The sequence below is a fragment of the Podarcis cretensis genome (genome assembly GCF_951804945.1).
Source record: "Podarcis cretensis genome assembly, chromosome: 2".
Lineage (NCBI taxonomy): Eukaryota > Metazoa > Chordata > Lepidosauria > Squamata > Lacertidae > Podarcis > Podarcis cretensis.
Genome location: NC_137171.1, coordinates 85,931,952 through 86,169,981, shown reverse-complemented (window position 1 = coordinate 86,169,981; position 238,030 = coordinate 85,931,952). Strand labels below are relative to the sequence as shown.

Sequence of the window (238,030 nt, the reverse complement as noted above, 5' to 3'; positions counted from 1 at the left end):
CTGGGAAAACAAATCCTTTGGATTAATTTCATGGTATGTACCAGCTATATGAATTAACACTACAGCATGTAGTCACCGTTATTTGGCTAGCATAGCAGCCCTTCCTCAGGACCATGTATATATTATATACTCAATGTGGAGATATCAGTTCATACAATTGGCATTTCTCCACAACACCCAGGAACCTAATTTTATTTTGACGAGGGCACTTATTTAAAAATAAAGATGAATATGTTTGTGTGGATATGCTGACAATATGTTATTGTGAGCATGGATGACATTCTCCAACTGAAGACTGCAATAATTAAGCTTGCATGAACATAGCCTTGTTTAACCCTCAGAACTGACTTGCTGCAGTTGGAGAGAGAGATTAATCTGTTTGCAGCTGCAAACACAAAAAGCCTTCACTGTAACACAGTGGGGACTTTAAGAACTTACCTAACATACTGGAGCATTCATACAGAACTTCTCTAAGCTAAGAGACAAATTGAAAGGGCCATACAGTGGTACCTTGGGTTACAGACTCCGCTAACCCAGAAATAGTACCTTGCGTTAAGAACTTTGCTTCAGGATGAGAACAGAAATCGCGCGGCGGCAGGCGGCCCCATTAGCTAAAGTGGTACCTCAGGTTAAGAACAGTTTCAGGTTAAGAATGGACCTCCAGAACAAATTAAGTTCTTAACCCGAAGTACCACTGTATACTGAGGGGAGCTGACAGTACAAATTCTCATAAAAGCAACTTAATCTGTCCATGGGCATTTAACAAAAACTGGATAGATCCATTAGATATTTCCAAAATGTATCTAGACACCCTGAGTGTAAAGCAGATTAGTTTTAACAATGTGTCAAATACCACACACAGAAAATGCTTTTGCCAAAGGTTTTAGGAGTTCTCTATATTCTACGTCTCTGCATGACAGGTATCAGCTTGAGTCATTGATCCCTGGCAGAGTTGCAATATTGACTTTCCTGCTATATGTGTGCCTTAACGACTTTTCAAGTATTCACTTTTCAAAACCATGTAATTTGAGTTTAAAAGAAGACAAAAAAACTTTTCTGGCTTCTTGTTATTAGAACCAGTAAAAGAACAGAAAAATCAAGACCTCTCATTGACCCCCTATCTCATGGAATATGTTTACATTTTAGTCAAACTATCATATCTTTGCCTGTAGGTTCAAAAAGCCTCACTGTACTAAAATATGTATACAGTTTAGGATGCAGTAGAAATTGCTGGTAAAAGGCAGTGAATATTATTAGCACCAAAAACGTTTTCCATTTTCTTCATTGATCTACATGCAATAACCACCCTCACTAATTCCCCCAAAACAAGGTTGATGGTTTTTAAAACTTGCAAATATTGGGAGTCAAAAACTCTTGGAGATGGCTGCAAATCATCCACAGTTCTACTAGTAGATCCTGATCCCTGTTTTAAATGAGTTTGTGTGTTTCAGGAAAGCCTGGCTTACTCCATACTGCAGCAACAAGGAAAAATAATGGATAGAACTGTGACAGTACTCCTTGACCCCAGGTGCTGGCACACTCAAAAGGGAGGCAAATATCTACTGTTAGATTTTTAGTGGATTGGTCCAGATTTCGTCCGGGGAAAATTCCACTCAATTCTTGCTGATAGAATTCCTTTCCCCTGCAATCCCATACGCCCCCTGAAAATCTGCTCTGGAGGATTGTGGGAGAGCCTCTGTGACAGCGTGGGGGATGGTACAGAGGGCTGCAGAGGGGAATCCACTGTCTCTTCCCTTCCTTCCTTAGTGGGAGCCTTTGCAGGATTGCTGCCTATCCTGCAAAAGCAAGACTTCCTTTTCTTCACAAATCTGAAAGTCTGGATGCTTCTGTCAGTATAGTTGAATACCTGAGGTCTAGCATTGGCCACATCCAAGTCATGAAGAGTTACATCCTGGATAATCTCTTTCTTCTTGTGCACATCACCTTTCGGCAAAGGAACATACTCTTCAGCCTCAAGGTCAAACTCTGTTGCATAGGTGTCACACCTGCCTTGCCTCTGTGAAGAGGAATTTGGAAATCACATACACTATATTTATAATTAATGTTATTGCCAATATTGAGAATGACATACAGCTGATAAACAAAGGTCTTGTTTTACAGTGACAACACCAACAGGCTTCGTCTGACAGTTTTGAAAATGCCATGCTTGTCCTTGGAAAAGGAACGACTGATCAACCTATGAAATCGTACTGAAAGCACCTGGTATTTTCTCCATTCTTCTGAAAGAGCGAAACTCTTGCTAAAGGACAAATCCAGCAGATTAGCTGGAGATTGGAGAAACTGTCCTAGACTTCTTGGGACAGAGATGATTTATTGTATGATACAAAATATTATGCTCATCCATTAAACACCAAGTATCTCCCTAAACTACATTTTAAATCAGATACGAAGAACATGCTAACTAATGCAGTATTCCCTTCTAGATGCATATATCTTATGGCAAGAACACCAGGAAGATAAAAGATTAAAGGATCTATGCATTTCTTTTTAGTACGAATAGTTATTTCAGGTCTTCTCTCTTCACTTATGTATCATGTATGAACACGAACACACACAAGCATGAAGTTAAATATTAAAATGAACGAGAAAACATTTAATAATCATAGTAATAATTTATTACTTATACCCTACCCATCTGACTGGGTTGTGCCAGCCACTCTGGGCAACTGTAACCAGAGCTCTCAAACCAGATGACCTTACTTGTGAATCAAATGATTCCCCTTTAGAGGTGGCATTTAGTTCATGAATGACCCCTCCAAAACAAAAAACACCTCTCTCCTTTCCTGAGCAAAACCACAGCTATCCTAGAAGGAATTGATAAGGTTTTTGGGACACAGACTTTGGACAAAAAGCTGGAAAATCCTGAACCAATACTATGTCAGAGGTTCAACTGTTGTCTTTGCTTTACCTTGACAGCGCCACTGTTTGCTTCAATGTAAATCACATCACCAGCTTCTACTCTTTCCTTCTGCAGACTTTCAAAGATGCTGGGGTCCAACTACAGAGACAATAAATAGAGACCAACTATATTAAGATGCAACTACAAAGAAAGAGGTGTGAAAGAAAGAAAGTGTGTTAGCTTTTATTTCTTCATATTTATTTTTCTGAGCAGCTTTTAAGAGCAGAGTTCTGGTTAGCAGAACTTGTCTTAATCTGCAGCCCACCCCATTCAGCAGAGTTTCTGACAGTACAGGGGGCTGTGAGGAGGACAGGTATGAAAGCCAGCTTGAACCAGCCCTGGTAAACATACTTAATTCTGGACTCAAAGCAATGTGTGAGACAGAATTCCAGTTATTGCTTTTCAATGACAAATATTTGTAATTTGGTACTGTTGCATTAGGGACACGGGTGGCACTGTGGGTTAAACCACAGAGCTTAGGACTTGCCGATCAGAAGGTTGGCGGTTCGAATCCCTGTGACGGGATGAGCTCCAGTTCCTCGGTCCCTGCTCCTGCCAACCTAGCAGTTTGAAAGCATGTCAAAGTGCAAGTAGATAAATAAGTGCCGCTCCGGTGAGAAGGTAAACGGCGTTTCCATGCGCTGCTCTGGTTCGCCAGAAGCGGCTTAGTCATGCTGGCCACGTGACCCAGAAGCTGTACGCCGGCTCCCTCGGCCAATAAAGCGAGATGAGCACCGCAACCCCAGAGTTGGCCACGACTGGATCTAATGGTCAGGGGTCCCTTTACCTTTACTGTCGCATTTATTAAAATAGTTACGTTTTACAGTAATTCCAGTTTCACTGAAACTCAGCATACATTCCTATCTGTACTGGTAACATATCAATCAACTGAATTAGTTCTAACAGTGCAATCCTATTCAGAAGTAAGACCCATTGAGCTTTGTAGGACTTACTTCCAGGGAAGTGTGCACAGAAGTGTTGAGGATCCTGCATTCTGCCCGATGTTACTAGATTCCAAACTCTCAACAGCCCCAGTCAGTCTGGCCAGTGATTAGGAAAGACAGGAGTTGTAGTTCAACAACATCTGGAGGGCCACAGGCTTGTCACTCCTGGTGTATAGTATTGTACCCTAAGTGCTTTACAAATGGTTCTTGACCCAGACAGCTTAGAAGGCAAATAACGCTTAGCTTCAGCAGAACTGCATCACCTATCTCCAAATCATTCTTGGAAGCAGGAGTGGGCAATATCTATCAATTTATGTGGTCAAGTGGCAAATGACCTAGAGAACCTATCAGATCATGTGGTGAAACAGAAATAGCAAAATAAATTCTATTGCTTAAAAAGTACCTTTAGTCAACTGTTCTCCTGCCCCTTTTACTGACATGAGGAAGTGCTAAGAAGCTGAGAAATGTGTGAGAGATAAGACCCCACCTACCTTGAGCTGTTTAGTTCCTTTTGCAGTTTTGAGTCCGATAATCACATGACTAATGGTTTTGCCATATCCTCCCATGGGGTTCTCAGTCTCACATGGAGTTAATTCTGTGACTTCACCTTCATAAACTTCCTTTGTTTCTTTAATCCTCAAGCCTGTAAAATATTGATTATATAAGCTATAAAAATAATTGCCATTTATAATGGACTGCTCTTGATATTTGCCACCTGAAGTCATCTTTGCCATCTCCAATACCATCAGGAAATATTTATGTAAAACCCAATAAATTTAGTAGCACTGAAACAAAAGATGAAGAAGGGCCATTTGTTACTTTACCACTTAAACAAAAACTATGTCATGGAAGAGAAAAAACCCATTACAGATTCTAGAGTTATAACCAGTAATACATATTTATCAAATAGGACATTAAAAAGACTGACAGTTTGGTTGAAAAGAATTGCTCAGTAGTTCTTATAATTGCCACCTAAAATCTGACTCTGAAAAGGCGTAAACATTAAACATTATTATTTACTAGTGGAAAATTCTCTGTTTTGTAAGCTCACTAGTAACAATGAATGAATGCCAACTGCAAATAAAATTAAGCAAGTTTGTAGTTTCAAAGTCCTCAGCTTTGTTTACTAAAATACATAGGATAACCTTGCTAAATTAGATCAATCTACAGAGAATAAATTTTCTGATGCAAATAAATTTTTGGAAATTACCCAAATTCATATAGCAACATTTTCTGTAAACTCACATGACTATGTTGCACATGTGAAGACTTCCCTCAGGCTTTCAGATTCTGGGGAAGCTTTCCCCATCTACAACTGTCAAGACCCCCTCCAGCCGTTCATTCTATATGCATGGATGTTGGTGGAGGAGTACACAGCTTTGAGGACTGGGCTATTTGTCACAACCCCACTCCCTTGCTTTGGTGTTGCTCAACAGAGGAGTAACAAATGACCAAATAAGGCTATACTCATCACCCTTTGGTACTCATTTCAGAGTCTACTGGAATGTCAAATTAACACACACTACAAATCTCTGCTATTGCAACCCTAGAAATATCCTTTTGAGAATTCTTAATTTGAGAAAGAAAATCTGGATGATTGGACAAGAATTAGAGCATGTTTCCATTAAGCAGAGTAGGCAGTTACCAGTTCTGAAATATGTCTGGATTGTTATAGGTATTAATGGAGAGAAAACCATTTCTCAGAGGAATGTTTTAATAACTTGGGTTAGATAAAATTCAACAGATGGGAGGAGAAGAATTTCTATCTTTCACTAACACCAAATACTTATTTAGAAGCATCTTCATGCTGACATCCAGGGAATGTGGAGCACCAACAATGTGGCTGGCTGTTAAATTATTGCTATCTCTAAGAATGACAACATGGATGACACAGGTTTCAACTGCTGGTTCAAGTTTCCAAATCTGACAGGGAACTTCATCACATCAAGGAAATATTGCAGACTGCGCTCTCTCCATCTCTCGGCTCTCTCCCCCTCGACCCTGCCAATTTAACAGTAACTTAAAGAGCACAGATGATTGAGAGTCTCTTTCTTACAGAAATCAATGGGCCACTTTTTTCAGTTGCAAGAACTGATGGAAATGTTTCTTCACCTTAATGCCATTCAATACTAAGATGGAGTCTGTGGTAAATCATGATACAGAGCCCCGGGGAATTAATGGATGTTGGACGCAGTAATAAAAACAATTAGGGTATCTTTAAGCAATCCAAAGGTCTGTAAAGGGATAGTTCTATCAGCTGTCAACAGTAAGTAAAATAGGAAGATTTTAGATGCTTAATGTTTTGCTTGCAAATCCAACTCTTCCTCTTGACAAACTGAAACAATTCAATTGATAAATCCACAAATACTAAAGAGAAAATTAACCTAATTGAAAAGCTACTCATCTTGTTAGCTACAAATACCTTCTTCTATTTTGTCCAGCATTATGCAATGAGAATGCAGAAAGGCAGAGTATCACTCTTGCACTGTTTGTGACTGAAGCAAGAGTCAACTAAAATGCCATAATGAAGAAAGTATTTATAGAGCTTATGCAAATATGCTACCAAGAGATTCAGTAATTCTGCAGTAATATTAAAACCTGAAGCAAGATATGATTTATTAATCAAAACAAATGATAACATATATGTTATACATTCAACTGAACAAAAAAAATATAACCTTGCACTGATAACTTATTTTCTTGTTTCAAGTTACGTACCAATTGCTCTTCTGAAATTTTCCATCAAGACCTCTGTCTTCTTTATTTCAGTAGAGTACACTTCACTTCCAACCATAGGGCAAAAGGGAACCTTACTACCCAACTCCTGAGCAATAGCCAAAGCCAAAGCAGTCTATGAAAATAAAAAGTCAAAAGACTGAGCAATTATATATTATACAGAAGTCTCAAAATTTCAGAGAATTTAAATAAATTAGACAGCCTATCAGGTTTTAAACTTAAATTTCAGTAGGCCTACACTAAGTAGGATTAACTTTGGATACAACTTAATGTCCTTGTAAGTGGAATATTGCTTAAAGGATCTTCCCACTGGAGGAAGCAGAGGGGAGACCATTTTTGACATTTCCTCATTTTCTGCCCCATGCAAAGCAACTCCAGGGGGCTGAGGGAATGTTCCAGAATAGTGGAGTATTGGAGGATGCAGGGAGGCCATTTTAACAGGACCATATTTATCAAAATAGGCTAAGGAGGCTCTTGCCTAAAGATCATGATTTTCACAATGTAGTGCTAGAACAGTCTACTATTTTTTCCAGAGAGATTTACCAGTTAAATAAATCCTTCTCTAGTCTGGGGGTTAGATTTCTATAATATGGTGCTGCTTTTGGGGCTAGATTTCTGGGGCTAGATTTCTATAATATGGTGCTGGTTTTAATGATGATGGAAAGGGGGGTGGAATTAATCTGCTGAGATCTGCAGCAATTTTCAAATGTTCCATGGGAGTGGAACAAGTTTAAGAACTACTGGTTTAAAGCTTTTTAGTAATTTGTTAGTTCTAGCATGGCTCCTAAAGGCTTCTTAGAAATGTGTCCAGAATTGCTGCCTAATTAAGTATCAGTAAGTATCAAATAACTAACTACTGTTAAAAGGTTGCATATTCACATAATCTTTCACCTAGGACAAGCATACTAGTTTATTTAAATATCTCCATTAGGTGCCATCTTTAGACACCAGGAAAAATGTTTCTCTTGAACCAAGCATTTGGCGGATTAACATTCTATGGCCTTTTAAATATGTGTGTGTGTGGGGGGGGGGTTGTTTATCAGTTTATTTTGCTTTTGTTTTTTAATGTATTCTGTGTTTTCATTTTTATGGTATGAATTGCCCTGTGTTCTTCGGTTGAAGGGCGACACACAAATTTAATAACAATAATACTCCTACAATACAAGGATCAAATGTTCTGCAGTAGTTCATTTCTCCTCCCATTCCACTGACCAAATGAGTTTAGAAGGTCTGATGCGTATGCGTGTACTGTACTCTTTGCTGTACTCTTGTTGACACCTACTGAAAACATTTGTTAGGCAAGCCCTTAAAGGCATATAAAAGTTACATGTGCTTTATTTCTTTCTAGCTTCTGTTTATTTTAATGCTCTTTTGAATATCTTAACTTTTGTGATGTTGTTATTATATTATTATTAATAATAAATATTATAAATAATATTGTTTATTATTGTATTTCTGTAAACCAATTGAAGATTTTTAAAATTTATTTTTTTACAATCAGCACATAAATTCCGTAAAATGACGTATGCATAAGAACAAATGTACAAGCTACTGGGAAGTAAAAGGTAAGGGAAAGAACCCCTGGACGGTTAAGGCAATGGACGGTTAAGGCAACTATGGGGTGCGGCGCTCATCTTGCTTCAGGCCAAGGGAGCCAGCATTTGACACAAGCATTTGACATAAGACATACCTTTCCAGTTCCAGGAGGTCCTGCCAATAGCACAGCTCTGCCAGCCATCTTCTTGCTTCTGATCAATTCTACAATAACACCACAAGCCTAAAACATAAAAATACTAGTGTTATAGATACTGGAGGGTTTGGGGTTTGTTTGTCTTTTGCTTTTTAAAGTCCTTGTTGAGATTAGGAACAGCAGGCATTTGCAATAGCATAGGACACCTATCATTTCACAAATACAACAGCTATATATAATCTTCTGGCTTGTTTGAGTAAATCTACTCAATATCTTGCACAATCACCAGTTTAAAATGATGAAAGTGAGGGATTTGGCCAAGATCTCCCACCAAGCTTGTATTGGCAGAAGAAAAATGAGAACTTCAGAGTGCTCTTCTTTTTATAAAGTTTCTTATTAACAGCTCACCTGATGTTGAAATGGCTGGTTTGCAGACTGGTGGAACGTTAAATGTACTAACACAAATTTTAAAATGTAGGCATGTCCACTCAGAAGGACCACTGTGTTCAGTGGGGTTCACTGTTTCAGATTATATCTTTATATATATGTCTCTAAATTCAGTACAAACCAAAGAAATATGAACTCTGAAAAGGCTTTGTCTTTAATACAGTTCTAAGCTAAGCACCAAATTTTAGGAAGCTGATGAAAGGTGTGCAGCAAGGCTGCAGATGCAGCTATGGCTTTGATGCTCCATAAAGCCCAGCCAGTCAGATTTGTCCCTAATAATGACAACATGGAGAAGCATGTATACCACCTTGAGTTCCTTGAAGGTGGAATAGAAGTGTAAGAATAAACAAACACAAATAAGCTACATCTCAAATGATACACCATGAACTTCAGATGCTATGTCTATCTGACAAGCAACTGCTCAGTTTGATCTTCTCACTTAATAAAGACCCAAAATTAATATCCTTGAATTGAAACAGATTTAGGTTAAGCATACAGCAGAGATTCCAAGCTCTGTATGAAGATCCCCTTCCTAGAATAGCCAGTTATTTTATAGTTTATGAAAAAGTTACACAAGGCAGGGATATAGGATGCTTAGCATTTCGTTGAACCTAATCTGATTTTTTTTGCAGGGGTGTGTGAAACGTGACCCTGCATATGTTGTTGGCCTCCAATTCGGATCAGGCAGAGGGCCTTCTTGGCAGTGGCACCCACCCTGTGGAACACCCTCCCACCAGATGTCAAAGAGAAAAACAACTACCAGACTTTTAGAAGACATCTGAAGGCAGCCCTGTTTAGGGAAGCTTTTAATGTTTAATAGGTTATTGTATTTTAGTGTTCTGTTGGAAGCCGCCCAGAGTGGCTGGGGAAACCCAGCCAGATGGGCAGAGTATAAATAATATATTATTATTATTAGCACCAGCCACAGCATGATGTGCACAGTAGCCCATGAACATTCAGGGGTCTCTCCGTGGCTTAAATAAACTCTCCTAAAGCGATTTTTGGGGGGTGGGGGCCGCTCCTAACTTTCAATCTGCTTGACCACGCTCTTCTCAAACCCCAACTTATTTCATGGCTTGAAACGGAACAAGAAGCGAAGCTGCATCCCCACTCCTCATGGCTCTCTTTCGGCTGCCGTCTTGCCCCCTCAGGGGTTGCACAGCTGCACCAGCGCCTCCTTAGGGAGACGCCGGGCCCAGGTGGCTCCTGCCCGTCGCCTCCGAGTCGAAGAGCCCGAGGATAGGACAGGCCACGACGCGGCCGGACGGGACACCGCCGTGGCCGTGGCGCCCCGCCAGCGCCGCCCTCACCTCCCGCGCGTTCTCCTGCCCGACCAGCCCGGCCGCCGCCGGCTTGGCTGCCCCGCTGTCGTCCAGCCCCAGGCCCTTGACATGGCTGTGCGCGGCGATGCGCTGCGTCTTCGACGTGCTCTTCACTTCCTCGATCTTCATCCCGCCGCTGGCGACCAGAAGCAAAGGAGGCCCCGGGAAACTCAGCCCGCCGCCTTCTCCTCCTCCTTCTTACCGGCCGCACACGCAGTTAACATGCGGCACCCGCGCGTTACCAAGGCTCCCGGCGCTCTGCCGTCTTGTCCTTGCCCCCTTTCAAATAACTGGATAACGGGAACGTGCTCTCGCTTGCCATTGGGCAAATCTCCTGTTAATCAGAGGTCGTGGTTTCTCCCCCCCCCCCTTTAGGCCCAGGCAATTCAGTTTAGTGCACCTTCGAAGACGCTCCGGTTTCACCCGGTAGTTGTAGAAATAGAGTACCGGCAGAGAAGGGTTGCAGCTGGGAAAGAGAATTTTTGTATGGCTCGTTGTTATTTTCTGGCATTTTAGCAATGCAGTACTACTGCTGATCAGTATGTGATCTTCGGGTGCAGGGCGGTATATCAATCTAATAAATGATAATAACATAATAAAAAGGATATCATTAGTATTTACAGGGCAGAGTCCTTTTCCTTTGGAGTTAAAGCTACAGGAGTGAAGAAACAACGAGGATTGTATCGTGCGCCCTTTCTTCATGGACAACACTGTGAGAGAGGTTGGGCTGACAGATGGTGGCATCCTAAGCCATCCATCATAGCTGAGCAATTAACCTGAGTTTTCCACACTTAAGCCTCAATTTTGTAATCACTCCACCACACTGCCTCTCAATCTGATACCAGATCTCTAATCGTTAAAAATATCATCCACACACAAAGGAGTGTTCTTTTGATATTCAGGACTTGTTCACAATGTCTTTCCATTTGACTACTGGAATTCTTTATGTGTGAGGCCTTCAAGCAAATTTGACTCAAAAAGCTGGTCTTAAAAGACAGAAAATGAAGGAACTATTTTCTTTCACAGGTCACTTATTAATATTTCTTTCCAGAATATCCCTTTTATTATTTATATGTTCATTATTACTTTATTGCATGTATGATCGAGACAGTCAGATTTTTTAAAAAACAAACCTGTTCAAGGGTTTTAAATGCAGCTCAAGAAAAAGAAAAGTGATCACTCAATCAAACTAAAGCCTGGCAGAAAGACTAACAATCCCCACTTTGTAGGATTCCACTGCCTTCAGTATCTTACCACCTTTTCTGAGGCATATATAGATTTCTTAGGACTGTTTCAGAGTTTATGTTGGGACTCTGAGCACACAGCAGTAGAACCTGAATCAATAGCTCTACTTGTGAGTGCATTTGCCCAAGGTAGTACTGTATCTGAACTAGCTCTTCCTACAGTCCTCTTTGTATGTAGTCATGGAAAAAAGAAAATGGCATCATAAATCCAAATGTAGCAGAAAATGATATGAAACTGGTGCAACAAATAATTTTTTCTTATGACACTATTAGGGGAATCCCATTTTGGAAAACTTATGAGACATGTTGGAATGCATTGAGTTGTAATAAATTAGATAATTTTAATTGCACTTGTAGTTGCTAGTCTAGTTTATGGTCCTCTTTGGACATGTAAAGGAATACAGTGGTACCTCAGGTTACAGACACTTCAGGTTACAGACTCTGCTAACCCAGAAATAGTACCTCAGGATAAGAACTTTGCTTCAGGATGAGAACAGAAATCGTGCGGCAACGGTGTGGCGGCAGCAGGAGGCCCCATTAGCTAAAGTGGTGTCTCAGGTTAAGAACAGTTTCAGGTTAAGAACGCACTTCCAGAACAAATTAGGTTCTTAACCCGAGGTACCACTGTACCTGTGAAGAAGAATGGTTGAAAAAATTGTGAGACATTGCTATAAGTCTTCAAATGCATTTGAATGAGTTAATGAAATATGTTGCTTCAGAAGATCAAAAGGACATAACTTGGACAAGTGCTTACAATGGTCAAAGACTAAATACATTTAAAAAAATAAATGGACCATGCTGTGCAATACTATATTTCCAAATAATCTTACAAACTTGTTTAATTAACTTATTAGCCAACTTATCTAACATGGATCCATGTAAAGGGCTGTATGGATCACAGTCTCACAGCATGAACCTATGCATGTGTACTGCTTTTCAGTTCTCTGGAAATTACTCTCATGTAGGTGTAGGATTGCAGTTTCATATTGCTTGCACTTTCCTAAACAAAACTGGTTTATCCAGTGTGTCAATGATAAGTCCATTTTATAGCAATGATTTCTTCATGTTACTGCTATCACATACCCTCCAACATTTCTCTGATGAAAATAGGGACGTCCTTTTCCATAATAATTATAATAATAATTTTACTATTTATAGCAAATTACCCCAGCCACTCTGGGCAGCTTCCAACATATATAAGAACATAATAAAACATTAAAGATTAAAATATCTTCCCTATACAAGGCTGCCTTGAGATTGCTCGGTGGTTGGATAGCTCCATACCTTCCAACATTTCTCCAGTGAAAATAGGGACATCTTACCATACCCTTCAATATTTCTCTGATGAAAATAGGGACATCCCAAGGAAGAGAGGGACATTCCGGAATCAAATCAGAAACTGGGACGGCTTCTATAAATATGGGACTGTCCCTGGAAAATAGGGACACTTGGAGGTTCTGCTCTCAATATTATTTCAGACCACACAAGTTATTGTTCATATGCAAAGTGAAGCTTTGAACAGCTTATTCAAGGACCAAAAAGAACTAAAATATAATTAAAATTAAAATAACCAACACTCCCTGCCTCGAGACATCCATTGTGCGCTATTTTTGGTGCCTGCTTAAAACTTTTTTACTTAGGCAATGTGCATTTATTTCATAAAATAAAATGTGTGTATTTATTTCATAAAATATTTATTTTATGAAAATGTATTTATTTCCAGATGTGTATTTATTTCATAAAATTTATTTAATAAAATTAGAAATTAGATGCTTTATGTCTTTTTAGCTATTGCCAAATGTACATCTTTGAATGTTTCAGATACCTGTTTTTAAATTTATCAATAATATTAATGTTTTATTTTATATTTTTGTAAACTGCTCAGAGGCTTTTACAATTATTATAACTTTTTTTGTTAAATAAAACTAACACTGATGTAGTTATAATACACCATCATAAAAAATACTGAAGCCTAATACTCTCCTTGCTCTTGACTGAGTATACCATTTATACTGAAGAGAAACCACGGAGGGAAGTAGGATTACTTTAGAAGGCAAACATAAAACCATTTCTCTGCATTGTCAACACGTTATTAAGAGAGGGCTTTTTTGTTTCTTTACTTAAAGCATTTAGGTATAACTCAATATTCCACTAACCAGAAAAATAATACGACTATGAAAATTTGACCTATTAGTCTTCAGGTTTAATCAACTAACTTTGCCAACTTCTCGTATGCGTACCAACCCATGGGGTGGAGGGGAAGGAAAAGTTGTCTGAACAGCCAGTCTGCTTTTTAGCACAGACGTCATGTGATACCCAAGGAGGGAGCTGGAGACTTCAGAGTAGTTTTTTTAAAATAGACTAAACGTTTGAGATTACAGGACGTAGCCTAGTTTCACACAAGCTTCCAAATTTCAGTGGGACATGCTGAACGCTGAAATTGTCAAATAGTATATTATTTTTGGAGAGAGGAAAATGTGCAAGTCTGTGAATGACCTTTACATTTTTAACCCATCCCAAAGGTCTGACTTCCTGCCCTTGCTCCCATGAGGTTTTGTAAACTCTAGCAATTAATAGCAACATTTTGTGAAGGAGCAGTTTAATGTATAGAAAAGGAAATTGGAGCAATGGGTGTTACATCTAATTAACAAAAGAGGGGGGAAATGTTTTTGTGCCCTCTTCTGTTTCTTTATTTATGAAGTGCAAAGGGTTGTATTTTTGTAACCTTACCAATAGCAAGTTGGGGGTTATTCCCCACCCCACATGCAGGGGTATCTTTCCTGGAGGTCCAAGAAAATGAACTGGAATGTTCCCAGCCTTCTTAAAATAGGAATGTTGTATGTGTAATACATATATCTTTACTTCCAATTCAGCAACAACAATAACAGTACAAAAAAGGTACATTATCAATTTAATTTATTCACGTTTACTAACTGCCTTAAGTTCCAGTTTAATTTTTTGAATTCAGAATGCACTTTTCATGTTCATGGGCCCTCATACTATTGATACAATTGTGCATTTGTTTCATTTTAGCAATGTTCACCAGTTTCAGACAAACAAAGTTTTCCAAACCTTACAGAAAATAAATCATAAGCCCCTGGGCCAAACCACAGGGGCCTGCCTTTTCCCAAACACAGGGTAATATAGGTCCCAGGATATGGTCTGAAGGTACATGAACCAACTACTGTATTTTTCTGGAGCTAAACAGCGCCTAAGTTAGCAACTGCCTAGGATGCACATGTACACCACCTTGGCTTCCATGGTAGAAGACTGCATATAAATGAAAGAAAATGTAAAAATAAATGTATAAAGTCCCCTTAGTTGGTAATTATTTGGCTTACATGCCAGCAAATGAAAGGTTGTGAATTCATACAAATCCACTGAAGTAAAGAACTGAGGTAACAAACCTCTTATTTTCCTTTAGGTTGGCTTCTTTACCACTACTGAGCTGTTAATTTAGATATTGGCATTTTATGGATTGTTTTTCCTAGCAGTCCTTTTATGATTACTGAATTTCTTACAAATGCATGTAGCTATCCATATCTATCATCTATCTATCTGTCTGTCTGTCTATCTATTTATCTATCTATCTCTATCTATCATCTATCTATCTGTCTGCAAATGTAAACAGGGGCCTATGTTCATAGGAAGGAGTACTGTTTTTGTGTTGAAGCTCGATATTCACTCTGTGGGAATTAAATGTGGTATTAATGTTTCTAGGACAGCTAGCGGCCTAAAGATTGGATAGAGGAAGGGGAGCCACTCCAGGAAGCATGGCAAGCAGCAGCCACTCTTCAGCTTATTGCAACGTGGAAAACCCTTCTACGAAGCAGAAAAGATAGACTACAGCATGAGCCACCTTTTTCGAACATAACAAAATAAGGTAAGCAGCAGGCAGCCCCTGCCCAACATGCATGCATATCCACAGTGTGGAAGAAACCCTGCCTTTTCCCTAACCTTTCTTAAGAACTTTTATAGAGGTTGGCACAGACCTCTATAAAAAGCCTTTATGGATTCCATGATCTCTCTCTTCTCATACCATCTGGACCCCACGCATCAGTCCCCACATAACAGCACTGTCATTATGCACGACAGCGGGGAACTCCTGACTATGCCTAATATACTCTTTTCATGCCAGCATTGCATTCTTCCTGGTTTGTGCTCTGGTAAGAGGACTGTATTCTCTGCCTTGTTCCATCACAGTAAACAGAACAGCCCCCTCTAACATTGCACATACAAAGTTGTTCAAGGTGAACAGCAGGTGTGAGAGCTGCTGCGGACTTCAGAACGGCTGGGTCTGTGAGGAGGAAGAAATACATACTTTGTTTTATCAACAGTTTTTTATTTTACTGAATTTTCCAAAACGAAGCAAAAGCGTATAGTCAAACGATACAAACTAAATCAAGATGTGTTCTATGCATACAATCAAGTGGGAGAAGGGGAAGGCAGGGGAATGTCTAGATCTATATGAGTCCACGCATCAGGGAAATTCTCATCTTTACTAAAGAACGTCACCTCATATGCCGCCAACTGAGGGGAATAAAGGAAACACACACACACACATTCTTAACTAGGGGAGGAATGCTCCCTCCCTCCATAGTTCTCTCCTACAACACAACACTAGGGCTGGATTTAGGTTTGATGAGGCCCTAAGCTATGGAAGTTAATGGGGCCCTTTATATGCCCAGCTGTCCTCTGTCAACAACAAATTGTTACTGTTTTTTGTGTTGAATATATGCTATATGGTAATTTATGGACCTAATAGGTATCTAAAGCCATTTGCACATAACAAAATAGGTATTTTATCATGCAGAATGTAGGCACCCTATATATAGAAATGAGCAAACCAGTGATATTTTAGTGAGCAGGCTAGCAGGCGGGGCCTATTACTTACATCATAGGAGCCTACACAACACAAAACACTGTTGCTGGTTTTATTTACAGCATGTTGATTTTATTTGTGTTTTATCTTATATTTTGGAAATATACATCCAGGTTTTTTTCTTCCTTTAATTTTTTGGGGGCCCTCCAAGAGAGTGGGGCCCTAAGCTATAGCTTGTTCAGTTTATACGTAAATCCGGCACACACACACGCACTTAAGCATTACCCGGCTGTTTGCGCCACTCTCCCTAACAGCGTGGGCAATCCCAGTGGGCAGCTTTGAGGCGCCCTTCTGGCCCCGCTAAATTTCCTTGTGCAGACCCCCAAAATTTGGCTTGTTCCTCTCCTGACATTTCCCCACAGACGCCTCTCTCCCTGCTTGGGGTCTCCCCCTCGCCCCCCACCCTGGAAATGAATTTCCCACTAGCATTTCCAGGCCAGGCGCAGAAAGCGGGGGGGGGGTAGGGGCTTAGCAACCCCCCCGGCCGGGGAAACACAAAAGCCGGTTCGTCTTGCCGCGCGCAAGAAGGTAAAACTATCTCCGCAATAACTTATTTGCTCCCTCTCCTCTGCGTCAAGCTCCGTCTCCAAGACAGGACGGGGGCGGGGCGGGGAGGAAGGAGGAGGCTTTGCTCTGGAGGACACCCTATTTCCCCCTCCCTTTCCTCCAATTTCCTTCCTCTCTAGGAATCCGCCTCTTTCGCTTCTTTTAACCCTCTGTGAGCCAAAAGCGGCGAACTCTCGCTGCCACTTACTTTCCCAGCAAGCGGGCGGGTGCATTCGCAGGGATACCGGAAGCGGAGGCAACGCGGGGCGGAAGAGGAGTGAGAAGCCTGCAGGGGGCGTGGGCTGGGGGCGGAGGGTTGAGTGAGTAGATTAGGCTTAGGCAAGGGAAAGCAAACCGCAGGAGCGTGGCCGGTAAGCGAATTTAGGGCTGTATTTATTTGTGTGTGTTTGTATGTGTGCCTTAACTTCGGATTTTCCCAGGGATCAGGGGAATCCGAATTGACTGTAAAAAAAAAAGAAGAAAAGCCAAAACAGAAAACCATGAGGTTGGATGCTGCATCAGGGAAACGTGATGAGGACACCCACAAAACTGAGGCTCAGGCAGCCTCCAGTGCACAGTCAATGCACACGAAAGCCCCGGGTGGATAAGCCCCATGGGAGTCCCTTTCTGCACCTCCAGGGTGGGAGGGGGGAGGAGACATGAATCATTGTAACGCGTGAAAGAAAAACCAGCCCCCTTTTTTACCTGAATGGTAAGGGTGAAGGGTGGCGGGAGAGAAAGTAGTAAGGGTCTCTCCCCGCCTCCCGAGCCCTGACAGTGCACCTGAGGACGGCACTTCCCAATCTGGTGCCCAGCATTCCCCCCCCCCATTCCAGCCATAATAATAATGATAATAATAATAATAATAATAATAATAATAATAATTTATTTATACCCCGCCCATCTGGCTGGGTTTCCCCAGCTAGCATTTTTGACTGAAGTTTCATTTTATAGATTTAAGTGATTTTTTAAATTGTATTTTTAAACCGCTTAGAGACTTGTAGTTAAGCGGTGTGCATGTTGTTTAATTTAAATAAATAAGAAACTTAGGAAGCCACCTTAGACTGACACTGTGTACACACTCTTGTTTCCTTCTGCTCTAATGCACCCACACCACTGGTGTTTGAAGACGTCTGTACATGTGACATCATCCACACAATTCTTATCCTGCAGTTTCTTGGAAAATAATTTCCAGCTTCCACCTGGTTTTAAAGTGTAAACCGCAATTGTTTTGCGGTTAGGCTGAGGTGTGTACATTGCAGACCACTGTTGCACAGGTGCGGATGACAGCGCATGCATAGATGACAACCTCATGAATAGGAGCTGAGGGGTTGCTTTACGAAAAAGACAATGGTGCATTGGGTGAAGACATCCCTGCCCCCTCTCTGCTGTGTACAACACCATGCAAATGTGAATTGAAGTGCAGCAGGGGGAAAGGAACTCGCTGCATTTTAGCCACTAATGTGTACACAGCCTAGATCAGACCATAAGTCCCTCTAGCTCAGTATTATCTATTCAGACTGCCAGTAACATTCTGACAGGTGACATTCCCAGCCCTACCTGGAGATGCCAGAGACTGAACCTGAGAATAAAAAGATTCTCCACCACTGAACTATGGTCCTTCCTCTAAGAGGAACTCCAAATGGTTTGTGCTGCAGTCCCCGTCATCCTTTGGCCATGCATTCTTGGGCTGTTGGGAAAGGCCAGTCTAGGTCGATGTTGTGTGCATAGTAATGTGGCATTTCATTTTAGAATATGGAGAGAATGTAAGGTAATTTGTACAGCTGGGTGTCATTGGGGAACTGCTTTGTATTCAGGATCCTTATAGCAGAGCGAAGCAGAACTTCCTACTCATTCCCACAGCTCACCCACCACTTTTAAAAATTATTGTTTGTTTTACAGTTTCCTGCGATTGGAACAGTCCCAACCTGGCCTGTGTTGTCACGGGGTGGTGTTGCAAGCAGGACTGCCTTGAAAGAGAAAAGAACTGCTTTCAAGACATCCATGGCCGGTGCAGCTGCTACTCCCCCTGTCCCAAAGCCCAGCACCTCTCATCGACTGAATATAAATGTTGGTGTCCTGGGCCACATCGACAGTGGCAAGACTGCTCTCGCGCGGGCCCTTAGCACTGTTGGTTCCACTGCTGCCTTTGACCGAGCCCCGCAGAGCCGAGCTCGGGGAATCACCCTGGACTTGGGCTTCTCCTGCCTCTGTACAGAGTTGCCTCCACACCTGGGAACCGAGCCTGGCGAGCTCCAACTGACCCTGGTGGATTGCCCAGGACATGCCTCCCTTATTCGCACCATTATTGGAGGTAAGAGGCAGACAGAGGCAGAACTGCCAGGGGTGGGTGGGTTGCCTGCCTGTGCTCTGCAAAGACTGTATACTGATTGTGGTAGGGGACTGGTTCAACCTCCTTGTCCCCCTCAGCTCAAAGCTCCCTGTCATTCCACCACTTACAGAGACAGAGTGAGCAAGCAAGCAAGCAGAGGCAATCGTTTGCATTTCTTCTTTCTGGTTGCTTGGCAGGACCTGCAATAGCAAACCTTCCTCGCCAAGTGGTTGGAGGAAGTTGCTGTGCCGTTGTTTTTGCAGGAGCCGTTTTGCCCTTGTGATGTTATGGTGGAGAGGGTTGAATGTGTGGCTTGCTTGCATGCCTGTGCAAGGAAGGAAGGTAAATTGGGTATGGGTGGGAGGACTAGGCTTTTCTCCCCAATGTGCTCCTGTTAGTGCAAAAAGTTGCCCTCCACCACACACTTGGTAGTCAAATTGGCATGTGAGGTTCTTACTACGTGTAAAAGTGAAGCACATTTCTCTCTTTTACAAAAATAGAGCATAGATGATGGCTGGCTGTGGATGGCTGATAAGAACAAAAAGCAATTGCAATTAAAATAATTTTAAACTTAATGTTTAATGTACTTGTATAGTTCCTTTCCTTGTACAAAATAGTGTTTTGTGACTGACAGCAAAGGAAATTGTGCCTGAAAGCTCTCCAGTTACTATTGTGAGTGTGTGTTTTTCCAATTCATTCTGTTTGGCAGGTTTTAAGATGCACAGTTTAGGGTAGCATGAAAAATGTCCTGAAAGTGAATTTGGCTGCATTTCCCACATTCGTTATTTGCAAGGTGCCCTGCTAAAGGCAGAGGGATAAATTGTTCTGGGATTGTGGCCTTGATCCAGCAATTTTCATTCATTCATTCATTCTGCATAAAGTGATTAGTAAAGGTAAGATATTGTTCTGCCTAGTAATTAATATTGTCTAGAGAAGCACTCCTCAGTGTTTCGCCTTTGAAGAATTGTATTTGTTGTTGTGTCTGGCCTTCTTCATGGTGGCACCCTGGTTTTGGACCTCCATGCTCCTTGATACTCATCTGGCTCCTCTGTTGTAGCACTTTCGTTGCCAGCTAAAAACACGGATGATTCAGTCAAGTGTTCAGCCCTTTTCTGAAATTTACTCAGCTGTGAGGGGTGATGTATGATGTGGTTTTATATTGATCTTTAGGGGTTTTTCTGCTACCCAATCTGCTATTCCGGCAAGAGGGCAGGGTGCAAATAAATGTGGCACCTCAGTAAAATGTGGCACTTCAGTAAAATGACTACTTTGATCACAGACACAGGTGGAGCAACCAGAGATTTTAAAAATTATATTTACATGCATATACAGGTTCTGGATGTTTGTTAGTTTGTTTGTTTCATTTATTAGTGGCTTGCCGTGAAAAATCCTGAAGCAATTTAACAATAAAAATATCAACAATAAAAGTTTATTTAAAATACAGACTTGGATAAAAATCTTCACTTAAAAGGCTTGTTGGAAAAGGAAAGTCTTCAATTGGTTCTGGAAAGATAATAGAGATGGCACCTGTTTAAAAATTATATTTCCATTTCAGTCCTGGTTCTGAATGACACGATCTGTTTTGCAATCTGTATACCAAAGCTGATCAGTGTTGTGAAACATTTTTGATAGGCACTTCATCAAATGAAGATTGCTGTTACTTCATTGGTGGAAAAAGGCCTGCTTAAATGCAGATGCCCGTAATCTGATGTGCCTTATAGAGAAATAGCTTGTTTGGTTTTCAGCGGGATGTCAAGATTGTTTATTTTGCATATAGAACTAAAGGTTCTTTGTTTTAAAAGGTTTTTGTGTATAGGTGTTCAATCACATTCTCACACAAGTTGGTTGAATTGTATGAATGCTTCTCAGGGTGGCAGTTTTTTGCTTGAAGTTTTAAACTAAAATTATATCCGATAAAATAACGTTATGTCAAGATAGTTTTGCTAAATGAATTTTGTATAGCAGGATCAATCCTATTATGCTGGGCAATATCTGACCTTGTAGGTACTTTGCAAGAGAACACACTAAAACTTAAGGATAAAACTTTTATGTTTTAATAAATGCAGAATATTTGAACAGTAACAAAACAGAAGAGGAATGGAAGATGGAAGTCATATTTCATTCTCTGTGCTTACATTTTTCTTAGAGACTTTGCCCTTGAAAACAAAGCATATCATGTTTTAAATCAAAATAATTTTTTACCTACATGCTAGGAATAGAGAATGCTACAGATCGTTCCACCCCTGACATTTCTAAAAGGTTGGGCGGTAAGATTAAGTTGGTAGTCAAGGTTGGATTTAAATGGTGGGTTTGGACTCCAGTTTCCTCTTCACTGCATGTCTATCAAAGTTTTTTGTTTGTTTTTAAGATACACTTTAAATGGCCAGTGCTAAAGTGTATTCCAAGACCAGGCATGACTGTCAAGGTAAGGTGTTCTAGCCAGTCCCGTTTTCATAATTGTTCTGCACATTCTTGCAAAATGTCTGCATCTCTCCAATTAGGTGCTGAGCAGTTTCTGCTAGAGTTCAGTGATAGGGGAAGCCTGCTGAGAGGTTATACAAGTTAATCTTTCAGAGGAAATCCAATCCCCATATTTTATTTTAAGGCCACTCTGCGTAGCAAAGTAGTTTAACAAGTAGCAGATTTTTTACTTGCTGATAGTTAATTTCATGCCCTACAAAGGGTCAGCGCACTAATACAGGAGAACATGATTACTTCACCTTACCCTTTCTTCCCTCCTGCCCCCCACACACAGAGCACTGCCTGCGGAACTGTTTGTTTTAGGTTAAACTGTTTTTAAGATGCCCGTTGTTTTTGCTGACTTTGTATTAGCCGAGAGAGCTTCTGCAAGAGGAGATCAAGAATATATATTGCCTTTTGTTCTTCATGGAAGTACGAAAGCCGGAATAGACTTTCAGTGTTTTAATTCGAAAGCTCCTGCTTGATCCAGATTGTCTAAACCTGTGGGAGGAACGGAGACGAACTTGTAGTTTTGTAATTCCTTACACTTGTCTGAACCTTTGACCTTTTTACTTTTGACCGGAGCTTCATTGTCACCATTTGTCCCTGCAGCTCGTTTCAAAGACGGCTGCCTACAAGTGTCTGTTTCCACTTTGCTGCTGTGTTCTTTTAAGGAAGGGTATTAATTCATACCTGATACATTGAAGGGCCAAGACTTTTGAACTCTTGCAAGGGCTGGTGGGGAGTGGCGGGGAGGAGGAGAAGCTGAATACAGCAAAAGTGGATTTTGCTGATGCAAATAACTACTGTTAAAGTCATGGAAGATCAAGAAAATTGTGGAGTTATTACTACTGCCTCAGTCCCCCCCCCTTATTTATATTATTTGTAAGATTACCATAGTAGGCTTCCTGGTTTTATCTAAATACCTGCGTTCAGCCTATCGAACTGTCCTCCCTAATCAAATCATTATTGGCCTACATATCCAATCATTTATAATTAGGGTGTTAGAAATGATGGAATCGTCCCCCTCACTCATACAGAGAAGGGCAACAGCTGATCTCGTTCTTCTTTTGTAGTTAGCATCATGATGAAAATGGCCCATCTTAGGCTCCTTTTTTGCATTTTCAGCATAGACTAAATTTCTACAGGCTACTGGAACTGTAAAATATGTCTCATGGAGAAGGACCATAGCTCAGTGATTGAGCATCTGCCTTGCAGCCTTGCATGCAAAAGGATCAGAGCTGGGAAGAGCTACTACCTGAAACCCTGGAGAACAACAGCCAATCAGAATAGACAGTACTATGCTAGATAGATCAATGGTCCAAATCAGTAGAAGGCAGCATATCTATTGTCATCTGTAGAAAATGTCTGTGTGAAGAAATGGGCTAGCGAAATACAGTGCTACCTTGGGTTACATACGCTTCAGGTTACATACGCTTCAGGTTTCAGACTCCGCTAACCCAGAAATAGTACCTCGGGTTAAGAACTTTACTTCAGGATGAGAACAGAAATCGTGCTTTGGTGGCGCAGCGGCAGCGGGAGGCCCCATTAGCTAAAGTGGTGCTTCAGGTTAAGAACAGTTTCAGGTTAAGAACAGACCTCTGGAACGAATTAAGTTCTTAACCCGAGGTACCACTGTATTACCTTTGAAAACAAAATGGAAAAAATCATTTTAAAAAGGTCTGAAATTCTGCTAATGTGCCATTTGACATTTTCAAGGCGTTTATTTGAAACAAGTTCAGTGTGCTTCTGATTGGAGGCAGATCTATGTAGAGAACTGTTGGAAAAAAGAGAAATAAACATGTGCATTCCTCTGTAGGACCAAACTAGTTGTTAGGCAGCAAACACAGGACTTAAAAATGGAGTCACTGTTTATTTCCTGAAAAACAGTGTAGAAGGAGTGTGATTTTTCAGGTGAGTGATAGCATGTGTCCTTAATTCCCTGTGCCTTCTGCTTTTGCCTTCCATGTACCCCTTTCCCAAATTGACTTGTTCTCAATTCACTCTTTGTCATCTAAAATTGAGGAGACTGCAGAGGGAATGTGACAGGCAAGGAAGTGGTCAAGCACCCTACTTTGCCAATTTTCTCTGTGGAAATCATAACCCACTCCAGCTCATGTTTTCTGCCAGTCGCTTAGTTCAGTCCTTTTTGAAATGAAACACCTCTTCAAGAGTGCAGTCCTAAATGCATTTACAGGGGAGTAAGCCCCAGTGAATGAACAGCAGTGAAACCTGTTTCTGAGTAATCACACATAGGCTTGCTCTGCTCTGTTGCAATCTTGTGCAGACACACTTTAGAGTAAGCAGGCTGTAAAATGCATTTCCCATTTATCAACACTGTGGTTGGGCCAGAGTTTCTGTTTTGCGTTTTGTCTGTTTTTAACTTGTAATACATATTCCTTGCTGCCTAAAACAAAAATGGATGAATATATAGAAATCTACTGTTGGCATTACTCATTTACCTTTAAAAAGCATACAAAATCCTTCTGCTCAATATGCTAGTGCACAAGAGGGCAGTGTTTGCTTGCAAAGTAGGATCTTTAGGATAGATGTGTAGGGTAACAGGTCACTGAATTAGAATTGGGAGAAAATAAAATGAAGGGCTGCATAGCTTGAAGTTCAAACTCTAATTCCGGTTCTCCTTTTCAATGACCCCCACCTCCCTTACTTGATTTAAAACAAAAAGTGGAGGACACTCTGTCTGATGAATTTCCTCTTTAAAGTATGCTGTTAACCTTGTCTGGAGTCCAAGCACCTCTCTTTTCATGGGAGAAAGAATCATGTCTTATGCTTCATTATGTAAATACTAGGTAGTGTGACTACTAAGTCACTTCTAAGTCTACTAAGTCACACTCAGAGAAGACTAATTGAAAGTCAACCTAAGGTAGTCATTACTAACTTAATTCCGTTGATTTGAATATGTCCGTTCTGAATATGACATAGTAGTTGGATACTACCCATCACTGTTGTGGTGCAAAAATATTTGTTAGTTAGGAAAATAAATCGGCTGCTCTTCTTTCACTTGCAGATAAGGGGTCCATATGTTTAATATATGTTTATTTGAGGGTTTAATATATGCAATATCTGATTTGTGAAATTAGTGCAAGTTGCAGCATTTAGTACAGTACTGTTGCATGCATTGATGTGTTAGGGAACATCCCCTTATAGTCATAGCAGAAATAAACAAAAGAGAGATAATTAAACACCATAACTCCCAATTGCCTTCTGACTCTCCGCATCCCCTCATATTGCGTTTTTGGTTCTAAGGCCTTCAAGTAAGCTAACAGCAGTAGAATTTAGCAGTGGCATGATGACTGTAGTGTAAAATATCCTTGGACTTCTTACATGTTAAAACCATGAGGGGGAAGGGGGGAAGGGAGAAAACTGGAAGATATATAAATTCACAAGTAGTAATGGCCCCACTCTATTCAGTTTAAGAAGGATATTGATGCACTGAGACCCATCCAAAGGAGAACAACAAAAAGAATGAGGGGTTAGGAGATCAAATCCTTTGAGGAAATATTGAAGGAATTCTGTATGTTTAGCCTGGAAAAGAGATGATTGGGAGGTGACATGATAGCCATCTTCAAATACATAGACAGCTTTGAGGATCTTCCTTACAATCAAGTGGTATATCAGTTTTATGAAATGAATAAAATAAATATGTGAAGGACTGTCATATGAATCAAATTTGTTTTCTCTTGCTGCTCCAGGGCGTAAGACTCAATATAGTGGTACCTCAGGTTAAGAACTTAATTCATTCCGGAGGTCCGTTCTTCACCTGAAACTGTTCTTAACCTGAGGTACCACTTTAGCTAATGGGGCTTTCCACTGCCGCCACGTCGCCACCGCCACACGATTTCTGTTCTCATCCTGAAGCAAAGTTCTTAACCCGAAGTACTATTTCTGGGTTGGCGGAGTCTGTAACCTGAAGCATCTGTAACCTGAAGCGTCTGTAACCCAAGGTACCACTGTAACAACAACAACAACAACAACAACAATAACAACAACAACAATAACAACAACCAGTTTCAAAATACAAGAAAGGGTTTTAAAATATTTATTTATTTTCACTACCTGCGTGAAATATCTCTGGTTGGAAAATAATAATAAGATAATAATAATAGAATATAAAATCTTAGCTACAACAAAAAAGAGCACACTGAACACCCCCCTGTTTAAAAACTGAGAGACCCATACTACATAAATCGTACCAATGGTCTGGTTAAGCAGAAATTTCTCCCCGGTGCTGAAAAGACCATACTGTGCTGTTGGACACATTTCTAGAGCATGGCCTCTGAAGCAGATCTTAATACAGTGGTACCTCGAGTTACAAACGCCTCAGGTTACAAACGCTTCAGGTTACAAACTCCGCTAACCTGGAAGAGCTACCTCGAGTTGAGAACTTTGCCTCAGGATGAGAACGGAAATTGTGTGCCAGTGGAGCAGCGGCAGCAAGAGGCCCCATTAGCGAAAGCACACCTCTAGTTAAGAACAGTTTCAGGTTAAGAATGGACCTCCGGAACAAATTAAGTTCGTAACTAGAGGTACCACTGTATTTGTGTAGGTAAATATGGAAAAGGCCAAACTATGGGAAGAACTTCCTGATGGTATGCGGTTGTTGTTTTTTTAAATAGGAGAATGGACTGCTTTGGAAGTTGTTGGACTCTCCTTCAGTAGACATTTCTAAGCAACAGCTGGATGCCCTCTGAGGGAAGCTGTGGCAGCAAATTTCCTGCATCAGCAGGGAGACAGATTATATGACTTTTGAGATCTTTTCCAACTCTATGATTCTGCATTTGTTGGTGAAGACATATTGTCTGCCTTACTACAGTGTCTTAAAAATGGCTATTCCAGAAGTCCCCCTCGTTAGATTCATTAAGTTAATTTGTGCCAAGTGCAAAGCATATCTGATTGCACTAAGATGTTTCTTATATACTCCAATAGCTTTTAAAGTACAAACTGAGTATGTGTTTAATATAGTATACCTCCAGAATTCTGTCTAATATAGTAGTAATTATATTATTGTTATTCTACCCCCCCCCCCATTACAGATAATTCCAACAGGATCTAGGGGCACACTTTTCCCTAAACAGAGTTTTCTAGGCAGAGATCCAGCTTTTGGGCCTGTTCTTATGTAGACGGCATTCCAACTCCTTTTTTTACATTTATTCCAGATTGCGTACCTTTTTGTTTCCAAGAGACCTCCATTTTGAGACAGCCATGAGCAAGCCAGGGAGAGGAGAATCAAACCTTCTCAGTGATAATTTTCAGTTGGCTTCTTGCATGTATAGTGTACCTTGGATTGCATCCTATAATGGAGAAAATTGAGTGAGATTCCTGCAATGAAAAACAAGAACTGCCCAGAGGATAGATATGATGGGAAAGATATTGTATATTCTGTGAGAAAATGTTTTCTGTGCTGTCTGTAAATTTCAGACTAAATAGCCATTCTGAAGTACCGCTTTTCTAAACAGTTTGCTTCCGTAAGCATTACAGGCAGAGTAAATACCAATAATTCCCGTTCCCCATGTTCTTATCTGCACTTCTACCAAAATGTTCTCGCGCAGCCTATCTAATCTTTTCAAGTGAACATCAAATGATTAGTGTCGGGTCCCAATTTGAATTATGATTTCTGTTTCAAGCCCAAGCTGATTAGTTCTGTGTTAGATTGTGATTATCAGCATTACCAGTATCTGGCATGGCTGCAGCCCACCATAAGCTTATTTGTGTGTTTGTGTGCAAGTGTAAGACAAACAGGCACATGCCTATGACTATTAGAAGAGTTTGGTTAGAAACTACTGTTCGTAGGTATTTTACTATTACTGTAATATGAATTTTTGCAGATGGTGACTGATGTGAACTACAGGCTTTCAATCTTAGTAGGATTAGCACATCTCTTCAGCTTGCTTTCCGAAACACCCCCCTCCCTCTGCATTGATAGTTTATTGGGTGCAAGCCTTTAATTTGGTCTTCTTCTTGGGGAAGCTGGAAAACGGAATCTCCTAAAGGATAATCTTATCTGTGATGCCCCAAAGAAGAAGTTTTTATTCCTGCATCTGCTTTCAGGTTATTCTTTTCTCTGGCTTTAATGAGACATCCTTTGATCTCCGGTCCCCTAATCTAGAGTAAGAAATAGGCAATGTTATTGAACCACCTTTTGCTGATGAAAGCACATGCAGGCTTTGGTGTCGCTCGGTGCTTTTTCATTCCAAGCTTTAATACATTCGCTTGGAAGTAAGCTTCGTGAAGAACTGTTCCGTGGTAGCGTGGTTAGCATCGTACTGCTTGTCAGGCAGAAATGAAAAGCAGATGCCATTGGTTTATTTTGCTTTGCTTACAGATGGCAACCAAATAGGCAGTGCTGTTTTTCTAGAAAAAGAGGTGCTGCAACTCACTACAAACACCTCCCTCCTTCTCTTAGAATGGCAATGGTGCCCACCTGAGAGTTGCCGGACTTTAGCAAATTCCGGCTGGGAAAAAAATCCCTGCTCATAGGCTTTGTAAAGCTTTCTATTCCAGGCTTGTAAACAGTTCCTTCTTTGGTTGCATGAATACAGAAAGAATCTTCTTTTGTAAGAAGGAAAGAAGAAGAAGACAGCCCAGCAGGTGACAGGGTTGGAAGCTTTTGTAAACTACAAAACAATCCCTCCACACCCTGCTTTCAGTAAACCTGTGACACGTTGATGACTTACATGAACCTGTGCAGATAGATGGATTTTTTTACTGTTGTGCACTTTATTGGAAGGTTGTTTTGGTATTTTCTACATGAACATATGTGAAGACTTAAGTTGTGTCTGCACATGAGCTTTGGGAAGCATGTGCATGAAAGAGCCTATTTTTTGTCGCTGTCGCTGTTTTTGTTCTTTAAGTGTACTTTCGCTAAACAAAGTCCACCCCTTATTTCCATGGTGGTGCATTGTATTTCACTGGACAAGAAAGTCTTCAGAAGTAAGGAAAGACTGCTTTGGAACAAAAGAAAGAAATCGTGCTGTGTCCGGGCACGTATGTTATGTACAAATGGGAGCACTACAGATTCCTTATATTAGACAGCTGTTTTCTAAAGACAAAGCACAGTCTCTAGCTGACCGATGTTGTCATTGGGTCTTCCCCACCCCCATCCTCAGAGCAATTTTATCTCCATTGAGAGACCCCCTAAACCCATTGGCAGGTCCATGGCCTGTGTTTAAATCTCATGCTTGGGCGAAATTCTAATGAGGGTAATTGTTTCCTCTTTTCAAGTCTGTGGTCCCCTCATTAAAGACCAATACGGAAATTATGCATTTCTGTTGTAAAGCGGGAGGTCACAATTACCTGAACCTGTGGTTGACTTTGGAGGATTCTGAGTGGTGTTCGGGCAGCGGTTATCCACTCTGACATTCTAGTATGTGAAATGATTTAAAGCGTGGCTTTTAAACAGGCAAATAACTACCGCTGGTATGCCTCAATCTGCTATGGCATTTGCTTACTGCTGTTGTAGCATCTTGACTACTATTGGAGAAGGGCCATGATGACTATGCATGGTTTGGTTTCAGTATAACCAAGTGTGGAATAGTGAACAAGGGTTTACACCACAGGGTTGGGCTTCTGGAGGAGTTTGTACCTACGTGTTGGTCTATGAATTATTACAGTAGGAGCAAAAGTGTGGAATAATACTGTGAATGAATGTTGAGCTTCTGTTGCATTTGGGTCCCTCATATACAACGACTTCCATAGTACTAGTGGTTTGATAGTATTAAATTTTGCAGAAGCACACGAGCTCCAAAAGTATACTTTTTATTCTTGTGGCACTGGATATAGAGAGGAAATGTATGGATGAAACAACATAGTATGCTTTTCCAGAACCCAAAATTGATTTACCGGTATATGGTAAGCCAGCAGTTTCAGTGCATTTTGTTTCATTATGTGATATTCCTCTCTGCATTTCCGCCAGATTTGCAGGGGGGTGGGGCTTACAAGAAGTTAAAGTTTCAATAAAGCAAATACATTAATGCAAGTATTAAACCATTACAATCTATAAAATAAACGCAACGTGGCATAACAGAAATGCAGAGAAGGTTTAGGAACTTGGGAACATAAGAAGGCCTTTGCAGGTCATTGATTGGATGCCATTGTCCAATAGTACTCTTTCCCCTGGGCCCAGGCCTTGGGTAACGGGGGCACCTGAAGAAGGAACATGGCCGAACATTTTAGTTCATGAGCAGGTAAATGTGAAGGCAACTGGTTCTTAGGGATCCCAGTCCCAAGCTCTGAAGGGCTTTAAAGGTTGAAATTAGTACTTTGAAATGAGCCTTGAATAAACTGGAGCCAGCAGAGTTAATGAAGCACAGATATAATGTGGTCATAGCGTCCAATTACAGCTATCTTTCTTTCCACCATTAATGTTTGCACACCTTAGTTGGTAGAGCATGAGGCTCTTAATCTCAGGGCCATAGGCTTGAGCCCCACTTAGGTCAAAAGATTCCTGTATTGCAGGGAGTTGGACAAGATGACCCTTCCATCTCTACAGTTCTATGATTCCATGATTTTACATACTTCAAATGCTTTCTCCTTATCAGTTCACATACTTGGATTTCTTACTTTTTTAAAACTTGAATTAGCATAGATTCACTGCTTACAAAACAAAAACAAAAGCTCTAATAATGGAAGATATCTCCGTAGTGATGAATACAGTATTATGTGGGGAAGAAAACAAACTGGAGCATGAAGATTGCTGTGGAAATTAACTGCTTGTGGCATAGAGTGTCCGTCTCCTCAGTTGCAGTCAGGTTATGAAAGAAACCCTTCTAGTTGGATACTACTTAAGAAGCAGTGATAACACTCTAAAGTCATGTGTCCTACTGAAGTATCATAGGAGGAGTAACCGACTTGGATTCCTGCATTCTTTTCCCCCTTGTGCTTCCTGAAAAGCCTCTCCAGAAGTTGGGGAATTATCCTGAGCTGCAGTGGGAAGGAGGAATCACCCAAGGTTGGGTGGAGGCAGCATGTGCAAGCAGAGCTTTCCTCATGCAAGGTGCTTCCCCCCCAATTTTGGATGCTTCCCCTCTCGCCCGCATTGCTCTGTGCTCTATCTCATTCTGTTCAGGAGGTCCTCTGACCTTCTGGAGAGGCATTTCATTGGTGGTGTGGAGCACAGAGGGTTTATTCTTTGCAAATATAAGACATTTTTAACATCTGGGGCTCATATGGGTCAAAATCTAACCATGCATGCCCATGGAAAAGAAGGCATTGTGCACTTAGCTCCACTTTCATCTCAGGGCCATGGGTTTGAGCCCCACCATGGGCTCCCCACCTTTAGCTCCACTTTGGACCATGGCTATAATAAAGTGCCTACAGCAATTCTCTGGGTTGATGCAGTACTTATGGGAAATGCAGATTGTGATCTTTTTTTAGTTGCAGTATCTGCCAAGAGCCACATATAGTCAGTCAAAGCGGAATACAATTAAAGCAGCAATAGAAAGGTTGTATGTACTATACAGCTTCTGGAAAACCTGGATACGGGGTTAAAAACCAGACAATTGAAAGCGGTGATGTGAATATCATAAAAACAATTTTTCAGAAATAATGTCTCTCTGGTTTCATGCAGACAAAGGTGGTTTCCTATACAACAACTGATATGAAGATGTTTGCATGTGCAGTCCTCTGGTGAGGATTGCACATAAAAGTAAAACTAAAAAAGTAAAACACACACACACACCAGAGTTTTAATTGCCTCTGGACTTTTATATCCTTGACCACCCATGCTGCGCTATTTTGTTATACTAATTAGCTCTGCCCTGTTAAGGCAATGGGAGATGTTAGAGCTCTTGGCTTTCACAGGAGAGGCATTCCAATTTTCACGAAAAGGTTTTGAATGATACTTTTATCTTGTCATGCATGCTGTGTCTGCCAATTTGATCTTATGAGAGGACTAGGTGCAATCCAGAAACTTCTCACTTGGCAGAATGTCCATGAAAGGCATTGGGCTTGTTCCATATTAAACAGTTTGTTGGTTGCGGCTTTAGATCTTTATTAATTGAATTCCAAACGATGAGTTTGAATTGAAATTTCCCTTCAGGAAGGGAAAGAGAGTACATTGGTAGCAGTAACACAATGAAATAATCCATATTTTGAGTCCCATTCTTGGTATTTTGGAACATACTTTCCATTTGAAATCATGTCACTCTGATGGCTCTAGATGTTTCTTGCTTCTATTTATATTACAAAATAAACAACCCACATTTAATTGTGTCAAAATTGCTGGTTAAATAGGTTCTTCCTCTTGAATTTGTTATTCCCTTCCATAATATTTCAGTTCCTTTTCTTCTAAGTATCTGGGTTGTACAAGATCACCAGATGCTGCTGCTGAATGATAGATTTGTAGAGTTGGAAAGGGACCACAAGGGTCATCTAGTCCAACCTCCTGCAACGCAGGAATCTTTTGCCCTTCTTTCACTTGTGTAGGGCACCTCCACATGTGCCCTATGATATAAATAATCAGCTGTGCTGCCATGGCTGAATCTGCATAGGATTGGTAGTTGATCACGGCTAAGATTTGTACACTTACATGTCCCAAACTGAATAACTTTCCATATAGACTGGAAGGTTCTGCAAGATTAAGTGAAATACGCTTCATAATGGACTCATTTAAATGGTCTCAATGTAATATACAAGCTATGCTGCTAAGTTAGAAGCCTTACAAGAATAATTACAAAGCTCTTAAGGCATTCTTAGTTTTAAAAAGGGTTATGAATTTTTCTTTGTAGGATGCCTTGTGGAAGGGAGTGAGGAGAGGGGGTGTTATTGGTTTGTGTTTTTTTTGGTTTTTTGTGTTCTTGTTTTTATCATGTGTTTTGTGTTTTAGACTGTATTTTTATGTTGTGAACTGCCCTGAGATCTACAGATTAAGAGTGGTATAAAAATTTAATTATTATTAATAATTATTATTATTATTTGCTGTACAGTGTGTCTGTAAGTTGCTCAGCCTTTCCTCATTCAATCCAGATCAGATAATGATTTAATTACAACTATGCTACTGTAGAGATTTGGCATTTTTATCCTATTTTTCTTGTATATGCAATTTTCAGTGCATTTTCTTAACTCTACAAATATGTTATAGGAGGCTTAGAGAAGCAAACAGGCTTTTTGATGAGGAGAACAAATGGCAGGCATCTATTCAACATGATTGCAAGAACACTGCAAGTGCAAGTTTGCGTAGGATTTCCTGAACGCTTTTGTAATGCTGTCATAGTAGTTAAGCAATAAGAAAATATAGCAATTAATTGTTCTTAGTTCTTGGTTCATAAGTTTATTGTTCTGGCCAAAGGCCATGACAAACTTGTAGCAATAATAATAATAAAAATTGTACAGAACATCCATCCATAATACAAGCCAACATCCATGATGTAAGAGAGAGAAGATGTCAGAGACACCAACAAGTTTAAATCTAGCTTGATTTCAGATTAAACATCCATATCACCAAAACAGCTTACAGCGATTTTATCTAACTCATTTTGTAACTGCTATTATAGCTACTGAAGTACTTGAACTTGATGCTGATATGGAACAAAAAAGGTGCAATACAATACAAGGACTGGTAAACAACTTTCTCTGATGTAATATTTGACTATAATAAAAGTTATCACAATTCCTAATCAATTTTGGGAACTGTAATCTTACCCTTCTTTGATGGAGCCCCAGGGGGGTCTATAGCTTCAGCAAGGTTGTTGCACCATGTGCCTTCAGCCCATGCCCTGGCCCTAAAGGCTTGAACTAGGGGTCTTCTTCAAGTATTTGGCCGAAGTGATATTTTTTCATATGATTTTTCTAAAGACATTTTAGCAGGTTGTTTCTTGCCTGCCCACCACACAAGGGTGTGGTATCCCTCTTTGGCATAATAGGGAGTGAAGCACACAGATAGAAAATAAGCTAAGTCTGTAATTGACAACCCACCTCAATTCTTGCAAAAAAGTGGAAGTTGTGTAGCGAAACCAGCCTTTTAGTATAAGGCATTTCAGGGGATCTTGAAGTATACATGTATGATATATTGTACAGTGGTACCTCGAGTTACAAATGCTTCGGATTACAACACTTCGGGTTACAAACTCCGCTAACCTGGAAGTAGTACCTCGGGTTGCGAACTTTGTCCCAGGATGAGAACGGAAATCGAGCAGTGGCGGCGTGGCAGCAGCGGGAGGCCCCATTTGCAAAAGCGCGCCTCAGGTTAAGAACAGTTTTGGGTTAAGAACGGACCTCCGGAACAAATTAAGTTTGTAACCCGAGGTACCACTGTATGTTGCTTAAGTGATATCCTGCCAAGTATAATAATAATAATAATAATAATAATAATAATAATAATAATAATAATAATATATTATTTGTACCCCGCCCATCTGGCTGGGTTTCCCCAGCCACTCTGGGCGGCTTCCATAGAAACCAAAAATACACTAAAATATCACAGATTAAAAACTTCCCTGAACAGGGCTGCCTTAAGATGTCTTCTGAATGTCAGGTAGTTATTTATCGCTTTGACATCTGATGGGAGGGCGTTCCACAGGGCAGGTGCCACTACCGAGAAGGCCCTCTGCCTGGTTCCCTGTAGCTTTGCTTCTCACAATGAGGGAACCGCCAGAAGGCCCTCGGCCCTGGACCTTAGCGTCCGGGCAGAACGATGGGGGTGGAGACGCTCCTTCAGGTATACTGTGCCCTATAGATTTGGGTGCATATCTGAATGTCCGTTGCCTGACACAGAATTTTGGAACCTTTGTTTGAACCAGCAGGGCAGTTTTGTTGTGACTCTCAGGAGGCAATGGCCTTAGTTCTCAGTAAGTTTCATTTTATTTTGATAGAGGGGAAGGAAATATATATATTCTTGTTACAGTTTTTGGATGTGAATGAGTAAAATCTGTTTGAATTGTTCCTCATAAAGAGCCTCATATATACCGGTACCCATTATAGAAGAGAACAAAGTGTTCAATGAATGGGAAATATGAGACACTGGTTAAGGGAGAATGTGATTAAAGGAGTAATGTTTGCAAAACTAATTTAAGTAAATTTTAGGGGTCAAGCAGAGCATAGCAGTGTATAAAAAGTAACTGATGTCAGTTCAGCTGAAATGCCACATAAGGCTTTGCCATAGAGCGGTTTGCAGTAACCAGCTTGATGAAATCTTGAAAGTTGGTAGTAGAGTAAAGCACATTGATGTCAAATGCCAGTTTGCCCTGCAGCAGGAAAAATAATTAACAGATTAATTTTCCAAAAATAAATGTATTCATGGGCACACTTTTTTCCTCCTCCATATGGAAATGAGACTGCATGCTTCTTGAGAGTCTCTCAGCTGTTACATCTTTTGCCCTCTGTGCTTTTATGTACCAAAAACTTGAGCTTAAGCAACTGCTTGTTTCTACATATCCAAGCTCATTTGGTGGTTTCAGCATTTCATTAAAAGCGATCAGTACTCTTTAATTAAACATAATTTTATCTTAGCAAAGCATTTGCTGTTAGGGGCTGTTGTTGGTTTATTGAATTTGGCCCACACTTAGCTATTTCAGCAGGTTTCCTTGTCTGAAAACAATTAATATTCAACGATGTTCGAGTGAGTTGAGGAAGCAGGAATGTTGCTCCATCAGTATTCCCCCCCCCCCCATTTACTTGTCCCTTTTGGAAGGTAGTCAGAGATTCCAGTGGAAGCTTCCAAAGAGCCAAGGTCTTTAACCAATTCTGTTAGCATATCAACCTGGCTGACTGAGATGTTTAAAGGTCTTTGGATGATCACAATCATATTAATATTTATTAAACCACAACTCTAGTTACCCTGTTGTGATCAGTGTTTGATCAAGGGTGCAATCCAGATGGAGTCAGGTGTCCCTGTCTCATTGAAACTGAAGAATACAGGCACTTGTGCCCTGTAGATTTCAGATATTTGTGTATTTTACTTTATGATTATATTTAATGATGTTTTAATGTTTTTATTGTACACCCCCATGAATTTTTAAAATGAGCTGGTGGTTTAGAATTTTTCATTTATTTATAAGAATAATGTAACTCCTGGACTGTACTTTGACCAGCTTTAAGAGTAGTAAAAAAACCCTATTTTTTAATGTAGATTTTGTAGATGCATTTTAAATAAAAGGACACACTCTACTTATGTAAAAACATGCTGATTCCCGGACCATCCGTGGGCCGGATTTAGAAGGCGATTGGGTTGGATCCGGCCCCCGTGCCTTAGTTTGCCTACCCATGCTCTTGGGCTTGCCAATCAGAAGGTCAGCAGTTCGAATCCCTGCGATGGGGTGAGCTCCCGTTTCTCTGTCCCAGCTCCTGCCAGCCTAGCAGTTAGAAAGCATGCCAGTGCAAGTAGATAAATAGGTACTGCTGTGGTGGGAAGGTAAACGGCGTTTCCATGCGCTCTGGCTCCCATCACGCCAGGAGTGGTTTAGTCATGCTCGCCACATGACCCAGAAAGCTGTCTGTGGACAAACGCCGGCTCCCTTGGTCTGGAAGCGAGATGAGCACCGCAACCCCAGAGTCGCCTTTGACTGGACTTAACCGTCCAGGGGTCCTTTACCTTTACCTTCCCTTCCCCTGCAACCTTCCGTACTCCTATTCATGAAGCTGCCATCTGCATGTGCACAATGACTGTTTTAGATGTATAGCTTAACGCAGAATGAATGTGACTTAGGTTTTCCTTTCAGATTGAAGCTGTTTTGAGGGGAAGAACACCAAACAGTGTAGTATTTCTTAAGAAACTACAGGATAAATCTGTATAGTGGGTAACGTGTGTACTGTACATGGATTCAAAAGGCATCAGTGGGAGCACCCTGGAGCCAGTGTAAAAGGTAACATGTACAAAGCCATAGTATTCTCACAATAGTAAACTTGCCAGCGTTCTTGGAGAAGCCATTATTATTAATTCTATTTTAGAGCCATTTTAGAAGATGGACACAATCCATTCGAAAATTCTCCTGCTTAAACCCTGTTATAAATAGGCACGTGCTGCTACCTTCCTTGCAAGGTACGGCAGGCTGCTTTTGTGCAGCTGACTTGCAGGTAGAACTGCCAGTACAATTTTATGCCAAATCTGAGCTGTGTGTAAGAGCATGTGCAAGAAAGAGCTCATCCGAAATGGCGCAAAAAGAAAATGTATTTTCCAACTAACCTTACAGCTGATATTACAAACAGTTTGGGACTTGTTGGAGCACAGGTAAACAAGCAGCAACATGGGCAGAGACAAAGACATTGGGAAAATTTATTATTTCTATCTCTGGAGTGTCAGGAGAGGGTCTGGCCAGCAGAGAAGGGACTCAGCCAGTCTTGTGGAAATTTGCTCTACTTGAGGCACCTGAAATTTGTTATAAACGCAGAGAGGATTTGGCAGTTAATACTTGCCAACAAACCAGTGAAGTGGTACAAGAGGCATGAATGGGAACAGTCTCCTTGTTGGTTCCGTCTGATGCGGTAACACCATCTTCTGTATTAAGAGAGAATGTTTGGGGTGTGTCTTGTTCACTTATCTTCAATGGTGTGGAAAGTTCCTGGGGGGAAAGTAGGATAAATATTTAACAAATAAAATTACTTAAAGGATCAGTAGGGTTACAGCTGGTTCTTTGGCTGCAAACTGTATTTCAGCAAATCACATCCTTTGTGGTAGAGATGTAGATTACATAGGATGAAGGGTCTTTGCATGATTCAGAGTAGTGAATAAGCTCTGTGATTTAGTAGATGCTTCAGCCAAGATGCTTCTGAAGTGTCAGTGAGTGCGAAGGCTGGTCAGTTAAGCTGTTGATTTCATGGCACGTGCCCTTTGCAAGTGTGGGTCTAAGCTAGTAAAATAAATAAATAAATAAATAAATCCATATCCCTTTTAGGGTTGTAGTAAAGCATTTCCATGCATCCTTAGTTTGCTTCCATCACAGCACAGAAATAGCTTCAGAATCATTTTCTAACTGAAAATTAAATTGATTTAAATTGTCTCTGTATGTATGTTCTCCAAACTCTGACAAAGGAAAATTGGTATGTTTATTTTATGCAAACTTGGGTTTTGTGCTAATGCTGGTGAGCAAGCACAATCAATGTAACCTTTTTTTATGAAGTTGTGCTAGGCTCCAGCTACCGGAACTCCTTAGCTGAATCCAGCCCATCGGCTACAAACCTCACACAAATGTGTCGTGAATATGATTCACATGAATTTTATTTACTTCTTTTGAATCTTTGTGTGCCGGATAACCAAAATCCTCTATTTTCCATTTCAAGGAGACAATTTGATTCAAATTTTTCATCCGGCTTACAGGTTCAATTGCTTTCTTTCTAATTTGGATATTTTCATTTGGTAAAACACAAGCTGCTAAGTAAATCAATGGTTGTGGATTTTGTTGTGCTTTGTTCAGAGCAAGTGTTGGTTGCTTAAAATAGCCGGGTGTCTTTTATGTTGCATATATTTAAGTACTAAAATTCTAAAGGATATAGTTTTGTACAGAAAAAGTGTTTTATAGCATGCTACTTTCTTGCTTATCTAGGATTCTTAATTTGGCTGTTTACTGTTTCCCATCAAATAACTTGAATGATGCTAGCATTCTTCAGAGCCAAGTCACATGAGCTAGGCAAAACAACGTATGTCCTGAATAGACTCTCTGTGTGCACGCACGCATGCGCATAAACACAAACAAGTTTTTTCAGTTCCCTAGAGATATTGCCACTCTCTGTTTCAGAATCCAAATTTAGATTTGGAGGAGGCAGCAAAAGCAGAAATTGATTATGAAATGCAAGTTGTTGTATAAAGTGGGATATGAGAGAGTTGTTAAGTGGAGGGAATGAGCTTGTGGCCCAAGAAATTCTCATCATTGCATTTGAGTTTGTGTGACATTTTAGGTTGGGCTGCCGTATAGAATAGAACAGAACAGAATAATGGAGCAAAATATTAAAAACCCACTTGTTATGCAGCAGATATGCAGTGGATGCTTAAAATCCACAAAATACTGGTAAACAATTATTTTAATACTTCTTTGTTCGGTATTATGATTTCTGATACAGGCATTACCGCCTGAAGTGTCTCATGCTTCCTGTGTTTCTCTGTTTTGCTTGAAACAGAACTTTCTCATCTCCTTTTCAGCCCAGGAAAAATGGGGGGAAAGGAGTTCTTATGGCTTTACCTTGCAGCCCCTTTGCTTCCAGCATTTGAAACCTGAAACGGTAAATTAGACTGGCAAAAACATTGGAAATATGAAAATATTCTCTCTTGTCACAGAAGGCAAACTACTTTGTTAACATGTGAAACTTTTCTAACATGAGCAGTGCCTTTCACATCTGTCTAGAAAAATGTTTGTACAAATATTAAATACTCAAAATTGAGATTGCTTTGCATATCTGCTGGAAATGGGCTTTAATAGCTTTTAATACATAGGAGCCTATTAGGTAGCACACATGTTCACCTTGACTATTGTGGCCTTTGTAACTTACTCATTAATTAAATAAATACAGCACAATATTTCCCCTCCATACAACTCTCCCTCTAAGAGAGAAAGTAGATTTGACTCATAAGGAAGAGTTTGAAAAATCCTGGTTACCTGTTCTTCTACAAATTTGATCCTAGCCTTTTAATATGTTTAGGAGGAACAAGCTTCCTAATCCTATTTTGGCCATGTCATCAGGAAGCCAGTCTTGACTGACAGGCCATTGGAACACTAGAAGGAGCATCACACTTGGGTGAAAATCTGGACACAAAAGTTGTTGAGCTATTTTTACAGAAAATCAGCAAAATCTACACTGCCAACATGGGTTGCCATACACCCGGATTTTCCCAGTAATTCCCAGCTGGACACTGCTAATGATGACCCAATCCCGGCTATGTCTGGAAAATTTCAGACGTACAGCAACCCTATATTAGGACTGTAGCAGATAGCAAACAAGGAACAGTTGTGAATTAGGGAATTTACGGTGAAATCAGTAGTCCTTTTCCTTATTGTGAAATAGTTTTGATGAGTTCCCAGGTGTTCATTGGTCTCCCAACCTGAGCTAATGGAGGTGGTCTTGGACTTTGTGTTCAAGACACTCAAGAAAATGTTTCCAGAGGATCTCAACATCCATACTGAGATCAACAGATCCAGCCTAAAGCATGGCAGTAATGCTGGCAAAGAACCATTTCCCCCCCCTAAGCTACCGTTGTACCCTCATACTGTCATCCAGTTAAGCTTCTCTAACTGGTTTCGGATCTTTCTGTTTCTAACCAGAGATGTGGTGGGTAGATAGACAAAAAGAAAGAGACTTTGGTTGCTACCTGGCTATGCTTTTGGGTTGGCTCTGGAGCAGGGTGGGGCCATCCCCCACATTACCTGTCCATACCTTGGAAGTCATTAGCCAAGGTCCTTTTGAGTCCCACAGCTTAAGGGTACAGCTGGGGCTATGCATAAAAAGGGCCTTTTCAGTAGTGGCCTCTGGAGATTTGTATGGGACCTGCTTTAATACCTTTCTGGCATCAGAGAGAAGTAATTTAAGTAGTTCTGTAAATATACTGCTTTGCATTTTTAATTTAATTCATGCTGCAGAGTTGTGCTCCTCTGTTGTTTTTAAAGTGGATTTCTTTACTTCGTTTTGGCCCTGTATCTTATTTGCTGTATATTTAATTGTAATTATGATTATTTTAACCTTGTTTTTATCTTGCATGTCACCCAGTGAACCTCTGTTTTAGGGTGACCTATAAATATTTATTATTCATTCCAGCTGTGAAACAGTGTTAAAGTGTAGAGAAAGACTAGGCTATTTGAAAGCTGTCAGATGCTTCCAGATTTTGTTTAAACTGACCTATTATTTTAATTTAACCATATTTAGGTCACGTCCCTCCCTTGCCTGAGAGATGTCTTGAAGATCAGTGGTACCATTGAATTAAAAGAAAAGAGTCCTAAATGAACTACTTCTTTTTACAAATGGATCACATTTGCATTGCTTCCTGCCAGCTCCTTTACTTTCTCCTGATATAATGAAAGTTATAGAACTTGCTGATCTGCTAAGAAAGTGAAAGAAGGTCTAAATTCACATTTTAATGCTTTCCAGCTCTTTTTCTTTCATGAGATTGTACCAGGCTTTTAGCAAAGAATTTGTCTTAAGCAGTATAGGGCCCATTCCCTTGTCCCTCCATTTTTTCACCTTGGAAGCTTAGTTCCCTTCAGTGAGTTCTACCTGCAGCTTTGAGATCCATTTTCCTTCCATCTCGAAGCAGAAGATGGGAAAGAATGAGATTCCCGAAAGGAATCGAAGTCCTGTGAGGGAGAAAATGTATGAGAGTAGCAGAAAATTATTGCAAGAAAGAGAATTAGGGCTGTTGAGAGATAAAAGATGTTTTAAATCAATTAACTGTGTGGCTTTTAAATGTTCTGTAATATATAAATTTTGATTTATTGAACCTCAATGAAGATACCTTTTTGAAGAGTCTGAAGGAAGGTGAAAATTCCCCTTCAGCCTGGGAGGAAATAAAAGCTTCCCCTCACTGTTGGAAGGAAATGCTCTCTCTTCATATCTCTTCTCTCATCAAATTTAGGGATATGGAATATTTCCAATTATAATAATACACCAGAGGCAAAAGTAGGTTCAGAAATGTACAGGTCCAAAGCCTCTCACTACTGTGAAAAAATGTTGGCTTTAAAAGGCACGTTGACATATTTTAAACTGAGCACTGCCTGTGGTTTTCTGTGGTAGGAAGAAAGCCACCATGGCTTCTCATCGCATTTGTCCTCTTCTTTCAAGGAATCCATGATCCAGCCAGGATGCAAGCAGCCTTGTGTAGAAGCAGGATGCATTCCTGTGCACAAGTCAGAGGGGGCTAAAGTCCCCCTTGTACCACAAGGGTTGTTCTGGAAGAACTTGCTATCTCTAGGAACAGTTTTCATGGTGGGTGTCAGGAAAAGCCCTGATCCCCAAGGCTAAGTGTGTTTGTGGAACACCACACCATGGCCTATTCGATCCTAGCCCTTATATCTTCCCTCTGTATCATGTGGGCTTCTCTCCTTCACCGCCATTTTCTTTCTTTCTTTGCAGAAATTCATTTTTTCTTTCCCCATTTTGTATCCAGCCTCAGTTACGTAACACTCACCAACTCTGCCCGTTATATCCTCTGCTGGTTAGACCCAAGTAATAGGCCTATTCTTCTCACAGCTTAGACCCACATAATTGAACAGTTTCCCTCCAGAAGTAGATAGGAGTGGGCAGGAGCTCTGGAGATTGGCTGGGGTTTGGAGAGCATTGCTTGCCTTTCTTTGCTTTATTTTACATTAACCGAACTGACGAAGAGGAGGAAAAGGAGGAAGGTAGAAGCACAACATCTCAGTGTTTTGGAGTCATGCAGTGCAGAGAGAAGGGTGATATCAGATTAATTAGAACTGAGAGGTAGCATGTTGGAAATGATTATGGTATGCATGGAAAACGATGCCAAATTAGAATTGGAATTTTACAACTGTGTAAGCATTGTTCTGAAGAATACGAATGCAGTAGAATTTCACCATAATGTTCAGTATGGATGTGGGTTTTTCTGATACCACGTTTCCGTAGAGCATAACTTATAGCAGAGATTGTACAGAAGGTAGTTTAGGCTCTATTAGTTGATTTCTGGATGATTTTGCAGTATGTTTGATTCTGACTCTCAATTGTTTAACAATAGCAGCAAAAAGAAGACCCCCCCCTCCAAAAAAAAATTTAAGCTGTTAGAATTCCTGATCTGTAGTAACTCTGATGTAAATTTGCATTTGTACATGCATGTCATGCAGCACATGACATGGAGTGCCGCAAAGAACTGACTCTTGAGCCACCTTTTTGCATCTGGCTTCACTCCCTTCTCCTCTCTTAAGCCACTATTTTGCATCTGATTCTGGTTGATGGACCTTTGTGTGCTAGTAAAAAAACAAAGAACATCTCACAAACCTCACATAGACAGCCTTGTATTTAAGCACTTGTATTTAACCACAGGCAACAAGGAACTGCATGCAGGCAAATGAGAGGACTATTGGAGGGAGAGATGGGTGCCCAGCAGGTTAACAAAGGAGGGAATAAACCAGTGGGTTGCCAAAGGAAAGAAGCCCTCATCCTGACACCAGCATAAAAATGCCCATCACTAGTCCCCAACAGGCCAGGAATTTTACATATCTGATTGTAGGAAAGCCTTTATTTCCTAGCACAAGAATTTCACAACATATAGGATGAAAAATAAGTAAGTGGGAGGGAGAAAAAAGTTCAGTGGTCCCATGTTGCCTTTTTAAATCTTTGCAGTGCCAAACTCTCCAGATTTGCAGTCCTTTTTGTGAATTGGTTCTTCTCCCCCTTGGCATTGAGAGCAAGCAATTTTTATAGCTGTGGTCTAAACCACAGAGCCTAGGGCTTGCCGATCAGAAGGTTGGCGCTTTGAATCCCCGCAACGGGGTGAGCTCCCGTTGCTCATTCCCTGCTCCTGCCAACCTAGCAGTTCGAAAGCACGTCAAAGTGCAAGTAGATAAATAGGTACCGCTCAGGCGGGAAGGTAAACAGCATTTCTGTGCGCTGCTCTGGTTCGCCAGAAGTGGCTTAGTCATGCTGGCCACAACTGTACGCCGGCTCCCTCGGCCAGTAAAGTGAGATGAGCGCCACAACCCCAGCGTTGTTTGTGACTGGACCTAACGGTCAGGGGTCCCTTTACCTTTACCTAACTCGCTGAGCAAGAGCTTCTCATAGAATCCAGAAGTTCCATTGGCTTGTGACTATAGCAGGCTTCTCTGCCAAGACCATGGTTTGAATTGTTTCAATATTGTTTTTTCCACATACATGGCAACACCTTCCATTTGCATAGGCCCAAAGTTTCCACATAGTAAAGTAGCAAAAGTTCAGATTGCCAGCTTGCACGTTCAGATCTGGTTCTCTTCATATGTATGAGAACTTTTATAAAAGTAGCAAGAAGTCCAGACTGCCTGCATCACAGGTCCAGCTTGATGGTCTTCAGCCTTCCTGTAATCACGACCCACCCCAAAAAAACTTAATTCACAATTCTGGAATGTGGTTTCCAGGCAGCTACTAAAGCTTTGTTGTTGTTGTTCTTGAGAAGTAACTAAAAGTTCAAAATTCAATATCTTCTAGCAAAAACTAAGCTTCAGACTAGGTTACAAACATATATTTAACAATAATAAAAGGGGAGTATAGAATTTTTAAGGTTTGATGCATGTTTTTAACAGCATTATTTATGAATATATAATAAAAACATTATACATAAATAAGCGGGATGCGGGTGGTGCTGTGGTCTAAATCACCAGGCCTCTTCGGTTTGCCGGTTTTAAGATTGGCAGTTTGAATCTGTGTGATAGGGTGAGCTCCCATTGCTTGTCCCAGCTTTTGCCAACCTAGTAGTTTGAAAGCATACCAGTGTGACTAGATAAATAGGTACCGCTGTGGCAGGAAGGTAAACGGCATTCCCATGCACTCGTCAGAGTTTCCTGTTGCACCAGAAGTGGTTTACTCATGTTGGCCACATGACCCAGAAAGCTGTCTGTGGAAAAATGCTGACTCCCTCAGCCTGAAAGCAGAGATGAGCACCATAGCTCATATTCAAATTTGACTGGACTTAACCATCCAGGGGTTCTTTATCTTTACATAAATAATCATTAATGTCTCTAACAAACATCAACTTCTTAGGTTGCCAAATACACAAGTTGGCCCTAGTGTGTCCTATTTTTTTAGGGTTGCCAGTTTATATAAACAGTGTTTCAAGATACAGTATGTGTTTTAACTGTGACAAGAAGACACTTTTACAGTGGTGCCTCGCAAGACGAAAAGAATCCGTTCCGCGAGTCTCTTCGTCTAGCGGTTTTTTCGTCTTGCGAAGCAAGCCCATTAGTGGCTTAGCGGATTAGCGCTATTAGCGGCTTTTAGCGGCTTAGTGGATAAGCGGCTTAGCGGCTTAGAAAAAGGGGGGGGGGAGGGGAAAAAAGTCGGAAAAACTCGCAAGACATTCTTGTCTTGCAAAGCAAGCCCATAGGGAAATTCGTCTTGCGAAGCACCTCCAAAACGGAAAACCCTTTCGTCTAGCGGGTTTTTCGTCTTGCGAGGCATTCGTCTTGCGGGGCACCACTGTATTTCAGAACAGTGCAGTTCCTTAATGGTTTTTTCTTGCAAATGTTGTTACTTGGGCCAGAGTAAATCTATACTTTGGCATTGTGCAATTCTTTTAAAAACTTTAAACAGTCATGGGGGTAGAAGGCTGATGAAAATTAGAAATGTAGTGTGGGGGGGAATTAATCCCCTTTCTTACACATTGAATTTAAATGACACCCCCTCCCATGACAGTGAACAATGGCAGCTTCCTTCCTGTACTAAATAGCAGTTTACAAGGGGATATCTTTTAATTGGGCCACCTGCCACATGTGCTGCGTCAGGAAGATTTTGGGCATCACATGACAAGACAGTGTCAAACAAAGATGTGCTTTCCTAAGCCCACATTCCCAGCATGTTTGTGCTCCTGTCTCAGCAATGCCTACGCTGCCTTGGCCATGTAAACAGAATGGAAGATAGAAGCTTCTCCAAGGATGTGCTTTATGGGCTGACCAACTCTGCGTTACAAAAAATGTCTGAAAACGTGACATGAAGGCTGGCAACATTGACCCCACCATGTGGGAATGCCTTGCTGATCACCACAGTGCCTGGAGACAGTCAGGTTGTATATCCACAGCAAGGACTAGAGGAGGAATGACTGCAGAGAGAAGAAACACCATTGTGTAACAGCACAACGGGACGCCATCATCTGCCCCAGCTGCAACAAAACATGTCTGTCCCATATCAGTCTCTCCAGACGCATCAGATGATGTTGCTTTCCAACAATTTGACTTCACCTCCAAAGGTGCATTCCTCCATTGTCTCCTGAGACAGACAGATGCCAATCAACTAACAGTAGGAAAGGATTAATCTAAAACTCTGCATTTCCTGTAACATATAGTTTGGCCCTTAGGGTTAGAGTGGGTGTAGTGCTTCCTCCCCATCCCTCTCCATCACTAATTTCTTCCCATTTCACCTTAGCCAGGGCTCACTGTTCTCACTATTTGCTTGGGTTGGAAGCAAAACTTGAGATGAGGGATCCTAAGGCTGGCTCTAGAGCACTTAACCATTATCTCTTAATATCTGCAAGGGTTCTTGGAGTACGCCCTCCCTGGGTAGAATCAATTTGATTAATTTTTCCTTGCTCCACTGGCGGAGATGACTGGCAGAATCCGAAACCAGGAGAAAGAGACAGTGGAAGAAGATTTGAAGAAATTTAAAGACTATTTAAGCAAACATTATAATATCAATGAAGGCTAGAATCGACATGAGTTTTAAAATTTTGTGGTTTTCAGGGGCGTTGATTAAGGGAAAAGAACAGAATTATCAAAAATAATGGGAAATAAGGGAATGGATTTGCTGATTAGATAAATGGAATTAGAATACAGAAGGGGGAGGTGTGAGGAGGTCGAGGAAATTAGGTTTAAGAAATAAGATTTGAAATTATACATGTTTTTAGTATTGTGTTTGTATATGTTTGTATTGTTGTCTGTGTTTATTTGTTTTAATTTGGAAACTTTAATAAATATCATTTTAAAAAAAAATAAAAAAAAAATTTTCCCTTGCTCCAACGTCTAATCTAATCAGGTCTTATCAAGTTAGAGCAATCATTATGGGCTCTTTTCATCATAGAACAGCTTTCCACCGTATAGCTGTGGGTGGTTCATTCTGCAAGTTAGTAGTGCCCCTTGGCTTCTTGGTAAGTTGCCAGGGGAGCCTATGGGCTGATTGCAGTGCCTCATTGGTAGAAACTGTTGACCATTTATCCTGCCTGCTGACAATCGCCTGCCTGCTAGACTAATTCTTGTAGCCTTGATTTGGAATGCATGTCTAATGTGTTCCACTCGGACCTTCAGTCTTGTTCCATAATGTTACGTTTAATGGACTGTTTCAAAACTTTCATGTACAATTTGGTTGTACAAGGTAAATTACCACCCTGGTCACATTTTCCTAAGAGTAAGAAACAACAGAGTATAGATCTAACCCTCCTCCTCTCCCTGACTTTTACTGGTTTGCCCTTGGGCTGTTTTGGAGACAGCATGGCTTTGGTCTTGGGGAGCAACATTTCCACTGTTTTAACTTTTTGAAGATTGCTGTTTTGATGTTGGTATTAATTCTGGAATGTCATTCCTAACTCTGAACCTTTGGGTTTGTTGCTAAGTGGAGGAGAGAGAGGACGGACGCTGTCATTATATAGATAAGGATAGCTCAAGCTGGCTCACCGTGCTTGTACACAGCAATAAACTGTGCCAGGCAGACATGGCAATAAGTCATGTTGTGCCGCCCTTTCTCCTATTCCAAAAGGTTGCCACAAAATGTTAGATTCCCAAAGTTCCACTGATGCATCTGTTGCTGGAATGCTTTTAAGGTTTTTGCACTGAAATCATGAACGTTCACCGCCTCATGCATAGCATCTGGTGGTGTTGGCTTCGCAGGCATTGCAGTACAGATCCATGCTGCTCTTTAAACTTAACATCCCGTATTGGCTCATAAAACCTCACAGAATAATTTTTGCAGGTGTAGTCATATGTTTGTACAAATTTTCAAATACTTGTTCAGTAGTGTTATTCCATGCATTTTTCTCTTTCTTATGATTTCTCTGCAAAGCATTCCTCTTTATCTTTTAATAGGATGCCTCAAATGCAAGGAATTGTTAAATTTAAAATGTGTTTAAAGGTAAAGGTAAAGGTACCCTTGCCCGTACGGGCCAGTCTTGACAGACTCTGGGGTTGTGCGCCCATCTCACTTAAGAGGCCAGGGGCCAGCGCTGTCCGGAGACACTTCCGGGTCACGTGGCCAGCGTGACATCGCTGCTCTGGCGAGCCAGAGCCGCACACGGAAACGCCGTTTACCTTCCCGCTGGTAAGCGGTCCCTATTTATCTACTTGCACCTGGAGGTGCTTTCGAACTGCTAGGTTGGCAGGCGCTGGGACCGAGCAGCGGGAGCGCACCCCGCCACAGGGATTCGAACCGCCGACCTTTCGATCGGCAAGCCCTAGGCGCTGAGGCTTTAACCCACAGCGCCACCTGCGTCCCACTTAAAATGTGTTTACTAATGCCTAATTGTGAAATAATAATGACAACAATAAAATCTGAACTGTGGCATCATGCTTGTTTTCTACTTTTGTAACCCCCCCCCAAAAAGGGTTATTTTTTGTTTCAGGGTTCTCAAACATTACTTAAACCCAGCTTCCTTCCTTTGGGTTCAGCCCCTTCCTCCCCTGAGTCCCCAAGTTTCTCCCTTTTAAAATTAATTATGAAAACATTTTGAGGTCTAGACTTTGCATTTTCTGCTTTCCAGGTTTAGTTCTGCATTTTTCTCTACTGCTAAGCAAACCAATTTTTTTTTTTTGGGGGGGGTCCTCAGCTGATCCAGCCCTAAAAAAAGTAAAAGCAAGACCACAGAGAAACCTTTGAGCAACACAATATGAATTTAACTTTGTTTTAAACTGATGAAAATGATTTCAAATAGGATCTCAGGAACCTGATTGTTCCTAATAAAATCTAAGTCGTAACGCTCTGTATTAAATAAATTATTATTAAAATACACTCATCAAAAATATAGTGGATTACATGCTATACTGCACAGACAGAAGTACATAAAAATGTGTACATGGCAATACATTTTATGTTTTAGGACACAAATGGATCTGAATGCTCCTTAATTTGTGTTAAGTTGTTGATGCTTTGAGTAGTTTTCCCCCTTCTCTGAGTTTTCTCCAGTTTCATGAAAGGATCAGAGTTGGGAGAGACAGAAGAGGTAGCTTGGTGATTCCTACCTGACTTGCATCATTAAACATTACAGGAGGGGAAATTAAGGCATAGAGTTGAAGTCTGTTTTTTCTTTTTCTTTTTGTAAATCTTACTTTTGATGGCAAGGCAGCCCTGTCGCCAGTGAGTCCTGCTTTCGTAGACTCTCCCCCCTTCTGTAAAACAATGAACACATTCAGGCACAACTCATGTTTTCAGTTATTAAAAAACAGAGCCGTCTGTCTCTGCCTGTGACTTTAATCTTTAAGCCTTTATTCCCTGTACCCCACCCCCTCTTTCTTCCCCCAACCTTTTGTTTGTGAAGTACAGAGCTACAGGATATGTGGGCCCAGAGTTGTTTTTTTTTAATGTATTGTACATTCTCTATGTGAGTACAGATGTTTATAACCCGGAGTGATGTTATTCCAGTGTTGGAGATGGTGGGAAGCTAACAAACACATTACTGGCGTCGCCTCTAAGCAGTGTTTTTGGCTTTTCATTCTTATTTAAAAGATTTGTGAGAACTTTATGGATTGATTAACAGTTTATTGAGACTGTTCACTTGAAGAAGCCATTTGTTTTAAAGGTGAGCAGGCTCTATGAGTAAGAACGTTAACTTTCTTCACTGTAAATAAAGGTAGCAGGTACATGTAGCTGCACATAGGCCACACACTTTTTAAGGGTTGCGCTTTCAAGGTTGAACATTTACAATGCAGCTAAATGGAAAATTATTATTTCTATATTGCAGTTTTTGAGCATCCACAGTGCAGATTTTGTATCCGAGAACATACATTTCCCTAGTTAATCTGTTAATTGCTGTGTGGAATGTGGTTGAGTTAATATCTCCTTGACATTGTTTGAGAGGAGCCACTCACATTTCCTAGTCAGCATCATCATTTTGCGAACCTTTTCTCCTCAGTTTTGTTGAATATCTATCTATCATCTATCTATCTATCTATCTAACTAGCTATCATCTATCATCTAGTAAGTACTGTATTTTTCGCTCTATAAGACGCACCAGACCACAAGACGCACCTAGTTTTTGGAGGAGGAAAACAAGAAAAAAAATATTCTGAATCTCAGAAGCCAGAACAGCAAGAGGGATCGCTGCGCAGTGAAAGCAGCAATCCCTCTTGCTGTTCTGGCTTCTGGGATAGCTGTGCAGCCTGCATTTGCTCCATAAGACGCACACACATTTCCCCTTGCTTTTTAGGAGGGAAAAAGTGAGTCTTATAGAGCCAAAAATACGGTAGGTAAGTAAGTAAGTAAGTAAGTAAGTAAGTAAGTAAGTTTTTATTCATACCTTGTCCTCCCCGGTCAAGACAGGGCTCAGGGCGGCTAACTTCAAATATCAAATACATTAAAACACAATCAAACAAGCTGTAATGGTTCTAGGGGGTTGCTCATGCGTAAGTTGGCGCCACACCTGGCTGAGTTACCTGGGTGAACCCTTTCTGTCTGGACAGCCACCCATCCGTGGCTGTCTCAATCGCTAGCAGAATCCGTCAGTGGGCGTTTCTTGAACTTCTTCCAGCAAAGAAGTTCTTTGACGCCCAGTCGCCTCCTACTCTCCCTGCACGGAAGTCTTCTGCGCAGGGAGGGTGTGGGCAGCGGAGGACCCGTGCTCTCCCCGCTGATCTCCGGCGAGGAGTCCTGGAGCCTTCTCTCCGATTCCCCCATCTGCCCCCCTCCTCCACTGGTGCTACGCTGATTTCCTTCCCCAGCGGATGGGCTGCCTCTCTCCCTACTGGGACCCTCTCCGGCATCCCTCTGGAGCCTTCCCTCCGCCTCTGACTCCGATGGCAGTTCCCTGACACAATTGATTAAAATACAGCTTAAAAATTAGAATCAGGATAAAATTAAATGACTTATCATCTATCATCTATCTATAATCTCCTTTAGAGGCTGTGCACTCCTCCTTTCCTACATTGCCACACATCAAACCATATTTTAATTGAAATAATGGGGAATAGAAGTATGGCCTGAGTAGCAATGGTTCTCTTTTCACACTTTATGCAGATCTCAAGTTGTGTCTTGGTAACCAGCTCATCTTTGATGCTGGTTAGTGGGTCCCGAGTTGTCTGATGTGGGTTGACTTACAACAGAGAAGGCCATATTCTTCTACAGCGTCTTACATCCATCTTTGGACCTAAGTCTTTTCAAGTTCTCTGCAGCGTTCTCTTTTGTTAGCTTGCTGCGTCTACATAAACCCTGCTGTTGCTTTTAGACCAGGGATGTCCAGCAGGTCGATCTCGATCTACTGGTAGATCCCCATGAGGTTTTGGTAGATTGTACTGCTAAAACTGACTCCTCCCATGCCCCCATGCCCTGCCCTCCATTGATGTATGATCTCTGGAAGGGAAAACGGAGCTTTCTCTGTGCTGCTGTTTTGACCCATAGCGATTTTTGTGAGTGACTTTACCCCTTTGTCCCTTGCCTTTAACGCCCCCCCAAAATAGAACTCCCCCCAAGCTTTTTGTAAATCCCCCCCAAAAGTTCAACAACTTTGAGCTGAACCCAAAAAAACGGGGGTAGATCACTGCCAGTTTTTAATTCTGAAAGTAGACCACAGTCTCTTGAGACTTGGCCACCCCTGTTTTAGACCATCCACTCATTACATAGGTTGTCATCGCCTCGGTCTTTTTAAAATTGTAGGTTCTCCATACTAGTTCTGCTTTATTCCTCCCAAGTCGTCTCTTGCCACATGCCCTTCACATGTCCATTTTAACTTTGCAGCTTTAATTGTGATAAAATACTATTTGTGGTCTTGTGAGGCATTTGCTTTTAAGTGTTAGCTGTTCAGGGCAGGCAATTTCCCCTTTCTGGTCCATCTAGGATATATTCACTAAATGGAATTCGCCCTATTTTCCTGTACACACTTATTAGAAAACTTCACATAAATGTGATGTAAATTAAGACAATACATTTAATAAAATTAGTTTTTTCTAACCTATTTGCATTTCAGAACTCTCTCTTTTTTTTAAGTTTCACTGAGTCACAGATGCCATTTATGGTCAGCTGTGTAAGGCCCAAGGTTAAATGCTAAGTTGCAGTTAATTTTCCAAAGCATTGCATGAGCACATATGGTCTTGATACCAAAACAAAATACCTCCCAACAAGAGGACTGAAGCTTGAACTAATCACACTTCTGCTGAATATTCAGAACCAACTCAACAGGCCATAGGATAATCCTAAATTGCTCTGGATATGGCACATTCTCTGTTTGAGAAAGCATGTGTTTGCTATGTTTTTAGTTTGTGTGCCATGCACAGGTGGCATTTAAAAAAGGGTTTTGGAGTACCTCAGTGATGATTCAGGTGGGAAAGTAGGCAGCTGGATATAAAGATAAATTGATTAGAATTCATCTTGAAACACACCCTGTGGCATAGAGTGCATGTGGATGTGATTAACATGTTAGCCCCATTCCCTCCATTTCCATTAACATAATGGAAACTGGCAGAAGTAAATGCCCAATAGATGCTTCCGACCCCTAGTCAGCCACCAGTAAATTGCCTTTTCTGCATCTTCTTCAGTTTAAACTGTTTGGGACAAATTTTGTTACTTTCCTCTTCATGAGGACCTGCATTGCTATTTTAGAAAACCTTTTACACCCTTAACACATTGATCCTCAGCAGATTCACTTGCAAGCAAATCCCACTGATTTTGGCGTGGCTTAGTTTGAGCACTGTATGTTTAGAAGTGCAGCTTGAATCTCATTTATATATTTCTAAACTCCTGAATTGATTCCAGTCTTTAAACCAGGCTTCCTCAACCTCGGCCCTCCAGATGTTTTAGGCCTACAACTCACATGATCCCTAGCTAGCAGGACCAGTGGTCAGCGATGATGGGAATTGTAGTCTCAAAACATCTGGAGGGCCGAGTTTGAGGAAGCCTGGTTTAAACCTTGGGATAAGGTGTGGTTTCTCTGTTGGATCCATAATGAAAGGACTATTCATACATGAAGATTTCAGGTGTTCACCTAAGATATTTTAAGTCTATACCTGTAAGTGTAGAATATGAGCATATCAGATGTGCATATTGTACTTCTCAGGATGACAGGATCGGATGCTTTGGTGGTCAGACATATGTTAGACTGTGTAATATGTGAAAATGGCCCAAAGATAGAAAAAAAAAATAGATATGGGTCAATTTATGTTTGTGAAACAGAGACAAATGTTTTGTTTTGAAGGCTCAAATTTGCTAGAAATGAATTGCCATTGTGTTTTTGCACTTGGTAGGTATAAATCAGTCAGCTACATGACTTTAGTCCTCTTCTTCCATGCCCTTGGGCTCATATGCTCCTCATTCACCTCTTTTCTCTAGGTACAGTCGCAAAAAGACATTATGGCCATAAATCCAGGCCTCATGCATGCGATACTAAACAATGGTTTAGCATTACGTACAACATACCCACTGTTTTGGTATTGCTTTCCGATAGCATTCCTATAACATTTTCTATACTTGAGTTTGGAGTAAGAGTATAAAATTGACATGATTCAGGTAGTCACTTCTAAAGCCTCGACAGCTTACCCAACAGAGCTAAAATTCTATAATTGCAGTTTCATTAAAGTTGTCCAGTCCTGTTTCAAAACCTTATTTGTTTTGCCATGTGATGTTTATTATTTCCCTTAAGTAACTGAAAATGAGGACCTTTATTGCTCCAGTGGGCGAGAGGGTGGTGACCAAACAGGACTCAAGAGGCTAAAATATATTTAGAAAGATTTATTTTAAATAGTCTAGTGAATTCATTTCCATTTGTGAAAGATTTGAGCATAATAATATCAAACAGTAATCAACAATTCATTATTGATGAATGAATATTTGGGGAGAAAAAAACAGTATATGCAGGTGAAGATTATATGAAAAAAGGATATGAATATGCAACTTAACTCCACTGGGCTAGTAATATTTGAGAAAGGAGAATATATGAGCTTGAACGTTGATGGCAGCAGAGATTAAAGAGCCATTGGGGCAGTGAGATCACATAACATCCCCACCCACAAGTGTATTTTAACACCTATTGCTTCGAGGTTATTTTGTTCAATCAACAACACTGGTCTGATTGAAAGCATTGCTTTAGGATAGGTTTTCAGTGAGTTTTCAGTTAGGAAATTTAGTTAACGTTCATGTACATTTGCTATTTAATTTTGCACTATCAATTTTGATTGGCTGCTCCATTTTTGTTAAGCCTTTTTCATTGAATTCTAGCAATGATTTCAGGTCTGCAGTCTTGGGATGGGTTATTTTGCTACAGCTGTTTTTACAGTTGTTTCGGCTTCCACTCTTGTTTTTAACCTTCTTCTGTTTACCTCCCTCCCACAAATTTCCATACTTAATCTGCTATGAGACGAATGGGGTGCAATTGAGGTACTTGGGGTTTTCATGGAGGTAAGTTCAAGTGAGTGTAAAAAGCCCACTACATCCAGATAGCATTGGCATGCCTTGATTAAAGTTCTAGTTATAACTCCAGTTTTGATGAAAACTAATTATTTTTTCCCTATGGAAAGAGGAAATGCTGTGATTTGTTCTGCATACTTCGACTCATGTTTCTTTTTTCTACCCATAAAAAGTCATGTGAAAAATCAAGCTTGCTGCATATGCTTATTCTAGTGGATTGAAATTTTTTTTAATAATGTAAATGATAACTGCTTTGGGAGAATCTACTGCATGTTTTGAAAAGTGGTTTGTTTGTCTGTCTGTCTGTCAATCTGTCTGTTCTCTGTAGGTTTGGCTGTCACTTGAGATACTGTCACCAGTATCCTGGGGTGGGGACAGCAATCATTGTTAACAATGGTCCACTGCTCACCATTTTGAATAAAGATGGCAGACCAAAATTAGGGATGTTTGGAGTTGTAGTCTAGCAATATCTGGATGGCCACAGATTCCCCACCTCTGCTCTGAAATCAGGGAAGCCCCTCCCCTTCTGTTACTGAACATACCACTATGTGTTACAATATTCCAAAGAGGGAGTTCTTTGTCACTCTTAATGTCCTGAATCCTTGGCCTACCTGGCAGCAATTCCCGCTAGCATATACAGTATGTTAAGTCCAAAGTTCAACAATCAGGAAACACGGTCCAGGGGTCAGTCCACATAAGCAAAATCCGAAGTCTAATGGACAGGAAACACAGTCCAGAGTCAATCCAAGTAAGCCATGTTCAAAGTCCAGCAGTCAGGAAATACAGCCCAGAATCAACCCTGAAGCACAGTCCCATAGCCGTCTTGGAGTATCCAAGCTGTATCCAAGCTGAAGTCTATCAGCATAGGCAGTTGAGTATATCCAGCACCTCAACTCTGCTTCCCAGAGTGTACTTCCTGCTTCGCCCTACACCTCAGAGTCTGCCGTCTCATAGAGACGGAGGCCTCTCCAGTTCCGATGAGGGGTACTCCTCTTCTGGTCCCTGCATTCTGACCCCCATCTTCTTGCTGTCCTCTGTCATCCCATGTGTACTTTCCGCGACCCCAACTTCTGCTCTTCCATCCGCAGCTTGCCCTGGTGGGTCCCAGTCATGGCTGCATCCCTCACTGGGATTCTCCTTGTTGTCCTGCCAGTTTGTGGCACTTAAGGACCAGTGCAAAGCCCTGTCATTTTGGTAGGTGGGATGCATGTGAAGGGAAAGCCTCCATCTTGAGTGATTCTGTCACCAAGTGCAGCACTTCTATTGTGCCCTTAGGAGTGAATGGGAGCCATTCACTTATATGTGGGAAATGAGAAGTTTGCACTGAGTGGCACTTTTGGCTTGGGGACAGCAACTGCAGCCCCCAGAAGGTAGCTCATGAAAGAATGTGATCATTGGCCTGAATAAGATTCCCCCATCCCTGATTTAGGGATTTACACGAGTGTTGGCCAGGAAAGCTATGGAAAGCTACTGTGCCTTGTTGTAACGTTAGGAGTCAATGTAACTTCTGGCTATCTAGAAACATGGCAATTTTCTGTTCAAGGGTTTCTCTAATCAAATATCTTGACTCCTGCGGCAATCGGTGTTGGGTTTTTGTAGGAAGCAACACAGAAATTAAGGAGTGACTGATTCCCTGATGTTCACCCCTGACATCCGGCCACCAGGGTTTAGTGACACCTTCCATATGGAACAGCATGCCTCAAAATACTTACGGGATGCTGGAACCACATTGGGAGTTCCTGTTTCTTTTCAAAATGTTGTCTGTCCAAAGGTCTGGTATCTGGTTTTGATACATGATTTGCATTCGTTTACAGAGGGTTTTTTCATGTATAGTTCATGCACTCTTGGCCCCCTCCCTTTAGTGTGGGATTTTGAAGGTTTGCATATCCTGGAAAAATCTTCCTTGTTCACCCCATCAGCTCCCCAAAGGTACCTACAAAAATCCTGTATGGCTTGTAGTATCTCCCAAGGTGTTATTATATATGAAACAGAATAATTTACGTACTTCTGAATGGGGATTTGGAGCAAAAAAAAAAAAGGAAATTAAGAGAGGGTGGCGGGGGAAGTTTTGTATGCACTGCATGAAACAGACAATATTTCCTGAAACAGGAGATATTAACCTCAAAGAATTTAAAATAAAATATTTATTTTATGATTTTTTTTTTTTAAAAACCTTTAGTATAGAAGGAGAAAAGAGTAGAATAGTCAGTCTTTTTATCCTAAGTGCAGATGAAATTGATTAAACCTTTTAAAACTCGCCTCAGTCCACCCGGTTTATTAATTGAAGAATTTCCTCTTTCCCCAGAATGGGAAGTGCATATTAAAACAGCTTTGCCCCCGAATAGCAGTGATACTTGAGAACAGCACATTTTCTCTTCTGTGCTAGAGGAAATCCTAACATGGTAAAAAGCCATAGATATTTTAAAATACATTCAAAATATTTTAAAATACATTCAAGGCAATACTATTTCATTTTCTTGTAAAGCATGAAATCAAATTATAGCCCATGGCCCACAATTATTTTATTTCTACATTTTAAATTCCATTTTCTGCCATTTGCAGTGCCTGTGAAGAGGGGTTGTGCTGTTTGTGCAAAGAGAACTTAAAGAGATTACCTAAACAAAAACAAAAAAAAGGACACGGCAGTAGCTTAAATAGGCAAGTAGTCAGAATGTTGTGCTTATGTTCAATCCTCCTGTGACATGTGAAACCTTTTAACTCATTCTCACTTGGACCCTCTTCCCCTTTCCTCTACTCACTCAATTTTTATTGTGTTTGGAGATCAAGGCATGTACAGTTTTTGATATTGATAGATACTGATGGAGCAGTCTGATCATGTGCCAAGCTCAAGGCACCTCTTTTAGTTTTCATTTTTAGGGGGCAAAAGTTCATATGCTTTGAAATGAGTAGCTGGAAATTCATCTTTGGTGTTCGCATGCACTTATAAAAACACCTGGACATACAACACATGCCTGGAGTATTGTAGTCTCACTGTTCGAGTTGTGTGCAGCAAGCCTATTAAAAATAAAGTAACAATTCTTTCGATTCCAAGAAATGGAAGGGGAGGTCTATAAGTGATCCAGTCTTGACATTTGTAGCTCACTTAATTGGATTATTGTAAACGAGTTCCTATTATATATTTGGGCTATAAAAACAAAAACATTTATATTTACTGCTTAGGTATCCTTTTACATAGGGTACCAGTTCTACTGGAAGACACATGTGATTGGTTCTGTCCATGTGGGGTATTATTATTATTATTATTATTATTTATTACCACCTGCCCTTTACTCTAAGTTCCCAGGGCAGGTCACAACTGTTTTAACTATTAAAACAGTTTAAAACAAATTACAATCACAAGAATAGAGTGGGTCTTAGAAATATACATCTTGGGCGTCAAAAGGACAGGGTAAAGAGATGCATCTTCAACATACAATGAGAGCTGTATAGTGAAGTTTCCAGGTGTACCTCTGGGAGGAGAGAATTGCACAACTTATGAGCTGCTACAGAGAATACCTTCTTCTGGGCCACCACCAACGCAAGACTCTCAGGTCAGTGGATCTACCAAGAGGGTATCTTAGAGCTCTGCAATGGGAGAACCCATAGAAAAGTGTCTTTCACAAGCCCTTTCCAGACATTATAGGGCAGTGTTAATCCGCAGAGGGTGGGGGGCATGGGGACGAACATTGCTTTAATGGCTTACCTGTGGCCCTCCAGATGTGATGGGATTCCACCTTCCATCACTCAGTCCCAGGCTGCCATGGACTGTGGCAGAATGTTTTAGTCCATATTGAAGGGGCTGCATGTTAGCTGTCTTGTTTTCTGCTGTTTTAGAGTCCCAGGATAGGCCAGTCTGATGCTGAGGCAGTCACTGATAGGATAGAGCTCACATTCCAAGGGCAAGGCAAGTCTGGTTCTCCGTTCAGTATGGTGAACCAAGTCAAGGATGATGCTGCTGGATCTCAATCAGAGTTCTAAGGAAAGGCAAAAGACAGTACGCTTTTGGCCAATGCTGGCTAGGACTGCTGAATTGCCAATGTTGGGAAGGTTTTCTGTAATATACATTTCACTTCTCTGATTATGTCTTGTGACCTCACTCTAGTGAGTTTTTGTTTTTAGACTGCAGATGCATTCCAGGGTGAGCATATGTTTGTATTTATGTGTTTATACATTTAGGGCTGCGATGGGCAACATTTTTTGGGTCAGGGGCTGGATTTGGTTTGTGGGACCTGCTGAGGGCTGGAGGCCAGCAGGACTGGGATCAGAGCAATGTTCAGAGCCACCTCATTAATGTAAGAAATAACAATAACTTACATCACAGTGAATCCTAAAGCTATAGTCATCTATTTGTGTGGGTGGGTGGTGTGCAGTCATGAAATAGCTGTTCATTGCCTTTTCTAGAAGGTGTAATAGGACTGACAGCACTCTCTTATATTGGAGAGGCAGCTAGAGGAGACTTGGCTGCAGCAGCCCATACACTACATGATAGTGTGCTGCTGCCTCCTATTTGGAAAGAAATCTACAAAGTATCCTTAATGTCTGTCTGTAGTGGTTTTAAGTTTGGGGGGAAAAGCCTGCTCTTTCCATCTTATTGATATATAGAATATATGGAGATGTGTGTTGTAGAGATCCCAGCCTCTGGTTGTTTGTTTTAAACTATAAAATACCCTCAATTCAAAAACTGCAGCTGAATCTACATTTTGAGATCTTTTGGTCTAGCTTTCCTGGGAAATCGCTCATAGGTTGGAAATTGCCCCCCTCCTCCCATAGATTCATAATGTTTTTGTTTCTAGAAGATTTTCCCAATTTGTAATTGGTTCTATCTGATCATGGCTGGTGTATCCACAGCAGATTGTAATCGTTTTCTTGTTCAGTGATGCTTTCATGTATGCAGATCAGTCTTCTGCATGTCTGCTTCATTCAGATTCATTTTGAGTCCCACTTGTCTGCCTTTGGTGGTTTCTGAAGAACTTTCTCATCTCTCAGATCACTTTTTATCTATATGGAACAATATCCTCTGAAAAACTGAAACAGTTCAGTTACTCTTTTTATTCCTTTTCCCCACAGTGTCTTTGGAAGATGTTCTCTCAGCAAATTGTGCAGGTTTATGGTGAGATAGCATCGGCTTGTTTTATTCCTGTCATTGTTTCTGATGTCCCTACCGCTGCGGCTGTGATAGTGTTTTCTTACCTGAATTAAAAGCCTTCTGTTCATGAGATTATATGCAGAACAGTGCGGTGTTATATAGGTTCATCTTCATATTTTCCTTTGTTGTTTAAGTCCTTAATACCTGCGGGAAATCTCAGATATCTTTGTAATCTTTTATTGTCATAAATATGGTTTGGCAGTGAGTTCTTTGCCCACTTATTTCATGTTAGTCAGGAGTTCATAAAATGTTACTTCGTAGGAACCCCCTCCTCTGCAAGCAAGCTCCCCCCTTACTGCACTCTCCCCAGAATGTCAGCCTTTAAGTGAACTCCATTGTCTTTCTTGACAGGCGTGTGGGAATTGCTACATACCCGTGAAATCTGGAATAGGAAAAAAATTGACCCAGTTCCCCATGCTTGGCTTATGCCATAATAAATTTGCTAGTCTTTACAGTGGCACAATACTTTTGGTTGTTGCTGGAGACTAAGAGGCTACCCCTTTGGAAAGTGATCCTTTAGCTTTTTTTTTTGTAAATCTAAGAAAAGTAGGGTCAGTAAATAATACCTATCAAAAAGTTTGTCTGATACTTCCAGAAATGTTTGCCTTCCCCCACATGCATTTAGGAAAGAAGTTCCATACTTGTGGGGCATCCCCTGCTTCTTCCAGTGTCACAACTTTCCATTCCTGGCGTGCAATAGGAAGGATATGCTTGGTCTGATTCAGAGATTGGAAGTTTCCCATGACATTTTCCACCCTCTTAGGCTTGTGGAGATGTTCATAATACTGTTGAGCTAGAATAACGTAAGCTTCTAATATTGCAAATTTCCTATACAAAAGCAAGCCCTGTGTAGGAATTTTGTAATGGCTGAAACCACCCTTGGTCTGTAGCGGTGTTGAGGGAGAAATCAGGATGTTATGCAGTGTTCATGCCTCAATGCTTCTTCCTTAATTCCTTTCAGCCATGCTGGTCAAGATCCAATTTACATTGATGCAGGAATTATAGCTAGCACTATTCATTGTTTACGAAACACCTCGGCATTTCAGATTGTTTAGCAGTCACTGTTTCAGGTAAAGTGGTTCTTCTTTTACATGTTGGAAACAAAAGCTGAGAGATAGTGACAGCTAAAACTATACAAACTAAGGATTCACTTAGGCCTGATGTTGGCAGTTTACAGATCCAATGTGGTTTGGTTTTTGTGAAATTCACATTACAACACATCAGTTTTATGGAATGATTTGATTAATTTTATCTGATAAATCAAAATGCCTCAGTTCTTAAGGGCTTCAATTTTGAGGAGATTTCGGTTGAAAACAATGGTATAGTTGTAAGCTTGCTATGGTATAATCAGCAACAGTTTTATCTGTCGAAAAAAACAACGTACAGTGATACCTCTGGATACGAACGGGATCCGTTCTGGAGCCCCGTTTGCATCATGAAGTGAATGCAACTTGCCTCTGCGCGTGCGCGGGTCACGATTCGCCGCTTATGTGCATGCGCGTGATGTCATTTTGACCGTCTGCACATGCGCAAGTGGCGAAACCCGAAAGTAACGCGTTCCGTTACTTCCGGGTCGCCGTGGAGCGCAACCCAAAAACGCTCAACCTGAAGCAACTTCAACCCAAGGTATGACTGTATACCCACTATATTCCAAAGCATATGCTGTTGTATTAGGCATTACTTGGACATTGCTACAATTAACAGGCAGCTGAATTCTAAGTTTAATGTAATTCATTAATGACATTAAAGTAACATAAAATATATGACAACATTACAAATAATGAATACTAGGTACTCTGAAAAAACATTTTAAAAGCACCCAAAATATGTAATTCATTTTTGCAACACTTGAGTATGCAGAATGGTGTATAATAATTTTCTTTAACCTCATAGCCCTGTGAACTAGGTAAATGTTGCTGTTCCCATTTTAGAGAAGGACACGTTTCTCCTGGAGTCAAAGGTTGAAATGAAACATCATAATCTTACTGTTTAAAATTAATGCACCCCCAGTTTATGTAGATTTCTAGCATTTAAATGAGGACAGCTTTTAATGATTAGCCAAAGAGTGGTTTCACATTTTAACATGCTGAAGTTACTTGTTTTCTCATGAGTTAGTAAATAATGCACTGTGACCCATACGTCTGCTTGAATCACTGCATTGTAGTGCCCCAAAGATAATCGGAAAACATGGTGTCAGCCTGTTAAATGCACACGTGAAGCCATCCAAATGTTTGATAAGATGAAAATAGTGCTTTATTGCTTTGATTTTGTTTCACCAGTAAAAGATGGTCAGATACATTATGCTGATTGTGTATCTTGCCCTTGTGCTCCTCAGCTTTGATTACTACAGTGTGCTGCATTTTAATGCACTTTTAAGCTGAATTTTTTGAGCTCATGGACATTCTAAATGAGTGTGTATGGATATGGATAGCTGATTATATCAGGTAAATAAAGTAAGCCAAGAAAAAGCAAGCAAGCTCTTAAATTGTGATGGTAAAGGAGAAACCGAAAGAAAAACAATTATGGTAAATCACGTGTCTTGGCCATAACCTTTTTTAGCACAACCTGTTTTAGCATAACTTTTAGAATGTTGTTGTTAAGGATACAGTGGTACCTCGGGTTAAGTACTTAATTCGTTCTGGAGGTCCGTTCTTAACCTGAAGCACCACTTTAGCTAATGGGGCCTTCCTGCTGCCGCCGCGCCGCCAGAGCACGATTTCTGTTCTCATCCTGAAGCAAAGTTCTTAACCTGAAGCACTATTTCTAGGTTAGCGGAGTGTGTAACCTGAAGCGTATGTAACCTGAAGCGTATGTAACCCGAGGTACCACTGTATTATTGTTAAGACAAGTGAAACTGTCTGAAACTGCTGTTAAAATGCTTTATAATTCAGTCCATATCATATAAAGCTGCACACCTTTTGAATAAGGCTATGACATTGTGCCAGTTCAGAGGTGCATATCTTAAGCCAAGATGTAAATACAGTAAGTGTTGTGACTTAAGCTCTGAGTGAACAGATGAAGGGGGGAGGGACCCGATAGGAGGCCATACATTTCCAAAATCTCCATAACTGAGCGCCATGGCCAGTGTTTGGTCTCTGGTGAAGAATACACATATTTTGACACAGCACTATTAAGTTTGGTGGCTGGAGGGATTGGAAGGAGGAGGTTTGAAGTAGCCTTAGACAAGGGATCATAAGAACCATCTTATTTAGTTTGCTCTTGTGCATTTCTAGTCTCATTAGGTGGGGAAAGCAAGAGTTGTGCTCTTTGGCCTTCCCCTTCAGTTACCATCCTGACAGCCCACCTGTGCTTGAACTGAACTTCTGCTGTGGTGAGTCTGTTCCACCCATGTTGGTTCTCCAGTTAGGGATCTAAATTGGGAGTCACCATAAATATAGCAAGTCCGTCGGAGCAGAAGTTCAGCCTGGACTTGTGGGGGCTGCAGGGACATGCTGTTGGGATTATGATGGAGAGACGGGGCCAGCAAGCAGGGCCCCCCACTCTGTGAACATCTGGAAATTACTGAATTGGGTAAACATCTGGTACACACCTCCATATTATTGATCCTATTGCCACCCCTTTAAGTTTAATCTAATAGGGAGTTTTTCATGGTGAGAAGAATTTGACAGTGGTGTTTTAGCTGTTGTGGAGCATTGCAGCGTTTATAGCACATTTTTAAGTCAGGACTATCAGATTGCTTTTTAAAAAAGTTTAAATTGTTCAGTTAAAATTATGTTGGGTCAGTGCGGTTCTGAAATGAGATGAGATATATTGTATTTTTATTTTTTTTTGATACTCTGTGGAGCAAAATTAAATTTTGATTTCTGTTTTCTTTGTTTAATTATTTTCTGCCCTAGTGTTATAATCATTTAAATATCTAGAAAATGTAGAATGTTCACTGTGGAATTTTATCTAAGCCACCTGTTTTCTTTGGTTATAACAAATATGGGTGGTATTTGCAGTCACACTTTTACTGTCTTGAACTTTAGACACTGATTCCATATTTTTTTATTTCAGGGGCTCAGATAATTGACCTGATGATGCTCGTGATAGACATAACAAAAGGGATGCAGACTCAGTCAGCAGAGTGCTTGGTGATTGGGCAAATTGCATGTCAGAAAATGATTGTGGTTTTGAACAAAATAGACCTTATTCCAGAAAGTAAACGACAAGCTGCTGTTGAGAAGATGTCGAAGAAAATGCAGAAGACCTTGGAAAATACTAGGTATGTAACCGAGCGAGCCAGGTATGTACATGAAAGAGTCAGAATAAGCCATGTTCTACAAAGAAAATCGCTAAATCAAAGCTATCCAGGGTAGTAGCCACAGCTCAGGGGATCATGTATGAACATGTTCTGTAGATGACTGTGTAGTTTTCACATGCTTTCCATGGAAATGATTGAGAGCTATCCCACAGATGAAAAATGCCCTTTAATGATTTGATCAAAACGAAATGTCCTGCTTTGAAGGCTTAGTTAACACTTTTTTTTTCATACTTTGGAAAAGAGCTTGCAAGTGTGTACATATCCAGCCATAAGGTGTAGTATTGTGATTGGTTTTGCATGGGTGTTAAATTGTCACTTATTTTATATGTCTAGTTACAGAGACAGGTTAGTTTGCTATATTCCTGGCCTGCTGCTCTATTAGTGCCTTTAGCATCTGCATCTAGAGATACAACTTCATTTTTCTGTGAAATATCTACAGAGCCACTGTCCAGCGGCAAGTTGTTTATGAAGGGAGCTGCTGTTGTTGAGGTCATGGTTACAAGTGGGTACATAGAGTGGATTTCCCCCTCACAAGGTCACAACATAGAAAGATTGCAAAGCAAAGCCTAGGAATCTTCATTCTTCACCTGCTATGTTCCTTCCCCTTCTTAAGTTCCGAGAGTTTCAGCAGAAATAAATAGGGTATGCATTTTGAATACTGAATGTTTGACAAGTACAAGAGGACAAAATAAGTCGGCCAAACTAGGTTGCATAAACCACCTTATGTCTTACTCTGATTGCAGGATAGTGTCTTTTTGTTCCACCAAACAATCTGAAACATCTTACTGTTTTATCAGTCTCTCTGCTTGTCTCTGCCCTGTTTCCTTTTCATCAGTACACCATAAAGGTCACTGAGTTAAATTTCTATTTGCAGATTTGATAGAGACAAAATCCCATCAGTTTAAATTGTCCTTCAAGGTAGTTGCTGGAGGGCAAACAAATGTAAATAAGCTGCGATTTTTGTGTGTGTCAACCTGTTTTATAGTTTGATTCCACTTTATTTTGTTATTCTTTGGTAAGTAAATACTTTCACATTTGCTCTGAGCTATCTTAAAATTTCAAAGCTCTAATTTCTGATTGACCTCAAATGCATGGTAAAGAATTTTATAGTTCTGGCTGTTTGTAAAATCAGTCAGGTAATATAATATCAGTGGCTTCAGTATTGGGTAAGAATGTAATTTCAGTAATAAGGTCCATGAGACTGCAAAAACTGAGCAGAATTATTATTTTACAACAACACCAACTGAAGGATTTCCCGAAATGTTATTTACTTGCTAGAAAGTTTGGTTTACAGTACATCTGTGATGCATCTGTTATGTTTGAACATACTGGCAACAGATGTTCAGCTGAGGGGAATATTCAGGTGAGTTGTACTTGTGAAACCGAATACTTATACTTGAGTTTATCCTTTCTCTATAATGTTGTCCCCGGAAAATGAAAAGGATTTTCTAGCTTTTACTTGAGTTGATATTACTGCTACTACTTGACACTGGGTTAAATATGCAACCTTGTTATAAATCAAGAGAAAATGACCACTGTAGAGGTCAACACCCTTCAACACCCAGATAGACTGAGGATTCTGACTGTAGGGTTGACAAAAACTGGAAATATATAGCAAGGATATAAATGTCATATTAAAAATCCTCTCACCCTCTTCTCTGTTAAACCTTTGTAGCCCTTTGAACCTCATAATTTCTCAGAAGCCATTTCACCAGGCCTTCTGGCATATCTTGGAAGTTAAAGTGCAAGTGTGTTCTACAGAAAAAGAGCTCATAAATTAGAATGCTTGATCTTCCTTCCTCCATTACTAAAACTCAGGGTCATGCAATCTCATATTTTTCAGGTGATCTCTGTCTTTGTGATTAGGAATATGATTGTTTCCATCACCAAACCAACATTTGGCCAGCAGGAATTTCTGAAACATTCCTGATTCTTAGTATGTAAGCCAGCAGCACCATGGCTTATTGGAGTGATGTAGTCATGCTCACACAGGTCAGGATGGAAGCTTAGGAGATTGTGCCTCCCTGCCTCTACCTACCAAGTTTAGTGCAACAATCCTGTGTTGCATAAGTGTTACCAGAACCTGTTAGTTTAAGAAGCTTGGAGTTTATACTAGCCGACTAGCTTCCACCGTGCTCCAATAAAGGTGGATGCAATAACAGTAGCTGTATCAAAAGCTTAACAGTTTGCTTAGAAAGCTCCATGTCTCATCCCCAATTCCCACAGCCATTATCTCTCCCACCTCCTTTAAGTGGCTTGTGAAGGAGTAAGGGCAAAACCTTTGTTGGGCTGGTTTTCAAGCTGGATTTTATTTTCCTAAAAAAAATTGTATTTGTGCATTATGTTAAAACACTTTAGCAAGCTGCCACATTTTTTCTCTAGGGTGTAACAAATTGTCTTATTTATAGATTATAATGTAAGGATTTTTTCCAGGACCGATTGGATGCTTTTGTTTGGGGAACATGCCTATTCCTCTGAAGTTTGTGGATCAGCCCCCTTGCACCAGACACCCAGTTTAATTTTTAGTAAATTTATCTTTACCTCTTAGCCACACTTCTAGTACTCCTTTTAGTGATTCTGCTCTCTGCTGGGACTAGCCCATTAAAGATGCTTAGATGTGAAGGCTGGATTAGATACTGCAGGAAGTTAGACTAGCTGCCCTTTTGCCCTGCAGTTTTGTGGTTCTTATAGTTGCCAGTTTTGGCTCTTTGAGTGAGCTGCATATATTTCTACACAAAGGGCTCCTTTCTCATTCCTTTTGAATGCATGTAGGCTCTAATGAATGTATGGGGGCTGCGGATGAATGCAGAGAGGCACTTAAGGACTTCCAATGAGTTGAACGGATTATTTGCTAAAATATTAGTGATACAATCCATGCTAACAGAGAGGCATAGCATCAAGCCAGATTCATATCATGCAGAGGACAGGAATAGGAATTGCATCCTCCTTGGCAACCCGTAGGCGACTTCATTACTGTGTACCATGAATTGTAAAGCTGGAAAGAAAGTGATGGCATTCACTCAAAGTCTCCATGCACTGAAGCAGGATCCTCTGAATCTATGTACATCTTAGACCAGGGGACGTCTAGCATTTTGACACTAGGGGTGAGAACATTTTTCACACAGGGAGCTTTTCAAGCCCCTGTAGCACTGCAACGTGGAAAGCTGCGCCTGCTGAAACCGCTTTTAGGTCAATGCAAATAGTAGAGTAGCCCTAATATTCAAAGTTTGGTCTTCCCTGATTTGATGGTGGGCCAGTTTGGCTATAATGCTGAATCATTGTTTAGTGTTGCACAGGAGTAGTTTTTCTGAACCAGTGTTTCTGCTGCTTACTGTAATGGCGCAAGGCAGAGAGAGGTGGCAAGGTCAGGACTGCTTTGCTGCATTGGTGGGTGTGCTGGATTGGCTGTCCCTATATATATATTTCATTTTACAACAAACAACAAACTCTTAAAAATCAAGTTATTACATATTTCAACTGCCTTCCCCCTCTTTCTGTGGTTCCTTATATTTATAATATTTTTCCTCTATTTCCAAATTAAACCGATTTATTATTTAACACATACAATCAATAGTTGTTTAATATCACTGCACATTTTTACATTAATCCTGCTAATGTCTTAATCTCTTTGCAATATTTTTGTAAACATTCAATAAACGATTTCCACTCTATATTAAAAACATTGCAGTCTTGATTTCTTATTCTTCCAGTCAGCTTCGTTATTTCTGCATAGTCCAATAGTTGCCATTCCTCTTTTGCCAGGACGTTTTCTTCCTTCCATCTTTGGGCAAATAACATTCGAGTGGCCATGGCCACACGAATAAATTGATTTTTATATTGTTTAGGTATCTCTGGTCCCATAATTCCTCAAAGAAAAGCCTTCGGTTTCTTCATAAAAGTTGTGTCCCTATACTATCCTGGTCTGCGGCAGTATGTCAGGAGGGCGGCTCTGCCTCACTCTCTCACCACACTGGCCTCTCAGGGTCTTATGGGCACAAGCTGCAGCATTCCTTGGACTTGCTCTTCCTGCTTTTTAGGCACCCGAGTTCTCCATTACCTCAAACTTTGAGGGACTTTGGTAACTTCAAAGTCCAGTTCAAAGCACAGTTTGATCCTGGCTTGTTTGAGCTAACTACAATTTAAACTGACAAGAGGTCCCTGATTTCAGATGTAACATGGAGCTCTGGTTAATTTAAAATAGAATGTGGAAGCTTTCAATCTGCTGTTCTTGTGAGTGAATGTGTGTGTTTGTGGTGGAGGGAGAGCTCATGAGCTTGCATCTTACTACAGCTTCTGCATATAATATTAAACTGTGTCCAGATTGGCCTATATCTGTAGATGTGGGCCTCAAATAAAAGCGGCACCCCTTCCTCCAGTTTTGTGATAAATTTGGCTGACTGGTTTATTTATTTCTGTAGCACGTCTAGCATTCCAAATGCTTCACAGTGCTTACTGTATTCTTAAAAATCCCACAAGTGTTAAATTCTCCGTTCCTTCTGTTACAGATTCAGGAGCCAAGAGATTGTGATAGGCCCAAGAGTTTATCCACTAGTGACCAGTAATTTGAACCCAGTCCTTCTAGATCCAAGACTGCATGTCTGCAAACTCTATCTGTCAAACCCACTTTTCTTAGTGCAGATCCTGTCTATCCGATATGTCACGTCTACTTGTGTGAACGTTGATACCTCGTAGGAAGTGGAGGACAGGGGAGACATCTGAAAATCTCAGGGGGAAATGGAAATTCTCACCTCAGTTGGCCACATTTGAGGCACAAGATTAAAGCAAGCCATGTAATACTGCACCCCTTCCCCACTTCTCCTCCTCTTCCTACTGGCCCTGATATATGTTTGGTGGCTCTTGTATAACTTAATATAGAATCATAGAATCATAGAGTTGGAAGAGACCACAAGGGCCGTCGAGTCCAACCCCCTGCCAAGCAGGAAACACCATCAGATATGTTTTTATAGAGTGGAGCTGTAGTCTTCTTCATTTTCCAGTGTTTTAGCAAAGGTATTACTGTGAGAAGCAGGTGTTCTGATGCCACTAAAACTGGTTACAGGGAAAAAAAGTTTGTTCCCAAGGTATGCTATATGTTAATACATTTGTAAGAGCAATATGTCATGTTTTCAGCCCTTGCCTCTGAAAAAAACACACACCAAGGCACCTAATTCAACATTAATTTATATGTATTAGGAGAGATTGCCCAAATGTATTTGGATAAAAATAATTGAATTTCCAAAAAGCTTTATGGTTAATCGCTCGAATTCTCAGTACACATTTTTATCGTCCTTTGTCCCTGGGAACCTTAGGCTTATGGCACATAAACAGAGAAAATACCTTGTATACAGGATTAGTGTTAGATAACTTCAGTGGAAGGGCAATACACTTGGGCTGTGATCCCAGTGGAGCCTGCACTGGAGCAGCTTTGAGAATCAAACTTCCCATGAACATTCTTGCTTTGTCAAAAAGTTCCCTTCCCCCAGGAACTTGCCCCTTTGAGATGAAAATCTGAGGCTTTGGAGCCTGAAAACAAAAAAGGCAAGGGACAGGCCTTTGACTCAGAAACTTGTTGCCAGTATTTGTTATGTGGCTGAAGTTGAATGCTTGCTAGAACTGAGCATTTACTGTATTTGTAACATTTTCCTGCCCCCACTTTTTATGGCAGAAAATGAGCTATTATTCTGTTTACTTAGGTTTTTGTCTTAAGAAGGAAAAATGCCTTCTTTTTAAAAGTGTCAATAGTATTTGTGAGGCAAAATCTGATCGCAGGTGCAGAAGATATGTGGCAAAGGATTCAGCATCCTGAGAATGTCAGCTTTTGATTTTTAAATTCCTTCAATTTGCTGATTTGAAGTTCTTCATTATATAGGCGAGTCTTATATAAATATTGCTGATTCTTGCTGAGAATCCCAAGCTGTCTGAAAGAGAAGCCATAGCAGAGTGCAGACCATGTATTTTGTGTTTAGGAAGCCCAGCTCCAGTTTCTAGATTCTCTGGTTCCATACTCAGCTAGCAGGAGATGTAAAAGTTGTCTGTCTGAGACCCTGAAGAGTCCCTGTGTTGATGATATCTTCTGAAAGTTGGCTACTCCTAATTTATTACTTGCCTAGAAAGTAAGAAAGAGAAGGCAGAACGCATACAAAGACACATGCTATAGCCTTGAAAAGTCCATCACTGAATATACCATGATTCCATTTGCAGGTGGAAGTGTACTGTTACGTGATTTGATTTCTGTTGAGTTGGCACCACTGAAAAATCAGGAAAGTGTTGTGGTTTTCCTGGTGAAAGCAGGTGGGCAGGACACATTTGCCTTGGAGTTTGTGGGGCTGCTCCCTGGAACAGAGCCAATGCAGTAGGATGAGGCTGGGTCAAATTAATTTTTCCCATAGTTTCTTTGGACCAGTCCTTGGACTTGACTGGGTCATTAGCCTATACGCAAAAAATGTAAAATGTCCTTATTTAGGTACGTGCTCGGGAGATTGAGGAGGAAGGTCTGGATTGGTTAGGTGCCACTCAAACTGTATTTGGTCTAGTTATGCTTTTTTAGTTTTTTAAACATTAATTGGTTTCAGGGAATATTCAGCATGTTTGTTTATATGAAATCATCGCTGGACAGGAGGGTGTTATTACTGGAATTTTATAGTGTAGTTTATTTTCTTCTCTGAGCCACTTAGGAATGGAGTGGTCTTGAAATCTATTTTTAAAAAGAGAAGAAAAAAGAAGGAGTGACTTGTCTCTGAGGTGGAATTCTCTTTTCTCAGGTTCCATGGGTGCCCTATAGTTGCCACTGCAGCAAAGCCTGGCGGACCAGAAGCTCCAGAAACAGTGACACCGATAGGGGTTTCTGAACTAATTGAGGTATGTGTCTTGGAAATGTTGTCAGTCTGGGCATGCTACAAATCCTTGTGTCTGAAGGATAGTGTGAAATGATTTAATTGGAGGGGTGTATCTGAAGCAGTCCCTCACCAATAGAATTAGGGAATATAATTCTCTCTTAAGAATACAAGCATGGCTTGGTGGGATGAGTGAGAGGGCCTTCTTCAGCTGCTGCACCCAGATTAAGAGTCACTTTGCCCTGTGAAGTGCCACTGGCCTCCTCCCTTCCTACTTCTCCTTCTCCTCCTTCTCCTCCTCTCCTTCCTCTTTGCTGGTTAGTAAAGATCTTTTTGTTCTGGCTGAATTTTTATGAGCTAGACAAGGTTTCAGTGACACCCCCCCCCACCCTTAGCTGCTGATTTTGTAATTGTTTGGCACTGTTTTTTATGAACCTATCATTTTATAACCTGTAAGATGCGCTGAAGTGCGTTTTTCACTAGAAGGGCAGGATATAAATGTCCTGATAAATGACAGAATGACGGAAACCCCAATGTTTTTAAAGTCCCATAGCCCTCTTCAAACAAAGTGGGATTGTGTTGGCTGGTTCTACCCCAACTTAGATCCGCTGTGGGAAAAGCCCTGGTGGCTATATTTTAACGCAAACACATGAAAAGGTGCTCTACATGCATGTAGGGGCTTCTGTGTGACTAAGGTCTGAACACTTAAGGGTTTATGTGACACAGCCTTGTGTGTACTGGACCCCTCCACTCTCCCTTGCATATGGGAGGTACTTTCAAGGGCTCAATATTGTGTGATTTTTTTAAAAATGTACTTATTAATATTTGGAAAAACTGTCATGTTTGAATCCAAAAACTGATATTTCATCAAGGAGGAGAGGGCTTCGTTTGTTTGTTTGTTTGTTTGTCTGTTAGCGAAGGCTGCAATCCTATTCATACCTTTGGTGAGAAGTCCCTTGTACTCAGCAGAACTTCCTTTTGAAGTTCTGGGTAGACACACATAGGATTGCACTGTTCAAAGTAAACGTTGTAGAACTAAACTATGAGTACTTAATAAATAAACTGAATTTTAAAGCTCTTTAAAAACCAAGTTAGAAGCTACCTTATTCTAAGTCACTGCTCTATTTCGGTGACTGGTTTCGGTCTTCTTCATGGTGGAAATGCCATGACTTAACTGGGTGGTCTCATGCATGTTAACTGTGTTTTGCCACAAAGTCATTCCCTGTCCTCCACTCTTCAACCTCATTATTTCATGATTGTCATATATGCTTGCTGATCTAGCTGTGTAAATTGTATATGTTTTCTTTGTGTATGTGTGAGAAATGGCTAGGGGTATATTCTCACAGTTTAAGGTGCCCAAATTCGTCACAGGGTTTCCTCCTCTTGAAAGGCAGAAATGTAGACACAGACTTGAGATGGTGCAGATAAATTTTGTTAGTTTATTCAGAGGGTTCCACTGCAGAAAAAGACAATGCAGAGTTTTCCATGTTTCTGACAGCAGTTTGTTTATTTATTTAAATATATTTTTTGTCCTGGTATGGCCTGCATGAGTCAGCTTTCAAATTACCACTATAATTGTATGCATTAGCTTGCAGGTATCTACCTATCAGCTTGAAGAATATCAATGACAAAATATCCTTAATTGATTAGCATGTTTTTGAGGGAAAAATGTGCACATTCCAGGTTGACCAAACTACCTTTAAAGTAAACCAGTTAGAAAGTTGAAATCATCCTCTATGTAGCAGCATCTAAGTTCAGTGGTTTTCCTGTGTCCTAGATTTTCGACCTGTAAATTTACCACCCAGGATAGTAACTTTAAAAAGAACAGCTGTTCAGCAGGCAGTAATATATTGTCAAGTTGATGCAACCATGAACTTAAAGATAACTTTGATTATAACAGAAAATGCGTGAGTTTACAATATCTTTTTTCAATAAATAATGGTTGATTATTTATTGTGACAAACTAAAATTGAAATTGGTGGTGCCTAAGACTGCCCCAAGGAATGATTTTATTTAAAATGTATAGGGCTTGGTTGTGCACTTGGAGGTTTCTCCACCCCTATTTTTTAAGGACTACAGTCATGATCTATGCATGGATTGTGGGACCCGATTGATTATGTATTGACTTTGTACAACCTGGATTTAAGTGCAATGGATTCATTGTGTAGTCTCCAGCAAGTCACTATTTCTTGGCCTCATCCATGAAATGGAAATTCTAATGTCCCACATTTCACAGAGTAGTTAGTAGCCAAATGAGGTAAAAGCACATTAGGTTACAGATGGGGAGTAGGATTCATTTAGAAACATATGTGAGGCAGGAGGGAAATTGTTAGCTTTGACCTAGATCTCCAATTACAATAATATTAGAATGCCCAGATGAAATTTAGTGTGAGCTCTCCTGCATACTATAGATGTGTGCACCTGGGTTTAAATCCCTTTGCAATCCCTTTCAACAGAGAGCCCTCCACCTTGCTTACTGGGCTCTGGACACCTTCATGAGATCTTGAATGGTACTGCGAGATCTTCTGAAGGCCTTGTGAGACCTTCCCAGAACCCAGTAAGCAAGCCTTGGAGCTCAAAAGCTCTTTCTGCACCGGGAAAGCCAGGCATGGAAAGAGCTTTTAAGATTCCCAAGTTTAATTTGCGTGATATCAGCTGGCCAGCCACCAAATGCATAAAGTTGTGATTGTGCAAGTTGTGATCCTGCTGCAGTCACAAATTGTCCAAGGCAAAGAGAGGAGCGGTTATAGGGATTTTGAACTTTTCATGTGTGCAGCTCTTGAGAACAGGTGGGGTATATGCATCCACGGTATGTAAGCAGTTGGTCTTCACTGTAGCACAGCAGTGTCTGCATTGCTTTTGGCAGGATCTTTGTCCCTGGCATTGTTTGCTAACCAAGCTGATTGTGCTGCGCCAAATCCTTAAGGCAGAAAACTGAACTAAGCGTGCATATTGTGGGTAGCGTACCCAGTTCATTTGACGGTGACCTGCTCCAACCTTGCTGCAGGACTCCTGGAATCAGAAAAAGTATATAATGGTTAAATCAGTCCTCCTCATGTTTCCTCCATTCACGTGCGATATGATGGCTCACCAACCTACAGTGCTTCTTTTTGTATTGTGTTTAGGTCCTGAAGTCAGAGGCTTACCTACCCACAAGAGACCCTTCGGGATCTTTCCTCATGGCCATAGATCACTGCTTCTCCATTAAGGGTCAAGGCACTGTGATGACGGGAACCATTCTTTCAGGCTGTGTCAGCAATGGAGACAATGTGGAGATTCCTGCTCTCAAGGTGAGTGTATCATTTCTATCTCTAACATCTCTATAAAAGGGAATGAGAAAAACATGCAGAAGGTAAGACTGTGCTTGCTTCTCCCTCGCTTCTCGTCTCTCCATATATTTCCTAATTTACCTAACCAACCTGTGTTGGTTTGCTTGTTGGGAACGTAACAAACCCTTTGGAAGCTCTTAACATGGTATGCAGCTCTTAACATGGTATTGTTAAATGGAATCACGAAGAATGTAATTTGCAAGGGAAATGGAAGCCGCAGGCTGGCTTCTTAAAAGGGGGAGGCCCCAGAAACAAGGATATGGGAAACAGTTCAGGCAGCCAAATGGGGCAAAATCTTTGCCTGATTGTAGCAGTAGACAGAAGTGAGAAAAGAACAAATTCAGGCCATGTTTGTAGTCAAGAACATTAAGTAAACATTTTAAAATCTGCTTTCAGCAAGATTATGTGCCTGAGGACTGTGGGTTCAGTTCTTTTTGGAGACATTATTTAGAAAGACACAGGGAATCACTGGGGAAAATATTTTGACAGGGGAATCAGACAACTTTAATATTCTGCCTGCTTCGAAAAAGGAGGAGACTATAAGAAAAGTGTATGGCACTGGGAAAGTGAAGAGTTAGCTGCTGCAATAAAATGTTATATGGCACCAGCCTGTGAACAAACGATGAACCAAAGCAGAGTAATTATTTTTCCATATATTTCCAACTGAAAATGTATATGAGCAGCTATTAGCATAGTAAAAAATGTAACATCATACCCTTTGAATGTTCAAATGTCATGGACCTGGAAGAAATGTATATCCTAAAACTGAACTTAAGTGTTTCCATTTATTCAGATGTAAATCTGCTTAGAATGTCACCCTTTGCAATTCAATCCTAAGCATGTTTCCTCAAAGGTGAGTCCCACTCTGTTGTAAGGGATTTACTCCCATTTTTGTGAGGATATGATTGCAGCCTTGGACCCATTGGAGATCAGCTTAGTATCCATTCCTTCCTTCATAGGTCCTGAATGTTACAGATGTCTCCGTTTTTGCTTTCCACCACGTCTATGATTATTCTCTCTCAATCTGAGTAATCTGACATTTTGAAAACTGTCTGAAAAAACCTAGTAGTCCCCTTTCTAACTTTGGAAGGTTTAGCACTGTCAGTGAATGTGAATCATGTACTGGCATTTTTATTGCTAGACAATATGAGAGCCATGGCTACAAAACAAGCAAAATGACTATCCTCTTTCCATTAGGGCATCCATTGGTGGAATGGAACATTAAATGTGAGACACAATAAATGAATGATAAATGGGGCTTTTCAGATAATGGGTTGGAAATCTTGTACCGTAAACCATTTGATTCTGAAATGCAGTTTTTCAGATAACCCTTTAAATATTTGTCATAAGGAAAGCATTGTTTCATTAGTCTGCATTTTTGCCTAAAACTAGTAAGATTATAGCTACACTCAATATGCCAGCAAGTTTGGAAAACTCAGCAGTGGCCAGAAGATTGGAGAAGATCAGTCTACATCCCAATCCCAAAGAAGGGCAGTGCCAAAGAATGCTCCAACTATCGCACAATTGCACTAATTTCTCACGCTAGCAAGGTTATGCTTAAAATTCTACAAGGAAGGCTCAAGCAGTATGTGGACCGAGAACTCCCAGAAGTGCAAGCTGGATTTAGAAGAGGCAGAGGAACCAGAGACCAAATTGCAAACATGCGCTGGATTATGGAGAAAGCTAGAGAGTTCCAGAAAGACATTTACTTCTGCTTCATTGACTATGCAAAAGCCTTTGACTGTGTCGACCATGGCAAACTATGGCAAGTTCTTAAAGAAATGGGAGTGCCTGATCACCTCATCTGTCTCCTGAGAAATCTCTATGTGGGACAAGAAGCTACAGTTAGAACTGGATATGGAACAACTGACTGGTTCAAAATTGGGAAAGGAGTACGACAAGGCTGCATTTTGTCTCCCTGCTTATTTAACTTATATGCAGAATTCATCATGCGAAAGGCTGGGCTGGATGAATCCCTAGCCGGAATTAAGATTGCCGGAAGAAATATCAACAACCTCAGATATGCAGATGACACAACCTTGATGGCAGAAAGTGAGGAGGAATTAAAGAACCTTTTATTGAGGGTGAAAGAGGAGAGTGCAAAATATGGTCTGAAGCTCAACATCAAAAAAACGAAGATCATGGCTACTGGTCCCATCACCTCCTGGCAAATAGAAGGGGAAGAAATGGAGGCAGTGAGAGATTTTACTTTCTTGGGCTCCATGATCACTGCAGATGGTGACAGCAGCCACGAAATTAAAAGACGCCTGCTTCTTGGGAGAAGGGCAATGACAGGCCTAGACAGCATCTTGAGAAGTAGAGACATCACCTTGCCAACAAAGGTCCGTATAGTTAAAGCTATGGTTTTCCCAGTAGTGATGTATGGAAGTGAGAGCTGGACCATAAAGAAGGCTGATCGCCGAAGAATTGATGCTTTTGAATTATGGTGCTGGAGGAGACTCTTGAGAGTCCCATGGACTGCAAGAAGATCAAACCTCTCCATTCTGAAGGAAATCAGCCCTGAGTGCTCACTGGAAGGACAGATTGTGAAGCTGAGGCTCCAATACTTTGGCCACCTCATGAGAAGAGAAGACTCCCTGGAGAAGACCCTGATGTTGGGAAAGATGGAGGCACAAGGAGAAGGGGCGACAGAGGACGAGATGGTTGGATAGTGTTTTCGAGGTTACCAGCATGAGTCTGACCAAGCTGCGGGGGGCAGTGGAGGACAGGAGTGCCTGGCGTTCTCTGGTCCATGGGGTCACGAAGAGTCGGACTCGACTAAACGACTAAACAACAACAAAGTAAGATTATTTGGAAAAGAAGGACAGCATGGCTTGCAATGTGAAGAAAGGATAAGATCAAACAGATGAGAGAGGTGTGTGTACAGTTGAAACTCGGAAAATTAGAATATCGTGGAAAAGTTCATTTATTTCAGTAATTCAACTTAAAAGGTGAAACTAATATATGAGGTAGACTCATGACCTACAAAGTGAGATATGTCAAGCCTTTATTTGTTATAATTGTGATGATTATGGGGTACAGTTGTTTCAATCAACATGCTATAATAGGAAAGGGAATTCAAATCCTAGAGTTAAATAAAGAGATAGAAAGGCACAAGAACACCGGGGGAAAATCAAGACATAATTTCTTCATTATTAGGTAAGGTTCACTTTTATTGGGTTTGACAGCACCATTAAAAATCGAGTTGTTGTTTTGAAAAAAGGTTACATTATTGTTAGTAGTACTGATAGTAGTATTTTGCTTGCTGGCTATGTCTGTTCCTTAATTCAGGAGAGGGGAATCTGTGACCCTCTAGCTGAACTACAACTCCCATCATCCTTGTCCATTAGCCATGTTGGCTGGGACTGATGGGAGTTGGGGTCCAGCAAAAGCTGGAGGTCCACAGGTTTCCCACCCCTGTTTTAGTTATGTAGAATATAATTTTAGTTAGATGTTCAGCATGCATCCAGCACCTTAGGTTTTTAGATAAGTGTGCGCCTCCACATAGACATGATTACATTGAGTTTCTCACGTATGCTGTGTGGAGTGCTAGGCTTGGATACCTGTGAGAGGTTATTCCATTCACAGGTCTACAAAGTAACAGAGGAGGCAGATTTTATAACACACTCTGGATCATGACACTCCTTGACCTTTCTTTGCCCTGACCCTTTGCTAACTGAGATTGACAGCTGGTGCCCACTGGGCATTGGGGACATTGCAAAACAGCTGCTTTCCAAATTCAAGGAACCCTCCCAGCAAATAAAGTGGCATCTCGTACCTATTCTGCTAATAGACTTCGACATCTGTGACCGCTTGAACTTGCACAAAGGAGGGACAGAGCAATTAAAAATAAACAGTGACATTCTCGAACGCCCATACTTTCTGATTGAGGTTGAGAACGCCAGCAGCACACAGATTCCTTTACACTGTTGCCTATGTAAATTGCCATCTGGGGTTGATTATTGGAACTGCAACGAGAGAAGTGTGTGTGTGTGTGTGTGTGTGTGTGTGTGTGTTGGCTAAAATGTTTGACGCAGCAAACCATTCTCCAATGAGGCAATTTAATACTATTTGCTCAACAGCACTTGAAATCCATCTTGAAGAGCATGAGCCTAGGATTTGTGCTTTGAAAATGTGGTGATAACACATTTCTGACTGGCCTTTGGGATTACCTTAATGATAATTAAGGTATTTAATTTGCCACATATCCAACTTAATAAACTGGAGGAGCATACATGATGTGACACAACTGCTGCCTTTTTAATAATAAAGTTTTGGAATGAGGGTATTGAATATTGTGTTCCCTCCCCCTTTCTTGAGTCGTGGCAAAAAGAAAGAATTTGCCCATTACTCCAGTCATTTAAAAAACTTGGGAGCAAACTCCTAAGTAGAAAACTGGGTTGTCATCATTGTCTTTATTTTATAGGCTAGGAAGCAATATTGTTAAGGCTGTAAAGGTAGATTTGTATGCCTTCAACCGGATTAGTTGAAAGCTATGTTTTTTCTCTTTCTCTCTCCTGCACAGCCCAGTAGGCAATCTGTTGGTGACCTTTCTAGCACTTTCTAGGACACATCATAGAATTGTAGAGTTAGAAGGGAAACTGAGGATCATCTACCGTATTTCAATCCCTTGTGATGCAGGAATCTCAGCTAAAACATCCATGGCCGATGGCTGTCTAGCCTCTGCTTAAAAACCTCCAAGGAAGGAGAGTTCACCTTCCCAGGGACTCTGCTCCACTCTTCAACAGCTCTTACTCTCAGAAGGTTCATCCTGACGTTTCTTTTGCCGTGGCCAATAGATGGGACTTTATTTTCACAACATTGTCTTGCTGTGCTGTTGCTGCTTCTCATAAGAAAGAAGTGGTTAAAGCAGGATAATGGATGCAAGAACTAAAGAATGGCAGCACTAGATAGTACAAAAGCAAAACTGACAGGTGAATCTTTGAACTCATTGAGTTTGTGGGAGGAGGTTATTGGTTTGTTTCTGTTTTTATGTGTTTGTGTTCTCATTTTATATTTTTATGTTGTAAACTTCTCTGTGATCTTTGGAATAATAATAATAATAATAATAATAATAATAATAATAAGGTGCCCCATGATATTCTTGTAAAGAAGCTGGTAAAATGCGGTCTTGACTATGCTACCACTCAGTGGATTTGTAACTGGCTGACTGACCGAACCCAAAGGGTGCTCATCAATGGTTCCTCTTCATCCTGGAGAAGAGTGACTAGTGGGGTGCCACAGGGTTCTGTCTTGGGCCCGGTCTTATTCAACATCTTTATCAACGACTTGGATGATGGACTCAAGGGCATCCTGATCAAATTTGCAGATGACACCAAACTGGGAGGGGTGGCTAACACCCCAGAGGACAGGAACACATTTCAAAACGACCTTGACAGATTAGAGAACTGGGCCAAAACAAACAAGATGAATTTTAACAGGGAGAAATGTAAAGTATTGCATTTGGGCAAAAAAAAATGAGAGGCACAAATACAAGATGGGTGACACCTGGCTTGAGAGCAGTACATGTGAAAAGGATCTAGGAGTCTTGGTTGACCACAAACTTGACATGAGCCAACAGTGTGACGCGGCAGCTAAAAAAGCCAATGCAATTCTGGGCTGCATCAATAGGAGTATAGCATCTGGATCAAGGGAAGTAATAGTGCCACTGTCCAGAGGAGGGCAACCAAAATGGTCAAAGGCCTGGAAGCGATGCCTTATGAGGAACGGCTCAGGGAGCTGGGCATGTTTTGCCTGGAGAAGAGGAGGTTAAGGGGTGATATGATAGCCATGTTCAAATATATATAAGGATGTCACATAGAGGAGGGAGAAAGGTTGTTTTCTGCTGCTCCAGAGAAGCGGACACGGAGCAATGGTTCCAAACTACAAGAAAGAAGATTCCACCTAAACATTAGGAAGAACTTCCTGACAGTAAGAGCTGTTCGACAGTGGAATTTGCTGCCAAGGAGTGTAGTGGAGTCTCCTTCTTTGGAGGTCTTTAAGCAGAGGCTTGACAACCATATGTCAGGAGTGCTCTGATGGTGTTTCCTGCTTGGCAGGGGGTTGGACTCGATGGCCCTTGTGGTCTCTTCCAACTCTATGATTCTATGATTCTATGATTCTATAAGCCTGTTAATGAGGCTGAAGGAGGGAAACCCGCTATAGTCAATTTTATGATAGTTTTATTTTGGTTCGCCTTAGTCTGTACCATTTTCATAGTGCGCTACACACACACACACACACACACACACACACACAAACTATGAGCAAATCCAGTCAGGCTTGCAGTTATGATGCATTGGAGGCTGTTCAAACTTAATGACAAACATATTCCAGTTCAGAGATGTGCCCATCCTGGCAACCTAATACAACATGTCTGTGCCAATGTGTTTACTTTCCTTCTGGCAAACAGTCAGTGTGTGACTCTGTCACACAGAATGGTTGGAATGCAATGTCCTAGGCACTTACTTGTTGGTGCAACAGATCTGAAGATACGGCTATAAGTAAAACTTTTTTTTTAAAAAAGGGGGGGATCTGGAGCTCCCTTTGTTGCAAGTGTTTAAAGAATAAGATCGCAGCATGCCAAGAACTTCTCTTGCACAGGCCCCGTTGAAATGAACATGTTTCCTGAGATCGCGGTTATGCTCTTGCGCCACTCCCATTTGTTTCAGTAAGGTTTGTTCTGTTCCTTGTGTATTGTGCTCTGTGAGTTTTTCAGATCTCTTGTTTGTGGAAAGTTCATTGGAAGGTTCTGATGCAAGTAGCTCTTTAAAGCTTCTTTTTATTTTACCCTCATTATTTTGGTATATTTTTCAGCCATTGTTTTGTTGAAATGCTGTGAAGTGGAAGCCAGCTCATCAGATCTATTGGGTGGAAGAAACTAATGGATGAACAGGAGAGCTTAACATCTAGGGAAGAGTAAATTTCACACCTAGTTAAAATTATGAATACACTTTTAAGTAATTGTCGGTTCATTTCCTTTAATTGCCTCTCAATTTCTGGGTTGAGGTGATCAGATTAGGCAGGGCACATTCTTTACATAAGCAAAGCATGCAGGACTTGGCAGGTGATTGGACATAATTTCTTTTCCAGATGAAGATGGTATTCCTTATCTTGGTTTGAGTGACATGCTAAGTCAAGGCTTGGCTTAGCGAAACTGTGTTGAGTGAGTGTGCTCCCAGAGACAAGCTCTCTTTGCTCTCCCCTGGTCCCTTTTTTTTGCTTCTAAACTACATTAAGCCGAGGTTTGCCTTAGCATATTGTCCTTACCAGGGCTTATGGTTAAGCTTTCTTCTCACTAACCATAAGCTGTATTCAACCTTGTGTACAACTCCTGAGCCAGACCTTAGGGGTGAAGCAAAGTGGTTGCAAGCCTGCCTTCAGGAGCTCACATGGTCTCTCCTGGTATAAGTTGTAGCTTTATGTCCCATCATTCAGAGACCAGAGAATTCACCTACGACTTTCCACAACCACGTGACTCACTTTTCCCTTAGCATCGATTAAAACCTTCTGTGTTAATGAAATCATTGATCACTGTTAAAATAATAATCAAGATACGAAATATATTGTATAACAATACCTGCGTCATCTTGACTTACAACGAAGTGCCCTGCATTTGTGCTGCGTGTGAGATATAAATGAGCATAAAACGAAATTGAGATTAGCGCTTTGAGCTTTGGGGAAAAGTTGTATCGTTTGTGACTGTTGTGTCCAGCCTCTGAACCTTGTAAGTCAGGTACAGCATTTCTTTTCCCATGGATAGTTATGTCTAAGGGGTGCCCTTGCCTAATTAATGTGATTTAGGAGCGGGGCTGGTTTGAAGGATGTGTTTCACTCAGGGCCAGGTTCAGGTATGGAACGGGAGAGCTACATAATACACATACAGATAGTTTGTTTCTTTTTCTTGGTCAGAGGAGAAGGAAAGAAAGAAAGCCAGAGGGAGCACTGCCAAGCAGAGCACCACTAATATGAACCATACGTTGCATCTCCTGTGCTTGTGTATTTAATGTGATCCTTTCAAGCAGGAGAGTGGCCTGGTCACTGCTGTTTTATTAACTCTTCATATGGTAAATTTGAAAACAACTGCGTGTCTTAATTCCAGAGTATTTGCCTGCTTTTAGCTGCAGTCTGCTTCATAAAACGAGTGTGGAGAATCCTTTTTAAAGCAGCTTGATGGCCAGGTTTCCATTAATAATAGTGGACCATTCTCAAGAACATGCATGTTTTCTTCTTGGTGTTCACACACAGTTTTTCCTAACAGATTTAGATGCCTCCCCTCCCACATATCCATTAGCAAATAGTTGGGTCCTGTTACAGCAAACTGCAAGGAAAGTGATCCTAATTGCAAAGAAGTTTGGATTGGAGGTGGCGCTTTTATTTGTTTCATGCACAAGTAGGAGCAGTGTGCAGTCAGAGAGGCTTCCAAAATTCTCTCCTGCCAAATTTATCTTTGATTTAACAGTTCCAATTTTATTATCCCTGTTTAGGAAGCGGCACTACTGTGCTTAGTCTCCACCATTCTTTGGGCATTGATATCTGGAATTTGAAAAGATTGCTGCCTATCCATTGCATGCCCTTCTGTCCTTTTCTCTTTGCTTTGCATTTGGTTAAGTACAAGTAACCGGGCATTTATTTATTTATTATTTTTAAAGTGTGTTCCCCTTCCCCCGAGCATGTGCTCCTGCACAATATTGCACCGGCATTCCTTTTAATTGATTGAAAGATCCCAATGCCTTAGTTTCTGTATTAGTTCAGATTCTAATGACCAACATTCACTGTTATTTTAAAGGTGCAAACACAGTTCATTTTTAAAATAGGAAGCATTTGGGTGAATCATTCCATTCTAAATGGCAATGTTCTACCTCTGCTGTCCGGAGATGATATGGCTCTGAATACCAGTTTGTGGGACTCACAGAAGAGCAGAGTGCTGTTGCTTGTAGACTTCCTATAAGCTTGCCACTGTGTGAACAGGGAGCTGGGCTAGATGGGTCGTGGTTTGATCATATGCTTTTTTGTTTTTTATATAAAAAAGATGATTCCAGCGCTGGAGTGAGGAGTGACTTAATTACAGTTAATCTTCCCTTATGTGGTCCCCCAGGCCTTGGCCAGTTAGTGGTGGTTGGACATGAGCCAGTACCTCTCTTCCTAACACTACCCTATTCCTAGATTTGCAGCATCATGCAGGGCATAACTCTCCCGGACAGGAGTTTCCAAGGCTCATCCCAAAACCTATATGTAGTGGAAGGACTTGGAGGCTTGTGAAGTATTAATGAAGGGGGCTTCTGAGCATGTGCATTAATTAGAGGAAAATGTGCAGAAGATGTTTGTCCTTGAGCCCCAGGACTTCTACTTAAAAACTAAACACTAGAGAAGGAGGGGGCACTGAGACAGAGTCTCAGAAAGCAAGTTCTTCACTGTGGGAAAAGTTCGATTTCATTCAGGAATTTTACATCTCTGATTAGAAGACTTACAATATCATGGAGAGTCACAGACACTCTTTTATCAATATGTATGCAAACTTTTGGTATCAGCAGAGATTTGCAATCATTTGAGAATTTCATATCTGTTGTTTTCAAAGGCCTACTCTCAAATCTGTATAATATTCTGACCTAGATGAGCAGAAATCCAAAGCTTTCCCAAATAATAACTTTAAATACAGAAACATCTGAACTGTTGACTGCGTACTAAAGAAATCATAGGCTGTAACTCCCTGTGAGAACAGGCCACAGTAGGCACAATGAGATTATAACATTATATAGGATTGTGCTGTTGGTTGATAATATTAGTTTTAGTCAATAACTGAGGATTGAAGCACAAACCCCCCTTTTACTGTTTTTTTAAATTGTCCATGCATGTGTTGTATCATCTTAAAGGCATTCCTTCCTATATGAGAGAAAATGGGCAATGCCTTTTTTAAGAGGGTCCTTGTGGCCTGCAGTTTTTTGCATTTTAGCAACATTGGTTAAAATAATTTCGTGCCCAGTTAAATGTGGTGCCCAATTAATTAGCAGACAGCTTTTAAAAACTGATGGAATTTGCACCCCGAATTACAGAAAAAGCACCAGCTATAAATAAAATCTGTAATTACTATTCCAGTGTGTGTGTGTGTGTGTGTGTGTGTGTGTGTCTGTGTGTGTGAACACAAGGATCCAAAGACTGAGTTAGGGGCGTGGGAATATCCAGTAGTATTTTTGAAGGGGGGGGATTAATACCAGGCCTCTGTTCTATAGCACAATGTATTATTGAAAGCTTTTTAATAGCAGTTTTTCAAGTGGCATGGAAGAACCATTGTTCAAAAAACTTCTTGCGTACAGACAAGTTATTACATGGTTGTGATAGATGCTGGTGCCGTAACTCTTCCAAAGTTGATGTTTATTCAATGCATTAAGATATGACTATATATGGTGGGTTAATGCAACAATGAATATGGTTTGAGGTTGTGTCTAATGCTGGTAGCACTGAGGATTGAAATTATGGAACCCAAGTTACTCATCTCCATTAATTTCACAGTGTCTACTCTTGAGTAGCACCAGCATTAGATACAACCCTTGGAAATTACTATTACTTCTCTAGTTGCATTATGGTTATAGCTGAAATGAATACTGGCAAATTTTCTAATTTTGATAGTGAGTTTGAGTAATTTTGAATTAAAAAGTTAACTTTTGATTTTGTGAAATGTTAACATGAAAATTAGAGTGTGAATGCTTTAACTAATTAGCATCTCTTGATTGTTTGATAGGCTTCAAATGTGAACTTGCATGAGCTGTCAACTATCAAATTATTTTTCTGTTTTAACAAACTAGAATAATAATTATTGATATACCTTTGCATTTCTGTTATCAGCTGTGGGTTATCCAATATTAAAACCAAATACTAGTGGGGCTCAAATACAGACATAAATTCTCAAGGTTATTTGAACATGCAGAGAATACGTGGAGATTTATTATCATAATTTGCAAAGTATTTTTTTTTTTTAGGGAAAAGCATTATATGATCATTTAAAGTTTTATGTGAATCACATATTTTGGAGCAATATCAAAAGGAAGGAAGAAAAGAAATTAAATTCCACGTTTTATCAGTAAAAAAGTGATAGGTTTGTAAACAATGTCTCCATTTTGTTCTAGTGCTTTAGTGTACAACACAAAGCCTGTCTTTCTAGTCTTTGGGTAATCTTTATTCAACATTTTGCAGAAAAACAAGTAAACCATGAACACTTGGTATAGATAGTGTCAATATTCAATAAATATGGATAAAAGATTCAAGAGGAAGAAGACCATTCTCTCTGATTGGTTTTTAACTCTGCAGTTTTTTTTGCCACATCTGGTTTGTTCCATGCTACCTGCTGGGTTACCAGGCTAAGGTTAATTAAGTTGTCCCTTTGAAGCCCTTCTGCTGTGCAGTAGTACACTCTTAGAAGAGGTGGGGCAGACTGTTTCAGTAAATGTTTGCCCCTTGAGAACTATAATCTGTTGGTTTGGTTTGATTTGAACTGAAGCTGAGACATGGAGTTATCTAGTGAAACTTTCAATCAAGACTCATTGATGTTCTGCTAATGGAACAATACTTGGATGATTTGAAATAGCATACTATGTATTGAGAGCATTGAGTTTTTAAGTTTGATGTTTTATCATGTTTTTAATCTGTTGGGAGCCTCCCAGAGTGGCTGGGGAGGCCCAGCCAGATGGGTGGGGTATAAGTAACAACTTCAACAACTACTTCTTCTTCTTCTTCTTCTTCTTCTTCTTCTTCTTCTTCTTCTTCTTCTTCTTCTTCGTGCATGCTCCATAAAAAGGCCGAGCCATAAATCTCCTTAGCCCACACTATTTTTCAGGGGGTGCTCAAGAGTATGCAGTACCAGCACCTCTTTTTTGTTGTTAAAAAGTGTGGCACTTACTATAACAACTTCATGGTGACTATTGGCACCTATTTTTCTAGAAAAAAAGCTCTGCCCTTAGCTCCTCTGTTTTGCAGCATTGATGGTGAGTGATGGCAGCCTAGCCCAGTGGACAGTGTGGGATCCATCAGTGACTCCCTAAACCCACTGCAGACAGACATAGCAATGGTTATTAGGTGTGATAGCTAAATGAAGACCTCATGCTCAGGAGCATGTGTGCGTGAGTACCATTATCTATGAGGGAGGGGCTGCACTGGGAGATGCCACTTTTGGAAACAGCGGAATAATTTTTGATCTAATTCAGTGTGACATTTTTATAATCCCACATAACAGAGAAGATAGCAAATGCAGGTTTGCAGTGAGGTGCTCATTTGGTTGTCTGTGGGGAGTAAGAATTGTGTGAAGGTCAGCATGTGATGTGAAAGCCAGTTCTCTATTCTAGCTGAATATCTGTCTCTTTGTGGATACAAGTCAGCTAAGGTCAGGGCATGGCTCACTTATAGGTCCTAGCCACCAGTTGAAAACCTGGAGTCTTTTTCCATCAGAGGCCTGCTTCTAATTTTATTTATTCCACAGAGATTTGTTTTGTAAGTGCTTTGGAAAAAATAATAATACCGTGATGGTCACATGATCATTTCATAAAGTCATTTTAAAGGTGTGAAACCATGAAGTTGCTTGAGTCTATACCTTCATTGCAGCTTCCTTCAGTTAAGGTTTGTTTATACAAGCAGCTATTATGAGATAACCAGCTATTAACTCATTTCAATCGGGTGTTTTGTTCAGTGATTAAGGGGTTATTTAGAGATAACCTAGTCAAACACTAAATAACTCTTTAATCAACTTAAAAACCAGCAGAAAGAGGAGAATATAAATATACAGTATAAGAGAGCAAAAATATGAGAAGTTATAACGTGAAGGCTTATGTAAGCTAACAAAAGAAGTTTACATTGAATTCCATAGCAAAAAAATGGAAGCTAGTTTAAGGAAGAATCAAGAGAGATATGAATAAAATGGAAAGCAAGAGAAATAAGATGAGACGAAGAATTCAAATTCAAATGCAACAGTTAGGTAGACCCCATAAAAGGAGATTGCAAGAATCAACTCTAGGTAGTGTAAGAGAATTGAGCAATATTTTTGTGGTATCAAAAGGAATGGCAGCTTGGGGAATGTTTAACAGTTGGTAATGACTAAGATTTAACTGTAATTTCAGGCAAAGAGAATTTCCAAATTATGAACTTGTGATGAACTTGTGAAGAGAGGACAAATAGGAAGGGTCAGAAAGAGAACTATGAGGGACAAATCAAAAGTTAAGTTTACATGATTTTAAAAAACCCAAAGGGTTCTGTAAAGAGACAGTTGTAAAACAGGTGGATGTATTAAGTAATGAAAAAGACAAGCCTGTGCTGGAGAGATACAGTTGTAGATTATAGGCATTAAAATAATTGACATTAAACTAACAAAGAGTGGGAGGCAAAGGAAGAAAACAAAAAAGGGCAAGAACAGAATCTATTGGAACGCCATTCCAAGAGACATCATTAACAGAAACAATAAAATAACATATTTTGTTTTATATGGCTCTGCCATCAGTAGATCTCCATTTTTATTTCCCAGCTCTGTTGACTCTGAAGCTTCCTAATTCAATTTAGGATTAGTCTTTTATTTCTTGCCTTGTGGTAGGTCTCATTGTAAAATGTGAACAACATTGATCCTCCTTGACAACTTGGTATGTGATTTAAGTATTTTAATATTGGTGAGATGCACCGATACTAAAGAAATAATAACTTTTATGGTTGTGTCGTAAAACATGTCTGCATTTTGTTTTGTTGCAATATTTTTTACTTTGGAAAAGGGCACTAAAGAGAAATTGGAAGAGAAATAGTTTTATGTTTCAACGTTGTTACTACTTCCGAACATTTTCCACAGTATTAAAATCTTACTCAGATTGCTGTATAAATAGGAGGAGAATTTCCCCACCCCACTCCAAAGTCAGTCTGTTTTAAAGTGAATTGCAGAAATATGAACCTAGAAGAGATAGTTTTATCACACCGACTCCTCACAATCAGCTACGTACCGGATTACTTTCTCTAAATCTCTGTTAAAATAGGAGTAGTGTGCTACAAGCACATGACTGAATAAAGTGCCTGCGGTTCAGATTGCACCAAATGATTCAAAACATAGTAGGCAAAATTTGGAAGAGAACTGCAAGCCCCACCTTCCCTTTCCACCACTCCAACATTTGGGAGCTTGTCCTTTTGTATCAGTGTCCTCACTTGTTCCTGGTGCCTCAAAGGATGTGGTGGTGGAGGGAGAACACTTTTGATGGAGGGGAACCCACCTCCTTTTGTAACAGTAGGTAACAACTAGAAATGCCCACCCTCAAAAAAAATTTCTTTAATTTTTCATGTGATTTCTGTGCTCTGAGTGTTTTTGAAGGCTGGGAATTTGAATCTCTAATAGGAAATTGTTTTAAAATTCCAACAGAAAACTTCTTTTGGGTGGCCAGTGAGTGGCTTTAGGGTGAACAGCCCTATGTTCTCTATCATCAGTTATCCTTTCTGATGCTCATGCAGGGAGCAGGTGACACCCCGACTTGGATGTTGAAAAATTGATGCTGCAGTACTGAAATAAAGTAAGCTACAAGAGATTATTTAAAAAGACATTTTTGGAGTTCTTGCACAAATTTGCCTTAGATTTTTTTTAAAAAAGTTTTGTAAGAAACAGAGCTTTCATTAGGAGTGAAATACTGGAATTGATTTAAATGGTGGCCTCGTGTGTCTGTATTGAAATAACGGGGGAAATAGACATTTGTAAGTTATGAAGTGCAGCCATGTAAATAGCTGGCCTGAGCATCATGTGACTCAGCCAGGGTGGTCAGATGAACTACGGGGAACTCACAGAAGCATCATGCTGTCAGAATAAAGGTATATAAAAAGGGGGGGGGATTCGTATGTTAAATAAAAACTTGGGCCAGATAGGAGCTCTTGTCCTGGCTATTGTGATTGAGCTGCCATGCAGAGACCCTGTGGTGCACAGCTGCATAAGAAAGTGAGATTTTTAAGCTAAGCATATCTTTGGGTGCAAACACTGTGTAGGTTTGTTGGCTAATCTCTAGTATTATCACTGTTCTTCAACATATCAGAAGAATTCACTTCACAGTAAGGTGATATGGAGGCTTCTCTGTGGAGGCACACCAATTGCTTGTGGAAGTATGTTTGTCACCCACATTGACACTTTCAGGCATCAACTGACGGTTCATTGGAACATGAATGGGATCTGGAATCCTATATTAGTAATTTTTGTCTGTGTTATGTATTACCTATTTTTTGGTATGAAGTTTTAAATGTCTCAATTTATTGTTTTGCAGTTGGTTGCATTTTGTTGTTGTTGTTGTTTAGTCGTTTAGTCGTGTCCAACTCTTCGCGACCCCATGGACCAGAGCATGTCAGGCACTCCTGTCTTCCACTGCCTCCTGCAGTTTGGTCAAACTCATGCTGGTAGCTTCGAGAACACTGTCCAACCATCTCATCCTCTGTCGTCCCCTTCTCCTTGTGCCCTCAATCTTTCCCAACACCAGGGTCTTTTCCAGGGAGTCTTCTCTTCTCATGAGGTAGCCAAAGTATTGGAGCCTCAGCTTCAGGATCTCTCCTTCCAGTGAGCACTCAGGGCTGATTTCCTTAAGAATGGATAGGTTTGATCTTCTTGCAGTCCATGGGACTCTCAAGAGTCTCCTCCAGCACCATAATTCAAAAGCATCAATTCTTCAGCGATCAGCCTTCTTTATGGTCCAGCTCTCACTTCCATACCACTATATATTTCCATTTTTAATGAACCATGGCTTATTATTAATGAACCACTGTGAATCACAATTTACTCCTCCCCACTTGTCATGAGATGTAACCCTAAGCCAAGTAACATGGTTTGTTTCTCCATGGTGTGAGTGGGGAGGGGGGAAATGAGTGCAATAACCTGTTGCACAGTAAATGGTGGTTATTGGTAGCTTATGATGTGGAAACCTGGCCTTTGTTAAAGCAACAAGTAGTATCACAAAATCCTATTGGTTTAACCTTCCCTTATTACTCTTAAAAATTGTTTTAATCTTGCTTCAATTAAAAAGCAAGCAATAGACTCAAGAACCAGGATCAAAGTACAGTTTTCTTACCTGAAAATTTTAGAGTAGTCTTTCTCTAAAAGTGCTTTTCAGAGGCTTCTAATTATTTTATTCTGATGGTTTAGGTTGTCCCCCCCTCCCCGGGAGGTGGATTTGATTGTTTAAATTTTGATAATCACTAAATGACTTGAAAAATTAGGATTTCAGAGGCTAATAATGTTTTCAACCCGTCAATTATTTTTAACATTAAAAGTCAGCAGATGGAGCCAAAGACTTGTAGAAAAATTACTGGCGCTGAATGTATATTAAATTGCAAAGTACTTTCCTTTCTGCTAAGTGCTTGTGCAACAGCTCCAGTGCAACAACTTCAAAAAATGGGGGGGGGGGGGAATCTCAGTAACTCTTTCAAACATCCTTAACTCACCTTACTGAACGTATACTGAATTCCATTGTGCCAATTAGTCATTCGAGTTCCTAGCAAATTGGCAAGGAATAAAGTTGCAGCTGAAGATGTTTTTTCCAACTGACTTAAAAAAATAACTTCACCAATGATTTATATTAGAAACAAATTCTATAGTTAGATTTCAAATGATTTATCGTTTTGCATAACATACCTCATAGGTATCAGCTGGGTGTCTGTGTGAGTTCACTGCCAGTTACCATTATGACGTCAGTTCATGATAGAGAGCAGAAAAGTCTTATTCACTCTTTTTATCATTATGAGATAGATACTCTGCAACACTGTAGTACTGCAGCTTCTTTAGGACATTTGAGGGCCCCCATTCCCATCACAGTCAAAAGGAAAAGCATAGCTATACCCTGAGGATCAGGAAACCAATTGGCTCTTCATTGGTGTAAAACTTTATAGAAATTTATTACTGTACTGACTTAGGGCTTGTCCACACTTCGCTTGTTCCGTGCCTAGGAAGCATGGGTCCAAGAGGTTTTCTGCTTGTCCCATGCTTTCTTGGCATGGATCCAAGTGGTTTTCTGTTTGCCCTGCTGCTTTCCCTGGGAAAACTTGTTCCTTACTGCTGAATAGGACCAAACGTAAATCTGTGGAAAAGCCATTTGCTCTGATTCAGTGGTAAAGAGAGGGTTTCCCCAGGGGAAGGGTCAAGCAGAAGTGAAGACGAGCCCTTAGTGGGTGTTAATAGTTAATCACAGATCAACTGAAATAAAATCCTTTGATTTCCGCACTCTGGCATTACACTTTACTATAACATGTGAAAGAACGACCAAAACATGTTGGTTGGTCACATCCCTTGCATCCATTCAGTGTTTACTAACTTCCTTTGGATTTGTAAATAATAGCAAGTAATGCAACACAGCAAACAAGGTTGATGGAGGACGCTTTTGCATGTTGGGTTTTTACCATTTTCAGGATGAAAAATGATCTCTGTTACTTTTGGCATTCCATCTGATTTTATACTGCGTGGACTGGACAGAGAATGTTTGAGTCACATTACACAGCTCTATTCTGCCTGAAGCAAGGAAATTTGAATTTTTTTTTATGGCTCTTTGCAGCTACATATTTTTTAAGCTGATTTTTTTTAGCCCATCCCCTCTTCATGGACTTGGAAGAATATAACAATAATTTTAAAATGTGTGCACGTGTGAAACCTGTATTTTCCAAGCTTGTTCCTGGCTACTTCCCCAAATTCAAGTTTGATTCACGTGTGAGAAGAGGCAATAGAATGTGCAAAGACCACCATTCTGTCCCATACATTTATTGTTTTGGCCTGATTTCCTCTTCACCTGCACAATTAGTAGTGTGGAAACCAATTCTGTACACTGCAATCCCATTTAAATAATGAGACCACATGAGTGGGTCAGATGGATGGATCTTTCCCATTCACACCCCCATAAAGAAGTTGCCATTTTTTTAAAAAAGAAGATGTTCATGTGATTGCTATCGCCTAGGTGGTTGCATTTTATACATTTCCACCCACTAAGGTGTGGGGTCGTAATACAGAGTCAGCTCTCATGCTGCAGGCTGTATAGGAAAGGTGGGGTGGGTGGGCTGACTTTTGTGCTCTGGCCTCTATTATGTGATGAACTTTATGTACCAAGTCCTGACCTTTAGAAGCAAAACATCTCCCTTTTTCTAGTAATCAGTGTGTGGGCTGCACGTGTACCAAATTTCAAACTTGTAAATGTTGTGGAAATACCTTGATCATTTTGTGCTGCACACCATGATCCCTCATTCATAATGATATATGTCTTATTTTCTAGTAATTGGTGTGCTTAGGACCCTGTGAAATCCATTTTCCACTCCTGAGTGTGTGGAAATGCATTAACTGTTTGCCAGGGTAATTTTTAGTCCCCAGTTTTGATGAAAAGCCTATGCTCATTTTTCTAATAATCAGGACATCTTGGACTACACATGTTGCGAAAGTTCACGTCTCTCTCTTTCTCCCATGTGGAATTGCAAGTATGTACATCATTAGAGATGATTTTGCAAATTGTTGAACCCTAATGTTCTGAGGCACATGACAACATGAAGCTCCCTTGTGTTGAATCAGATCATAGGCCCATATATCCCATTACTATTTTATCCTGATTTCAAGCAGCAATCTTTTCCAGGTTTGCTTAAGCCGTGTCCTCTATCAGGGATGGCTCTCCAGTTGTTGTTAGACTGCAAACCCCTTCACCCCTAACCATGAACCATGGTGAAGGTTTCCCAATATAGCTCAGTTCTTGGCAGTTGACAAATAGCAGAATAATCATCGTAGTGTGGTGTTTTTTCAAGGCGGATTTTATTGTTTGGCCTTAGACGTATTGTGTAGACCTCCATGTTACTATGTAAAACCAGAAAATAAACACGTTTCTAGAGAAGAAATTCAGAAAATGGTTTGGATCCTAAGGTGCACTTTTTCTCACATAAGGTGGGCCTTCTCAATTTCTGATTCTCCCTTCCTGCTGTGGCCCCTGCTTTGTTATCTGGAGGTTCCCTTGACCCTTAGAGTGGCTTTTTAGGTGGTACAAAGGGTATAATAAGGAGGATGGGCAGGTAATCTCACTTCTGCAAATGAAGTTCCACTTCCGCTGCTCTGAAGGCAAAAAATGTTTGCTCTTAAGAGTGAAGGCAATGGCTTGTTGCCTGTTTTGTTTGGCCTAAGAGATGCTAGTATTTAGCAAGTCTAATTACGCAGCATTATGCCACCCTCCCAGTTCACTGTCTGAAAAGGAAGATTGCAATCAGAATAATTCACCCTGTTGACTGATCCTCCTCTTAGGAAGAGCCCTGTTGGATCAGGTCAAAGGCCCATCTAGTCCAAAATATGGCCACCACAGCTAGTAGCCATAGATCACCATACCTTCTATGAATTTGTCAAATTGGTAGGATACCTCCATGACCACAGTTGCATAAAATGTGTATGAGTCTGGAGCATCTGTCCAGGACCACTACTGGAAGGCTTCATAGGCACTAGGTTGGGAGCCCATTACTTTAAGTAACAGTACCTGAATTTGCTTTTTTCATCCTCCCAATCAGAATAAAATTGGGAGGGTTTATGTAGTTTAGACTGAAAGCCAGAGGGCAAGGACAGATTTTTAAAATGGACATGTAAGCCACTCAGGGAGTATTTTTAACTGAAGAGGGAGGTAAAAATTTTAAATAATTTATAATTATTTATGAGTGACGAAAATCCTTTGCCCCCTAGAGTTGCTGTAGTAACCCATCTGGATGGTAAGTGTATAAGTAAATTGTTGCTGTTGTTGTTGTTTAGGCTCTGTTCTTTATCCATGCATCCAGTGTCAGCTCTTTTAGGTACTCTGGAGATGGCAGACCAGAAGTGGTTGCTACCCTTCCCAGCAAACAGTGGTGACCAACCTACTGAGAAGCTAGTGTAGCGAGTTGCTTTTGCCTTAGGCCTATCTCATTTCCTTATACATGTTCTGGGGCCTGTAAATCCTATCAGTGTCACTGTCCCCCACTGTCCATTGGGATCTCAGTATCCCTGATTATTATCCCTTGCTTGTTCGTTGCTCTTGCTGCCCAGAATGCTGCCACACTCTGTTGATTCCTCTTGCTTGTGCATCGAAAATACCCCCAGAAATTAGTAACTCTGGCACAGGTAGTTCTGGAAAGAGCATATCACATAAAGAGGTTGTCCCTCAGGTACTTTCTCTTTTGCATTCGAGAGGAGGGCATTGATTCTTCTGATCCAAAGTTGCTTCTAATTGGCTACAGTAAATTTCACGAGATAGGGATACCCAATAGAGATGCAGGGAAATAAATTTGCATAAGCATCCTCAAGCATGATCCACTATTGTTGCCTCAGGAGAATGGGCTTGTAGTTTAGGCCTGCCCCCACTCCCTGGACACCTAGGTAAAGATTTTCCCTGCTTTTGTTGCCAAGTGACCTCGTTAAGAATGCTGAAGTTAAAAACAACACCAGAGCTGCAAAAATGTAAATGGAAGAATTTGCGTTTTTTCCTGATGATAGCTTAAAGGTTTAGGCATGTAGGTGATATATTAAAAGATAATTCTTTAGAGCTAAGCATCTAGCATTTAAATGCTGCTGCAGTAACAGGGACAGAATGTAATAAGGAGGCTGAACTGTTTATTTTACTATTCAGGCTAATTTTAAACTTGGACAGCTTTTATTCTGCAAGTTTAATGAGTCTCCATGTTTATTATGTATAATACAGTCTTATGTACAAAGAAACCTCAATGCTGATTCAAGACAAAATATCATAGCAGGTCTACTTCGGTGAACTGAGAAAAAGCCTTATGCAAACAAACAGGATTTTGTGTTTGTGTGTGTTTTTTAAAAAACAAGCAGTTTTCTGTTGTTAGGTGAGCCTTTATTATCTCACAGGCTATATTACACTACTTTTAAGTGTGGGTGGCTAGGTGTGGAAATTCATACTTGAGTTGTCATAAAGTTTGGTCAACACCTCATGAACTTTTTATTTCAAGTTAATACCAGCTATTGTTGCCTCAGGAGAATGGGCTTGTAGTTTAGGCCTGCCCCCACTCCCTGGACACCTAGGTAAAGATTTTCCCTGCTTTTGTTGCCAAGTGACCTCGTTAAGAATGCTGAAGTTAAAAACAACACCAGAGCTGCAAAAATGTAAATGGAAGAATTTGCGTTTTTTCCTGATGATAGCTTAAAGGTTTAGGCATGTAGGTGATATATTAAAAGATAATTCTTTAGAGCTAAGCATCTAGCATTTAAATGCTGCTGCAGTAACAGGGACAGAATGTAATAAGGAGGCTGAACTGTTTATTTTACTATTCAGGCTAATTTTAAACTTGGACAGCTTTTATTCTGCAAGTTTAATGAGTCTCCATGTTTATTATGTATAATACAGTCTTATGTACAAAGAAACCTCAATGCTGATTCAAGACAAAATATCATAGCAGGTCTACTTCGGTGAACTGAGAAAAAGCCTTATGCAAACAAACAGGATTTTGTGTTTGTGTGTGTTTTTTAAAAAACAAGCAGTTTTCTGTTGTTAGGTGAGCCTTTATTATCTCACAGGCTATATTACACTACTTTTAAGTGTGGGTGGCTAGGTGTGGAAATTCATACTTGAGTTGTCATAAAGTTTGGTCAACACCTCATGAACTTTTTATTTCAAGTTAATACCAGCTACTGTGATCAATAAATGGACCTCAGCTTTTACATATGTTAGTTACACCATTAGTGTTGGGCCAGGCAATAACAAGGGGGTAGCCTGAGGTCTAAATGGTTAGTATATTATTTGGTGGAATTCCTTGGTTCAGATATAGGAGCAACAGAAGCTGCCCAAGAACATATGAACAGCCTGCTCTATCAGGCCAACGGCCCATCTAGTCCAGCATCCTGTTCTTGCAGTGACCAAGGAGCAGAACATGAGCTAAAAAGGTAAAGGTAAAGGTACCCCTGCCCATACGGGCCAGTCTTGACAGACTCTGGGGTTGTGCGCCCATCTCACTCAAGAGGCCAGGGGCCAGCGCTGTCCGGAGACACTTCCGGGTCACGTGGCCAGCGTGACATCGCTGCTCTGGCGAGCCAGAGCCGCACACGGAAACGCCGTTTACCTTCCCGCTGGTAAGCGGTCCCTATTTATCTACTTGCACCCGGAGGTGCTTTCGAACTGCTAGGTTGGCAGGCGCTGGGACCGAGCAGCGGGAGCGCACCCCGCCGCAGGGATTCGAACTGCCGACCTTTCGATCGGCAAGTCCTAGGCGCTGAGGCTTTAACCCACAGCGCCACCTGCGTCCCTTGAACATGAGCTAGGGTTGTCATATTTCAAAAAGTAAAAACCAGAGCATAACCATAAGGGTAAGTTAGAGAACCCCTGGAACCAGTCGAATTCAACTATGGGGTGTGGCACTCATCTCTACTTTCAGGCCGAGGGATCCGGCGTTTGCCCTCAGACAGCTTTTCCAGGTCATGTGATTAAACCGCTTCTGGCGCAACAAAACACTGTGACGGAAGCCAGAGCACACGGAAACACGTTTAGCTTCCCGCCACAGTGATACCTATGTATCTACTTGCACTGGTATACTTTCGAACTTCTACCTAATACAGAATCTTTGGCCCATCTAGCTCAGTATTGTCTACTACACTGACTGGAAGCGGCTCTCCAAGGTTTCCCATCCTTGGGAATTGGTCCAAGGCAGATGCTGTAGCACCCCTCTCTGAATACTAGTTACAATGGTACCTCGGGTTAAGTACTTAATTCATTCCGGAGGTCCGTACTTAACCTGAAACTGTTCTTAACCTGAAGCACCACTTTAGCTAATGGGGCCTCCTGCTGCTGGCGCACCGCCGCTGCACGGTTTCTGTTCTCATCCTGAAGCAAAGTTCTTAACCTGAAGCACTATTTCTGGGTTAGTGGAGTCTGTAACCTGAAGCGTATGTAACCCAAGGTACCACTGTATACTGTAGTTTCTTGGGTATAATTTGGTACCAGTCACACTTGCTGGGGTTATGTGAAAATAGGTTCCATCACATTTCAATTTAAAGTTGGACATGGATCCGTAATTGGGCTACAGTTTTATTTTATGACCAGGCCACCAAACAGTCCCTCTTTGCTCAGGTTTATACAGCGGTACCTCGGGTTACAGACGCTTCAGGTTACAGATGCTTCAGGTTACAGACTCCGCTAACCCAGAAATAGTACCTTGGGTTAAGAACTCTGCTTCAGGATGAGAACAGAAATTGTGCAGCGGCAGTGCGGCTAAAGTGGTACTTCAGGTTAAGAACAGTTAGCTAAAGTGGTACTTCAGGTTAAGAACAGTTTCAGGTTAAGAACAGACCTCCAGAACAAATTAAGTTCTTAACCTGAGGTACTACTGTATTTATAAATCCAGGGGAGAATATAACAGGAAAGGGAAGTGCTTGGTGTATGGAAGCCTCTGCCAGCCTATTCTAGAACCTTCTTGGTGTTCCATGGTAGCTTTCATTTTCTTGCTGCATTTTTAAAAATTCAAATTGATATACATTCAGTGGGTCTGCATTTTTTTATTGCATGAGACAAAGGGAGAAATACTATTAATTTGGTGAAAGGATATCTTCCCTTCTGTCACATTGTAATTAAAAGCAAAACACCCATCAGCAGGAGAGAATCTTTTGGTTAATAGGCGTTCATAATATTTCAGTGCAGAATTAGTGGTTCCCCCCGCCCCTAGGAGCTGCATTTCCTATCATTCTGTCTTGGGTTCAGAATGGAATATTTTTTTGAGAGAGAGATTTAATTAGTGGTATGATGAGAAACCCAAGCAAAGGTTTTGTTTTGAGGTGGAGGAGATGAAGTCTAGAGAGCTTGCCAATTCCCCCATCTTCATTACTATGAAAGAGGTAAACAGACTGCAATATGCTTCCTTATAGGTTAGTGTCTCTTTACTTTACATCCCCATTGCCAGTGTTAGGGAGTTCTGAGTAGTTCGTTTAATCTCTTTTGAAGAAAAGGTTAAATTTATATGCTAAGATCAGACCTTCCCTATAACTCATACAACTCATCCTGTTAAATGTTTTAATATATGGCACCACTGTTTCATTAAACAACATCCAGGAATAATTAGTTCAGCAACGATGCCTTGGAACAAAAGCCCTTGATTTAGTTTAACTTTATAAGTTAGGATTCTTTTGATCTGCAAGAACACATCTGGGCTCTTTAAGAAAGTAGAAAGAAAAATATTAAATCTTTATTAAGACTGCTGGTGAGGGTTTTCGAATGACAGTAACCCTTTTGTACCAAGATGTTATTTGAAGACAAAAAAGGGGGGTAAATTCTATATATTACACAAATCATGACATGCTGCTTCATTATTGTAAATACTTTTTTTTTGTTACCGAATTAATATTTTGGATTGAAGCTTTTACTTTCCTATTTTCTACCTTTTCTTGACAGACTTTTTTTTTGTCTTAGCGTATTCTTTTTCTTTTAGTATTTTCCCCCCAGGTGAGCATATTTGTATAACGTTAACCATGATGTATCTGTCCTTCCTGTTTCATGTATGTCATTTATTTAGGCTTGCATGGACATATTTATATCATTACTAAAGCAGCACAAATGCTACATCTTCCTCCCCTAATTGCTCAGATATTGGATTTAAAACAACAACTCTATCATTTCTTTCCAGAATTTCAAAATGGCAAATTCACAGCCATTTTGTGAATCTGGTGCCTAGGATCAAAGCCTACTTGTTTCTTTCAAAAGTTAACTGCTAGTATTTTATACAATGAAAGAGAATAGCATATAGTATTTTTGGTTTAGTTATTATAATTTGGCTAATTTTAAGATTACCTCATCTAACAACTGACTTGACCTTTTTTGGCCAAAGGTTTAGGAACCCCCTTAAGAATGGGTCCTGTGTTCCATTCACAGCATATCAAAAAACAGTTGATATGTCATTTCATATATTAATCACTGCTAGATTTAAAAGTTATCAACATCTGCATCTGCTTAATTTGTCATTATTTTTATAGCTAAAGCTCACAGTTTTCTATTTTATTAAATTTCAAGCAAAAATTGCCAACGGTAAATATAAAAAATTGACACCACTTACAAAACTAACAAAACTCCTTTAGAATTACGGTACTTGTCTTTAGTTCTTTCTTTCCAATGACTCTTTTTAATGGGGTATATTTCAGTTTTTAATACTGAAGTCACAAATGAGGAAAGGCAGAGTTTTGCTTACGAGAAAGAAATGAGTACAAGAAAACTGTATTTCCTGCTGTCCCCATACCTCTCCAGTAGAAGTGAAAACACCTAGCAATATTATTTTTCAGTAGTGATTTTATTTTAAATGCTGTTTTCTGTTCTCTGTATATCTTTGTAGGGAGGCAGTGTTTGCAGGCATTGTTGTTTTATTTTTAATTGATCCTTTAACTGCAAGGTTATGAACTAATTGTGACCTCTACACTCCACTCTTAATTGCTTCTGACCTACTCTGTTAAGTAAAAAGAAATAACCTAACAGAAGGGTAACCGGATCACTGCTGCCACACCAAGGAAACAGGCAAGCGTTGGGATGCTCTTTAATCTCTCTATCCACACAGCTCTCATTTTAATTTGCAAAATTGAACCCAGATCGAGAGCAGTAAAGCCTGAATACGGTAAATATTCATGCCTCAGTGATCTAGAGTAGCTCCATTACATTTCAGAGATTGGGAGAATTACCTTTTGGATTATGTATATTCATGGGCTGATTTTTATTTGAGATATAATATTACTCACATTGGGCTACATGTCACACATTCTACCAAAACCAGCCTCCTGACAAAGCTCCAAATGTTGCTTACACATAAAAAGTTTTACTTCTCTAGCCTATAGTTTCCCTTCTTTTATGCTTTTCAGCAACTAGTAATAAACAAAAATATCCTGTTTTGGGGGGTGGGGGGAAATTTACCCTCTGGAAGGTCTTCTCTATAAACCTTTCAGCCCTCTGTTTACTCTGATGTAGTATTTTGTGGACCACTTTGAAGTCTCTGGATGAAAGTGTTCCTATTGTTCTAAACCCAAGTCTAGAGTTAAAACAGAGGAATTCGGTTTATTTCATTGGAAGAATGAATTTTCCCACATGTAATTTTACAACCTGGTTTTTCCCTTGTGTATGGGTGAGGTCGTTAGGAAGAAACAGAAATATGTGGCTTGAAAGCACTTTTGATAACTTAAAGTTTACTTGATATTAAATGTTAATCTTATTTATAATGCATATACTATAGAAGAACAGATTGAGTTTCCCCTTTTCTGCATCTGCTTGGTGAAATGCTAACTTAGTATATACATTGACATGGATGGACATGGATCATTAGATATTTTAGTCAGCATGTTCTGTCAAAAGGAGTGGGATTTTCCACATATGTGCATATATTTGTGGCTCTAAGATGTTCTTATCAACATTTTAGCATTTTCCTTGTATATAGTAATAGGTACATATAAATAATATGCACTTGCTCTAAAATAGGAGGGAAAATAGCCAGCCTGTATGCTGCTGTGTGGTCCATCAGTTATCCCACTTCTGACACAGTTGCGGACAGCCAGGGCACGATCAAAGAAGTAGAACTCCCTCAGCTATTTGATGTGAGGGGATTATACTGACAGTCATGTAGTGATTCACTGAAGAATATCAGAACCTTTCAACCTTCATGTTTCCCAACTGACTGCAAAGGAAGATGTTTCTTGGTTCAAACTAAATCATGATTATTGCTAGAAATTGTTCAACTTTTTGTTTCGTTGAGGTGTTGCTTTTTCTGTTGTATTTTTATTGTCCTGTTATATAAATTTCTGAATCGACATTCCTGTACAAGTTTTCATCAAATTAAGTTGTGGGGGAAGCATTACCTCCAATGACTGTGTTCATTTTTCTCAAAAACAATTCAAATCTAGTTACTTGCAAATGTGGGAAATTTCATGTCGGGTACATACTTGGTCTAGGAATTAGAGATGCTATGTCCAAGCCTTTCAGGTATGATTAAATGAAAACTAGATCAATAAAGCACATGCCATAAGAAATATATATATATATTTATTTCAAATATATACTCATTGGGTCTGAACTTGCGGTGACTGACCAGGAATGAGGCCTTAGGGTCATAATGGTTAACTTCTTTGTTGTACCCATCTCTGATATTTCTTCTTGAAACCAGGATCTTGAGTTATTGGCTCCAGGATGCCAATGCAGCTTGTGTAGAGATCAAACTCTTCTCACAAAGCAGATGTTGCTTGTTCGATGGACAATAAACAAAGAAGGAAATTCAAAGGATTGACTACACTGGATACCTAGGTGAAAGGCATATTCTAGTTTAATATTTATGTCTTTCTTGTTAATCATATTTTCCCCTTCTTCTCTTGCATGGTTTCCCCAAACTGCTTCTCTGCCTCATGACAATTTGCACCATAATGGGTGCCATTTTCTTTGGAAAAATGAAGTTTCTCATTATTTCTCTACCTTAGGGCTTCTTGTTGAAAATTTAGCTCCGTGTCCTCATTCTCCAGTACATCATCTCCCGCTGAGGCCCTCAGAATGGATGTACACCCATCATTGCCGAACTATCAAGCAGCTATGCTTTTATGAGAGTGGGTTTTTGTGTGGTATCCATTAGAGATCTTGTGCCCTCCATTATGTGGAGAAATAGCTGGGGGGGAGGTCAGTGTCCCAAAGACCTGAGTCTGACCAGGCACAAGTTTTCACTTTGGTTGGATGGCTAATATGTGGCAGAAAATGCTTCCCACTTCAGGGCAGCCCAGAGTGCTGCTCAACATCATCTTCATACAGTATGAAAGAAGTGTGTTATACATATTTTTAAAATAATTTTTATTAATTTTTTTGCACATAAAATACAATAAAAGCTAAGCTAAAAGAAGTAAAAGTAAATGCAAAGCCCTCTATCACAATTGTATCATACACCTTAATCCACGCATGAAAAAAGGAACCCTCCCTGGTCCCACCTAGGAGCTTCCCTCTCTTTTCCCAACCTCTCACCCTGGGAGATTCTCTCTACCCTGCCTTTCATGCAGGGTCCTTTGTCTCCCATCTTGTCACCTTCCTGTGTGTATCTTCATTAATCCAAAATAAGGAACTGAAAGAAGCATGATACATCTATAACTCAAATAATTTGACATAATTCTCAGTTTAAACAAGTGGCCATCCATCTCCTCTTGTTGAATAAGTGTCACCATACGTATATGCTTTGAAGACAATGATATTTTGAGGAGGGTGAGATTCAGAGTCACTCCGTCGGTGACGTACTTTGAACATGGCCTTTGGTATGAACATGATATCCTCTGCCAATAAGCCTTTTGTGCTGTGCCAAGTCCTTCTCCTACTCATCTAGTGAAACAGGAAAGAGAGAGGGGGATATGTATGTGCTGAAACATCTGGAATGCCTAGTTGTTTGTATAAAACAGGCATGGTATCTTTTTTGGCTTTGGTACTTTGGTTGTGATTTTCCCAGAATCCTCCAGAGTAGTGGATAGGTTCAATCTTAAACTTAAGATGTAACATCCTACTAAGATGTATGGCACACTTGATGCATCTCTCAGAGCTAATGGTCTGTGCTGTCACCAGAGCCAAGAAGATAATGCCATGCCAGTAACTCTCTTGTCAAATTTACAATCTTTTATTCATGACCATGAAAGCGGGAATTTATTTTAAAACAGAAGGTCACTGAATTTTGTCTTTGGAGGCTGGTGCTCTGGAGACCTCCAGGGCAACACTCACTCTCTCTCACGCTCTCTCTCTCTATATAGAGAGAGAGTGCACGCTGGCATTAAACATACCTTTTATAGTGTATTAATGTTATATGTCAATGCAAGATTGAATTAGTGATCTGAACAATGCTCAGGGGTGCTGATAGAAGTCCTCACCCTTTCAGCAGCCCCTACTGCTGAAGAACAAAGCTGCAGTTCCATTTTTTTGGCAGTGAGCAAACAACCAAAAATTGGGCTGTATTTTCATTTCCCCCAAAATATGTCCACACCATTTTTCTGTCCTATGAGTATAATTTATATCTCACTTAAATATAGGGCCATCCTCTCATTTTAATAGAGGTGGTATGTGCATTATGTTAATGCACCAATTAAAGTTAGCTAACATGTTTTAAACTGTTTGATTACTAACTACCTTAACTATGTGTTCCAATCTGCTTTTTATTTTATTTTTTAAATTTTCCATTTCATAATTTACTAGTTTGCTGAATTTGCTGTGATTCTAGTTATTATCAGAAGGGCTAGGTTGCCTTTATCTTTTTTGTATCAGTAAGATGCAGTGACAGCACTGGAGGTAGAAGGATGCTTGGGCTCTTATCTAAAAAAGCTAAGAGCTATGGCATATGGAGTACCGATAACTTAATGAAAGTTGGATAAATAAAGGAAAAGAAGCTTCATTGTATCAGGAGAAAAAGCCATTAGTGGAGTTTTTGTATGCTGTTTTCTATTAGTTAAACTGCTTTGAAAATCTTAGTGGGCTTTTCCTTTGGTCTTCAAATAACAGGTTCTTTTCTTATATTGAACACATTTGTTTATCTTAAGGGCCTGAACAGTTTGGGTGCTTTTAATTTATCTCTCCTTTTGCATTTTTTTATCTGTGTATGAACACATGGACTTCCCCAGTCCTTCTCCTCCTCCACCAAAGCCATTTCACAAGCCTCTACATCATACTTAGAAATATTAATGTGATCATCCAGATAAAAATATTGAACATTCTTTCCTGATTTATTTTCAGGCATTACAAGTTGCTACCCCTCTAGTTAAATATGAAGCTGCTTTAAGCAGATTTTTCAACATTGGGAAGTGTTTGTTTGTTGATGAGCTTGAAGTTGCTAGATGAAGTTCCATTTCTTTCTGTGTGACTACCCAAAATGGATAAAATAGGTATGCCATTTTTGAGCTCTAGTGTGAAGGCGAGAGTCTATGTTGAACCAAATCTGTGACATCTGTGTGCTTTTAGAAAGATCTGAAAACTCCTTTTATAAGGGAGGGCTCAGGCAAGACTGCTGAAGCATGGAAAAGAGAATGCTCACATTCTTTTCCATACTTTCAGGGACTTGTGAATCACCACTACAGCAGTAGTCATATTGGGAGCATAAATTATCTCCTCACAGAGTGAGATGTGCATGTTATTTCTTTGCATAAAACACTGTAAGCCGTCTTTCTCCATTTCACGGGTTGGGGTGTGTGTGTGTGTGTGTGTGTGTGTACGTGTACACATGACTGACAGAATTTGTAATACAGATGTATGAAATATCAGTCTACACAGAACCATTCTACAAATAAAAATGAAGCAGAAGATTTTAGATTTCAGGTGAGCAGCAATAGCCTTCTTTAAAAACTAAGACAGCAGAGAGAGAACCTGTTAAGAACCTTTCTTTCTGATGTTCTGGTTTCCTACTTCCATGGAGTAATGTGGAGAAGCATTAAAAATGTGATGGTTCTACATGCAGTGGTACATTCCATTCTACTGCTATTTGTAGACCCACCAACAACACTTCTTGTGGAACAGCAAGATTTGGTTTTCTTGATAGACTTTTGCTTTTGAATTTGTACCTGGTTGTTTTCAGTTCATCAACTAAATCATGAAGTAGAACCGTTTATTTCATGCCCATTGATTTCAGCAGAACTACTCTGATTAATGTTGGAAATAATCCTACATGCCCCACTTTATCCGAAGTTTGTGGCTTGCACACATATACATAGAGGTGAGGCAACAACAAAACTTCAGATTTGGAACTTGCTATCTGACTTTTAAATGTATTGAGTTATTTGACAGAAGTATCTTTCCAGAGTGACACAGCTGATAACCTGCAAGCTTTCTGAGAAAGGAAGAAGTGCTGTGTTGAGTTGTATTTAAACAATACATTGGTTCCATAATCTGAAACTGTATATTGAACGCACAGAGTTCATCTAACAATATTAAGACGCTGAAGATCTTTCTGTTCAGATGAGTGAAAGAGACAGTGGCAGGCACACGTGGCTAATGAATAAACTGGGGAAAAAATATCTTCTTAAAGGATAAATATAAGAACAAAAAGAAATGCAGTGAAAAAAGAAACCATATTAAACTGAACTGGTTTGCCCTCATCAGGCTGAACCAACGTTGATCTTTTTGAAAAGCCTATTTTAGTCTTTATTTTTCCAGCCTTAGAAGTTTCTGAAGAAGAATAACTGATACAACTCTAAGCTTATTAGCATCACTCCAGACTCCATACTGTTTACATTTTTCTCATGTAACATGGATAAGAGAAAATGGACTATATCCATAAACAGTGGGCATAGCCCTGACATCACTAGTCCATACTTGTGCTTATTGTTTTCAAATTGCTGAAAATTAGAGCTTGCTTTTCATAAATCTCACAGTTGTAAAAAATATTTTAGTGGAAGGATTTATGGAAGAATACTGAAATATTAGGTCAGAAATATAAAGAACTGGAGTAAATGGGAATTATATTTATAGAATGGAGTAAAAAAATATTTTTCCTCATTTTCTATGTCTTAAGAGTGTCATGTGTGTTTCTTAAATGCATGTGTGTTTCTTTATGCATGGTGTTAATGCACTGATGGTTATATTTTATTAAGTGAAAATATTAAGCACAGTATCTGAGACATGCTCATGCTTCTCATCATAAAATATAAGAGCACCTTTTTACCAACAGAAAAGGAAGCGTAGTCCAGAGGTTGACTGCCTGCCCCCCCCACCTTTATTTGTGCCCACAGGCAGGAGCCTCAGATGCTGAGCTTCGGTGTTTTTGTTTTTTAAAGTAATTCGCTAGCCACCCTCTCAAAAAACTTATGAAGCAAATGTGCAGGTACCTTCTGAGAATTGGAAGGGCCTGCTCCCTTTCACTCCAGTAGGTTAGACAGCCAGCTCTCTGGCTTGCTTCACGGTTTTCTTTCATGCTTTTTCTAGCACTGGGAGGCATTTTTATTTTGGGGGAAAGCAGTGGCATTGTAGGGGATCTCTATCCCCCCTTTTCTAGTCCTGCCTTTTTTCTAGCTGTGGTGTGCATTCTGATGGGGGAGAAGCAGCAGCGATGGGGATGCTTCACCTGCTTGTTCCCTAGGCTCTCATTATTTCTTACATTTTGATTTTGAGGAGGGGTGGGGAGACAAAGGGGATACATTCCCCATTTGCCTTGATGCTTGTTTTATTGCTTTTTCTTTCCCTTTATTTTAAAAAATATTTATATTTTATCACAGTAACATCCTCCAGGCAGCTCAGTGTGGCACCCATGATTCTTTTCCTCCCCATTTATCCTCACAGCAATCCTATGAGGGAGACAGAGTGACTTGGCCAAAATTGGCCAGATAATTTCATGACTGAGTGGAAATTTAATCCTGTTCTCCCAGGTCAACCAGTCAGTTGATGCTCTGTTATATAGGAATACCAGTATTCTCAATTTTGTGTTAAGCCTCATGGCAGCCATTTTGTGTCAAACCAGGCCCTCTTGTGGCAGCCATTTTGTGATTGGTGGCAATGACATCCTCTCAAAATTCCAAATGTGCCCCTGGACCCCAAAAGGTTGCTAACTACTGCCTAGTCTAATTTGTAGAACTGCAGCAAATTCATATAAGAGAATAAAAGGAAAGTAGAAAGAGAAGGTCAGTTTTTTATTATTTTTGTATTATAAGATTGCTACTGTGTAGCTTAGTTGTACTTCTCAAAAACAAATCAGTGCCTTATTTATGCAGATACATACTGATCTGCTAATTTCTTTCAGCTACTATAAAAGTTACCAAATTCAAAAGAATGATTCTTAGTATTATTTTCTAGTACAAAAGATAGACAAAGCTTTTAAAAGTAATCCTTAGAGGAAGCATTCATTTAGATAATTTAGAGGGTAGATTTTTCTTGTAATTACTATGTATCTCTACTAAAGAGCAGTGTTTTAATGTCTAGAAATAACTCTACTGAAAAGTGTGTTTTTGTTTTTTCTAAAGACCCAGAAAGTGGGTATAAATGTTTTTAATTAATAAAATGCTTTATTAATAAATAAACCATATGAATATGACTATTTTTCTTATCCTTTGCTCCCATAAATAGGTGACAAAGAAGGTCAAGTCCATGCAGATGTTTCATACTCCAGTTAACTATGCCATGCAGGGTGACAGGGTAGGAATCTGTGTGACTCAGTTTGATCCAAAACTGTTGGAAAGAGGTCTGATCTGTACACCTGAATCTCTCCAGACTATTCATGCTGCTATCATCTCTTTAAAGAAAATCCCATATTTCCGAGGCACTCTTCAGACCAAGGCAAAGTTTCATATCACAGTTGGCCATGAAACTGTTATGGGAAGAGTTATGTTCTTCAGCCCAGCTCCTAATGACTTCACCAAAGAACCCCTGGAGAATGATTTTGATTTTGGAAAAGAATATCTTTATCAGGAGGAATATCTTTCCAAAGACTCAAAGTCCTCAGAAGAAAACAAGGAGAACAACTGCACTGAAGAAAGACAGCTCCCAAAACAACAGTGGGCCTTACTTGAGTTTGAGAAGCCAGTTACCTGCCCTAAACTGTGTCTTGTGATTGGCTCAAAGCTGGATACCGATATTCACGCGAACACTTGCAGGTTGGCGTTCCATGGAGTGCTCCTCCAAGGGATGGAAGACAAGAATTATGCAGAGACATGTCTCCCAAAGCTTAAAGTTTACAAGCTGAAACATAAGGAAGGACAAGTGGAACGGGTAAGCTTGTGTGATATAATTTGAGGATCACCAGAGATTACTGGGCTGTAGAAGAGTTAATATAGTAAAGGAAAGTTAGAGAGGAACGTAAGAGAAGGGGGATTTGACAGCCAATGACGTGGTAATAGGGAAAATACAACTGGAACTAAGATGACAGAGTCATGGCCTTTGTTGAAGCCTGTGGCAATTAAAAATAGGGCTGGAGGTTATCTGTTCATGAAATTTCTCCAGAAGCCTGCCCAGGATAGCAGAGAGAACGTTGCTCTCTCTGCTGCTAACACTTGACTTCCCTTTTGCCTTAATGTACGGTTTTCATACCAAGAGGAAACATGGAGACATGCTTATATAGGGCTGGTGATGCTAAATTGTTTTCACAAATTTTCATTTATTTCTGTTTAGTTCTGGGCTTACTATCTTGGATAGGTTTTTTCTTTTCTTTTTTAGAGAAAGCTGCAGCTTAATGTTTGGTCCCAGTTGTCGGGGTGGGAGGGTGGGGAGTGTGAACAAATGGGTGGTGAAATCATTCATTGCTTTTAAGAAAAGTCCAGACTCTGGTTTAATAGAAATACTGATTCAGATGGTCCCACCCTGCTGCCGATGGATGTCTGGAGATTAGAATAACTAAATTTACAGTGTCTATTCTTGGCACGGATTGAGGAAAAGGGCATTCTCATTGTCAAGGAAGGAAGAGGGTGTCTGCCCTCCCCCTCTCAATGCTCTAGGGAGGCACTAAATAATAATGCCATGAGGAATACTTTCACCCTAAAAGCATTGTAGGGAACAGGCTGGGAATGAAGGAAAGACTGCCGTCTTTAGCTTGCCAGTTTCATGGGAGTCTATTCCTGAAACACATTTTAGTGATTTTTTGTGGTGTTCCATCTCCCTTCCCCCCAAGAAAACACACTATGGTCAATTAATATAGCTGGGGTTGATCCTGTTCTCCTTCCTTGCTGCAGAATTTGATATGAACTCCTCCTGTTTTAATGGCCAGTTCACCTTGAATAAATTCAAATCAGGCAATTATATATTGTTCTAATTATAATTAGATTAATACATTGCTCTCATTGCTCCATCAAAGTCTGCTCTGCTTTTTTGAGAAATAGTAGCTATTATGCATTTGTGAGTTGTTTTCTTTGCTCAGGTCAGCCAAATATCATGGCTTCAGTAGCTCGTTATTAGGTAGCAGTAAAGAATTAGCACTTAAGTTTTTACTACAGTACTTACAGCTGTTCTATAGCTGCCACCCTTCAGCAAAATCCCCTACAAAATCCCCCACAGACCTATAGATCAGATGCCTTCAGTTAGTCAGTCTAGGGACTGCATGCATTGGGAGAAGTACACCTTTGTGAACACACTGTTTCCACAAAGCAGACAATTGCCGCTCTTTTTAATTTCAAATGAAAGAGACCCTGTGTCATGCTTACAAGCTACCAGTTTTCTACAATTACTGGTATAGCATAGTGGTTAAGACTGGCTCTTTTTACCTGCAGAATATGAAAGTGGATATGAAAGAGCCATGCAGTTGGCCCCACCTATGAGGTTCTTTCTTACAGACCCATGCAAATTGTGCTGTGGGTTTCACACAGGGGAAAGTATATGTGTGTGTGTGCTTGAAGAGACATTGTGGCCCATGTGTCAGTAAGCTCTTTGAAAGCTCCCAGTTCAAATATTACACCAGTCTCAAGCTCTCTAGGTTGTTTTAGACAAGTCACTGTTTTTCAGCCTCTGCACCCTCTCCACATCTACACTATGGGAATACAGTAGTACCTCGGGTTAGAAACTTAATTCGTTCTGGAGGTCAGTTCTTAACCTGAAACTGTTCTTAACCTGAGGTACCACTTTAGCTAATGGGGCCTCCCGCTGCCACCACACAATTTCTGTTCTCATCCTGAAGCAAAGTTCTTAACCAGAGGTACTGTTTCTGGACTAACAGAGTCTGTAACCTGAAGCTTTTGTAACCCAAGGTACCACTGTAATAATAACGACTAGTTTATTTAATACATTTATATTTTGCTTTCCTTACAGCATGGAACTCAACTTAGTTGAGCTACTATGATTACTGAGATATTGACCTGGTTTACATGACATGATAAGCTAAGCTATGACTTAGCAAGAATGCACAGTCTCCCAGAGAGGAGCTTGCAGCCACTTTGTTCCTCCCACCCAAGCTAAACCATGGTTTGGCTTTGTGTGCCATCTGAACAGAGACTTGTGGTTAAACTCCTCTGCTCACTGACCATAAGCTTGGCTTAGCTCTAACTACCACCTAAAGTGTGTGTGTGATTGTAGAAAACATGATGTCCTTAACTTTGTGCATACGTTGAGAAGTATGAATCTAATCATCTGAGGAAACGCCATCTGATTGGCCATATGGGGTAAAAAGTCTCCTGCACCAAGTTCAAAAGTGAAAGGTGATCCATAGATTCGTGCTGTGACTTCTTGGCACGTCTGTTGAGTAAATGTTTTGCATAAGCAAGATTAGATCCTGAAATGTTGTTGCTTTGCCTGTGGCAAGGGATACTTGTCAATGAGTAACTCTGCTACAGTAGGAAGAGAAGGCAGGTGGAGGGGAAGCCCTCTACCATGTTTGCAAAGCACAAGCTGCACCGCTTGTTGTTATTTTGGACTTGTTTAGTGAAAATAAACATATACCTCAAGGAGAACAGCTCCTTGCTGAAACCATACACAAAGCCCTTTGATATGTGAAGATTTACTGGAAGATTGTTGGCCAACAAGGCTTCATGAACAGGTATTTTAACAGGGTAGCTTGGTTACGACCAAGTTACTGTATTATTTTTTAACCACAAATACTTTGAAGCCTGCATCTGGATCATCATGATCCATCATCATAACTGCTCGCACATCTTTTGCATTGTGTGGATACAGAATAAGAAGCCGCAACCCTACTATAGTCTTGCTTACACTGTACCTACTTTCTGAAGCACATTGCTATCATACACCTCTCTATAATCAGAGGGTTTTCTGAAACTAAGTTCTACTCAGAGTAGAACTACTAAAATTAATTGGCCCAGTACTGGTACTGGATACCCATTGAGCTTCTCTGTTTCTAATTAAAAGACAAAGTGTTAGGATTTTAACAAGGGCAACACAAAAATTCCTTGTAGGGCCTGTGTTGGCCATTGTACTTGAGGTGCAGTATTGGTGCCTTAGTTCTTCCTTAGTTTTGCAATTTAAATTCTGTTATATACGTATGATGCTGTGTGATATCAGTGTTTGGCAGTAAACGGAACTGCCTAGCAGAACCTGCTTTTACCACGATTAATGTTTTAGCTGCTTTGAAGTCTGAACATGGGTTTGCTTGGTTGTGCTTGGCTGCTGATGGCATGCTAAATGTGATAATAACACAGCAATGAGGGCACTCAGTGGATAAAAATGCACAATGCTTTCACAGGTTAAAATCTGCAGTAAAATAGGAGCATAAGAGATGTATTTATTTTTTGGCTGCTGTTCTGTTTGCGATTGAGCAATTTTGTGAAGCTTAGGAATGTGGAGATAATGGTGTTCTCATTTGAAATACTATTCATGTTTAAAAGTGAAGAAGATGGGGGGAAAAAGATGAACTTTAGTGGCAGAAGGTTGAAGGATATGGTAATTTACAAAATATGGATCAACATGGTTTGGTTAATTGGTCACAACATTTTCCAGTGAAGGCAGTTCTAAGAAAAGAATAAATATTTTACTTTTAAAATAACAGTAAATATACTTGCTTTGGCTGATGAGGCAGAATTTGGCAGGGCTTGCTAATAGAAATTGTTAGATTAAACCATACAGTATAAACGTTTTGGCTTGCACAGGAGTTTGAACAGTCATTGATTTTTTTAAAAGTTGTGTTAGAGTCACTTACTGAGTATCTGTTTTTGTTAGTGATGTTGAGGCTGATAAGGGCATAATGAGAATGTAGGAGAGTTGGTGAGTTGGACATGATTGTATGAGTTTAAAAGCAAGTTTATATGCTTAGATTTGTAACATAATCTAGCTCTAGCCCTATTCAAGTGTTCTCAAAATCCAGAGATACAGTACATGGCGAAGAGAGCCATGGGGACAAGTGTTCAGGCTCTGCCCCACCACCTTCTGTGAGTTTGAGGGTGGTTATTTGAAGTGGGTCACTTGCTTCTACTTTTGGAAGCCCATGTGATGTTGGGCCCTGATTTCCAGAGTTCTCCATCACGTGGGGAACTTCCTTGAGTACAGGAGCCTCTTGCTGCAGATAATCGTTCTGCAGTTTAGAGAGGGTGATGGGCATAGAGCCAGTGTTCTCATCTCCTTGTGTCATTTGTTGTGCATTTCCCTGTGTATTTGTGAATGCCCAGAATGCCTGAAAATGGCTTCTGTTGTCTTGTCAGTTCTAGTTGGGCATCTGATTGCTGAATCTCAGTGTTTAATGCTTTAGACAAAAAAAAGGAAAAGCTCATCCTCATGGTTTTGTATCTTATTTTCTCTGTGTAATAGCAAATATATAAATCCTATCTGCTAAAGGTTTAGAACCTGGGCTTTGAAGGATTCCAGCCTTTCTGTCTCCCCACCCAACATTCCCATAATCTTTTGTTTACTTCTTTAATGCAGTTTTTCCCCCTTCAAAATATGTAATTTTAAAACTTTTTCCCCCCTCAGTGTTCTTGGCTTGACTGCCATTTTTATAACAACGTTGTTGAACTATAAAGCAACCTGTGTTGTTGTTACTGAACTGATTTAAATGATTTCTTTTTGGTGGCCACTTCTAGCTGATCTGGGCTGTAGTGCTACTAAAATACTGTAGGAGATACTGCCTAGTAAGATTTCATGGATTGGATAGGCTTATAGAATTAGCAGAATCAATATAAGCTTGTTTTGTTTTCTGTTTGTTTCTACTACAGATAATGGTTACGGTTCTGCATCTTATTGGTGTTATCACATAATCCTACAACTGGAAGGAACCAAAATGTAATCAAGTCCAACTCCTTGACTTGAGCAGAAAATGCTCAACTTGTTTAAGGCTCTCTGTGCAACTAGCCCCACACCTACAAATCTTCAGTGCTTCTGTTGTGAACTTGCTATGACACTAGTTGTTGTACTCCGTTCAGACTCATGCTAGTCCTGAATGTGAGCATTGTATATTCCTATATAGTGCCCAGGCTTGAGACTGTCTGCCCCAAACTCTCCTGCACAGCACTGTGGACATGAAGGTTCAGGGCTAGCTGCTAGCTCCAAATTTGAACATTTTAATGCAAAGGAGGCAGGGACTTTAATGATTTGTGTGTGAGAGAGAAATATGTAATGACACCTTCCTCAAATCCAATTTATTTCCCTACATTAAAAACCCTTGGTTGAAGTGGCAGACCATTTTCCTTTCCTTTACCCAAATGGTTACCCATCCTGCCTTGTGCCTGTACTTTCTCTTTGCTCTAATGCTGCTAGGACTGTACAGTGTGTATGTGCTGTCCTCAGTCTTACTGTTTTGAATCCCCTTCTAGGATTATTTATTCTATAATCCTGGAGATTCCTTGACTACCCAGAAACCCAACTAATAATGGGAGTCCAATCAATGAGAAGAAGGTGACCCTGCACAGCATGAGGATTGTCACATTTTCATGAAACCTTCAGAGATGGATAGTTAGAGCAATTAGTGCTATACCTAGAGAGGAAGGGGGAGAATTGGAAAGCTACTAATGAGTTCTTGTTGGGCAGAAATTAACCAAAGAACAAATACCATTTTGTATATTTGGAGGGTCTGTACTTGCAACATCAAGCAATGATGCAAGGAAGTTTTGTGAAAGGACAGACAGGCTTTGTACAGGCCTCCATTACATTCATGTGCTATATTCCAATTATGAAAGTCATCCCAACAAGTCTCAGTTGTAGCTATAAAGTCACATTTCTCTTCCTGTATTAGGTGTTCAAGCTCATCTTATTTCCCATACTCAGCACATTAGTGAATAGACATCAAAAACCTTGGGTTTCTGTTCAACTGCTATATTAATGTGGGGTTTGCAAGGCAACACCACAGCTTCCTCAGTTTCTCCTGTAGTACCAAGTCCCCATCTTTATGTGCTTATTTCTGGGCTATTTTCTCCACCCCCACAGTATTTAGTTTTTATGTTCTCTTGATCAAGTTCACCATGCTTCTGCCAAGCTCATTTCCCCCCATCCTTGTCAGGAGCAGCCCATCTCCTGCCAGTAGTCCATTAAGGAAGCTTAGACATGGTCTCAGAAACTGAGCCTCTCTCGTTGACACCATCTACATAAGACATTCTAGGGAAGTATTTTTCTCTCTGTATGTAGTTCTCTGCATTTACACAGGAAAAATTAGATACTAAGGTCCTTCAACTTCCTCCCTTTTGCTGCCTAATCAGATGGGATACTGTCCTAGTTGTGCCTGATGGTGTCATTTGTTCCCACATGGATGAACAAGAAGGGATAAAGATCAGTAGGCATGACAAACCACTTGTCCAGCCCATCCTAGATCCAGGCACTATAGGATCAGCATTCTCCAAAAGTTAACAGATCTGATCAGCACACAGTCACACCCTTATTTCTTAGTAGGGAGTCTACAACCTTTGTCCTTCTCTTCATGTAGGTGGCGATTGAGCTACCTCTGTTCCCGAAGCTTTGAGACTCTTCATTCCCACTTAGTGCAGCCTGCTTCAGACATTCTCCATCGGGATTGTTAGAGCCTCTCTCATTGAAAAGATTTTGAAAACAATACATTAGTTCCAGTGGTTCAGAATGTTCCTGCTTCTAACAGTCACTCTGGTTCATGCACTTCCCCTGTTTGCTACAGTTCTCATTTTCTTCCCTGAGACTCTTCCTGCTTTTGTCCTTGCCATAGTGCCCCCTGTATCCTTATCTCCTCTAATGAGGCAGTGAGCAAACGTGCTCCTCCAGTCCTTTTACTTTCTCTTCCAAAAGAGCATTTAGCTTACTGTTAGCACACAAGCCTTGATGTAGAAGCTTTCCTCCTACACTCTTCTAGGTACTGCTAGGATAAGGAGATTGGAAGCTTTTGCTTCCATTTTCTGTTAACCAAACTGTGGTTAATCTTAACTATTCATTATTGAAACAAGACAACTTCATACATAATAGTTTGAAGTTGGCTTGTTTCAGTAAAACATAGTTAAAACCAGGCATAGACAAACTAGGCCCTCCAGATGTTTTGGGCTTACAAATCCCATCATCCCTGACCACTGGTCCTGTTAGCTAGGGATGATGGGAGTTTTAGTCCCAAAACAACTAGAGGGCCGAGTTTGCCTATGCCTGGTTAAAACTAACCCAGTTTGTGTCCAATTTTAGAAATAATTCTTAATTGTGGTAAGTTGAAAATGGAAGCAAAAGCTTCCAATCTCATGGCCATTGTGGAGGGGGCTGATGATCCCAAGGCTCATTCGTGTAAATGCTGAACCATAATTAGTTTGATATCTGAATGAGGCCTATGTATGCTTCAGTAGTCAATGAACTGAAGTTAATAAGTGAAAAATAGTTGTTGGGTTGACAGCCCTGTTCCCCAACACCTTTATTAACCTTAACTGTCCTAGCTTTGTAAAGTAAATACTGCCAGATTGAATCCTCCTTAGCATATACCTGACCTGTGCTCTATGGAACAGTTCGTTATTTAGATTATTTCTAGAGGATCTTTTTATCCCCAACTTCTCTTTCCCCCCCTTCATTCCTTATTCTAGTTCTCTTTCCCCACCTATTGTTTTATGTCTCCCTATGTTCCTGGAAAACTGGTGCCTGTTAATTTCCAAATATGAGCAATAATGTATTTCAGAGACTGAATCTGACTGTAATTTGCATTATTCTAAAATTAGAATAGACTTTCTGGTGTCTCTGAAGAGGAGGAGGTTCTGTTTAAGTATTTTCTCCCCCACCCCCAACCCGTCGATAGAATTAAACCACGAGTTTGTGCTGGATGTCATCACGAAAAACGTAGCTACAGCATTGCAAACATAATACCGCAATGCAAATAATATTTAAATCAAAGGATTTTAAAACTGTGTACTCTGTATTAAAGTTTGTGTGTGTAAGGGAGAGGGAGAGGGACTGACTCTTCACCTATGTTAATACAGTACTATTTGTTTTTTTTCTTTCTGCAAACACAAAAGCCAAGGGGGAGGGAATATTTCATAAAAATCAATGCTATTGTGTCCTCTGGTCTAAGCCATAAAACAAGAGCAACAGAAACATTCCCTTTGAACTTGAAATCCCTTTCTAAGCTGCTGATCTAACCTAAGCAAGAGAGGGAGAATTTACTAGTCAGAAACATTTGTTCTTTTTTCCCTTTCCCTTTTCTTTTTTTTAACTCCTTAAGTGAGTTTGATGCTGCACCTCTGCCCATAAATTAAAAAAATATTATTGTAATGTAGGTCAGTGAACTGAAGCGCCACTGTACACCATGGAGGATTAAAGTCAGAAAGGCAACCCTCTTCCACTCCCACTAGGTCATATGACAATATAAACAAGAAATGCAAGGAGCCTTCAGCTTTTTCTTGACCTAATCCTTTGTTTATGCAGCACTTAAACTGACTTTTGGGGTCGTCTCTGTCTGGCATTAAAGCCCTTAAGCTTTTTGAAGTTTCCCTGAAGTTAATAAAATTAGTCTGCCTTCACGGCGAGGCCCCTGTCTGCTGCCTCAAAAGAAGAGTATGTATCCGTTGTTGTCTTTGCAGCTCCAGGTTTTTAAACTTCACATTTTATAACCAGAAAGAAACTGGAGGAGAGTCTGAGGAGAGACCCAAAGCCCAAAAGGCTGCTCAGCTAATGGGCAAAGTGATTGCCATAGTAGATGTTCTGAGAACTCAGAGGAGATTATGGCTCTATCCAGTGATTGGCGCTAAATTGCTGGTGCAGTAATAAAGAGTTGGGTTTCAGTGGAAGCAAATAATAGGCTTTTCTAAAACATTTTGTAAGAAGGAGAGGGCAGCATAAAAATAAAGACAGTTTCAACACAACAGTTGTTCACATTCGAAAAAAATGCTATTTTTTGAAAGTTCAAGTTCCTGTCCTGCTACATGCCAGTAAACAATTGGTGGCCATATAGTGAAGCTTTCCAAACTGTTGTAAATAAAAATATGGCCTTTTCCCTTATGGGTTATCCAAGAGCCCATATAGAGTCCTTACATAGGTTCCCTATTGGTAGGAGAAAATAACAGAGGTCAACCAGAGAATATTGAGAAGCAAAGCAGCTAGTAAGCTTGATCTTTATTGATCTGTTGCAACAGGGTGCTCCCCTCACACGCAGGAGAGGAAGAGGACCCACAAAAATGCTGTGCAAGGGCTTATAAAGACTTTTGAAATTCCCATCCTCTAGATCAAGACCACCCCCAGAAACATTATGCATACATCACAGAAGGGGTGTAACCTAAGACCACCCCTCAGATACATCCCACCTACATCACAGAAATTTAAATGTTTTTCTCTTGTCCTTGTTTATCTCCTGTCCGGCAGGTTACTTGATTGGATTTCCTTGGTAGCCTGGCCAGTCTTTTGTAGCGATAAATACTTATTCAAACACAGACATACCCGCAAGACAGGACCTGTGAAGGAAAAGACAATGGGGAGGCTTTCCAGTTTGACCTTGCAGAGAAAACATTTGCTCAGTTTAGGAATCAAAATGGTTCCAGGTTGGCCTTCCTGTGCCGATCTATGTACGTGCGGTTATGAACATTGCCATATAAGCCCATAAAATTCCTATCACATTATCCCCCCTTTGGGGCTAGAATTTTTCTTAAAAATTTTTGCCCCACAAATAATAACATCATATGTTGTAGATGGATGCCTTTGTGTAAACATACCATATAAAAATAACATATGTTGCATTTTGTTACTCAATTACTTGTGGCATTCTAGCTCTTGGAAGAAACATTTTCTCAATAGTGGCTATGCTTTACATTTAGCAGGAAGGTCCACTACTGGACCTTGCAGTTTGCTTTTTAGCTCCACTGTTTTGTGTTCTCAGGTGCCAAGCTAGCTCTTCTGTGGTCTCACACCGGCATATTGGTACAGCAACACATCCTGTTGAATCCCCTCAGGGCTTTCATTTAACCATGTCGCCTGGCACTCACCATAGCTGGCACAGGTTTGGACATATCATGAGAGAGATATCTTTGCCTTGGCCTTTCTATGGGATTTTATTATTTTATTGGCGTTGGTCTTACACTCTAGGAAAGTTGCTCACTTGCTCTTAAAGGACCAAAAAGCTAATTGCAGCCTGGATACACTTGCCCAATTCAAACTGAGTCCAATTTGAATTTATATATGCCCATGGTTCTCAACTTTCCAAACCAATCTGTTAAAACAACCATTCTTAAAAGGGCACTTGTCCAAATTAGTTAATTTAACTCTATAAGGGATCATTCCCGCTAAATCAAGGCATATACACTTTTCTTGTTATCTGGGCTTTCATGGATCTTGAAGCTTCTCCTTGGTAAAATCAAAATTCGGTAGAGAAGAGTAAGCACACAATTTGGTTGTCTAATTGAGATGAAAAAATGAGAGCAATTATGGGGAAAAACCTTAAGATTCACTTTCTGCAATCTGGGGGGAAAACTATATGAAAATGATATGCAGATGTTAGCAAAATAAAATAAAATAAATAATGTGTTGGAGATATAAACAAAGTGAAGGAACCTTATTCCATGTATGGTGGATGTGTCCTCAAATAAATAAAATTTGAGACATGATCTACGCCCATTTCCATTTGGCATTCTAATCAAAACATCCCAAATAATAATAAAGAGTGTTGCTTCAAAACTACCTGATAAAATATGGTTCCAAGAATAATACTTGGTTGTGGTTAGATTAATTTCACAGCTATACGGGAAATCCAAGATTAATAAATAAATACAGAACAATTGCTACTTAAAGACAGTACTGAATCTGCAAGAGATACAGAAGTCATAGAAGAGATTCAAAATAGTTTTCTGGAACAGAAAGAAAGTGACTGCAAAGAGAGAAAGAAATAGTAAAAAAGTAATTTCTTTCTGGGAACTTCGTGTATAGAAAAAACAAATCACTATTTGTGTCCTTTGAATAATTAAAAAAATTTTTTTTGTGACAAAATTAAAATAAATAAAAACAAAGAAATAATTTTCTGTATTTCCTGAAGCAAACATAATATTGCATTAAATTGATACAGGTCAATATTAATTTTAGATTAGGTGTGATTTGTAAGACAAAATTAAGAATGAGCAATGTTTCTCATCTTACTAGCTGAGTTTTGGTCCCTGCTTATGCATTTATTAGGGACACGGGTGGCGCTTTGGGTTAAACCACAGAGCCTAGGACTTGCCGATCAGAAGGTCGGTGGTTCGAATCCCTGCGACGGGTTGAGCTCCTGTTGCTCGGTCCCTGCTCCTGCCAACCTAGCAGTTTGAAAGCACGTCAAAGTGCAAGTAGATAAATAGGTACTGCTCCGGCGGGAAGGTAAACGGCGTTTCCATGCGCTGCTCTGGTTCGCCAGAAGCAGCTTAGTCATGCTGGCCACATGACCCGGAAGCTGTACGCCGGCTCCCTTGGCCAATAAAGCGAGATGAGCGCCACAACCCCAGAGTTGACCACGACTGGACCTAATGGTCAGGGGTCCCTTTACCTTCACCTATGCATTTATTTAGACCATACTCTGGTCAAGGTGGTTTCTAGTGCTCTAATTCTGGAAATGGGAAACTTCATTTTGCAGAAAGTGACTTACTTATGTTATAACTTAATTCCCCTACCCCAATCCCATTTTGCTGGCTGTTTTTAGCTGCCTGTTTTCATGTAGCCTCATGTTGTGTAATGATTTTATATACAATATATATTACTATTTTAAAATGTTGTTAGTTGCTTTTAGGACTGATGCTCAAAAGGTAAGATATAAATGGGGGGGAAATAAGTATAAATGGGGGGAAATTTTGACAATCCAGTTCTCCTTTGCATCTTCACCTCCTTCCTTTCCCTCTCCTTGAGTAACCCCCTCGTGCCTGGAGAGCAGTGCTCACTGGACAGCAATGCATGCCTAAGGCCAGATGGTTTGGACCCTAAATAAAATAAATAATAAGCTTTCAAAACCAGCCACTACTGAAAAAGCTTCTCAGGTTCAACTCCTATACTTTCCACAAACCATATTGCATTTGCTTTTTGACTATGGCAATATTCTGAATACACAATTTTTACCATCCAGATTAGTTGTGAGAAGAATTCCGTGCAGCTGAAAATCTTGTGTCTCCTGAATTTAAAATATTACTCTTGGTCCACCTAAAAAGGTCTGTCTGTATTGCTCTGTATTTCTTACTTTGTGGGATCTGTGCGACACAGAATTACAATATTGACTTGAAGAGAAATCATGGTAGCTTGCCATTCAATAAAGCAGCATTTTCTTATTTCCTTTCATGTCAATACTCTAGTTATGACACTGAGGCACAGTGACTTCAGGGGTTAGTATCATCCAAAGATATTCACACCTTGGGGATTAGGCTCACTTCGTTGCACCTTTGCTTTGCCAGTGCCCCAGGGAGCATCGTTTATCTTTCCCCGTGCAACAAGCTTGCTGCCTCTTGTACCTGATTGCTTAATTATGAATCCAAAGTTGGAATGGTGACTTCCACTGGTTTAATAATCTTTAAATTAAAATTAAATACAGCTACTTTAAGACTCTGAGTTTAACAAACTGACATGATTACATACTCCTTGCAAAGATGAATTTTTAAAAGTTATACTGTGGACCTTGGATTGCGAACTTAATCCGTTCCGGAAGTCCATTCTTAAACCAAAGCGTTCTTAAACCAAGGTGTGTGCTTTCCCATAGCAGCGGGGGACTCAGGTTCACAAACCAAAACACCTACTTCCAGATTTGCAGCGTTCTTAATCCAAGTTGTTCTTAAACTAAGCTGTTCTTAAACCAAAGTACCACTGTATTGTCATATTGGAAGCATGTTTCCTTATTGTTGTTGTTTAATCGTTTAGTCGTGTCCGACTCTTCATGACCCCATGGACCAGAGCACGCCAGGCGCTCCTGTCTTCCACTGCCTCCCGCAGTTTGGTCAAACTCATGCTGGCAGCTTCGAGAACACTATCCAACCATCTCGTCCTCTGTCGTCCCCTTCTCCTTGTGCCCTCCATCTTTCCCAACATCAGGGTCTTTTCCAGGGAGTCTTCTCTTCTCGTGAGGTGGCCAAAGTATTGGAGCCTCAGCTTCAGGATCTATCCTTCCAGTGAGCACTCAGGGCTGATTTCCTTAAGAATGGCATGTTTCCTTATATGAACAGGCAAAAGAATCTGCTGAAATGAAGGTGGTAAGGAGTTGAAAGGTGGTAGACATGTCAGTAGGAGTAATGCATTTGGGTGCATTTGGGTGCAACTGGTGCATTTAGAAGCAGATCTAACGTGGTACATAACATATTAGAAACCTGGAGCCAAGGAAATGACTGCTTAACACAAATATACACGAATCAGATGCACAAATATTGGGGGGGCACATGGCTTGACTGTAGTACTTGTGAGAAGGATTTAAAGAAGGACTACAAACTTAACATGAGCCAACAGTGTGATGCAGCCAGGGGTGTGTATGCAATTCTAGGCTGCACCAACAGAAGTATAGTGTCCAGATCAAAGCAATTAAAAGTACCACCCTATTCTGCCTTGGTTCAACCTCACCTTGCAGTTCTTTCTCCAGTTATGGGCACCAACAGTGCTTTTTTTCCTGGGGGAATGCAGGGGTACGCATACCCTAAACATTTTGGGAATCTTTGTACTTTTGTCAATTTACTGTATTTATTTTTCTTGATTTGAACTATAAAATGGTGATTTTTGAAGTCAAAATGAGAGTACCCCTAAACATTTTTTTTAGAAAAAAAAAAAGCACTGGGCACCACTGTTTAAGAAGGATTTTGACAAGCGGGAACATGTGCAGAGGAGGGCAGCCAAGATGATAAAGGACCTGGAAATCAAGCCTTATAAGTGACAGTTGGGGGAGTTGGATATGTTTAGCCTGGAGAAGAGAAGACCAAGAGGGTGATATAGAGCCATCTTCAAATATCTGAAGGGTTGTCACATGAAGGATGGAGCAAGCTTGTTTTCTGCTGCTCCAGAGGGGAGGACCTGAACAATGGATTCAAATAACAAGAAAGGAGATTCTGACAAAACACGCTGAAGAACTTTCTGATGGTAAGAGCTGTTTGGCAGTGGAACAGACTACACTGGAAGGTGGTGGACTCTCCTTCATTGAAGGTTTTTAAGCAGAGGTTGGATGGCCATCTGTCAGAGATTCTTTAGCTGTGATTCCTACATTGCAGGGGGTTGCCAATGCAGTACCTTTTAAAATATATTTTTTTTTAAACCAAGAACTTAGATTTTGTGTTTGTGTGTTTGTTTTTTTGTAGCTCTGTGATGATTACAGTGTGATTGGTCGTTCACTGTTTAAAAAAGAGACCAACATCCAAATATTTGTGGGGCTGAAGGTCAAGCTGTCTACAGGAGAGGAAGGTTTAATAGAAGGTGGCTTTGGACAGAGTGGAAAGTTTAAAATCCGCATTCCAGGTAAGTGTTTATCTTGCAGCATGCACACATTTAGTAAAAGTTTTTCTAATATCCTCAGAAATCTTGGGGAGTCCATTATTATATGCATTCAGAGAGCTTAATAGCACACAAGTGGGAGGTGTTGTGAAATTGGCTCATTGTGGGAGACTGTTATTAGGACTGAGCCAAAAGAAAGACACTTCATCTGAATACAGTCATGTGAAAAATGTCCCCTTTCTGTGAACAGGGGCAAAAAGTCTGTGCACCACAGCAGCCCATGCTCTTCCCACCAGATACCCATTCAAAGTGTTAGCAGTGAGATGCAAAAGCATTGTCCGTGCTCAAAACTGGTCTCAGATAGCCAAATCTGACTTAGCTGTGTGATGCTGTGGCATCAATAATACACTTACTATGTGACCCTGATTGACTGGGAACAATTTTTAAAAGCTGACATTTGATGGAGGTGTTTTATTTTATTTTACCCAAATGTTTATTCACACTTAAAATATTTCTGGTTTGCCTGTAGTTTAGCTTTGATTGTTATTGTTATTAATTGGAAACATATAACATTTTAGAAACATGAAAACAAGATAGTTACTAGTCCTAGTCTTGCCGTGAAAGGACCTTCTGGCATACATAGCAGCTTGTCATGGGTTATGACAAGTAGTACAAACAGAAATCAGAAGCCTCTTTTCTTCTTTACCACAGAAAGGTCACTTAAGGTACTTCACTACCACTTCCTAACCCAGGTGAAGAGCACTCAGGAAAGCCTTTTCAAGAGGATTTGCCAAGAGCAGAAGATATTACTTTTGTAGTACAAGGTTTTCCTAACCTTTCCAAATAACCCTTCTGTTTAAGACTAATTTCCAGTGCTAGCAATGTTACACTAAGGCACTTGGATTTCATATTGAGCTTGTAGATACCTCCCCCCCCCCCAGTCTACACTATTTATATAATGAGCAGAGTAAATATTTATTGTAGGTTCAAACAGAAAAAAGAGCATGAAAAAGTAAGCAAGTTCAAAATAAAAGGCAGCATGCAGTCACTCCTCAGGGTTTACCATGGAAGACTAAATTGCTGTTTGGATAGTCACAAAATGTGCACATTCCTCTCAATGCAGCAAAGTACCACGAGTTTTGAACAGAGTTCCCTTCTGGCTCTTTCAGTAACCTATTCTAGGCAACTCCCTGGCCTCAAAACATGATCCCTCGCCACCATATTAAAGTTCAGATATGCTCACCCTTCCCACTTTTTACATGCAGTACTCCACAAAGAAAAGTGTTAGTCAATAAGCTGGTCCTTCACTGCCATTTGGCAGTTAATAAACCTTGGTTACAGCTAGTAGTTAGTGAAGGGAGATCTTAGCCATGAGTCCAGGACCAAATGTTGGCCAAGTTCAATACAGTGGTGCCCCGCAAGACGAATGCCTCGCAAGACGAAAAACTCGCTAGACAAAAGGGTTTTCCGTTTTCCGAGGCGCTTCGCAAGACGAATTTCCCTATGGGCTTGCTTCGCAAGACGAAAACGTCTTGCGAGTCTTGCGAGTTTTTCCCCTCCCCCCCTTTTTCTAAGTCGCTAATAGCCGCTAAGCCGCTAATAGCGCTAAGCCGCTAAGCCGCTAATAGGGGTGCTTCGCAAGACGAAAAAACCGCAAGACGAAGAGACTCGCGGAACGAATTAATTTCGTCTTGCGAGGCACCACTGTATGTTATAGGAGCAAAAAGGACCAAGGAAGAGCAAAGTGGCTGTGCATTCATCTCTAGGAGCCTGCAGGTTTGCCTTAGCATGCCATGCAAAACAGACCAGTGAGATGCATACAACCCTTTGAGGAAAATCAGCACCTGTACCCGTTGAGGGACAAGTCTTTTAGATTCATATCATATAGATTTTTAAAGATTAATATGCAAAACTGAAAGGAATTTGAAAGAAGGATATTCGAGTTCAGCCTTTCCCTGAGAAGTTTAGAAAGGAGATGGTTATCAGCCTGATAAGCTCAAATCATCCTTTATTAGCTAGTTAAGTTTGGAGCAGGGGCCCAGTTTTTTTCTTGCCAGTTTCTACTGTTTTTCAAAGTATTTATTAGGAAAATTTGGAGAACTATACTGGGAAATGAGAACAAATGCAATATTAATATTCTAATAAAAATTACTGAAATACGCTTTTCAAATTGGTAATAGTTTTGAACTGATATGAAATTAAACAAAACAAAATGAGAGTCTCAACCAGAGTGGATTACATAACTGCAGTTTATATATATCATAAACTTTAACTACAATGCAATGTGATTTCTATTGATGAAACAATTTTAAAATTTGTTCTAAACTGTGCTTAATTTGATTTTCTTGGAGAGAGAAAAACAGGTTTCCCCCCATGACTAATGTTAATTTTAGCTTGTTTCTTGTTTGCAGACCACAGTGTTTTAATTATTCTGAATAATTACAGTATATAACTGTCAGGGGTCCTTTACCTTTACCTTTTTATGTCTTTAAGATACTGATTATGAAATGTGATGTACAACCTTATTTCGCATTCTTAATCCAAAGATCTAAAAAATGGGTGTGACAAATAAGTTTGCAAACCCATGCAAAATATTTGTGAATGCTTCTAATGTGGCTCTTCAATATTTATTTCTATTGGATTCAAAGGGGTGTGTTTCAGGCTGGTCTTTGAGCATATGACTTTGAGGATTCAGCAGATAATAACTTAGTTTCAGAGGCTCTGGAACCAAGCAGAAAGTACTTCTGCTTACATAAAGCAGGGCCCTGATTTTCACCGATACCCACCCACTGTATCCTGTGCCACATCTTGTGTTCTGGTGGGTGTCCCACTCTTGGGAACAACTTCAGCGTAGTTGTGTAGGGAATATTTGTCAAAAATTGAGGGGAAGAAAAAAAAAGTTGATTAGCGATGAAGCATCTTATTGACAGGACAAAGTTTGCAGTGCCCAGCTGTGGTACACATGGCAATCTGTTCCCCAGCCTAATATCTTTCATATATCAGAATGGTTTCCTCATTTTGGGGGGTGGGGAGCCGAGACTGAGAATTAATTCCAACCAACAGTACGTTGTTAGCTGACTTGAGGATAAAGCTGTTTGCTTACACAAATCGTCTACTTGCATGAGCAATGTACTGTAGGATCCATGAACTCATGCAAGGTCAATAACTTTCTTTCCATGAAAACAAAATCAGCAAGTTCCAAGTTTTTGTTTTCATAGAAAGGGAGCCACAAAATGTTGTGAGATCACAGTGTCAAGTTACACTACTCATGAGCAGTCCCCCCCCCCCCGGTCAGCTGACAGCATAGCAGCAGAACTGATTCAGAGTGACATGTCCCATGGCTGTGTTGACATTTGAGCCAAAGTCTGTTCCTGACACTCCATCCATAGCCATTCTGCTTTCTATATATTTCTGAAGGATACAGTTTTTCTTTTCTTTTTTTAACTCTACAAAAATGATAACTACAAGAGAACATTAATATTAATCCAAAAATATTTTGCTTGGAAAAAGAAGTCAACTTTTTCTGATGAGCTGCCCTCTTCTCCTTCCATGCAGTCAGGAGAGTAAAGTTTTTAAATACGCTATGAAACCATGGTGTATAAAGCTGGCTTGTTTAACTAACCATAGTTTTTTGTGTTTTAAACCACAATCTCTGGTTTGCATGCAGTGGCAAGCCAGGTTTCATAGAAAGTGAAACTAAACTCTGCCAAAGTCATCATCCTGGCCTTGTGAGAAGAGGAAAGGCGAGCATGTGAGTCCGAGGCTCACAGTGTGCATTTCTGTTGATGCATGTGGCACTAAACATAGGTTTAGACTTCTCTGCAAGTGGGCTGTTTGTGTTTGTCTGGGCAGGGGAAGAATCCCCATTACCGGCACTACACAGTTTCCATGTAGCTTGTGGGTTTTGACTGTAAACTCTCTGGGTTGTATCCAGTGTTGGTCCTACTAAAAGTAGAACCGCTGGCATTCATAGATATAAGTAATTTAGGTCTGTTTATTTCAGTAGCGCTACTCTGAGTTGAATTCAGACTGCACCCCCACCCAGCCAAAAGAATCCTAGGAACTGTAGTTCACCCCTCACAGATCTATAGTTCCCAGCACTCTTAACAAACTACAGTTCCCAGGATTGTTGAGGTGTGCACGCTTTATTTGTTATTTAAATGTATCATGTATAAACAGCCTTAGTTGGATACAGCCCTCTGTCTCAAAGCACCCTAACTTATACAAGAAACCTCAGCATAGTTTGGTGCACATGGGCTTGGATTATATGGCAGCTGTTGACCTGTTTAGTAGATTCTTGGCTATAGTTACTAATTTTCAAATAAAATAAAGATTTATGTTTTATTTGATGTCAGAAAGCCTGTAGCATATGGGAGCTGGCAAGTTCTCATCCCAAATGAATTCTTGCCACCATGTGGGGACCAAGCAGCACAAACTGTGATTACCTCCACATGCACCAAGCTTCTGGAGTCTGTAGAATATTATAGTATTTTAGGACTTCGTTCTGAACAAAGCTAAAGACACGATTCCTTCTCACAGGTGCTAAGATCTCATTTTGGTAACAATGTCCAGTGCTGCACAACAAATCAAATCAAGATTTACAGAATTGCTTGTTCCTTTTCTCATTCACTGAATATTTTCTGGTATGGATCATGATAGAATTTGGCAAGTTATAACAGAATATTGTAGCAAGGAGTCTCTCCACTCACCATCTAGTCTTTGCAACCCATAAATGCAGGCGTAGTGACTTAAACAAGGCTGTCTTACAGAACCAAAACTGCACACTCTGGAGAAAATAAAAGCATGACTAGAAAATTGCTAGATGTTTCTGTTTCTTTAAGAGCTACCAACATTTCATTGTGGAGAAGGGTAGTAGATATGACGTTGCTTAAGTCAAATATAGTTCACATTCCATTGTTCGGTCAGTGTTGCTTTTTTAATATGTCTGTATCCTGTTTGTGGTTTTTTAAAAGAGTTTTTTTTTTTAAGTTTAGCTGGTTGAATTCCCCTCTTCTGTTCCTCTCCCCATACATATTATTCTACCTCTTGTTCTCTTTCATAAAAGTTCCTTTCATAGAGGCTTACTCATATAACTTTTTAAAGAAACAATGTAATTAATTTTTTGAAGATTCTTTAAACAGCATGCATATGAAACTCTCCCACTCCTCATGAGAACAAATGAGAAGTTTAAATGGTTGAGGGATGACTTCAAGCTGAAAGACATAATAGTTTCTTTAAAGGAGGAGAAAAACAAAGAAAAAAGAAAAGCACCCAATTTTTGAGTCCAATTGAAATTGCTGTAGAAAAGAAAGGCTCAAGAAACGAAAGAAACTGTTGCAGTACATTTGGTGCAAGTGAATTGATTGCACAAAGAGAATACATATTCTATTTGGTAGCCAATTTTACTGTATTGGGGAATCAATTGTTAAATAAAGATAATAGTAGAGCTGCGTTTGCTTTGACTTTATGTACACGTTTACCTGGAAGTTAGTACCACTGAATTCAGTGGGGTTTACTTTGAGTATACATGTATAGGCTTATACTTTAAGACTCTTAGGGGACTGATGTGTTTTTGCAGGTGTGTACTACTTCATGTCATTGACACAGCAAAAGTGCATTAGTAGTGGATTTATTCTGGATGTCCACAAGTCATTCTGCTTTATTAGTTCCTCTCTGGTGCTTGCCCATGTTAGCACATTATTGCTTTCCAGAAGAGCACTCTTGCACTACAGCTCTACAAAAGTAGGACAACCCACCTGGAACATTTGTGGTATGAAAAAGTGCAGGATTTCAGCAGGAAGCTATGGAACATGAATCAATTAGAAACAAAGGAGTATGTCCATCCCCTAACTTTTGCAAGTGGGATTGCATGTAATTGCCTTGATACCATCAGAAGCACAAATGTGCAATGAAAAGGATATAAATGTGCAATGAAAAGGCTTTTTGGAGGGACCTTAACTTGCCTTTAGAAGGTAAAAGCAAGGTCCCACCCTCTAGATTAAAAATAATAGCTGTGTTGGTGGCAGCTTTTGATGGGAGCTTAAAATCAATAGGGAAACCATGCAGATTTGGGGGTTGCAAAGGAGAGTCTTTGGTACCCTGCTTCTTCCCTATGGCACCTCCTGTCTTTTGATCCTTCTCTCCTCTTAAGATCGAATCTCCTCATAGATGTTTCCAAAATGTGAAGGAACTCGGAAAAGCACAAGAAAATGTATTAAAAGGGCTAAAGGTAATTGATTTGCTATTGAAAGAAAAAAGAAAAACTTTCTGTATGTGAGAAAGTATGTCATGATAAATTGTACAGAATGATAATTAAGCATGATTATGTACACAAGAGATGTTGATGCATTGTATAGGATTCCCCAAGAAAGTATGACACAGCCCAATCCTATCCACATTTAACTGGAAGTAAGTTACTGACTTACAGTGGAATCTTAACAAAGTCTGCTGAGATGTAAGTTCTATTGAATTCAGTAGAGCTTACTTCCAGGTGAGTGGGGTTAGGAGTGCAGCCTTACTCCCAAGTACATGTGCATAACACTGCACCTTTAGAAGAAGAGTAAGTGTGAAGAAGAGCAACACATTGTTTCATAGCAGTTGCTTGTGCCTGGAGTGTGTGCATCTCCTGACAGCTTTTCCCCTTGCTGCTCTGGTAAGGTGTGTGCATAAAGGACTCGTGTAAGCAGAATCAATGACAAGTTTTGTTCCCACATCCCACATCTACCCAGCTGGGGTATGGGGTTAATACCCACATTATTGTTCCTTCTTACACTGCTCCTTCTTGTGAACAGAGTAGAATGGGTAGAAGCTCTCTACCAGTAAACACAAATTGTCACAAAGTGTTGACGACCAGGGTCAATTCCATTTCGTTTCTGTTACTATATCAATGACTATTAGCATTTGCTACAGAATAAATGCATTCTGGTTTGCTTTGATACATTTTGATAGTATTGTGTTGCATTTATATGAAGTTGATTTTTGGCAGTGTGTGTTTGGTTTGAATACAACAGGTAATTCCCAGACTTTCAGGCTGCTTCCCATTCTCCTGACTTGGACCTAATCAGGTTGCTGCTAGGAAAAAAATTGTACTTCCTGTTGCTGTATGGCACTTTCCCCAACAATTTTTATTTCCATGCTTTCTTAACTGAATAGCAAAAGATTGTGATACATATGTGTTGTTTAAAAGCAGCAGCATTTTCCAGTATTCCAAAAGAAGCCAATTATAGACAGCATATTCATAACCATAAAGGTAAAGGTAAAGGTACCCCTGCCCGTACGGGCCAGTCTTGACAGACTCTGGGGTTGTGCGCCCATCTCACTTAAGAGGCCAGGGGCCAGCGCTGTCCGGAGACACTTCTGGGTCACGTGGCCAGCGTGACATCGCTGCTCTGGCCAGAGCCAGAGCCAGAGCCAGAGCCGCACACGGAAACGCCGTTTACCTTCCCGCTGGTAAGCGGTCCCTATTTATCTACTTGCACCCGGAGGTGCTTTCGAACTGCTAGGTTGGCAGGCGCTGGGACCGAGCAGCGGGAGCGCACCCCGCCGCAGGGATTCGAACCGCCGACTTTTCGATCGGCAAGCCCTAGGCGCTGAGGCTTTAACCCACAGCGCCACCTGCGTCCCCCATTCATAACCATAGCCAAGTGGAAATATTAGCTGTTTCCATTATACAAATCTATGGTGTGACCATGCTTGAAATACTGTGTACAGTTCTGGTCGTCTCACCTCCAGAAAGGATATTGTAGCTGAAAAGGTTTCAGAAAAGGGCAAACAAAATGATCAAGGGGATGGAGCAGCTACTCTATGACAAAAGGTTTACAGTATCTGAGGCTTTTTAATTTAGAGAAAAAGTGACCAAGAGGTGATACGATAAAGGGGTATAAATTCATGCAGGGTGTGGTGAAAATGGATGGAGATAAGCTTTTCTCTCATAATACTAGAACTTGGGAACATCCAATGAAGCAGAAGGTTGGAAGTTTCAGAACAAACAAAATAGAGTACTGCTTCACATAGAGAGCATAGTTAAACCATGGAATTTCCTCCCACAAAAGTCATCAACTTGGATGTCTTTTAAAAAGGATTAGGCAAATTAATGGAAGATAAGGATATCAGTAGTTACCATTCATTACAGCTATGTTCTACCTCCATTTTCAGAGGCAGTATGCAAGTTACTGGGAATGGCAGGTGTGAAGAGTGCTCTGGCACTGCGCTCCTTTTAGGCTTTCCATAGGCATCTGGTTAGTCCCTGTAAGAACAAAGTGCTGGACTAGATGGACCTTTAGCTGCTCTTGTGACAAACTCGCTTGTAAACACGACTATTCTTCATGGTACATTTTCTATTATTTTCCATTATTTCATTCTGCTTCCATTATCGTTGTTGTTTCACTCTGTCTTGAAAATGTTGGAATGCTTTCTTCTTTTCTTTTTATAATCCAGAAAAAAACGTTGTGATTACTCTCAGCCGCAATAAAATGACATTGTTTCTTTGCAAATTATTGATCTGAAGTGCAAATTAACATTTCTTATTTGTATAGTCTTGAGGTAGAGTTATGTTTCAGGGGGGAACCTTAATCTTAATGCTTATAAAATCCTAAAATACAGTTTTCAGATTTCGGTACAAAGCAACAAGCATTGACAAATCCTAGAGATTTATCACTGGAAATTCAGCTAACTTAAACTCTGTTGACATTTTAGGAAGTATAGTGTGTATCTTTATATAGTGCTGAGTCAGCTTTTCTTTGCCCTTATTGTGAACTACAGCTAAAACTATATCCAGTTTTAAAAACAGCATTGAAACGGAATATGCACCCAACTTTCCCCAAGACTTCTTAGAAAGGATACCTGGTTTGCAAAAGACTTACATGTTGCATTCATTTAGTCAACAGTGGCCTGTCATCCTCTGACTTCTGAAAGACAGTATGTTAATAAACTGACTCTAGATGGAGTGAGATTTAAAGCAAGAGTGGTAAACTATGTATCCAGCAACCATCTCCTATGGTGTGAAATGCTAATTTATTATTATTTTTTTCTCACTGGGGATCCTGGGGCTTGTGGTCCAGCTGCATGATCCTAATGGGAAAAGATCCTCAGAGCACCATTTGCTGCAGTATATGCCCATTTGCCGCTGCCAGAGTCTCCTCTGCCTACTACAGTGGAACTGCTTTCCTGTGGAGCTTCAGTGGGAATGAGCCCTTCTTTCTTTCAGGTGTCTTCTGAAAATGGCACTATTCAGACATTATGCCTACTGATCTTTTTGATTATTTTTATGGATATTTATAGACTGATTTTATTGTATTTTATATGCTGTAAGCTGCCTTGTTATATTTCAATGGAAGAGTGGATTGTAAATTTTCAGATAAATAAATAAAAATGTGTTGCATCGTTCAGAGAAATCATCAGGAGTGCTAGAACAGCCTGATTAATTTTGGAGCGATGCAGCAAGTTTTTGTCCATCTCTAAAACTGACCATCTTAGGGTTTTGGTTTTTTAGTGTGTGTTTTTTAAAAAAACAACTTAAGTAAGAACACTTAATAGAATGTTTAATCTCAGTATGGATCAGGTTATAGAAAGAATGCATTTCAAACACATTCAGAAACACTTATTATCTGGAAAGGCAGTTATGGGGGGATGAAAGGAGGCTGTGTGCTGACATTTCGAGCCCATGTGTGTGCATTTACATGCATGCGCACTAGAGTCAATATGCATCCTGTCCCCCACTCAGAAAGTTAACATCTAAAAACCCAGGAGAAGGGGCTTGAGAAGAAGAAGAAGAAGAAGAAGAAGAAGAAGAAGAAGAAGAAGAAGAGGAGGAGGAGGAGGAGGAGGAGGAGGAGGAGGAGGAGGAGGAGGAGGAGTTTGGATTTGATATCCCGCTTTATCACTACCCTAAGGAGTCTCAAAGCGGCTAACATTCTCCTTTCCCTTCCTCCCCCACAACAAACACTCTGTGAGGTGAGTGGGGCTGAGAGACTTCAGAGAAGTATGACTGGCCCAAGGTCACCCAGCAGCTGCATGTGGAGGAGTAGGGACGTGAACCTGGTTTACCAGATTACAAGTCCACTGCTCTTAACCACTACACCACGTGTAGAACTCAAGTCCCCTCTGTACTAGTTAACAAATATAAAAAGGCACCCCAGTCTTGTCCCCCAAAAGCAAAGCTGAGACAAAATGGGAAGTCTTTTCCTAGGGGTTAGCAACAGAAAATACAATAATAATAATAATAATAATAATAATAATAATAATAATAATAATAATAATAATAATTTATTATTTATACCCCGCCCATCTGGCTGAGTTTCCCCAGCCACTCTGGGCGGCTCCCAATCAGTGTTAAAAACAGTACAGCATTACATATTAAAAACTTCCCTGAACAGGGCTGCCTTAAGATGTCTTCTGAATGTCAGGTAATTCTTTATCTCTTTGACATCTGATGGGAGGGCGTTCCACAGGGCGGGCGCCACTACCGAGAAGGCCCTCTGTCTGGTTCCCTGTAGCCTCACTTCTCGCAATGAGGGAACCGCCAGCAAGGGCTGACTGTCACTCAAGGCCCAACCTTTAATGATCCATTCCTTCCCTGCCATATTTATTTGGCACAAAACTTGGGTAGTTAGACTGATGTGGGGTTGAGGAGAGAGAAAACAAGGGGAGAAGAAGCATGTCTAAGTTGGACAGATATGGATGAAAGAGGCTTTACTAGGATTTTTAATTAATTGTGTTATTGTAGTGTTGCCAAATCAATGGTAATGGGCAAGTAGATTTTTATATCAATTGCTAATTGCATAGGGTGGCTTGGGAGGTCAGTGAGACTGTGGAAATTTAGTGGATACAAATAGAAACAAGATAGCTTGGTTTTCCAGAGATGAGTTGATATGTGCAAGAAATCCATTACAGAACATTTTTATCACTCAGTATGCTTCCTTTTTAGGGAGATCCTGCTGTTTGCATTCCTTTGATTACGTTGCATTAAAACAGGATTATCTTGGTGTTTTGGCCATATGGTATTTAGGTGGGTTTCTTTGCATCATGCCTCCCCACCTCTTAGAAAGAAAACAAGAGCCACTAGGCACAAGGCTTGCTAGGTTGCATTTTTTTCATATCTGATGTTGCTGAGCAAGAGATGAATGCAAAAGCCCAAGGGCAAACAACAACAACAAAGTTTTATTTAAAAACTGGAGATTCACTCTGCTTGTTCTTTCATAGTCTCTCTTTCCCTACCCTCTAAAATAAACAAGAAAAAGAAAAAGAAAATCCTTAAGGGTGTACTTCAAGCATAAATCTTCCTTCCCACTTTGTAAAAATTGGCTGCTGTGACATGGACAGAAGCTGATGGAGGCAGGTTGACAGGGAAGTAGCATTTTCCTTTATGCTCCTTTATATTGAGAGGATTAAACTCTGGCAATATAAAAGTATTGATGACCACAAGGAGGAGGTGGGTGATATTGATTACAGAAGCACTGACCAGAAGAAAACCTTGCCCACTTTCTAAGTGACCTGTAGATAATCTTTGAAACTGCATGTCACAATAGGGTAATCTGTTGTCTTGACTTCTACTTGGGTCAGAACTGAGATTTATACTGTTTGCTTTTCACCAACAGATGTAAAATTGAGTGCTTCTGTTTTGGCACACCCCAGTTGCCCGTGCTAATCTATGAAAGGCAGAAACTGTGAGCAGGATGTTTATCTGCAATCAGTATAACCCTGGCACAAACTGCTTTCCCTCATTGTTTCCTCTTTTCAACCTCTTGTTCTGGCTCTTCTGCTATCTGTCACTTGCTTCTTGCATGGAGCCTATGTCTGGCTTGCTTATGTATAGCATGTATAGCATGCTTGGCAGGGGGTTGGACTCGATGGCCCTTGTGGTCTCTTCCAACTCTATGATTCTATGATTCTCTCTGTCAATTGGTTCCTTGCCCTTCTCTCAATTTTCCCATCCTCTCTTGATTCATATTGACTCCTGGTTCTCATACACTCTTGAATCCGCAACCTGAACAGGCAGTGGATCTTGGACTCCAGATTTCTGACCCATCACAGTACTGATGAGATGTCATTTGAGTTGAGTCTTTTGAGTTGTCCTTGATCATTGGCTGCCATTCATCAAGTCTTGCCTTTACCTCTTCCAAGTCCCTGCTGCATGTTTGGCTGATGAAGTTTCACAGCAATATGCCTTTCTCGTGCATACTTCTAGGCTCGCCCCCCTCCCAAAAAAACCTTTTCTTAGTGGCCAGTCACATTTTACTAGTTAAATCCCCATGTGTCTGTAGAGAGGCAGCATAGACTGTCCACAGCTGCTATAAATAATTTTTCCCCTCAGCACCAAGCTAAACTGTTTTATCTTAAAGCAAAAAGCCTTCATGAAGAAGTGTATGATAATGGTGCATACTCCTTAATAAAGTAAAAATTTTGTTCAAAAGCTTTATCCATTTAGCAGGTTTCTGCAGGTAACAGCTCAGTGAATTTATTTCACCATGCAAAATGGTTGAGTTGCCTGCGTAAGACTAGCAAAAAAGAGTAGAAGCATTTAAGCCTCTAAAGCTCATCTGAATTCAGTGCTGAACAGAAATGCTTTCTTCTCTTGAAAAAATGTTCCTGGATAGGAAGTGGTGCCTAATAGTTATTGCTTGTCTTCTGTCTGCCTGTATATACCCTTTAACCTTACACGACACACTATCCTCGTTATTCCTAGATTCTTCCTATTCCTAGATTTGTGCAGCTTTTTTACAGCTGATGTTTCCATGATTGGTCAATTGCTGCTAGCAGAAAATTAGGCAGTTAATATTTGTGGAGGGGGAAACTTAATTTCATTTATGGAGTACTTAGTGCAGATAACACTACATGCTATAAAGCAGATTGTATAACATCAACCCTCTGGTGCAACCAGTGCTTCTTATTGATTACATTTATATACTACCCATCCTTATTCCAATAATAAGTATATTTAGGGAGAAATGAGGGCCATGGGATATTCCTTGTTCGGGCTTCATCATTGTTGGGCTTGATTTCTGAAAGTGAGATGGAATCCTTTCTGATTCAATATTTACATATGACTGTACACTTAGTGGGTTTGTGTCCATATTTGATAATTCTGTTGCGCTTACATTATCAGTGAAGTTTGGGTATGTGTTGCTGATTCTCTGCTGCTTTTCATTTGCTACAAAGGTAAGAGTGGCTTGGAATGGGGTAAGGTGAAAGCTCTATCTGTGAACAATCTAGGATAGAGTTCTGTAGTCCATCCCTACCAAAGGATTCTAATTGGCGCTGTCTGAGCCAGTCTTAATGCAATTTAGTTATCATCAAGCAGAAGGGTTTTATTTATGGAACAGGCCCCTCCAGAACTTCCTCCGACCTTTGAGAAACTGTGAATATGAGAGAGTTGTTTGAGCAGACATGCCGGCCTGGTGTATGCATTTCTTTAATAAGGCAGGGATTGATGTCTCTTGCAGTGCAGGGGTTAGGTAAACAACAGGCCCTTGGTTCAGTGCTTTCCATGTTCAACTGCTTGTTTATATGGATCTCAAAAGGTTAGGTTAGCCGTCTTGACATCTCAAGGGAGCCTTCTTAGCCATGGTGTAACTCTCAAGACATAGCATCCCTTCTTAGGGGAGGCATCATCCAAATGGAAATCTCTGGCTACGGATCATATTGATGGGATTGAATTTAGTGTTCAGAAGTGCTCATTTAAAAATGCGTTTTTAAACATCTGGACCTGAACTTTTTAACTGTTCCATCCTCTATGTAATTTACTTGTTAGCAATCTCTACTGTATTCAGTGGGGTTATACCTGGGGAGTGTACATAACCTTGCAACCTATAGTCTTTCCTTGTGATTTCCCCCTCCCGCAATGCAGTTTCTGTGCAGGATCCAGCCACTTTTCTGTAAGTGAAATGTGACAAGTTCTGGTGCAGTCATACACTTCAGATATATCAACAACAAATGTTACTTAATCATCACTCTCCCTTTGCCCCTGCCTGGTCTCAGTTATGATTTAATTTGCAAACAGTTTTAATTTTCATATTTGTATCACAACTGTTTGAATATATTTTCTCAGTCTTGTTGGGGATGAATTGTTGCGTTCGTTTTAGAAATATTACTGTATTAATTTCAGTCAGATAAATTAGCCTGTAATTGCCTTTCTCTCTCAGAAACATGTAGCATGTTGCTTGTGAAAACTGGTTTTAGTTCAACAACAAACCTTGTTTCGTGTGTTTGTGCTGGTTGATGAAAGCACTCTTTATTTTAAATGCCTGCTACACTTCACTAATTAACTTTATATGCATGTGAAAATCCCAAAATGTAATTACTAGAAAATGTTAAATCCCTATCAAAAGTTCCCCTGTGATTTAGAAAATGTGGGTGCCCTTTTTGGTTCCATATATAAGGGTTACACTAATGTGAGATAGACCACTGAAAATATTTGTGGTTGACATGAATACCTTCAACTGAACTAAGTGTCAACCTCAGCCATCAAGGGTAGATAGTGTCAAGTTGGGCAAAATGACCCCAAGCAACTACAATCCCTTCTGTGCGTTGATGTCTTCTTCTAGCCCCATGACTGGTTGAAGCAGTGCATACAGCATGGATGTTGTGGTTGACTGAATTGCTGTAGTAGTGTATGGCTAGCTTAAGTAGCTGCTTGCTCCATGCCCACCTCAAGCTATGCCCAGCCTAGTTTTGAAGGAGGCTGTTTTCTCATGTTGATTAGGGTGCATTGTGTGCTTTTGTCCCCCTTAAATAACTTGTTCAGTCTCACTTAAATGTTGCGCTTTGCATTTAATCAATATTAATATGATAACGGGGATGAAACAACTGAAGCGAGCTCAAGGAGATTATCTTTCCTTATCCGAGTGCATCCATTAGCTAGGAATTATAGGTTTCTATTAAATGAAACTGACAGATGGGCATTTGGAGGTGGCTGTGGGAGGGAGGACGAAAGAGTGAGAGGAACGGGAGAGTGCAGGGTGAAAGTTGAAGTTTAGAAAATCTCTATAAAAATGAAAACAAACCATCCATCTTGACAGTTGGCATTTTACCCTCCTGGTGCACTTTTGTGATGCTCTTCTGATTCTTATTGAGAACATTATGCTGAAATTTAATCCAGGGGAGCCCAGAGGTTATACTACTGTGCTTTCCTAGAAATAAGTGAGAGCGTCAGGGCAAGGATTTGCCATTGACTAGAAAAGTTAGTCTTGTTCCCTTGACAGAAGTAGTGCCCTGAATATTTGGGGGGGAAGCGGAGGGAGGGATGTATATGAAAGAAACAATCTCCATTGAAGCATTTCAGACTATTATTAAACAATAAATCAAATAAACCTCCCCATCTAGGAACTGCTGCAACAATGTTAATAGCTAGGGCTAGAAACCAAGACAATAATACTATAAATAATTGTAGATGGTGAAGATAGTGGAGAGAAAATAACATAATTAAATTAATTTTACAAGATGGGCAGTTCACTGAGATGGATGGTGTAACACAATATGTTAAAAATATCTGTTGTTTAATGCAAACATGACATTGTTGATGGGAAGCATCTGTCTTGTCAGCAAACCGCTACAAATTACCCTTGCTATAGTTTCTGCACTGGAAGGATCTTTCATTCCTTTCAAGGAATAAGGAATCGTGTTCATGCCATACTATGGAACTGAAGAGTAGACCAAATTCACACAACTGGTTGGACCTTTTTAATGGTAACTGTTGGAAAGGGAGGGGGAGGGAGTTTGTGCATGTATTGGGGGGCATGTTTGGAAGTTATGGATTAATTTAACAAATTGAACTTGACCCTTATTTGCTACTTGGGAAAAACTTTTGTGGCAAGTGATGGAAGCTTGGTTGGATGGATCACTTAAAAATGAAAGCTGACAGTGTGTTGGAAATATTCATTTATGACTTAAGGCAGTGAGGAATGGAGATTGGTACGAATGGAGTGTGGTAACCAAAGTATCATGGCTATTCCACTGTTACACTAAGTTGGTTGAAGGGGAAGAGCATGATAGGGAGGATAACACAAGCACTCTTAACTCATAGAGGCTCCCTTCTTGATTTAGAACCCTGAACGTATTTGTGAATGATGTTGGTTGCATTTTTATTGTTTTTGTGTAAACCACATAGAGATATTTATTACGTGGAATGGTTGAATACATGCATAAATACATACATAAAACTACAGTTCCTATCATAACAGACTGGCCATGCTATCTGGGGCCAATTAGACCTTTAGTTTAAAACATTTTAGGAAACAACATTGGCCACCGGTGATTTAATACAAGAAATGGCTTTTTAAAAAAGAGTGTGGTCACATATTCCCCACCACTGGTTCAGAGGGTTTTAAAAGTAAGCACCAGCACTTGGAATTGTGCTTGCAAATGGGCTGGGAGGACATGATACACCAGTAGTTATTATCATTATTAATTAATATAATAGTTTATCATTTCTGCTGTTTCTAAGAAGTCTTCCATGGCAGCTTCACATATAAGCATTGCCCATAATCTAATCTGAAGGTTGCCAGGCCATGGATAACTGAGGCCAGACTATCTCCATCCCGAAGGAGTCACAGCTGGTTTACCAGCCTAAGCTGGTGAAAGGCACTTTGTGTCACATAGATTAGCCTGGGCATCCCGTCTGTGAACTTGATCCTTTAGGGGAAGTGCAACCTCATCCAGAACAGATTGAACAGCAGCTCCTCAGGCAGACAAATCACCTGCCACCAACACCTTCAGCTTGTCAGGGTTGAGTTTCACTTTATTGGCTCCCATTCAGCCTCTCACTGAAACCTGGCACTGATCCAGCACTTCCATGACTTTTGCCCTTTGCATTAATTATTAGTTATTTTATTCTTCTGCTGCAGATTTTGCTTGTTTCTCTCCTTCAGAAGTTGTTTTTGTAGAACATTGCTAGTGACAAAAAAATAATGATATTGGTGACCAAAAGAGTCACACCTAATAACTTTGTGAAATAGGTTTATTTTCCTACAGAAGTATTCAAACAGCCAGGGAGCCATCCTAGCTCCTAGCCAGGAAAGCAAAGCTAAACTGAGTTGATGGAGCCACCAGTGCACTCAGTATCCTGCCCCTCACACCAGCTGGGGTGGAAGATGTATGTTGGGTGGGTGGCTATGTCCCTTTTTAAAAAAAGTTACAGGGCAAGTCCTGTTTACACAAGTGGAAGTCTACTGCACAAGCCAGATATTACCACTGGATGCCACCCAAAGTGCTTTTCCATCCAAGATGCATTTATCCCCGTTTACTACATCAACTTTTGATCGTGTTATCTGATTGTAGTTTCTTGTTAACCGTGTACCCTTCCATTAAATGCAGAATTTTTAACCTTATTTTTCATTTCAATAGTTTACTATTTTGGCACTGTCAACAGAGAAATTACTCAGCAACAGATGTAATCACTATGGATTCAAGTGCAACTAACAGTTCAGCTTTAGACTCGCAAAATTACAGGTGCAACACAAATTTTACTTCAATGTGTGCTTATACTAATATAATTCCAGTAATTACAAATTTGAGAGAGGACAATATGATTTAATCTGGTCATACATAAGTGGTTGGACTAACAGGCAAACTCACTTGTCCAAGCCACTAAATATACTCCAGGGGCACATATTTACATTCAGATTTGAGCAAAAGCCAGGAATTACACTAGGATTCTGTTTTTTGCGGTGATACCAAACAGTGATAATTATCAAACGACTGCAAGTTTTTGAGCATTGGAAGATGCAGGTGTATTGACAACGGAGATTTTATTATTATTTTTACAAACCACAGACATTCATGCCTGGTTGACCTTTGAACTAAAATTATTTTTATATGTACTTGAAATTTGACATTTCTTAAACATTAATGTGTTAGAAACATAATTATAAACCTATCAATCTAATGATTGTTTTTTGGGGGTGGGGATGCTGCTAATCAAGCTTCATTTTTGTGTTAGGGATATGGGAATGGTAGACAGGAATTCATGCTCTGGAAGCACAAACAGAAGCAAATCAATGAACAAGTATGGCTCTAGGGGAGAAAACGTTCTATACATCTTGTTCTAACATAATTGGCCTTCTGTAGCAGGCATGGAGGCCTCACAAAGAGGGCAGGAGCGCACAGGCTGCCTGTGATTTGACTTAAAAGTTTGTTATGACCCTAAGCTATGTTCATGTTTGACAGCACATAACAAAAGCATATTTGATGTAACGTTAAACTTTCAAATCCCCCGCCAAGAAAATGAACAAAATGTTCCTTTAAAATATTGTCAAATGCGAAAATCAAGCAGCATCAGCAGGGACATGATCCATGCTAACTTTAGACAGCTGTAGCAACATCACAGGGAAGCATTCTGCTTTTCTTATGCATTTTTAGTTTTATTTATACAATGAAACCAGGATGCATCATTGGGGGTAAAAGGGTCTGTAGAGTGTGGTGTACTGTACTGTTAGGGAAACCGCTGTTGTAGAAAATGTGTAGCTTGTCATCATGATAAAAGGTAAAGGTAAAGGGACCCCTGACCATTAGGTCCAGTTGTGACCGACTTTGGGGTTGCGGCGCTCATCTCGCTTTATTGGCTGAGGGAGCCGGCGTACAGCTTCCGGGTCACGTGGCCAGCATGACTAAGCCACTTCTGGTGAACCAGAGCAGTGCACGGAAACGCCGTTTACCTTCCCGCTGGAGCAGTACCTATTTATCTACTTGCACTTTGACGTGCTTTCGAACTGCTAGGTTGGCAGGAGCAGGGACCGAGCAACAGGAACTCACCCCGTCACGGGGATTCGAACTGCCGACCTTCTGATCAGCAAGTCCTAGGCTCTGTGGTTTAACCCACAACGCCACCCGCGTCCCTGTCATCATGATAGAGATGTATACAATCATGCATGGTGTGGAGAAACGGAAAAGGGTGCTTCTCCCCTTTTCATTACACTAGACTTGGGACCATCCAGTGAAGCTGAATGTTGGAATTTGCTCTCACAAGATGTAATGTTGGCTGCTGACTTGGATGACTTTAAAAGAGGGTTAGTCAAATTCATGGAGGATAGGGCTTCTGACATCTACCAGACATGATGGCTATGGTCTACCTCCAGTGTTAGAAACTGAGATTTGAAAGCTAGGAGCTAAATGGCACCTTAAACCTAGGTTATGGGCACAACAACGGAATGTCTAGGCATGCTTTTTTTATAATAAGAATACAAAGCTGAAAATGAACGAGCCAGCTCCACATGCCAAGAGCAGAACACCTGTGTGGTATGTTATTGCTACTCCCGTTTTTATGTCTATGCAGCTAATGCTAGGAGATAGGCATTTGCCCGAAGGCATCTAATGGACTCATGCAACTATACTTACATTGTCCCTTGCGTTTGGAAAAACAATATGAGCCGGGATTTCTGTTGAAGCATAGGTGCACTTTGCATTTCTGGATTCTTCCCTGGGCAGACTGTACACAGTCCACCGCAGTTGCTTTGGCATGTGGACCCCTTAAACATTTTTCAGTATTTGTACCTTGCTATTGGTCCATATCACAGCTGGAACTAATACTCATGATATGTTGGAGAAAAATACTGGCACTGCTAACAAGAAGAAATGTGTTGACTTGGCTGCTATCAGGGTAGGGCCATAAAAGTTGCCTTCTGAAATTAGGTCAGTTGGACAGCTGGATTTCTCAGAAGTGCTGCCAGCATAGCTGTTCTCTAAAGGCAGGACGGTGTAGCAGCCCTTCCATTTCCATCCACTGTCGATGGTGAAGCAACAGTCTTCTGTTTAAAAGCAGCTCCAACTTTGTGAACTCTTGCAGAAGAGGTAGAAGTAAAACATTTCCTTTAGAAATTTCTCGCACTGAGCTAAGATATCCGCAATCATTGTAATCAGTAACTTCCTTTTGTACGGCTGGGACTTTTGAAGAACGAGACTTGCATTTTTTGGCATCAGTCAAGTAGTCTGGTCTTCATAGACTTGCCTTCTGTAGTGTCTTTGTGTTGAATGCTCTCCCTGAGGCACCAGCTAGTGTGTTAATTCCCATTTCTTCAGCTGCTGATGTATGGGCTGTTTTGTTAAACAACTTTTCTCTCTGTACAATTTTGCTTCTCTAATGTCTGTTTATTTTATTTGGTTTGCGTGCTGTATCCAAAGTCATGTTCTCTTTAATTTGTTCTTGGGACACTAAAATATCACGTTACTATGTGCATGACTGAAATGTTTCAAACTTAACAAAAAATGATGTGCTTATTTAATTTGTTGATTTAAAAAAATAGAAACAGTAACATGCAATTTGTTAATTTATTTATTTCATTTATCTACAACATTTGTAGTCTGCCATATAACAAAAAGTTCTCAGGCTGGCTCGTAACATAAAATAATATTTAGTAAATGTTCAGTAATTGACTGTGTGTATATTGTTTTTATGTGTTGGAAGCTGACTTGTGAGGGCTTAGCTCTAAAAGATGGCTTGAAAAGATCTCAAATAAAACAAGCTAAGTTCATTAAAAATAAAATGGAAAAATCAGTAAAATGCACAAAGAAAGTGTAAAGCACAAAGAAAGCAGAATAAAATGGTAAAACTAAAACAGAATTAAAAGCTAAAACAGATTTTAAATCCAAGAGAAAATAAATAGCCATTTTACTTGAACTTAAAATATCACAATGTGGGGGAGAAGAGGTGCTCTCCTTAATAACTACCCACTGCACCTCACCTGGCAGGGGCACTTAGGAGTAATCCTTCAGTATTGTTTTACCATTATTTTCTATTGCTTGTGATAGTCTTTCATGCTTCTTTCACACAATAAGTCAATAGCTGTTGGGTTTGGTGGTATAATAAAGCTTCTAACACAAGTAATTCCTTATATATAAATTGCTATCAAAATTGCATGATTTGTCTGTACTATAATACTTAAAAGCCCTGGCTTGCCCAAATTTTGGGGCTTCTGACAGTGAATAATGTGTTAAACAAAGTTAAGGAATGCTGTGCTGTACATTTGGCTGAAACATTTTTAGATTTTGGATACTCTATTCTGGAGCTCTATCAGTTTTATGTTCTGTACAGTACCCTCATTTACACATACAAACCATGGAGTAGTGCAAATGAGGAAATTGCAACCACTTTGCTCCTCCCACAGTCATTTGATGCTGCACTGAGATAAGCCAAGTCATGGTCTGGCTTTGCACAGGAGTCAGCAAACTTTTTCAGCAGGGGGCTGGTCCACTGTCCCTCAGACCTTGTGCAGGGCTGGACTATATTTTGAAAAAAATAAATGATGCAAGAGCACCACGAGCCATGGTGGCTGCTTACCTGTGTCTTGTGAGCGGCAGGGCCTTGCAGTGGTGAGGGACAATGAGCGACGCATGAAAGGGCTCTGGAGAGGGGCTGCTTAAAATGGCGGCCGCTCAAGCACTGCTGCTGCTGGCACCAACAAAGCCCAGCCCCCTTCCTCCTCTAGGCAGGGTGGGGATAAGCCAAGAAGAGGGAGGGAAGAGGCGCCGCCACCGCCATGTGAGGGAGATGGAGGGAGAGGGAAAGAACTCACACTCTGGCGATCCACGCGACGATTCCCGGACTGTCTCCGGGCTGGATCCAGAAGGCAATTGGGCCTGATCCGGCCCACAGACCTTAGTTTGCCTACCCATGGCTTAGCATGTCATCCAAACCTGGGTTTGTGGTTTAGATCTCTCCAGACAAACTACAAGAACAAACATTGGTTGCAGTTTTTGGTTTGTCTGGAGAAAACTAAACCAAAAGCCCACGTACGGAAGCCAGAGTATGCTAAACCATTGTCTGGTGCAGTGAAGCTGCAAAATGATCAGGGAGGAGTAAAGCAAGCTCTCTTTAAGAGCTTGCAGGTTTGTTCAGTCGCAGTGAAGGTTTGGTTTAGTACATGAAGTCTGCAGCTTACACACATTTTACTTGTGCATATTCAGCTTTATGCACTTAGAATTTTTAAAAATAAAATAAAAGGGGGGCAGGTGTCTGGGGAAAAAGTTTTTGTCAATTGCAACTGCCATTGCACCCAATTTGTTTTGACGATGCACAATTTTGGCAATCCCGGGAGTGTAACCCCAGCATAAGTTGCAGTCTTACTGTATTACATGTGAACCACACCAGTACCTGGTCCACTGTTTAGTTCACCTGTTGATGCAGGAATACATAAAAGGCATGATGGTGGTATTATAATAATAGTTTGTATGGAACTCCTTATCAGTAGCATTTACATTTACTGGACCTTGCACAATCAGATGCTAATTCTGTTGTTGTCACATTAACATGGGGAATATTTATGTTACTCTAGTTTAATAGGCTGTGGAACTGTGATATATTTGCTAAAAAGATAAATGTTCTAACTATCATCTTCTTCAGCTGCTAGTTAAGTCTAGCTATTTAGGAAGAGAGAGAATATCTGCTTGATCATCTGAAGAAAAAAGAAATTCAGATTTTACTAACATCAGGAAGCAAAGGCCTGTTACAGATCAAGAGTACCACAGCCAGAGATAATTGTTTAAATAAACAAAAAATATTCCTTTGCCTGCCCTTTGTCTTCTCAGGTGACGTGCAAATGAATACAAATTCTAGCATGTTGCTGAATTTTAAAACACAGCCTTTCATTTATTAACTGGCTGAATGTGCATACTTGCCAGCCACATGCTGTACTGTGTGTCAGATGTATCTTAGACCCCATATGCATATTATTGCTCTTGTAAACATAAAGAATATCCTATATGCTTCCTTTGCATGCAGATTTTCTGTCTTGGGACTGTGTTTCCTCATCTTGTGTGGCATGTTGTATACTTCCAAGTGCACATCCACATCCTAAAGCCTTTCAGGTCAAAAAGTGAGGCTAAACTTTTGAACCCAGCTGCTTCCAAATTAAGTGCATGTGCCGGGACCACCGGAGCTGGGGTTACTGTATTTCAGGAAAGTGCCAGACACCAACACCCACACACTTGTAACTGTGCAGAAGATGACAACTACTTCTTCTAGAGCCTGAGGGATGACACTTTTGAAAATACACTGTCTTTTTTGCCCTTTTCTTGTCACTAGAAAGGACGAGTGGCAGTTCAGTGACTTCTCCCTTCGTTATGGAAATGGGACTGATACAGTAATCAGGATGCTACATATGGAGCTTTTTAAATTACTGCTCTTCACTCTTTTGTTAGCCTTCATTATTCCTGAAGATTTTTTAAGTCATAAAAATGACATTTTTAATATGCAGAATTAAAAAAATGCAATATGAAGAATACTCTTACCTTTTAAACCAGTTATCTTTGTTTCTGCTCTAGGTATTTTAATTGAAGATTAACTACTGTTAAAGAGTATACAAATTTAGGTAGTGTATATTTGAAATATTAAAATAGGCCTCAATAAAAGGTGAGAATAGGGTAGCCTGCCTATTCTAATTTAAAATTGCTGAGCACACTCACGTACAAAGAAGTCAGCAAGCTGATCTTCAGGTTCTATGGCTACACAGCTTTTCCCCCCCCACTGATGAAATTAACTAAAAGTAACTTTCCCACCAACAACTTCAATATGCTCACTAAATGTTGTAATGAAGTAGGCAACACTCCTATCCATAACGCTGAATCCTCTAACTTTTGCTTAATGTCATAAATGGTGAACCTCTTTTCATAGAAATGAAACTCTTTCATAGAAATGTAGAAAATTCATTGTATTGTAATGTGAACACTGAAAACCCATAAAGTAAATCCAGTCTGCAGAAACGCACTAGTAGACCACCCATTCATTTATGCCTTTTTTTACCTGTAAAAGAAGGTTTTTAGCCTTAGGCACCTTTCTCCCACCTGACTTGAAGACGGAGCAGAAATGGATAAACGTGTACATGCTGGACTGGCCACTTTCCCCTCAGTATCCCTTAGCCTGAAATGGCAATGTTGTGGGTCTTTCAGAGCACACTTGGCCAACTATTCTGCAGTCAGCATGTTGGCTCTGGTCAGGGTTGAAGGGACTTTGTTCCTTATTCCTGTGCTCTGTCCTAAATTGACTCTAAACCTAGACTTGATGTGAACTGCTGCAACGTGAACTACTTTGAGGATGGGAGTGTAACTCAGTGGCAACGGATGTACTTTTTATTCAAAAGGCCAAAGATCATCATCATCATCATCATTTTATTTGTATGCCACCTTTCCACATTGCTTAAGGCGGCTTACAACATGGCAAGATTTACATAATTACAGAAGTCATAAACAATAAATAAACCACATCAAAAAAATACACAACCAAATGGGAAACAATTTCCACATAAATCAAAATCTAAAACTAAGAATACAGCATTAATAACACAGGTTAAAATGACGTAGGTAAAAAATAAGAGCAATTTTAAAAAACCAACAAAAAAAACACCGGAGCCCTCTGTCCAGCAGCGGCGGTGGCAGCAGTCCTTTATGGAGCCTGTCAGGCCCCGCCCTAGACGTGGTGAGTGGCAGATCAATATGTGGCATCTCCATGAAGGGCTGGAAATGGCTCTTGTCTGATATTCTGCATTTGGCCAAAGGGAAAACCTCAATAATACTGTATTTCATCACAATTTTCCAACAAGAGTTGTCCTTGAAGAAGAAGGAATTCCAAAAAATATTTATAACCACACAAAAACATTTTGAGAGCACTTTGAAACCTTTCCCCTCTTTTGGTTTCATGCTTCATGTGTCTCCCCCCTATTGCACCCCACCCCCCACTACTAGTCAGTGTAGATGAATCAGTGGTCTGCCCTGGCACAAGAAGAAGAAGAAGAAGAAGAAGAAGAAGAAGAAGAAGAAGAAGAAGAAGAGGAGGAGGAGTTTGGATTTGATATCCCGCCTTTCACTCCCCTTCAGGAGTCTCAAAGCGGCTAACATTCTCCTTTCCCTTCCTCCCTAACAAAAAACACTCTTCAAAGAAGTGTGACTAGCCCAAGGTCACCCAGCAGCTGCATGTGGAGGAGCGGAGACTCGAACCCGGTTCCCCAGATTACAAGACTACCGCTCTTAACCACTACACCACACTGGCTCTCAACAACATGCCTTCCTACACAGTCTCATAAATTATTGTTAAATATTATTGCTATACAATATACTTTCAGTTCTGGGGGACTTGTGCATTGGCGGGGCTTAGTGAAGTGTACCTGTAATGTGCTTTCACACAGAACTAACCCAAGAATAAAAATTCAGGGCGATACTTGTACTGTATATTTGATAAATCAAAAGAATATGAAAGTATTTGTTTGGGGCTGAATAAAATTAAACGCTATTCCACACAGTTGGGGAGTGTGTATGAGCATTCCAACCACGTGGGTGTGTTCAGTGATACAGGTTTTCCCCACCCAGTCAAAACCCTGAGATGAGGAAGGATCCTAACTGGGTGGGAAAGGCCTTTGCAATTTGCCCTACCTATGTGGTTGCCCAATTCACACACAGTTGGGGAACATACCACTATAGTAACCTAATTGTAGTTTGGTCTCTTTTATCCAATCCTGCCATACTACTTGGATTCCAGCCGATACTTGTTCTGTTGAAATCCAAGTAGTTAGCTGCCCAATGCTAAGACTTAGTTTTCCAGTTATAATGCTTTGGGAACAAACATGCTGAGTCCTGTGCTAGTGCAGCATGGCAGCAAACATATAAATCTAGCGTTGCAGGCAGATATGTTACTGTAAAGGTTTAATATTGAAGACCAAACGGTCTTAAATCTAAGCACTCAGGCTAAAATGATCTGTAGAGTAAGAGTTTTAAGTCAGAATAGAATGAGTAAGCAGATTTACTCTTGGGTTTGACATGTCTGCTATTCCCAGTCAGAATGTACTTGAGTGATAAGCAGCTGCATCAAAAGGTCCAAATACTCTGTGCTTCAACACCTTGATGTAGAGACATCTATAGCTGAACTGTTGTCAGTTTCTATAACAGTGTCATGAACTATTGGAAGCAGCCTGTAGGTTTTTCCTACTGCAAATATATGTTGACTACCTTGGTACCTTAACTAACCACTACCTCTCTCTGTGCATACTTAAACATAGGAATGTTATAATTGAGTTGAATAAAGTGGCTGCTAAGGGCAAAATCTCTATCAGTTATCTGCTTTCCTATCTTTTTAAAAATACATTTTCTTTCACAAGAAGGTAGAGAAATGGGACCAGATTTGTGGGTAGCAAATTTCCCCTTTTTCCGATGGATTAGCAACAGCTCTCAGAATTACTTCATAGATTTCCGGAGCAGAGGAGGCTACAGCTGATCAGTTATTCTTTCAACTTGTATGTATGAACAGAGGAACAACAAACCTAGAGAGAAGAGGGAAGGGAGATAAAATTAAAGTGCAGATATAATTCTCCCTCTTCTAAGAAATGTTTTTGATTGATTTGGGAAGTAGAAAAAAAAATATGGGCTGTCAAGTGAATAACAGTTGCTATGTGAATGCAAAATAATTAGTTTGGTTTAAATGAAGATTCAAATCAGATGCCTTCATTTCACCACTGCCTTCTCCCCTGGCATTCAAAGAAGAGTTCTGAAATACATGAATTAGCCCCTTCCTCCTTCCTCCTGCCCCTCATCCCCTAGTTTGGGTTGTCTAAAGACAAAATTATGATCACCTAAAGACATTCTATATAACCATTGGTTTAGGCTTGACTTGTACTTAATGACAGGAACTAATAGATTAGAGCTAGCGGACATGATATGGAAAGCTCCTTACCTTTTACAAACAATATGTTCATCCAATCCATCCTCCCCCTTCTTCCGAGCTGCCTGGGATTGGGCTGCCAGGTTTCAGAGTTTGACCCAAAGTTTCAAGCTCCATCTTCCTTTTCACAGTCTGAAGGTGAAGGAGTTAGATCTTGAAGTAAAGAGTTGAAAGAAAATGGCCAAACTCTTTTCTCACTGGGGCCATTCCCTTATTCTAAAATTAAAATCTCTCACTTTTTACCATGTCGGTTCCGTCCCATCCCTGTCCTCCCCCCTGTCCCCCGTCTTGCTATATATCTCCTTATATTTCCTTGTAGAATTGGTGCACCATGGTGGCTAAGAGATTGAATGACAAATCAAATGTTTCAGGTACAAGTTTTGCCCCTGCCATGAACTCACTAGAAGACAGAGCACTGTCAGTTTCATCTCCCCATTAGCAACATGGGGGTGATAATGTTGACCTACCTTACAGGGCTATTGTAAAGACTGCAACATGAAAATACTTCAGATTTAAATTCCTGGAGACTTCTTTATTTGGATTTATCCTCTTCTCTCAGAGGTTTCTGCTCCATAAATAAGTTGCCCCTCCCCAAAGAGCCTTGAGTGGCATACATGGATATTCCCACCAGGCCCAGTTTTGCTTGCATTCAGTGGTAGAAAATGTATTATGTGTCTTCACAGCAATCGCCTTTGGTCCCACCAATGCAAAGTTGGGGGACCTGTCACTCCCCAGATGTTGTTGGATTACAGTTTATATTGTTTCTGGCTGGGGCTGCATGGAACTGGAGCCCAACAACATCTGGAGGACTACAGGTTCCCCAGCTGTAGATAAATTGTAGAGTTGGAAAGAACCATGAGGGTCATCTAGTCCAGCCCCCTGCAATGCAGGGACCTTTAATTCAACGTTGGGCTTGAACGCACAGCCCTGAGATTAAGTCTCATGCTCCACCGACCGAGCTATGCCTCTGTAGCTCCCACCACCAGATTCTAATCTCCCATCCATTCTTCCTGCCTGCCTGCTACTTTGCTGCTACTTCACATTATTATTTCCATTATTTCCATTGTTTGCAACAACTAAAATAACACACACACAACCTATTTATCTCCTTTAAGCTACTGGCATTTTACCTAACCCTTCTGGCCCTAACAGCTGCTGAGTCTGTCCTGAGGAGGGTCATCTGTGCTTCCAGGTTTGTGTTTTATTCACCTTTAACTTCTTTGGAAAAAAAGCTGTTATCACTGAGCTGAGACATCACAGGACCTAGCAGTTAGCAGCCACCAGCAGCTGGAAGGATGGGATGAGAGCATTACACGAACATCTAAGACTCTCCGTCTCCACCATCCCGTAACTGACAGCATCAGCTTCTCTATGTTCTGCCAGGCTCCAACAGCCTGGAGTATTTGGTGAAACTTCTTTCATCATGTAGAAAAGATCGAGCTGTACATCTCTCTGTGGTTTTATTTAAAGGTTCAGCAATTGGCTTTAATTAAAAATGCATAGAAGGAATAAACTACCCAAGCAGGCAATGGCAAGAGCAACTTGAAATGCAAGGAAGAAAATGAATGGAATTAGACAGTGGGCTACAAACACCCCCACCTCCACCAAATATATGCACATGCGGTATCTTGTAATGAATTTCCATCACAAGCCAATATTGGCTGAAAAACAGGGCATAAATATAATTAATCTATTGTTGTGGGGTAGTGAAAATATAAAGTTGCCTTGTTAGAAAATAATTAAAAAATCTTGTTTGATCAGCCGACAGCCTATCCAATCCAGCATTCCCTCCCTAGTATAGTTCAGCTAGATTGCTTTTAGGATATTCTCAAGCAGGGTTTGATAGGGATTCAACTCCAAACCATTGTTTGATGCTATGTTCAGTAGCAAACATGAGCCTCATGCCCATGTGCTTTCTTCTCCACCTTTGTTCTCTTCCTAGTTTATGAGAAACCATAGCTTGCTGTTTCATCCTAACTGGGCTTGCCGATCGGAAGGTTGGCAGTTCGAATCCCCATGACGAGGTGAGCTCCCATTGGTCTGTCCCAGCTCCTGTCAACCTAGCACTTGGAAAGCACGCCACTGCGAGTAGATAAATAGGTACTACTGTGGCGGTACCTACCTAACAGAATTTCCATGCGCTCTGATTTCCGTCATGGTGTCCCATTGTGCCAGAAGCAGTTTCATCATGCTGGCCATATGACCTGGAAAGCTATCTCTGGACAAACATTCGCTCCCCCAGCCTGAAAGTGAGATGAGTGCCGCAACCCCATAGTCGCCTTTGACTGGACTTAACCGTCCAGGGGTCCTTTACCTTTTACCTTTGGGCAAACCACAGTTTGCCTTCATACCTGAACATCAAGACCTTCTTTGATTCTGATTTGTGACTGAATTACGCTTTGCTCAAATCGCAGTTGGCAGAATTCTGATGCAACAGCAAATTAGCAAACAGCAAATTTAACTGGGAAAGCCTTGCTAGGAAAAGGATGGGACTCCTTTCCCCCTACTGGTGCATTGTGGTTTCTCCTTCACAACATCGCTCCAACATAGGGAGGAAAGAGGTTGGGAATGTTGCAGTGTCTGGTACTTGGATCTAGGACAATTGTCAAAAATTGAACATACCAATTAAGGCTTAAGTGCCTGCTCTATGCAAATGGTTTCCCAAGAGCTGCATTTTGTGAAGAAAAGCAGCTTCTGATTATTTTGAACAGAGAAGCAACGGGCTGTAGGTGTGCTTCACCCTCTCCTGTCTGGTTTTCCACTCCAGATCCCCCCTTATCCCCCCCCCCGGCAGCTGGCAGGTATCAAAGTCTATGTAAGAGGTATGTTGTTGTTGTTGTTTATAGGTAAAGGTAAAGGTACCCCTAACCATTAGGTCCAGTCGTGTCCGACTCTGGGGTTGCGGCGCTCATCTCGCTTTATTGGCCGAGGGAGCCGGCGTACAGCTTCCGGGTCATGTGGCCAGCATGACTAAGCCGCTTCTGGCAAACCAGAGCAGCGCACAGAAACGCCGTTTACCTTCCCGCCGGAGCAGTACCTATTTATCTACTTGCACTTTGATGTGCTTTGGAACTGCTGGGTTGGCAGGAGGTTGTTGTTTATACAGATCCCTAAATAGAGGGAAAGCAGTGAAGGAGGGGTGGGGATTTGGGGTGGGAAAGGTTTAAGCAGCTTACACAATCCTGCTGCTTCTCTGCTCAAAATTACTTCCTCCTGAAACTTTCAGTGTTTCTTTACACTTGCTGGCATGTAGCTTAGTTTGCCCCTCACTTGGACACACACACACACACACACACACACACACACACACACACACACTGTGCATGGTCTATCACTTTGGAAAAAGGACATAAACAATCTGATACCTTTTTATACTATTAGAATGGAAGGGGGGAATGAATGTATCTTTAAGGATTCCAGCAATTAAAAGCACGCTGTTGGGTTTGGCTCAACCTACAAGATATAAATAGGGCACTATGTTATGGAAACTTCAGAAGTTTTAAAAGTCCATTTTAGGAATAGAAACAAGGCGCAATAGGACTTATTGTGAGGGGTACACTAGCAAATTGTCAGGCTGCTTCAGCGTGCAACAAAAGATTCCTGATCTCTTTATAGTAGAAAGTTATAGGGAAGGAATTCATAGGATATTTAGACTGAAAACTTTGTAGTGTTTAATGTGTTCTTGTGGCATACTTCATTCATCCTTTCCCAATACCTTATTTGTCATGTAATAATTAGTTTAAACTTTCATCTACTTCTGTGGATCAAGACATTTTCATGTAACTTCAGGATTTTTTATTTTTTTTGTGTGTGTGTGTGTGTGTGTGTGTGTGTGTGCTTGTGTGTGTTTTCAATCTTTCTTCAAAATACTGGTTGTGTTTTTTATATAACAAAAAAGCACCCATGAATATATTATAATTTCAATTTTCATGGTGTGTGAAAGATTTCTGCACTAGGTCTTTATTGTTTTTGAAGAATTCCTCACCCTAGTTAAGAAGCTTAATATAAATTAAAGAAGGTATTAAGGAACATTAAGACATCAAAATGTGGAGCGTTCTTTTCCTTTCGATTGCTCCAAATGCAAACAAGTTGAATAAAATGCAATCAAAGGGCCTGTTTGGAGAACATTGAGTGGCTTTATAGCTGTGTTGTGGAGAACCTCTGGTAAGAGCACAATTCAAATAAAAAGGCCTTTCTTTCCTCTTCCTAATTCTCTTTGTTGTGGTGACAACAGAGTACAAGTCTGATAAAAATTTAATCACCTTATCTTTTTAAAGCAAATTGCATATTTGTTTACACACAATATACATAACATATAAAAAGAAAAGGCTGCTATCCAGCCTTCTCCTCCCCCCTTCTCCTAATTGCATTAAAGGCCCTTGCCTAGAAGTGTAAAAAAATAATAATAATATAAAAATTAAATGTTCTTTATTCCGGAGTCCCATTGTTCAGGATTGCTTTAAAACGGCAGCCCAGGGGAAGATGAATATCGCCCAACTTAAACCCTGAACCAGCTCCAAGCAGCAGATGCCTCCAGATAAGTCTGCAGAGTTGGGCCAGCTTAACCGGCTTCTGCGGCGCCTACTCTGCATCAAGAGTTTCAAGCAAGGTGGTAGGATTACCAGCCCACAAATTTAGCCCTTTGATTGGGAGTTGCTTTGTAACAAATTGGCTTTTGATCCTGTGTCAGATCTGCCAGCCTGAATCTCACCCCCTCAAAAAAACACACACACTGGTGTTGTAAGAGCTTTTGTACTGTTTCCCTCCCCTCTGTCTTTTTATTACACTTCCCTGATGACAGTTTAGCCCTTTGCACTGTTAAATTGGTCTCACCTTAATGGAGAACAGAGGAACACCTTGCTGTAAGTCTCTATGGTGTTGGGGTCAACTTTGAAGGCAATGCTGACAAGCAACTGCTGCTGTATAACTGGGATGTGCTTGGAAGGGACGAGAGTATTCATAGATATTATCCAATTCCCCACCCCCCATTAGATAGAGACAGTTGTGCGCTTGTTTCATTTTATGTTACTCCAGCTAATAGCTGTGTGCAACTACTATGTGTTGGGGCTCAACAACAAGGCAAAATGGGGTGATTCTACTTTTCTGTACACTGTGTTTTTCTCTGTTTCTCTCTAGGACCATAGGCTTCATAAGAAGTGAGGCTATGTAAATCCTGCCTACAGAGCTCTGGATAGGTTTTTGTTTTTTGTTATGGCAGAGCAGTGGAAAATTTGTTTTTTTAAGTAAAAGCTTAATTTAATTCTTTCTTTTTTTAAAAGAGTCTACTCCTCTGCTTGGAAAAAGCACTCCACAGTTAGTATTAAGCGCAGCTTCACCTTATAATGTCTATTGGAAAATGTCCCTCACAACACCAGAAAAGACTCCTGTGAACCTGCTGTTTTAAAAAATGTACAAACTAATATGGATTCTGGAGCTTTAGTTGGTCTATTTCAGATATTGCCCTAATACAGATCAGGGAGGAAAGTGTATCCCTTTTGCTTCTTCATAAAAGCCCCTGGACTTATTTGTCTGTAATTTAAGAGTCTTGATTCACCCTGGAGTAGTCCCTGTGCCTACAGATTTAATCTGTTTCTGCCAAATGGGGGAAAGTTATAGTCATAGTTAGATTCTCAATAAAAGTGAATGGGGAGCACAGAACTTCACTTCATACAAAACAGCTCGGAACCCAAATTACATATCAAAGTGGACAGAGTGCAGAGTGAGTCAGAAACAGATCAGATTTTTTTTTAAAAAAAACCACACAGTTACAAGCATTGGCCATTGCTTGCTTAGAATATATAGCACCATATCGATCACCATCATGCTACCTACTAAACATCTAAATCAGTTAACAAGTCCCACCCCTTTAAATATTGGCCAGGATTCAACTAAGTTGCTGTGTGCATGGAACGAGGTCTGCTTGCACAATGAGATTCTCTCCCACACCCCCTAAATCTGTTCTGGAACATTGGGGGACCTCCAAAACAGGTAAAAGGGCTTAGGGAGAGATTGGAGTATACCTTGTTCCCTTTGTGTATGCCCCACTTAGTGCTATGTTTAATTCCACACATTCTTCTTCTTTGGCGATCACTCGTTGCTGAGTATGATTGTCTTCCATAAATACGGTTTTAACAATGAGTTCGCAAGTGACTGTGGAGGCCAATTCTGGATCCACACGTCCTTCCACAGTGGGGACATTGGTTTCCGGGTGGGAGTTGATCACGGTGTGGATTTGCCAAGCATGCTTTCCTCCTAGCACGTTTCTCCCTTGTGTCCTGAGTTTGAGTGTCTTCAAAGCCCATTACACCTTTGGTAAAGGCTGTTCTCCAACTGGAGTGCTCGCAGGCCAGTGTTTCCCAGTTGTCAGTGTTTATAATACATTTTTTTAGATTTGCACTGAGACAGTCTTTAAAGCTCTTTTGTTGACCCCCAGCATTACGCTTTCCATTTTTAAGTTCGGAATAGAGTAGTTGCTTTGGAAGACGATCATCAGGCATCCGCACAACATGACCAGTCCAACGAAGTTGATGTTGAAGAGTCATTGCTTCAACACTGTTGATCTTTGCTTCTTCCGGTACACTGATACTAGTTTGCCTGTCTTCCCAAGTGATGTGTAAAAATTTTCAGAGACACCGTTGATTATCCCTTTCCACACTGTAGAGTGCAAATATTGGCCAATTGTCACCACTGGCAATAGAAAGTGTTCACTGGAACTTTCACTTCCCATTTGTCTCATAGTGCTTTCCGAGAATGAATTTTCATACATTAGTAAGGGATTCCTGTAGGCAATTTTGTATTTGCCCCCCAAAGTTGTTTTTTTTTTATATGTGTAAAAGAACTGTAGATTCACTGTATAAAAGACAAATAATATAGCTTTGAGGTCCCATCATTGTTTCACTATCAACATTTTTCTTGCTAATCTATCTTTTTTGACAAAAATATGTCAAAGACAGAGGTGATAGTTGATCTTAAATAAAAGAAAGAAATAAAGCCAACCCAAGGTCACCCTTGCTTTTAACTGCAGCCCTCCGATCAGCAAGCAGGCACTGAAGAGTGGCAACAAATGCACGCCATCCCTGAGATAATGAAAACTAATTATGTCTGATAAAGCCTAACCTCTTTAAAAACTTTCCATTGTTGTTCCCCAACAGGATTACATGGAGCACTTGGGATGCGTCCTAATGTTTCAGCTAACAGTGAACTAGAGACCCTGATTTATCTAGTGCTGGACTCTTAATGAACAGGAATACTGTGAGCCACAGATCCCATGTTGTTCTGTTCTTTGCAGATACTTGCAATACCACCTGTTCTACGTGCTTAGCTTCTTCTAACCCACCAAGGTCTGTGCTCTGAAGACTTTTTAATGCCAAGGACAGGCAAGCAGCTAATGCAAGGTCATTGGGGCCTATGCAAGCCAGCTCTGTTGTTTTGTCTTCCCATCTTTCCTAGGATTGATAAGCTCTTCTCCTAATAAGCTGGATATCAGCCACACCGGGGGTTTTTTTGAGCTCAGCCAGTAGGTAGCATCTGGGCTCAATAGCTTTGCAAGTTAAACACTTTATATTAGTTGCATACTTGAGATTTGATAATTGCACGGTATGGTTCAAAATCATTGTTTTGACATACATTATTTTATTTCATCTATTCCATTGAATGGTGATGTTCTATATTTTAAGAAACTGGATCATCTTTCCCCTGCATGCTTTACTTTTTTAAACTGGGTACAGGTGAAGAAGTGCATGCTTCAGCACTTTTTACAGGTGTGGGCAATTGCTTTAGATTCTTTTATCTATTACATCTATTAATGTTTGATGTCTCACTGTATTTTTATATTATGTTGGAAGCTGCTCAGCGTGTCTGAGGCATATTAGTACATGGAGTATATTATTACTATTACTATTATTATTATTATTATTATTATTATTATTATTATTATTTACAGTGTGCCCAAATAATTGTGAAACTAAGCAGAATTACAGTGGTATTTTTCCAAAATATTTTCTAACTCTATAGGCCTATGTTGTGCCTTTTAGTTTAGTCCCAGTTTATATACCCAGGAAACTCAAAAGGTATGCTGTTTCCTATACTAGCTGCAGAGAAGAAGTTATGTATTCAAATGAAAGCTTCCCAATGGCTAAAGAATCCCCTCTTCACTTAGAAAATTAGCATGTCATATATATATATATATATATATATATATATATATATATATATATATATCCTTTCCCCTGTTTTGAGACTTTGGACAGAGAAAGAGGTGGTATGCCAAGCAGGAGTCTTCTTATTGTTTGTAAACTTTTTAACATTCTCCCCTCTGTCTTTTGCCTTTGTAAACCTTGAAATCTAAGCTCTGTTAATGTGCAGTATATGAAAGTAAGGGATTGAACCAAAGTTGCCACCTTTAATTGAAGAAGATAATAATAGTATACCATCTACAGCTGAGGCTGTTGAAAACTACTCTTCCCAAAGACTTCCACTTCTGTTATGGGAACTTCTGAACTGACCTCTCTGAACTGTTTAGTGTTGTAATTATTTAAACATAGTAGCTGCCTTTCAATTACACAGGAAAATTAGATGGCAATTGAAATTGTGTCAAGGGTGCCTGGGGACTTGTTACAGTACAAATTATCCTAAACTGTTTAGCAAAGCCTTGTTCCCACTGTAAGGGTTTAGGGGAAAGAAGGGCCCTTCTTTGAAAGTCTGGCTCTGCACATGAAAGTGACGCCAGCAATTGGAAGCAATTTGTGGAATTGTTTGATTACATTAATTATGGCACCAGCAAACAGTGCTTGGGAAACAGTTGTGTTTTCTTGCATTCTTTCTTGATTGCTAGCACTGAAAGCCAAGATACAAATGTGCCTTTAAGGACTGCTGGAGAGTTCTATTGTGTAGAATTGGCACTGTGCATGAAAGAGTTGTATCCCTTCTTGATGTGAGGATTTTCCAAACACAGCTTTGGCCAGAATTTACCTAAGCTGTTCCCCTGCTCTCAGACAGCTTCTGTCTTTTTCATCAAGAAAGAGAACTCTTTCTGTAATAACCAGAAGCACAGAAAAAATTCTGTTCTAGCAGTGCAGTTGAAGCAAGAATTTGTACAAGAGGATTTTGCATCCTTAAAGCCACCACAAATATAAACAGCTGTGCTTTGCGTCCTAGTGAAATGCTTCAAGGGGGGAAATTGTGTGTGTTTCTAGTGCACCACGAATCTAGGAGTTGGTGGGCAACTAAATATTTTCATTACTTTATTTTCATCACCTCCCCCCTCCTTTCCACAGCATTAGAGATGCTGCTGAAGTTCTCCTGAACCAGGCTCAGAAGAACTTTGGGGGCTCCTTAAAATCTGCCTCAAAGGAGAGGCAAGCTTTACAAATCCCTAAATTCTCCAATTCATATTGAAATCTGAGCAGGAGAAGAATAACTGGCTTCTTTGTCTGACAAACGCTTTGCATAGCCAGGCAAAAGATCTTTGCCAGCTAGGGATCATCCAGCCTAGCTTCAGAGACTCCCTGCAGAGAGGGAGAATCAGGTATAGGAAATTCTATACGACACTCGGAAGTAACTCCTACTGTGTTTATAGAAATTACTTCAATATAGATGCCCATAGGATGGCAACTTTAGTTACTGGAAAGCATAAGGATACTAAATAGTAATAAATATCCACTATCCCGGTAAAGAACGGCAACTCTATCCACAACAAAAAGAATGTATTAATCTTTCACTTCCCTCTCCCCTCCCTTGCAGCCCCAAATCACCTGTTCCCAAAAACACTTCAGGGAGCTTCACCTGAGACAGGACAAAACTGAAGTGGAAGGTGTAGTGCAACTCTGACCTCAGCCCCACTTTAAGACTTCCCAGTGTCTCTTACATCCCATCATGTTCAGGTGGAGAAGCCAAGATCCCAGTACACAAGCTGAGGAAGGACTGCTGCCTAATACCCCATCTCCCAATTGTCCCAAGGTGTTAAGCAGCTTTGTTTGAAGTGAGTGGCGGTCCTGCAATTGGTTGGGCTGCCCTAACCCTAGGTGACAGATATGTGAGTGGTAGCATGCAGTGGGAGAGAAAAATAGATCAGGACAGCCCTTTCCACTGGGCAACCCACCGTGCAGGGGTGCACTAGAGCGAAGTGGTGCAGTCCAACACCATAGGTTTTGTTGATATGGCTTCTACCACAATAATGGAAGCCTTCTTGGTAGGGGTGCCCGCCCTGTGGAACACCCTCCCATTAGATGTCAAGGAAATAAACAACTATCTGACTTTTAGAAGACATCTAAAGGCAGCCCTGTTTAGGGAAGTTTTTAATGTTTGATGTTGTCGCTTTTTTATTATTAATATTCTGTTGGGAACTGCCCAGAGTAGCTGGGGAAACCCAGCCAGGTGCGTAGGGTATAAATTTAAAAAATATTGTTGTTGTTGTTATTGTTGTTGTTGTTGTTACAGAGGCAAATAATTATTGGGGTTGTACTCAGCTAACTTGAATACAAAGTAGAATTATCAAAATTCATGGACCTACTTTAGTCATGGCCATTATTGCCAACTGGTGAACTCTGAGCAAGTATTAGTTGAATGCAACCCTTGGTTTCTCTTCCAGCAGCCCTTTGCACCTTGAGTGATATTCTTATATGCTACCATTTTCAAATGTTGCTTTCATAAACTCACCCAAAAGTCGTATACTTTTTTTACTTCTCGTTGTTTTTGTTGTCGGCATACACTGTCATATTTGCCAAAGCCAGATGATTCCTTTGGTTCAATTACTGCCCGTTCAGCATTCCATTTGTCAGGTTGTTTATAATGTGATAATCCTGTTGAATGTTGAGCTACTGGAATGAGAGCTGGTATGCATAATCGGGGCACAATTCTGTATTTCAAGTTTAAATGATATTTGGAATAAAGTCAATGTGCACATTCAGGATAGCATGTTGCAGTTCAAGAATGAGCCCCAACCTGACCGTCTCCCGCACCACACCTGTTCAAAAGGGGCCAAGAAGGATGTGAAAAGCAGCCTAGCTGATTCATCAGAAATAATGTTGGTGGGCACTTTCTGCACAACATGCTGTGTTTCAAGAATGAAGCAAAGTTCAGCTGGTGCGCTTGTTTTCAAAGTGCCAGGCAAGGTGTAGAAGACAATTCAATATTATATTGTCCTTGAACGATCAAAATGAAAGTAAATGTACCCTTGATGCCGAATTTCAACTATAAATCTCAGTTCAACCACTATGCCCTGTTTAAAACTCTGCTCTACTAATTTTACATATATCTAGTCAGGAACTGTGCTTTTCTCAATGAGAAACTTATTTTGAGCAAGATCTTCCCACCCCACCGGTCACCTGGTGGTTGGCAAACCCCCACCTCACCGTTACCCCCACCCTTCATGGGTGCATCCCTTGAACACAAGCAGAGTGAGGACAGTACTTATTGCCCTCCTTTTAGGGAGAAATCCTGGGAGAAATGGCGGTGATTTGCCAGAGTAAGACCTGATAGTGCTGGTTTCAAGGAACGCCCACCCCCCCGCACACACTTTGAACCAAAAGTTCTCGTATGAGAATTTCCCCTCAGTCTAGCAACTGCTGTGTATAAATGCCCCAAATTCAGTTCTTGGGATAGTCTTATATGTATAATAACAACTTCTTATTTGTGATTTATCTCCATAACTAAAATGTTTTGAATACTCTGGAAAAAGAGGACATGAATCTGAGGTAAAAAGATATCAAGTCATTAGAAGTAGGTTTCATGTGAATAGCAGGGTCCAGATACATCGTTTGTATACATAGAGCAGTAATTCACACACACACACACACACACACACACACACACACACACAGAATTTCTCAGGCTGGGAATGATAGTAGCAGCTCCCATTTTTATCCGTATTCATAATCTTAACAAGAAGGCAGATGGAAAAAAATCACTCTCCTCTGCTCAGGAGAAGCTCAGGCTAAATCCTGATTCTGAGAGAGCAACGCCTTTCTTAGAATGAGTTTGAAAATTTTTCAGGGAAGATAAAAATATTGCATTATATGCTTGGACCTTCCTCATTCATGGATGGGCAGGGGTATAAAAACTGAGTTGGGTTTAGAGATTGTGAAATATGACATCTGAATTGAGCCTATTTGAATCAGAATAGAATATCAATTGAAATTTTCAGTTCTTCAGAATATTTGCAGCATTCAAATGAGGTCCGTATGCAGCGTTGTAAATGTTGGTGCTAAAACTGGCTGAGGCTTCTAAACATCTAAGGTGATGCTGAGTTATTTGTGTTGCTATGTTCAGATAGCAGTACTACATGATTCTCCTTTCCCTCTTGTTGCAATTACAGGTAGGAGTTTTCAGCCACTTGACTACACTTTCCCCATCTGACCCCTTTCTGGGGTGTAGGAGGAAACTTCCCACCTAAGGTTGCAAGGATTCCAGTTCTCAATTTAATCAGCTCCTATAGGGCTGACTTACTCGTTCCTGACTGGACAGAGGGTTAAGGTTGTTAGGGTTCATTTTAAGGAAATCCTGTAACTGTGGGAAATGGCTGTGAATAATCCATTGTAAATGAGGACTCTTTCTAACCCTTCTTTTTGGATTTGTTCAGTTTTCTCTCTCCCTTAGGGAGAGGGAGAGGGAGAAAGAGGCATGAAAGTCTTTTTTCTCCCATTTGAAAGCAGTGCCTTTGCCTCAAATAATTATTACTTCCAGTATCAAAATTGTTTTATTAATGAGTTTTATGCTCCTCAGTCAGTTTCCTGTCACATATGAATGCAGATGGGAAGCAAGAGGCTGCTGTTGGCAGAGTTCTTCCAGCCAGAGTGTACAAAGGAAGTTAATTGGGCATCCCACTTACAATAGTGAGGGATGGCAACATTCCTCGCCAACCTCCAATAAGTAACATGAGTCTGAATTCCAGAAAGGAGTCAGATAATGCCTTGTGTAGATGCTGGCAGCAAATCAAGAACAGGCTTTAGAGTTTCCTGACACTGGTGAGCATGTCTAAACTAGAGAGAGCAATGGGCACATTACGGCGACAATAGCCCCAATGCAAAGTGGTGCTAAGCAGTTAGCGTAAAGAGGGCTCTGCTGTTCAGCCGATTACCATGGTGTGATATGAAGGCCTAAGTCCTGTCTCTGCAAGACTGCAGGGTCTGTGTAGGGATTATGATAAGCCTGTTTCTCTTACTGCCATTGATATAACTAAGGGCAGGGAGACAGGGCTGCCTGAATAGGCATCATGTCAATTGTATGTTGCACAGCCCCTAGCACAGTGTTGATGGTGTTAAATATTACTGCTGTTGTGAAGTAGCCCTCAGAAACAATAGAATGGCTTCCAGCTGCAGGGATATACATATAACTAAATATTGTGGTGTGCCTGTGTGCATTAGCCACACATTGGTCTGATTCAGGTATAACAGTCAACCATGGTTTCCCACTGTATGAGTGACCCACATGCTCCTCTTCCCTTCCTCTTTCACGCACCAGAGAAGCCTGAAAACACCCACTTCTGGTTTTAAACCAGCCATAGTTCCTGTGCTGTCCAAACTAAGGGAAATGTGGTTTGTTTAAATTACTATAAGTGAGAACAAGCCAGGATCTGAAACCACAGTTTGAAGTTGGCTTGCTCTCATCAAATGTAATTTTGACGGACTACTATTCCCTGAGTTTGAATATTACCAGGATTAGTTGTGCCTGAACAAGGACTTGATAGATTAGTTTAGATGCTGCTGTCCACATCATCCATTTTGTACTAACTTTCCAAACTAGGTATGAAGGAAGCATGGCTAATGATCAGTTTAATAATCTGAATATAAAGTTGTAGAATCTCCTCTTGTGGATATTTTCAAGTTGAGCAGGCAAGTAATAGTTGAGACTTACCCTAAGACAGGTTATTTTAAGAGAAAGGGAGCGCAAACTGTCTTTGGACTGGTTCTGTGATTCCTTGATGAACCAGAAGTGCTGGACCTAGTGCTTTTTTGTGTATGATTGCCATTGTGCATAGGGCTTTCAAGAGAGGCCTTTAAAACATGACGTTTCCACTGGTATTACATGGGTGTCAGTTCCCTCCCTTTGAATTTTTGTGTACTGGGTATGCACCTTGTATCTCTTCATGCTGTAGGTGTCTACAATCCAGTACACACTGTATGCTGATGCTGAAATATTTGTGATACACCAGCGCTAACAGTGTTCATTGAGTTTTTCAACCTATTTGCTTGGAGATCATTTGACATAAAAGGGGCTCTTGAAATGGGGCTCTTGATGGGTAGTTTGAATCTGTGTTTGAGTGCAACTGTCATCACATTCGAAACTGGCACTTTTCATTTTCTGATACTTAATACGGTCAGTGCACAGACTTCTCTTTGTGGGTTTGGAGCTCAGCTGTATAAATTTATCCTCTCTCTCTCTCTCTCTCTCTCTCTCTCTCTGCAAAAGCTCAGTCCTTACATATATTATGGCACCTGTTCACAATATTCTGATTAGCTAGTTGCTTGGCTGTTATCCCCTTCTCAACCTAGGCAGGCACAGAAAAGATATTGGATTGTCTTACTTCTCCTCCCAGTAAGTAGAGGTCAACTTTCTACAATTTTTCCACAAACTCAGCATTTTTTGTTTGTTCAACCTTTAAAAGGGGAGGGGCAATCCTTTCCTTTAAAAGCTTGGCTGATATAAAGCACCAAGTGGGACAGGAAAGAGAGGTGAAAGATAGGACTTCATAAGGAGTCATGGTCAGTTTAGGAAACATGTATGGCATCCCAGGAAGCTGTAGGGAAACCAGTGTTAGGATGGAAGGAGAGAGGTTGTCTTAGGAAATTGATAAACTGAAGCTGGAAAACATGGTTAAAACACTGCAGATATTGATGAGTGGAAATCAGATATTAATGAACAGCCTTTCTATCCAATGAATGGGAGGGAGTTACTCATTTCAGGGTGGATATTCTAACTCCTTCCTCCTCCCTCCCCATCCCTCATTCCCCAGCCAACAATGGGTTGATTCAGATGGAAACTGTCTTCACCAGGCCTGCACAATTTGTGACCTGCCAGGCTGAGCACAGCTAATCAGCCATGTCTTGCAGCTTGCCAGAGACTCATTAAACCTCCAGTTTCTGCTGCCTGTCTAGAATCCCTGAAACAGAGGTGTTGTCGAGCACTTGACAAGTCATCATAATACATACCTTGTATGTTGCACTTGTCTTGGAGGGGAATGGATCACAAGTTGGGCAGTCCTGCCTTTTTTTAGCACAGCTGAGCGATTGGGACTGGGGTCGCAATGTAATGCACTCCCTCTTCTCTCCAGAATGAATTACCCCTCTGCCACCTTAATTCATTTAATGCATATCCTGGTTTCAAATCTTGGTGAAGGTTCACTATGGGTCCTCAGATATGATTAAAAGTGATGAGAGATGTTGCAAGGGAGGGAGTATATCCTGAGAATATTTTCAACCTCTTGAATGATGGGTAAAAAGAGGACCAGTATTTTATCTGAATTGTCTCAATTGCCTGGTTGGCATGGCATAACAAGCCAAACTATGGCTTGCTGGATCCACGCAAACATGGGAGCTCCTGGATAGGAGTTTGCAGCCACTTTGCTGCTCCCTAATAATTTTTGTTCTGAAGTAAGCCAAGGTTTGGCTTAATGTGTTGTGTGATTCAGGCCCCTGAAGCTTAATCAGGATGGAAGTGGAAAAAAGTTTTTTTATGTATAAAGTGAAGTAATGAGAGATATAATGAATGCTGTCTGCAGAAAGAGAACCAAATGGTGCTTAGTCTCCAAATAAAAATTACATCCTAATGGGTGGAACAGAATAAATGTTAACCTACATATGGGAGCCACTGACCTCTGATTATACCCTTTCAGGGTTTGCTCAGTGAATGGAAATAACAGTTTGCCAGTTCTTTATGACAGCAGAAAAGTGGGGTTCAACTTCTCCCCCTTTTCAGCATTGTCTAGTTAATTCATGAATACAGAACATTACCATGAGAAGGTTTGGAGGTAATAAAACTGTTTTGCCTAGGCAAAGCATATATATGACCCTTGTAGGCAGATTCTGAATTAGGGACAAAACGACCCCGTCCAGTAAAGCATCAAGGGAATTTAGAGGCCCAGTTTTAGTAGCCCTTGGGTTCTTCTGGCTAGTCCTGATTAGGGAGATACAAAATATCAAGCGCTAGATGATGGAAGAGAAGAATTATTAAAAACAACCTCTGCCATTTTTTTGCAGTTGATTCCCTGAAGAAATAAAAGCCTATGTTTTGTTGTGTGTAATTTGAATACCAAATTACTCTGGTTGCATATGTTTATATTCAGTTGCACACTCGTGCTGAAGATGAAAATTTGCATTGCAATTATAAAAATCTGGGCTACAATTTATTTTCAGAAAAGAGTTAAAGGAACCAAAGCTGTATGTTAGGAAAGTGTTGTGCAACTTGAACAGCAGTGATGAAACTTCTCCCCCTGTATCATGAATAGCCAACTTGGTGCCCTTCATATGGTACAGACTATGGCTCCCATCGGTCCTGACCACTGGCTGAAGCTGATGGTAGTTGAAGTCCAGCAGTATCTGTGGGGCCCCACTTTGGCATTGCCTGCCCTAGCTTAGAATTCCTCCAGCACCACAGGGTTTCTATTTCACATTTAAAGCTGCAAAGATAACACCTTAATATGCTGTGAAATAGATACTAACCAGGATCCTAGGAGCAGGGTGACTCCTTCCTCCCACCTTCAGAGCAAAAATGGCATTTGCCACAAAGGAGCCGGCCATGTTTGCCTCTCTTTTTTCAACATGGCAGGAAGCAAGAGGAGCATTACAAATTGTGAGTGATGTGCTGTAGAGGACATAAGAATTACTCCTAGAAAGGAGCACACAAGAACGTGATGCAGGAGTTGTGTGTCTGCTGTTACAACCTGCAGCTCAGAGCTGTGATGTGGTTTCATGTTGGTGCAAAGCTTAGGCACCACCACCTTGAGGGAAAGCAGTGAAGCAGAAGCAAGCAGAAGCTACTCAAGTGTGGTGATAGGTTAAGAGCTATGGTGTTTATATTGCTAACGCTGTACAGGTTAGTCTGCTGTATAATAATATATATGCCAATAGAACCGAAATAACCTTATGCATTTTGAGGCAAAATGAGTGGGGAAGAATTTGCTAAGCTTCCTGCTATCTACCATGCCCATTAATAATATTAGTATATGTAGGTATTTCCGAGCAATGTGGGCTAGTTGCCTGGTAGAACTTTGCAGCTAAATTCTCTTTCTTTCTTTCTTTTTTTCTTTCTTTCTCACATGGACCTTTTCAATTTAAGCCATTAGCAAGTTGGCAAAATAAAGTAATTGTCCAAGAGAGGAAGGGAGAGAAATCTATTAACATTTGCTACAAATCCAAGTAGTACAGGCAGCACTTAATTAATGGAACAGATTTCTCACTATGTATTCAAGCTTACATAGTCATTGTTCAGAAGAGATTAGACCCTTAATGTAAGTAAGTTAAACTAGACCTCAATCTAAAAATATCCGTCATTTCAGCTATTAAGGGGCTGATGTCTTCTTCGGTGAAGGATATATTTTCCTTCATTTCCTTGGTCTTGTAAAATGTAAAGTATGCATTGTGTGTAATGTGAGAAATCCAGCAAGGTAGATGAAACCTAGATTGTACCTCCCCGCCTGTCTGCTTGAGCTTTCCCTCTTTGTGCTGCTCAGTGTCACAGAGCCTCTTCAGCCCATAGACCTCCTGGCACCAGAGTGGGGGGAGGGGAAACTACCACATGCCATTTGTCAGGGTATGATGCCAGCAGCCACCTAATCTGTTTGCAGAATAAGGGTCATGGAATCTGATTAAGTAATTTAGATACCTAGCAGTAATACCTGAGTGGCTTTTGGCTGGAAGCCTGTGATTTCACTGGCTCTCGCGAGCTACCCTATTTCTTCTACCTCCCCTGCTTTAAAATGCCTTGGAGATAATTGCCTACCTGAATAGGTGTGGAAGCTTACTATGGAGTGCTCTTTCCCCACATACCCCCACCATCACCACACCACATACCCTGTTTCTCCATAATATGGTGTGGAGCACATTTGTGAAGCTTACTTTACTAGACTGTAAGGCGTGAAGGCTGCTCCCTGCAAGGCCCTTTTCACCTGGCCCAGGGGGCGGGGCCCACACTCACCTAGCCCTACTGAAAAGGCTCCTCATGAGGCCGGAGGAACATTGCCTGGCTATTGTTTCCTTGATTTAATAGGCTGTACACCGTTTTGAAGTTTTTATTAAAAATATAAAGTGATATAGAAATTTAAAAAATAAATAGACATCTTCTTTCCGCCTTGTGCACTTCTGCTCTGCTCACTCTTCCTCATGTAAAACAAAGTTGACTGGATGTTTAGATTTTTATCCCTCCTGTCCTGCATCTGTTGCATAGGGAGGAATTCAATGTTAAGCTCTTTTTATTGTTCTGTCAGCGCAAGCATTTCTCCTGACCCTCCAGAGCAGAAATAGGGGAGATGGAGGAGAAGGGTGGGGGGAGCCCTGTTGCACTGGTGAGAGCTCTTGCACTGTCTTCCACTAGCATGCAGAATCAAGGCCATAGACTCCGACTCTACTTTAATGTCTGATTCACATAGCCTGGGGCTTTGGTGCCTTAAGGCCTGTCTTGAGCACATGAGCTTATTGGAGTCAACAGGTTTTGTTGCCTCTGCTATTTTTGCAGCTTAAAATCGCCATTCCATGCCTCTAGGACTACTTTCCAGCAGGGATTAAAGACTGGTTTGCATGCCACATTAAACCATAATTTAAAACAAACAAACTATGGTTTAGCACACAGCTGAAAAATGTCCATTCTGTTTCTACAGAATGGAAGCCAAAGTCCAGTTTATTGGGATATTTGAGCCCAAGCTGATGGTTTGTTCATCTCCAATTAGACAAATCATAAGCACATGTTTGGATATGGTGACAAGCAAGACCCTGGCTTGTTTCTCAACAGAGCTGGGGAGGAGTGGAAGAAGAACTTGCTGTAAGATTTTTATTTTTAAGTTGATTAAAGTCTTCTGTGGTGGTCTAAGTTTGATTAGTGAGTTTTTTTTATGTTGTTGGTTTAACTGTGTCTGTTTCATTGCTATAATTTATTTTGAGTTCCTGGCAGAGCAGTATATAAATATTTTTCAAAGTATTGCACAACATAGGGCAGCTCCAGACATTTCACATCATAAGCTATTGTTCAGTATGCATCAGTTTTACATCAGTATTTCTACTTAATGTAGATGGCACACCTCTGTGGATATACACTTTAAATAACTACAGGGACGGATTTGAGAACTCTGACTCAGAGTTCCCCGACAAGTAAACACAGGTATGAGGGGGATGCCTATAAATACTTAAAGTTTTGGCACATAGAAGCCCCTCCTGAGAAAGCTCTTTTTAAATGAATAGGCGACATTCAAGAACACATCATACCTTTTCTTTACAAACTAGGAACTATGAAGTATTTATTCTTCTAATTTCAAATAAATTCACTGTTAGGTAACACAATTCCACAGTGAGGACTAGCTTCTTTTTCCTGATTTTTCTTTCTCTTCCAAACAGACAACTGCTTAAATTATTAGTCACCATTGGAAAGCCGTTTTTAATCATCCAGATTAAGAGGTCAAGCTCCTGGTATGCATAGTCACACAGACCATTGAACAAGGGATTGGGGCAGGAATCAAATTTAGTTTGTGAGTTATACTAGGTTCACTTGGTTAATGGTTGCTTCCAAAAACTGTGTTTTATAAGCCATGAATAGTAGTCAAGTTTTACTCAGAGTAGACTCATTGAAATGAATGAACATGACTAAATTAGGTTCGCTGATTTCAGTGGGTGGGATTCACCTAACCAGTTCCATTAGCAGGATCCATTTCAAAGGACTTCTGCTTTCTCAACGGGACTTCCTCCACTTTCCTCAATGTGGGATCATTGGAAATATCTCCCACTTATACCTAAAAATGTAACATGTGAAGAAGTTCACATAAATCATGCTTCCTAGCTGACTTGAAATACTGTAATTTTGGAAAACAATTTTTTAAAAGAGGTACTTTTCCAGACCATGCTTGCTATCTTACAGTTCCACACATTATACTGATTGTAGGCTCAACAAGAAGGCACTGGCAATCACAGCTCTCTAGTGAATGAATCCATATGATATGTGATTAGCACATTTAAACTTAAGTTTTAGATATTGTTGTTCATCCTGTTTCTCCTCAAAGGAGCTTGAGACAGCATTCAGGTGAATACATTTTTTAAAAAAGCAATGCTGAGTAGCCCTCCAATCATGTTTCCACGTAACTTAACAACTGCTTCAGGATTTATAAATTAATACTAACAGGTGGGAAATTGTGTTCACATGACTATGTTTCAGTCAGGTAATCCACGAGGCAGCTTTCTGCCATGCCATGCCTGGGGAAAAATGGCCATAAGTACTGAAAAGAGAAAAGTTAATGGACTTCTAGCCTTACTACTGTTGCTTCTGCCTTCCTTTAGGCCGCTGCAGCATGCTGCACCTGCCACATGGTGGATATATCTGCCTGACAAGTATGAAAGAAAGAAACAAAAAATATTTCCGGTGCTGAATCGCCACAATCAGCTGTGAATGGCCATTTAGTTTGTCTGCAGTGGAACAGATCACCTGTGCTTGTAGACGTCCTGTCTCCAGTAAATCATAAGCATCTCAATCTTTTTGTCGAGCCACGATATGAGAATCTGTCTCTGAATTTCAGTATGAGGGGAGAGAAGCTGATTAAGTGTTTGAGATAAGGTTATGTGACACTGCAGGTTAGAAATACCTGAGCTGAAATTGGCTCATTGCCCAAGAACTACGTTTTCGGAATATTCAGCTGGGTGGCACTGAATATGCTTGTAAGGAGAGTTCTCTTATCCCACTTCAAGAAATAAAAGACCTCAGACTCAAGGGCAGGCCCTGGACACCACTTATTCTCTCTTGCTCTAATGCTTTGATTACAATGAGACTACCTGTATATCTCTTTAAAAGTCTCCAATGTGACAAGTTAAAATAAAGACTTCAGAAGGGCAGGTATTTGTGTTCCTACTCATAATATCTGAACACTTACTCACCAGCAAAGTGTTTAAACTTACAAAATACATTCTTCCCTTTAAAATGAGAGTATAAAAAATGACTAGCATAATAATTCATATTGTGCTTCTGGAAAAACTCTGGATTATGTAGTGATACACTTTGGCATATACAGAATCACAGTTATAAATTCACCCTCTCATGTGTGGTTATGGGCAAATGGTGGCAACTGTATTTTCTTGCTGAATTATAACTCGTATACCAATTTTGACCGTGTACCCATTTCCTGCAGTAGTCTAAAATGGAAGCAGGCAATTGTATTAGTTTTCTTTCTTTCACTTTTCATCAAATGTATTAAAATATGGAACTGTTTGTCTTTAAGATATTAGGAGATCTAATGCTGCCACTTCAAACTGCTCCCTTGATGGAGTAATCTCTCACCAAAGACATTTGTACACTTGGAAAACTAGTGTTTTAGATAGAAGGCTAGGCTTTGTCACTGACATCCCAGACTTGTTTATTTGTTTGTATTTGGAAACAGGAGTTTTGTTTTATCACATTCCCAACACAGATTTTCCACCTCATCTGCTGTTTGTGAGTTTTAGGCCTTCAGATGGTGAAGACAGTGATTCTGAAAGAGGCTAGAGTGTATAAATGGACCTTTATGTGTAACATTGCTGACCTGTTTTGAGGAGATTTATTTATTTATTCTGTTAGTCAATGAAGATCTGAAATGAGGTGATAGAATTGCCAATTCTCCCAGATTTACTGGACTGCTGTTCCTACTTTGGAATCCTGCGGGGATGATCTCACGTTCAAACTACTTTGAGATTGACATTAATAATTTTGAAATGTTTGCCCAGAGGTTTTTCCTTTTTTAAATACGTGTCTTTATTCTTTTCAGATGGGGTGAGGCCAGAAACAAAGGCACTTCTGACTGCCACCTCTAAGAAGAAGCCCAAGGCAGGGAAGGGAGATACAGGAAAAGAGGATGAAAGCAGCAAGGTTGACTCAGTCCAGCCTGTTCATATCACTCTTCTCTTTAAAAGATACGTCTTTGATGCACAGAAGAAAATGATTCAGTCTTGAGAAACATTTGAGGTGTCCTTTAAAGGCAGAACACCAAAAGGCATTTCCCATGGATTCTAGACCATTCTTATTGGCCTTACAGATGCTTTAGATATTTCTGGCTTTGCTGTTCCAATCTGCTGTGCTGCAGGTAGATGGCACCTGTTGAAACTATTAATTCACAGCTAATGCAAATACTTCTGTATCATTTGTATTTTATATATTAATTTGAACTTTCTGATGCTTTGTGATTGTCTGTAGATTGAACCCATAAGTTAAATTTCACCACCCTGACTTGATGGAAAGGCAAAGTGTAAACACTGTGCATGCTGAAACTAAATTGGATGTTTAAATTCTTTTATGTTTAATAATCCAAATGCGCTGTTTGTAAGGCAGGGATTATTTTGTAAATGAGGTTTGTATCTTGAGTACCATTTATAACTGGCTTCAGTGTCAGAACATCCTCAGGGATGTACATAATTTCATGGTATACGTTGTTAACCTTTTCTGTTTAATGCTTTGGTATAATACTTATACACAAGCTTTCTGAATCTGCTGGTTAATGTTTTCCTAGGAAAGCTGAGAAAATAAGCAACTCTGAGCTACTCTTAAGAAGTTTTGCTGAATGTGAATGCTGCTCATCATCTCCAAAAGCAACTTAATTGTGATTACCAAAGTGTCAAATTGTGAGAATAAATATTTTAAGTGGCTTGAGGTGAGCAGTTGTTTTATTTAAATATAAAGAGAATAAATTGTACTTTTGAGGTTTTTAACTCAGTCATTTGGTTCCGCATCCTCCTCTTTTTTCCTAAGTATTTAGACAGAATCTTGAGCATAGGACACAAAACCTGCATTTTGTGTGACCTCTATGCAGTGTTTTTTTTCCTAAAAAAATGTTTAGGGGTACTCTCATTTTGACTCAAGAAAAATAAATACAGTAAATGGACAAAAGTCCAAAGATTCACAAAATGTTTAGGGGTATGCATACCCCTGCGTCCACCCAGGAAAAAAAAGCACTGCCTCTATGTATGTTGGCAACAGGGGAGGGATAGGTCATCCTGACAGTGATGTGGAGAGTGAATAGAAACATACTGAAATTTCAGTCACAAATTGGGATTGCCAGTTCAGTGTAGTGTCAGTGCTGTAAGAAAATTCTGTAAATTTGTTAGGCCAAATTTGTTCCAAGCCAATCTGTTCTGTTGTTGTTTGTTTGTTTGTTTATTTATTATAGTTGCTGTTGTTTGTTATAAATTCAGAGCCAATTTTGCTTTGAATGAAGTATGTGCGTAACCAATTCCAAGTGATATGTGACAAGTCTTGTGAAAGTCAGTTGTCACTCTATGTTAAGATTTTTGGGAGTGAGCGTTTAAAGGGACTGCACATTTAGCACTAGCACTGGAACACCTCTCATCCGTTGTCAATATTTCTTTATCATTCTATTGTTTATATTCATTGATTGTATCGCTATGGGAAAAGAAAAGCCAATAGAATATTAAATGGGGGGGGCAATTTAAAAAAGAGTTAGTACTGGAACAAAATAATGGTCTGCAGGCAGACAACATTTCTTTGGTAGATTCTTTTGGGAGATGTTAGTGAACCATATGTGGAGTACGGAAGCAGAGAAAGAAAGAAAAGAGGGGGGAAGCACCCACTGCTTCTCAGAAAATTAATTATTTTTCTGTTGTTGTTTAATATAGCTCTTTAAATGTGTTGTGTGACATTTTACAAAATACGAGAGGACCCAGCCCCTGTCCTGGCAAGTTTACATTCTGAAATTCAACTCAGGGAGATAATGGAGGGAGGTAAGAAAGAATATTTCAGTTATATATGCTTAGGCTTAGTACAACGTAATGATTTGTGTCAAAATCTGCTGGCTTAATATTGCCATTGCTTGCCATTTTATTATTTCTAATCACCACAGTGCTGATTATAAGCATTCTGACCTTAATAATCAATAGAACTTGTTTGGCAGTAAATACATTTACAACGCCTGAAACAATTATGTTTCTGAAAAATTAGGACAGTGGGTTTTCGCTACTGACTTTTAGATCCTTTCCAAAAGGAAACAATTGTTTTGTCATATTCTGGTGTATTTTTGGCAGTAGTGATGAACTCTAAAAGAAAAAAAAAAGCTAATAAACATTGAGGACATTTCCTACTAAATAGCCTTGCAACATGGCACATTTGGTGTCTAACCTAGTTTGGTCAGTGCTCCTTTAAATCAAAACTGAGTAAAGTGCTGTGTGGAGTGATCTTGAGCGATTTCTGCTGAGTGAGTGAGTCCCAGCCAAAGCTTTAGCACATCCCTTAGGATTATGGGGTATGCTTTCAGCATAATCCGTGAGGAATTAGGCAGGCGAATTCAGTTATTACTTAGTATGACTTGTGCTACCAGACCCACTGAGGGGAAAAAAATTATCTTTGTAGAGGAAAAATTACACTTTCTCTTCTTGTCAGAGTCCTTCATAGCATACTTGCTATATGCTGCTGTGGATGGTCTTGGTATAGTAACACAGATGTGTGCTGTTCTTATGCACAGTTATAGTACCATCTCAACCCTCTGGATCCATGGTGGTTGTGGTTTTTTTTCTTTTTATGTTTTGATGACATGGTCTTCATTAATAATAACAGTAGCTAGTATTTATATTGCACTTTTCTTGCATATCTCAACAATTGCAAAATTGTTACTTTTTCTGCATCTTACAGATATAAAGGGCTGGGACAATAATGGCTTGCTTGAAGCTACCCAGGGAGCTTACAATTTGGGACTAGGATCAGCCAGACCCAGGTTCAAATTTCCACACAGCCATGAAGCCCAAAGGGTAATCTGAAGCCAGCCCCCATCTCTCAGTCTAACTGACCTCACTGTTGAACTGAGGATAAAGTGGGTGAGCAAAGAATTTTATGCATCAACCTTTTGGGGAGAGACAAGTAAAATTTCTAACACATAAATGGATGAGCCGAATTTGAACCCTTGACACCCAGCTTACGCTCATTGTCAGTGCCCTGCATCAGTTCTCTGTGTAATACCTCTAGTGGTCCCTGGTGTTTCATCAAAGCAAACCTTCCCACAACATTGTCTTATGCGAAACAGGGTCCTGGCAGATGAAACACCAAGGAAACAGCCCATTAAGATTAGGATGTGTGTGTTCTGATTTGTTCCCCAATTTCACCATCCAATCATTCTCTTTCCCTTCTTTTATCTCCCTCCCATGATAAAACAAAAGCTGAACAAAAAATTAGGGAGAAGTATAGGCTGTTAGAGATGGACCCTCTCCCCGCAAAAAACACAACCACCTCCTTGACTCCTTCCAGACATTCCCATTCTTTTGATGTGGCTTGATATAGAGTCACAGGAAGTGCTAATTCCAGGTCAGGAGTTCATGTCGAAAACTGTGTCAGGGAGAAGACTAGACTTGATTTTTTTCCTGCTCCATCAGTTTTTAATATGCAGGCGGATTTTAAGTATCTTTCTTCCTTGTGCAGTTCTGAAGTGGTGTAGTCCCAACTTCTGTGTGGAATGTAGCATGTAGAATGAAGCTTTGCATAGGTTCTCAATCACAACGAAACAGGAGCTCAGAAGTGTGGACAACATGCTTGACTGAATTCTTATTATCATTATCATTATCATTATTTATTACATTTGTTAGTCACTTTATCTTGCCCAAGGCAACTGAAGTGATTGTTAATGTAAACATGGTCAATCCTGGTAATACAGTGGTACCTCTGGTTACGAACTTAATTCATTCTGGAGGTCCATTCTTAACCTGAAACTGTTCTTAACCTGAGGTACCACTTTAGCTAATGGGGCCTCCCGCTGCCGCCGCGCTATTTCTGTTCTCATCCTGGGGCAAAGTTCTTAACCCAAGGTATTACTTCTGGGTTAGCGGAGTCTGTAACCCAAAGTGTTTGTAACCCAAGGTGTTTGTAACCCGAGGTACCACTGTATAGATTCGCTTCTTGCCATTCTATAGTTTGTGGTTCAGCAAAGCTGCCATTTATAGGACAATGAATACCAACCATTTCTCTCTTGAACATTTATTCTATTTCTCTGTATTCTTTTTTTCCTGTCAAGGAGATGTAGGTGGCTTCCAGAGGGTCACTATTTTCAGGTGGGATTCAGTCGCATACAAGCAGATTCAGGTTGTGCAATCAGAGTTGACTTGCAGCTCTTGCCCAACAAACCCGCTTCTCCCCAAACTGGATTCTTTGTGATAAGGAAAGTGACAGGAAAATGCACTGGAAAGTGTGGGATAAAATTTGCTTGGTGCAATATGGCCTAACTTCATAAACAAATCAGAACTAATGCTCAATAAACAGCCGACATCACCTCATCAATCCCCACAAACAAATTAGGTTGAATGCTCAAGAAACAGGTTGTCTGGAAGCAACCATAGTCTGTAATCCACCGTGGGACTTTGCCCTTTAGAAAACCATTAGAAGCCAAGACTTAACCTTTGAACATATATTCTAATAAAAAAGGGAGTACCTGTGCCCATGTTTAGAGTCCACTTTTTGCACCATTGTGCAAACATCTGGAATAGGGGCAGAGCATCTAGATCAGCCTTTCCCAACCTGTGGGTCCCCAGATGTGGAACTACAATTCCCATCACCCCTAGCTAGCAAGGCCAGAGCTCAGGGATGATGGGAGCTGTAGTCCAACAACATCTGGGGACCCACAGGTTGAGAACCGCTGATCTGGATGAACTTAAGTCTTTTAGCGCTCTCTCTCTCTCTCTCTCTCTCTCTCACACACACACCATAGAAAGAGTTCTAAGACTCCTGTTGTACTTCAGTTTAGCTTGAAAAACATCCTAATGTTCTCAAATTCTAATTCTATATTAAACCTCTGACTGAGGGTTATTCTGTATGTCCCTCCACCTTGCATGCCACTATGAACTTACTTATAAAGGACAGAAAGCTAATAACTGCTTCCCCCGCCCTCCCCTTCTAGTTAATTCTGAAAGGAAAACAGAAGTGCACCCAGGAACTTTGATTATAATGTACTATTACCACTGATCTCTGGCTACTGTCCTGAGGCTGTTGGATACACATTCAGAAAATGAGTGAAATGGTGGAACCAAATGATTACAGGAAAATCAAAGCTTTTAAAGACATTTGTAGGATGAACAGATGTTCAAACGTTCTTTTATTTGGGCTCCAGACAGACGCAGCTGAGATTTTGCTTTCATCCTGGTAATCGGTGCATTATGGTGTAATTTGTAAAAATGGCATTAAAAATATTAACAGGGTCATATTGTGATCTACTGACTCTGTATCATTAAGCCGTGAAGCTCAAGAATGGCAGCAGGGAAAACGAGTTAAATGTTGTGGAACATGCTGTACTGCTAGCATATTTTGCAGGAGACAATGCTCCATAATTACTGCAAAAGTAAAAGGTTTGAAAGAGATACTGAGAAAAGGCAGAAAACGCAAGATCCATGCTAATGCACAGGACTTGGTGCATCCTGGTTTGAGTGGGAGAGTTGGGTTTGTGTGGGGGAACCATACGTGAAGTTGTTTTCAGGAGAGGATAGTTTTTCAACAGCTTCTCTCCTCTGCTGGAATTTATTTCACCTTAATTCAGGGTTTGATCCTATGGAGCTCAATTGCTGCTTGAACATGATCACAGCAATGATTATTATAAATGTACATTTGAGTTGCTCTTCTGTTTGCAACACTCAAAGTGATTTGCAATAAATGAAACCAGAGCTTAATAACACAGATGGAAATGCTCTTTATTTTCTCACAGTTAAATCAGTTAACATTGAGACTGAAAAGAAATCCAAGTCCTCCTAATTGCAGGAATTTATGACAAATTCCATAAGTATAAAATTATAACACCAGAGCCTTTACCAAGTTGCTTCCACACCAGAGAGCTCTAGAGCTGCTGAGGCATTTGTTTTCTTTTCCCATAATTGTCTAGAAGTGGAATTAATATAGAGGTTCCCTACAAACACTTAATAGAGCACTATTATCCAGCAATGCCCTTCCTTATAGCCAATATTATTCTCTGTCGTTAACTCACAAATAAGTTCCATTCAGCAAAAGTCCTTTCTGGTGTTAATTGAAAGCTACCTGTGTTCAGTTTCAGCTTATTTTTGTTGCTTTCCTGCTTAGCATGGCTGTAAGATTAGTGATTAAATGCCCCCTATTTAGCCCCCTTCTGTTCTTCACTGCAAGAGGGATCTTAAATTACTAGTTTTCCCCAGTATTTCCCCTAATTTCTTTCCATTGTAGTAAACAAACTAGATAGAAGCTGTCATTTTTACACCTTACATGGGAAACATATGCAATTCCATGGGAAACTTAATACAATAACCGATAACTAAACTTCCTGTGAAACTGATCTGCTGTTGCTTTAAACCATGATTTCTTGTTCATGTGGCACAGCAAACTACAATTTGTGGAAGGTAAGACTAAACTCTGGTGAAATCCTTCTCCCAGCCTCACTGAAGGAAGAGTGCATATGCCTGATGTTTGGCTTAGGCTGCTTCCTGCTCATACAGGTAGCACTAAACCATGGTTAGGGGAGGGGTGATGAACTACCTTTTTGTTTGGTGCTTTTGAGAAGAGCTATAAAAATGTCTGTCTTGTTCTATGTTCTATAGCTTGGTCAACATGATAAAATATATCAAAAGGAAGGAAGAATGCGAAGAATACTGGTTGTACACAGTGGGTTTAAACCAACTCACCTGGCCTCTCCCTGACACAGTTTTTCTATGGTTTTGTAAATAAGCAGAATAGAAAACATAGCAAAGCTTTTGCTTGTGTGTACATTGAATTGAATAAATGCACATGCAGTACTTTAAAAATAAGATGGAGAACTATCTGGAAGAATGGGTAAGACAATCAGTATGAATGTCAAATGCATCACAAAGGTTGGACCTGGGTCAGAGGCAAGAGGTGCTGAGATCTGGACTTCAGCTACAGAGGGGGAAACGCAGAGTCCTGATTTGTCTATGTGTTTATATGCAACCTTAGGGTATTTTAACCATGACATCCAATGCACTTTTGAGCCACACCAGTGTGAAAGCAGTTTCAAGAGGTTCATTGCCAGAGTAGTCTTCTTCCCCCATGAACTTTCATTTATCTAGAGAAAACCACTCCAATATTTCAGTAACCCGAAGTTTAAGGATCTCCAAGCATAAGGATGTGTCTCTTCGCTATTGCCATCAACTAAAGCTATTGTGCTTTCTGAACATTTTAATTTTTTTAGCCCATTTATCCTGTTGGCGATTATTACATTTTCATGGAGTTCCCATATCACCCACAGTTTAGAGTAATGAGATGTTTTATTTTGGCAATAACTCCATTTTGGGGGCTTGAGCTATACATGTGGGGGCTGTGAATGTAAAACCATAGTTAATATTTGTCTCATTAGATCAGAAGCCACGTCCTGGGGATTAGACTGTGTAATGCACCTATTCATCTCTGAGGGAAATGGAGTCCACATCATCATGTCAATATTCTTCTATTTGGTTCCTTCTTTATCTCTCTCAATACAATTAGAAAACAGCAAAGAGTTTATTTTAAAAGAATGAGAAAATAATTAAACTCCCTAGGTAATAATAATTCAGTGCACTAGAAACTTTAGTTGTTGTATTTTGTCTCTAGAAGGTGAGTTCTTAAGAGTTCTGTGCTATTTGCATAAAATGCCTTTCATGCAAGACAGAAGAATGAATATTTCAGATCATAAAGCAAGTGATGGCAGCTGTTCTTTCTATTAACCACATCGCCTATTGCTCCTGGAACATTCCTGTAGGGGTATGCAGTGAAACTTGAGGTAAATTCCAGAAACCTGAGGTAGTTGTTCATTAATATTTGAGAATTTTGAAGTTAAAGCAATTTGTGTGTTGTTTGTCTGTTAGTTCTGCTGGTAGTTGTTCCACTTTGTCCCTCAAACTAAGGGCCACATTGTTTTTACATGGTGGTGTTATGGTAAGCTTCCCAGATTTTTAGATTGTTGTGTGCAGTGGTCAGTCTTGTGAAGCCTTCAACACAGCTAAAGATCATGGCTGAAGGAAAACTTTGAAAAGGTGTATTGAATCCTGACCACAATAATGAAATTTGGTAAATAGCAAGTGTTGCCGGCTTCTCTGCCATGTCAAAATGATTGTATTGAATCAGTCCTAATGTATTTCAGAGACTTTGGAAGCTCTATGCCAGGGTTGGGGAACCTTCGGCCCAGAGGCCAAATACAGCCCTCCAACCCTCTCTATTTGACCTTGGGGACACTCCCCCTCCCCAGCCACACCTCTCACTGGCATTCCTTTGCACCTTCATTGAGTGTTGTTGCTTGGCTGGGATGTATTAATGAACTCTCATAATCTCTCTTGCTTGCCTGGATTGAGAAGAGACAGGGATGTGTGCTTGTGTGTAGAAAATCTACTGCGCAAAGGTGCAATTTACAGTTGTTGCCCTACTCACTTTTGCCTCCGACTTCACCTACCACCAGTATGTGGCCCTCAGAAGGTTGTCCAGAAGAGGCTGTGGCCCTCAGGCAGGAGTAGGTTCCTCACTCCAGCTCCCCCAAAATGAAGGCACTTACACCTCTCATGAAGTGCTGTTAGACAGTGGAATTTGCTGCCAAGGAGTGTGGTGGAGTCTCCTTTGGAGGTCTTTAAGCAGAGGCTTGACAACCATATGTCAGGAGTGCTCTGATGGTGTTTCCTGCTTGGCAGGGAGTTGGACTCGATGGCCCTGGTGGTCTCTTCCAACTCTATGATTCTATGATTCTATGATTCTAAGTCTTGAGTGAACCACTAGAGAGCAACGTATGAGAAGCAGGGCAAGAGTGAAGGGACTCGGTGCTGTGTTTTCACAGTGCTTGAATTTCACACACAGCTTCAGGTTTTCTAACACACACAAACACAAAAAAAAAAATGGTGTGCAATTTTAGGTTTAACATTCACACAACAAACACATGTCAAATTGGCAGTTAGTTGATGAAAGGTGTAAGAAACCTTGTACTTCCTAGAAAGTGTTGACAGATTTTTTTGTTGTTGTTGTTACACCTGATCAAAATATCTGAGCAAACGGGAGAACAGTACTGTTCTCATCATTTGGTAAAAACCATATTCAGACATTTCTCCTTGTTGTTTGAAGGGGTAGAACAGATCTGTGCTTGCTGGCCCCTCTCACCCTATCACAGCCCTTCTGCTGGGCCCTACATGTTGGTCGGAGAACATCTGAAGTGGGGCTCCTGCTCTTTGCATCTAGATTGTCTGTGTTATTTTGAAGCCTACATAAACAGGGTTCTAAATCACCTGAGGAGCCTACACATATAGAGGAGGCTCCCTGCTTTGGATTTCTCCTCCCTTGTGCATGGAGAGCAGTGGGGCCTGGCAATGGAGGCATTAGTGTAGGTGAAAGCCCAGCAAATGCATCCCCGCTCTTTCCCTCATGCGATTCTAATCACGCAAGGGAGACGACTTCAGCGGGCCACAGTCTTACAGATAACTGTCTCCCTATGAAATTATGCACACGTCATGCTAAGTTACTGCCTTGAAAGGACATCCTGAGGGCAGGATGCCTGGTATCCTGGTTCCTATTCCTGTTTGATTTGATGGGTTGGCAGAGTTGTCCACAGGCAGCTGGAGAGACGGGGCTTTCTGAGCTACCTTGCACCCTAACAAAAGAGATTTGTTCGGAGAGTGCTATTTGTCTCATGTTACTGAAATGGGTTACAAGGGGTGGGAGGCACAATAGCTTTGTCCGGAATCATTTACTTCAAATGCTAACACAGCATGCTCTTTGAAAAAGCAACAAAACCTTCTTCAGTTGGTACATAAAGCCTGCTAATTTACAGCATTAGTTTTGCCGGCTAGTTCTGTTTCTTTAATTAGGAATTTTAATTAGTACATGCTGCGTATTAAGATGTCGGAGCTGTTACTGGCAGTTCAGCATGCAGAAGGATCATCTGTCTCTCCAGGGCTACTACATGGCAGGGATTAGCTGTGCACCCTTCTACCTGCGGGTGTCTTTCACTCCCTCTGCCAGATCATCAGCAGCGTTACTCTGAATAATGCACACGTGCCTAATCAGCTCTTGCGGGTTTCAGGTTGGAAACAGTAGGGTCCTTTTATTTTCTGTTTCAGGATAATAATAAAAAAATAGAACAAGGGTTAACACACATAGAATGGAAATTGTGTGTAAACAGTTACGATTGTGCATGTTCGTATAAAGTCATGGAGACTGTGCACATATTGAATACAAGGAATTTGTACATTGCCCAGTCTATATGCATCCTATGTACAGGATATATATATATATATATATATATATATATATATATATATATGCATACGCATACACATACGTGTGTGTCTGTCTGTCCATAAATAAAATAATATACAGTAGTACCTCGTGTTACAGACGCTTCAGGTTACAGACTCCGCTAACCCGGAAATAGTGCCTCGGGTTAAGAACTTTGCTTTAGGATGAGAACAGAAATTGTGTGGCGGCGGCAGCAGGAGGCCCCATTAGCTAAAATGATACCTCAGGTTAAGAACAGTTTCAGGTTAAGAATGGACATCCGGAACGAATTAAGTTCTTAACCTGAGGTACCACTGTATTCTAAAGCAGGGATTCCCAAACTTGGGTCTCCAACTGTTGTTGGATTACAACTCCCATCATCCCTAGTTGACAAGACCAGTGATCAGGGATGATGGGAACTGTAGTCCAACAACAGCTGGAGACCCAAGTTTGGGAAACTGTCCTTTAGACACCGCAGTCTCTACTGACCTTCGTTCCAAGTAAACCAATCACTTCGTCAGCACTGGAACCGCTGGAGCCTCTCACCGCTCGGAGATTGGGGTGCATACAACAATAGTTTAGCTGCTCTGGGAGTCTTTGGGGTTTAAAGTGCTGGTTATTACCATTTAAACCTTAACGTAGCCTGGACTTAAAATGATCAGATCTGTGGGCATGCAAAATGGGGCCTTTTTCAGTGGTACCCAGCAAACTATGGAACTTCCGGCAGAGATTAGGCTGGCTCCATCTCCAGGATCCTTTACGAAGGCTCTCAAAACCTTCCTCTTCACCTTGGCTTTAATGGAGGGCTCCCTGGATATTTCCTGTGAATCGTGGCTTTTTATTTAATGGTAGTGTATCTTGTGCACTTTTTTATTGCTAGGTGGAGCTGGTACTTATTGGAGCTTGCAAGCTGCTTTGTGAAGGAAGTTCCTCAAAAAAGTTGGGTATTTAAACATACAAAATAACTGGAACAATGTTCTTGGGAAACCAGAATAGAAGGAAACTCTAGATGTAGCAGGCTGAGGTCAAATCTGTGCATCCCCTATTATTTATTTTATTAATTTAAAATAGTTACTTGTAGAGAAGAAATCGAGATATTGGTATATGATGAGAATATTTATTTATGGTAAGGAAAAATGCAATATTTAGAAATCTTCAGATTTTTCTAGCTGCAGTCCTAGAATATCAGAATCTGGAGGCGCTCCCACCCAAGTTTTGCTTGGTTTCTGTCTCCACAAACAAGAAGTAACTCCAGCAGGCATGGAAGACTGTGCTAGGCCCCACAATGAGTACTTGTTGATTAATCAGGTTAACAACTCCAGTTGTTTTAGTAAAACCGTACTCTGCTCAGATCACTTGCCTGAATTTTCTTAGGTGCCTGAAGAATCATAATAAGTGTATTTGGTGGAACATTTCTTTAAAATATTTCCTAATATCTGCATCCCGCCCCAATCACACCATAGAGTAGGGGGAGAGGAGTTGTTTTGCTTCCCCAGCCTCAAGCCCCTACGTTTTCAGTAATGTTCAACATGTAAGACATATTTGTTTGCACAGGAGTCAAATTCCCCAGCTTATTTAATGTGTAAAAATTCCCATGGGGTAGCCATGTTAGGCTGTAGACGCTAGGTCACTGGCACCTTAAAGACTTTAGAAATTTATTATAGCACAAGCTTGTGTGGACTCAAAAGCGACATCTTGATGGAGAAGATTGTAAGTGGGCAACTGAATGGCAATGGGATGCAAAAACTATAATAGAATCATTAAATTGTAGAGTTGGAAGGGACCCTGAGGGTAATGTAGTCCAGCCTCCTGCAATGCAGGAGTCTCAACTAAAGCACCCATGACAGATGGATGTGAATTAGAGCTTAATTTTTGTTGTTGAATAGGCACCTGGGCTTGAGCATCTCTTCCACACTGCCAGTCAACCTATCACTGTATGTTCTGTATATAATCTCACCTCAAGGTCATGTGATACCCAAATAATCCCAGCAGAACGTTCTACCTAGGCCCTGGAAAATGGCCATTAGTTATGCTTACTGCCCTTGTTCAGATTTATATACCGTAGATAGATTATACATCCAAAAGAGTTGGAAAATGTATATTTCCAGTTGTGCAAGCAGGAATTAGCCTCACTGTATTTTACACGTAAACTAACAAATGAGGGGAGAATCTGAGCTGCCTCTGGGGACTGGGGTTTGTTTGCCACTGGGCTACTCTATCTCCAACTGGCATCGGCGGAAACCTGAGTGCGCCATTAACGCTCTGCAGCCTCTATTTGCTGAGGCACTCTGTGAACAGAGCCAGCTTGTTCTGCAGACTGACGTCCCTTTATCTTCTCTGTCCAACCATCCCCTCCCCCTTTTGCAACGGGGCAAATGATGACACTGGAAAATAAAAGCCTTGAAACTTGGGCTCCTGATTGGTATCCTGCACCTTTTGCGCTGGTGACGAAAGGGTCTGTGGGCTTGCTTCATACTAGAGGAGTGTGCAAATACATGCCAAGGGCCTAGCGAAAGGGTCTGCAGTTACTGAGGGAAAACAGGTTTCTTCAGTGGCGGCTGCTAACAAACTATTGCAGGAAAAACAACAAGTAGCCTTGTGCCGCCTTAAAAAAACTAACAAATGTATTATGGCCCCTGCTTTTGTGGACTTGAGCCCACTTTGCCGGGTGCCTGTAGTGAAAGCTTACCTGGCAGATACAGAAAGGAGAAAATTGTAAGGTATATGAATGGCAACAAAATGCAAAGATTAAAAAAAATAAAAATGACAATCAGTGGGAGGACTTCACCACCACGTGGTTCTGATTGTTCTGTCAGTGCAAGCATTTCTGCTTGCCAGATGGAACAGACCCCCTCCTTCTCCCCCTGTGCACAGGTGTGTGGGGGTTCCACTGATCCTCCGGTGTGGATTAGGGGGAGGAGAGGGGGAAAGCCCCCATTGTGCTAACAGGAGCCCTGGCGCTGGTTTCTGCTACTGCACCAGGTTTGTGAAGTCTGGGGTAGTGATCATGAGAGCTTTAATTTTTGTTGAATGGTTGCACCTCTTAACCATAGAAAGTTAGTGATACAGTATTTGTAATTGTCGGTTCAGCATTCGGCAGTGCAGATGCTATCAAACTGGGAGCTGTAAGTTAGGACAGAACTTTGGTCTTGAAGCAGAAAGAGCAGAGTTCAAATTCCCACAACTGTGAAACTCACTGCATGATCTTGGGCCAGTCTAATCACCCTTACATTGGAATGTTTGTTGCCCTGAGCTCATGAGAAGAAGACCAGGGAATAAATGGAACAAGAAAGTGCTTGACTTGCGGAAGTAAACATACCGGCAGCTGTTCCAGTGACATCAGTGAAATCATTTGGTTATAGACACTGCTTTTGGTTTTCAGTCCTCCAGTACCAATGAAGTTAAGCCAGATCCTCCTCTTCCTTTCTGATCATGGTAACAAATCCGGAAGCTTATTACCGTTCCTCATTTTTCCCTGTCATTAACATTTGTTCTTAATCCATGCTACCACTTTAGCTTTTTGAAACTGCTATTTTGAACACGAAGTTCTACAGTCCTGATACTGTGATGCCTAGGTAAAGGTAAAGGTACCCCTGCCCATACGGGCCAGTCTTGACAGACTCTGGGGTTGTGCGCCCATCTCACTCAAGAGGCCAGGGGCCAGCGCTGTCCGGAGACACTTCCGGGTCACGTGGCCAGCGTGACATCGCTGCTCTGGCGAGCCAGAGCCGCACACGGAAACACCGTTTACCTTCCCGCTGGTAAGCGTTCCCTATTTATCTACTTGCACCCGGAGGTGCTTTCGAACTGCTAGGTTGGCAGGCGCTGGGACCGAGCAGCGGGAGCGCACCCCGCCGCAGGGATTCGAACCGCCGACCTTTCGATCGGCAAGTCCTAGGCGCTGAGGCTTTAACCCACAGCGCCACCTGCGTCCCACTGTGATGCCTACGGGAAACTTAATCTGAGAGGAGTCTAGTACGGTATTACACCTTGCTCTGCTCTATGTGCTTTGCCCTCTTCGCCTTCACGTTGAGGTGCTTTCAAGCAAATGACAACCGCCAATGAAAACTTAAAGGATACTTGGTATATTAGACCCATGCTATGCTTGCTATCAAAATTGCTTCTGTGTAGTTTGGGCTCCGTGCAACTGCTAAATCACACAACAGCTGCAGATCACCTGACTTGCTATCTGAATTTGGTCAGATGCCATTATCAGTGGCCTCCAAGAAGGCAAGCCACACAAACAGGATGAATCCAAGTGGTTAGCCCCTTTCATATAGTATGGCAGGTGTGGGGTGGCCCTGTTGTGTGGATGCAGGCTTTGGTGGGAATCTCACCACTACCATATTATATGGGGAAGTCCAGAGAGGTATGTCTGGGACACTTCAGAAAGCTCTGGAGAAACTCAACTTCTTATTTGATTCCCATGGCTAAGATATAGCTTTATGATGTACTCACGAGCATTGCTGGTCATGTTTGAGCCTGGATGGGTATTTATGATAACTGCATTGCTTTCATACCTACTAAGCATTATACAGTAAACCCCATCAAGTCCAATGAAGTACAACTTAAGATAAGATAAATTTGTATGTTTTAATACAAGAATGCATAGGAATCTGTGAACTTGGGGAGATTTTATTTGGAGATCAGTTTAGCTGAAAAGACAAGGATCACGATCATGAGGCACGAACCTTTTAGGCGTATCATTTTATGTGTTGGGGCTCCTTCAGACCTTATGAAGAATGTGTGGAGGTCAGGCATATGTGGTCCTGCTCCCATGAAAAGGGTTATGGTTTAGGAAATTGACATGGAAGCATAGAAGGGGTCTTCTTGGCCTTATAAGATCTTTTTGCTAATGCAATAATTTCCTATTTTTTCTGCCGGCCCCCTGCCTTTCCCTCCTTGTTCTGTGCAGAGCCTTGGTTACCTCCTGGCTTGTGTCTTTAGAGGTGTCTATGCAGTGAAAGTCCAATGATGGGAACATTAGAAAGGATTTGGCAGCCCAGCAATCCCTTTAGTTCAAAATTCTCTGGCATGCTTATTGCACATTGCCTGCCAGGTAAGTGGATCATCTGTCCTTTTTTGGCCTAAGCCGCTTCTGTTACTTTGTGTGGTTGTCATTCTTAAGCTATGAAAAATAGCATGAACTATTCCACAATGGAATTTTCATTGTCCCACTTCCAAGGCCTGTTGGGAGTTTCTCCTGAATCGTTATATTCATCACCTATTATTTCCAGGCTGAATTCTCCTTGTCCACCCCCACCACTGCAGGTCTCCAATCCACTCATCCTCCTCTCGTCAGTTTGTGAATGTAGCTCTTGTGGCAGCAGCAAATAAAAATGGAGTAAAAATGGTATAGGACTATGATTCTTCCTCATCTCCCATCTATCTATTTATCTTCTGGTAGTGAGTGATGTGAACATAAGCATTCAGCAAAGGCCTGACATACACAGTTCAAACATTCTGTCATTATCTGGACATAAATATCCCATTGAAAAATAAACACCTGGCATACACACACTTATATAGAATTTTACTGCTTTCACATCTGTGTGGTATATTTTTCCAAAATGCTGCAATTCTTCTTTTATTCCCTTCCTCATCTATAAAACCTGGAGTGCTACTCCTATAGTGTATGGTAAATTCTTGGCTTAACAATGATTCGGGTGCCTATATATGTGTGCTTTTTCATCTACTTGGCCGCTGATCACCTCTTTCTGAAAACCCTAAAAATGCTATTATTAAGATTTTCTGTCGTACCTGGAGATGCCAGGGATTGGACGTGGGACCTTCTGCATGCAAGTGAGCAATGGCCCTTCTTGCACACATTGCACACAGATCAAAGCCAAGGGGCATGTGCAGAGGTCCAGCTTAAACTGAGCCTCTCCGTAACACCCATAACATCTAGTTGTATCGTCATGAATTAGTGGAAAAGCACAGTACACACATGTAATGCTGCCTGCCTTCTCTGTGAGGTCTATGCCATGCTGTCTGCAAAGCCATTTCTGAGGAGAAGGAAAAAACCTGTGGAAAGCAAATGATTGGCAGTAGCCCTTTAGATTTCTGTTGTTAATGCACCAGTAATAAGATAAGCCTTATCTTTAAATGTTCATGGAATCGAGACTTTGATGGAAACAGGCTTTTGGGTTAATATATTTTTGATAGATAAAGCAGAATAAAATGGAGAGAGCAGGAAAGCCTACTGTATCTGGGGAAATGCACAATTTTATTTTATTTTTAAATCCACCAAACCCTCTCTACCCAGTGTGGTGTGTGGTTAATATATGTATATAAATTGTTTGCTTCTCTGTGCCTTTGCAGTGTCTGTGCCTTGTAATGAGTGGCAGTCATCCAAGATAAAATCTCTCTCCCTATGCCATTGAAGATGACAAATGCCATCATCTGTTGTACTGCTGCTGCTGAAGTCCAGTGAGGGCTGGGGTTTCCTCCAATTGTTAGTAGACAGGAGGGAGAGGGGGTGTGCAGTGGACACTTGGATTTCTCAACTATTGAGTGTTCATTTAGCACGGAAGGGACCTGATGCCACTAGAACACCAGCCCACCATCTGATCTGTTTAGCATACCAGCCACAACCTAGTCACAAGGTGTCCAGCATAGTAGCCCCACCTTTCAGCAGCAGCCAGAATTGGAATCATACAATCGTGTTGGAAGGGACCCCAGGTGTCATTGAGTCCAACCCCTTTCAATGCAGGAATCTCAGCTAAAGCATCCAAGACAGATGGCCATCCAACCTCTGCTTAAAAACCTCCAATGAAGGAGAGTCCACCACCTCCCGAGGGAGTCCATTCCACTGCCAAACAGCTCTTACTGTTAGAAAGTTTTTCCTGATGTTTAGTCAGAATCTCCTTTCTTGTAACTTGAAGCCATTGGCTTGAGTCCTACCCTCCAGAGCAGGAGAAAACAAGCTTGCTCCATCTTCCATATGATAGTCCTTGAGATATTTGAAGATAGCCAGATTCTCCTGAGGAACTAGCCTATTTCATGCTAGGGACATTCTGTAGTGCCTGCTTAGTGAGAAGGGCAATGCACTGGGCAGAAATTTATGGGAGAGTGATGAGTGTTAGTCTTGAGGCTCAATAATTAATTGTCCTTGTTAAGGCTCTTCATTCCTCAGCAGGAAGGCAGAGCCTAGGAGGAGTTTGATCTGACATGGATCTGGGGACTCAGTTGCTGGTGGGACTCCACTGGAACAAGTCATGATCTGTCCAGGGTACTGAAGCATCCATCTCTAACTACTCTTCTCCTATTAAGAGTTCTAGTGTTGTTGTTGTTGTTGTTGTTGTTGTTGTTGTTGTTGTTGTAAAGATACACACTCCATCTCTGTTTGCTTCCCACTTGGACATTACTCCAGTGACTGCTGGATCTGCTTCTTCTAAGGCTCTCCATTGACTCCACCTTGTTAGGGTTTGTTTTAATTAAAACATGATTGGTTTGCAAAGGTTGTTTGTTATAGGAGATATATCTTCAAGAAATAGGCTGTGGAAATTGTACAGTGCAAATTTTGGGTGTGCACCTGAAGACATGTATGTCTCCTGTAAGACATTCTTGCCGGTGAAGTGTAGGTAAAATTCATAATCATGATTTTGACTCTTGCAGCAGTAAAGACATAAAGTGCTAGGCATGGATCTTAGCTTTTGCAAGGTATGGGAAGGGAAACCCCAAACTAAATTCTGTAAGATCACCTGAAGCAGAATACATTATTTTGCAGGAGGGATTCAGTCACATACTGGCAAATTGAGGTTTGTAACAGTATAGCAGATTAAAGCACTCTGGTGCAACAAACCCGCTTCAAACAACCCCAGACTTTAGTAGTAAGGAATGTGATGGGAAAATGCACTAGAACATGTGGAACAGGGATGGATGGATGGATGGATGCATGCATGTAAAGTTGTATAATATCAACACAAGCAAATCATGATAAGTGTTCAATAAACAGAGAACGTTGAATAACCGCAATGCAAGCTTTATGCAAACAAATCAGGATGAATGCTCAGAAGGTCATCTGGAGTGATGGTTAAAATGTTTGATTTAATAAGCCAATGACCTTTCATTTTCCTGAACACGGTTTTTGTCATCAGGAGCTTGGGGCACTTCTGTGTTAGCATTAGGTGCTCAGTCTTAATTGAAAAATAGCACTATGGTAGAAGGGCAGTGCACAGCAACCAGGACAGCTGGGGGGAAGGCTTGCACAGCAGCTTCCTGACTTCCTCAGAACTGTGATGGAGGAAAGCAGCTAAGACCCTTTTAAGTAAACTACCTATTTCTAGATAACTACTCCTGTGCTAGCATTGTAAGGGAAATAAACAACCTGCAAGGAAAAAAATATATTAAGAACATGGTACAGCTGGGGAGGACATTTGTCACTTGTCATAATCCCAGCCACTGCCCAATAGCGATCCTGCCTCAGCTCACATTCATCACATTTTTCATTTCCCCTGAAACTCAACATTTCCTGTTGCACAAGAGTCAATCTAATTTTACTCATCAGCCATACTATCGATTCAAGGAGATGGATCTATCAGTTGCTTTACTGTTCTCTCTTACAAGTTAAATAATTCCAGGACTCAAGTTCATTCAGAATGGCAGAACATCAGAATCTGAGCTGATAACCCCATGCACCCACCTCAAGGTCCAGCAATCAGGGGTCTGGTCAATAAAACCGATGGTGTTTTTAGTTCTTTATTATTGGAACTAACCTGTGACAACATGGGTGCTATTCAGTAGAGGGGCATGTTTACATTGCTGTAGAGCACTTAGAACATTTCGCATGACTGTAACAAGTACTTAGGTTTCTTTATGACTGAATTATGAATGTTGTACTCCTTTTTGCTAGTCTCTCTAGGCTGTAGGCACATGTTTCAAAATGGGTCTGTTTGGGGCCAGTTCATAAATGCTTGCTCATCATCAACTGTAGCATCAAGTGATGACTTGAGTGTGTGAATGAGTCATTGTACGTCATATAACATAAAAAAAGCTTTTGTAGCAACCGCCAAGCACAATGCTTTTTGTTGGAGTATGTTCATACACTCATCTTTGAGTAACCAACTGTTGCACTGGCATTCGTCAACCAACCAGGCCATGGTTTCAAAGTATTCTGACTTCACCACCTCTAAGCCATTTTTCAGATTCATATCTTGGAAACCTCCTATAATAAAAACATAAGAAAAGACCTGTTGGGTCAAACCAAAGGCCCATCTAGTTCAGCATCCTGTTCTCACAGTGGCCAACCAGATGCCTATGGGAAGTCTTCAGACAGGACATGATGACCACCAACTTGGATGGCTTTAAAAGAGAATTAGCCTTATTCTCCATGAATTTGTCTATTACTGGCATGATGATTATATTCTGCCCCCATTCTCTGAGGTAATCTGCCTCGGAAGACCAGCATGGAAACATTTCATCATGTTAAACCGCTGCACAATGATATACCAAGAGATCTGAATCTCCCCTTGATTATATGCAGGACAAAGGACATTGAGAAGGTGTGCATGATGGCACACCATCTCATGCTACCAGTGTTCTGTTTTTAAAATGAGCCATGCAAATTTATATTGAAGACCTGTCTGTCTACCCACAGTCCACCCTCCTCTCACTCTGTGTCAGGAAGTGACAGATATCCAGCAACATTAGTTCTGTTATTGTACAGTGGCTGCTGGAAGGGAAGATGTGCTGCTGTTTGACCATTTGTCTGGGGGCTATTAGTAGTTATCCCAGGCAAGCAGAAAAATGGCCAAGTGCACCTCCCTGAAATAGGTTGTGTGGTTATTTCGTGGGGAAATAAAACCATCTAGCATGGTTTCCTTGATTTTATGCTTTGGGTGTTTGGGACATATGCTGTACCTCAGAAGCATTTGACGTCCTAGCATTCCCCTTTCTGGTGCTGCCATTGCCTTTCTCTGCTGCCAAGCCCCCTGGGACTGGGAGCCCCATCCTTGACCTTGAAGACACAGGGCGCACCTGTCAGGATACTTTCGGCAGCTGCGGCTGATTCCCAGGAAGGCAGTGAGACAGAGAAACAGCAAGCTTTTTCAGTTCTGTTTAATAATACAATTTACAGAGACGAATTCAAGATGCACCAATTCAGTGCCTAACATTGGCCAGAGTGACGATCCACCCCGCTTCTCCATTACTTCCCTATTCATCTGACTCCTCCTCCTGCCTCTGATGGTGGCTGGTATGTGACAGTTGCTTCTGAGCTCTCTGTTCTGCTATTCTCAGTGAACGCCTGGTTTGGGGGAGGGTACGGGTTCTGGGGTACTCTCCAGAGACAGCATCTCATTCAACCGGTGCTGAGGCTCTGTCTGCTAAATGCTATCCACTTCCTCCTCCTTCTCTCCCATTATTTCCCAACTTTTGCCCTTATCTGCCTCCCTCCCTGTGCCAAACCACTCCTGGAGGTCTGTGCTATCTGCCCCTTCCTCCTCTCTAGGTGATGCCTGGGGTCGCGGTCTCCACCATTCTTCTTCATCTGCCCAGTCCCTGACAGCACCACTTGGTTTAGGAGGCCAGAGTGAACAAGCCAACATGGGGCTGTCCTGCAGTTGTGCGTGTGTATACGCAGGTTATGCGCAGCTGGATCAGGGAGCCACCTATTCCTCCCCATCTCACCTTCCCGCTGATATGCCCAGTGGCTACCCAAACCCACTGGAGCACTTTATCTTGTGCTCGCTGCTGCTGCTTTCTTTATTTATAGGCCTCCGGTCCCGATTGCTTTCCCAACAGCCCCCTTGCACTAGGTAGAGCCAGGCAAGAAAAGCGAGCGAGCGAGAACGAGCAACTGCGGCAGAAAGTGATTAAAAAGAATAATTAGCATTTGCCCTCGATAAATGAGCAAAGGCATTAATTAGACTGATTTACTCTTGGCTTTTTCTCTCCTCCCCCCATTTCCACTTGCAGTATCCCCCCTCCCCTTCTTTATCAAATGGCAGCCTGTGACTGCCCCTTTGGTACGTTTTCATCAGCTTTCAGTGGTTGTCAGAGCTTAACACCCTCCTTTCCTGGAGCCCAGGCAGTCTGCTGCTGCTAATGGATATGGAATGCAGCCAGAGCTGATAGCTGCTAGATCTCCACTGGCTTACAGGTGTTTCCATCCTTGCTGCCATATTATCTGCCACCCTGTTCCCTTCTTTCCCTTCTCCTCCTCTTTTCTTTCATTCCCTTTCTTCTTCCCCTCACCCCCTTCTTCTCGCAGCCTTCCAGAAGTAATTACCTTTTTTTTTTTTACCCCGGCAGTTTTCTCCTCTCCTTCCCCCCACCCCTTTTTTCCAATTTTGTTTTATTTTATTTTGTGCGATGTCCCGGTGATCAAATCAAAAATTTTTTGGCATGGTGACAAGCAGCGATGCTGCTGCTGTTGCCTGTTTGAATGTAATTACTAGGATGAAAGGGAGAATTTTAATTAAGATAATTCCCCCCCCCAACACACACACACAAACCTATTTTTGTCCCTGTATTACAGTGAAGAACAGTGGGCTGCATATTTTTTTCCGTTATTTATTACTTAGGGATATTTGCATTATATCACATTATTTTCCAGTCCAAATGGAGGCAGAATCAAGGGGGTATGAAATTTTATTTCTGGACTTGCAAATGTGGGCTTAAATGCTTCACCGATGCAACTTGGGGAAAGGGTGCAGATTTGTTAAATGGACACATTGCTCTCTAAATATTGTGGGTGAAGCCACTTGGAAGCACCCATGCTCCATTTTCCTACAGCTTTCTCAAGTATTCCTGTCTGAATGTGAAAAAGGTAGCTGTAGGCAGTAGGAAGGCCCTGTCAGTTTCAGTTCTCTCTGTTTCCTGTTTCCCCAGTCTTAAATTCAGTTCTCGACATTTTGCAACCATTTGTTGATTTACAGAAAGTCACACAAATTTGTCAGCACTTTCATACAAATTTCTCCTAATAAACATATATTTATATACATAGCAGGATGGGTTTGTGGACATGTGGGTGCCATTCCTACTGTGTTATAGATAAGGGGTCCTATGGGATTGTGCTTCCCAGCCACTGTATTTGTTTCTGGACTGATCTATTCCCACAACTGAGGGAGGGACCATTAGTTTCAAAGTCAGTATTACACTGTAACTTGTAGTGATGACGTGAGTGTGAAGACACTGTATTTTTCAGTGTCCAGTGTTTGGACTTAGTTATTTTTTTAAATTCTAATTTCGACTTTGATTTGCATAGATCAATAAACAATTAACTTTTTAAAAAGACTTTAGAATTTGCTTTTATAGGATATGGTGGTGGCAAACAACTTAGATGGCTTTAAAAAAGGGATTAGACAAATCCACAGATAGACTATGGGAGTTTTAGTCTAGCAACAAGAATACTTGGCTAGTTTAGATGTATTCAAGTCTCCAGGGCCAGATGAACTGCATCCAAGAGTATTAAAAGAACTGGCAGATGTGATCTCAGAACCACTGGCAGTCATCTTTGAGAATTCCTGGAGAACAGGCGAAGTCCCGGCAGACTGGAGGAGGGCAAATGTTGTCCCTATTTTTAAAAAGGGGGAAAGAGAGGACCCAAATAAGTACCACCCAGTCAATCTGACATCAATACCAGGGAAGATTCTGGAGCAGATCATTAAGCAAACAGTCTGTGAGCACCTAGAAAGGAATACTGTGATCACCAATAGTCAGCATGGATTTCTGAAAAATAAGTCATGTCAGACTAACCTGATCTCGTTTTTTTGACAGAATTACAAGCCTGGTAGATGAAGGGAACGCAGTGGATGTAGCCTACCTTGATTTCAGCAAGGCATTTGACAAGGTGCCCCATGATATTCTTGTAAAGAAGCTGGTAAAATGCGGTCTTGACTATGCTACCACTCAGTGGATTTGTAACTGGCTGACTGACCGAACCCAAAGGGTGCTCATCAATGGTTCCTCTTCATCCTGGAGAAGAGTGACTAGTGGGGTGCCACAGGGTTCTGTCTTGGGCCCGGTCTTATTCAACATCTTTATCAACGACTTGGATGATGGACTCAAGGGCATCCTGATCAAATTTGCAGATGACACCAAACTGGGAGGGCAGAGGACAGGAACACATTTCAAAATGACCTTGACAGATTAGAGAACTGGGCCAAAACAAACAAGATGAATTTTAACAGGGAGAAATGTAAAGTATTGCATTTGGGCAAAAAAAATGAGAGGCACAAATACAAGATGGGTGACACCTGGCTTGAGAGCAGTACATGTGAAAAGGATCTAGGAGTCTTGGTTGACCACAAACTTGACATGAGCCAACAGTGTGACGCGGCAGCTAAAAAAGCCAATGCAATTCTGGGCTGCATCAATAGGAGTATAGCATCTGGATCAAGGGAAGTAATAGTGCCACTGTATTCTGCTCTGGTCAGACCTCACCTGGAGTACTGTGTCCAGTTCTGGGCACCACAGTTCAAGAAGGACACTGGCAAACTGGAACGTGTCCAGAGGAGGGCAACCAAAATGGTCAAAGGCCTGGAAACGATGCCTTATGAGGAACAGCTAAGGGAGCTGGGCATGTTCAGCCTGGAGAAGAGGAGGTTAAGGGGTGATATGATAGCCATGTTCAAATATATAAAAGGATGTCACATAGAGGAGGGAGAAAGGTTGTTTTCTGCTGCTCCAGAGAAGCGGACACGGAGCAATGGATCCAAACTACAAGAAAGAAGATTCCACCTAAACATTGGGAAGAACTTCTTGACAGTAAGAGCTGTTTGACAGTGGAATTTGCTGCCAAGGAGTGTGGTGGAGTCTCCTTCTTTGGAGGTCTTTAAGCAGAGGCTTGACAACCATATGTCAGGAGTGCTCTGATGGTGTTTCCTGCTTGGCAGGGGGTTGGACTCGATGGCCCTTGTGGTCTCTTCCAACTCTTCTATGATTCTATGTGTTAAGTTGTGGGTTGACATAGCAGACGACACAGCGATTTCTCCAAGTAGCTCTTTATTTTGTAAGCTGGAATAGAACTGACTGCAAACAGCTCAGCCGGCCTGCTTTTATAGGCAGCCGGCTGTCAACATTGTAGCAACAACAGCCCAGCGTTTCCCGCCTAAAATAACTGACGTGGACCTGAGTGAAAACTGTCTACAGACCTGAGTGAAAACTATATACAGTATCCCCCTGCTGGCCCAGGGTGAAACTTCACTACATAACACTATGATTCTAACATAACGTCAATCCTGGCCCAGCTGCACTGGCTGCCGATTAGTTTCTGGGCCCATTCCAAGTGCTGGTCTTGACCTATAAAGCCTTATGTGGCTCAGGACTGCAATACTTCAAGGACCACCTCTCCCCATATGAACCAACCCAGACCCTGCAATCATCATCTGAGACCCTTCTTGGTGTCCCCCTTCATGAGAGGTCTGGAATGTGACAACACAAGAACAGGCCTTTTCTGCGGTGGCTCCCCATTTGTGGAATGCTCTCCCCAGTGCTATTTTTTTTAGAAGAAGAGGTACTAGAACTCACCATGGATGCCTCTGTTGTTCTTCTATAATGACAATGGTGCCCACATGGGAGCTGCTGGGGACTGAGGTCTGGCAGGAAAAAAGCCCTGGCTCTCCCCAGGAAGGCTCGCCTGGCACCTTCGCTACATATATTTAGGCATGAGGCAGAAACATTTCTCTCCTCCCCAGCCTTTGGCTAATTAAACAATCTATGGCGTTTCAAACTGTGTGGTGTGGTGTGGGTGGTGTTATTGTTTCTGTTTGTTATTATGGTATGTGTGCTTTCATGCATCCCTGTGATCTTCAGATGAAGGATGGTGTAGAAATTTAATAAATATTAATAGCAATATCTGAAGGGCTGCAGGTTCCCCAGTCCCTGCCATGGGGATACAGAGGGCCACTGTGTGAAATAGGATGCTGGCCTAGATAGGCCTTTGATATGATCCAGCAGTGTTCTTCTTACATTATGAACATAGGAAGCTGCCTTATACTGAGTCAGGCCACTGGTCCATCTATCTCAATATTGTCTACAGACTGGCTGCAGCTCTCTGGGATTTCAGAGAAATTCTCTCTCAGCCTTACCTGGAGATTCCAGGGATTGAACCTGGGACCTTCTGCATGTAAAGCAATGTTCTACCACTGAGCTTGGCTCCTCCCAAAACTATGGAAAATTTTGTTGTTGTTGTTGTTGTTTAGTCGTTTAGTCGTGTCCGACTCTTCGTGACCCCATGGACCAGAGAACGCCAGGCACTCCTGTCCTCCACTGCCCCCCGCAGCTTGGTCAGACTCATGCTGGTAACCTCGAAAACACTATCCAACCATCTCGTCCTCTGTCGCCCCCTTCTCCTTGTGCCCTCCATCTTTCCCAACATCAGGGTCTTCTCCAGGGAGTCTTCTCTTCTCATGAGGTGGCCAAAGTACTGGAGCCTCAGCTTCAGGATCTGTCCTTCCAGTGAGCACTCAGGGCTGATTTCCTTCAGAATGGAGAGGTTTGATCTTCTTGCAGTCCATGGGACTCTCAAGAGTCTCCTCCAGCACCATAATTCAAAAGCATCAATTCTTCGGCGATCAGCCTTCTTTATGGTCCAGCTCTCACTTCCATACATCACTACTGGGAAAACCATAGCTTTAACTATACGGACCTTTGTTGGCAAGGTGATGTCTCTACTTCTCAAGATGCTGTCTAGGCCTGTCATTGCCCTTCTCCCAAGAAGCAGGCGTCTTTTAATTTCGTGGCTGCTGTCACCATCTGCAGTGATCATGGAGCCCAAGAAAGTAAAATCTCTCACTGCCTCCATTTCTTCCCCTTCTATTTGCCAGGAGGTGATGGGGGCTTGAAGAACTCAGAGAAGCTATGAACTATGCCGAGCAGGGCACCCAAGATGGAAAATTTTAGGAACCACTAAATCTTTAAAAGCTACTTTGAAGAGTAGATGACACATATACAGTAGTATACCTTGGTTTTCGAATCTAATCTGTTCCAGAAGACCGTCCAACTTCTGAAACGTTTGAAAACCAAAGCATGCATTTCCAGAAGCATTTACGTCTGGAAAACTCAATACGGAAGCATTCGAAAACTGAAGCAGCTACTTCTGAGTTTTCATCATTCGAAAGCCAAAACGTTCGACTTCTGAGATGTTCGAAAACTGAGGTACCACTGTATATCACATTTGTAAAACAACAACAACAACAATTTAATAATAAGTCTCACAGGCAGGGAGGGTGCAGAGTCTCATTACAAGGCTTAATTCAGAAGTGCCTGAGACTAAAATTCATGGCTGGATTAGACCAGTGCTATTTTTCTAGAAAATGAGGTGCCAGAATTCACCATGAATGCTTCCCTCATTCTCTTATAATGGCAATGGCGCCCACCTGAGAGGTGCCGGACCTGAGTCCCAGTGAGTTCCAGCTGAAAAAAAGCCCTGCATCATTGGACATGGTAAATTCCCGTTGAAAAGGATTTGTAAGGAGTCTTCTTGGATTTGCTTGTAATGGCTGGCCACGACTAAAAACAAATTATATATATATATATATATATATATATATATATATATATATATATATAACACCACCACTGTAATTAAAACCAGACACAGCTCTGTCCTTGCGCTGTGCAGGCGTGCAAGTCTAAAGCATTCATGACACAAGTTCAGGTCAGGAGGGGAGACGGAGAGTGGATGGGTAGGAGTGACAGCAAGACAGTCTCTCCTAGTTCCACAGTTAGTCTCGTAAACATCTTGGTTATTTCTCTTAACTTTTATTATCCATCCTCCCTTGCGTGTCTCAGAGAGCAGATGGCATGAGTATTAGGAAGCCTCTAAATGCAGTTCAGACAAATAGCCTGGGGGAAGTGTTGTCTGAAAGTCACGAGCTGCATTGCAGAAAGCTTCTGGAGAAGATTCCAGAGTTGGTGCCGCAAGCACAGTGGGGGGATGGATGTAGTTAGGGTGTTCTGCCTGGGTGGCACCACCTGATGCTAGGGCTTTGTTGCAGCAGGGAAGGAAACCTGGGCAGGAGGTCATCATCCTGATCTGGCTGCCCAGCACGTGGTTGATGTGAGCCAAATATTCAGCGGCAATACCCTTTGTTGCCCCTCAATGCAAGAATGCTGCGAAATTAAAGAGTTCTCACCAATAGCATAAGTCTCTCCGTTCAGGCACCACATCACTATGGGGCACCCTTGAGTAGCTGCCAGGGATCTAGTGATCCAGCAAATCCCTCCGACTTAATGTTGGGCAGCACCATTTATATTTTCCACAATGCCTTTGGTGGGAAATTAAACCGGCACCACTTAGCCTTCTGCTTCAAGAGACTTTTGCTGCCATCAGGGCCCACCAAGGAGTGAAGGGGACAACCAGAAGGCATTTTGCTGAGTTTCTGTCAAAGTTGGAGCTATGCTGGCTGGGACCGAGTAGAACTGTAGTTCAAAACACCTGGAGGAAAACAGGTTCTCCTCCACGTTGTCTGCACAGTCGCTTTTGCACCATGCCTGGGAAAAGCCATGTCTGAACGTATCTTCCTTGAAGCTAAGCAGGCCTCTGAGCAAAGTAGGTTAGAAAGACAGGAGAAGTAGTCCAGGCAAGAGGTGTAGAGCCATGCATAAAGTGGCAGAGCAGAGTGAACCAGCTTCTTTGTAGCGCTCTTGTGCTATTCCCATTCATTTCAATGACATTTGCCCAAAAGAATGTCCTTTTGGACTGGTGCTGCATAAACACCATACATTTGAAGCACATTTCCTCCTCCACCCCAAGAGTCCTGGGAACTGCAGTTTGCTATAGGTGCTGGGAATTGTAACTCTTTGAGGGGTAAACCTTGGGGTGGAGGAGGAAATGTGCTCTAAATGTGTGGTCTGTATGGAGCCTGGGCCACATCTGTAGATAGCTTTTCCTCCCTTACTTAGCTACCTTCTCTCTCCCCCACCCCACCCCGTCCCCTGCCTGTGGTAATTGTCTGTATGAAACATATATTTAAAAATAGTTGGGCAGGATCTAGATGATCCTTTATCTAACTGATTAATGGTAGGATAAGATGCCAAGTTGGCATTGGTCACAGATCTTTAAGGCCAAGGCTGCATTCCTTAACACATTTCATAGGAAGCAAGTAGGCATTTACTTCTGAGTAAGCATTCTCAGCATCGCTCTTAGAACCTTTTCGGTGTGACACAGTTACCACTTTTGCAATGTACACTTATGAATTTATTTGATGGAAATGATAGATTGCCTTTTGTTCCTTCCGAGAGAGATGGAAACTCTTCCCCATGGGCTGCAGAAGGAGGAACAAGCAACACAGAGCAAACGAGACAGCCATTTTATTTGAATCTATAAGAATCAATTTAGATTCATGCAAGACTCCTTATCAGGCTGCAGGTTTGGGGGAAGTGATACATTTTGCTGCTGTGTCAGGTTCTGTTTACTCACTAATCCCATGATTCAGCACAATCCTGAGTTCTGCCAAATATTCAGCCTCTCTTGGAGTCCTGTGTAATTCAAAAGTTTGCTTCTAGCATTTTTAGTACAGGGTGATACAAAAGTTTGCTTTGTTCTGCTTGTTCCTCTTTACACAGGTTATGTGGAAAGGCCACTCTTAAGATGCGCAGTGAGAAACAAACTGGAGTGACGGCATCTATGCTGGGTGCAAAAAAACAAAAACTACCCGAGTAAAATACAGTGACCCGATGCATGTTCTCCAAATGTAAATTTTGCCAGGAGAGGCCCTTGGACCAGAAGCAGCGAGCTCTGTATTTAAATGGACAAGGTGGTTTCCTTAATCTTGGTGGGAGGTCAGGCTGTGGACAAACCAATGAGACACAAAGGAAATCTCACAGAGGCCCTTGGGGTCTCTCAAGCTAGAGAAGGAAACAGATTTGAGAGCTGGCAGCCATCCACGGCTCCTCGGGGGCACAAAAAAACAAAACCCACGGTCTGTTTAGCAGGAGCATCTTAGCTTAGCATTTGAGGCAGCCTTTGAGAAGGGAAATGGCCGTTTCCTCAGCCCACGAGCTTTGCGTACCTGTGCTGGCTGGGTGGCTGGGGCCGGTGTGCTTGCAAATGGGTGACAGGAACAAATCCCGGCTGTGTTAACGTTTTCTGCACATGTTCACCTTCCTCTGTCCCCGGCCTGCTTGGGTCTCACCAAGGTAGGCTCTGTGCCTGAGGTGAATGCGCTGGGAAGAATTTACGGGAAATGTTTCACGTTTTAAACAAATAAATCAGTGGGTATTCCTTTCATGCCTGCTGTCCTGCTCTTCCCATCCTGTTAAGCTAAATATTTGCACAGTAGTATTGGCGCAAATGTGGGGGTGGGCAGGGAGCTGAGCGAGGAACGAGTGCATTTCATTTGGGCGCTTGTATATTGCCATCAGCTGCGCTCTCTCTCTCTCTCTCTCTCTCCCCGTCTGTGTGTTTTTCTAAGCGAGGTCAAGACGAGTTTCGCAGTCCGAACGGTTCACTGCAATTCTCTACAGGATATCCTCGTTTTACTTTAATGGGGAGGAAATTAATGAAACATACAGGCCCTGGGGCTTTGAATACTATACATTAATATTATCCCAACTCATTGTGGTATGCACTCTGTCTCAGACTAAACTTTACACTGGACGGAGGAAGCTGTGATCAGATTCAGGTGCCTGTGAAATTTAAGTTGGGGGGCTGGGAAGTGTGGGAGGAGGAGGCATGGAATGGGGGGGGGGAGGGCGACCGGGGGGGGGGGAGAGAAAAGCAGGACTTAAAGTTGTTTCCTTCCGTTTCAACTCTCATCAGTGTGAGAAGCAGGGAGGGCCGGTTGAGATCAAGTCAGTGCACAGCAAACAGGGACGTTTTGTTCCTTGCATAAGGGCCTTTGAGTACCAGATGCTTGGGGCAAACAATGGGGGGGGGCGGCTTTAGAAAGGGATTCATCAAAATTAATGGAGGATGCGTCTATCAAGGGCTATTAGTTCTGATACCTGAGTGGAGCTTCCATGTGCAGGGACAGTCTACCTCTGAATACCAGATGCTGGAAGACCAACAATATGGGAAGACTGTTGCGTTCATGCTAGGGACATCAGAGAACTTCATCAAAAAATCCCGCAATTTGGAAGTTCGTCAAAGGTCAGGAATGGAAATCACACGAGCGAATACAAGCAATATTCACTAATGATGGGTTTTTTGTTTGTTTTGTTCACGAACATTATATAACTACATTAGTTGTTGGCATCATTGTTTTTGACATTGTTTTGAAACACATGGTATTAATCATGTAGATTTCGATTATAGTGGATAGTGAAACAAATAATGTAGGATTTTGGCAGAAGCCTAGCATGAGTCCCGTGGAGATGTCCTGGAAAGGCTGGTCAGGTCAGGAAGGAGGGTGAGAGGAGCTCAAGGAGCTGGAGTCAGATGATCCCGGGAAGGTACTTTGCAGGTTGTCTTGTCCCAGGAGGTCTCAGAGTTGTCAAAGCTGGAGATTGTGGGCACTGAGCCAGACCCCAGAGAGGAACCTAGTGGGTTGTTGGGATGGGGAGAAGCCCACTCAGGAGCTGCCAGATGCTCCCGATCAGCTCCCTTTCCCACAAGAACCTCCTCACCACCTGGGAGAGGAGAGGGTTGAGGAGGACTGGAGGAAATTCAAGATTTATTTACAAAAATATTGTAATTTGGTTGAATGTTAAGAAGGATGCTAGATCATAAATAACTGCCCACCACTGAACTAGATCTGATTTTGACGATAAGTGAGATTAAGGAAAATATAAATTTTTTGGAGAATTGTTAGATTTTATTTAAATGAGCGGAGATAAGATTGTAAACAAGTGGGTAATTTGCTTGGAAAAACTTTTTTTTGTAACGATGTAAGTGTGAGCGGGAGATGTGAGGAAGTCCAAAGAAGTGATGAAACTATGCTATGATATAAGTAATGTTGTTTATTATTTATGCATTTGTTTTCAAAAAACTTTAATAAATATGTAATAATAATAAAAAAACAACACAAGAACCTCCTCACCTTCCCTTGTAAATGAGTCTCCACCTGCAAGGGAGGTGCCAGAGCATAGGTCTGGTTCTGAGCCAGCACAGTCTCCTCCCCGTTGCCTACAACACAGAGACATCACTATGATAAGACCGCTCAGACCCAACCCACTCAAAGAAGTGTCCAAAGCTGCCTAGTCCCAAGATGCTATGCATGCCCCACTCCCAGGGGGCACGTCAATCATTGGATCAACGTCTCAGCACGTCTAGCCATGCAATACAACTGCTGCACCTTTACCCCTTGCCTTGGCTATGCACTATAGTGATTTGTGCATTGCAGACTAAGAAGATTAAATATTTTGGCAGAAGCAACAATCCAGATTTGATCTCTTCATTTAGCGAGAACCAGGAGGCTGAACTGCAGCAAAATGGAAACAGCACAGATTGCAGCAGACCCAGGACCAGATGGAAATTTCTGCCTCCTTGTAAGAAAGTAAAAACATAAGAAGAGCCTGCTGATCAGGTCTATCTTGTCCAGCATCCTGTTCTCACAGTGGCCAGAGGCCTGTGGGAAATCTACAAGCAGAACCTGAGCACAGCAGAAGTCTGCAAACCAGCATATCCCAATGATTGGTGTTCAGAGGCATAGTGCTCTGATACTGGAGGCAGAACATGGGCTTGGTGGCTAGCAGCTGTTGATAGCTTTGGCCTCCATTAATTTGTCTAATCCTCTTTTAAAGCCATCCAAGTTGGTGGCCATCGCTGCCTCCTGTGGGAGCTCGTTCCATAGTTTAACTATGCACTGCATGAAGAAAGATACAAGAGCACCCCTGTTTTCATTTGTGAAACAATTTCTTTTTTTATGCGTCTGTTGAAGGTGCAGGAGTGCTCTCCTTTCCTGCATCTGTTCTCCTTAGAGGGTATGCAGAGAAAACTTAAGATATTTGCAGAATGTCTATGGCATTTGTACAGCTGGGTTCCACACAGCATAATAACAGAGGACATGGAAGAGGAGAAATGTGGTTCACCACGTTTCCCCTCAAGAACGATTCTGGATTGATTCCTGGGGAAATGCGATATTCTCCCAACAGAAGTGCAGCCATGAGAAAACTTTTCTGGACCCCTCATAACAACAGGTCATTTATTGCATTAGAACAAGTAGGTTGTGTAGTAAGGCGCTCAGGCACCTACCTGTTTGTTTAATATATTTGTATAATAAAATCTCTGATATGCAAGTTCTAGAGGCATGTGCCCAATCCTGTTCCTAGCTACTTATAAGTAATTCCGACTATGTCCAGTGGAGCTTTCTCCCAGGAGGGGAAATATGCCCAGTCAACCCCAACACATTATTGAGCAGGCCAATCCCATGCAGTGACCCACAGGCTCATGAAGATGGCCTGATGCAAAAGTGGACAGGGCTATTCCCCCCTTAATAGAAGAGGGAATGTTGCACTTATGCCTTCTACACAGTTATTAAAGGTGCAGAAGCTACAGACAGGAGAATCTGGTGGGCTTCATTTCCAAAGCAAACTTATCTGATCCAATCCCCCAGGCCAATTTGCAAATTGGATCAGGGGTCCACCAGTGTCAGCACATTGCCAGATTCCTAGATTTCTTACAGATTTCCATTGTGAGTTGTCCAAGGGCTGCCTCTTTGACTCATTATTTGTTTTTTAAAACAATTTCAGTCACCTAGCAAGTGACTAGCTAGCGCATGGGGCTTCTGTCACCTTGTGCATTGAAAACCATTTAATCATATCCCTAGGAGCGGCAGGAGTTGATGACATGCTGCTGTTCTCAGTAAGATTTGTATAGAGCCGAGCTTTCCAAACTGTGTGTTGCGACCTCTTAGTGTGTTGGCTGCAGTGTGTTGCATGAATGCTCTCTGCACTCCTTCCGAGGTTGGAAAGGGGTGAGTTTAACCTCCGGTTTGCTAGTAAAACTAAATTACTGTGTCACAAAATGGTGCATGTCTAAAAAAGTGTGCCACCAGCATGGAAAGTTTGGAAAGCTCTGGTATCGAGGGGAAAGGAAACATGGCTGCCCCTCAGAAACAGGACAGAATGTTTCTTCATTTGAGCCCCTTGAGAAACTGGGATGTAACGGATTTGAATGAAGCGTCCATCTCCAGAAGAGGGTCTGTCCTCTTCTCCATCTGTCCACTCTAATGTGAACTCAATGGGGAATAAAATTAAGTAACTGTAGATTGGATGCGCAATAACTTGAAAGAAAGTCACCCTGAATTCATTGGGCTTTGCTCACCAATAGATGTGCATGGGATTGCGGCCTCACCCTCATTCATGGGCTGCCTCTCATATTACGATGTTGTGGCACAGAAGTGCTCCCAGAATTTATTTCTCTGACAAAAAAGAATTAGTAAAGGAAATATAAAGATTATTAATAAGCATTATGACCTCTGAGGAAGAGATTGTTATTCCTGAGCTGAGCAGCATAGCTAAGTCTTCCTATGGTTCCCCTCGCCCTTTTTAATGGAAGAGGTGGTAACCATAGTCACCTCAGGTCACACAGGAAGTTAATTGGCAGCCTAAGATCTTACTAGGATTTCCATTTACTAGCTATTTAAAAACGTCATGTTTAAAGGTTGCTTCCATTTCTCTGACTAGAGATCTTCAGTGTATAACTGTATCAGGCCCAGACCTGGCAATAGTGCTTTCAGTAATTGTTTTCTTTATCTTCTCCCCCCTCCCTTGGTGGTGCAAACCGACTCAGATTACAGTATTTGGTACTATCCTTCCATCAAAAGGGAACAAAATCCTTCACGTTTTTGACTGGGAGTTAGAGGAAGAAAGCTTGTTTGGAGAAATCAAGAAGAAAGAAACTGAAAGGTCGCCATGGCTTCTCTCTCTCTCTCTCTCTCTCTCTCTCTCTCTCTCTCTCTGGAATTATTGCACCATTTCCCTCCTCCAACTCAAATGTTCAAATGCTGGACATTTTCTATAGGCCTAAGAAAAGCAAAGGAGGGAAAATCACTCCTGAATCATAAGGTTCCCTCCATTTGATTTTAAACATTACTGATCTGTTTGCCTTGTGGAGAGGGGAGGGGGGAACCCACAACTTGAATATTACCACATTTCACAAACTGAAGGCTCTGCCTTGGGATACAGGGACAATTTATTAGTGGAAATATCTTTAATTAATTTGTGCACAAGTTCGTGTTTTCCTTTAATTCTTCTCCCCAGGCTCTTGACCCATAGTAATGAAATCTGAGAGCCCTTTTCAGAAAATGACTTTCTCAGCATTTTTGTTCCTTTTAAAGTTAAGTGTATCACATAATGACCATGAAATGTTATCCTTTATTAGGAACACACTTTTCACTGAGAGTCTTCAAATAGACTTTATTACCAAGAGCTCTGTGCTAAGCTGCCATCCGCTTCCTTTGCCACATTTGAAGAAGCCACTTCGTGTGTCCTAAAGCCTGTTGAGAGGATTTGCTGGACATCCCAGACGCCAACTTCGAGAAGTAATCAGGCAGCTCAGGGCTTCAGGGGCCCAGAGGCAGACAGTGCAGTCAAGGTGTGCAGGCTGACTGAGGACACTGCTCTGCTGGTGCACAAGCCAGTGGCCAACAGTCACAGGTGCTTGAGATCACTGGACTGGTCTTCCACCAGCCAGATGAAGGCCAAGGAAGGTGCTCTATTAGTAGAGGTTAAGGGCATGCAACTAGGGTGCACAGATGCAAAAGAGGGCAGGGAAACAACCCCTACCCCAGTTGTGTGGAAGAGGGAATTTCAGCAGCTTAATAATAATAATAATAATAATAAAATAAATTTACTTATACTCCACCCATCTGGCTGTGTTGCCCCAGCACATATAAAAGAATAATAAAATGTCAAACATTTAAAAACTTCCCGATACAGGGCTGCCTTCAGATGTCTTCTAAAAGTTGTGTAGTACATTATGTCCTTGACATCTGATGGGAGGGCGTTCCACAGGGCGGGTGCCACTACCGAGAAAGCCGTCTGCCTGGTTCCCTGTAACTTCACTTCTTGCAGTGAGGTAACTGCCAGAAGGCCCTCAGTGCTGGACCTCAGTGTCTGGACTGAACAATTGGGGTGGAGATGCTCCTTCTGGTATAAAGGGCCAAGGCTGTTTAGGTCTTTAAAGGTCAGCACCAACACTTTGAATTGTGTTTGGAAATGTACTGAGAGCCAGTGTAGATCCTTTAGGACTGGTGTTATATGGTCCCGGTGGCCACTCCCAGTCACCAGTCTAAACAAAATTTGTTTGACTGATTAAAAAGGGGGGTGGATTGACTGATTGATTAAACAACATCTGCTAAAACTGCTTCTTCTGTGCAACAATTAAAAGGTACTGAAGCTGTGTCCTCTTTTGCATCTGGTCCTCCTGGCTGGGACAGTTTTAGGGTCATCTGTGTTGAAACTTACTTCGCTTCTGCATATCATACATTCAAGATGAATGATTAGACGAAATACTCAGTTTTTGAACAACTTGAGCTAATCCCAAATACCAGTTAAGCAGGATTCAGAATTGTTAGACCATTGTCTCTAGTAGCGCACATCAGGGATAGCCAGATGTTGTTGGGCTCCAACTCTCATCAGCCTCAGCCAACCAAGGATGATGGTAGTTGTACTCCAGCATCTGGAAGGCATCATATTGGTTACCCTGGATGTAGATTTTTTTCCACTGGCCTCTGTGTAGCTAGATTACTTCCTTTAAGGAGAATAGGGACTAGAGCTAATTTGAATCCTGTTTTTAGTTCTGTGGGGTGAGGGCTCCTAATGTAAACTTTCCCCAAGTGTTCTAGGCAAGTAAAATGAGCTTTGGTGGGTGGGTAACACCATCACAAGAGTAGATTTCTCCCCCCTAGCCTACACATGCTCCTTGGAACATGCAGGGATATTTTCTAAGCCTGGAAGGCACGTCTAAACTTTTTCTAACAAACGCATGGGGTGGGGTGGGGTGGGTTGGAAAGAGAGCATGCTCTGCTACATGCTTTCACTGTACTTTGTTCAAATGCTGGAAAGGAGCTCCAAAACAGATTAGACAGAACCCTGAAAGATGGGTGTATCAGCGGCTATTCATTGTGATAGCCAAGCATTGAGGCAACTTGCTCAGAAACAATATACTTGCAATAGCTACAGAGCAAACAACATTGGGATAGTTATCTCTATCATACATTGTTTATGGACTTCCCATGTATGTCCAACTGGTTGCCGTTCGTCTTATCTGAAGAACCCAGGGTTTCAGTGTTTATAGGCGATTAATCAGTTGGGTTCATCTTTTAAAAAGATTTTAATTTGCTAAAGAAAAATAATGCTGTAAATGGCTTTTAAAAATGAAATGGACAAATTCATGGAGGATAGGGTTATCACTGGCTAGTAGCCATGATTATAGCTGTATGCAGCCCCCATGTTCCGAGAAGCAGTATATGGCACTTGCTGGAAGCAAGAGCAGGAGAGGCCTTTGAACTTCATTGCCCTCCCTACTAGTGAGCTTACCAGAGGCAGCTAGACAGCCACTGTGAGAAGCAGGACCTTTCATCTGATCCAGCAGGATTCACCTTTGGTTTTGTGCCTCAAATTAATCAGCCAGTAACCTTTTTTTTACATTTACTAATCCTTATGAAAACTGTTAATGGCAGGAACCACTTGCTTCACAGCATCCCTCTCTTATTTAAGTGCAATTTGGAAGAAAAGAAGGAAAGCAATTGGGTGTGAATGTGGGTGGGGACCAGAAACTTGCATTTCGTAAAAAGCTAAGCTGGAGTTTTGAGCCTGAGCATCACTTCATGTTTGCCTTGTCTTCCTTGTCAGATCACAGGCTGGGTGTGCAAACAATTTGTGTTGCTTTTGACAATCGACCACAGGATCATTGACTGCATGTGCTTTTCGTTTGGATGTTTCGTTCAGCAGTTCAGTTTTCATTGACATAACCCTGTTATGGTGGTCTGTGTTTCCGTTTGATTTGCTCTTGCCCAATGTTTTGTACCAGTCAGCTCTCCTTGCCAACTCCTCTCTCTCTCTCTCTCTCTCTCTCTCTCTCAAAACCTCCTACACCGTTCACCCCCAACTGCCACCCCTTGACCTATTTGTTATTTCAACCTCCAGGATTAAACTGGTACCCCAATTGTTATCAGGAAGATTCAGGAAGGTGGGTGAAAAAGGAAACATAATCTTATCTGAAAATAGAAAATATGATAAGGGCCCCCTATCTTGGAGCTGCAGTGTCCCTCGTGGTGGGGCTGCAGCAGTTCCTTTGAACGTAATCGCTGACACCATCTCTGCTAAATCACCTTTCACACAGCTCGAGCCTTTGATACAAAGGCCTCTGGCAAAATTAGAGCAGGATTCTATTAGACCCCACAGCAAAAAAGTATTTAATACTTTGCTGATCAGAATTATACGGGGGCAACCAACTATAATTGCTATAATGGGAGAGGGGGGTTGTAGGGGCAGCATCAAGGTGGAGGGGGTTTGCATGCCTACTTTCTAGATGTACAAAGTGTGGCAAGGGGGTGGTTTGGCAGCAAGCAGAAGAAAATTACGTGGGCTGGTGCATATAAAGGATACTTCAAAGTCTATCTCCCAGAACTGGGCAAAACTGTAACTGGAGTATAACCCATACGTAATCAGATTTTCTAACTTGCCATCTTTGGGGTGGACAGTTTTTTTTACTCCACTGTAAGTTATGTCACGTCTTTATTTTGTTTAATCTCAGTCAGAATGGATGTAATTGTCTTGTATCCACACAGATGCCAGCCCCTTTCACATTTCCCCCTGCCAGTTTTGAAAAGTCAACAGTTTGGCAAGCTTAGAATCATAGGATTGTAGAGCTGGAAAGGACCACAAGGTTCATGCAGGGATCTTTTGCCCAGCTTGGGCTTCTTCTGGAACACAATCTAGAACTATAAAGTGAATACATTTTGAGCAGGTTTTAGGACCAGAAGTGTTATATATAGGGAGTGTATTCCTGGAAGTATCATTGATTGGAAATAGAGCTATACTGTAGGATGGAGCAGGGATGGGGGGGTCTGTGGCCTTTCAGCTGTTGTTGGACTACAGCTCCCATCATCCCTGACCATTGTCCACACTGGCTGGGGCATGTGGAATTGGAATGCAACAATGGCAGGGCACGCGCGTGCACACACACACACTTACAAACACACGGTTTCCCAGTGCTTTATCTGTTTTTCTTTATAACATAATGCAGTGGACTCCATATTCCCATAGATCACCTGATAACTAGGTGGAGATATGCTTCACTCATTTTGCCACTGTCTGTAAACTCAACAGAAACTGCAGCCCATTGTGAGTCTATGGCGAGTGTGCCTCCCTGACACATGTGTTTTCAAATGTTTGACACATTCACAGTATACATTTGTTGGTGGAGGTGTACCCTGGTAATGTGTGAACTGGCCCTGCATTTTCTTTACAGTGCCAGACCTAAGAACCAGCTGCAAGATGCAACAAATTATTAATGTGCAGATCTGAGCAAGTAAGCATGAGGACCGGGCTCTCAGGGGCTTTCTATATGCTAAGAACATGACAAGCATATACTGTAAGAAGAGTCCTGCTAGCTCAGACCAGAGGTCCATTGAGTCCTGCATTCTGCTTCCAGCAGCAGCCACCCAAACAATAAATCACCTGGAGTAAGTGAAGTTAACTCTTACTTAGAAGAAACAGGATCTGTTCAGGAGTGCCAGGCCTAATGAGCACAGCAACTCTTCTTTGATAGATTTTGCCCCTATGAGGTAGTTGTGGAGACTGAAGAGCTTTGCCTTCCCACAGCTATCTAAGGCTCCTCCTCTCCTGGGTCTTTGCCAAGCAATCTGAGACTAAACTTGCCTTTGCTCCTCCCACTTCATGCCTCTTCTGGTCCTGGGAGACAAGCGGGGGGGGGGGGGAGCTTGTTGCAGCAGGAGAGGGAGACACCTGTGCCTCTTTACCAGCCTAACTCACCTCTGCTCTCCTGCTCCTGCTTCTGGACTTCTTCATGCCACAGATTCTCCCTCCTTACTAATTGCAAACATGCGCTGGATTATGGAGAAAGCTAGAGAGTTCCAGAAAGACATCTACTTCTGCTTCATTGACTATGCAAAAGCCTTTGACTGTGTCGACCACAGCAAACTATGGCAAGCTCTTAAAGAAATGGGAGTGCCTGATCACCTCATCTGTCTCCTGAGAAATCTCTATGTGGGACAAGAAGCTACAGTTAGAACTGGATATGGAACAACTGATTGGTTCAAAATTGGGAAAGGAGTACGACAAGGCTGTATATTGTCTCCCTGCTTATTTAACTTATATGCAGAATTCATCATGCGAAAGGCTGGGCTGGATGAATCTGAAGCCGGAATTAAGATTGCCGGAAGAAATATCAACAACCTCAGATATGCAGATGACACAACCTTGATGGCAGAAAGTGAGGAGGAATTAAAGAAGCTTTTATTGAGGGTGAAAGAGGAGAGCGCAAAATATGGTCTGAAGCTCAACATCAAAAAAACGAAGATCTTGGCCACTGGTCCCATCACCTCCTGGCAAATAGAAGGAGAAGAAATGGAGGCAGTGAGAGATTTTACTTTCTTGGGCTCCATGATCACTGCAGATGGTGACAGCAGCCACGAAATTAAGAGACGCCTGCTTCTTGGGAGGAAAGCAATGACAAACCTAGACAGCATCTTAAAAAGTAGAGACATTACCTTGCCAACAAAGGTCCGTATAGTAAAAGCTATGGTTTTCCCAGTAGTGATGTATGGAAGCGAGAGCTGGACCATAAAGAAGGCAGATCGCCGAAGAATTGATGCTTTTGAATTATGGTGATGGAGGAGACTCTTGAGAGTCCCATGGACTGCAAGAAGAACAAACCGATCCATTCTTAAGGAAATCAGCCCTGAGTGCTCACTGGAAGGACAGATCGTGAAGCTGAGGCTCCAATACTTTGGCCACCTCATGAGAAGAGAAGACTCCCTGGAAAAGACCCTGATGTTGGGAAAGATGGAGGGCACAAGGAGAAGGGGACGACAGAGAATGAGATGGTTGGATAGTGTCTTCGAAGCTACAAACATGAGTCTGACCAAACTGCGGGAGGCAGTGGAAGACAGGAGGGCCTGGCGTGCTCTGGTCCATGGGGTCACGAAGAGTCGGACACGACTAAACGACTAAACAACAACAACACTAAACCCTTTTGCCTCTTCAGTTTCTGACACCTCCTTCTCCCAGTCTTCTCCCTCTGACTACTCAGACCACTCCTTGGGGGTTGCTCAGCTGGTGCCTCCCACCATTCCTCTGTGTCCAGCCAGCCCATGACATCTGGTAAGTCCACAGGCATGACTTGAAGACAACAGGTTCCCCCCAATGTTTCTCCCCACCAGCCATACTTAGTGCCATACTGCCTCTGAATCAAGCAGTTTCATGTAGCCATCATGGCTGATAGCTATTCATAGCCTTATCCCCCACAAATTTGTTTGATTGTCTTTTAACACCACCTGACTCGTGGCTATCGCCACATCCTGTGATGACAAATTCCATAAATGAACAACAGAGTATCCAGTCACGGTTCCTAATTAAAGCCTCGTTTTTAAAATGGCTATTCTTCCTGCTCCATTTAACCCAAACTATTTTCGTGTCTTCTCGGAACAATTTTGTTGTGGAGAGATGAAGGCACTGCAATGGCATTATAGTATGTCATGCTAATTTCATTTTTGAAGCCAGAAGTATTGTTATTTTAGAACATTTATAGAGCTTTCAAATGTTTTTTTTTTTTTTGTCTTCAGTTCATCCTCGCAACAGCTTTGTGCAGTGAAAGCACAGAGCTTCATCCTCATTAGGTACACAAACTGAAGCCTACCTCTGCAGACAGATCTCCTTGGTTGGAATGGGACGGTGTGGGGAGAATCTTTGCAAGGGGGGAACCCCCAAGTTTCAGGTGCTTTAAATATATTGTTAGAGAACTGCAGTTGCTTTGAATTCATCTCCCCTAAAAGGTCCATTAGAAGTCACTATTTTGGCTTCAACAGGCAGCTAGTATAGACCTTGCCTGTCTAGTATAGACCTTTCAAAGGGTGGAGTGCACTCAGTTCTTATATAGAAAATTTGCAGCTCCTATGGCTTTTGTTTCCGTTCTATAGTTTCCTGTTGCTGCAAAGACACTCTTTCTGTTTTCTTCTTAAGAGTCAATGGAAACCATTGTTCAGGAGCGCAATATACAAGAGGGACATCATCCAGTTAAGTGCAATCTATTCTCGAAAGTTACCCTCCTGTGAACCCACTTTGGTCTTTCTCTGGTGTGGCCAACCCACTGTCCAGAATCCCTTACATCTCCTACGTAAACAGGTAAGAGGAGATCCATGGAAGTTGTGCCTGTGCATTGTCAGCGTTGTAGGAATTAGAAACTCTGAGTCAGGTACCCATTGAGGAGGAATAGCTCTAAATGTTCATGCATTGTTCATAGCGCTGCTTCATGCATTGGATTGGATACACTGGATTTTTTTCACCTTTGATCAATGTCAACTCAATGTCAACTCATTGTGTCAACTGCCTTCATTGAACACCATAATATTTGAGCTGATCTGAAGCAATGTGAAAGTGATGTTTGCTCTATAGTGGTTTAACCCATGATCACCCGTTTACACATGCAGGTTATCGCTTGCTGAACATGCATGTGTAAACCAACCACATGTGTATTTTGTAGTTTGGATATCCAAATCAGAGTGCATAAAGAAATCTCTTCAGAACCAGCTCTAATTCCGAGACCAGTCTCCTCCTGTAGTTTCAAATAAGAAACTGTCGTTGTCTGATGGTAATTTTCCTTACTGCTGTTAGTGAAGACTGGTGTCAGGAATCCCTGGAACTGTGAAGCCTGACATTTTAACACTCCCGTATAGTTAGCTGGAATAGCAGATTCCATATCATGGTGCCCTGCCAGTCACATGCCAAACCAGCATCACTTGGTCTCCACACTGCTGTCAGGTAGGAACAGCCTCTCTCCTACTTCTCACCTTATGGAAGGAACGGCTGGTGTTAATTGCCTCTTCCTCCAACATCCCCTGCCTACAGGGGACCCTCCACATTGGTCATTTGCCCTTCTGTCAATCACGATCATTTCAATTAAACAGCATCATCCTTCCATTGCTTTGTCACACATCTTTCAACCATCTCCAGAGGCTACTGATGACAAAGTGACCCTAGGCAGAAGTCTGCTGCAACAAGATGGTGCACCTAAAATGTCTAGACTGCAGAGAATAGAAATACAGATTCAGTGTTCTGAATTTCTCGATATGAAACCTCCTGGATGAGTCCTTAGTCAATGCTGGTGAGGTCTGAACATTTTGTTAGATTGATTATGTGTAGGTTCATGCATGCCTTCACATGTTATTTGTGTGATTGCAGTATTATGTGCAGACTTCCTGGTGTGAAATTGCCATGGCAGTTCAAACACTGCCAATGGACCTTTTCTATTTCCACCATTCAACTGAAATGCAAGCCTTGCCAACGACGTCAGTTCACATATTCACCATGAGTCATCAAGCGATGAGCCATCAAGTCAGGTACATGCATTTGTGAATCAGCCCTAAAGTAGTTCAGAATTTGAGGAACCTCCTAATGTGGCACCTCTGGAACCCAGGCACCAAGAACCCAGGGAATTTCACTAGAAGCTGCATGGAATGTTGACTCACGAAGCCTGAAATGCAAATCCACACAAAATGATTCAGAGTAAACAAGGGGAAATAAAATCCTGCCTTGGAACAACATTAGTAGCAAAGGAGGGAGAACTTCTGAATTTATTTTACACCTCCCCCCGATAAGATCCTTTTCATGTTAGGATGAGAGTGGGACAAGTCAGTCTTGAAACACAGGCTCCGTTTCCGCTGCCCAGTCTCCCACCCTACAGGCACTCTCTGCACGATGCTTCTTACCAGAGGGGATCGCAGGGCGGTTGCTCAGCCAGTAACCTTCGTCTGCTTCCTGCCGAGCTTTCTCTCAAATTATTTTTTTATCAAAAAGGCCCAGAAATTTGATAGGAGAGATGAGGAGATGGGCAACTACCAGGAAGGATAATAAAGAAGAACTGTCACTTCTGTAGCGGGAGCTTTGTTGGGCCTGCTGGTTTCTGCGATAAAGACACAGCAGCTGTTTTGGGTTCTATATCAAAAGGTTGATTGGGCTGCTTGATTATATGCGAAGCATAGATTTTGAAGCTCAGCTTAGCATTCCCCGAAAGCGAATCAGTCGCGGGGTAGGAGCTTGACATGTTTGTTACAATCACCACAGAGCTTTGCTGAGCTGGTTGTGGCTCGAGGGGCGTTTGGAAGTACTTTGGGTTTGGTTTATTAAAAGCAACGTTGGATTGAAAGAGCTGATTTCATAACATTACTAAGGATTAATATTTTGATTACTCAAGGCTTTTGAGGCAATGTTTCAGTTTACCCTTTCATCACCCCGTGCTGCTGATTTAGAAAGAAAACAGGGGAAGGATACATGTAACCGCCTATCGTGTTGGGCTGCTGGCACGACAGTTTCCTTTTCTTCAGGGCTGTAGTTCGATGGCAGGGCATCTGCCTCGCATGCAGAAAGTCCCATGTTTATTCCCTGGCATCTCCCAGTAGGGCTGGGAATGTCTCCTGTCTGAAACCTTGGAGAGTCACTGGCAGTCAGGGCACACAATACTGAGCTCAATGGCCTGCCTCAGTATAAGGCAACTTCCAATACTCCTGTGTTTCCACTGCTTCACACAACCAGGGGATGAGGTGGTTTGTTGTTGTTGTTGTTTAATAGCCAAACTCCATTACGTGAAACAGTCCAGCACTTAAAAGTGGAATGCCATCTGTGATGATGTCTGAATGGAACTCGGTTGCCAATAGCTGAACACATGAGGGCTGCTCACGTCTGTGGAGAGGTGGGATGAGTAAGGTCAGGTATCCCCAAACTCGGCCCTCCAGCTGTTTTGGGACTACAACTCCCATCATCCCTAGCTAACAGGACCAGTGGTTGGGGTGATGGGAACTGTAGTCCCAAAACAGCTGGAGGGCTGAGTTTGGGGGTGCCTGAGTAAGGCCATGCCTACCAAGCCCTGCTGTTGGTGTGGCTTCGCTCTCAAAGCCCACACCCCTGCCGCTCTGCCCCTGGTGCCCATGCCCCTGACAACTACATGCCTGTTGTCTCCACCCTGAGGTGTGGGCATCAGCGCAGCAACAGTAAGGAAAGGAAAGCTGTACGTATATAAGTTTTCCATCCAGCTAGGAACCTTGAGCTTAAGTTTCCATTTAGCTGAATGTGTTTATGTTAGGGGGCTGGGTCACTGGGTCATAGAATCATAGAATTGCAGAATTGAAAGGCTCGGGGGGGGGGGTTCATCTAGTCGAACCCCCTGCAATGCAGGAATCTCAGCTAAAGCATCCAAGACTGATAGCCATCCAACCTCTGCTTGAAAACCTCCCAGGAAGGAGAGCCCGCAATCTCCCGAGGGAGACAATTCTGCTGTCGAACAGCTCTTACTGTCAGAAAGTTCTTCCTGGTGTTTAGTTGGAATCTCCTTTCTTATAACACAAAGACATTGGTTCGAGTCCTACCCTCCAGAGCAAGAGAAAACAAGCTTGCTCCATCTTCCATGTGATAACCCTTAAGATATTTGAAGACAGCTGTCGCATCTTGGGTGTGCAGTTGTCATGGGCAAGGGGTTTCCTTTATTCGCCATCCTGCTCTCCCGTAGATGCATGGAGGGTAATAAATGATAAATCATCTACATGTGATCAGAAACCAAGAGTTCTGTTCAAGTGTTGTAGTCTTATGTTGATAGCTATGGGGTGGATCCTGACACCATAATTCTACCTCCTGTCTAGATGCATTCAGTCTACCTAGAATGAATGCCAGAGTGGGGGGAGGCTTCAGCTGGTTCCCCCTCTTTTTTCTACTAAGAAGCTTCCCCCACCCCCAAACATAGTTTTACTGAAGTTTTCAATTCAGGAAAGAGTAACATGCATGGCAACATGCCATTCAAATAGGCAAAAATGATCCTATAGTAAGTTGTGGCACATATAAAGAATAACTTTCTCTCTATACATATAAAATGAAACAGAATGGAGCATACATGCGTTTGCAGAAGCAATTACAAAAAGCAAATCATTTGAATTAAGAAAGTACTAGAAGGTGTTTCAGTAGCAAACAAACACAAGATGATGCTATGAAGGGTACATTAAGTAATCAAACAGGATAAAGACAATACAGAATAGAACAATTAGCCACAAAGAGCTCCCCACAAAGGCTTTGGTTGTTAAGTCAGTGCTTTTGTGTGCCTACTCTTCCCCAGATTTGCTTTGAGGAAGCTGTCCAAGGAAGTCATTCCTGCAATTGGGACTAGATGGACCCAACCCTCCAAGATGGTCGGCTGATAGACGTCTGGGCCTTAAAAACCTGCATGTAAATACATTATTGTGATCCCTGCCTCTGAGAGAGCCTAACTGCTTCCAGGGGAAAGAACTGCAAAGAAAATTGATTTACTTTTTAAAACATTATTTATTTTAAAAGGTATGCATTGCCTTTTAGGGATATTTGTCCATGCAAAGCTTACGGTCTCCAACAAAAAACCTCTACCTAGCTATAAAAATGCAAACTACAGCGCGAGAACAATAAACCTGCATCAAAAGTGAAGTACAAAAATAGAACATGAAACATAATGAAGAGCATAAAAGGGTAGGAAAACATAAAAAACCTAACAAGAATTTAAAACTGCGGAAGTAAAATGCCTTCATTGTCTTCATAATACCAGCCAGTTTGTCTGCTGGCTTCTGTGTCTTCTGGAGGATAAACCAGACTGAGTGGAATGAGGAGGTGCCACACTCAGGTGGTGGATGAGGAAAGGCAGCAGATCAGCCCCCCAGTCAGCCATTCAGCATTATTTAACACTCTGGAATACTGTCAGCCCTTTGCAACTGCAGCATGAGAACACTGGAAGAGCTCATTGGATTCAGGCCAATATCCCATCTTGTCCAGCATCCTGTTCTTACCATGACCAACCAAATGCCTGTAGGAGGACCACAAGCTGGACAAAGGCACTCTCCCTTCCTGGGGTTTCCAGCAACTGGTGTTCAGAAGCCCCCCCCCCCTTCTGACAGCATTTTGAGCGTGGTGGTTGCCTGCACTGCTGCCATTTTGCCCTTGGCAAATACTATTTAAAGTTCAATACAACCAAAACCATTAGGGTTAGCCTTAAAAGTTATATAGCACTTGCTGCTACTGTAGGAAAGCAAGCACTCTTTGAAGCCTCCTCGCCTGCAAATACTTTGCTCTGAAGAACTGATGCGCTAGAGGGACAAAGTCCTTCGATCCGCTTTGATTCCGCAAACTTAAAGTTTACTCCAGCTGCTGTGGTAAGTCAGGGAGATCTGTCAAAGTGGAAGGAAGAGATGCCCGAGGGAAAAACGTGTCCCTGGTCAGCGCCAAAATGCTTCTGCAAAGTTCAGCAGTCTGTTGACAGAGCGGCCATTGTAGTGCAGCCCTTGGAGGGTTACGGAATCTAGTTGGCTTCCCGAATCCCCTGGGGCTGGATGCAAGAAACTCAAAGAAGTTTTCCTGTTGCTGCTGCCATTTCATTTTTTCCCAGCCCAAGGCAAAAGATTGGGGGAAAGCAAGAAAAAACCCAACAACAACCCAAAAACGCTGGCTGATTTGAAGTTCACTCAGTCCTGCACATTCCCATTGTTTCCTTCTTTCTCTACCAATTGTTTACATTTAAGCCCCAGATGTTGCTGTGCGTGCATTTTTACTTGCCAAATGCACCGCACTGCAGGGTTTGCAGTCTTTAAAGAAAGAGTTAAGTGATCACTCTTCTCCCCCAAGTCTGTAGAAGAGGAGAGTTTGGAGGAGAAGGGCAAACATATTGCAAGTGATACAGGAGGAGGTTCAGCATGGAAGGGCCCGGATACTGTAAGCATAAAGGCACTTTGAGAATACAACCTGCTTGCTTGTGTGTGGCTGAAAATGCTTGACCACGCCCTGGATGATTAAACGTTACAGGTATTCTGATTCAATGCAGCCACGTATTTTGATATGTACTCTGCTACTGGTGGATTTCAATAGAAATGCTAACCCAAATTCACTTTGTTCCGTTTAGATAGTCATCATGAGATGTGGGGGGAGCAGGGTGGTTTGGGGAAAGAATCAATGGGACCAGATGCCTTTTTGAATAAGATTCGAAACTTCAATTATCCAATTAAAAAGGTCTTGGCTAGCAAGGCTGGGAAAGCCTGAGGCCTCGGAAAGCCATCGCCAGAGTAGACGTTACCAGCTTAGATGGATCAGTGGTCTCACTCAATATAAAGAATCTCAGATGAATGCATCCTGCCCCACTAGTGCTCATTTAAAAACCCGGGTGTCCCTGTCTTCTGACACACATGCTGTCTCTTGAACTCTGAAACCATCTATGTTACGTAAAAGATGCCTTCTTTCCAGTTTGTTCCTTTGGTGCTGATGTTGTTTCCTTCTCCATGTCTAGAGAAGAGAGGAGGGGGCTTTGCAGCTTCTAGCCTGAGATGCCTAAAACCACAAAGCGCTCCTTTGAAGTTCAACTCCCTCCTGAAGTTTCTCCCCCTCTTGCTTGTGAAATGCAGATTTTTTGTGCATGTTAAACAAATGACCGCCTTGAGCCAAAGGCCTTTTTAATGGAAGGTATGTGCTGAAATGACTCCTTCCAAAACCACTCTTTTACTTTATTTTAATAGCAATATCATGTGTAATGGTTTCTCTGAGCCTTGTTGTCATAGCTTCTGAACCACCCTGCTTAATTCTTGCTCGGTACGTTTGAACATAAAATTTGCTTATCATTCCAGGGCATGTGAACAACGGCAAATAACAGGGTGTAATTACCGTGTTTGTTAAACAGGATCCATTTGAAGCTATTGAGAGATGTTTCTTCTCCTTTTCCTTTCCCCTCATGTGGCTTTTAGGGCTCATCCATGCTTACCTTCGGCCCAGCTCTTTCCAGACACAGGTCTGCACTTTAAAACTCAGTGACCAAGTGCTCAATGACATGGAGCTTTAAAGCATGAACATTGGCGTGTCCACCACCTCCCTCCGAAGGGGAACTGCCTCCCTTGTGCATGAGGTTTCCACTGCAAGCACAAGCACCAGCTCATCCTCTTCCCCGAGCTCAGTGGCAGTGGCGGCGTTTGGGGTGGGGGGAACATGACGTTCTGGGATCATATCAGAATCCGGGATGGCTTCTGTAATTCTTGGAACATCCCAGGAAAACCAGGAGACTTGAAGGGTATGAGGGTTCCATAGTCTCTAGGTAGGGATGGCAAAGACTTCTTTCTGGAAAACCTGGGAAGCCACAGCTAGGTAGGGCAGATAATACCAAGCTAGATTTGACTATTTTTCTGACTCGGTATACGGCAGCTTGCTGTGTTCCCACAGGCTTACAGAACTAGGTTTAAGTCGCATTTGGCAATTTGAGCAATTAAGGATGTGACCCTGTAGCGCTTCCCCGGGAAGTATGCTCCACTGAGCTCAAGAGGCCTTACTCTGTGACTGTGCTCTTTGATGTATAGATAGAGGAAGATGAGATACGGATATTAAAGGTTCATCCTTGACAGGAGAGTTGAATGCAACGCCTACGCTGCTGTGGCCTGTTGTGCTCTGTGTGTTGTGTAACTTAGATGCCAGATGCAGGCTCTCCCTGTAATTACTCATTTAAGCGAGAGTGGTATCAAGTGACTTTGCTGACAGCCTTGGAGCTGCTGACCTTAATGTATTTTAAAAGTTTATCGGATACTGAACCTCAGCTAACCCGTGGCTGGATCTGGCATAATAATTTCCATAATCCCCAATTCATTATCTTAAGAGGGAACGTATTGTTTTCCTAATTAAGTCCATGCACACGCTCCGCTTCTTCCCATGCAAATACACTGTTGCACAAACTAATTAAAGAGAATATACAGCTATAAGGACTCGAGCTGTCTTTTATGTAAGCTCTTTAAATGGTAGAAAATCTCTTCCTCCTGTTCCTGGCAAATAATAATATAAAAACTTGCAACGAAACAATGAAGCCATCTTGTTGGCCGGCTTGTTCAGAATCAAGGCTTTGTTGCTTGCCTGAGTTTTGAAGCCCCATCTGAGATCAATATGCATTTGTACTAAGTGTTGTTTTCTGTGCAGAAAAAAGGTTGTGTGTGTCTGGTGTTTGTTGACCTGATCTGCCTACCTTACAGGGTTGCTGCTAGGATTACTTAGATAATGCATATGAACACTCTAAAGCTCTATATGATTTTACCTTTCGAAAATTTGCTCTGTATTTCTAGATGGTGTTTTAACACGTGGTTTGAAATCTTTTCAGCTCTGATTGTATGTTTGGGTTTATTGCTCTGTTGTTATATAATTATTTATTATAGTGATGGCTTTATTATATGCCCCCCCCCCCCGATTTGTGATCTGCTCTGGATGCCCTTTAGAGTAAGAAAATAGGAAGAGTCAAGTCTCACTAGTTGTGTATCTGTTTTGCATCCCAGATTCTATCCTGCCTCAAACCCTGGAGAGCAGCTGCCAGTCATTGCAGACTATACTGAGCTAGAGAGACCAATATTCTGTCTTAAACCATTCCTAGGTAAGTTACCAGTCCACCTTCCTTTTCCTCAAAAACAACGTGTGTCTCTGGTAACTTTGCAGATGTCAAGGGAGAATTACAGTTTGGGGCCTGGCATGCAGACAACAAAGGAAAATAAAAATTTGAGGTGGAAAGTTTGGACTGAGCTGGAAATTGTAAATTTGAGAGTGGAGCACCTCATTGGCATTAATTTTAAATATGGAGGGCCAACTGAAAAAATCATGGATCTTGTTGGGTCAGAGCCCCTTCGAGCCTTGGGGCTTAACCTAAAGGGCTATCCAAGAGGCCGGCAGAGAGGAACTGAGGATGACTTGAGAGCCTCGGATGTGAGATCTCCAGGTTAAACAGTATTGACTGATGAACATTTATTGGGGACCAAACCGGGAAAGGGGGGTTGGAGTTTGGTAATCCAAAGGGCACAGAATTATTAATTACTTTGTTTTAATTTGTTTTGTTATTTGTATGGAAGTTGGGAAAGCCGTGGAAGGGAAATATTGATTGACTTTAAGAAATATGTCAAAGAATAAGAAATGATGCATAAGATGTTTAAGATTAGATAAGTTAAAATTGGTGTCTAAAATGGTTAAAATGAAATGAAAATGAGGAATCCAAAAATAATTTAATGGAAGAATGAGGAAAGGTAAAATTACAGTATGTTAAAATCATTAAGTTTAAGGGTGAGAATTAAGTAATAAGGATTTGCAGGATTAATAATTTGAACTGGAATACAAGAAGGGGAGGGGAGAGGAGGTCTAAGAAAGAAGTTATATGAAAATAAGCAATTGAAATCTCATTTGTTTTTAATGGTTTTTTCTAAATTTTTGTATTTTTTGTTATTTTTTTTCTTTTTCTGTGTGTTTATGTTTATTATTGAAATGCTAATAAATATTTATAAAAAAAAATAAAAAAAATAAACCATTCCTAGGTAAAAAGTTTATGATTCTCTTACAAGTCTTTTTCCTGCTTCTGCCAGTATATGACCAAGGGCAACCAACAACAAAAATAAGGGCTAGCAGATTGTGTTTACTTAGATGCCAGAATTGTAGGTCTGTTGTGACTGGCCCTAGACATAGGTAAAAAAAAAGGTAAATGACCACCGGACGGTTAGGTCAAGTCAAAGGTGACTATGGGGTGTGGCGCTCATCTCGTTTCAGGCTGAGGGAGCCAGTGTTTGTCCACGACAGCTTTCTGGGTCATGTGGACAGCTTCTGGTGCAACGGGACACCGTGACGGAAGCCAGAGAGAATGGAAATGCCATTTTCCTTCCCGCTGCAGTGGTACCTATTTATCTACTTGCACTGGTGTGCTTTCAAACTGCTAGGTTGGCGGAAGCTGGGACAGAGCAAAGGGACCTCACCCCATCATGCGGATTTGAACTGCCAACCTTCCAATCAGCAAGCCCAAGAGGCTCAATGGTTTAGACCACAGTGCCACCTACATCCTGGCCCCAGGCATACATGAGCTAATGTCAAAGGTCAGTTGTGATGAGGGCACAGATACTGGGCACAGATGACATCCATAATCTTAGGGACACATTGCTTGGCCTCTGAGATCATGGCCGTTGTGGCTGGTCAATAACTGTGATCACTGGTCTCTCATACACTGTCTTCACATGCAAGCATATGGTAACAAAAAACTGAGTGTGCCATGGCATGCTGATGGGTAACTGTTTATTGAGAGTTTGAAGTTGGTCGTAAATCAGGAATGCAGAACCTGTGGCCCTCCAGATGTTGTTAGACTAAATTTTTCATCAAGCCCCAGCCAGTATAGCTAATAGTGAAGGCTGATGGGAGTTGTAGTCTAGCAACATCTGGAGAGCCACAGGTTCCTCACTCTTGTAATAAATGCAGAAGAGGACTGAGGTGAAAGTTGGCACGTACTGGAACATGAGTTGAGCTACAGTGGAAGATAAACCAGAGTAACAAGGTGAGAACTAAATATAACAGGAATACAGTAACAGGAACACATCCTAATAGCTGGGGTGTGAAACATAAATACAATCGCATCATCTAAACATGTGTGAGAGCATATTTTTCTTCGTGCAAATGATTAGTGGCTTGGGGGTGAGTGCAGAAATCATGTATTCTTCATGCTATTTATATTTCCTCCCTGAGCCATAGAGTTTAGGGTGAACCAAGAGCACAAAATAGCTAAATGAACAACTTCATGTTCTGCATTGTATGGGCAGACATAAAACTGCACCTACTTGGGTTCAACAGATTTTTTACATGAGGATTATGGGAGCGAGTTGCATTTTGCATAGCTAATAACTGAAGTAGTGGAAACAGATGCATTTCAGTGGTCAACATCTTGCACACACTACAAATAGTTCCAAGTGCTTTTCTTAACTGGCATCCTCTAAGCAACCATAGTTAATTTCCTTTTTTCATCTAGTAGCTAAGCCAGGATTTTGGGGGTAAATAATAGTCATTGATAGTCTTCTGATGGCAATAAAGTTATTTGATTGGGGAAGTGTGTTGCATTGTTGCCAGATAAATCAATATTCTCAGCAGTGCACAGCTGCTTTGATCCACAAAGCAGCCCATTTTTGAAGCCCATTCAGCTGAATGGTTATAGTACTGGTGGGGTAATTTGAAGACTCATGACTTTGGCATGTCTCCCTTACATAAGAAACTGCAAACTACCAGTATGGCTCTGCAAGGGATTGTGGGTATATCATATGAGAGGTTTTAGGCTCTGTAACACACTATCGTCAGCACTAAGATACCTTAAGGGAAGTCATGAAAGTTAAACTGGTATAAAACTGGCTGATGTGCATGGATTCAATGCACCCTTAGCATGCTTTTGATCTCCAACTTCCATTTCCCCCAATCAGTGATGTAACTAAGGTCTTGCATAAAGGCTGGCACAGAGGTTGGCAATTGTTTGCATCCATCTGTCTCGGGAGACAATGGAGGAGTGCGCCTTTGTGGGCGAAGTCAAACCATTGGAGAGTTACAGCGTCTGCTGTGGCTGTAGAGGCCAATTTGGGAGAGACATGTTTTGTTGCAGCTGGGGCAGATGAAGGCTTCCGGTTGTGCTGATGCAGATGTTGGCATGTCAACTTGGAAAAGAGAGGGCAGGGGAACAAGCATGAATTGTACCAGTCATTTTTATTTACATGTCTCTTCCTTTCAAGTATAAAGTGGGGCAAGAGGTTCTGATTTTGACATCCAAAGGGGTGCAAGGGTGAGAGGAGCTGAACCATCCCTGATCTTACTTCTCCATCTCCCACTGCTTCTCCACTGTTTACTTTAGATGTGAAGGAAGGAGGCATGGCATCACCTATAGACACGGCTGACACTGTCACACCTAATATCTGGTCCTCGGTTGAGTCAGTTGTCTCTGGACCCTGACTAAATGAGAAGAAGCACATTTCTGTATGCCAGAGACCTGTTGTGAAACTCAGTGTTTTAAATGATGCAGGGTGCTGAAGCATCACACACCATTAATAGGTGTTTTGTGCTAGATATACTGATTGAGTGGTATTTTGTTTTTCTGCTATATTGAGCAATTAGCAGGCGTTTCCTCTCTCCTGGAAGGAGTAGTGACACCATATGGTGGAATGTAGGATTTCCCTGACCGGTCCGGCTTTGTGCTTCATAGATAGGCCTTCCGAAGCGGCAAATTTCATAAGGGCGCCCCTTTGAAACGGAAAGAGCAAAATACATTTTCTCGTCTCTGTAGCAGGCGTCCATGAAGCGGGAGCAGGATGCCTTGAGGCCCCAACAACAGAGCTTCAAAACCAGAGAATGAGCAAGCATGCCGTTTTCCAGTCTCCTCTTATCTGATGTAGTCTCCAGAACAGACAGACAGGACTCCAGCAGTTAGTATAAGGGGAATGTGGGAGTTGGTAAATATACTAAGGCACACAGAAAATGAAATGAGCCTTCATTTCTAGCATGCTTCCAGCTCCCTAGTCCTCAGTTGCAGCAAGTGGGAGCATCCTTGATTCCACGCTCAAGAGGAGAGATGAAAGAATGCCCCATATTTGACACTTTGCGAGTTGGCTGAACCCTACAGCATGGTCTTCATAAAAATCCGAAGTCCATAGCTTCAAAGCCTTTTCTTGACTGGTGAAAGCCCTAAAAATTCCTGGAAGGACTGCCAAAGGCCAACAGGTCTTGATTCCATCAACTGCTTTCGGTTAGAGCCGGGCTCTGTTATTTATGAGGGCCAAAGGGAGGCGAGATGATTCCAGATGGGTGGCGGAATCAAATATAGCTGTGATAAAAATCAAGGCACTCATGCGAAAGGGAAAACATGTCTGCAGTGGAAGGACTGCAGCAGGCACACACATTGCAGATCCTCTTAGGGTAGTTAGGAATAGCTTGGTATCCTTCCATGGAGTAGTCCCTGTGCTTTGTCACAGTGTTGCCCATGGGGGATTGTGGCTCAACCACCACAAGGTGAGGGAATAAAATGGCAGGTGTTTAATGACTGCCAACCAGCAGTTAGGAATTCTTGAAGCAGGAAGTGAGGAGCAAAAGGACTGGGTTGTTAGAATATCACTGCTTAACTGTTAGGATGGTAACACGACAGCACCTCGGCTCTGGCAGAAAATGCCACCAATTGTTAAGTGAGGACTGAATGCCTTGTCCTTTTTCTCGTACATAGTTCTCTCCAAATGCTGTGCTGGACATTGTGGGTAGAGCTTCTTTGGCATGAAGAGGAGGTATGGGGAGAGGCAAAGAAATTCACCATCTTTGATGGGCTGGTGAAATTCAGAGAAATTTTCTGCTGCCCTACTTAGGGTCACCTATGTACCTAAAAGAGCAGTAACAATAATAATAATAATAATTTTATTATGGGTGCCTCCAGACTGTCAATATTTTGCAGGAGGGATTCAAGCACATTGGAACATTAGGATTGTGCAGTTAAAGTAAATTAAAGAGCTTTGTCATCCTAGCGCACCAAATCCACTTCACACGGACACAGCATTTTTGCAGTTAGGAAAGTAGCAGGGAAATGCATTGGAAAGTGTGGGGAGAACAAATGGGCCCCTGCTGAGTTTCTCAGCTTATCACAGGAATATTTTGCAACTTTTGGTGACATTCATTTTGTTCCAGGTTCAGTTCGAAGTGCTGCTGTTTGACCTTTAAATGTCAGAATGGTTTGGAATCAGGATTTCTTTTCTCCTATGAGCAGAAGGAAGCCCTGCTTTATATATAGGCCCCAGGGTCTCCCCTGTGGTGGCTCCAGGATTTGGACTCTCACCTGCCACAGGAAGCCCCCTCCCCCTTATTGCTTTCTGTTGACAAGAGTAAAAGTCAGCCTTTCAACAGGCATGAGGATCATCAGAAGCTGTCTTATACTGAGTAAGACCATTGGTTCATCTAGATCAGTGCTGTCTCCATGGCCTGGCAGAAGCTTTCCAGGATTTAAGCCAGGGGCCTCTTCTCTGCCTTGCCTGGAGATTGAATTTGGGAAAGTTCTAACGCAGCTACAGCCCTTCTGGGTTAAAGAAACCTCTGGTTTTTGTCTCTTAAGGCTTTTATTATTGCCGCTGCTGTTTTAGTGCCGGGTAGTTTATTGCCATTTTAATAGTTTTATATTGTTTTGTCGGATTTTTGGTTTGTTGGGGTTGTTAGACTCCTAAGAGTCCTTTTTCGGGGGGGGGGGTCAGACTGGTTTTCTCCTCCTTCCATGTTTTTGCATCAGAGGCCTAAACAGCCTGTGATCTGCCAAACTCAATGCAACCCACTAGGTCTGCATTGGGACCTGACAGGTGCTTGTCCAAGCCCAGCCCAGCCTTCTCTTTTTTTGTAGCTCTGTGCAGGCAGCAAAGCCAGAAGGTCCCTGAAAGTCCCAGTGGGTCACCCACCACCCACAGCTGGTGAACTGTGTTGTTCAGTTGTTGGGTTTCATGCTTAGGTAGTGTTTAAAAGCTACATCTAATGAACGAATGAGCACACATTTATTTCCACTGACCTTTGTTTTTGTTTCCGTATGTGTTTTCCCACATCCTTAAGCTGCATCAAGCTCAGAAACCTAATTTTAAAAATAAATCCTGGTTGGAATCAGAAGGACCCTGAGGGGTGGATAGGTGTTTCTGCCAAAGCTACCCAACATGGCAAAACTGTGAAAATATATATATATAGTTTCAATTAAGTTATCTCAGGGCCTAATTACACATCATATACAAATACATATAATGAAACCCTGCTAACAACCTTGGGGGGCAGGGAGAGAAGCTGCTTTGGGAAGTGCAATCTTATCTAAAAGGTAAAGGTACCCCTGCCCGTACGGGCCAGTCTTGACAGACTCTGGGGTTGTGCGCCCATCTCACTCAAGAGGCCGGGGGCCAGCGCTGTCCGGAGACACTTCCGGGTCACGTGGCCAGCGTGACAAAGCTGCATCTGGCGAGCCAGCGCAGCACACGGAAACGCCGTTTACCTTCCCACCAGTAAGTGGTCCCTATTTATCTACTTGCACCCGGGGGTGCTTTCGAACTGCTAGGTTGGCAGGCGCTGGGACCGAGCAGCGGGAGCGCACCCCGCCGCGGGGATTCGAACCGCCGACCTTTCGATCGGAAAGCCCTAGGCGCTGAGGCTTTTACCCACAGCGCCACCCGCGTCCCCCGCAATCTTATCTACTCAAAAGTAAAACCATGTAAGTGTGTGCAGGATTGCATTGTTGCAGGTAAGGAAGTGGCAAAGGGTCAAGAACCTCCATCCCTTTGCTGTTCTTTTGCTCTAAATGGGCTTTTCTCTTGCAGAGAGAAGGGGAGGACATTTGAGTTTTGGGGGACAAATTTGTATGCACAATTTAGTTAGGCTGTATTCTTAACCCCACTTACCGGGGAGCAAGCCCCACTGAATTACGTAGGGCTAACTTCTGAGTGGACATGTTTAGGAAGGATTATACTGTTAACCTGTTCATCAGTCTGATACCTTAATGCTACCCAGTAGTGTGTCAATTATGGTTGTTTCTACTTCAGTGTCAGCATAGAAAATACTTGGGCAATGTGTAAATTGGGGCAGGGAGTCTTGAGAAGTACTGGACAGCGGTGGTCTTCTTCATGACTTCCAGCGCCTCTGAGACTTGAATGCAATGTACACACAGGGGCATTCTGGGTAAATTAAAATGCTGGAGGCTGCTACAACTGCCTCACCTGGTGCTTCTCTTCCCTGTGCCTGGCTGACCCATCCCTATGGTAGTCTGTTACCACCCACCACTGCCTATCCCCATCCATCCCTGCTGTCAACTCTGCACCCCCATTAAGCTCATTGAGAGAGACATCAGGGTATAACTCGGGGGGCATTTTGCCCAGGACCCTTTCAAACCTTATGCAAACCCTTTAAGTGTCTTTAGTAAACCATGCTGCAGCTGTTCCATGATAGCTGTCTCATTGTAGCTATCCCATGGGCACTTGCTTCCAAGGAAAGGCAAACTGCCATGAAGTTAACTCTTGGGTGATGAATGGGAAGAAAGTGCCTGATCAAGAATCCACAGAGGTGGCTTGAAAGAAGCAGTGTATACATTTCAAGTAGTGTTGGCCTTTGGGGAGAGTGGTTGGCTCGGCTTTCCTCCCCTCCTCAACTGTAACAAGAGGAGAGTCTTTTCCTCCACTGTTTAGAAAGCCCACAGGACAAAAAGCATTTCTTCTTCTTTGGTGTGAACCAAGTCATAGCCCTTCAGTAAATAAGTTGTTCCAGGGGGACCATGTTGTATGTGATCATAATTACATTCATTTTTTAAAAAATAATCATAAACACTCTTGTTTTCTAAGACCCAGAAAAACTGATTTCAAACAATCAATTTAATTTGAATGGGGTGTGTGTGAGAGAGAGAGCAGAGAGAGAGCATGCACTTTGTTTGTTTAGCATCTCTCCAGCCTTATCCAAAGAGAACCAAACAATGCATTAAAAAAAATACACACACAGGAGGAAGAAGAAACAAGAATGAGGGGGAAAACATTGGAGAACTTTAAAAGACTCTAACGCTAGGAAGGTGGGATCAGCTAATTTGTCCCTCTTTTGTGTCATTTATTAAGCCTTTTGTTCTGGAACGCATGGGGAAAGCGTTTTTGATATATAATGTATTTACTTTTTGCTAATTAATTAAAGCAGTATTCATATGAAAATGTCGGCTGATAATGGCTTTCACAGCAACAACTGTGTTGTTGTTGGGGTTTTTGTTGTGCTTTTTTTTTTAAAGTAGCAACTTTTTAATTACAAATTGACTGGCAGAAATATATAAACCCCAAATATTGTTTCGCTGATTTCCTTTTAACTGTGTTACTCTTGCTTGATTTATCGGATTAGGGCTTTTCACACATAGTGCGTACAAGATATTGTTTTTAATGAGAAATTAAAAGATTACCAACAATACCCATAAACCATTAAAAACACAAACCCTAGATGAATGGTAATTAGACGGAGTGATTTGAGACTGATAAATTGAAAGCAATTAATGTATTTGTTTAGGATTTAGGAGATATGCTGTGAGTGTTGCAGAATGCATCTAAAAGGTTCGGATTTGGAAGTCGGTGACATATGGAGATGCTGTCCCTGCTCCAAACCCTTTTCTGATTTTCAGCATGTTGTGGGTATTGCTGCAGCAATATCCATCTGGGTTTTCTCAGCCACTTCTTTTGCTTACTTACTAATTTTAAGTAGTCAGGCCTGTTTTTCAGTATTTTGGACCTCTCTCTCTCTCTCTCTCTCTCTCTCTGTGTGTGTGTGTGTGTGTGTGTGCTCCCCACCACACACACATGCCATTACCTGCTGGGTTAAGCCTTGTCTGGAAAGGGAAGCCTTTACAACTTTGCAGAACAGTCCTCACAGCAAAGGACCAAGGAAAGGGAGTTACTTTATTTTGCTGTGACCAGAGGGCATAATCAAGATGCACACCCAGCAGTGGATCTACATTTTTGGGTGCCCTGAATCTTGAACAGTCATGTGGGCTCCTTTGCAGCCAGCAATGGGGTCTGGGTAACCGCAGTTCTCTTCTTCAGTGGGGTTGCTCCATGACTGATCATCACACTTTTACAACATCTGTGCTGCTGACTCTCAAACATTGGGATTATTGAAATATACACAACAACAAAAATGATCAATTTGAGTTGTGCTATTCAAATTGGGTCTATTAGACCCATTTTTTAAAAAGCAATGTGGACTTAAGTCACTTCTGTGGCCCCTCTGGAATTAGGGGTCCTGAAGCTTAAGCTTCATTAGTTTCATAGTAGAGCCATCCCTGTGCACACCTACATTGGAAGACATGCGGAGAGTAACCCAGGAGTTTCTGCTTCCTTCTGAGAGAAGTACTGCAGCTTCAGGAACTGATTCCAGAGCCTTCCTTGTACACAGATCGTTTCTGTGTAATATATACCCAGATACATGCGTCTATTAATTTTCACATTATCTTTTCATGTATCTTCATGAGTGTGGGTCTTCATAACACATTTGGCTTAAAATGAAAAACAGCTCTCATCCTATAAATACTTAAGCAAGATAGGAAGGTGACAGCGGGGAGGAAGAATCAATTGTGAGGCTGTTTGTTCCACTGCCTACCTTGAGAGCACAAACCCACCCCATGGAGGAGGTAAAGTGTCCAGGCTGTACCTCAGGGGAGGCTAACCTGTGGCCTTCCAGACTTTGTTGGACAACAACTCCCTTCAGCCACATCTCTGACGTTAACATAAGAGAGAGTGCTGGAGGTAAATAGTTAAACAGGTTGCCCAGTTAGGACCTAGGGGGGTGGAGTCAGTGGGACTATAAAACCAGTTCTGGAAGGAGTTTGTTGGGAGTTGTTGGTGGGTAGTGGGTTGGCTGGTTGGGAAAGGCAGTTGGTAATAGACAGTTAGGGCAGCGGGTTCTTGAGTGTGGGGAGGTAGAAGAGATAGAGAGAGGAAAGTAAAGAGCAACAACGTTTGGAATGCCGTAAAAGTTTTGTTTGTGTCTGAAGTAACATGCACTCTTCTTTATTAATTGAGAAGCTGACTGAGACTGAAGTGATTTTACCAGGGAGGACCTGGTTGGTGGCAGCGGATTAGTGGTGTAATGGTCAATAGTCCGTGAGACGACCGGGGGCTCCGTACGAACACCACAGCATCCGGTATGGCCAGTGGTTAAGGATGATGGGAATTGTAGTCCAACAACATTAGGAGATCCACAGGTTCCCCGCCAGTGGAAAAGTGCATTGCCCTGGTGCTGCGGTCTCCTTGAAAACCATGTTCCTTCTTAGCTAGTTCAAGCAATCTTCCAAAGGGACCCTGAATAGCTCAGTCAGTAGAACATGATACTCTTAATCTCAGGGTCACGGGTTCAAGCCCCACGTTGGGCAAAAGATCCCTGCATTGCAGGGGGTTGGACTAGATGCTCCTTGTGGTCCCTTCCAACACAACAATTCTATGTTTCCCCCATTCCATCTATTCGCAATATGGCAGGCAGCCCATCAAGAGATTCAGAATGCTTGGGAATGCCTGTCTTTACCGTAAAGGTTGCTTCATCCTGCTGCATGGCAAGCCTTAGAGGACAGGCAGCAGTCCCATTTTCTTTGGGGCTTATCCTTCAATGTCTTGGCTATGGCATGTCTCCCAACTGTTGAAGAGAAATGTGATTGCAAAGTTCAAAGGATCCGAGTCCCTTTATAGGAATCTTAGTAATTAGCACCTTGCTGCAGAAAAAAAATACCAGAACATAATCTTCCAAATTAATTTGAATTAATATGCACCCCCCCCCAAATAAAAACCCCTCTGTATTTGCAGAAGTGTTGGGCAGTTTCCGAGAATATTGTTAGCTCTTCCTAGTAGCCAGAGCCTTGTTCCATAGCCAGTGAAAGGAACAGAGGCAGGGACAGATACTATTGCTTTGCTGGCCTGCTTTCTGGAAAAGGTGCTTTTATGACACGTGCTGCTATAGCACAATCTCTTTCTCACTCTGATTCTTACCCTACCATGTACACTATACGGTTCTTAGAAGTCCACTCCTACCTCTTTGTGAGATTGTATTGCAATCTGCTGTTCATAGCGCTGAGGGCGGAGGGGGAGAGGCGCAAGGTAGAAGGTGGTAGAGACACTCAGTGAAGGGGGGAGGCTTCCCTGTGCCAAAGACAACAGTATCAAAGTTGCACGTTTCACATGCAATGAGCAAATGCTGTTCAGCACACCAGAAAGCTCAAGCAATGGCATTTTGCCATTTTGGAAAGGTTACCAGTTGCCTATTGAGTTGTCCTGATGTTTAGATACCCAAAGTTTGGAGGTTTTTAGCTTTTTTTTTAACACCCCCTTTTTTTCTTACAACAAATCATTTTGGGAAGCAGTGGTAAAACACACAAACACACTTTGATGCTTCCTGCATCTTTACCACTCCAATGTCACCCTTAGCAGTTTCGTGTTTTAAAACGGTATCGCATTGGAAGCCACCCCCGCCAGCTTCGACGCAGTGTGTGCCTTCTCTTGCCGCTGCTGGAAAAGCTGGGTAGTGACTTTTACTAAGGCTTATACAAGTTTGGCACATCTGTGCAGAAGTGTGTGCTGCAACTCATCAAGGTCTGCAACGGAATATTAGCTTCACCTAATATTTATCCGAGCCAGGGAGCATCATTTTAAGATCAAAGCCCTTTGGAAGACAGGGTTTTCCTCGACTTCCTCTCAGGATGCACTCTCGGAGCATAGCACAACTGTCTCCTGAGAGGAGGAGCCAGTTTCGTCTTCCCATCAGTGTGACTGGCTTTCTTTCTTTCTGGGGGTTTCATCAGGCTGTTGCATAGAGTTTCCTAGGGGAGGACAATTGCGGAGGGGATTCCAGGGGGGCTGGTTTTGAGCAGAGTAAAATGGCCCGTGAATCCTTAAGGGCCCGATTCAGGTCTAGAACACTTCTGTTCCAGGCTTACAACACTCTGACTTGCCTCTCAGATTGGCTGATGCTGCTGGTGATGTGCAAATCCTCTTGTGACACCAGCTTGAGCATATCCATGAATGTTGAAATTTTTGGAACTGCATTTAGAGATGATATCTGACTGGGTGCTTGGATATTCTTGTCTCCAAATGGTAGAGGATGGGGGAAGCTGTGGCCCTCCAGCTCTTATTGGACTGAACTCCCTTTGACACACACACCCCCAATCTAGTACGGCTGGTAGTCAGGGGTTATGGGAGTTTATTTATTTATTTATAGCCCCTTTCTGAAAAGGCAGCCCAGAGCAACTTACAACATTAAACCCTTAAAGCACAAGAGAATCAAGGAATAAACAGCAATAAAAACCAGCAAAATTTCATTACAGCAAATTACCGGCAATGACTCATCCCAAGGCCTGGGTGAATAGGTGAGCTTTGAAAACACTTAATGGTCAGGGTCAGACCTTCTTTTAGAAAGTAAGGAATTCCATAATGGGGCTGCTTGTACAGAGAACCCTGGGTAGTCTCTGCATACCCATTTTCAGGGTGGTGCAATGCAAACCAAGAAACCATCCCCATCAGATCTCAAAGTGTGGACAGAATTATATGGAAGCAGGCATTTTGCCAGTATCTACGTCCCAAGCTGGTATGGGTTTGTTGGTGAAGGCTGTTTTACCTAGCTGCAAAATGGCTAGTCCCAAAAGTCCCGCAATTCCTTGACAGCAGATCTGTCTTCGGGGCACTTGATGCAAGGCCTCATCTCAGCCTGCAACTTGTCGCTTGTCATTGACTCTGTGTCTGCAGCCTAGCACAGTCAAACACATTCGGTTCCTGAAAATTGCTGGCGAAAGAGGAGAAAATTGGAGACATTTGACTCTAGACTTTTTTGTTTTGCACAATAGTGGCAGGAGCCAGTCTAATAACAACAGTGCGTAGAGTTGACGTGTGACGAAAGGAGAGGGGGTTAATGTCTGTTGGTCTTGCCTCTGACCTCCACACACCCAACCAAAAGTCAGAAAAGAACCCAAATGTCTACAACGTATATGCATGTTGACTCAGCATGTTGCATGATGCAAAGTCCCTAAACAGGCAGAGAGAGCCCATGTGTCTACACATTGTCGTGCATAGGCTCTGTTCTGACCTCCAAGTGACTGTGGTGGAGGTCAGGGTGCAGGGCAGCCATGCAGTACTTCTCCCTGCATTCATTGGGTAAAAAGGGCATACATGAGCAGTGAAAAGTTGAATACCCTTTAAAAACTTGGAATACCCACGGCTACTCTTAATTCACTCCAGAGTTTACCAATCACGCTCCACCACAGAGGTCATTCCAGGGGTAACTCCTGTTTTATACTTGTAACCTCTTATCTATTGCATATAATCTCCCAGATGATTTTTTTTTTCAAACTTGCGAAGTTCCAGATTCAGGGCAGTGGGTTGTACAGCAGGAAGCTTTTTCCTGGGCATGCAAATTATTAGTGACGTGGCATTTCCTCGCTTTGCCTGGATCCAGATGGCCATGTGTGATACAGTGGCTGCTTATAAATTCATCACAGGGTGGCATGGACAGTTATGTGCTGCTGCTGCTGCATCCTGCTCCATAACGAGGCAAACAGATGTCATGTCCTCCATATTTCCATACGGTTGCACAGTGTTGGCCTGGAGTTATTGGAGGCCCATGGGCATGGTGCCCTCTGTGGATCCCCCTTCCTGAGTGAGCTCCCCATTTTCTCACTCACTTTCTACTAGGCTGTGTAACCTACATCCTGGCGCCAAGAGCAGCTGGCATGGTGCAGCCCTCACCACACTGGCATTGCTGCAGCTTACCTGTATGGGACTGCAGTGGGACAGGATGGGGTACGGTTAGGGCTTGGAGGATGCACTGGCAAGGGTACAGATTTGCTGCAGCAATGCACCTGCCAAACCCTGACCTTGCTGCATTCTAGCCCCATCCAGGTAAAGGGCAGTGATAACAGGTGTTGAGACGACAGCTGTGCCCCACCACACTGGCCGCTCCTGCCTGGGTCCCATTTTCCACTGGACAAAACTATATACCTGTCTCTCTAACTATCTTCCTTCAGTAAGTCTGCTGCTGGTGCCTTTTTATCCCTCCCACATTACGAGCCTACTCTGGTCTGCTGCCATTTTTTGATCTGCATCGGCTGTTAGGATTAGGTGGGAATTTTATCATGGTGCTTTAAAAATCTTATTTTTAGAATTGTTTTTATATGCTTGGTTTTAGAGGATCAGGGGAGAGCATGAATATATACAAATTAACAGCTGTCCAGTACAAAAGCTGGTATGGATCAGCCCCAAATGCTAACTGGGATTGTTACAGAATGCCTCCTTCTTAGTACCCCGAGCACTGTACTCTAGGAAGTTAGTGCCTCTCCACTGTGTAACCTAAAAGATATTACTTTGATTAATACCCTTACTTTATAGAAACAGGTTATCATATTGAGATTATTTGGGAATTGGACCTGTTCCTTTGGCTCTGGAACATGTAAGGACATGAGAATGGGTGATGGCATGATGACAGTAGACCTATTCGGGTAGAACCAAGTGAGCAAAGGGGCATGAGGAATGCACAGGGCTCGCCCTGCCCCTTTGTAAGGACATAAAATGAGAGATAGACATTGTGAGACGGTGCAGAGGATGGTGTCCCCCAGCTGATGTGGGAATACTGGGAATTGAGCTTGGAACTTTCTGCATGCAAAGTGGATGTGTAACCACTGAACTATGACCTTTCTTGTGATTTGCATGCGGTGGAGGTGGATGAAAGGGTGCTGGGATGGGGCTGGTGGGTATGGTCTTTCTTCCCACTCCTTGGGCTCCTTTGGAAGGACAGGCTCTAAGTTTGCCTGTCCTTATTATTACTATTACTAATAATACTGTACACATGTGGATGGCTAGCAAGTAAGCAGCAGTCAAGTACAGTGCATTCAAAAGTGAAGCAGGCCTAGGGTAGTATTTGAAAACTTGTGAAAATCAGATGATTAAATAGCTCACCTGTCAGATTTGTTTTCCCTAACCTGAGCTAGGTAACATGGTGCCCTCCAGATACTGTTGGACTACCATTGGCCATCCTGGCTGTATATGGTGGAAGTTGGAGTACATGTGGTGGTGTCACGAGGAGTGGATACAAGGGAGTGGAGGGAGGCACCAGCGGGGGAAGAAGACTCAGAGCCAGGGGAGTGGTGGTAGGACGATGATGAGTGGTCAGAGCGAGCAGACTGGGAGGAGGAGGTGTCAGAAGCAGAAGAGGTACCAGGGTTTAGTGAGCAGGAAGAGGCTGTGTCAGAGAGCAGTGCAGACTCCAAGGCTGAAGCAGAGGCTGAAGCAGAGGGCGCCCAAGAGGCAGAGTTGAAACAGGCTGCTGAAGAATCCAGGGAGTCTTCCCCTCCTGTTTGTGACCGCTTGGGAAAGACCCTGGAGAGGAGGAGCCTTAGAGAGCAGTGGGAAGATGGGGGCCTTCAGTCCTCTCAACTGCCTCATTGGGGCAAGACCTACTGGGAAGAGTTGCTGGAATCACTAGGGCTGCACTGTTCTGGTTTCTTTAAGCGTTAACTTCACTGACATCATGCTTTTTATTGACGACCTTTGCTTGACTCCAGCTTCTGACAGGTGGGCACCATATTGGCTATCCCTACCCTAACCCTAAAACAAGGCAGCCCTGTTTAGGGAAGTTTTTAATGTTTGAAGTTTTATTCTGTTTTCAGTTCTCTGTTGGGAGCCGCCCAGAGTGGCTGGGGAAACCCAGCCAGATGGGTGGGGTATAAATAATAAAACTGTTGTTGTTGTTGTTAATTAGACAAAATATTTAGGACTGGAACATTGCCTTATGCAAGGGACCTTGGGACCCTCTGGTCCTCCAAAGAGTCACATCACAACATGCACAGTGAGAGTTTGCATAGCAGTTATCCACTCATTCCCCACCGCTTGGCACTTGGTTTAGTTTATTGTGCAGCACTCGTCTAAAAACTAAATCCCCGTGAATTTTCCTCAGTGTTATTGCAGAAGTTATCGAGAGTGATAGATGCCTGAATGTGAACACAGGCTAGCCTAGATAAAGCATATCAAGCTCAGAAGATTTCATTTCACCCAGACACTGATCAGAGGCTGTAGCTGAAATAAGGGACCTGGCCACTTAACTCCTGTCTCCCCCCACAGAGGCCAATATATTAAGAGAGAGAAAAGGGTGGGCAGAGGAATTGTTGAGAAACTTGTGATATGCAAACATTATCTGTCTCTAAAATATTGGTCTGTTCCACAGCAGCTAGGATTTGGTCTCCCTGTCAATGGATTAGATGCAAGGGATCTAAAACAAAATGCTCCTACAAAGAAAAATGAAAAGCTAGCCTTTTCTTTCCCAAATGCAGGCTGAGCAACCCAGCAAATTCTTTTTTTCAGGCTAATCTACACTTTTACAACCTGATAACAGGCCGGAGCTTTCTTCTAACCACCCTTGATTGAATTTGGAAGGTTTCTTCCCAAGAGGAGAACCTGTTCGGCTTTTATTTCTGTAAACATGATTTAATGCACACCCCGCACACTTACTTCCAGTTTTGTTTTGTTCTGAATTTTGGAATTGTGTGTGTGTTGGTGTTTTTATTTATTATTAAGCTAGTGGTTTTTTAATATAAAAAATAAAAATAAAAATCAATTTCAACAGCTGGAATTAATTTTCCTGTTCCTGAGTCTTCACTCGGGCCTGTCACAGAGCAGGAGGCTTTCTATTAGCATAAACATAACTGAAAGCTCTGGTATTTGCATTAATGTACTTTTAACAAGTTGACAGGCTTCTGGCACATATTCCTGAGATCTGAGAAGCAAGGGGTGGCGAGGGGGGAAGGCTCCATTATACCTTACACTGGCTGGATTGTACGAAGCTGTCAGGTAAAAGAACCCAAAACCCTCAGGTTTCTTTTCCCACTACAGAAAATGTGGGGCAAAGTATCCACTCCTAAGCAGGTGCACAAATCTGACTCTCTCTCTCTCTCTCTCTGTGTGTGTGTGCTTGCACACTAAAACTCCTTGCCGCAAAGCTCCTCCCCACCTGAGGAGTACTGAAGTCCTTACAACTGAGATATTGGATGAAGGGTAGTGTACAAAGTTGAATGAATGAATGAATGAATGAATGAATGAATGAATGAAGACTTGCACATTAGGCTTGCTGGAAGCACTCCTAATACAAAGTCTCTCCTTTTGTTTGCTGGTTAAAGTTGTGTGTGTGTGTACATACATACTATATAGATGGAGAGTATACATACTATATACACAAACATACATACATACGTTCTGTGTGTGTGTGTGTGTGTGTGTGTGTGTGTGTGTGTATGTGTATCCCTTGCAGACCACATCGCCTGGAGACAGGCAGTCAAGTCATGTATCCATAGCAGCGACCAGAGCAGGAATGTCCGCTGGGAGGAGCACAGAGAGAAGAAACGCCATGGTGCATCTGCAGCGACAGAATTGGGTGCCTTCATCTGCCCCAGCTGCAACAAAACATGTCTCTCCCACGTCAGCCACAGCAGGCAATGCAACCTTCCAACAGCTTGACCCCAAAGGCACATTCCTCCATTGTTTCCTGAGGCAGACCGTGGCCAACATCTATCTATCTATCATCTATCTATCCATCCATCCATCCATCCATCCATCCAGAGAGAGGGGTGTAACTTGAGCCCCAATAGATTTCAGAAGATATTGCAAAATATGGGGTTATTTAAAAGTCGAGCAGCATTCTTCAGTGCATTGAAAACTGGTGGTGCTATTCAGGGCAACTTTCCAGGAGCCACATGTCAGTGGTGGGCGGGGCCAGAGGCTAAAGCAGGTGGAGCAGCAAATGTAATTTCTCTCTTTGTACATTAGAGTTGCTTCTGTGCACTTACATGCCCCCTATCTTTCATCCAGAGAAGCAGGAGGCATTATCAGAGTTCAGGGACATATTCTAGCCAGACAAAAAGGAAGCTGCAAAGCAAGGGAAGTGAGGAATGTGGGCCAGGAAGAGTCCCAAGGGTCAGACAGAGAAGCTTGGAGGACCACATTTGACCCCTGGGCCTCCCACCCCCTATTTTAGACCCCTAGGTGTGGGCAAGGCAGAATATGGTTTTGCTTTAGTAGCTTCCTTAGTTTCAGCCTCATAGTTTCACCCACAAATGCAAAGATGGCAACACCTCAGGAAATGTTCCGCTTCGTGTTTCCAGTCCTTTGCATCTCACATTGGTGTATATGTTAGCCAGGGCTATGGTGCCTCTTTTACCTTCCACCTTCACCTTTCCCCATGCACTGCGAATCGAATCTGCAGGAACTGAGGCCCCCTCAAGCCCTGGAATTCTGTCAAAGTACCTGAACTGTAACGTGAGGCATCCATCCTGTTGCAGCCCTGGGATCG

At 41.5% G+C, this 238,030-nt stretch overlaps 2 protein-coding genes across 5 annotated transcripts in view; one reads left to right on the top strand and one right to left on the bottom strand.

Moving 5' to 3' along the window:
* The window catches only part of RUVBL1 (RuvB like AAA ATPase 1), a 22,147-nt gene extending 11,804 nt beyond the window's left edge, over positions 1-10,343 (bottom strand). The window contains exons 1-6 of the mRNA XM_079964572.1: positions 10,048-10,343; positions 8,291-8,377; positions 6,583-6,715; positions 4,356-4,507; positions 2,930-3,019; positions 1,868-2,017 (exon numbers count right to left, since the gene is read on the bottom strand). Coding sequence (XP_079820698.1) covers positions 1,868-2,017; positions 2,930-3,019; positions 4,356-4,507; positions 6,583-6,715; positions 8,291-8,377; positions 10,048-10,188 — 753 coding nt within the window. The 5' untranslated portion in view covers positions 10,189-10,343. The remainder of the gene's footprint in view (positions 1-1,867; positions 2,018-2,929; positions 3,020-4,355; positions 4,508-6,582; positions 6,716-8,290; positions 8,378-10,047) is intronic.
* A 6,732-nt stretch (positions 10,344-17,075) lies between these two features.
* On the top strand, positions 17,076-170,797 carry EEFSEC (eukaryotic elongation factor, selenocysteine-tRNA specific). 4 transcript variants are annotated; one of them, XM_079964555.1, is made up of 8 exons: positions 17,076-17,102; positions 18,634-19,045; positions 62,847-63,054; positions 69,855-69,951; positions 73,052-73,216; positions 106,240-106,881; positions 121,233-121,389; positions 169,920-170,797. In XM_079964555.1, exons 2-8 carry the CDS (start codon positions 18,736-18,738, stop codon positions 170,102-170,104), a joined length of 1,764 nt encoding a protein of 587 aa, XP_079820681.1. In that variant the 5' UTR covers positions 17,076-17,102; positions 18,634-18,735; the 3' UTR covers positions 170,105-170,797. The 4 variants fall into 4 exon arrangements, with proteins under 4 accessions (XP_079820681.1, XP_079820682.1, XP_079820683.1 ...); XM_079964556.1 differs by lacking the exon at positions 169,920-170,797 and adding an exon at positions 168,074-168,132; XM_079964557.1 differs by lacking the exon at positions 169,920-170,797 and adding an exon at positions 125,033-125,097.
* Positions 170,798-238,030: the final 67,233 nt, after the last annotated feature.

Coding starts and splice junctions, on each gene's coding strand:
- EEFSEC (XM_079964555.1), top strand. CDS start 18,736: ATGGCCGGTGCAGCTGCTACTCCCCCTGTCCCAAAGCCCAGCACCTCT. Junction 73,217..106,239: donor TGGAGATTCCTGCTCTCAAG/GTGAGTGTATCA, acceptor TCCCATAAATAG/GTGACAAAGAAGGTCAAGTC. Junction 121,390..169,919: donor GTTTAAAATCCGCATTCCAG/GTAAGTGTTTAT, acceptor TATTCTTTTCAG/ATGGGGTGAGGCCAGAAACA.